The 280,186-nt window shown below is 38.4% G+C and overlaps 10 protein-coding genes, 2 long non-coding RNA genes and 1 other non-coding gene across 23 annotated transcripts; 8 read left to right on the top strand and 5 right to left on the bottom strand.

The window, feature by feature from the left end:
- Positions 1 to 15,388: 15,388 nt before the first annotated feature.
- On the bottom strand, positions 15,389 to 18,348 carry LOC131684653 (leucine--tRNA ligase, mitochondrial). Its single transcript, XM_058967715.1, has 4 exons — positions 18,160 to 18,348; positions 16,330 to 18,103; positions 15,778 to 16,253; positions 15,389 to 15,710 (listed from the first exon to the last, which is right to left on the bottom strand). Exons 1-4 carry the CDS (start codon positions 18,253 to 18,255, stop codon positions 15,417 to 15,419), a joined length of 2,640 nt encoding a protein of 879 aa, XP_058823698.1. The 5' UTR covers positions 18,256 to 18,348; the 3' UTR covers positions 15,389 to 15,416.
- A 5,496-nt stretch (positions 18,349 to 23,844) lies between these two features.
- Positions 23,845 to 54,480, top strand: LOC131684648 (dynein heavy chain, cytoplasmic). Of its 4 annotated transcripts, XM_058967701.1 has the most exons (12): positions 23,845 to 24,224; positions 24,532 to 26,153; positions 26,210 to 26,719; positions 26,958 to 26,996; positions 34,959 to 39,179; positions 39,373 to 39,399; positions 39,535 to 42,552; positions 42,621 to 42,861; positions 43,645 to 43,843; positions 50,300 to 50,417; positions 50,479 to 53,814; positions 53,888 to 54,480. In XM_058967701.1, the coding sequence occupies exons 1-12, from the start codon at positions 23,951 to 23,953 to the stop codon at positions 54,329 to 54,331; spliced, it is 14,049 nt and encodes a 4,682-aa protein (XP_058823684.1). In that variant the 5' UTR covers positions 23,845 to 23,950; the 3' UTR covers positions 54,332 to 54,480. The 4 variants fall into 4 exon arrangements, with proteins under 4 accessions (XP_058823684.1, XP_058823687.1, XP_058823685.1 ...); XM_058967704.1 differs by lacking the exon at positions 26,958 to 26,996; XM_058967702.1 differs by lacking the exon at positions 39,373 to 39,399.
- An 8,356-nt stretch (positions 54,481 to 62,836) lies between these two features.
- LOC131684651 (conserved oligomeric Golgi complex subunit 1) lies at positions 62,837 to 70,892 on the top strand. 2 transcript variants are annotated; one of them, XM_058967714.1, is made up of 5 exons: positions 62,837 to 63,042; positions 63,111 to 64,872; positions 64,932 to 65,618; positions 65,700 to 65,753; positions 70,608 to 70,744. In XM_058967714.1, the coding sequence occupies exons 1-4, from the start codon at positions 62,903 to 62,905 to the stop codon at positions 65,718 to 65,720; spliced, it is 2,610 nt and encodes an 869-aa protein (XP_058823697.1). In that variant the 5' UTR covers positions 62,837 to 62,902; the 3' UTR covers positions 65,721 to 65,753; positions 70,608 to 70,744. The 2 variants fall into 2 exon arrangements, with proteins under 2 accessions (XP_058823697.1, XP_058823696.1); XM_058967713.1 differs by lacking the exon at positions 65,700 to 65,753 and having other exon boundaries at positions 70,608 to 70,892.
- LOC131684658 (uncharacterized) lies at positions 70,795 to 71,598 on the bottom strand. The gene is made up of 2 exons (XR_009304670.1): positions 71,256 to 71,598; positions 70,795 to 71,147 (listed from the first exon to the last, which is right to left on the bottom strand). It is a non-coding gene; the product is annotated as an uncharacterized LOC131684658 (long non-coding RNA).
- Positions 71,599 to 71,774: 176 nt separating this feature from the next.
- On the top strand, positions 71,775 to 72,970 carry LOC131684660 (uncharacterized). Of its 2 annotated transcripts, none has more exons than XR_009304671.1 (3): positions 71,775 to 71,803; positions 72,158 to 72,315; positions 72,407 to 72,970. It is a non-coding gene; the product is annotated as an uncharacterized LOC131684660 (long non-coding RNA). The 2 variants fall into 2 exon arrangements; XR_009304672.1 differs by having other exon boundaries at positions 72,404 to 72,970.
- Positions 72,971 to 83,350: 10,380 nt separating this feature from the next.
- LOC131684649 (erythroid differentiation-related factor 1) lies at positions 83,351 to 87,673 on the bottom strand. Its single transcript, XM_058967706.1, has 5 exons — positions 87,496 to 87,673; positions 86,465 to 87,435; positions 84,537 to 86,408; positions 84,107 to 84,427; positions 83,351 to 84,040 (listed from the first exon to the last, which is right to left on the bottom strand). Exons 2-5 carry the CDS (start codon positions 87,433 to 87,435, stop codon positions 83,437 to 83,439), a joined length of 3,768 nt encoding a protein of 1,255 aa, XP_058823689.1. The 5' UTR covers positions 87,496 to 87,673; the 3' UTR covers positions 83,351 to 83,436.
- A 3,373-nt stretch (positions 87,674 to 91,046) lies between these two features.
- Positions 91,047 to 91,537, top strand: LOC131684657 (protein PET117 homolog, mitochondrial). Its single transcript, XM_058967719.1, has 2 exons — positions 91,047 to 91,247; positions 91,299 to 91,537. The coding sequence occupies exons 1-2, from the start codon at positions 91,156 to 91,158 to the stop codon at positions 91,453 to 91,455; spliced, it is 249 nt and encodes an 82-aa protein (XP_058823702.1). The 5' UTR covers positions 91,047 to 91,155; the 3' UTR covers positions 91,456 to 91,537.
- A 98-nt stretch (positions 91,538 to 91,635) lies between these two features.
- Positions 91,636 to 92,694, bottom strand: LOC131684656 (gametocyte-specific factor 1 homolog). Its single transcript, XM_058967718.1, has 4 exons — positions 92,559 to 92,694; positions 92,312 to 92,501; positions 92,094 to 92,258; positions 91,636 to 91,919 (listed from the first exon to the last, which is right to left on the bottom strand). The coding sequence occupies exons 1-4, from the start codon at positions 92,576 to 92,578 to the stop codon at positions 91,755 to 91,757; spliced, it is 540 nt and encodes a 179-aa protein (XP_058823701.1). The 5' UTR covers positions 92,579 to 92,694; the 3' UTR covers positions 91,636 to 91,754.
- Positions 92,695 to 93,875: 1,181 nt separating this feature from the next.
- LOC131684655 (peroxiredoxin-5, mitochondrial) lies at positions 93,876 to 95,911 on the bottom strand. Its single transcript, XM_058967717.1, has 2 exons — positions 95,658 to 95,911; positions 93,876 to 94,727 (listed from the first exon to the last, which is right to left on the bottom strand). Exons 1-2 carry the CDS (start codon positions 95,775 to 95,777, stop codon positions 94,269 to 94,271), a joined length of 579 nt encoding a protein of 192 aa, XP_058823700.1. The 5' UTR covers positions 95,778 to 95,911; the 3' UTR covers positions 93,876 to 94,268.
- A 4,866-nt stretch (positions 95,912 to 100,777) lies between these two features.
- On the top strand, positions 100,778 to 101,788 carry LOC131684654 (DNA polymerase zeta subunit 2). Its single transcript, XM_058967716.1, has 2 exons — positions 100,778 to 100,926; positions 100,986 to 101,788. Exons 1-2 carry the CDS (start codon positions 100,899 to 100,901, stop codon positions 101,558 to 101,560), a joined length of 603 nt encoding a protein of 200 aa, XP_058823699.1. The 5' UTR covers positions 100,778 to 100,898; the 3' UTR covers positions 101,561 to 101,788.
- Positions 101,789 to 103,515: 1,727 nt separating this feature from the next.
- Positions 103,516 to 227,948, top strand: LOC131684650 (transcription intermediary factor 1-alpha). Of its 5 annotated transcripts, none has more exons than XM_058967711.1 (12): positions 103,516 to 104,499; positions 202,386 to 202,883; positions 211,699 to 212,013; positions 212,077 to 212,329; positions 212,392 to 212,799; positions 213,116 to 213,357; positions 213,441 to 213,645; positions 213,703 to 213,965; positions 214,022 to 214,430; positions 214,485 to 214,647; positions 214,731 to 214,854; positions 226,483 to 227,948. In XM_058967711.1, exons 1-12 carry the CDS (start codon positions 104,332 to 104,334, stop codon positions 226,633 to 226,635), a joined length of 3,201 nt encoding a protein of 1,066 aa, XP_058823694.1. In that variant the 5' UTR covers positions 103,516 to 104,331; the 3' UTR covers positions 226,636 to 227,948. The 5 variants fall into 5 exon arrangements, with proteins under 5 accessions (XP_058823694.1, XP_058823693.1, XP_058823692.1 ...); XM_058967710.1 differs by having other exon boundaries at positions 213,008 to 213,357; positions 213,471 to 213,645; XM_058967709.1 differs by having other exon boundaries at positions 213,008 to 213,357; positions 213,468 to 213,645.
- A 23,281-nt stretch (positions 227,949 to 251,229) lies between these two features.
- On the top strand, positions 251,230 to 251,313 carry Trnas-gcu (transfer RNA serine (anticodon GCU)). The gene has a single exon. It is a non-coding gene; the product is annotated as a tRNA-Ser (tRNA).
- A 10,923-nt stretch (positions 251,314 to 262,236) lies between these two features.
- On the top strand, positions 262,237 to 277,783 carry LOC131684647 (uncharacterized). Of its 2 annotated transcripts, none has more exons than XM_058967699.1 (4): positions 262,237 to 262,655; positions 276,563 to 276,673; positions 276,737 to 277,189; positions 277,245 to 277,783. In XM_058967699.1, the coding sequence occupies exons 1-4, from the start codon at positions 262,509 to 262,511 to the stop codon at positions 277,395 to 277,397; spliced, it is 864 nt and encodes a 287-aa protein (XP_058823682.1). In that variant the 5' UTR covers positions 262,237 to 262,508; the 3' UTR covers positions 277,398 to 277,783. The 2 variants fall into 2 exon arrangements, with proteins under 2 accessions (XP_058823682.1, XP_058823683.1); XM_058967700.1 differs by lacking the exon at positions 262,237 to 262,655 and adding an exon at positions 276,464 to 276,497.
- Positions 277,784 to 280,186: the final 2,403 nt, after the last annotated feature.

The following is a 280,186-nucleotide window of genomic DNA, read 5'->3' as shown; positions in this document are numbered from 1 at the left end:
TTAAACCAATTTGTATCTTTAGTTGTAATTTATATTCCAGAACACTTTAGCAGCAAACTTCACACATTTAGATAGTTTTACTATTAGGACAAAAAAGTAAAATGCATAAAGTTGAGACAACAAAACACAACGAAAGGTTGTATTCATAAAGTTATTGGTGAAATTGAATAGAATCCAGGAGCATCAGAGGATGTCTTAGAATCTCATAAAATCCAATACTGTATTCAACCTAGTTTTATGAACTCTAACGATTATATGCCGAATAAATAAATTACTAGTTACGATTGCAGAACTTGGAGTGTGTATTCCAGGGAATTCATGAATGACCATGACCATAGATTGAACCTAATACCTCACTTATCATAGTTCTATGACCCACAATGTCAATGTTTTAAAACTCAGTTAGTGATGATACTTTAAATGAAGGTGCACGCATGAGTGATAGTCAAATTTGGTGTAAAATGCGCAATATTCTTTTGCTGCAAAATTCCGTGCATAGTAGTTGTAAGAAGCATTTGAATATCCATTCGTGTGTGGAAAACATAGTTTTCAAATGAAATTCATGCGAACGTGGTGTGAAAAGCACATCAACGTCATAAGAAATAGCGTGTATTGATAATAAAATACGTAAGGGAATTATGGTTAAACCCGACACATTAAGCTGAACACTTTTTTTGGGTTACCACGAATACATCCACTCTATCGGACCAAGAACAGCGTCAACTACCCCGCAGGTCTGAACGAGAGCGCCGTGAACCGGACCATTATAATCCGGGTCTTTGGGCCTAAAGGGGGAGATGTTGGATCCCTCGGTAATAATTGGTGAGACTGGCAGCACGGTAATGTTGACCTGACCGCCATCTTCGAATCAGTTAAGATTAAGATATAGGAGATAATACACGTGATTTATATAATAGCTACGATACCGTCTTTGCTTCATAAAACGCTCGGTGTCACCCTCGCTTTTAGTGTCACGAAACAAAACACATTTAATGGTCCATGCATGTCTGCTAACTAGTGGTGTCTCAGATGATTTCACAGCAAAAATCTTCCGTCGAGAAGAATTTTGGGTGATCGTCTTTGGAACTGTCATTTTGTATTATTCCTAGATCAAAACTATATCAAAATATACGCAAGAAACAACACCGTGTGAGGTTGTCCAAAAAATTATGGGTTGAGTGGTCGCTTAACGAGTAGTTACCTCAATAGTGTACTAGCTTTGAAGTGTCTGCATAAATACTGAACAGACCGATATTTTGAATACAACTCTCTTTAAATCCCATTTATAATTATAATACGAGAATAACAAAAAATAAAAGTCTACGTACGTTTTTTGTTCCAGAATTTTTTTTTAGTATCGAATAGTACAAGTTGTGCAGTGCTGGTAAAAAAGGAATAGTTATTCATTGAAAGTTCTCTAAATTGTAGCTTCTGCACCTGAACGCACATCAGTGCTTCAAAAATCACTCCCACCAGCATGCGTTGAAAAAACCATAGTTTGACAAATCATTAAAATCCATGATTTCATCACTCATGGTTTTTTTGGCTCCTGAGGAGTGAAAACCGCCAAGGAGTGAAAACAGGTTACTAGATTATAATTGCAGCATACAGTTTAAAAGCCCGAGCTCAATTTAGATTTTCAATTTTCATTTTATTAAGCACAAAAGCAAAACAGATCCTTGGTACAGTTCATGGCGAAAGCTTCTTTTCGATAGACCTCGAAGGAGTGCCATTTTAGCTATAAGTCGATTTACAGCAAAAGAACGCGCTGAAATCGTAGAGCTTTACATTGAAAACGATCGTTCAATAGTGAAAACTGTGCTTGTTTATCGTAAAAAATATGGCAGGCTCACTTCACCCTTTCCGGCGGAGTAAATAAACAAAATTTTCGAATTTGGGGGTCACAGAACCCACACGTTATACATCAAACACCACTGCACGACCAGAAAGTAACTGTTTTGGCCGGAGTGTGCTCCAAAACAAGCATCGGTCCTTATTTTTTCAAAGAGGGAGAGACCATCGACAACGGATGCTACCGTTGGATTTTGGCGCACTTTGTCCACAAATGCAGAAAAGGTGCAGAGCAAATTCCCAGGACGCGTTGTCTCAAAAAATGATGATTTAGAATAGCCTCCTCCTTCTCCGGATTTAACGGCGCCAGATATTTTTCTGTGGGGTTACTTGAAAAATAAAGTGTATTCTAGCAAACCTAAGTACCTTGACGAACTCAAAGCTAATATACGAGCTGAAATTGCTACGTTGTATAATAAACCTGGTTTAAATGGTATAAAATATCATAAAAAAACTTGTTTACTTGTGAAAACGGCTAAAAAATGGCGAAGTTGTTCAATGTTGTAAAAGGATACATCCAGCTGGCACACCCTGTACCTACTGCTGGGATAATTGAGAAATTAAACATACAAGGTCTATAAGCGGCGACAGAACAAGAATCACAAACCGGAGTGGATAGGAGAAGCCAAAACCAGGAGTGAAAACCAGTGATGTCCCTATCCTCTGTGCAGTAAAGAGAAATTGAAATTACTCCCCACACTCTGGCAAGCAAAACGAGAGCGCTTCTCTTTCGCTCATATACACCACCGTATTTGATATGTGTAAGCGCACGTTGATGGCAGAGGTAAATTTTCATACACCCAACACTGGAACGATCTAGAGTGTGGAGAAGAGCTCTTAAAATTCTCTGTGGCGCGCTCAGATAAATTCGCCACCGCGCGCGCCCCAGAGTCGCTGTGGTGTATTCACTGGCGTGGTTTCACTGGCGTGTATTCACTGGCGTGTGATCTTTGGTTTGTTTTCGTCTTAGAAGCGGCAGTGCGGGCGAGATTGATTTAATTTGCACAGTTTGTTGCGTTGTGTTGTGTGGATGGCGGTGGCTTATTTCAAGCTTATATATTTTCTACTGAAGATTTCATAGTTGCTTGGTAAAGCTTGCGAGTTTATAGAGTGTTGTTACACTACCGTGGGAAACCTGAAGTATTCGAGCCTAGGGGCAAACAAGGAAAACATTTTACGTATCAAGGTATCGGCTGGTATAAACAAATTTTTATAATGATCTGTAGTAGCAGAATAATCGTATAACAGATGTAAGACGGGATTTGTACATCCACATTAGGACCAGCCTATTTTTTGTTCGACTGAATAACTCAATGGTAATTTAACTTAATTTGATTGCGAATTTGGCGACGCCAAAAAGTAAAGTGATCCATTACAAGTAATGTCCTGGTATTACACACGTTTTCGATTATTATCATATTGTAATTCTCTCTCACTCACGCGAGAAGAGGCTTATCCGATGTCCAACTTTTCCGAGATAAAGTCGACATAAAACAAGATAACGTTCACGAGAATTCACATTGTTACTTGTTTTTTTCTGTAGCGCGTTATTAAAAATAATGACGTGCCAATTTAGAAGCGCTTCTATTTGCCGGTACAGTGCTTTCAAGGGGTTACAACACTGTAGATTTTTTAAAACATTTAATTTTTATTTATTGGTTGAATTTTGTTTACTGGTGCTTTAGGATGCTGAAAATGATATTCCAAAAAATGAATCGCGAAAACAATAAATAAATATTCAAAATTTTTCGCAACAACACCTCAACACCTCTTGAAAACGTTAACCGTGTTTTTATCGAAATAATTTTTTTTTGATCTGGCCGGAAATGTAACTCGAACAAATGATTTTTGATGAGCCTAAAATTTTTACAGCATGTTCAAGATTACTTTCTCCAGCGATGTACGTGGGATAATTTTTTCATTGCATAATTTTTTGATAAGCAAATTTTGTGTCGATTTTTAACACATTTTCAGCGTTTTTCGACTAAAAATGTGCCTTTTCGCGAAAAATCAAGACATAGAAAAAAGCTTACGTATGCTGCTTGCTGTCGTTCTAAGAAGTTTAAAAAGCTTTGGTTTTTGGCTCTGAATCAAAAATTACGGGACATAGAGTTCCGGCCGTGAAACGCTTCCAAAAAAAAAACTCCCCGACCGGAAAGTGCTGCACAGCCGCCATCTTGTGACGAAATTACTCGAATAAATCATTTTTTTGCAATAAAGTAATGTTATATATCTCATTAACCCTCTGGAAGTCGCGCTTATGGCCCACTGAACGAGCAGCCGCTGATGCTTTAAGACGGGTTCGCTAGATTTTCAGAGCAGCGTGCACTGCCGGAAAGTTAAACAAGATCTCGATTCATCTCATTATTGCGTCAAGAAAAATTCCCGAAATATGCCTATTTTTCGTGCTCTATAGTGGTGTAACCCCTCAATAATTAGTTCTGGAATCTTTTGACGGCATTTTTCTTCTGTGCCATCATTTACATAAATTAGCTGGTTTTCTCTCGAATTTCCATGCGATGGAATAATAAGAGAGAGAATTAAAATTAAAACCTAACATGTTCGGGTACGAGTATAGCAAAGAAGTTCAAAATGGCAAATCCACCGTCTTTGCAGTACATACTAAATTGTTCCAAAGAACGTTTATCTGTTTACCGTGTTTTTATAATTTGTAAAACTTATAATATTAAGTTTATGTATCAGAGGATGTTTATGACCTCACCGAATAAAAATCTTCTTGTGTAAACCTTGAACCTATAGTTGATTTCGTGACGCGAGGATGTGCTTTTGTTTTCATTTCGATCCGAAAAAGGAATACGATCTACGTTTATCCCAAAAATTAACGTAAACTTCGTATTCTATACATATATTAATCAATTCACCTGTAAGTATTCATGCATACACTTCGAATCGAGTACATTTCCGTGATTTTTATTCTTAGTCCAATTAGGTGATTCAAATTTTCTGATAAAAAGAAATATATGATTTGATTCCTGATGAAATAAGTTTTTATGGATATTTAGTAATATTATATCAGACAATACTAATTATCCTCAACATATTCCATTTTCTTCTCAAAATTTATCAATTTCGAATGCTCTAGTAATGCTAACAAAGTAAATACATAATAGTTCAATAGTTCCGCACTTAAGGTGTGAGTCGCATTTTAGTCATGCTTGGGTCAGTAAAAGCCAAATATTTTACGCTTTTTTGGCTATTCTCGAGCAGGGTTGTTAATCGATAATTAATCGTCATCGTCGATTACGTTAACCACCCGCCAACGTCATCGGAAACTCCGTTAACGATAATTTATCGTCGGATTCATCGTCATCGTCGATAATTCATCGGTGGTTATCGCGATACATTTTGCGTTACTTTCCCGTTTATTGGAGTTGATGTTGATGCGGTCAACTTTCAATTGTTTTGAAATAAATAACTATTGGAAGACATGTTGTTGGCAGTTGAAAATCAATAGTTTTGGACATTTTCTATGCACAGGGGGGTGCGACGATGAGTCAAAATGGAATTTTTTGTCAACTTTTCGGGAGAGTTTTATATTGAAAGGAAAGTTATTGGCAGTTGACAATCAATAGTTTTGGACATTTTCAATATACAGGGGGTTCGACGATGTGTCAAAATGGATTTTTTCAACTTTTAGGGAAAGTTTATTATATTGAAGATTATTGGTAAGTGAAAATCAATAGTTTTGGGCATTTTCAATGTACCGTCGGTGCGTCAAAATAGAAATTTTTTCAACTTTTCGCGAACTTTTTATATTGAAGGGCAGGTTGTTGGCAGTTGAAAATCGATAGTTTTGGACATTTTCAATTCACAGGAGGATCCACCAGTGCACAGTGTTTCCAAAGTGGCAAAAAGGTGAAATAAATTCTTTGAACCACGAAAAACATTTTTTAGCTATAGTGTCTTCAGCAAAGTTTATTTATATTTTTTTGCATTTAAAAAGTATTAGTTGGGTGATTAATCCCTCTAAAGCTGAGCAGCAAGCTTTTGTTTGGTCATTTATGAAAATAAAAAAAAAAACTTTCTTTGGCAAAGTTGTTGAGAATATCTTAAGTATTAACTTCGCTGAAGAGACTATGTGTCTATCTGTCGATTTTAAATTACATTTGTGGAGATTTCATTGATATACCCCTGAAAATTGCTTTTTTAAAAATACTTTTCCTGGTAATTTTGTAGAATTTCAAAATGTTCCAAGATTTTGTTCAGCATAAGAAAATACAGAATTTTTGTAATATAAGTTTATTTGTATCCCTTTCAACTTAGAAGTTATCGAATGTTGTGTCCAAAAAGCAAAACAAACACTATCAAAATCGTTTGGTGTGCTCCAACCTACGTTCAAGTCAAATTCGAGTAAATTCCTTCTTTAGCATATTTTCTTATCTTAGAGATGCAAAATATACAAAAATAATAATACTGTACTGTAAGACCTCTTTAAGGGAAATTTTTACTAAATGATCAGAGCGGGTTATGAGGCTTTGTCGAGGGACTAAAGAAGAATATTTTAACCGCTCCGATTTATTAAAAAGAAAGAAAAAATATGTTAGTCCATGTGTTTGCGTTTCGACTTCATCTCTTCAGAACCAGAAAAAATATGTGCCGATTTTGCCAATGTCATCGTTTTATCAGCCTAAAATTCGCCAAAGGGCTGATAAAAACGGGTCTTCACTCTATTCAAAAAACCGACTAAAACTCTACTATGAGGCCGTTCATAAATTACACTACATATTTAAGGGTAAAAGAAGGAAGAATGAAGCATCTTGTTACATAGTGTAGAGGAGAAACGGAGGAAGGGGCTAAAAGCTTCCTAACTAGAAAATGTAATCAAACATTGGAAATGTGTATGTATATTCTCTTTTTTAAAATCCGGAATCTTCTAGTTTAAATTAAAATTATAATAAAATCTGTTAATCACCACACCACTAAAATGTGTAGTGTAATTTATGAATGACCTAATAATAGTGGTTTACAAGTTTTTTTCAATACACTACAATTTTGCGTGCTATAAATTACTAATTACACAATAGCTCAAAATTTTGTTTTCTTCATGGTCAAAACACTGTGCACCTGGGACTCTTCTGTGCACAAACTTACTCGAAAAGTTGAAAAATTCAATTTTGACACATCGTCGGACCCTTCTGCGTATTGAAATGTCCAAAATTATTGATTTTCAATTGATAACAACTTTTCCTTCAATATAATACACTTTCCCGAAAAGTTTAAATTATTTCATTTTGACGCATCGTTGGACCCCCCCTGTGCATAGAAAATGTCCAAAACTATTGATTTTCAACTGCCAACAACATGTCCTTCAATAGGTATTTATTTCTAAACAATTGAAAATTAACCGGATCAACTTCAACTCCAATAAATGGGAAAGTAACGCAAAATGTATCGCGATAACCGATGAACCGACGATGACGATGAAAACGACGATACAATTATCGACGATGACGATGAAGGCGACGATACATTATCGTTAATGGAGTTTCCGATGACGATACATTATCGTTAACGAGTAACGCCGATAAATTATCGTGAAAAATGTATCGTATTAACAACCCTGTTCTCGAGCGACGTACCGATACAAAAAAATTTTCGTTCTAATTCTAATATAATTTTTTTGAAAATCTACACTTGTACTGCATTACAACGATAGCATTAATTAGACTAATAATATAGTGCAATAAAAGCAGAATGTTGAAAGTTGTTCTACGTGTCTTATGAACTGCCCTAGAATTTTAATTGCAAATATGGGAAATCATTCAACGTATCTTTGGTATGTGTGCAAAGAACTAGAATATTTGAGTGAAAATTCTGCTAATAAATCGATGAAAAGTTCTATGGGCGATGTCAATATATTAAACGAAAGCATTTAATCCCAAAAATGATAACAAATGTTAAGATTGTTTATTAACCAATTCATGTATGTGAAACTTCTTGTACCATTACCACTACCATGTATCATTAATATAGCCATTGCTAATTACGGGTCCTATGCGACATGCAACTATAGATACATTAGCTCAACTATATATAACTTTCATACTCGGTCATACAAACAACGGGTTGTTAAGAACCGGCCACCATACCAGAATTTGCTTTTATCCATATATATATTTTGACAACATACCATTCAAGCACCATTTTAATTCTTTTCCATTTTAATTCTGTCGATTGATGAATTTTTTTACACGATGGCTTCTGAAGAAAGTTTCGTTGACACTGAAGTAGCCTGACGCTTTATCCTATTGATCTATCGCCGTAATATTGTAGAACGTAGTTTTTTATATCATGTTAATCAACAGGTTTTTGGAATCTCGGAAATCCCCTGTTCGAAGATCGTGCAAGATGTTTTCATAAGGCGAACTTTTTTCTATATTTTCGTTGATATAAAAGTTCACAAGCGATCTTTTCTTCTTCCGATATTTGCTTGAACCGAATAATGTTCCCAAACATCGGCACTCTTGAAGTTCACTGACGATTTTTTCCGTAGCGATATTTTATATCAGTGAACTTTTTATTAGAAAATCGGCGAGGAAAAGATTCTGTTGTGAACATTGATATTTTGATATTTTCCCAACACTACCTTTTTGATAAAACACCTCATTCAAGAAAGTTATAATGAGGAATAATTTATCACACAAAAATCACTTGTTTAAACTTGAGGAAACACCTTACTTGTTACTTGAAAATACGAAAATTTCATAGAGATTGACAGAGATTCCGACAGATACTACCAGATACCTAATACTTTGTTTTGCTGTTGATATTACGTGCAATGAATCCGTGCATTATAATTACGGTCTAAAATACTAACTGACGCAAAAATCTAGAATACGTATAATAAACATTGTTGCTGCTGACCCATTTATAACATCCTTTTATGGAACACAAGATTCATTGTTCATTTAAAATAAGCGTGAACACTAGTGGCCTTCTTTCTTGACCCCGAAACTGAGCCAATTTATTTCGCTCATTGACGCGCAGACTCCCGGTCCTAGCTCCTATGCTCTTGAAACATTCGCTTTCGCCTGCTGTTTAAACGATTTCCACGCAAAATAATAGACAAATAAACAAATGAATAACGGGTGTACGCTCAATTGTGATGTTGTATGTAAATTAATTATCGTCACAAGCGTATACCTAATTTTACTGAATATGTCAAGCCTGTCGACGAAATCTAAGATTTCGTTTTAAACTTGTAGGATTAAGTTATAATAAAACTATCAATACTTATAACACGAGTTTGCATATCAGGTGCCTCTGGTCATTATAAAACTCTCTATACGATGATACGTAAAAAGTTTTCCCAATTTGCTCCGAGGACCGAGTACTTTTAGTTTTGCAGGTAGTGTAACAATACTTTATAAACTCGTTCGCTTTACCAAGCAACTTGTATGAAATGTTCAGTAGAAAATAATATAAGCTTGAAATAAGCTACCACCATCCACACAACAAATGCAAATCAAATCAATCTCACTCGCAATGCCGCTTGTAAGACGAAAACAAACCAAAGATCACACGCCAGTGAATACACGCCAGTGAAACCACGCCAGTGAATACACCACAGCGACTCTGGGGTGCGCGCGGTGGTGACTTTATCTGAGCGCGCCACAGAGAATTGAAAGAGCAAGAGAGCACGGTTATCTCGCACCCAACTACCTCAACACCAGCGCACACTTGAAATCGGTCTATACAGCTCCGAAAGAAAGAGCGTTCTGCTTTTTTCTGTGTTGTGTGATCATTGTATCCTCTGTGTAGGCATCACACTTACGCGCCAGTGCATCACTAGGGTGAAATGCCATCACTGGTGAAAACCTAAGAGTCAAAACCCACTTGGATTGCTTTGATTTTTTACTCACTCCCAGAAATGTGCATAACAATGATTGGCTTCCACCGCTCCTTTGGAAACAGGCTCCTTGTTGTGAAATGTGTGGTTTATTTGAAACACTGACGCACATATTATGATATCGTCTTCGGTGAGCATAATATATCGAATTTTAAATAAATCGTGTATTTCTTTCCTTTAAAATGATGGTTTTCGTGAACAACCAATGTGTTTTCCTACAATAAAAATTATCCCACAATAAAAAAAAACTCCGAGTACCAGCTATTTTAAAATGGAGAAATACTACTTGTACTTGAGAACGTAGTTGTAATACGAAGTGGAGTGAGACATTTGCCTCGTGATATTGCCTCGTACACCAAATATTCCGTAGTGACATGTGTTTCAAAGAGAAGCGTCAAATAAATCGATATAACTCAAGTTCTAATGATTCGATCGATAAGAAATTTTGGGAAAATAATAAAGAAGCTATATAGTTTCGAGATCAGTAGTAATTATTATCGTAATATAATTTGACAATCTGATATAAAGTTTTTCGTCTTGCATTATCCCGTTAAACATGTACAACATCTTAGATTTTCTAGGCATTCTGGGCGCAGAGATGCGCAGCTGAAACCTAGATTAAGTGGAAGTGGAACGTCTGACGACCATTTTGAAAAGAAGTTCGGGAAGGATATCGAGGGAAAAAGTTAGTTAAAGTCATATTGAAAATTTTTAGGTTAATTTTTCTATTACATATACAAATAAACTCATATTTCTGCTCTCCTTACACTCCAAAAACTGAAAATTATCATTTAATACAAAGCTAATAGTAGTGTTATCTGAAAAAAATTGAATTTTAAAAATTACAAATCGACAAAAACATTTTTCTGGTGAGCTATCGATTATCGATATTATTTACATTATCGGTAAATAACGAGCCACCCTATGCATTCTTCTATGTACTAAGAAAACCAGTTCAGTATTGACAAAATTAATTATGAAACTATAAAATATACATACAGAACGATGTAATCGCAAGATAAAAACACGCCTTCGCCGAAATATTTTTTTTTGTATTATTGGCCTATGGGGGGACCACTGTGCAGCGTGTCGGTTGTACCCTAACCAAAGGGTGTCGGTTTTACCCCAACAGCGAACATTTTTTTTAAAAGCAATAAAAAATATTGAATTTCTTAAACTTTTCTTCAATGCACCAAGTTTATCATAGGAAAGGCCGATAATAATAGGAACTGAAAAAAGGTGATTTGAGAAGCTTTTGTTCGATTAAAACCTTAAAACCTATAAACAAAATCTAACATCCAGACGAGTATGAACGCTGCTGTCGTATGTTTTCTTTATTTTTATGACATTCGGTGAACTCATGTAAATTCAATTTGTCTTCAAATGCTCTACATAATCGTATTAATAATAAAGTGTCATCATGAAATGAATAAAAAATTTATTTCTAGGGAAAGTTGTTGGGTGTCGGTTTTACCCATAATTCCCCTATGACGAAATAATCGTTGCCGATAGATGGGGGAAACCGAAGAGAGTTGAAACAGAGGAGAGTTGAAACAGTGCTCATTACAAGCGAGACAGTACCGTTAAGGATTCAACAATAATGCATTTGTTTTATTTAGGTATATCGTACCCACAAATCCACCAATACACGCTAACTACGTTAAATGAGTGGTTGAGTATTTACGGTAAACACATTACAAAAAATGAGCAAAAGTAAGTTTTCGTTATACTCTTCAAATTGGTATAAATAGGATTTTAAGTGATGTTTTATCATGAAAATATCATTATTATGTAGCCTTGATTTTACAGTTATAGTTAATTAGTGGTTAGGTAACGTATCTTACTATTATTACTATTGAGATCAGTTCATAAATTCCTGCATTTGTAACCAAAATCTAACATTAATTTTCAAAACACGTGTCAGTTTATACATAGATATACACTGTGAAAAATAATGATAAGAATGCATGTCATTTTAAGGAATTATCTTAGTGTGAAGGAATAAAAATTACACAATTGTAACATTTGATGCTTTAGAAAACGTTTTGATAATATTTAAAATAATTGATTACTTGTTCCAACTCACATTGATTGCTGTTTCAACTTACCTCGGTATGAGTAGAGTTGAAACAAAGAGAACACTGTTACAAAAATCAATATATTGATGCTTTGTTATTGATTTGTACCAGTTATTCTGACGTAATTTGATAAAGCATAAATAGAACAAGGAAATTTAAAAATAAGCAATCATCGAATGACATTTTTTGTCGATTTATCTAATAAAAACGAAAAATTGTTTCAACCCTCCTCGATCTCCCCTACTAAATATGTTTAGAATATGGTTTGTTTCTTGTTTCGGTGATCTTGTTAAAGGGAATCATCTTATCGTACCATTGTAAAAAAGTCTCATTTGATCAAACTTACCCCGGTGATCAAATATACCACGTTTTACGGTAATCAAGATTTAGTCTATAATATCATAGTCATAGTCACTATTATTGAATAAATCTTGATCAATGAAAGCTGCCGCTTACCCGACAAAGCTGTTCAGCAGATAGAACAGTTTTAATGCTGGTTACTCCTACTGGTATCGTTTCATAACAGTAGTAAATATCAATTTGAACAATGACCACTTTTAATCCACCGAGCAACATTTAAATTCAGTTTCCATAAAAACGTCTTATGACTTTCAGACATAAGGATTTTAAATGGATTTTATAAGTCTGTCTTATGATTTGGAGGGGAAACTTTCCAAATCCATCTATTATTATTTTCATAAGACAGTCTTATGAAATTTATGAAAATGTCCGAATGAACGCCATAGGTGCCCATTTGTGAAAATTGCTGACATTTATAAGCCGAAAACAGTAGAAATAATGATTTCCATAGAACAGTCTTATGAAATTCATCATAATGTCGAATGAATGCCATAAGTTTTTTTATGGATATTATTGTGCCTTTATATAAAAATAGAACATGGCTGACATTTCTCGAGCATTTTATAAAACAAAAAATCAACAGTAAAAATCAACCTTGAGCGGATATTAGGTTTTACACCAACCGACATAACCCCACAAAATGAGCCGGATGAACTTCGTTCGACAATTCTCGGTGGTTTGTTTACATGGGAGTTGCGTGAGTTTGAATGTAACAGATGGGCACCCGTTGCACTCGAACTCACGCAACTGACAAAGTAAACAAACCACCGAGAATTGTCAAACATGAACGTCATTCATCATGAGTTCATTCGTGTGGTCATCTTGTTGAACTCAATTCGGAACAAATGAACCGCCAAGTGTAGATCCCTTCAGAAGATTTAAGAGAAAACTCTCATTAAATATTAAAATTTGTACATAATGGGCAACGCTTCGTCAATATTTCCTGGGAAACTGAGCTTAGACAACTGGGAAACTGGACTTGACAACTGAATGATAATGATTGTTACTTCTCAAATCATTTTGATAATTATAAAATACGCGTCAGACACTAATTATATGCACAACTTATTTCATTTCAAATAATCGGATATCTTCTGTAAAAATTATAACCATGTAAACTGATTTAATGCTCACAGTAATTTATTGAATAATATATAAAATAATCATTTAAAATTTTGTTGCAATTTGACTAAAAATCTCACTTCTTTTGTTTTTGTTTTTTGTATATCCTTTGTGTATGTTAAAGTAAAAAATGCATCAAAGTATATATTTTAACGACATTGCATCAAAATTCGATTGATGAAATTTCCTTTACTCCCCTCTTTAAACATTCTTCAGTTTCTGCTTTTATATACAACTGTTGGAGTACACGATTGGACGAATACTTCGTGATAAGTTACCGGATAATGGTATGCGTCAAGATTTGGAACAATTGCAAGATACGAACTGGAAAAAGAAACTTAAAGGAGCTGAATATTTAGACTCACGCCATGTGATGAAACACATGTGTGTCGGTTTGCGGGAATAAAAGACTTGTGTTTTCACTTCCAACGAAATTGTGTTTATTGCGGCTGTCAATGTACATACAGGGAGCACCAATGATTTGTACAGAACATACATAGTACCAAATGAATTACTAAATTTGCGTTTCAACTTCGTCTCATCAGAATCGACAATACCTTAAAGCTGGGCTAAGCCAGAGCCGGATTGACGCTAGCTCCAAAAACGGAGACATAATTCGTGTTCCTTTCCTGAGCAAACATCTAGTTAATCGTGATGTCCTGCAAGAGAAGAAGTTCTGATTTGGCATATGACAACCACTAAAATCGAAACTTTGCCTCTCTTTTAAAAGACACAAATGCCTCTTCCATTGCTCTTCGCTCAACGCCGATGATGTGAATGTCTTCCGTGAAGCCAAGAAGCACATGAGATCTCGTGATGATTGTTCCGTTTCTTACTACCCAAATTTTCAAGCGAAAATATAAAAATGGATAATTTTCTACAGCGTTTCTCCGTGATGCAATTTGATGTGGGACACGCTTTAATAGCGTTTTTCTCGAAAATGCGTTTTTCAAATTGGATAACTCAAAAACTAATCAACAAATTAGATTTTTTTATGAGAATGCAAAAGATATGTAGCCTCTCGATGAACCAAATAAAACTAGATGAAAAATATCTTCTCCCTATCATTATCAAGACAAGTTTCACAGTAAAACATGAGATTTTTCAGTTTTCATGAAGCTATTTTCCGTAACTCGAAGTTTTTTTGTCGTTCATCGACTAACTACAAGTGTAAGCTTTACAAAACTGAATTTCCTGTATCAGATAATTTTATCGAGAGTTGTCGTATTCGCCGCGGTGTTCCTCGACGTGGAAATGGTTGGACGTCTACTCTTGCAACGCTCGTATGTGTGGCTATGCGTGACTGAAAATATTGTTTTCGTGCGCAATGAATGCCCAAGCAACCAAAAGTTCGTATAAGGGAGCTGCATAAGCTTCTCATTTTAAGTAATTTTTCAGTACGTTTTAGGTTCTAATAGCGGCTTAAGCAACTTTCAAGTTTCATTAAAGCTTAAGCAGCTTTGAAGTTCGCTAAGAACTTTATGTGAACTTTAAAGTGTGCTTTTTAAGTATTATCTGAACTTCTGGTTGCTTGGGTGTATAAACTAACATTACAAAAAGATCCATTCTTACGTTGTCTTCAAAATCGTAAACCAAAATAATCTTCGGTTTGAGCACCCCCCCCCTTAATTAGCCTAGTCAGTAGTTAAAGCATTATCTAGCACAGTGCATTTCTTTTCATTGAATCGTACGCCGCATAGAAATCCTTAAACAGATGCAGAGCTCGCAAGATGTATTCCCGGAATTTAACATGTACAAGTTCGGAGAATACATTGTAGGTTATTTTTATTTTAAAGAAGATTTCAGAATCTTCTTACATATATTAAAAATAAATCCAAGAAACACGATTTAAAATATAATTTTGTGTTGCAATTCTAATAAAGAAACTGTTGCCATTTTGGCTGCCAATTAACCATGCGTGCACTCATCTTGCATTGGACTAAAAATAGCTACTGAATCCTACTATACTGCCCATAATCGCAAGTCCCATGTGGATAGGGAATCCCATAGAACATGGGACAAATATACGTTTAAAGGTAGTATATACCTTGCGACAAGGTTTTCGAAAAAGAAAGAAGCAAAACTTCTTTAACATAAACGTCATCGTTTATTTTATTTTTCTCAATTTTGAAGCTCTATAGTTCAGCTACCTGTTTCAGTTTATTCTTCTTCTTTTTGTCCTTTTTTACCTTTTTGTGGGGTGCACCTTCTAACTGTTCCGTATTTTCATTCAACCCCAGTTCTAAAAAGATGCTCAGAATAGCGTCACAATTAGGATACAAAACAAACTCGGTGCTGCGAACTTTTCGCCGACCGATGTATTTCAGGACTGCCTGCTGCTGGAAGGCAAGATCCTCTGATTGCTTGTGGGAGAGCTGATTAAGATCCTTCGTTGGCATTTTTAGGATACAACACTCATAACCGTTCACCTTAAAATCAGTATATAAATCTAAATTAGTCATATCAATATCATCATTCAACATTTTCGAATCTTACTTTGAACGTCAAATCCAGTGAATAATCTCCATCAACGACTGGCCAATTTTGGTCAAACAAACCACCATCCCAATTGATTTCGTCCGAGTTTGGATTCAATCGATGAGGCAACGCCACAAACTGCTCCCACAGTTCCGAAGCAAAGTGTGGAGCCATCGGAGCCAGCATAATAATCTGTGCCGCTATTGCACGCTCGTATTGCCGACTGAATGAAACCACCTCTGGAGATGATCGACGAATTGCATTCGTTAGACCTTGCATTTTGGAAATGCCCACACTCAGCTGATGAGAGTGTCTATAGTTGAACGTAGCACCGGCCACGAAGTAATTTCGTGCGTCCCACAGCTTTAAGTCCTGCTCGTGGAATTCCTCTGAGAGAGGGACGCGATTTTCTAGTTTGATAGAATTTCGATGCATTCGATAATCGTGCATTGTCATCCATATGCGCCTTTGCCAATTCAGGATTCCTGAGAATGCTATAAAATATTAGGAAGAAAACAGAACCTGTGGTAGTCGTGAAAGGTAGAAATTTGCAGTTCGTATTTAACTCACTCGCTTCCGACCAATTCCTGTGCGAAGTAGGGGCAACATCTCCCAACAAAATAAGTCTCAAAGTGTCGCACCCATGCTGCTTCAGCACGTCTAGTGGGTCAACTCCGTTCAGTTTGGATTTGGACATTTTCTCCCATAGAGTAACAACAGGTAATCCGGTAGTAGATTCAATCGCCTTATTCTTTTTCTCGTCTACAATGGTAACCTGATCAGCTGGAAGATACTTTCCGCTATCTTTCAATCGGAACGAACGTCCCATCACCATGCCCTGAATCAACAGACGTTTGAATGGTTCCGGGCATGGAACCAATCCTTTACTATGTAAATAATGATTCATAAATCGTGCGTAGTACATGTGCAGAACTGCATGTTCTTTTCCGCCAACGTACAGATCTACCGGCATGAATTGACCGGATAATTTTGGATCAAAAGGATTGTGTTGATTTTTCGGGTCTATGAAACGCAAAAAATACCATGAGCTGTCCACGAAGGTATCCATGGTATCTGTTTCTCGCGTTGCTTGTTCCGAGTGGCAATTGGGGCAGGTTGTTTTAATCCAGTCATGATTTTGTGAGAGTGGTATACCTACAGAATCCAGTGGTAGCTCAACCGGTAAATGTGACTCTGGCACTGGTACGGATCCGCAGCTTGGGCAGTGTATTATTGGTATTGGTGTGCCCCAGAAACGTTGCCGAGAGATTAACCAGTCGCGTAATTTTGAACTTGATTGGTAAGCGACTTGTTCAGAAATTTCCTTCTTTTCGACTTTTGGTTCGGACGCAGGTTCTACTGGACACTGATGAAGTAAGGCCAATTGACAGTCTCTATCAACTGACGCAACCCCTAGATAGCAATCATTTCCCTCTGGAAAAGTAACTTTTTCCGACACAATGACCGGAAGAGGTTTTCCCGAAATAGGGTTTTCCAGAACCATACTCATCTTTTCCTCCTTCGCATTACTAGTGTTGAGCAAGCTTGTAGGATGCATTGCTACAAACAATGCCTCATTTAGTTGCCTAATATCACTAATCCAAAGTGGAATGGTCCTATTATCGCCCATCACATTTAACTCGACTATGTATCCATCGCATTCGCCGATCCAATGCTTTTGTAGTTTTATAATATCTTTCCAATCTTCCAATATTGGATCCGACAACCCATCGTATAGCGATTTAGCAAATTTAGTAGTTTTGATAAACCACTGCCGCAAAGCCTTTTTCTCCACCTTAGCTCCAGATCGCCAAGAGCACCCGTTCTCATCAACTTGCTCGTCAGCTAGCACTGTCTCGTCAACTGGATCCCAATTAACCAATGCTTCCTTCTGATAAGCTAAACCATCGTTATACAGCATAAGGAACAATTTCTGTGTCCAGCGATAGTACTCTGGATCACAGGTAGCAAACTCTCTCTCCCAGTCAAAGCTGAACTGTAACTTCAGGAACTGTTCCCTCATCTGTTGTATGTTTTGTTTGGTCCAACGATCCGCTGGGATGCGTCTTTGAATGGCAGCATTTTCTGCCGGTAGCCCGAATGCATCCCACCCCATTGGATGTAAAACATTGTCGCCATTCATCCGGTAGAATCGGGCCATTGAATCGCTTATGGCGTAAACCCGAACATGGCCCATGTGTAAATTTCCAGAAGGGTACGGAAACATCGACAATACGTAACGTTTCGGTCTTTTGCTGGTTGAATCAAATCTATAATCACCCAAATTATTACGCCACTTTTGCTCCAGCTCTAATTTCATTTCGGATGTTAGATCCCGGCTTTCCTAAAAATATATTCATTATCCTTTAGTTTTTTTGGACTGCTAATACGAATACGAACTAGCAAGGTTGAAGCGGATGAATAAAACCTTTGAAACCATCGGTCCCTCGGCTTCGCAGTCGCCGTTTTGTAAGCACCTATTCGTAACAGTCTCATTCGAGCAAACTTTGATATGAAAACTTTCCAAACGTGAAAAATAAACGCACTTTTTGTCAAAAACAACAGTAGTTACTATACATTACACAACAAGCTAGCCGCATGAACTGTCAGAAGAACACGGACAAAACAAAATAAAGGATTAAAAAATAACTCGCATACCGCCCACCACCCACTCCGGCGCATGCGCAAAATTGCCGAGAGCACGTGCGCGGAACAGCTGATGAAACAGATGGCAACGTTTGATCGATTGTTGTCACAACAAAACCGGCCGGTTTTGCGACGTTTTGGATGTTAACAGATGTCATATTCTGCAACCCTGCACTAAATCGATGAAAAGTAGTACACGCTTTAATTAAATTATGCAAAATACGGTACTAATTAGACAATCCGCAAAACTTTGTTTGACAATCCGAAAACTTTCATTCAAAATTTTCACTGTGAAGTGCAGTAATTTTACAATAATTTACAGCGAAGTGTAGTGTTATGCTTTGACACAAAAACAATAAACCTTAACGTTTCTACAGTAAATTTCAATGTAAAATTGACTTTCACAGTGAAAAAGGGGGGTAGTTAAAATGGTCACAGAGAACAGACATCCATGATCGAACAAAAATATTTAAAAAACGAGTGTAAACATTTGAATTAATATACGATAAACACTAGCGCCGCCACACCAACCTATCCCAACAATCCGTCAAATCCATTCCGGAACCGGTTCGAAATCCTGGATTCTGTATGGAATCTGCCTCAAAGAAAACAACCGATTCCGACTCTATCGGTTGATGCATTTGAGCTGGAATTCATGCTGGAAGTTCGAACCGGTTCCGGACTAGTTTAAGTGGGTAGAGGAATAACCACTGTCAATTCTGGCAAACTCAGCCACAAAAAAACATGACGACAGTAGCGCACCTGGTAGAAATTTTACACAAGTTGAATGCTGAAGATGGACGTCTGTTCTCTGTGAAATGGTGGTTATGTATCATAACATTAAAAAAAACGATATTTTTAATACATTTTTGTCGTAAATTGTAACAATTGATGTAAATTAATCAAACCATTTTTTGGAGGGCAGTAAAATTAATTATTACATGAAGTTTTATTGTAAATCTACTGCGAGAACTGTTGAAACAGTACTAATCATAATATCGATCATGAATCGACCAAAGGGCCGAAGTCGCAATGATATCGAATCGAGAAAAATAGCTTTGAAAATTCGGTTCAGGAAATTAAATCGTATTTTAACAGTGTTTACATACTGCGCCTTCGAATGTATTGAAACACTTTAAAACAATACTAGTTTTCGGAAGCATAACTAAAATGTTTTATATAATAACGTTTTCGTTGATAAAATTGAAAACAGATTATTTCGCCGAGTGTTGTTATGAAATGTTGATTAGGCAATTTTTGAGTCGCCCTCTTGTTTTGACGACTCTCAATTTCGCCCTGCAGTGTCGCCAAAAAACAAAAATCAAATGTGGTTTTCGCCGTGCTCGCTGGAGGGGAAAATTTGTTATTCCCCCTGGGCGTAACAAGCCCTTGGTTTTTGTTTAGGGCGATTCTGTTTACGGACCTTGTAAACAATGATGCTGTCAATTTCGCCTGTATACACTACCTTAGAAATGCAAAGGCGTAATCCGCCTGGCTGTTTGTTTACAGTTGAAAGTCGGATCCGCCGTTTTGTTTTTTATTGATTTTCATGAAGTGTGAATTATTTATAAATGAGTTTTTATATTTTTTATAAAGTATTTTTACTCCTCTTTCAGATATTAATCAAATCTCTGTTTGTGTACATTTGTTAGTTTCGCCCATTTGTCGGTTCACGATCGATATCATCATAATCAGATTCGGCAAGCTGTCTATCAGTAATCGAAGCTGGCACATCCCAGAACCAATGGATCCAAGGGATTAAGAACATGCTTCGAAATCGTCCAATTAAACTGTGCTGGATTCAAGGTCAAGCTGGTATCCATGGTAACAAAGAGGCAGACCGACTCGCAGGAGAAGCCAGGAGCACTGCTCCACTGGATATAATCGTTTCGGGGGCAGATGCCGTTAATCAAACAAAAACAGCCATCCGAAATCAATGGTAAAAGGGGTGGTCAGAGTCCACTGAAATAAAGCTTCGCGAAGTAAAGTTTGACAAGGTGAAGTGGACTGACCGCCAGAGTGCGACAGAGCAGCGAGTGCTTACCCGGCTACGCATATGGCATACCCGGCTAACACACGACTGTCTGTTGAAGAAAGAAACCCCACCAGTTTGCGACAGTCATATGATCCTCCACTGCAGGAGGAACGACGAAGCTAGAAGGATGCACAATACCAATACGGCGAGTTTGCGAGTAGCGCTAGGTAACGACAAAGAGAACAAAGAGAACATACTAAGCTTTCTTAACCCTTAAATGCATGAAACTCATTTTTCCTTGATACTCATTTTCCTGGATGGATACTATATATACTTCTTTATATCACGGAATCCGGTATGTTGCCAATAGGCAACAGTATGCATTTAAGGGTTAAGAAAGTCAATTTGCATAAAATGTAGAATTTTTTGATCCTATTGTATTTTGAATTGTACTTTATACCGCATTGTTAAATACCAAAACAAAATCCTTCCGACATGGATGCACCACGTCGGCGTAATATATCGTTAATGAACAACAACTACTACTGTTTTATGATAGTTTTTAGGGCAAACGCTGATATAAATTACTATCCGGGAATTCAGTAGTAGCACAGAGAACAGACATGCATTATCGAACAAAAATATTTAAAAAACGTGTGTAAACATTTGAATTAATATACGATAAACACTAGCGCCGCCACACCAACTTTTACACAAGTTGAATGCTGAAGATGGACGTCTGTTCTCTGTGGTAGTAGGTTTTGTTAACAAATTTGTTTTGTTCTGCTACTAGAAATGGAAAAATCCGTCGGAATAAAATCTTTCATTGGCCCGATTCGTTTGATGTTGATGAATCGTATCAACGATTTTGTTACGTCCACCTGAGTAACGCTCGTAGAGATAAACAAGAAATAATCAGTAGATCAGAAATGTCTCGTGAACCGCTAAATTTCGTTAGGCCGCTTTAGCTTGGCTTTGAAACTGATGTTTTTGCACGAGCCTGAAACTGACTCAGTTCCGGACCTAACTCTTATCAAACCGTTTCGCGTTAACTATTCGCCAATATAGCAGTAATGACCATGAGATCGGTAATACTAAACTTCTGTATCATGAAAAATACTACCAAAATCGATTATCGCTTAACTATACTGTTGTTATTCATGACAATTTGAACATGCTCACTCCAACAATATCTACCATCTAAAAGCTGACCATGAGATAGTTAGAAGTACTATTAAAATTAAAGTAAAAATGAAAATTAAACATCTTGAAAATAACCAATGCCATTGTTATAACTACTTTTCTTATGATTGTTCTCTGCACAATATAGTAATAAGTTGTAAACACTGAATATATAGTTATTACAAGAATGTGAAGGTTGAAAGAACCATATATACCGTTTATGTGGACATGAGCCTGGTTGTAAGCACCTTTTGCGTATAGTGAATTTCAACTGACAATGATTTGTATTACTAACAACCATAAAACTTGTCAATGTTTACGTTCCCACAATATATTCCTACATTATGCAGCCAGTACAGTGAAAAATTGTGAACTTAGCATACGAGCGTGTTTTTCGACGAACTTTTTAATTTTAATTTTTCAACTATGGTAGTACTATTATTTCTGTGATATAACTTGCGATATAACTGATATAGTGAAAAGGCGTTGCATGATCGAATCCCAACCAGAAAAATAATTACTGGGTAAAAATGAGCGTAACACTAGCCTTACAAATGGTCTGTTCCAAGGTCTGACACTGAGAATCGATTTCTAAGTCTTACGAAATAGAAGGTTATGTTCCGCTACGGAATTGAATGCTAAGTGTTTACTTTACTAAATGCAGTAAGTACTTCAGTTTAATTTAATAACGACGTCTTAAAATCTTAAAATTTTCGATGTTTTAGTTAACCGTAAAGACAGGAAATACAAGGACGATTTGCCGAAACGATTATTTTTAATAAAAAATGACGCTTTCCAAATGCTACATTGGCTGAAACTTTCTTAAATCTTTATCACCCATCTAATTATATTGGACCATGTTATTTTCGAAAAAACAACGATATCTGTTTTTGAAATAAATAGGCGAAAATGTCAAAATCTCAATGTTTTAGTTAATGCAAACAGACCTTAGTCAGTATGACTATGCTTATTGTTATACCAAACGTTCCACAATGGTCATTCAGACCACAGAGTGTTCAATTTGACTATTGTGCGTAATGCATGGTAAAATATTCTATTCTCCTGGTTTAGTTACAATAAACAGATCCAGATCAAGATAACTATGCATATTGTTAAACTAAGCATCCCACTTATAATGGTTATGATTACAATAAAATGTTCAATAGTACTATTATGGTTCAAAGCTTTAATATAGTGAATTTGAACATGGATATAGTTAAAGTGACCTGATGCTATACTACCCATGATCGCATATTTGTCCCGTTTTCTATGAGATTTCCTATCTTTATGGGACTGGTATGCGATCATGGGCAGTATAGTCAGTTAAAAACCACTATACTCATGAAGTCGAATTAACCCCGTCATATGGTAAATGTTACCACATAATTTTTCTTAGTGTAGCTGCATTTAAAAATAGAATTTTATGTTTATTCGTGTCTCTCTTAACAATACACGTAATTATATCACAGACTAACAGACAGAACACTATGAGGGAATTCCCTCAAAAAACATCGATCCGACTACAAATATATTTAAAATGACCGCTAAAGCGGGCAAAGCTTTGTTTTTGAGTGTTATGTCTATTAGTCTGTGGTTATATCGTCATTCAGGGTATTTATTCAATTTGCCTGAATTGTTCATGTGTATGAAAAGTAGCTGAAATAGATTCAGCAGCACTGTTTTTCATCGCGTTCGAACATATTATGAACGCTCTTGACTGGTAAAACGACCAATCAGAAGCTGATTCTGATTGAGGTTAGGACTGAATCAAATTGGCTACGCGATTGTCTTCTCTTCTCTTAGATACTAGGCAACGATAGTGACAATATAAATCTTAACAAAGCTATTTCGTGGCTTTAATTCCATTTGATTTCTGATTTCACTTACCCGAACATTAAAAGGGCCATTACTAAGTAATGACATTTCTGAAATTGTATGAAAATTCCGTTATTACTCACCCTACACGATCATTAAAGTGCGTTACTGCTCAATAATTGCAACACTAACGTGTGGTGTTCCCGTTGCTTTCACCGTCAATATGTGGATCAATATTAGGTTTATTGCCTATATTTCTGCTCGTGTAAAGCCCACCATAAAATAAAATCCTCACGAAAAACTAAATTATTGTAAATTTTGCAATATGTAATCATAATTCATATTATGTACCTTACAAGTTTTAGCGTGTCAAATAATCGACGAATACCGTTTTAATGCAACCCTACGTCAATTAATCCGTCAAAAAACTATCAAAGTTGAACAAATTTTATTCACTTGTCAAAAATTTTCTGCTGAGTGCAGACGTGTCTACCGTTTTTATTTCGTGCAAAAATTGTGCAAAGGTTGGGAAAACAGTTTATCTTGGAAATATCGTAATCCCGTTGGTGTTCCATGATGGGGGATTCACTGGAGACTACTGTCATGGGCAGCATGGGAAGTGATCCACCTCAATCGGTGGTCGATGCCGAATCGGTCGCCATTATTGACTACGATGGCTTCACCAACTACATTCGTAAGGCGGTAACCATCCTTCTGCCGGAGGAGGATGTCGTACCGATGCCGCTAAATACGGCCCTCGATGATCCAGGCAATCAAGAGTGTATCCGGAAGTTCCTTTCCGATCCGCAAACCCAAGCGCTGTTCATCCAGCGGTCGTGTTTTAAGGGTAAGATAGGAGCTTTCTCATTTTTCGGTTTTGCAAGATGGCGATGCAATACAGTTACGCTGATGAGTCATCGGCCCCACTTGCATCGATTGCTTGTTTGTGGAGCTGTCGGGTACAGTGGGGAAGAGATTTTTTTGTTTTGCTTTCCACTGTGCGCTGCAGCGCATCATGTATTTATCAATGAAAGCATCGCCTCATATACCCGTTAACAAGTCCTCTTGCGGGATTGTGCTATCATGCTTAAATTTTTCAATGTTACTTCAGTTTGGTTTGCTTATTTTCTAATTAATATTGAATATTTTTGCAGATGACGAAAATGAACCACCTACCGAGGGCGAGGAGGAGAAGGATGCCGTGTCCTATTACATCAGCAATGATGTCCACTTCACCAATCAAAGGATGGCATCGTTGGTATGCGTTAAGCGTAGCGCCGTGATCGAAGCGGACAAATCGATCCTGTCGCAAATTCGATTGATTAATTTTTCCGAAGGATCTCCGTACGAAACGCTTCACTCATACATCAGCAAAACCCTAGCGCCGTTCTTCAAAAGCTACGTCAAGGAATCTGGTCGAGCGGATCGCGACGGCGATAAGATGGCTCCCTCGGTGGAGAAAAAACTAACTGAGCTCGAGATGGGATTGTTGCATCTGCAACAAAATATTGACATTCCGGAAGTTACGCTGAATATCAACGGCACCGTTGCGCAAGTTGTTAAAAAATGCGCTGATGAAGGTCGCAAAGCAAAAATAACTGATTTTGGTGATAAGGTCGAAGATTCCACTTTTCTGAACACATTACAAAACGGAGTAAATCGTTGGATCAAGGAGATTCAGAAGGTAACGAAGTTGGATCGTGATCCTTCTTCTGGAACTGCGCTACAGGAAATCTCGTTCTGGTTAAACTTGGAACGTGCCTTGCATCGCATCCAGGAGAAACGTGAATCTCCGGAAGTGGCTCTGACACTAAACATTTTAAAACATGGTAAACGATTTCACGCAACTGTTTCATTTGATACCGATACCGGACTGAAGCAAACCCTGGCAATGGTAGCTGATTATAACCCGCTGATGAAGGATTTTCCGATTAATGATTTACTATCAGCTACCGAGCTGGATAAAATACGTCAAGCGGTGCAATCCATATTCAATCATCTTCGCAAGATACGTAGCACAAAGTATCCGATTCAACGTTGTCTACGACTGATCGAGGCGATTTCCAGAGACCTCAGTCAGCAGCTGTTGAACGTTCTCGGAACTCGTCGTTTGATGCATATCCCCTTTGATGAATTTGAACGTGTAATGAATCAATGCTTTGAGGTTTTCAGCTGTTGGGATGATGAGTATGATAAACTGCAGGGAATTTTGAGAGATATTGTAAAAAAGAAACGAGACGAACATATTAAGATGGTTTGGCGCATAGCTCCGGCACACAAGAAGTTGCAGCAGCGTATGGAGCACATGCGCAAATTTCGTCGTCAACACGAGCAATTACGGACTGTGATTGTTCGTGTTCTGCGTCCTGCTCGCCAGCCTTCCGGTATTGCTGGCAGTGGAGATGCCGGAAGTGTCGACGCTAAGCAACCATACAGCCTGGATAGCGCCGATGCAAATGCCAATGAAGAAGTTAACCTAGCTTATGAGAATGTTAAGGAGATCGAATGTTTGGATATCTCCAAGGAAGGATCGGAAGCTTGGGATGCGGCGATCAAGCGCTACGAGGAAAGAATCGATCGTGTGGAAACACGTATTACAGCTCACCTGCGTGATCAGCTCGGAACGGCGAAGAATGCCAACGAGATGTTCCGTATATTTTCGCGCTTCAATGCACTTTTTGTTCGGCCTCATATCCGCGGGGCTATACGGGAGTATCAAACGCAGCTGATCCAACGCGTAAAGGACGACATCGAAGCTTTGCATGAGAAGTTTAAGGTTTGTTATGACGTCTCTCTAGTTGAATGTGTTTTTATCAAAGTACTGATTTTCAGGTTCAATATCCTCAGAGCAAGAGCTGCCGATTGTCGGTTGTTCGAGACCTCCCTCCAGTCGCCGGATCCATAATATGGGCTCGTCAAATTGATAATCAACTGACAATGTATCTGAAACGCGTCGAAGACGTTCTCGGCAAAGGGTGGGAATCGCACATTGACGGACAGAAATTGAAAGCCGACGGTGACAGCTTCCGGGCCAAACTATCTACGGCTGAGGTGTTCCAGGAATGGGCTCGGAAAGTACAGGAACGTAACACCGGAATAACTGGTCGAATTTTCCTAATCGAATCCACTCGTTCTCGCACCGGACGTGGCAACACGCTGAGATTGAGAGTGAATTTTTTGCCGGAGATCATTACCCTCTACAAGGAAGTTCGTAACTTGAAAAGTTTGGGATTTCGCGTTCCGTTGGCTATTGTTAATAAGGCACATCAGGCGAACCAGCTGTACCCGTTTGCTATTTCCTTGATCGAAAGCGTCCGAACCTATGAGCGCACCCTGGAGAAGGTGAGTTGATGTTTGTTTTAATTTTTTACTTCCACAAACCATAACACAGTACAAACTGGTCACAGACACCAACGTTAGAGACATTTAACTTGCCACAAACAAATTACCACATTCATTTAGATTTTGAAAATCAACAAACACCTAATATTTTGATTCATCACACCATAAAAGTTTTGAACACCGTTCATATTGTCCCAGATAAAAACGTATTGTACAACAATGTTGTTTTTCCATGCAGCTAACAAATAGGAGTTTAGCACAAAATTCAGTATTCAAGGTAGAAATAGCTAATTAGCTTTAGTTTTTTAAATTGATTTGTTGGCGGTTGGGGACATTATTTATTTATATATCTATATATATTTTTATAGTATTCGTTAGTTTTTCGTTGCTATTCCAAATACAATCTGAAGCTTTTTCGTATGATATGGTTTCAACGATTTCTGACAAACTGCTTGCTTTATGTTCCACAATAGCTTTTCAGCATTATCGCTGATTATCGATAGCTGTAATATTTATTGCTTCAGTTTCATATTGGCAACTAGTATTTAGATACCGATCAACTTAAAGACTACTACAAGGTTAGAATTTGCGTTATAACATGGTTCCGATTAAACCTTCGGTTATATTTTCCACAAAAGGGAACTTTACCGTATTGTCAGCAGCTGTTAATTGTCTACCAAGGTGTCTCCGCATGATTGGGCAACCTCAAACCTCTTGTAGGATTGTTTTTACCAGTTTGTATTACTGTTAACTACACGGGCAGAAAAACATCGATTCATTTCCACGTATAACTATTGTGAATCCTTTAGGATCGCATTGGACAACCTGAAAAACCTCAATATGCTGCGTGAATAAATCTCTCTAATTCCTAAGGATCTGGGAATCCTCCACACCGTTGCATTTATTCTGGTTCTAGCGAGAGCTGGGCAGTCGTATAGTCCTCTTGAAGGCGTTTGCTACATATTTTCTCCACTTGATAGTGTTTACTTCGTTCTTAGGCCTTTCCTAACATGAACAAATTAGTCCTGAAAGAGCAATGATCAGTTAGTAGTTTGTTTATTTGTGATTAGAGGTAGTGTAAAATCAAGCGAGGAGCTCATTGGTATTCCTCTTTGAGTATGGAAAACCAGCGTTGATTGAGAACGGGGTGATTGGACATCAACGTGTTTGCCCTTCATCCCTTGCTAATATCGTTTCCTTAAGGTTGTTAATTCCAAATCTAAAGCTCTCGATTAATCAATATCGAAACACATCAAAGCAAGTTTGAATTTGCTTGCCATATCCATCTGACTTTGCCGACAGCCTTAGACGAGTTTAGACTTGAAATTATATGAACCGGATCTTTTAATCCAGTTTGGCTACCTGACAAAATTACCAACTCGTTGTCCCTTCTAAGCAGACGGTGTGAACCGAGAACCTTGTATGACCTATACTAAGAATGGCTCTTACATCACAATCTCTTCTTGAGCCATCAGTAAAATCCGGAACCGGATGGCACCCGTTCATTCATTCAGTTCGGTCAGGTAGTAATACCTTGGAAGATCCGTAACTTACCTAATCGACATGCTTTCATGCGAGAAAAGGTTCAGGGTTTTAAGGAGCCCGGTGATATCCCCCGGTAAATATCGATAGAGATTTTGTTCCCGTAAGGCATTACATGCTGCCTTCTTTTTGATGTGGACATTACAGTAATGGTGCTAGGTTTAACATTACTTTCAAGGCAATCGTTGAGGCCGATTTGCTAGCGTCTGTGATTGCTGAACTCTTTAACCTGATAGTTTCAAACAAGCTTTTTTTGCTTTCCACTCTGTACCTCCACACCATCGAAATATATGCAATTATTGATCTGATAACTGAAGTGTAAGGTCAGTGCGCCATTTTTGGCTTCAAGTCCCATTTTTGACGTAGGACTACGTCTTTGTTTTCGATATGGGGGTGCACTCTGCAAATTCTACAAAAATGGTATGTAACGAAAAGTGGTCCAATTTTAAACGCATATAATTCAGCCATCTCACGATAAATTTTCAAATTTTTTGCGCAAATCGCCCCGAAATACTTCTAAGAATAGATTCCAATAGATAAACCCAAAGATTTTTGATATCATAGCATTAAAAAATTAAATAATATACAATCTTGTCAAAATATCGCGCATTAACACACAGAAGATAGCGCTTCCCAAGCCCTGTACGACGGTTTGGTGTACCTAGCGCGCAACGCTTCTATGAATGACGTCATCATCGACTATTTAAAGAACGGACTTGGCCAGACACGCTCAGTTCCCTGTTGAACGGCTGGCGAAGCAGATCACTGCGCTGTGTTTTTTACAGCCAGTGTAGCTGAGCTAGAAGTCCGTTACACTGGCTGTGGAGAGACGTTACCCTGTGTCGTCCAACAGGCGACCGCTCCAACTGCTTCCTAAATGCCGCTGTAATGTTGCCAGTAAATTTTTGGTTTAACTAGCACATGTATTTGCTATTTGCGCTTGAAATTAAGTAATGTAGTGGTAGCAATAAGCTTCCCATTTTGGTTTAAACGCAAGGACAGCTTTTAAAACAGGATTTGATTAATTAGTTTAGCTCATCTAAGCAATTTTATCAATTCTGTAATTTAAAGGGAATTTTACGGAACTTGGTGAATTTGGCCTCACTTTCAACTGGTATAATCAGCCTGCACAAAGTGTTGCATAACGCAGGGCTGTTTTTTGGAACAAAATTATTCAGCCCTTCGCTATGCAAAATCACGATATTATGACAGATGGGCTAAGCGCGGCCGTTCCTTTCAATCGGGAAAGGCCGCGTGGAATTTTGGTGAAACGCGCTAATAGTGACGTGGTGGTACTAGTTGTTTCTTTCGCTCTACCCATCATCATTCATAAGTGAATGAGATATTACAATCACCTTATGTTTCTTGTGAGACATGTTTTGTACATATCTGGTAAAAATACTTCGTCATAAACACATTTTTTCAAACATGATTCTTGATTTCTAAACATGTCCAAAAATGAGACATGTTTATAGCGAGTGGGTAAAATGAACATGTGGCGGTGGTAAAATGAACAGCTTCTGGTGACCTGCAAAATGTCCTGTATGTATGTAATGCGCAGCGTTGGAAAGCATTTTCCGATCAATGCTAATATTATAACAAATCATGAGCTTTGCATACACACAGGGCATTTTGCAGGCAAAAAAAAATTGTCACGGAAGAATTGAATTTTCATGACGTAATATTAACCATTTTACAATCCTGTGGCATTGAAACACATCTACAAACTTGGGGTTATCCATGGGTGTTTGAACTTTTAGGATCTGTTTGAGAGCAACTAAAAAGCTTGTTCTATACATGAGATGTGATTATATTGTCTAAAATTTGATTTTTCTAAACCGGTCCGGGTGTTTTTTTCCCACACACTAAGTACTAAGAAAATAAATATTTTACATTAAGTAGTATAGTCCTACGTCTACAGTTCGTGCGACCCCATAGGGCTGCCCCTTGTAGTTTTTTCTAAAGAGACTTCGGAAAGACATCATGTATTTTATTGCTTTTCCGTATTTTTTTATATGTAGATACCACAGCAGTTTATTCTCTAACTCCGTCTGTCCACTTCCGCAGATCATAGAAATGGTGACAGCACTCCCCTCGATGGCAGCCGCTAGTGGTTCTCATAGTCATAGTCCCAGTGACGATGGTCATAGTCCGGCAAAACAATATTTCAGTAATCCATCGATAGTGAAATATTCTATCCCCTTTGATTAGGCAGCATGCTAAAACTTTTTAGCAAGATTATACAACTTCGTAAAGATTAATTTTGCAGGTTGATACGTAAACTGTTTATTATTCAGTGGTTGCCTGCTGAGAAATTCAATCCTGATATGCGAGTCTAGTACCTTTTCTATGCCTTTCAGAAGAACTAACATAAGGATGATTGGTCTATTCGCTTCTAGCAGGTTGACTACCCAGACTGCCCTCTGGCATACTTGCACGTACGCTAAGATATAGCTCTATTCAAACATTCAGCTCTCTTTGAATAAGTGCTTAGTGGAATGGCATCAACTGTAGTAACAGCAGAGAGCATAGAAATATCGCCGTTTTAGGCGTGTTTGTAAGGTCCGTTCATTAATCCACCGAGCCGTATCGGAGCGGATGACGATCGCGGGGGATTCGAGACATCCCATAACAGCTGCGTAGGGCCCCGGAATACATCGATCGTCGTCAAATGGTTGACTTCTGGTCGCACGATGGAGCAAAAAGCAAATTACTGGAAGCGAAGAATATATCAGCGCTTGAATTGTTTGGTGCACATGCATATTTGCCATTTGTGGTGGGTTGGAAGACCCTTTCACCCATCTCACACAGAAGACTGGAACGACTAACGACCGCTGGCTTGCTCGACTGTGGCGGTGGATCGAGAGCTTCCATAATGCCAAATGCGCTGCGTCCCAGTGTGGATTGAAACCTGATGGTGCGATGCGAGGAGAAGAAACGGAATTGTAAGTTACGACGAGAGTCTGGCGATGAGTCAGAAGCGTGGAACGGTTTATTTTTTGTATCGTTACAATTTCTATGTTACTATGTTTTAATTGCCGCAAGGTTCTACTGTATCGATTTTGTTGGCTATTTTCGGTAAATTTGAGACTAAGAGAAACGAAAGCTCTAGAATACCTATCCGTCTTTCAATTTCATTGCTTTCGTTTCTCTTAGTCTCAAATTTGCCGAAAATAGCCAACAAAATCGATACAGTAGAACCTTGCGGCAATTAAAACATAATAACATATAAAACTAGTTGGCAAAAAAGTAGATAAAAATTCGATTTCTGCTAGCTGAGCTATCAGCCATCCGTGTGTGCGGAACGAAAAAATCAATAAGTAGTTCAATCACAATAGGATCGGTGCGACACCGATAGCTTGGTGTCGATTGAATGCATACGTCACGGCTTGATGCTAGCAGAAAGAGAGAAGAATGATCGGATGGTCGTTCTAGGCGAGGATTTGTGAAGAATTTTTTGCCGGCGTTGGCGGTAAAACATGATGATGAGTTATGTTCTACCATCAGCGATGCCAGATTTACAGATATGTCTGTATTTTACAGACTTTTGATGGTCTCCTACAGACGTAATCAGAAATCTACAGACTTTTAAAAGAGTAACAGTGTTTAACAAAATTGTACTAAAACAATTGTATCCGAATTCGAGCGATTCCTTCACAATAGTTTTATAATTTCAAGCTACTTTTAATGTAATAACCTAGTGTAAATAGGATTTACACAACCAACTACAGACTTTTACAGACATTTTAATTATTCTGATACAGACATTTCACAAAAAGATGTGGCATCGCTGTCTGCCATAGACTTGGGTGCAACGCTTAACTCCTACTCTGCAGAAGGCAAAGAATTCTTCACATTTCCCTTTCGATCATGTCCATATGAGCCTTCCTAGTTCTAGTTTTCCGTTCTAAGTTTATAACTGATTCGCTCTAGAATACCTACCCGCCTTTCAATTTCATTGCTTTCGTTTCTCTTAGTCTCAAATTTGCCGACAATAGCCAACAAAATCGATACAGCGTTACAATTTCTATAATACTTTTTTGAGAATGACGGCTTGACAGGCCCCTCTGATCACCCATGCACAGGATCGGAACGGCTGCTGAACGCTGGCGGCAAGGGCTCGACTGTGGTAGAGTGATCTGGGGCTTTCATAATACAACTGCGCTGCGTCCCCGTAGGTTCAACATCGCTACTTCTTTATAATAGCGGTATAGCTTGATATAGCGACATTGCTAATCCTTGCGAGGTACTCGACAGGGTTGTTGATGGGCCGAGTTGCATTTACGGAGTAAATGCTTCCTCTGAAGGTGGCGGAAAATCAGTCGGCGGGCACCAAATGTTCTGGGTACGGCTATCCTCAAATTCCCTGAACTATATGCCTTGTGGCCACGCGTCAGGGTTAAGAGCTGTATCACGGTACTTTGGGTGAAGTCCAATTTTGAAGGAAATGAAGTTCAAGTGCTGACGTCTATGCCCTTTTACAGGCGGAATAACCGTTGCAACTTAGTCCTTCTTTGGACATTTTCTCGATTGTCTCCTTGCTAGCGCTGGAATGAAAGCGGAAAAGATACAACCAGAGCAACGACGTGGGTGGTGAACCGGTAGCAATTAGCGACTAGCTTTCGACCATCAACACGAATATTGCTCGGAACAGCGCCATCCCTAGTAACTATTGAGGTTTTATGGTAGTTTTATAGCCACTGATAAAACTTAGATTGCACTTGTAGCGTGCTATAAAACTTCAATTGTTACTTGGGATCCGCCATACCGAAGACATTACTGATTTGGCCGCAAGGTACCGGGATTTGGTCAGACTGGAGTAGCTGTTGAAACCTTTCTGGCGAGGCGCAAAATTTGCATCAGCTTCGTTGCACATCCATCACACAGGAGACACTTAAGCCTCAAAAAGGCAAGCTAAAATTGTGACTTCAAGAAGCATCTCTCATAAGACCCAATGAAATCAAAAACATCTTTTATGTTGTATTATCAGTGAGAGAACATATATGTCGTTGGTTGATCTGTAGGCTTTAGGCTAGTCAACATCCGGTCTACCTATCTTTGGTATAGGCACTATAACCTGACTCTTATCCAGCATATCAACACGTACTCTAAGGTATAGCTATCTCCGCCATGCATCTCGATGGCGACGGTGGAAGAATATATGTGTGAGAGGCCAGATTCATCAACCCGTTGAGGCTTTGGGGAGTGAGAACTCATAAGCATTTGCTTTTGATCACTAGTATGTGACTCATTTGATTTTTTCAGTGTGCCAATTTCATTAGAGTCATCATTGCTGAGAATCATTCGAATACGTAATAAGGTAGGTAGATCATCCATCTCCTCGCAAAAACTTCTAGAGGATTCCTAATAATTTTGTTATATTTGGTCAAAGCCACCGTGTGTGTGAACCTTAGATAAACCTTTGTCGATGCATCTTTAGCCGATTTTATTTTAATATGCATAGACTCCATCTTTCTGTGCATTCTCTCAATGGTGCTGTTCAACCATAAGACTTCTCCTTTCATAGCCCGTTTGGTTGATAGACAACTTTTTTCGTAAACAGTAGTTGTGCGGTCTATAACTTTCCTAGTCACTTCGTATAGATCTTTGGAGTCTTTGGCATTGGCCTAGAATCCCTCTAAGGACGATCTTACGGACTGCAATATCCCAAATCGTCCTCTTCGGATCCCTAACAGCTTCATAAGTTGTTCTTCCCATCAAAGCAGATGTCTGTGACAGATCTTCAATTCAGACACATGCCACTTGCTGGCCTTGGAACTACGATAGGTAGAAAAATCGTTAAATCTAGAACCTCACCTTTTCCAAATCCTTATGCCTGTAGGGGGAGGATGGAGGTCATTACGAGGGGAGGGATTCATATGATTCAGAATTTCGCTACCTTCTCCCGTGTCATTGATTCCCTATACCACATGAACAATTGAGGCGCGGCCGAGGGTGAATATTCCGCATATATAATTGTCCAAAAATTTTGGCGCCGACGGACTGCTTACTACTGAAGCTTATTTTGAATGCTGAAGTTTTTACCAGTGATGTCGCTCATGTCACAATTAGCGGTTGGAATGACTTCTCCACAGTGTTTTGGTAGATGTTTTATACGAAAGTCAAATATCTTGTAAGAGATTTTATTGCATGCATCAGACTAATTATCATATCCAGGATAACAGGAGGTCGGTTCTTGATGAAAGTGGACTACATGAATCTTATTTTGCTGATATTTATTCAGTTGGTGGAGGTTGATCGAAATTTTTCCCCAGAAAGTACTTTTATAGAAAGTAGATACAACATGATGTAACGCAAATTCTGAATATTTCGGACTAGAAAGAAATTTATAAATATTTTTGGATCATTTTTGTTCAAAATTTAGGTGTTCTATATTATTCTCGAATAATGCAATCTTTAGGTGTGTCTAGAATGTTATCACAGTATACAAAATATCAAGTAATACAGTACAGTACTCCAAAATGTAAACAGCTCTTACTCAATCTAAACTTGAAACTCATTCCGCTTTCGCCCAATACCTCACGCTTATACGTGTTTCCTATACATCTATAGACATAGCGGTCGATCCATCTTGCACGAATTGTTAATCGTTTACAGCTTACTCCAAACCGATGACATGCATCACAAAATTATTCTAACGCTCTTTTCTTTTTCAACTCAACCAACCAACCAACAGATCGAGGACCGTGCCAGCATTATCCCGCTGGTCGCTGGGCTACGCAAGGAAGTGCTTGCTCTGATCTCCGAAGGTATTGCCCTAGTCTGGGAAAGTTACAAGCTCGATCCTTACGTTCAACGGCTATCGGAGAATGTTACCTCCTTCCAGGAGAAAGTGGAGGATTTGCTCGTCGTGGAAGAACAACTGGATGTGGACGTTCGGTCGCTGGAGACGTGCCCGTACAGTGCGGCCACTTTCGCTGATATTCTGTCCAAGATTCAGCACGCAGTGGATGACCTCTCGCTGAAGCAGTACTCTAATCTGCACGTTTGGGTTGCCCGGCTGGATGAGGAAGTTGAAAAGAAGTTGGCTGCTCGACTGCAGGCGGGTATTCAAGCTTGGACAGACGCATTGACCGGAAACAAAAAGGAACTCGATTTGTCCATGGATACGGATGCCCCCGCTCAGCCAACTATCAAACCCGGAGGTGATCCGCACATTCAGAAAGCGATTCATGAGATCCGTATTACCAATCAGCAGATGTATCTGTATCCTTCCATTGAGGAAGCTCGCTTCCAAATTATGCAACAATTGTTTGCGTGGGAGGCTATTGTGACATCGCAGACTCGTCTGCAGAGCTCTCGCTATCAGGTTGGACTCGATAAGCCCGTGTCACAAACGTACAGAAATCTGCTGACAAAGTTGCCGGGTGGATCTGACCCGTTGGAAGGTGCGTATGGAGCAATTGAAAATCAGATTTCAGAAGTGCGCAACTATGTGGATGAGTGGCTTCGCTATCAGAGCTTGTGGGATTTGCAAGCGGACACGTTGTACGGTCGTTTGGGTGAGGATATTAATTTGTGGATAAAATGTTTGAATGACATCAAGAAATCACGAACCACGTTCGACACATCGGATACACGCCGTGCATACGGTCCAATTGTCATCGATTACGCTAAGGTTCAGGCCAAGGTTACACTCAAGTACGATTCGTGGCACAAGGAAGCTCTAAGCAAATTTGGACAGCTGTTGGGTAACGAAATGACAACCTTTCACACCAAGGTGTCGAAGAGTCGTAGCGATCTGGAGCAACAGAGTATTGAAGCTGCCAGCACTTCTGATGCCGTTTGTTTCATTACCTATGTACAATCTCTAAAGAAAGAAATGCTCGTATGGGATAAACAGGTCGAAGTCTACCGCGAGGCACAGAGAATTTTGGAACGGCAACGATTCCAGTTCCCGAACAGTTGGCTACATGTAGATAACATCGAAGGTGAATGGTCCGCTTTCAACGAGATTATGAAGCGCAAGGATTCTGCTATTCAGACACAAGTTGCCAGTCTACAGACTAAGATTGTTGCCGAGGACAAAGCTGTGGAATCGAGAACGTTGGACTTCTTGAATGATTGGGAAAAGAATAAGCCAACTGGTGGACGTACTCGTCCAGATGATGCTTTGCAACAGTTGCACATCTTCGAGACGAAATTTTCCCGACTGAAGGAAGAGCGTGACAATGTGGCTAAAGCCAAAGAAGCTCTCGAGTTACAAGAGTCGGCAATTCCGAACAATAGTACCGAGCGAATGTCGGTCGTTCTCGAGGAGTTGCAAGATCTTCGCGGAGTTTGGAGTGAACTTTCCAAAATTTGGACCCAAATTGATGAAACTCGTGAGAAGCCGTGGCTTTCCGTACAACCGAGAAAGCTTCGCCAATCACTGGAGGCGATGATGAACCAGTTGAAGGAATTGCCCGCTCGTTTGAGAATGTACGAAAGTTATGAGTATGTTAAAAAGCTATTGCAAAGTTACATAAAGGTAAACATGATGATCGTTGAGCTAAAATCCGATGCCTTGAAGGAACGTCACTGGAAGCAGCTTACCAAACAACTACGCGTTAGCTGGGTGTTGTCTGATTTGACTCTGGGTCAAGTCTGGGATGTCAATCTGCTGAAAAATGAATCGATCGTGAAGGATATCATTTTGGTAGCTCAGGGCGAGATGGCCCTGGAGGAATTCTTGAAGCAGGTTCGCGAAAGTTGGCAAAACTACGAACTAGACCTCATCAACTATCAAAACAAATGCAGAATCATACGCGGTTGGGATGACCTATTCAACAAAGTCAAAGAGCACATTAACTCCGTTGCAGCTATGAAATTGTCCCCGTACTACAAAGTGTTCGAGGAAGAAGCTCTAACCTGGGAAGAGAAACTAAACCGTATTAATTCACTGTTCGACGTATGGATCGATGTCCAGCGCCGTTGGGTCTACTTGGAGGGTATCTTTTCGGGAAGTGCCGACATTAAGACATTGCTTCCAGTGGAGACCTCGCGTTTCCAGAGCATCAGTTCGGAGTTCCTTGGGCTGATGAAGAAGGTAGCCAAATCGCCGAAGGTGATTGATGTGCTCAACATTCCCGCTGTTCAGCGATCCCTAGAAAGATTGGCTGATTTATTGGGAAAGATTCAGAAAGCCCTAGGAGAGTACTTGGAGCGGGAGAGAACATCATTCCCCCGGTTCTATTTTGTTGGTGATGAAGATTTGCTCGAAATTATTGGTAACAGCAAAAATGTAGCTCGTTTGCAGAAGCATTTCAAAAAGATGTTTGCCGGAGTTGCTTCCATATTGTTGAATGAGGACAACACAGTCATCCTGGGAATTGCTTCGCGTGAAGGGGAGGAGGTAAAATTCACAAAGCCTGTCTCAACGATAGATCATCCGAAGATCAACGAATGGCTGACTTTAGTTGAGAAGGAAATGAGATTTACGTTGGCATCTTACTTGGCTCAAGCTGTGCAGGACATCAAGCAGTTTAAAGATGAAATTGACACTCAAAAATATATGGAATGGTGTGACAAGTACCAAGCTCAGATTGTGGTTTTGGCAGCTCAAATCCTCTGGTCAGAGGACGTGGAAGCAGCTTTACAACAAGCTTCGGATAGTCCAAGTAACAAATCTCCCTTGAACCGTGTTTTAACTACAGTTGAAACTACACTGAACGTGCTAGCTGATTCCGTTTTACAAGAACAGCCTCCTTTGCGACGCAAGAAGCTCGAACATCTGATCAACGAGTTCGTCCACAAGCGTACCGTGACTCGCCGTTTAATAGCTCACGGTGTCAACAACCCAAAATCTTTCCATTGGCTATGTGAAATGCGATTCTACTTCGATCCGCGTCAAACTGAAGTCCTCCAGCAGCTCACAATCCATATGGCGAATGCACGTTTCTATTATGGTTTCGAGTATCTCGGAGTTCAAGATCGTCTCGTACAGACACCACTAACCGATCGCTGTTACTTGACGATGACCCAAGCGCTGGAATCACGACTCGGTGGATCACCGTTCGGGCCGGCCGGTACTGGTAAGACCGAATCGGTGAAGGCACTTGGTAATCAACTGGGTCGTTTCGTGCTCGTATTCAACTGTGACGAAACATTCGACTTCCAGGCGATGGGACGTATCTTTGTTGGTTTGTGTCAAGTCGGTGCGTGGGGTTGCTTCGATGAGTTCAACCGATTGGAAGAGCGAATGCTTTCGGCCGTATCGCAACAAATACAGACCATCCAGGAGGCACTCAAGTCCCTACAGGATAGTTTGAAGGATGCACAAACTATCACCGTCGAGTTGGTAGGCAAACAGGTTCGTGTTTCAACCGACATGGCTATCTTCATTACGATGAATCCTGGCTACGCTGGCCGTTCCAATTTACCGGATAATTTGAAAAAGCTATTCCGATCACTGGCTATGACAACTCCCGATCGCCAATTGATCGCAGAGGTCATGTTGTTCAGTCAGGGCTTCCGCACCGCAGAGAAATTGGCCTGCAAAATTGTTCCTTTTTTCAAACTATGCGACGAACAGCTCTCCAATCAATCGCACTACGATTTCGGTCTTCGTGCACTGAAGTCCGTACTAGTTTCGGCAGGTAACGTGAAACGTGACCGTATTATGAGAATCAAAGAGATGAAGAAGCATAGCGGCGAGGAAAATATCGACGAAGCGTCGATTGCCGAAAACCTACCGGAACAGGAGATTTTGATTCAATCCGTCTGTGAAACCATGGTACCGAAGCTGGTGGCGGAAGACATTCCGCTTCTCTTCTCACTGCTAAGTGATGTCTTCCCGAACGTTGGATATACCCGGGCAGAAATGAAGGGACTGAAGGATGAAATCCGAAAGGTGTGCACTGAAGAGTATCTGGTGTGCGGCGAAGGTGACGAACAGGGTGGTGCGTGGATGGAAAAGGTAAGTTCTTGCTGAAAATCCGGGGTACTTTTACGCGAAAGTTTTAGCTTAAGCCAGAATAAAAATTACCTGACTCGCGTAGAATTGCCTCACCCTTGCCAGTACTTCTAAACCTCGTTTCAATCAATAAATTTTTTCTTCCAAATCTTTCAAACTAACCAATCTGCAATCAAAATTGAAACTAACAAAAAAGGGATTCGGAGAAACTTGGGTCGACAAAGTGAGTTTTAGTGTCATTCCTCTATACCTGCTTTCGTGTACCAATTTCGTTCTGTTCGTTCGCTGTTTGATGTCTGATTCTGAAAACTAATTTTCCATCAACTAATTCTAATCTATCCATATATTCCCGCAATAGGTTCTCCAACTGTATCAAATTTCCAACCTCAACCACGGTCTTATGATGGTGGGTCCATCTGGTTCCGGCAAATCGACAGCTTGGCACGTACTGCTGAAAGCCTTGGAACGTTTCGAAGGTACCGAAGGCGTTGCCCATGTTATCGATCCGAAAGCAATCTCGAAAGAAGCACTGTACGGCGTGTTGGACCCGAACACTCGCGAATGGACCGACGGTTTGTTCACGCACATCCTGCGTAAGATTATCGACAATGTTCGAGGTGAGATTAATAAGCGACAATGGATTATCTTCGACGGTGACGTCGATCCGGAGTGGGTTGAAAATCTAAACTCGGTGTTGGACGATAATAAACTACTCACGCTTCCCAACGGTGAACGATTGTCGCTGCCACCGAATGTAAGAATTATGTTTGAAGTTCAGGACTTGAAATATGCCACATTGGCTACGGTATCGCGTTGCGGAATGGTTTGGTTCTCGGAAGATGTCCTTTCGACTGAAATGATTTTCGAAAACTACATGGCTCGATTGAGGAACATTCCGCTTGAAGATGGCGAAGAGGAAAGTTTCTCCCAGACGAAGGCAAACGATAAAGATGACGAGCTAACACCAGCTTTGCAAACGCAAAGAGAAATCGCCACAATGTTACAGCCATACTTCAATTCAGATGGTCTCGTCGTTCGCTGTTTGGAATATGCAATGTCTCAAGAACACATCATGGACTTCACTCGTCTACGCGCTCTCAGTTCACTATTTTCTATGTTAAATCAAGGTGCTCGAAATGTATTAAACTTCAACCAACAACATCCAGATTTCCCGGTTCCACCAGAACAACTTGAACAGTATATACCAAAATTACTCATCTACTCACTGCTATGGTCGTTTGCTGGTGATGCAAAACTTAAGGTTCGCTCTGATCTGGGTGACTTCTTGCGCAGTGTTACAACAGTTGCTCTACCAGCTCAATCGGGCAATCCGATCATAGACTACGAGGTTAACATTCAAGGCGATTGGGCACCATGGTCCAACAAAGTACCAGTGATTGAAGTTGAAACTCACAAGGTCGCCGCTCCGGATGTCGTTGTACCCACGTTGGACACCGTACGCCACGAATCGTTGCTATACACATGGTTGGCTGAACACAAGCCGCTGGTTCTTTGCGGTCCGCCAGGTTCCGGTAAAACTATGACTCTTTTCTCGGCTCTCAGAGCACTTCCAGACATGGAAGTGGTTGGTTTGAACTTTTCATCCGCTACCACTCCGGAACTGCTCCTGAAAACATTCGATCACTACTGCGAATATCGCAAAACACCGAACGGAGTTATTCTAGCGCCAGTTCAACTTGGCAAGTGGCTCGTCCTATTCTGCGACGAAATTAATTTGCCTGATATGGATTGCTATGGAACACAACGCGTCATCTCGTTCCTCCGGCAGCTAGTGGAGCACAGAGGATTCTACCGTGCAGGAGACCAGTCCTGGGTAACTTTAGAACGTATCCAATTCGTTGGAGCTTGTAATCCTCCAACAGATCCCGGTAGAAAACCTCTATCGCATCGTTTTCTGCGGCACGTGCCTATAATCTACGTAGATTATCCGGGAGAAACTTCTCTTAAACAAATCTACGGTACATTCAGCCGTGCAATGTTGCGCCTAATGCCGAACCTTCGTGGCTACGCGGAACCACTGACAAACGCAATGGTGGAGTTCTATTTATGTTCACAGGATCGCTTCACTCAGGACATGCAACCGCACTACGTTTATTCACCACGTGAAATGACACGTTGGGTGCGTGGTATCTGCGAAGCAATTCGACCACTGGACAATCTTCCCGTGGAAGGACTAGTTCGATTGTGGGCCCACGAAGCACTACGTTTGTTCCAAGATCGTTTAGTAGAAGAATCTGAACGTCGGTGGACTAATGAAAATATTGACCTTGTGGCAATGAAGCACTTCCCAAGCGTCGATCGCGAGAAAGCGCTGGAGCGCCCCATTCTGTACAGTAATTGGTTGTCGAAGGACTACACCCCAGTTAACCGAACGGAGTTGCGAGATTACGTTAAGGCACGTCTCAAGGTATTCTACGAGGAAGAATTGGATGTACCGCTGGTGCTGTTCGATGAAGTGCTGGAACACGTTTTGAGAATTGATCGTATCTTCCGCCAGCCTCAAGGGCATCTACTGCTGATCGGTGTTTCAGGAGCTGGCAAAACAACGTTGTCCCGCTTTGTAGCTTGGATGAATGGATTGTCGATTTTCCAGATCAAAGTCCATAACAAATACACCAGCGAGGACTTTGATGAAGATTTGCGTTGTGTGCTGAGACGTTCCGGTTGCAAAGACGAAAAGATTGCTTTCATACTGGATGAATCCAATGTGTTAGATTCCGGTTTCTTAGAGCGAATGAACACACTTCTGGCAAACGGTGAAGTGCCCGGTTTGTTCGAAGGTGATGAATATACAACGTTGATGACACAGTGTAAAGAAGGTGCCCAACGAGAAGGTCTCATGCTAGATTCTAGCGACGAATTGTACAAGTGGTTCACGCAGCAGGTCATGCGCAATTTACACGTAGTATTCACGATGAACCCTTCTACCGACGGTCTGAAAGATCGTGCCGCGACATCTCCTGCACTGTTCAATCGCTGCGTGCTCAATTGGTTCGGTGACTGGTCGGATTCGGCGCTGTTCCAGGTTGGTAAGGAATTCACCATTCGAGTTGATCTGGACAAACCCACCTGGACCGCATCGGACTTCTTCCCAGCGGCTTGTCCGTTAATTAGCAACACTCCATCGCACCGTGAAGCCGTTATAAATGCCTGTGTGTACGTTCATCAGACCCTGCACAAAGCCAACGCACGCCTTGCGAAGCGAGGTGGACGTACAATGGCCATCACCCCGCGGCACTATCTGGACTTTATTCACCACTTTGTGAAGCTGTACTCGGAGAAACGAAGCGATCTGGAAGAGCAGCAGCTTCATTTGAACGTTGGCCTGAACAAGATTGCTGAAACTGTGGAACAGGTGAGTGTAGTAGATGTCGAAGAAATTTGGTTACTGAGCTCCATATCTAATCTCGCTGCTTCCTTCAGGTGGAAGAAATGCAAAAGTCTTTGGCCGTCAAGTCCCAGGAGCTGCAGGCAAAGAACGAAGCTGCTAATGCTAAACTGAAACAGATGTTCAAGGATCAGCAGGAAGCGGAAAAGAAGAAGGTACAATCGCAGGAAATTCAGCAGCAGCTGGCCGAGCAAACGATTAAAATCGAAGAAAAGCGTAAGGATGTCATGGCAGATTTGGCTCAAGTTGAGCCGGCAGTTATCGATGCTCAAGCCGGTAAGTATCTCCATTTTATTATGCTAACAATTTTTAGGGATTCAACGATATGATGTGAGCAAATATGATAAATTGTACATTCTCGGATGTTAGCCGTTAGCAATATCAAAAAGAAACAGCTAGCTGAGGTTCGCACGATGGCGAACCCACCGGCGCCGGTAAAACTAGCACTGGAATCGGTATGTTTGCTGCTTGGAGAAGACGATCGCGGTGGAGACTGGAAAGCGATCCGGCAGATATTGGTCAAAGACAGTTTCATCACGTCGATTGTAAAGTTCGACACGTCACAACTTACGTAATTATCGTTCGTTTCTAAATGAATTTACGCACTACCCGCATAATCAAATCAACAAATAAGTGTAGGATAAATGTTTGCAAATAACGCTGGACAAACTAAAACCCAACACGCAGTGTGGCTTCCAGTGATGTGACCAATATTATCTTTTTTATGAATATATCATACGTCATTTGGTAACGATGGCACGAATGCGGAATGTGGAGCAATCAGATATAATCGTGCTCATGGATCGGCAGCTAATACTTTATATAACATCATATTTAATAATGTTACTTCATCTTATATGTATATGCTCACAACAGAACAACTAAACAATATTTTCTCTCTTTCTTTTTTACCATCGATGTTTTTACTCGGCTAACTTCAAAAATCTACTTATCACGTTTCAACTACATGTCCGCTAACCTAACTACAAACACACAAACATATTACCCAAACAAACTTACCCAACTAAACTGTAACCATCGCCGGAACAACCCCGATAGCGGTAAAATCGATCAAGAAGCAACACCTAGTGGAGGTCCGTTCCATGGCCAATCCACCGGCTGTCGTTAAGCTGGCCCTGGAATCCATCTGTTTGCTGCTGGGGGAGAACGCCTCCGACTGGAAGTCGATCCGCGCCGTGATTATGCGGGAGAATTTTATCAATTCTATTGTGTCTAATTTCAGTACCGAAGACATAACGTAAGCATGATTCTTTTACTGCCATTGTCTCGTAGTTAGTTTGTTTTTTTTCTGATTGAGGTCTTCTTATTGTAGTGTTTTTAATGGGATTTAATTAGAATCAGTTTGATCTCAACAGTTTGCCCGATAGTTTCTATAATCCGGGTGGTTTATGAGTAGGGTTGTCACCTCTGAAAATACTTCGGGTAGACATCATGGGAAACATGAGCATGCGTTGGAACCATACAGTCACAGCAGCGATTGTTTCATAACATTTTGGAACATTGCCTTGTCTTTTTTACTCTCTTAAGATGTCTTCCGTTTAATTCCACTATAATAATGAAAAAAGTTGCTTTTCACCATCAAACAACAGATACTAGTATTTCGACTACGATGTAATAGTATTCTTCAGTGTTTATAACAGTAATATATTTTTGTTTGATGGTGAAAATCAACTGCTTTTTTCATTATTATTATGGTGAAATTAAACGGAAGGCATCTACCTTAAGAGGGTTGATTGTGAAATTCAACAAAGTCGCCCAAAAAGTTGATTTAAAAAAAAATTGTATCCAAATGCAGCCACACTTGCTGTGGAAGACACGCCAAAACGAGCATTGCTCTTCTCCTCAATTAACAGAAGCTAGGATCAGATAATTTATGATGTATTGCAAAAAATACCTATCAAAAACGAAATCCAGAGTGTATTTTAGGTTCCATGCTTCCCAACTCAATTCTGAAAGAAACTAACTCTTCACCCAACAAAATATCAAACGAAATAGACTAGTGAAGGATTTAACCAGATTCTCCCGTTCATACCCAGATTGGTGGCAACCCTATTTATGAGCAATTCCGTATTCGTTCAATGCAATATGGCTAAGTGTCGTTGTGCATACTCGAAGTAATTGTGTTCGCGCTTGGAAGAGTCATTGTTTCTGAACACTTATTCCGAAACTTAAAATTAGTTGACTAGTTTTTTTTGCATGTGTCTGTTTTGAGGAGTATTTGCATGTGAGTATGAATGCACAACGCTAACAATTGGTTTGGTTATTATTCCATCGGTGTCATCACTATGACCAATATTAAATGCTGAACACGGAAAATCCGGACACGATAAACGCATGGCGTTTCAAAGCTTTTCAATAATGAAACATTAATTCGTAACTATTTCGAATCTTTGCTCTTTCGTGTTTATATAAAATAAAGTTTGGGTAAACAGATCCCATTATTTTATTTAGAGTGCGAGTTACTAACCAAAACCTATTGCAGAATGTTTGCACAGATACCTAGTTAAAGTCAGGTGTTTCGACAAGAGGATTTTGAAATAAAAATGAAGATTGAAATATTGTGATTAATAGTCTCAAACCAATATGATCTAGCTCTAGTAAAAATTTCCCTATTGAAAGACGCCAATTACAAATGGGAGCACGTCATAAGTTCGTTTGGCATAATGCTTATTTGCCAAAACAGCAAGTGAAACATGCTTTCGGTTGGCGTAATGGTCGTTTGGCATAAAGGTTATTTGGGGCATAATGGTCGTTTGGCATGATTGTAAAAACCTGTTTTTTTCTCCTTTTTCTTAACGACTAAGAGTGAGTAAATTTTTCCATGTTGGTTCCGACAGCGTAAGTCACTAGGCAACTTTACGCTTATCCGGACATACCGTAGACTCAGGTAATTCGCATGTAGAAATGCGAAAACATCCTGACTCCTGCGCTAGAAGACAAAGGGTTATCGTCGGAAAGCTAAGCTTGCTCATAAGATCCTATTCCACACTTTTATAAACTCTCTTCTTTCAACTCGTTGCTCTTCCCTGAGTACTGTGCTTAATATTAAAAAATATTTTACTCATTCCAGTCTCTTGCTAATTAAATGTCGTTACAATATAAATACTTGTGTATAGGAGAGCCCGGGCCTAGTAGGCGGTTGGGGTTAGTTGGCGGAATCGCTTTTTCTCTGTTTCTATTAGACATATACTGCCGCTCTACGCATAATTGTCCCATGTGTATAGGGAATCCCGTAGAACATGGGACAGTTATGCGTATAGCGTCTGTATATCGCTGCCTCTTTTTGTGTACCTCAAGTTATCTGAAACCAGTTATCCAATGTGTTTTTGTTGCAAAACGATTTGTTTAGTGGAAGTTGTGGGTGATATTGTGTTTTCGAGCATACCAAGTAAATTTTCTAAATTTTAAATACTTTGTCTTATTTAGGGTGATTTTCAATCTATTCCCCGAATGATTATATTTTTCGATAGCGCGTGAAAAGAGCTTTCAGTATCCGTATATATATTAGATCCGTCCACAAACAAAAGTTATTTTTTAAACAGTTTTTTATAAAATATGCGGTTGGGGTAAGTTGGCGGTGCTCCACGCGGGGCAAGTTGGCGGTACTATTTACAAAAAAATTTATTTCTGGAATTCACTCCAGAGTAAGAAAATCTTTTTCTTGTGTATCTCGCCAATGTAGGAGACATTTATTCCGGTCAATTGCATGAAGATTTTTGAAAATTTGCTTTTGAATAGGGAGTACTAGTCAAAGTCAAAATGCCGGGGTATAGAAACTGAAATATAATAGCAAATGTCGGTTTCTCGAAAACATATTCAGCACGTTCCAAAAGGACCCTTGAAGTAATTGCATCTCCATTTGATTGCTTAGTTTCTGGCGCATCCTCACATACCGCCAACTTACCCAGGGTCAGGGTAATTTGGCGGGTTTTCTGCGTCACATATTTTTGTCTCTAAAAATGGAGAGAATGCATCAAACATTTTTAAAAAAATCATATGTTGCCAACAGTCTGCTCTTTCATGCCGCGTGTTTTATTTTGCAAGATCCACCTACATCAAAGCGGTAAAAATTGAAAACTGAAAACACCGCCAACTAGCCCCGGTCTCCCCTATTATCATTTGGCATCAAATTTGTTTCAATATGTTTTCATTTAGCTATTCTCGCATCGTTATTGCAACGAAAAGGAAATATGTTTTTACTGTTTTTCTCAATCATAATTATGTTGAAAATCGGCCTAAAACAGCACTTATTTTTTGTTGCCAACTGGTTATGAAATAGTTAAAGGGCGAACACGGAATTATTGCCACACATTCAACAGGGCATAACTGTTTTACCATTGGGTGAAAATCAACCAAATTTTGCACACTCTCTCATTGATGTGTATTGTTTACATACTGTCAAACTCGAAGTCGTGTTTTTCGATTCAACGAAAATGGAGGTGCACCAACGCGAGTCGAGAGAACAAATTCTTTCCAAACACCTGGAATTTCTTGACTTGTCGCACCGGCAGTTGGGAAAAATGTTGAACATTCACCATTCAACCGTCTCCAGAGTGTTGAAGCGGTTCCAGGAGCGGTTGACGTTGGGCCACGGCAAAGGAGCTGGAAGAAAACCAGGACCGGAGAACAAAAAGATGGAGGGAAAGGTGAAGCGGATGATTAAAGCAAATCCCAACGTCTCAAGCCGTGATTTGGCTAAAAAGATCGGCATGTCGCAGAGCTACGTCCAGAATGCAAAGAAGAGAGCTGGACTACATACATACATACAAGGTACAGAACTTCGGACACGGAAGCTCTACGAGAAGATGCTGACAAAATATGGCTGCTGTGTGATGGACGACGAAACGTATATAAAAACCGATTTTAAGCAAATTCCGCGGTTGGAGTTTTTCACCGGTAAGAGTTCTATGTGGACGATAAATTTAAAAAGAAGAAAATGTCGAAGTTCGCCTCCAAGTATCTCATTTGGCAGGCCATCTGCTCTTGCGGACTGAGGAGTGAGCCTTTCGTGACAAAGGGCACAGTAAATGGCGAGATATGCAAATTTGAGTGCCTCGAGAAGCGCCTTTTGCCGTTCTTGCAGCAGCACGACGAAGCTCCGCTATTTTGGCCAGATTTGGCATCATGCCACTATTCTAAAAGTGTCCTGGAGTGGTATGAGGCCAATTCTGTCCATTTTGTTCCAAAGGACATGAATCCGCCAAACTGTCCGGAGCTGCGCCCGGTGGAGCAGTATTGGGCAATGATGAAGCGGGAGCTTCGGAAGAGCAAGAAGACAGTCAAAGACGAGAAGGACATGTTAAGAAAATGGGAAAAAACTGAGAAGCTGGTACCGGATGACACTGTAAAGACTTTGATGGAGGGCATCAAGCGAAAATGCGTTCAATTTTACACTCAAAGCTCCATCGATTACTTTTCTTTTGATTTTTTAAGTAAATATATGTATAAAACTATCCTAAAATTTTGGTTTGATTTTAAACATTCTAAGAAAATTGGCATGACATTTTCGGTGTCGCAATAATTTCGTGTTCGCCCTTTACTAAAACAAAAATTGCTAGTTGGGGGAACAACAGTGCACAGGCTGCGTTAAAAGCTAAGCACGCAACTCTCAGCTGGCGGTCATTTGTCATCGTTCGACTCGTGCACGTGCCATGGCAGTGTGAGGTAGGAACTTGTGCGGATCAGAGCTATATTGGACGCTCCTTTTTGTTGTCAACTCATCATTTACACCATATTGTTGTGGGCAACACAATAATATAGTGTAAATATAGAACCTTGATAAGCCCTCGGCATGATACTGTACCTTGAAGTGGTCCACTAAAACAGTATTATAGTGATTATATCATATAGAAACGGCGAAGACTACGTTCTCTTCAGTTTAGCTACATTTTGATCAAATCCCCGACCCACTTATGCCATGGTCGAAATAATGTACAAAGCGGGTTTAGGGCCAAGTTCTCTCTGGAGGTGCTCTGGGCTTGACGATGAGCCCTGATTTGGGATTTTTCTAATGCCACGACAAGCAACAATATACCAGATGATCTTTGGCATTCCTTCGCGGCCATTCACGCATACCAACGCTAGCGATCTCTCTAACATAACACCCCGGTGATAAATTGAACCGCCTGGCACTTCCATCTGGTGAGACAGAGGAACTCACTATCATCGTCTGTACCGCACACTGGAACTTAAGTATCATATTTGCGGTTCGCGCGATTATTCAAGAACACACGCCAATATGCGAATGACCACACGGTTACTAAAGCGAATTTATGCATACAAACGCTTGTACCCTTCGCGATCATCCACGCACCCATACGCTCGCGATCTTGCAAACTTGATAACATTCCGATGATAAAGTGAACTTTTGAGTACTTATAAATTTTCATCACATACAGTTTTGACCCGTTTTTGTAAACTCCCGGTTTTATGCACCCCCAATTTTATAAACTTTTTATACCCGATTTTATCAACCTCATAAAATTAAAGGTTTTTGCTCACACTTAAGATGTATAAACTTGTAATAGTAGAGTGTTGAGTGAATGGGTACATAAACTGTTAGAATGTGGTAAATATCTCATTTTGTAAGATAACGTATCCAAAATTGGCTCCTTTAAAGAGTTTTTTGATTAGCAGCATATTTTAAATTATAATGTCAATAAAATTCGAACTATGTGTAATAATTATTATTATAACATTAATTAATATGAATATGAACGGAGTGAATTTTGGCATGTTGTCCGAGAAAAAAAATAATCCAAAGGGAAGACTTAGTGAGATATTTATCGAAAATTTGGGATGTCCCGGGTGCTGTCGGCTGAGAGTGAAAAACCACACCACCGGCTCCGTCATCTTCGGAACACCATCCGTTCGCGCGATAGACATCAACAGCAGTTTGCAAGAAACATAAGGGTTGCTTCCTATTTCAAACATTAGTAGTTCTTTGAAATTGTATACCAAATAGCCCTCGCAAATAAACTGGTGATCCATTCGTTTGTCCGGTTTATTTAAACTTAGGGGTTAATCTGCATGGCAAATAAATTCGCAAGCAAACTATTGATCTACTCGTTTGCTCGGTTTTGTCTTAACATACGGGTTGATTCTTCTTTAAAGCTGTATACCAGCGGCGCATAGCCGCTGAGGATCCACAGGGCGAGGTGGCCGCCGACCCGCTGTCGAAAGCGGCGGCCCCTCGCAAGCAAACCGTTGATCCACTCGTTTGCCCGGATTGCTCAAACATAGACACTGTGAACTAATTTAAGCACCAGTACCAAACTTAAAGCGATGTGACATAGCCACATTATGCATCTACGCCTAATATAAAAGAGCATTATGCTAAACGAAAATTATGCCAAATGAACATTATGCCAAACAACGTGTTTTCATTAAAAATATATGCTATGTCCGGATGTAGTGTGTTCAAATTTTATTTTAACGAATATGGCTTTTGCGAATGAAATGTACATCATTCCCGATTAAATATACGCGTAGTTGACGTTCAAATACAGCTACATTCTATGTCTTTAGCTTGTTAGTGTTAACATTAAGTTAAGAAACAGATGGGGGTTTGCTTGTGTAAATATGCTGTTACTAAACTTGTAGTTAACGATAATTCTAATCTGGCTTCAAAGATAAATTTTACATTTGTACCTACATCTATAATTTAAATTTTTTCTTCCAATCCAATACGCAGCGACGATGTTCGCGAAAAGATGAAATCCAGATATCTCAGCAATCCGGACTACAACTTTGAGAAGGTCAACCGCGCCTCAATGGCGTGCGGTCCCATGGTCAAATGGGCTATCGCCCAGGTAAACCAGTCGCCCTTCTGCCGTTTATTCAATCTAAAGTTTTTCTTTTGTTCATTTCAAGGTCGAGTATGCCGACATGTTGAAACGCGTAGAACCACTCCGTGATGAGTTGGGATCCCTGGAACATCGAGCTGAGACCAACATTAAACACGGTCAGGAAGTGAAAGAACTAATTGCTCAACTCGAACAAAGTATTGCCTCCTACAAGGAGGAATACGCGCAGCTAATCTCGCAAGCTCAGGCCATCAAAACCGATCTGGAGAACGTACAGGCCAAAGTTGACAGGTCGATCGCACTGTTGAAGAGTTTGGTGATCGAACGAGAACGTTGGGAGGCGACCAGCGAGACTTTCCGCTCACAGATGTCTACCATCATCGGTGATGTACTGCTGTCGGCTGCCTTTATCGCTTATGGTGGATACTTCGATCAGCACTACCGAAGCAATCTGTTCGCGACTTGGTGCCAACACTTGCAAGCTGCCAATATCCAGTTCCGAGCCGACATTGCTAGAACGGAGTACTTGTCCAATCCGGATGAGCGACTTCGCTGGCAGGCAAATGCTCTACCGACTGACGATCTTTGCACTGAAAACGCTATCATGTTGAAACGCTTCAACCGATATCCGCTGATAATCGATCCATCTGGACAGGCTACTGAATTCATTTTGAACGAGTTCAAAGACAAGAAAATCACCAAAACAAGCTTTCTGGACGATTCATTCCGTAAGAACCTGGAATCCGCTTTGCGCTTTGGTAATCCGCTGTTGGTCCAGGATGTTGAAAATTATGATCCCATTCTCAACCCGGTGCTAAATCGTGAGCTGCGTCGAACAGGAGGGCGAGTTCTAATTACACTCGGTGACCAGGATATCGATTTGTCACCTTCGTTTGTAATATTCCTATCTACGCGTGATCCGACGGTTGAGTTCCCGCCGGACATTTGCTCTCGAGTTACGTTTGTGAATTTCACTGTCACCAGAAGCTCACTGCAGTCTCAATGTTTGAATCAAGTACTAAAGGCAGAAAGACCGGATATTGATGAGAAACGATCGGATCTGTTGAAACTACAAGGTGAATTCCACTTGCGTCTTCGGCAACTAGAGAAGAGTCTTTTGCAGGCACTCAATGACGCAAAGGGTAAGATTTTGGACGATGATTCCGTTATTACAACTTTGGAAACGTTAAAGAAGGAAGCGGCTGACATCGGCCAGAAGGTCGAAGAAACCGACAAAGTTATTGCTGAGATTGAAACTGTTTCGCAACAGTATCTATCACTTTCGCAAGCCTGTAGTAACATTTACTTCACTATGGATAGTTTGAACCAGGTTCACTTCCTTTATCAATACTCGTTGAAAATGTTCCTGAACATTTTCAGCACCGTACTACATAACAATCCGCGACTAGAGGGTAAAACTGATCACACAGGACGGTTATCCATCATCACATCTGATTTGTATCGCGTATGCTACGAACGAGTTGCACGTGGTATGCTTCATGCCGACCGGCTTACATTCGCTATTCTGCTCTGCCGTATTCATTTGAAAGGAACAAGTGAGGCGAATTTGGATCAAGAATTTAGTTTCTTCCTGCGCAATAAGGAAGGCTTGGTCTCCTCTCCCCATCACATCGATGGCGTAAGTGCTGAGCAATTGGAGTCAGTGACGCGTTTAGCAAATCGTCTGCCAATGTTCCGGAAATTGTTTGAAAAGATTCAATCCATGCCGGAATTATCGGCATGGTTGCAGCAAGGATCGCCGGAACAAAACGTCCCAGTACTGTGGGATGAATCAAAAGCTCTCTCAGCGATCTCAGCTGCTATGCATCAATTATTGCTGATTCAAGCTTTCAGACCAGATCGCGTGATTGCTGCAGCTCACCTGTTTGTTGCAACAGTGCTTGGAGAAGACTTCATGCCCCAAGCTGAAAAGGAACTTGATTTCGGAACTTGCGTTGAAAAAGAACTTACCAGCAATACACCGGCATTACTGTGCTCTGTTACTGGATACGATGCATCGTCGCGTGTGGATGATTTGGCTGCTGAGCTCAACAAGCAGATCACAAGTATTGCTATCGGATCCGCAGAAGGATTCAATCAAGCCGAACGCGTCATTAACATGGCTTGCAAATCTGGACGATGGGTTCTTCTCAAAAACGTTCATCTTGCTCCACAATGGCTTGTTCAGTTGGAAAAGAAGTTACACTCTCTACAACCGCACTCCGGATTCCGACTGTTCCTCACTATGGAAATCAATCCAAAAGTCCCGGTCAACCTTCTACGTGCCGGTCGTATCTTTGTTTACGAACCTCCACCTGGCATTCGAGCCAATCTTCTACGCACATTCTCTACGGTTCCCGCCGCTCGCATGATGAAACAACCAAGTGAGCGTGCCCGTCTCTACTTCCTGCTTTCTTGGTTCCACGCTATTGTACAAGAACGCTTGCGCTACGTACCGCTTGGTTGGGCTAAAAAATATGAATTCAATGAGTCCGATTTGCGAGTTGCCTGCGACACGTTGGACACCTGGATCGACGCTACTGCAATGGGTCGCACAAACCTTCCTCCGGAAAAGGTCCCCTGGGACGCTCTGGTAACACTGCTTTCTCAGAGTATCTACGGTGGAAAAATCGATAATGACTTTGATCAGCGCTTGCTTTCATCTTTCCTGTCAAAGTTGTTTACAGCTCATAGTTTCGAGGCCGAATTCGCACTAGTAGCCAATGTGGATGGTGTTGCAGGTGGACCAAATGGCCAACGACATATAACAATGCCGGATGGAACCCGTCGGGACCATTTCCTGAAGTGGATCGAATCGTTAGCCGATCGCCAAACACCGTCATGGTTGGGATTACCCAACAATGCTGAAAAAGTACTATTAACCACTCGTGGAACAGATTTGATCAGCAAGCTGCTCAAGATGCAACAACTTGAAGATGATGATGAGCTAGCCTACAGTAACGATGAGAGTCTAGCTACAGTACAAACTCGCCAAGAAGACGGACGTCCGTCATGGATGAAGACACTGCACAACAGTGCTTTGACATGGTTGGAGCTGCTACCAAAGCAGCTAGCCACTTTGAAACGGACAGTTGAAAACATTAAAGATCCATTGTATCGTTACTTCGAACGTGAAGTTTCTTCCGGTGCGAAATTACTGCAAACAGTAGTCAGCGATCTCCAGGATGTAGTTTACATTTGTCAAGGAGAAAAGAAACAAACCAACTATCATCGTACTATGCTCAGCGAACTCGTTCGAGGTATTCTTCCAGCTGGTTGGAGACGATACACAGTACCAGCGGGCTGTACTGTCATCCAGTGGGTTACCGATTTCAGTCATCGAGTTCAACAACTACAGAAAGTATCAACTTTAGTTTCACAGGCCGGAGCGAAGGAGCTACAGGTAAACCCCCTCTCCACGCTATCGTAAGCTTATTGAAATTTCCATGAAAACTTATCGCTTTTTTATTTTGCAGAGTTTCCCCGTCTGGTTGGGCGGTTTGTTCAATCCAGAGGCATACATTACTGCCACTCGTCAGTGCGTGGCACAAGCTAATAGCTGGTCACTGGAGGAACTTACACTGAACGTCACTATTACCGAGAATGGATCCGATGGGTTTGACAACCTCAAGGATAGCAGCTTTGGTATATCGGGCTTAAAATTACAGGGAGCACAATGCAAGAACAACCAACTTCTATTGACGTCAGCCATTATGACGGAACTCCCGTTGACGCTTCTCAAATGGACGAGAATCGATTCGGAAGGCGCACGTGCAGCCAAGTTGACACTTCCAGTATATTTGAACTCAACCAGGACAGAATTACTCTTTACCGTCGATATGACGGTTGCTCCCGGGCAAGACCCGCACAGCTTCTACGAAAGGGGCGTAGCAGTGTTATCCTCTACTGCTTTGAACTAAAATTCAATAACATACCAGTCGCATATTTAATATTCTTCATTCACAATATTCAATGGTTCAAAAATTAATGGAAAATAATATACCAACAACTACAATTATTATATAATACAATAAACGTATAACGTACTCAACATACAACTATATTTTGGCTTGGACGATGACTGTTTGAAACCTTTTATACTTTGCAGATTGTAGAGTAAAACTCCCAGATTCCGGAATCTGACAGCTATTGGCTAAGGAATATCTTTTCGTTTTACGATATTACCCACTAACAGTCGATTTTTGTCCTGTAGGAGGTACAACTTTTGTGTCACGTACGAGTCAAATAACTCAAAAATGGAACAAAAAGTTAAAGAAATAGAATTAAAAAAAAAATGATTATGGACGCCTACCCTCCTTGGCTGGTTAAAGCTGTATCATTGTGCAACATGAGGGCCCACTAGTGAGTGTGTAATCGTTAATTTTTCAGGTAACTGATTGAAAAAAATAGTACTATACAGAGCGAACACTAAAAGAAAGAATACTTTTTGGTAAGTATCTCCAAGTTTCGTTTTGTTCAGCCCTTTTGCTCAGTAGTGGGAATGGGCGCGTTATGCCAGTTTGGTCGAGACACATTTCAGTTGTGAGTCAGTGAATGCATGACGCGAAAAAGTGCCTGATCCGAGGGCAATCACTGTCAGTGAGCAATCAAAGATTTTGAAATGGAAACATGTACATTATTAAAATCAGTTTAGTATTCATAATTCACCAACTGCTTTGAGTCACTAAACTATAATATATTTAAAAGTACTTAATCTTCGTATAAGTTTATATAACAAAATATGACTAAGTATGTTCTTGTTTCATATCCGTTGAACCATACTGAGTGACCCTAATATATTTATTTATTCAAAGCACCTATCTTTTTCCTCTCTGTATTATTTTAGTCATCATTTTTTCCCTCTGAACTACAACAGATTACATAAAAATCACATTCTATATTCCTTCCTATGGAATAAACACTAACATTTCTCCCTAGGGGGAAAATCTTCAGTGAAACCACTCTTTGTACGTAAAGGGCACAAATCCTATCTTAACTAAGTCGTTGGTGCGTCGGTTTCTGATGAGAGGATAGATTGAATAAGCAGTCTTTTGTAATTTGTCATTTATTTATAAGCAGAGCAGATAAGTTACAGAAACTTTCTATCAAATAAGCAATAAGTCAGTTGCCTGTCATGAGATCAGCACTTGGAAGGTTTAATCTTTGGGCGAGCATAGCGTAGTTGGTCGGCAGCCTTGAACGCAACGAGTTCGATTCTCAATCCCGCATAGGATTACATTTCGACTCCGAAAAGTGGCAAATGACCGCAAGGCTAAAACATCTACACTCAAAAAAAAGTAAACGTTATGCCTATTGATTTTACACATAGATTTTTGCAATTAAGGCATATAGACACTATTTGCTGGCACATAAACTTAATGTGTGTATTTACAAGAAATATTAATCTTACATTTCATAACATAAAACCCCATTCTATAACAATATGTACATATAACTTATGTGTGTGCATACATAGTTTATACAATTGACCCATAGAAGGTATGTTTGCGCGTGATAACAATAGCATTTCTTCTTCATATTAATTTTAAGCGGTTTGAAACAAATAGAATTAACGTTTGGATTTTTTTGCAGTGTATATTAACAAAAAAAGAACATTAATTTTCTCTTATTCATCATATATACATTCTCGTTTGTTAAAATTAGTAGTTTTTGTTCCTTGGTTTTGTAGTACTTAGTTGTTCGATGCAAGGAGCTTTTATTCTCTACCCAACAAACATTAGGAGCTGAACTATAAGACTACTTGCTGATTAAAAGCAGATTAAAGGCTATTTAAGCTGAATAATACTTTCGCTGAACTATTTGAACATTAACAGTTTATTCAGCCTGTTTAATCTCCAGTATTCGCCACTTCAAACTAGGCTGAACTATACTACTAGCAAATGTTGCAGCGACTGCATTAATGCTTTTATTCAACCATCTTAATTAGACTGAATTACGAGTTGAATAAATGATGCTGTTACCAATACTATTACCTTTAATCATTAAGTTGCACTACATGTCTTCAAAAGGTTGATTCTACCTATCCAGCTTTTTACGTGCCATAATGGCGGTATAAATTGTTCAGTTCGTAATACGTTTAATTGCCAGCTTGACAGCAACGCCCAATTGAAGATGTCGGGCGTTCATTGAATAAACATCCAACCCATTGGACTAACGTAGGATGACTTAACCTCACTGGGCGGTAGACGTAAACAATTATTGTCAAAAAAGGGCTATTAAACGTATTACGAACTGAACAATTTAGACCGCCATTATGGCACGTAAAAAGCTGGATACATTTTCTCTTATACCACCTTTGACTTTTAGCTGAATTATGTGTTTTACAAAGGTAATTGTACCTACTACAAAAATTGACACGCTTAGCGAACCATGACGAATGGTAACCGACCTGGGTTAATACACACACTTTTTTTTTTACTTTTAAGTGAAATACTTCTCACTTAGAACCCTTTTCTTATTCTATTTGCTGCTTCAACGGTTTGCTCTAGTAACATTTATACAGTGTTTTTTACAATTTCATGCAGTTAATTTGCAATTTCAATTTCGGCCTGAAAAAATGTCTGCTAACAAAAAGAAAGTTGGTTCGACGCATTAGTAAACCTAAAAAATAATTCATACCAAGGACTTGCATATACATACAAACTTAGTTGAACCCAGCCAAATCCCCGCAGAGTCGAGTAATAAGTAATGACTTATACTGATATCTCGGAAAATTCTCGATTTTTCGAGACAAAAAGATCGATTGTAAGCAACAAAAAAATCTCGATTCAATGACAATTTTGAAACAAAGATCGATTTTACCAGATCAATTTTTTTAAGTTAACAATATCGATTTTGAAAAATTCGTTTCTTCATCGCCCATTCCTATTTTGAAGTAAGTGCCTATCTGTGGACTATTAAGTCCCTGGAATAACATATGATTATTACATTGGCGACAACTGTACTCGTAAATCTTTCTGGCTAGAAAACAGTATATTTTCTAAGTGTTTCGGTATATTCCAATCGAGATGTTTTCATATATTATGGTTTAGAAGCAATAACAACAGCAAATTTATTTTGTTGTTTCATATCTACTGAGTTTTCAGCATGTGAAACCAACGACTTACAGTTTTTCAATGTAAAAGCTTGCCAAATCATACGCGCCTTTGTTTACGTAAATTTACCTTTTAATTCAAAATGGTCTGTTTACTTATTGAAACGGTATGGCAAATAAATCAAGGAGATTGCCACCTTAGAATTGAAAATGGCTTAAATCCATCATTCAGTTACTACCACTTTCATATGACACTCATTTTTTACTTGTCTAAAAGTTTTGTGACATGCGTAAGTCCTCATCTTGGATACAAAAACGTCTGCAATCGTTAGTTTTTGAAATTAGTAAATTGGGTCATTAAACTATATATAGTTTTCCGTTCCATTCGATAAATTTTAGGTCCAATATACATAACATCACATTATTTCAAAAAAAATTTCGTTGTAATACGTAAAAACGATTTTTTTTTGTTTTTTAAAATAAATCTTATGTAAACTTGGCAACCATACATAGGAAAACTGCGGTTGTTTACATCTGGCCTATCAAGACAACACCCAAAATGAAAAAAAACTATATGCATTGGATGGTGTTTATGTAAAATAAAAATAACCCTGCGGGAAAACCAAGAACACATGTATTCATTTTTTCTGACAGGGCATCATTTGTCGTGGAATTCGATATGTCGAATGCTTCTGATAGTGTCAAATCCAGACTGTCAACATATTTCTTTATTTTAAATTTTAATATTATTTTCACGTTTCCTGAGTTGTAAAAAACACATTGTTGCAATCACGAAAATCTGCTCTATCGATGTATGTCATAAAAAAGATTTTTATCTCTCATAACCCAATTGTCTAATTTAAAATTTCCGAATGTTCTAAAAATTATCGCATAAAAAACTATCGTAGGTTGGGATTCGAACCCAAGCCAACTAGGTTCACTCAAATCTATAAAAGGCTAGTGTAGTCTTTGTACAGACTCTATTCAGCAGCCTAGACTTTTCAGTACATCGGTGAATTCTTAAGCATTCGATGTGTGCAAGATTGGTGCAGACAGTAAGGTAAGTGCTTAGTATTCAACAGGTTGCTGGTTCGGATCCAGGTACGTGATATGACTTCCAACAACCCGCATATTTGGTGACCACCTTAAGGTAATTCGTTTTTTCTCTAATTGGCGATTTGCGGCAAAACCAAAATTAATCGTGCGACACCTATGATTCAGCTCATGAACTGGTAAAGTGATACAGTTTGCTTTTTTTCACCCGCAAGTGAGTCGTGGCTTACAACAAAATCTTCATTATCTTCTCGGAAAAAGCTAACCACCCAAGTAACCAATAAGCATTAAAACATATCCTAATATCTGCTTTAAATCCACATATAAAGCTGTCCTAAAAAGCCGTGAAGCCCTAAATACTTATATAATGCTGATATTATGCCAGAAAAGGCGAAATATAGTGCTATTACTGTGCAGAGATTGACAGCTCGTTTCTGCAGTACTAATGCTATTATATAGCAAAAGCGCACAAATGTCAAATTTGAAAGCCTTATATTGGCTCTTCTAATGCTAATAAAAAGCTTCAGTTGGTTGTCATTGTCCGCCATGGTTTTAAAACCATTTCTTATGTTTCCCTTCGGTATGATGAGAAAAAAGGAAAATTTTTAAAATAAATTATTCTGTTTAAAACCGTAATTGACTCTGTTCTAATGCATTGTAATGAATATCCTTAATAGGTTTTCGTTCTCACATGATATGAATGTTTACGAAAATTACCTTTAGTAAGTCTCGAACTGAGGTACCTTGCCTCGTCCTTCACGTTAAGTGCGCTGCGTTTGCTTCCTGGACTACAGTCGTGATTCGCTGGTTGGGCCACACCTCTGTCCAACTAACGAATTTGATTCGTTAGTTGAACCGACTGACAGATGTCAAAAACTCTCCAAAGGAGACGGTAGTAGTGTAATTGCATCTATTCACATCTCTAATAATTTCCAGAATGATTGTCAAAGTAAATTTGACGTAAGATTTTGACATTCAGATGCTTTTTCGTTGGACAATGGTCCAACTAGCGGATGTCCAACTAAAAAGAAGTCCAGTTAAAAAGTGTCCAACCAGCGAATCATGACTGTATATTGTATATGTTCGATTAAAATGAAATATACCGAATATAATCTTCAAGAAGAGTTGCATAACAAATAAACCCACAGCATTACAATAGCATTATATCAGCTTTTTATTTGCTCTATAATGGCATTAAATGCACTTGTAAAGCTTACATGCTTTAAAGATCCTTGAAGCATGTACGCGTTATATCAGCTTTATATACGCATATAGAGCAAGCTATAATGCTATATGTCGGCTGTGCAGTTATGCATTATTGACGCTAATATAAAGCTTTATTGCGTTGTTGATGCTGCAATGGAGTTTCAATGCAACATTAATGCAAATGTATAGCCAATATAGTGCAATGGCTTAATGCTTATGGTTACTTGGGCACTGCCAAAATATGAATGAAACGAGTAAGAAATTTAGTTTTATTTACAATTATTCTGAAAGTACAGCCATTTGCAACTATTTGACTCATACATTTCTTCGAAATGTAATCGGGGTATTTTTGTGGTTATAAAAAATCGTTCCATAAATAAAGTTCCAACTCGAAACCGAGACCCAATCAGGACCAATGTCAAACTCCTTTATATTTTGAACTACGTAGGAGATTCAGTGAAGACTATCGGAGAGAAGGATCGGCTGTGCATGATACAAAGCTGACACTTTCCTATTAGCCGGATATACTCTTTCCTCGCGTGATCTGGAGAGTTTCATGAATTTACACCATCTCATGAAGGTTTAGCTTAACTTAGGATGAACGGGAAATGCTGTTGCGGCGGCTACGGTGCTCAACAAATTACATTTCGAAACAGCGCGCATATAGCTCTGCGAATAATATTAGAAACCACTTTTTTTACACTCTTTTCGCAAGATGTTTACTCATCATCTGATAAAATGATGATTTTCCTCCATTTTCATAAACAATTATCAACAAATTGATCGGTAATTTGGTGTTTAAAAGTCATTTTTTACCAATGTTTACAGAAAATATATGCACTATGACAGAACAGAATAAAATCAGCAACACTTTCCTTCCAGCGCTATCTGCGAGCGGTTTCAACGTAGAATCGCCAATTGTAACGTAACACTAATAAAAGTATATGGCTTCCAAAGAGATTGATAGCGTGTAACTTGAAATAAATGTCTTTTTTAATAATTTTTCTATGATAATTTTCTCAGCTGAATAGCGGTAATGAAAAGGTTTTTTGATGAAGCTGAACTGTGGCTTTCTTCAGGCTGTATACATGCTGAAGAATTGTTCTTTAATGTGTCTTAATCAAACCAGTTGAATAAATTCTCCAAATCCCGGATGTTTAAGGGTGGAATAAACGATATATCTATACCGTTTATTCAAAACGTAATATCTAACAAATGTAAACAAACTGAGTTCATTATACCAAATAAAAGCTAAGCATTGACTCTTTATCGTTCACAAATAATAGAGAAAAATGATAACTCTTTATATGTTAATTTAAGGTTGGACAGAGAAAGGGTAAAATTCGTAAACGAAAAAGCAGTTTTTTTCCACACCGTATGTCAGATCTTCATAAAAATCAATCAGCAGTACTGTAACAACATTCTACATACGCTGATTGATTTTTATGAAGATCTGACATACGGTGTGGAAAAAACTGCTTTTTTCGTTTGCGAATTTTGCGCATTCTCTGTCCAACCTTAATCTTAAGTCAAAATGTCACATATAGTATACCAAAGCTTTGCTAATATTTTGTAGATGTGATGTTTTGCGTTGTAATGTTTCTCCAAGTCGACTGTAGTTAGTATGTTTTTCCAATGCCAAACCTCATATCTACACTCTCGGTTGCAATACAGCACATGAAATATATCACAACTACAAGCCCATCTCTCTAAACGTCACAGTAAAATGTGCCATCTACAAACGGAGTTGCTAAGACCACATATGTAAAAGAGCATAATAGCAAAAGTGATCGGCAAAATGCAATGAAATAATAGTTATCAATTATCTCTCTATTATCTTCGCGAAAAACATGTAATATGCTTATACGATCCTGCAATGAGTAAATACAGAGGTGATAGTAGAATTAATAGCCTTCTGTGTGCTTTAATTGTTAAATAAATTTGAAAGTTGCAAGGAATTTTTTGCACGCGATTTTCTCCGTTTGACGTTTCAGTTAGATATGATGTAATGAAAAAACGCTCTGGATATGATTACACGTATACCTCCAATGTTCAGCTAGAGCTGAATAAAGCAACTGTTAAAACGTTTAAAAAACCACGAAATGTTTGTTGGGGTGGCTGTTAGTCTGTGTGTGTAGTAAGAAAGTATACTTTCCTAACAAATATATCGCACTGAACCTCAAGTATTGTTTGTCAACTGATCTTTTCCCTCTTAATATTCCTGTATCTTCATTCCGACGAAATACGACATTCCCAAAACAATATAATATAATGTAAAGCGACTACTTTTAGTGCCTCTGGACATTTGTCTATTTACCTATTTTAAGGTTTCGTAATACAAACATAATTTATCGTTTATAAACCTTGGTATTCGCATTGTTTTCGCGCGCGTTTTATGCAATCGCATGCGAAAGCTTTGGAGCCTCGATAAAACTGCAAAAATTTCCTTCAACCAAACGTTCCATCTCACCATTGACACCGTAATATATGTACACAAATATGTTCTGAATTATTAAACATTAAATTTTTTTTTTATTTAGATTATAGTTGTTTCATTACAGTGCAAATAATGACTGTATTAATTCGGAGCACATCTGAAAACAATCATTGGAGATCCATATAATTATTATGTGAAAAAAGCTATCTAAATAACTAACATTTCTTATAGAATTAATAAACCATCATATGCTTTAATACGTCAAACATTCTCTATACATTTAACATGCATTTCATTGGACCACCTAATGTTTTTAATAATAGTTTTCATATAGTTATTATATTGTGCACTGATAGATTTGGGTCTGACACTGTAATTTAAATGTTATATGGAAATCTAATGGAATTGAATTTGAGAGGAACATTCAACATGATTACCATATGAGTTTGATATTCTATTAAAAGTCTTATGTAGCAATCATTGGAAATTCTAATAGCGCTAAATTACATGAATATCTTATAATATGGTTGTAGCAATTCCGCTCAGTGTGGGTTGCCTTGCTAAATGAATTTGAGTAGTCGGAACACAAATATTGAGTAGTTTTAAATAAGAGTAAAACATCGCAGGTCTTCATCGTTTTTGTTTTGAGTCTTGTTCTCGTGGTGTTGGCGAATTTTTATTGATTCCAAAATTTGGAGCTGAACTTAATTATTGCTTTTTACTATAAATCACGCTTGTACCATGGCGAAAGCCACCAATCTGCTTAACATCAATGTGGACAATCTCTTTGAGCAACACAGTATTACCGATATTGACCAGATTCATAAACAACTCCAAGCAGAAGTCGAGCTCAAACGGGAGGAACTTCGAACCATGGTTGGGTATGTATTGAATCTAATATTTTGTAGCTCACGGATAATTTTTTATATAAAAATCATTTCTTATACAGGGAACGCTACCGTGACCTGCTTAAGGCAGCGGATACAATCGGGGACATGAAAACAACGGCCAGTTCCATTATTGGTAATATAGATAATATTACCGCTGTCTGTCGTCAACTGAATGAGCACCAACTGATTGGATTCCGATCGGGAGCCCAGAAAAAGAACGTCTCTAATAAATTCTATGGAATTCTTGTTCAAATCAAGCTATTAACCAACCTTCCGGAGATGATATGGAGTGCCATTGATAACGAAGATTACTTTGTCGCAACGCAGTTGTTTATTTTTTCTAGACATATCTCAACAGGACTACAGTTGGACTCAAACAATGAAGTTATGGCCAAGTTTTCGGTTGCCAAAAAGCAGTGGGCCGTTCTAAGCCAGTTCTTTTTTACCATTAAACAAAACTGTGCAAACTGTCTAGAACGAGAAGACTTGCGACCGGAAGTTGCTGCAAAATGTTTGGCTAGCATGCTTCTGTTAGAAAACTGTCAGCTTGAACAGATCTTGAATGGCTTCGTACAGATGCGCTTGAAAGCATTCTCTGGAGTTCTTTCAGACAGTTCAAAAAATGAAAAAGTTAAAGATAAGATTGTCGCTAGTTTAAAAGTGTTGATGAACACGGTCGATTTGATTAATAGATGTTTCATAGGCACTGGACAAGAGGCAGGTCTTCTCATGATGGAATTAACCTCGGTGACCGGCGAAAGTTCCCTTCCGACGATTAGTTTGATAAGGTCAGAAGATCCGAAAATCATTCAAACATTACCGGACATTATCTGCAAATTTCGACCAAGGTTACAACTTCAATCGTTAAATACGGAAATGGTGCGAAACAGTTCTCAATACTGGCTACTAAATGTGGAGAAAATAGCGTTAAAGCAGCTTGCTTCTTTTATGGATTTAGTTCCAACGATCAAAATGCTACATGACATAAGAACACTTTGTCTAAGAGCAGCTGAAAAGCCAGAACAATGGTCTGAAACTTGCAAAAAATTGTCTCTTACAGAATCGCTGGATTTTTATAACCTTTTCTACCAACCATTGATTAACGCTCGAGCAAAATCTATAATCAAATCTTGTTGGTCTGAGACAGTAGAAAGCAATTGTAACGACATTCTTGAACTAATAAGGACCGCATCAACTGACAAGTCTCTGAAGAATATGAAATACTTCGTGTGGTCCGAATCGGCAGACGACAATCCACTGAACTTGAAAGATGCACTCGATCGATCTAATCTGGCTTCCCATCAATTACTAATGAAATCAAGAGCGATTCCACCCTCGCTAGTAAAACTTGCATCCTTGCTCGATGAACGCGTTCAAGCTCTAACCGACGAAGTATCCTCATTTTTGAAAAGTTCCAATGATTCAGAAGTAGATCATCTTACTGTATTTTACAGCGATAGTAGTGTTGAAAGTGTCTTTCAACTTATAACATCAATAAAATCGGCGGAATACAAGCAAACGGGTGATAGCTTTATTATACTCGCCCGACTTTTGATAGCCTTCAAAGAGCTTTGTCCTTCGTTAAAACAATGTGTTGCCTCGTCTAAATTTGCACACACAACCCCGTGGCATGATGATGATAATCTTCAAATGAGTAGTAAACGTTCATTTGATTTGCAAATGAACAATTGGACTAAGATATCTGGCTTGTTGGACGAGGAAAGTTTAAGGTTTTGGAAACTGTGGATAGACGAATTTGAGAAGAAATGGCCACAGTTGGACCAACATGCCGGTTATGCAACAGTACTTGTAGACTTCCCCGTAAGTAACTTCTAGGTTTTTTTTCTTTTTACCGCTCTAATTTTTCATTTCTCTATCAGCTATGGGATATAGTTGCCATTGAAGAGAATGATGAGCAGAACCAACCGGTGCAATCAACCATTCGAGTTCCCGCACTTCCAAGCTTTTCACTGCAAAAACTGCTCCATACGATAGCCACTCACCTCAGTTCGTTCATACCCCACACAATCCCGAAAAGCATTGTAACTCTGATCGTGGATAAAACTGTCGCTCGGTTGTACAATCATTACCGGAACCTGTCGGCGCTCGATTTCATACAGAAGAACCAAAATTCGGCCTTACAGTACTATTTCGATTTGAAATTTATTCAGCTTTTATTTACCGGGCGTGAGAAGAAACAATTCAACGATGACTACAATCAGTTGATTGACACCTTTAAGAGTTACATCGACCCGTTCGACTTTGATGTGTTCCATTCGCATGTGAACACTAATGTGAAACGTGCGGTTCAGCGAATGCAGCACTTTTTCGGTGTAATGATAGTAAACGGAGACCAATTCAGCACGATCCAGAGTAGCACAGTTGGGACGTCTGCTGCTAATGTTAGCAAGCTTAGTCAGGATAAAAATCCAAATATTTTAGCTCTTAGTTCTAACAGTGCGAGCGAGACGTGGTTCCCGCTTTTACCTATTGTGACAAAAGAAATGCCAACGGCCACGACAGCGGTGGTGGAACTAGTCGGGTTTGCTGATAAACCGGATGATAAGGTACGGCTGAGTTTCCCAATTCTCGATGTTAAAATATTTAATATGGTTTATTCTTTCAACATAATGTGCATTATTTCGCAGGATAATTTTCAAAAATCCTGATTGAATGTGCTTAGGGTCCTTTAGGCAAGAACGGTATGAATTCTACTAACTCACTAATCAGAGTTTGAACGACTGTTTACCTACGCTAACACTATACATAATACCTTGAGCTGATGTTATGTTATCGTTAAATTGTTCGTTTTAAACTAACCTGCCAAACGATGTTTAATATGATGTACTTTTAGATTTTTGCGGACAATGCTGCTGCATTTTGAGTGAAACTGTTGTCATATCTTGTACATAACCATTCAATATTGTTAACAGCACGGCTTGAATGTTCCAATATATTGATGTACAACAAACAAATCAAACAGCATGATGGACAAGACAAACTTTTCCATCTGATTTGCTGTCATAGCCCAATTACATCTTTGTTGGACGATGATTTAAATACAAAAATGTATTTGTGTATATCCAACATCAGATGATGCTTCAAGCTGTTCTCAACTCCTAGTCGACAGTTTTCACAGTTTCCTGTTAAAGTACCGATAGTACTCCACACAGGATTCCAAAGATTTTCACCTGAAAAATGGTGCAGTATCTGCCAAGCGAATGGGATTGGGCTCATCTCATTTCACGACAATAGACACCAGCAGCGGTTCGGCCCTCCAACAAAGAACCACCAGTGCAACAAACTACATATTCTTCAATTTGTCGCTCCATACAGCCAGACAGTCATTCCTCGCGAGGAGAAATTCCCACATTGAAAAAAGCAAAACTACATGTGAATGTAAGGTCACTAGGAGCAAGTATATGCTTATCCCAAGTAACCATTTAAGGCCACAGTAGTGTTTGGCTAGTTGCATGATCCATTGGGTTACTGCTACAGAGCCCTTGAATATACCAACAGTATGCACAAGAAAGTGCTTCTTGTTTCAGACAGATATAGAGATTTTATGTTCAAGCAGTAGGTGTTGTCATGAACGCACCAGTCACGCCATCAAGATCATCTTCTGAAGATGATTTAACTTTGATTGGATTGTCATGACTTCTGCCGTCTGTTACCACTCAAAAGACCCGTATGCCAGTATTGGGTTGTGCATATCCAATAAATGTACTTGGGTTAGGGGATCCAGGATTTGCCGAGAGCCTGTCTACATTGGTCGAAAGTCCGTCTGCATTGGCCGAAAGCCCGTCTGCATTGGTCGAATACCATGCAAGCTTTCTTGATTCTGAAATCGATGTTTGCTTACCCACCACGCTAATGGAATGTAGCCTGTTGTAAGTCTTCAAGAAAGAACTTTTTTGTTTCCGAAATATGCTTGAAGTGCTCATATTCTCGTTGAAACTGGATTGATTCCATCTTTTCCCGGAGATTTATGCGAAGCAAATCTCTCAAGCGCCCATTTGAGCAATTCGATTGTCAAAATTCTACGAGCCAAGAATCAGCAAAGAACTCACTATCATCCGATTCCGTACACACTTTAAGTGTGTGTGTCAAAAAGATAGTTGAGTACTTCATCTTCGTCAGCCGAGCATATACCATTAGCAGTTCAAATTTAACTGACATGAAGGACTTATTTAGCCTAGCCTCGTGGAGACTTGAGACATTTGAGGGATTTCATGAGAAGCCGGCTGACCACAAAATATGACCATCGTAGATTCGAACAAAACTTTGAAGTTGTGTTCGATCAATAAATCTCCATAATTTTCTCTGACAATTACAATATTTTGATACAAGAGCAATTTTTCAAAAGGGCGTGGACATTTCTATGCACATAAATTTTTTTTATTCCGTTGCTCTATTTTATACAGCAAAACTTCCGGACAACGAGTTACAGGGAATGAATATTTCTGTACGAAAAAAAATGTCATTTTTCACAAAAGCAAAAATTTGTGTTAAAAATTCAAATTGCAAAAAAATCCATTTTTCGTATTTTTTTATATTTTGTCAAAAAAACGTATTTTTTTATATTTTGTCAAAAAACATGTTGAATGTGATTGTATGATGGAGAACTTATCGGTAAATTTTTTTTCCAACTATAACTTTATACATTGTTTTAAATTTCATGCTAATTGACATACAAAACCTTCCAAAATTCGATTTGTTGAACAGTTCGTGTGATTATACCCTTTTTAAAAGTTATTTGCGTTAGCTTTCAATAAAAAAGTTTTCCTAACAACAACTTTTGACATATTTTTATAATTCATAATATTTGCAGTCAAAAATACAATTTTCTTTTTGAATATGATTTTAAACGCCATTTTAAATCAAAATGCTAATAACAAAGTTTTCTGAAGTGTAGTAACTCAGGAGATATTTTAAATTTCGTTTTAACAGAATTCTTTTGTTTTATTACGACCTTTTCATAAGTTATTTGCGTTTCTCCATCAATATAGGTTTTTCAAAAGGCCCATAACATTTCCTGTGCCATCATTCAGTGCCTGTCCAATCGATTTGATTGAGTTAAGTAACTTTGCAACATACAAGCTTCCTTTATATAAATACGGTTCATGAACCAGAGCTATGAAAGCGTTTCCTTCCGGCATAGGGCGGGATATATACCACACATATTGGCTTATAATCCCCAAATAGATGTTAGGGACATGACCATCATTTCAATCCTACGGTTCGACTGTGTCAGAGATTTACTTGCGCCGCAAGTATATGATCCGTCCTACACCGCCAGCCATTCACTCCTCCGGCAAGGAGATACAACTCGACTTAGAGATTTCTATATTTTGTCTTCTCTTACGATATGGAAACAGGACCCCAGTGGGACGATTCTTCAGAGATACTTCAACCTGCTAGATGCCACATGGCCTCTAGCCCGGTTTTGTCCGGAGAAATATAATAGACTTATAAACCGCCTAGTTGACCATCGTTGGAAAATGCTCATTAAAATCTAAGAAAGTCTGTGATGAAAGTTTCTTAACACATTAAATATCCAGTTTTTTACGCCATACCGGTCGCCAAGTTCATCCTGTTCGTAATATGTAAACAGTCCTTACTTTGAAAATGGTTGTTTACGACATACGATAGTCCAATATCCTAGGAACTGTTGCCAAGGGCTATTCACCTATTACGAACACCACTGGCGGTTCCAGGAACGTGTCCCCTCTTAAAACAGAAGTGGACTTTCGTAATTGTTAAGGTTAGTACATTGTAGCGCTCATTGATCCAAAGAATGTTATTTCGACACTCGCTGTTGATAGAGACCGAGATTAGACTTTCTTCGTATCCACGAGTAGCACAGGAAAAGAATTGTGTTAGTAGGTGAGGGAAGAGATCAGGAGATGACTTGGTAGACAATACGATTTTGGCAATATGCACGAAAGCCGCTGGCGATCAGTTTTCGAAAAAATTTATCGAGCAACTTGAACTCCCGACAACCAGCCATCGGGAGTGTTGCTTCTTGTTTTTACTTCCACGATCATTTTTAATTTTTTTTAAGCTGGTATTTTTGTATTCGTTTAATTTTCGTTTAGCTTGAGCTTGCGTGACCGCCCCTGGTTGCTGGCAAAAGGAAAAGAAAAAAATAGTCCAAAAAAAACCAAAACTACTACAGGAAACTATCGATTTTATTCATGAAGAGAATTCGAAATAATTTTGTGCGGCTACTACACTATACACTAGCAGCCGCACGCGCAGATCTCATCCGAGTCAGAATCCAACTCCAATCGGTGTCAAAATGTATGAATTGACAGTGGTTGATGCCAAAACCCGACCCAGTCCCGGGTTCAGGCAAAAATTAAGTTGGCTCCTACCCAGTAATAACGGTACCGAAAATCCCGGGAATAATAATTGTTGGAACCGAAATACTGATACTGAAAAAAAGCAAGGACCGGTGTTTTCGGTACCATGTAAAACTATTTATGAAGCATATGTGCAATCCGTGAACATCCGGAAATAAATAAGTATTTCTAAGTTCCGCCAGTAAAGTGGTATTTAATAATTTGTAGGGGTATGAGGTGGGACCATCATCATAATCATTATAGAAGTCTGTACTAATTAGCCGAAAATAATTTCAACGATCTTATAAAAGATCTCAAAGTATTCACATCTAGCGTAAATGACGGAAATTTGATTTGTTATTAGCGACATGCTGATTGATTCCTAGTACTCACTGGGTGGGGTCGTAAAATAACTGTGGCCTATGCCACGTCTGTATTTGGTTTGCCATTGAATCTTTATCAATAAAAGAACGAACACCGACATAGTAGTTGAGTATTTTAGAGTTGGCAAACAGTTTACAGTAATTTAAAGAGGCTTGTTATGCATTGGAGAAGAGTAGGCAAATCGTATTAAGTATGAAACCAATTTACAGAAAAGCGGTAATGCCGTCGAGAGGGAATGTTGATAATAGGATTTCTTCTATCAATTTTCGAAGTCGAAGAAAGTCGCGTAGCTTAGCAGTAATTTATTTCAAAAGTGCCCGAAATAAAAAAGTCACAAAAAATCTGCTAAAATTATGTCATTCCGAAGAAATTAAAAACACCAAGCATGCTTTGTTCAAAATAATTTAATAATCTGAGAACAAAATCATCAGTTTGAACATTCAATTTTAACTTTCACATTTCTAGATTATTTTGAACTAAATATTAGACTACCGCTACTATCCGTACTGAGAGCTTCAGTACCGCAGTACCGGTTCTCGCTAAAAAGGATCGGTACTAGGAACCCTACTCTTACCCTGGTTGGCACCGCAGGGAGGTAAGAGATAGGTGTTCTGTATCAGAGGTGAATGGCGACATAGTATGGCTTCATGTTACACAATAATACCATTTTGCCAACCACCGACGATTTGTTTAACAGTTAAATACTTTCACTCCTTACCTTACAGCATACCCGAGCTATAAATAGTGAACAAAGCTTGTGTAATTAACCGATTGAATTTAACGACGTAATAATATTGTTTTGATTGAATCTGTATCGTTCTCCCACAGCCGATGAAAACCCCACCCAAAGAAACCAACACAACCAACAAACCGAAGGAACCGTTACCATCATCGTCTTCGTCTGCAACGGCACAAAATTACGCCAAAGGAGCGGCTGCTTTCTTTGGTCTCGATAAGGACTGGTTCAGATAAAAGCTAGACTTATTAGTAAGTAATACACAAAATATTCACCTGATTTAAAAATATGATGATTCTATTTTTCATAAATTTGTTCAACTAATTTATTAAGTCTTAGAAGTAATACACGAATTATTTAAACACATTTATATACAAAATAAATACTTGTATAGTTGAAAATAATTTGGCTTATCTCACAATAATGGACGTAGTAACGAATTTCACAGTTCAATTTATCTTTTCCGAAATGGCGTCGGGTATGGATGCTGTCCAGGGAAAGGGTTGAAGCTACCAATGCTTCCATCCTTATTTTTTATTGCCACCCTTTTTTCCTCCTTTGTCTGCTCCCTTACCTCCAGCAGCACTTTTATTGTCATTTCCACCTTTTGGTTTGGCTGCACCACCTTTTTGCTGAAACCAAGCCCAAATAAAGTAATCCGAATTTTCACTGCGCAACGGAATCAGAATCCTGCGGGAAAAAACCTCGCAAGGCTTTGATTCCCACCATGTTTTAATTACATTGCCACCCTGGTTACCACCAGATCCGCCCCCTCCACCTTTGCCTTTGCCCATTATCACTTTTTTCAGATATCACCAAAGTTTGGAAATCTTCTTTTGAATCTTTCGCCTAGTATTAAAATACACCTACCAGGGCCAAGATGTGCTACTCGACTGAATGAATTCTATAACAAGCGACCCTGTATATTCTTGACTATCTCGTCACATTTGTCCGTCCCATGGTCAACTGTTTTTTTTACGAATGTGCCAGTAGAAAAAACAGTCGAAAGTGATAAATAATGTAGTCGTTAACTAGCGAACAAATACCAAATCCATTGGTACGTAGAACAACTACATCTCGCTACCAAGCTGACAAAATTTAAAACCAAAACAAGTGCAATGCTGTGAACGACAAAAATAACTTTCCGCTGTGGATAATTAAATAACAAAGAATAATTTGCTTAGGGAAAAACAAATCGAAGATTCAATCCGATTCGACCGGGTCAACATGATGCACGGGAATAATATTCAGTTCATCAGGGACTTTTGAATCGAACAGATAGTCGAAGGTAATCAAAGAAGGATATCGCTGCAGTTGAAGAATTTTAGATAGGAATAACTAATGGTGTTGATATCGTTAACCTGATCTATTATTCAACCAAAACTTGCATATAATTTCTCAAATAGCTCTTTGATTCATCTTTTACTCATTCATTATTGACACCCACACAAATACGGTGATTTCGAGTCGTTGTGAAATGCTCACATGTAATTAACTAATCTGTCGTACTGACGGCATTCAAAAGTCGATGAAACAAGTCGGAAAATTCTAGCCAGGGTAGATGAGCTCTTATTCATTTCGTTTGTCAGGGTGTCAATGGATTGCTCTAAAATAGGTATCAATATATTTACTTCGTTAATAGGAACAATAGAAAACCTGGCGCAAAAATGTAGAAAACTTGTGTGCGGGTGAAGTGACAAGGCGAATACAATGCGTTCCTGTTTATACTACCATTTGAGCCACAGCTCTAACTTGTGTATTCAAATAAATGAATGAATATAGTAGCTAAGATAAATTAAGGTACAGTAACCCTATATAAATCTGTTTACACTATAATAACACGAAGAAAAACTAATAAGAACAAAAATTTCCCTTTCATCATCATCAGCAGCATGCTGTCGCATTCGAGTGTCCTTGGACTTGAGCACGATTTTCACGCAGACACGCTGTTACTAATAAAAGACAACTTTGAAGCGTGACTCGTCAAAAACAGCATGTGTCTCGAAAGGGTGCCAAGCGAAATGCGGTAACTAACGTGTGTGAGTAACAGCTGACGATTTCATCTCTGCTTCCTATGAGCAACAACCGTGCGTACAATTTATGAAGGTCGTTTTTACTTATTCTGAACGAGCGAAGAAAAGTTTCAAATTGGGGGAAAATATGCACGTGTTAAACTTTCCTAAAAAAACTAATTGTAGAAGCTTATAGTTCAGGTTTCGTGGCCGTAGAGGACAGCCGTTCTAACGAGCGTGTTGTATATGGATAAATTTATATGGTAGCAGACTTTGTTCGATCGAGGAGGTTTCTTGGAGCCCAAAATAGGACTATTTACTAGAATGCGACACTGAATTTCTCGGCGATATCGGTAATCGCCAGTGAATGCAAATAAACGAATTCACCTCGATATTGTCACAATTAATCTATAAATTAGGTGGGAAATGTTTCTTCCTATGAACCTTTTGATCTTTTTTTTTATTTCGTTTATTTGACACGGTTCATAACGGTAGCTTAACGGAGCCGTGGATCCTTTATGTGTTTACAATATTTAAAAAAATAAAACAAATATTATTGATTGTCCGTTGGATCTCGTGCGCGCAACTTTTTATTGCGAGCAGAGACCTTCTTTCGCGGCTCGCCTACTGTGTCATGGGGACCATTTAATTCTCTCCTGTCCTCCACATCAAGGTCATCATCGTTGTTCTTTCCTGCTTCTTGCACTTACGAGTGACCAATGTAAATCCGTCGTCATTGCTGTTATCTTCATCACCGATGTTGCTTACAGTGGTTTCTGAGGTGCTGGATGCTGCTTTGGCAGTTGTCAATATGCACTGAACAGCTGCCACAAATTTGGCAACCGTTTGTGGTTCAGGAATTGGCATTGAAAACTCTTTTTTGGGTTGGTTTACCGTGGACTCGTTGGCAATCGGTAGAGATGCATTCTCCTATGTATCTTCCGCGCAAAGTTGTGCGTGGTGTGCTGTTTGATTACAATACTTGCACGTGGGAGTTTGCCCCTCATGGGTGCATAACGTAGTTTGATTAATAGTAGCTTCGTGTGTTTTGAGTTTTATAGTCAAGTGGGAGGGGATAGGTTTTTCGATCCGCATCCTCACCACAAGAACACCGTTAGGTGTACCCGGGAAGAAATTTCTCCACGTATCACGTGTAACTGATTTTACTTCGCCGTATTGCGACATGTATTTTGCGATTAGATCAGGAGGGGTACGTGGTGATAGGTCATGTAACTTTACATCTACATAGTCTTTTTCTATATACACGGGAATCTTAATTCCAACTTTATCACTTTGAGCCACGTGCTTTAAGTTGTTCTGCAAAACGAAACGTTCGGCTTGTGCTAACGTGTTGAATGATATGAGTACGACATTACGAAGATGATGATACTGTAGATAGATAACCTCCTTGAGCTTAAGCTGCATCTTCACCTTCAGCAGGTATTCCACTTCACGAAAACTCATTCTTATTGAACAGAATTTAAAGTCAACGACCGCTGCGTTGGGTCGGAGCAGAGATTTTTCGTCAACTTTACTCATGATGGCAAGAATAAATTAAAGTTTCCTTTGTTCTCGAGACAATGCACACTAGATCGAGAGGTTGCTGGTTTTTGTTCACTTGGTTCGATTGTACGTCTGACTTGGGCAGAAGTAGAAAGTAGAGTCCTATTGAAAATTTTCTCTAGAACTATACGGTCAAGTGACCGCCGCCTGCGATGGCTGATTTAGACTGACCTCTTGATCTTTTGTAGTTTGTCTTTGACGCATTTATGACAAGTCTAAAGAGTCAAAGAGAATGCTCCGTCATTAACGGAGTGTCATAGTTAAACTTGACAAGTCTGCCAAACCATGAATTGCTTGCTGTTACGAGAACTTTAAAAATTTGCAGATGGGGCCTGACGCTGCGTCAGTAAGTAAGCATTCTGTTTGATCTTTAAGCCGGTGTGCTTCGGTCTTTAGTTGAATGTATGTAAATATTTACCACCGTCTCAATATCGCGTACGACAATCTCGACATTGTGGGCATCCTGTCCATCTTCGCACTTATTACCACATCTTCCAAAGCGATAGAATAGCAAATTAAAGAGCCCATCGCTCATGCCCTAACTCTCTCAAAGACTCGAGGTACTCGGGTCTCGAATATTATCCCAATACTTTGGCGTAGCCCATCACTGGTGACAGTTTGTCCTGCAATCCTTATTCATGTAACATAATATATAACATAGGGCTATTTCAAAGAGCCGTTATTTCTATTCCTACAGCGAGGATGGAACATGAATGAACCTCAAGGCGATATACGCGCTTAGAATCAATATTATATCGATTGATTTCATAGGTGGCAAGACTCGACTAAGTGGAAAGTTTAATGGAAGAAAATATGTGGCTTTTTCCAAAGTTGGACGTCGATTCTGCCCAGATTCATCACATCAGGAATGTTATATTGCTCACAATCTAAACGAAACGAATCTAAACGGGAAAATGTTGCTGCGTACTATTGTAACTGTCGTAGTTTCAAAACTAACGGGTGTTCAATAAAAAAAATTAGATTTTTTTCAGTCATGTAGTTAAAAACAAAAGAAAAATTTCAGCGAATTCAGTATTTTTGATTAAAAACATGTTTATTTTTCAATATTGAATATTGGAGAAGGGGCCCCGGTCAGCTGTATGACGCAACTTAGTCGCGATGCTCTCACAAGACCGCTGGACGACACGGACGTCCATCTTCCGGATGCACTTCCGTATCCTGGTGGTCAACTGTTTCGTATCCTTGGCCCGCCAATTATTTTTGTACACCAGGGCACTGAGGGAGCCGAAAAAAATCCTCAATGGGAGAGCCCTGGGGCAAGTTGGTCAGGTTCCTTTTTTCGGCAAGTACGGTGTCTTTTTCTGCTCAAGATACTCCGGCGTCTTTTTAGCATAATGGGAAAACGCCTTGCCCGACCAGAAGACGTACTTCTCATCCGCATGATGCTTCTTTAATAATGGCAGAAAAAATTTCTCAAGACACTCCTCCTGATACACTTGTTGATTGATGGCCAGACCGCTCGGCTTGAACCACGGCTTTGAAATCCCTCTATGGCGATGTACAGTATAACTTTTTTAAATTTATGCACAAACTTATATTTTACTTCGGGGGGTTTGGCCGACTTGTCGCTGGAATAGTAGCGGTCATTTCCTGGAATGAGAGCGGAAAGTAACTTTCGTCGTTCAGCACGAAAGACGTCCCGCGGTAGTTCTTTGTCATCCACCGGCACTGCGATTTCACGATCGCTATCTGCTCGTTCATGTACTCGGGGGACCGAGTCTTCTTCCGACAGACAAGGGTTCGGTGAATGAAGGTATGGGAGCAATTATATTTTCAGCCGGCGTCACGAAAACTCGCTCCGTCCTTGTTGCGAACAGCTTTTCCAACGCTTCCTTCTTCTTCTTCGTCATTATCTGGAGCCGCTAGCGCCCTTCTGCTCCATGCTCAGAGATGCTAGGATCCGGTAATCTGTACTCACGGGCACGTTTTCGTCTCAAAAGTGGTCTGCCCTAAACTTTTTTCCACGATGACCAGACCATGCGTTTCGTAAAACCGTATAACACGCGCGCGGAGTGCTTGCTGTTTCGACACCATCGTCGATTGAACTGACAGCACCCGAGCGAAAAGAAACATGCCACCCATTTCTAGGGATAGGGAGTCCAGCGAGCAATTCTCTAGGAGAGAAAAAAATTTACGCTCTTTAATTACAGAAAGGTATTGAAATAATTCTCATTTTTATTGAGCACCCGTTAAAACTAGTTATCTTAACATTCACATGTATTATTTGCATTGTTGGACCTAACATAGCGATCAAGATGGCTGTCATTCGCTAATCAGAAGAATTCGAAACGTTAAATCCCTCCGTCATGCACGCTCAAATGGTGTACTGGACTATTATTTCTTGGCAAATGCATTTCCAATTTCACTTAGTTCAGTTCGAAGCAAAACACATAATTTCTTATAGATTGGGCTTTTTTTAGCTTTAGATCTATGAGAAAAAGAACTCCGAAAAATAAAAATAAGAAATAAAAAAATGAACAACAAATACTTCTTTCTTTATTTCTTTATTGTGAAATTAGAATGTGTGATGCTTTACTTTACTTAATCTCCTAAAATATCAAAGTTTGCCCAAATACGACATTTGGCAACTATGTGTCTCGATGTGAAAATGTTCAGATTGAACATGTGAAAACCATAATATTAAAAATACCCAATAAATAGGAAATTTCGCGCTTTGTTCACGAAAGTCACCTAAACTTATCACATAGTACAAAGATATTTTTACTGGTCAAGCCATCGTTCAATGGATGGACGGTAAACTCGCCATACTTCAGCATTCCCCCTTGGCTAAAGCACTCTTCATTCTTAAATAACGTCATGCAACTGTGAAGGTCAGATTACCGCATGTTAATTCTGTCAGATTTCTGCTATATTGTGCAACTGCTATTAAGAGAAACATCACACAATATTTCTTTATTTCTAACCTTCGAATGTCCTTGTCAATGGCTTTTACAATATGTTTCTTTTTAGAATTCTTAGATTGAAACACGGATTCTTCTCTGCCATATTCTGCTTTATCATTTTAAACGCTTTTAACTTTACCTTAGGGTGTACGGGATATTGAGATCAACTAAGACCATCTTGCGCGTATAATGCCACCTGGCGGTGGGATCCCCTTATTTCAATAGTGCCCCGAGTGGTCTTAAGACGGACCTGTCCAGCTTATTACTCCTTTTGTTGATGGGACCTGCTCCACCTCATGGTTATCAACAGGGTTAATTGGATTAAACCAATTTGCGTATCAAGGGCAGAAGACCTAACTTAAATTAAGTTTTGATTTTTGTGTATCGAATTCATCAGTAGCTTGCACCATCTGGGTGCAGGGCCGGCGGAAAGCGTGGGTAGTATGGGTAGTACTACCCACTCGAAAATAACCGAGTGGGTAATTACCCAAATTTTGAACCATTTCAAAAAATTTAGATATGCAACGCATGTATCTCGCACTACACACATTTGAAAACATCGATGTACCACAATTCCATTTGCATAAACGAACGTGATTTAATATGAATGTAATGTAAGCGGGTGCATTGCGAAAAGGGAAAAAATCCTTACTAATGGACCCCTCACCCAATGCCCCACCCGGGCGTAAAGTGTTTCGCCGCCCCTGTTTGGGTGTCTAGTTAGACAATGTATCTAAACTAATACCCAAATTGGCACTAGTTAGACACAAAAAAAAATCCAAACAGTGACACAGTTGTCTAGGCCAGCAAGGAATTCTTTCATCTTCATTGTGTATTTATAAGCAGCGGTGGCATGAACTTTAGAGAAAATAAGCAGTAAAATAAAAAAGCTCTTTCCCATTAGATGCACAGCACCGCTCTTCTCTTTTGATTTATTCCTCTTCACTTCGTTGTGTGACCACTGCCACAGACATCAAATAAAAAATGGGGCTTTTTGTGCATCATGGCCCTGTTCGTAGAGAAGCAGTTGAAATTATTAAAAAAAATGTCGAAACGGTTATTCTGAATTAACTTAATATACATTATAGATTGCTTCGCCTTTCTCCCTGTTTGCAATGGGGTGCAGCATAAAAAGTGGCTCTTCAAAGCGACTCTCTGCGAAATTGTGCATCCATTCCAATTTTTGGTTTTCAAGTTTCCCTTTGTGCAGTTATCTGGACATGATAGTGCTTTCACGCTAGGCAACGCTTGAGCTCTATTAGCGGTATCAGTATCATCGAAACATCAAAATTACTTAAATCTATAAATATAAATTGTATAATTCATTCCATCACCAGTGGTGATGAAGTAGAAAGCACGGCGAATTAGTAAATATTTTCAACTGCTTTAATACATTAGTAAGCTCGTGTGAAACAGCAGTCTTAGCATTAGAATTTTCAAAAAGGAAACCTGATATCAATAATTTCCCTATTTTTTCGAGAGTTGTCCTACTGGAGCTGTAGAGCTAGGTTCTCGGAAGGGCTCCCCGTCAGAATCACATACTACAATTTGCAGACGAGACAGGCAATGTCGCCCACTAAAACACTGCATTAGGCCAATTGTAGCGGGCCGTGATTCTGAATGTGATATTCATTGTACGGTTCAGGTATGTGCTCTAAAATGATCGCGCGCGGATCGTGAATCTGATACATAATTTTTTGTGTACGGTTCAGATTCCAGAAGAAAGTGGGTTCTTACATATCGTTAGAATTCCCATTCATGTCGCCGTAGAACGCGTGGTCTAGTGGATATGAGCTTTATTTTTTTGATTGGTCCAACTGAATGTATGGACCTAAATTGCTAGAATGAAGGCTAAAGATTTCCGGACGTGACCGATTCATGATCGCGCGCGTTTGCGGGTTCGCGTTTGAGACCGCGTTTATAACTTCGTAAGTACTAAAACGTTCACATAATTGCCGGAGTGTTATCATGTTTACGCGATCGCGGGCATAGGTGTGCGTAGATGATCGCGAAGGGCTTAAGCGTTCGTATGTTGACGTGTTTGTCGCGTGTGCTCGCGTGTATGTGACTTCGCGTGTATAAATTCGATTTTGAAACCCTGCAGCCATTCATATATTCGCGGACCGTCATTCTGATCTTTAGCTTTCGGTGTACGGATCACATTCTGACAGGGAGAGAGTTACCCCATATCACTAGAGTTTCCGGTCATGTCGCCATGGAACGTTTTGTCTAGTGGATATGGGAGTTATTTTTCAATTTTATTATTTTTTTATTAATTAACAAGGACCTAGATTGTTGGTACCGATGATAGAGACTTTTGGACGATCCCGATTCATTATGGCACGAGCGCGGTAGTTTGTAGGTTGACGCTTGAGATCGTGTTGCTAAGTTTATGAGTGCTGAGATTTTCACCTTATCACCGGGGTGTAATCATGTTTGCGAGTTCGTGGGCGTAGGTTGCTTGGAAAATCGCGAGGGGCTCTAACGTTTGTGCGCTGACGTGATTTTGTAACGTGTGTTCTTGAATGGTCGCGCGAACCGTGAGTCTGATATTAAATTTTCGGTGGGCTGTTAGAATTCTGGCAGAGAGTGGGATCGTTTATATCGATAGGGTTCCCGGTCAAGTCGCCATGGGACGTGTTGTCTAATAGGTATGGGCGTATTTTCTTAATTGGTCCACCCGAAGGCATGGACCTAGGCTTCTAGGATCAAGAACAGACTTCCGGACGTGATCGATTCGCAATCGCGTGCGCGAGGGCATTTTTGTAAGTTCCCGCTTGAGATCGCATTTGAGAATGTGTGAGTGTTAAGACGTTCACTATCACCATCTTTGCTGACCCAGCTGAAGGCGGGTGTAGAATAGCAGTATAGGACTCGAAAAGAAGAAATAAAATATATGAGAGACGTAATAGATTAGATAGGTACAAGATACAGCTGAATTTATGATCATCACATGAAAGACATACATTAGTAGTTCAAACTCTACCAATACTTGAATAGCCAACCACCACACATAGCACATCCTTTCTTTTTTAATGTCGCTAGCCGTGCAATGAAGAATGTCTAAAACTCTGAACTAGGCCCCGTCGAGTCCAGTCCGTCATCTGTCCGTCTCGTCCTGTCGTGTCTGGGGCTTCCAGGTTACATGCATTCACCAGACGAGACTAGCTTATGTCAGCTTAATTGTGCACTGGTTTCGTAGAATCGAGGCGATCATCGAAATGATAGACCCAACGAGTGAATTTGTATATTTGCGAGTTTGAATGTTTACGTGTGTATGGGAAGTGTTGTGTGTTGAGATATGTGTGTTACCTGTAAATAAAAAGTTAATACAAATAATATTTAATGTGTTAAAATAAGACATATGTAATATACTACTTGCAGTTTTTGGTCGTTCCTACTTATCTGATTCAATTGAGTATGAGAGTACATCTCAATTCTTCTAAAACCTGGCGACATCTGGTGGTAGCGAATAGTCATTGTTGGCAGCAATGTTACCCTTCTTTGATGAATGAACTCGGAGAGGTCATCATAGGAATGTGACGCATGAGATCGAAAATAAATAAAGCAAAATGAAGTAAAGAGAAGAGTTAGAATTATTATTGAGTATTATTTGAACAACACACATGTAACATACAATAAAACTACTTGGAATCGTCTAAATGCCAGAAAATGATATATATTTACTATTAACGACAATTGCATTCCGTTAAAAGTTTCTCATGCTATGCTGACCGGGAATGGATGGTTTATGTGCGTCGGTAAATTAATTGTACCTTCATTTATCCAATCCGAATGAGTCGAATCGAATGCACAAATTGAACACCGGTAAAAAGTGATCCAAAGAAGGATTACCCATTATTCTATCATATAAGCCAGTTCTGCATCCATTCCCTGACCCATATGTCACAAATACTCATACGAACACATAGACAGATAGACATACGACTAGCACATAACAATTTTATACTAGTACTAAAAACTACAATTATTACAACACAACACAACTAATAGGGTTCAACTGTTATTTGACTCCCACTGCGAGCCGTGCTCAAAAAACAGCCGTTAAGCTGTTGAACAATGTGTGCAAACACAGCCCACAGAAAAAGTCAATCTACGGCGACCCGCCAATCGGCCACGCCAGTGTGCACAGGCTCATAGCTGACTGTTAGTTTGGGCTGGTGCAGAGTATGAAATAACAAAAAACATAAAAAAAGGCCCATAAGCCCTCTCGGTCTCCTCGATGCACCACTATCGAGGCGTAATGCAATAACCATCTTAAAGTAGGTGTCTGCTCAAATATGCTTGAAGATGTTTTCAATACCGTCAAACCCGTCAACCTAGGAGAGGGACATCAATAATTTCCCTATTGCAGTAAAAATGTTTCTCATTTGAGAATTTAACATAATGGCCTTGTGTTTTAAATCGCAAAAATTACTTTTATCTGGGACATTTCCAATTACTTTGCACTGACCTAATTTATCTCACATTGTATACAAACAACCGTTTTAATGCCATTAATCAACCTTGAATAGTCAAAATTTGGATACAAATGTAACTTAATGCGTTTTATTTAAAATAAAAAGGTCTGAAGCTAAAAAAAACTCTGTAGATTAAACCCCTCCTATCTGGGCGCTCAAGTCGCCGATGGCGACCTTATCATCCACCGCGGGCAGCCGTCTTAGATACGCTCCTGCTGCCTGTAAAACAGCTCTTCCCCGTTCTCGGGTCTCGCTGGGCAATGCACGTTGATGATGCTGTATTTAAAAAAAGGTCTTCGATTCTCGCTACACACACTCTGCCACTTGACCGGTCTAATAGGTACACACTTGCTTTTTTCTGTCGAATGTCAGGATTTTTTTCAACTTTTGTCGAGATTTGAACTGCCAAGCACTCGGTAAATTCACTTTTCGCTGAGATCAATTTTTGCTGAGAATGGGAAATAATTCGCTGAAAATCAGTAAACAAAATACACTTCTCCGAGATAACAGTATAACTAACTATAGCTTGATCAACGTTTACGCGCGGGCAAACTACAAACCCGACGAAAGATGCGTTCTATGAGCGTCTAGACATGACCATCGGAGTGTGCTCAGGAATCTAATGATCGGGGACGCCAATGCACATGTTGAAAGGGCAAAATTCTTTCGTTCGATCATTGGAAAGGAGAGCCTTTTACTTCAACCACCAAAGACTATGGCCTAAGGTTAATCAATCTCGCCGCAGTCAGAAAGAAGAATTTTTGGAGACTGCGGTAACGTCTTCTCAAATCGACCATGTTTTGATAGACGGTCGACATTTCTCCGATGTCAGGATCTTCTGAGGACCGAGCGTCCGCTCTGTCCGTCAATTTGTGAAAGACACATCATATATCACTGGTTCCATGCATGATAGAACCATGTGACGTAACACGGCAACTGCCGGCTGAGGCTGTTATCGAGAAATATGCCAACACGCTCGACGAACGAGTCGAAGATGGACAAACTAAGAATTTGTATAAACGGACACAGAGCTTTTGGATACCACACATGTAAAACAGCGAAATGGCTGTTTTAACGTTGAGTGTCAAGTGCAGCGGCTACACGTCCGAACGAGGAACGATATAGTGAGCTATGGGCAACCGAGAAAAAACCACATCGACGTAAGAAACGTTGGTACGATTGAAAAATTACTCACGGATTCAGGCGAAAGTTTTCCTGGAAACGAAGCGCGAAAGTATTACAAATCGTTTAACAATATGACGAGAAAAAGCGCCTTGGCATCAGTGGTGAGCAACGACTAGGACGGAATTGTATTGACTGATCATACAGCAGTGGTTACCATGTGGGTAGGCTGCGCTTTCCAACTTTATGGTCAACATAGCCATCATAGCATATTAGTACCAACAAAGTAAAAATAGTATTGACTTCTGTTTCGTAATATTACCCGACATATTATTAACTACATATTACCTTCAGACGCAAACAACGTCTAGAAATGACTTCCGGTTGAATTGTTCATTCTAGTCCGCAAAAACACAACGCGTGTCGGCATGAAAATCACGATGATATATAGTCTTGTTTTTCACACGCAAACCTTACTCATTTACCTTCACAGCAAACTCTATTCATTCATGAAAATGTCAGCAACATGAGGTGAGTTTTTATTCTAATTTTGGCGTCTAGTGATTATACTTCTAGCCGACGTCAGCGAACATTGCTTTGTAGCTCGTAAATTCATACGATAATGAACGGGGAAAATATGGGTCATCGCATGATGAGATATGTTTTTGTTTGTGAAAAGTGACTTACTCAATGTGAATGTCCGTTTTGTCAAAGCAATGAAATGAATTGAAAATAGGTTAAAAACGATATTTATTCTTGAATTCATTTTATGTTTACAAGCTTCGCTTAGTCTTTAAGTCGATGAAATCGTAATCCAACTTAACCACTAGTCTTATCTAAATCACAAATTTTTTGCAGCAGATTTACTAGATATAAGGCATGTTCCTTAATCACGTTGCCGGGTGTGCCGCAATGAGACACATCCTCCGCAGTGCTGGCTGTTCTTTTTTGCAGTGTCAATCCAAACATGGCCTTGTACTGTGTTGCCATTTGATCCGAGTAGCCTCTTTTAGTACCCGTAGATAACAAGCAAAGCTTAGCCAGTGTTTTCAGTATTACCTGGAGACGTTTCTCGAAGAGTTCGAGAAGTTTCTGAATTTCTTCACAGTTAAAGTTGCTATTCGCTACGCTGACAAGGGATTTTGCATTACAAAGGTACTCGATCATCGTTTGACTTTGCTTGCAAAGATCGAGCGCTTGCTGCAAAATTCTGAACTTGACCGGAATTGTTTGAGCTAGTTCACATTGATACTCTTGCAGCGCAATTCGCTCCATTTGGATCTGCAGGTATTCCTGGGGTTCACTGAGGCTTTCGAAAATTTTGACTGCCTTCTCGTAGTGCAGCTTGCACAACTGCAGGATAGTTTTACGGCGGTGTTCGTCGTTAGCGGAACGAAACGAAAAGTGGTAATAGGAGGCAATTCTGAAAAAAAAATGATAAAAGCATTAATGAATATTCTGACTACAGGAATCTACTTAACGTTGATACCTATGATGAATTAACGCAGCCCGGAAAGAGTACAACACCTGTCTCGGCCCGTTTAGTTCCTGATCGCATAGTTTCAGTGCTTTTTGAAGCATCTCGACTACCTCTTGTTCTACTTCATCCACACTCTGCGTACCATCGTGCTCAACGTCGCTGTAATCTTGCAATTGCTTAGCTAAGTTGAATGTGGCCGTAGACAGTTCCCAAGTTACCAAAGACCACAGGTCGGGATTTTCCTTTTTTGAGCCTAAAACCCCCAATGCTCGCTGATAGTGTGTAAATGCTTCATTGTAGAATTTTTTCTGAAGCTGTACGTTGTTTGGACTGGAAAGAGGCAAACATAAGTACAGTCGCGGTATTAAACAATTAGATGGTTACAGAGAAAGAGTATTTGGATAAAACGGCCAAATTTCCTTCATGCCAATAAACATACCTTTCTCCAACGAGATGAATGTGCGCGCGAAAGCGCATAAACCTTCCCATGTTGCACAACAAGAACGCCAAATTTGTAGGATCTTTTACAGCTTCAAACAGTGCGACTCCTTTATGCAGAGAATCGTAAGACTTCTTTGCGAGTACTTGGTAGAGCGGCTCACTCGCACTATCCTTTTCTTTGGCAGCTTTCTCGAACATCTCTCGCTCCTCTGGGGAAAGTTTCCAAAACTTTTGATACTCCTCTTGAGCCCAGTGCATATATTTGACACCCAATTCATTCCGCACACTACCTAGTCTTCGATTAAGTTCCTCTTTCGCATCCCTGGATGCACATGCAATCGCAGCTTCGTAGCAACCACAGCTGGTAATCATCAACTGTTCGATGTTGTCCATCGGTAGAGGTAGCGATTGCTCTACTTCACTGCCGATATCTTTGACCAATTCGTCCATTATCAGCTGATCTACACGATTCTCCTGTTCGAATTCCTTTAAGTACTGTTGAATATTATCCCATTTCTTGGCGAACTGAAAGAAGCAATCGCCTATTCTACCAAGCAGTAGAGCACGCTGTGAAGAAACGCAGGAAATGTACTTCGTAACGACCTGCTGGCAGCGAACAGATGAATAGATGTACCGAAGAGAGGTTCCAAACTCCTCCAGAGCATAATATCGCTCAGCAAGTGTTGCGTAAGTGAGGCATGCTTTTTCAAACAGCAAAATTTTTAAGTGAACGTTCCAAGATTTTATGACACCTATCTCGCCCTTCAGTAGAAGCGATCGGGCATCGATCTCCGATGTGGTTGCATCTGCAGTAACTCGCTTTTTGTCAATTTTTCTTTTTGATTTTTTCTTAGACAATTTCTTAGACGAGTCACTGGGTTGGGAACGCTCGGAATCTGCCCTCCAACCCATCGGAATGGGTTCGTTCGGCTTAGCCATCGCTGGTTCTGGGTGCAACGGGCTGTACGGTAGAGCAATCGGATCATCCGATTTTGCCATATTTGGATGTGTCTCTTCGTGATAAATCTTTCGTTTTTCTTCTGCTTTTTCCTTCTCTCTATTTTTCTGTTCTTCGCTGCTGTCAAAATACTGCAAGCAACTCAGCCCATCGGCAATATGCTGCAAAGCTATTTTACAGCGTTCTTCGATATTTCCAACCAGTGGTGGTGGTCTGGAATTATATCGCCAGCCATAATTTCCATTATACTCCTGTAGTGTCGACTCGATACTTTTTATAGCTGCTTCTAATCGATTTCCATTATTCTGGTCATTCATATACTCATCCGACTGCGGCGAATCACTGGACGGCCCATTTTCACCAAAAAGCGATTGAAATTCGTCAACTTCGTCGTCGTCTTCATCATCATCATCAAATGTAGTGTTGAACTTTGGTGATCCCGGATCTGTTTCTGCTGGGATATACAAATCCGACAAAATGTAGTGCGAGGATGTAACAATCTGTGGGTATTTTTCCTTTGGCAATAATTTGATGCAGTTATCCAGCAGCATTTTGATGGCCCCCGCCTTGGTGGCAGATATTCCATCACGAGAATTTTTCATATTTCGAGCCACGGTGTACAGCAGCATGGCCACCGGAATGGTAAAAGGATTCTGATTTTTCTCTAATTCGTCTTCAGATTCTTCCTCGTTTTGTGGTTGGCAGTCGCTGTGCTTTTGGCACAGAGTTGTTAGATCGTATAACTTGACGACGTCATCGTTTTTCGCTTTGAACAACCAGTAAGTGTGACCAGCTTTAGTGGCATTCGCTTTCAAGAACACCAAAATATTCTGAGCAACGTTTCTGATGACTTTCGGCGAAAACTTCGAATTTTCCAAGTGTGGTAGATCTTCTGTTTTAATCAGTTCATACCTACAATAGATATAAAGTGCCGTGAATTACCCGAATCAACTGTTACCAGTACTAACCTTTGAACAATACCATCCAAATGGTAGCACATTACCACTTCCGGAACGTTACACATCAAATTGTCCAGCCAATAGTCAATCCCAGTCAACACATTGATAGGTTTTGATTGATCTCTTAATCGTAAACTTATGCAGGGTCTATTGGCTCCTCCAAATATGGGCATATCCGTACCAATCAACATCCGAATATCCTCAAAAGTCCACACAACATTTCGGTTAAACACATGACTTGTTTGACGTGGATCTGGAAAATTCTCCTCCTCGTCAGGTTCCGGAAGGATCGGCCCAGCAAGTGGCAGTGGTTTGAATTTCCGACAGGTATCACCATCCTCTTCCGATAACTCTGTGACTCCTTCTCCGACGTCTTCATCGGACTTTAAACTATAGTATAAAAATTTCGAGTTGAGATACTTCTGAGCAAGGGCTTCCCTTGATTTCGTATGAATGAACAGCTTCTTTTCGCTATCACTCAAACTATTTAAAATGTTTTCGTAGATAAACGATCGCAACCAATCCCACTCATTCTCCTCCTGGCGAAGCAAATAACGGGCCACATCGAACTCATCAATCAATAGAGTATTTTCGATACGATGAACGATCATCGAAATTACACTTTTCCTTGAATATGGTAATTTTAGCAGACGTTTAATGTTTTCTGCATCCGATACGACATCCACACCACCAACACAATCGGGAAACATGTTTGCCATGCGAAAACTGCTGAACCCGCGCTGGTGCGAAACGGACTGACCTAATCCGTACGAATTGGCCGAATTGCTCAGCCAGTTTGAGGGTGGCATATTCAGATCGGTGTTGCATTTCAATCTGGCAAATGGAGCAGTACTTTGAACATTCAGAAAGCGCACAATAGCATTCGATTTGATCTGATCCTTTTCTGATGAGGCGAGGTACTGAGAATGCTCCGGGAGATCAGATAATGACAAACAAGCTCCAATATCAGCATCGTCCATCTGGTAAACAAAAAATATTACGAATTGCGATATGAAAAATATAAATCAAAGCAACTTTACCTTTCATTTCAATTTTTGCGCTGGAAATGTTTCGCTGCAATGTTCACCGTTTGCTTAGTACGTAATGTTTTAAATAAGCAACTGAATTCAGAAACAAGTTAAAAAAAATACTGCAGTCCATGGAAAAGTTGCGAACCTACGAGAAAGAATGCAGACAGTGAACCACACTGCGGTGCGATACATATATAAACAGCTGTGTTTGACAAGTACGAAAAAATGCCGTAACATCGCATTCACATTTTTCATCGAATTCAATAAAAACAATACACGCTAACTTGATAACTTCCAAAAATAAGGTAAAGCTTAACTTTTGCTGATTTCGTTTTTAGAACCGAGTCGCTCTAGGTTCGCTCTGACCCAGTTAAACTCATTTCGGAACCGGTTCGGATTTCTTAATGGAGTCATTATGGATTCCAAATCAAATGCAACAACCGATTCCGACTCAGAATCGGTTGTTGCATTTGATTTGGAATCCATACTGGCTCCATTCAGGATTCCGAATCAAATTCCGAATGGTTTGACCGGGGAGCTGTCATTTTTGTATGGATTTTGTAAATATTAGAGCGAACATAGGGCGACTCTGATCTAAAACCGAAATCAGCATTTGATTCTCAACCTCGCATAATTTTAGCGTAAGAGATTTTTCCGAACTGAAACTACCCTAGAATATATCCCAAATGACCCAAGCAGTGCAACCCGGGATGCCATTATGCCAGATATATTTTGCAGCTTCCAGACAAAAAGACAAACCTCTCATTTTGCCAGATTTGTGGATTATATAATTTGTTATCAGAGAACAGACATCCATGATCGAACAAAAATATTTAAAAAACGTGTGTAAACATTTGAATTAATATACGATAAACACTAGCGCCGCCACACCAACCTATCCCAACAATCCGTCAAATCCATTCCGGAACCGGTTCAAAATCCTGAATGGATTCAGGATGGAATCTTGCTCAAAGAAAACAACCGATTCCGTCTCTATCGGTTGACGCATTTGAGCTGGAATTCATGCTGGAAGTCCGAACCGGTTCTGGACTAGTTTGACTGGGTAGAGGAATAACCGCCGTCAATTTTGTCAAACTCAGCCACAAAAGGACATGACGACAGTAGCGCACCTGGTTTGGATATCCCAACTACCTTCGAAACCGCTAGAGATTTTACACAAGTTGAATGCTGAAGATGGACGTCTGTTCTCTGTGATTTGTTCCACTTCCACGTAAATTTGGGTCATATTTTTTCAATTTAACTATTATCGATTGGTGCACTTTCTATAAAGACTAAAATGTATATTTCGATGTGTTTGAGGTCGCTGTCAAGTGACAGATTTTGCCAGACATTTTTAGTTGAACTGCCACATTTTCTTTGAAAAATATTGGCAATCCTGAGTGCAACTGGCAAACTACGCGTACCAACAGTTGAGTAGATCGCTAGTGGCAGATCATTTGCGATGCATTTTTAAAAATGGGCGAAATCAAATGCATTTCTTTCCATCAAAATAGAAATTCATTATGTATTTTGCGTTGCGTGTAAGACGCTAAAATCACAAAAAACTAGCCCTACATTCATCAAAGCGTCGAACAAAGTGGATCAGCGTAGGACGTTTGTTAATCAAACTTTTCTGCGAGGGAGTGCAAAGTTGATGCAAAAATGGAAATTAAATGCATTTTTTCTAATTTAATGCAAACTTGTTATCCATTCCTGGTATGATCTGCCCCTAGGTAGGTCGAGTAGACGGCAGGGCGACACAGAGAAGTCATATAAACTAGTACAAACTTTTCCGAGAAACTTATAAAAATATTTAAATGGACTTACGTTAAAAATCATTTTTGCACAAGAATCTGTATGCATGTTTGCATAACGGCTCATATAGCGATTGTTAGCCAATCGTTGCACCAGCTAGTGACAAGTTACTATTGTTTTAGCTCAAACGTCTGATATCTGTGGAGCAACCAAATACAAAATATGTAAAATACCAAATATGTAATTTGTATTTGGTGCAACGTTGCATGACCTGTTTCGATATCCTTCGCAACCAATTTTTAGTATATACAGGGCAACTGCAGACAGGATCTTATGGAACACTAACGGCCAATTTCTTCACTGGATGAAAACAGGTTTTTTCGCTGAAAACCAGTTTTCAGGTTGCTGGTGACCAGCTAGCCGTAAACCGGTTTTCAATGAAAACCAGTTTTCATTAAAGTGAAGAAATTGGCCGTAAGAACACATACAAATGCGGTTCCGACAGCATGAAGTTTTGTACTTTACGCTCATCCGGATATGCCGCAGACTCAGGTGATTCGCATTTCTAATGCCAAAAGATCCTGACTCCTGCGGTAGCAGACTCCTTGCTCTCCCTTGAGTACTGTACTGGCTGTTAATATTTAAAAGTATACTTCATCTTCCAGTCCCTATTACATTAATTTTAATAGTAATTCTATCTATCCCATTGTCAGTCTTTAAATGGTAAATACTGTTGGAGTGAGCATGTTCAAATTGTCATAAATAACAACAGTATAGTTAAGCGATAATCAATTTTGGTAGTGTTTTTCACGATACGATGTTTAGTATTATCGATCTCATGGTCATTACTGCTATATTGGCGAATAGCTAAAACCTGGGACGGGACTTGCCGATAGATGTTTTCTTTTTCTTTTATTTCTGTTCATTCTATCGTTCGTCTCGCATAGCCTCTCTTTTTGCCTCACATAGTTTAAATAGACTGACTGCATTTGACAGTACCTCCTGACTGCATTTAACTTTCGATTTTTTGCTATTTGCATGTCTCATCTCAGGTTGAAACAACCACGAAAGTCGGGTCACAGATACCGTAGCATTTTGCCCAGTGTAATACAATCAAAAGTGACAAATCAACACTTTTTCTTGAAAAGGGCGATACTAGCAGTGACACCATTCAAAGAAAATCAACAGTAAATATTTCCAGACATGGTTTTATTTCCTATTTAAGAACTATACTTCATAAAGTATTTGAAGTTATTAAATTAAAATGTTTTTGCTATTTAAATCGGCAAAATGATAGTATTGGCGATTGCTTACTTTTTCGGTCCTACCTATCGGCATTTAAGTATCGCCCTTACGTTTTTGTACAATAACTACCGTTTTACACCACCGATTTCGTCCGGGTTTTTTTCCAATAGCGATCATTGTTACTATTTACAGCTGGTATCAGCTTGATAATCCTAAAAAAATACCAAAAAAAATTGTTTCGCCTCTGAACTGCTAGCAAAAAAAGTATCGCCCTGTTTGTTTGCATGGAGCGTGGAAGGCGAAACTTTAAATAAACAAACAAAAATACAGTTTCGCCTGTTGTATTTTTTGCTGTTGGTAAAGAAAGCAATATCGTTGAATCCAAATTTATTGGTTAATTTTGTTGCATTTCAAAGCCCTCATTTGCATCTTTGAAAAAAGCCTTATGTTTACATTTGTAAGTATCGCCCTTTTCACAAAAAAGCGTTGAAATGTTTCCACCTTTCTTTTTCCTTATCTTGGCGAACTTCTTTTGTCACCCTGTTATATTTGACAGTTCAACCGCATCATACACATTACATCACTGGTTCTTCGAATCAAAATACCTATCTCGAAACAATCGACCGGTGTCCGGTGCAAGTGATCGTGTGTCGCCAGATACGACCGGCTATGTCTGTAACTTCTAAAGTTGTCTTTCTGGGAGCTTGCGTTGGCTCAATTAGTATTATAGGCTACGTGCATTACAAACAAAATTACGACAGGTTTGATTTTTATCTTTTTATTACATCTGTTATAGCTTATGTTTTTTTAAGGGCCAAGTTGCACGAAGGTGTAATACGCGACGTTCAACGGCAACAGCAAAGAAAAATCGAAAATACCTACAACCTGCAGCAACAAATCGAGCTCACGAAACAACTTAAACAACAGTTAGATCAAAGGGAGCTTTCAACAATGGAGAAACATCAGTGACTCAATCTACTTTGCTCCTGTGATTAGATTTAACACAAGTTATATTTGTTTAGATATAAATAGTATATACTACACGTTGAAATTCAAATTATTAACTTAAAACCACAAAATGAAAACGTGAGCAACTTCAAGCCCACACAGAGCAATAAAAATAAGGTTTTCTAGTACCCATAGAAACAAAGGACTCCGAGAAAATTGAATTGTGTTGTATTCGCTTATTGCCTAGTGGCAATAAGTAGGGTGATTTTGTCGCAATAGGCACTGGAACAAACCTATTGTCACCTAGCTCAATATTCCACTCACTCGGTCTGTTGGGGTATGACGATGCGGCCCATTTCCTGTAAGCGCTGACGTTCAGCTTCCTTGAAGGCTTTCTTTTCCGAAGGCGCCATCCCAGTGCATCTTCTAATGACATTTGATCGACGCGCATAAGCTCCCGGATTGTATGCTCTGACTTTACAATCCTTGAAAATAAACAATTTTTTCGTCAAAACTGAATGCTTCAGAAGATTCAATATAATGTGCCTTTTTCTGCGCTACGGCGGAATGATTTTTTGAACGAACGAACCAGAATGCTGGTGATTTTGTCGTTCGGAAAAATAGTCCATCGTAAAGCAGAATGAGTATGACAAACTTACCCCATCCCAAGATTCTTCACCCATGTCATAATTCGGATTATATGAGTGCTCTGTGGCTGGTTTGGACCTTTCAGCAACTTCCGGGGCGAACGTTGCCGCTGATGTGGAGATGCAATATTTATAGCGATCAAAAGCTTCGCGATCAGGACAAACAGATGTATGATACTAAAACAATACAATAGGGAGCAGGTGTTTAGTAATATGAAATAATTAATTACCTTGAGCTCCTGCGCGGGCATGTCGTGGGTCTCATTGAAAGGGCATTTAACATACTTAAGATCCTTATGGTTTTTACGGCACTTGTACAGATGAGTCTGCATTCGAAAGGACATAATCTGGTGGGCTCGATTGTAAGGGCATTCGACTATGTCCTCGTAACCGAGCAAGTTCAGGTCACTGTGATCAGCGCTAAAGCGCCGAAAAAAACATTATTGTAGAAATAGTTATACTTCAAAATCATGTTACCTTAACAGTTGACGATCCATTGTTTTACGAATAGTGAATAACTTTGGAAACTCGAATGTTCGCTAAATCAAACGATAAAAATGCTTTGCCGAGAGCGCGAACAAACCGTAGATTACAAATGGTGGACAAGAACTAAATATACACTGTTGCCGTTTTCGACGTTTTCGGGCTACACGGAAACAGTGGTACCAGGTATATTTTTCAAATGCAACATTTAATAAAAAATGTCTTCATTATAGTTCCTAACGGCCAGGATTATAAATCGGTTGCTGATTTTTAAATTAAATTCTGCAAAAAATGAAAGAATTCAGAAAAAATGGTCTTCAAAATGTAAAAAAATGTCAACAATTTGGAATGCTTTCGAAAGCATGACATGTTTTCAGATCTGGCATGGCTGCCCTGGAAGAAGAAAGAAATCACCAGGGTAGTCAGTCCTACCGATTTATACAAAATCTGAAAAATAGCCAGAAAATATAATAAGTGCACGCAAACGAAAAGCTATCTAAAATTGAGTTCCTTTGACTCAATCTCGGGGTATCGTGGAGGAAGTTAAAGTTAGGTAAACCGTGTTGAAGGTAGTTTCCATTTAACCACGGCAAAAATTACAACTCATTGATAGGTTTTTTATTATCAAATTTAAGTTGAATTTACCTAATTTTGAGTATACCCCAAACAACTCAAAAGTACCTTCCTCCACGGAAGACATCGACTGAGTCGAATCTCTCGTTTTGTTTTTGACAACACTAATAAGTGCGAAAGCGACGCACAACTCAAAAGTAAGTTAAAAGAACTTATTCTGAAGGTTGTTTTATTTAACCGTATGGAAATATTATAGTATACTATATTCAATAACGAGAAGAGCACTCGTGCTAGTTTAAAGCCAATTTTGTCAGTCACAGTGTATTTTAGATTGGCAAAAAAAACATATTTTGCATGAACTGTAAACTATATCAAGTTTTTCATACTCTGCATCTATGAAATGATAAAAATATTAAATGATAAAGCATATGTTTTCATGGGAGTTAACTAGATATCCTTGCATTATATCGTTTTGAATTTTACCTCAAACTTTGACATAAATTTTAAATAATCCTTTGGTTTTTATCCTTTCGTCATTTATAGATGAACTATGCTGCCATTATACGCATTATGTCCCTTGTTCTGTGTGTTCCCTTCCATTCGTTAAAAATGTAGTTTTTTCTTTGACTTCAAAGTTTTCACTAGTTGTTATTAACACTAATAAAACTACAATCGATAGTCATACAAGTTGATAAAAAAATCTTCATGTGAGCGGATTAAAAATAATAAACAAAGACATAACAAGGATAAGAGAACTTTATTATGGATGGTTTCTACAGCATTTATCTTCAAATTTTAAAAATATGCGAGTGTTTTTCTCAAAAACATAGTTAAAAATGGTATTTCTAATTGATGGCATTCTCGGTAATTTGATTACTCTGAAATTGTCCAAAATTCGATTCAAACGCCACCGTTACCAGTTTATTTTGGACGAGATATCTTAAAATCGCTTCATAGATGAAAAGGGTCCATAAAAATCAGAGATTTTCATTCAAAAGTGCAGTGTTTGAAGCAATGTAGTTTAACTTGCAAATATTATCTCGTAAGATTTGTGCTCCTAAAGTGCTAATGATACATCTAAAATAGATTTTTCTTCCAATTCGTGTTCAATCTCGTTCGTATATACTAGCTTTAAACCTTGATTTTGTCAGCCAATGAGCAGGACAGTCCGGTTCCATCAGGTTCCACATTCAGCGATTTGATAACCCCATTCTCCAAGACCATTGAGTAGCGCTTGGAGCGTAGCCCTCCGAGAGGTGGCAAATCGGCCCCCAGCTCCAGCTGTTTGGTGAAAACAGCAGCAGGGTCCGCCAACATGCGGACCTTACCGGTAGTGTTGTGCTGTTTGCCCCAGGCCGACATTACGAAGGGATCGTTGACCGAAACGCAAACGACTTCGGCTACACCGGATGATTTTAATTCTCCTGCCTTATCAACGTAACCCGGCAAATGCGTCTTGGAACAACCAGGTGTAAACGCACCAGGTACGGCGAACAGAATCACCTTTTTTCCGGCACACAAATCGGCAATGTTGACCTTATTCGCTGGGGAATCCTCATACAGGTCGATTGATGGAATTTTATCTCCTTCCTGTAAAGTATAATAATATGTATAAGTAATAACGTTTGCGATCTTTTAAGAATGTTAATTTTAATTTAATTAGCTAGGAACTAATTTTTAATGCAATAAAACCAACCCGAATTTACCTTTACTCGTATTAGTATTATACTTCTTTTACCTAACAGGTTACCGTACGTTTAATAAATTACAAATTACGATTATATTGCAGAATATTGATTTTCTTGAAACTCAATGTGGCACTCACTTTCCACTACTATCATTATATTCAATTCAATAATTTATTCAACAGATATAGCATAAAAAGGGATAATTTTCCTTGATATAAAGCGTCATTGGTACAATCGATTTTTAAATTAGATCCCAAAAATGCATTATATTATAAGTATTGTACTATCAATGCACATTGTATACAAATAATGTAACAAGTAAAACCGCACCTTCATTTTTGCTTTACGGCCAATGGCAAAAACGCAAATGTTTTAATGAAAAATTATTTACGGGGCTTTCTGTTTATATTATGAAAATATATAATCGATAATGCATTAGAAATGAAATCGTACAGCATAACTGCATGGAACAAACACCGGACGTGTACAAACATCTTAACCACTGTTTAGTTTACCGGCCGGGCACTGCAAAAAAGCAGATGATACGAAGGAATATGCATAATGGATTCGCAAATAGTGATTGCAAATATTCCAAATGAGATGAAAAGATGTGATTCAAACATGTTCGCCGACAGTAGGTATTAGGGCGAGCGAAATAAAATTACGAACACGGAATGTTTCTCAACTGGGAAGCTAACTTCATTTTTACATGTTCACATAAACATAGCTCCAGTGTTACAAACAAACCGATAATCTCATTAGCAGATTAAACCATTTCCCAGCGGAATTACGTAATGAACGTTTTGATAAGGAATGACAGAGAATCACTCACCTTGATCTGCACCATTTTGGACGTATGGATCGAGAATCGCTGAACTGCCGCTGTTGAACGTCCGAGCTGTCTTACTAGACTAAACTTGCTGGTCAAATTGTGCAGTAGAAGCGAATGCATTGAATATGCTGATGGAACGTATAATACAAAAACGGCACTGATATAATGAAAGGAAGCACACCGGAGTTAAGACAAGAACAAACTGCGGCGACAAGTTGGTACTCAGTTCAGTACGGCGTATGACTGTTATGTGGTTTTCGTTTGAAGCGAAACTGAGTCAGTTCCTAACCCCAACTGCTGTCAAAATGTATGAACTGACAGCAGTTGGGGTTAGAACCTGACTCAGTTTCAGGTTCAAGCGAAATCGCCATTAAATTATTTAACTTCAATAAATGCGTAATAATATGAAAGCTACCATACTTTTTAAAAACAACGTATTCACAAAAGAAAGACTATTTCACGCGTGTTTTTGTGAACGGCTAATAAGCATTAGGGTGGGACAAAAATTACATTCCAACTCCGAGCAACTTTTTAGGTACCATTTGGGTCCTAGAACAAGTGTGCAAATTTTTAGCTCGATCCCTGAAACTATATTTTTGCACTCACTGTTTAAAGTTTACATGAGATTTTATATGGGAAAACTAACTTTCCCAAAAATAATTCCTCCAGGAGTCGCCCATTACTTCCTAAAAATAAACCGTTATGTGGCTTTTATGGGAAATTTAACAAAGAAATAAAGTTCCGAAAACCATGAAACGATCTTGCGCTTGAGAAAACAGTTATTAAGCTTAAACCGATTGATGCTCTGACGATTGATGAAATGTTCATTTTTTCTACCACCACTGCTGTTGGTTGTCCAATAATATACAATTTTGTTTTGATCTTCTCTTAATGTGTCTAAATCAATTATCTATACTGTTTGGCCACTTCGTACGAGTTTTGAGGGATAAATTAATTAATTAATTAATTACATAATTAGAGAAAGTTAAAAATTTTGTATATAATTCGATAGTCAGCAGCACTGCCCATAACAGCATAAGAGTCCCATGTTGAAAAACAGCAAGCCGAGAAAAGCACTGTTCAAGATTGTCCCATCCATTGAGCCAAATGGATGGGACAACCATGCTTTGGTATTTTTTTTTATATTTTCTGAACAAACCCGGTAATCTTATTTGTGCAGTGTGATTAAGTGGTGATACAGAATACAATCCAACGGATAACTCATTTTCGACAAAAATCCACATGGGACTCTTATGCGTTTATGGGCAGAGCAGTGATGCTATGAAAAGTGAAATTTTCTTCAATCATCAGGGCATCAATCGTTTTTTCCTAATAACTTTTTCCACAAGCATCAGATTGTTTCATAGTCTTCTAGACTTTGTTTCCTTACCAAATATCCTATTAAAATCAGACATCTATTTATTTTTATGAGGTAACGGGCGACTCTTGGACGAATTATTTTGCAAAAGACTATTTCCCCATACTAAATCCCATGTAAACTTTAAACCGTGGGCGTAAAAATATAGTTCCACCGATCGAGCTTAAAATTTGCAAAGTTGTTCTGGGAGCTAAATGGGACCCAACAAGTTACTCGGAGCAAAATTTTATCTTTTCATACATCCGTGTCCCACTCTAATAAGCATACTGTCAAAATTCCGGACAAACCGTAACTCGGTTGTTAACATTTAAGGGTGCTTACAGAGTGACCGCGATAAGCTGAGCTATCAGAGTGTATGTAAGGAGAGTGAAGACAACTGTCATGATTATCCGTCAGTTATATTCCATACAAACAAACGACCTGTCAAAATACATGAATTTAACTCTTTTGGAATGACACTGACAAATAATAATTGTTCCAATTTTGACAGTGTCGACACTCTCCTTATAGGCAGTCAGGTTCCTATATTCATAATTCTCCACAAACATATGATTACGGCCTAAAAGCCAACTGTCAAAATCCACTTTGAATGGAAATTCCGGACAAACCGTTACATGTCAATCACAGATGTTGGTAGTAAACGAAAGAGAAAAGTTTTCTCTTTCATAAACTGTTGTGAACTGTGTTCAGCTCTAGGGGCAGATCACTCTAAGAATGTATAACAAATTTGCATCAAATTGATAAAAAATGCATTTAATTTCCATTTTTGCATCAGCTTTGCACTGCCTCGCAAAAATAGTTTGTTTAACAAACGTCCTACGCTGATCCACTTTGTTCGACGTTTTGTTAAATGTATGGCTAGTTTTTCTGTATAGGGTTTTGACGTCTTACACGCAACGTAAACAACATTGCACGCAACGCAAAATATATTATGAATTTCTATTTTGATGGACATAAATGCATTTAATTCGCTGATTTTTAAAAATACATCGCAAGTGATCTGCCCTAGGTTCAGCTAGTAACGGTTTGTCCGGAATTTCCATTGAAAGTGGATTTTGACAGTTGGCTTTTAGGCCGTAAGGGCATGTTCAGTAGCGTTTTATTTTGTATAGGAGTTTCAAAGTAGAACTGGAACTGAAACATTCACATCCCCAGCAGAGCGTTTTGTTTTATAATTTCGACAAGTTTTGTTTCAAAATTTAAAACTGTTATACGACGCCGTTCTATTTGTTGCTGATTTTAAAACACGTTTAAAACTGTGTTTTAAATACATGCAGAGTTTTCAGCACAGACACTTAGACCCGATAGACTGGGGAAAAATAAATTTGAATGCAGTAATGCTGAAGGCATGGCGAGACATGAAATTTAAACTGAATAGAACACCCGCTAAAACTACTGCTGGGGACAGCAAGTTCTAATTTTAAAATTTATTACAGTTACATATTATAGAACTGTCAAAATTATGAATCTGGAACTGAAACACTCCTGAAGATGCCCTAATCATATGTTTGTCGAAAATTGGGCGGACACAAAAGCCGGAAAACTGGCAGCTCTTATTCCAGGAAGAACTTGAACATTTGCATACCATGCAAATGTTCAAGCTCTAGCTTAATAGTTTCATTGTTGATGTCGTCGGCAAGAACTTTACATGCACGAATCCGATGATATGATGTGGTTTACTACTTGTACGAATATGTCTTGGTGCTACAGATTTTTTTGTTCATATTCTTTTCTTTACGCTCGATAACACAAGGAAAAATGAAAATAATTAATAACCGTAATCACAATACCTTTTCCGTAAACATCCGAAAAGAACATGTTATGTTACGTCATGCTCGATTGGCTCCGGCATTTGACGTGCACGGCAAAAAAACTTTACCCATTTTGTGTATTCAAATGGGCAACATTTTCAGATGTTATTCGAGCTGTCAAAAAATTGGCATTTTTTTGTTTCTAACAATGAGTACTTTTTATCCCTTTCACAACTACTCGATGTTGATAATGGGTGAAAAATCCTTAAGAATTATTTCAAGCGAGTTAACCTGCAAACTAAGGATCGTAGCGGAACCTGCAAATTATCGGCTTGCATCGGAACCCATGGCGGAAACGGAACATTTCGGCAATGCTCCGAAAACAACGGCTGTTTAGACTACTGAGGATGTTACAAATATGCACCAGTTCGGCATTTTTAGAGCAGCCAAAAGATCCAGCCATCAAAAATATATCCAGTTGGCGGTTTTATTTTGTTAAGGAGTTTTGGAATAGGATCTCTATCTAGATTCCTATACTTTTATAAGGAGATAATATTGTAAAATGAATGTTATTTTTTTTTTTTGAAATCAGAAATAATTCTCTATTGACAGTATTTTTCATTCTGGCGCGATTTTCATGAATAGTATTTTTTACGCATTTTGTTGTAACAGTTCTGCGAAAAATAATGGGTAAACCCATGTTGACTATTGTGGTTTTTGTTTGAGGCGAAACTGAGTCAGTTTCTTTCTAACTCCAACTGCTGTCAAAATGTATGAACTGACAGCGGTTGGGGTTAGAACCCGCATAAATCTGTACCATATGCCAACCATTGTATCAAACGTCGAAAAATCATTTTCAATATGGTTCGTTTAACAATAGATTAACCATTGGTATAATATCGAACATAACCAGTGTCGTTTTTCCATGCTCGACCATACAAACAACGGGTCGTTAAGAACAGTCACCATACCAAAATATGCGATTTTCCATATACATTTTGACAACATACCATTCAAGAACTATACAGAATATGGTGGCATGCATATTTTAGATCTAGCGATGTATAAAATATTGGCGCAGAAAAAAATGTCTTCCCTTTCACATTTCAATTCTATCGATTGATGCAATTCTATCGATCGATGAAATTTCATTTTGTTACACGTTATCTTCTGATGAGAGCATGGTTAAGACTAACTGGACTGTCGCTTTATCCAATTGAGCTATCGCTGTAATATTGCAAGACGAGGATTTTTGATCATGTTAAGCTACAGGTTTTTGGAGCAGCGTTAACATATATACGAATAACAAAGACCACCAGAGCAATATTAACCTCTAGCGCAAAAGTACAAAGTAGTATACAAATCTCCAATATAGGATACACAGAAGGTATTGGAAATGGTAACTAAAATGGGTATGGTAGTATAATAGTTGAATTATAATGGTGAAATGTATCAGTAGTATTCCCAATATGGTGAGTATTATATGAATAGCTAGGAAATGGTTCCGAAGATTTCTGGAATGGTATTTATTTATACGGGAACCTGACTCAGTTTCAGGTTCAAGCGAAAACGTCATATGAATATACACGCAGAAATAAAACAACCTACAGAATAAGTTCTTTTAACGTAAATTTAGGTGCTTTTGAGTTGTGCGTCGCTTTCGCACTTATTAGTGTTGTCAAAAACAAAATGAGAGATTCGACTAAGTCGAGGTCTTCCGTGCAGTAAGGTACTTTTGAGTTGTTTGGAGTACACTCAAAATTAGGTAAATTCAACATAAATTTAAGTAAATTAAACTCAAGGTTGAGTTATGATTTTTGCCGTAGTTAAATGGAAACTACCTTCAACACTGTTTACCTAATTTTACCTTCCTGCACGATACCACGAGATTGAGAGTATTTAATTTTAAGTAGTTTTTCGGTGGCGTGTAGTAACTATAATCAACCCTACTTCAACAGCTGTTATATTTGTATAACAGTTCGATACAAAAACATGCCTTTGCAACAAAATTTTTGAATCACGTCCAATCAACAGTAACATTAATATTTCAATAGAAGTTTTGGATTAGTTTCAATTTCGAATTAAGTGAGCCTAAGTATTTATTTACCACTCATGGCGTCCAATAATGAAATTAACTTGGGTAAGTTAATAATAATTTAAATGGTCTTCCAATAGACATGAATTTGTATATAATTATAGAGACAGACATAATCATCGAACTTCTGGAGATTTACATTAACACAATTCTGTACGCGCGCGAGATTTACCCGCCAGAAATATTCCGCGAACGAAAGGCATACAACATACCTGTGCATATTTCAATTCTTAAACCGTTGAACGAATATCTAGGAAAAACGTTGCAAGCAGCCAGGGAGCTCAAACGACAGCGAAAGCTCAATAAAGTGGAAATACTCGTATATAAACACGATGCCAGTCATTTGGAGAGTTACGTTTTCGAACTGGAAGATCGTGAGTTTGCTCTGGAAACTGACGAGCATTTGATAGAGCTTGAAGAGCAAATTCGTATATCGCTACTAAATCTGGACGGTCAGCTGAAGACGCTTCGAAAGTTACCTTCGAATGCTACCTTCAAAGTGTTACTTCATACCACCGAAGCAGCCTTTGTTCGACTGGAAAATAGTTCCAAATTGGAAAACTATTCTTTCGTGCAAGAAACGGAACAGAATCAGGGGCACAAATCGAATACCCAACTTCTGCCAGTATCGCACACGGCTAGCGTGGGGATTCAACTTTACGTTGAAGAGTATTTGTAAAACTTTTTGTCGTGTCTAACGACTAACCTTTCGACATAATGAACCGTTTGAAATGTGAATTTCTTCCTCTAGGACCTTTTGAAAAAACAAAAGGAAATAGCTCCCACTGTAACTGTACTGAAAGGAACAATTTGATTTTTGCATTGATAATAATTTCTATCTTGTATTATAATACTTCGAGTTATGTGCGACTGTAGACCGGAATGAATAATTCAAATATATTCATAAAAACTTTCAAAAGCGATATTCCATTCCGATTCATCGCAGTTCTTTGAATGAATTTAGTTTGTTGCTTAACCATTTCCCCTATACCAATCTTTTCGAACATGTTCAGGAGTGTTAAGGGCATGTTCAGGAGTGTTTCAGTTATAGCATGTTCGGGAGTGTTTCAGTTCTAGATTCATAATTTTGACAGTTCTATAATATAAAACTGAAAATTTTAAAACTAGAACTTGCTCTCCCCAGCAGCAGTTTTAGCGTGTGTTCTATTCAGTTTAAAATTCATTTCCCGCCATGCCTTCAGCGTTACTGCATTCAAATTTATTTTTCCCCGGTCTATCGGGTCTAAGTGTCTGTGCGGAGTACTCTTCATGTATTTAAAACACAGTTCTAAACGTGTTTTAAAATCAGCAACAAATAGAACGGTATCGTATAACAGTTTTAAATTTTAAAACAGCTGTTCGAAATTATAAAACGAAACGCTCTGCTGGGGATGTGAATGTTTCAGTTCCAGTTCTACTTTGAAACTCCTATACAAAATAAAACAATCCTGAACATGACCTTAGATACAGAACACTATAGATTAGGATTGTCGCTCGCATCAGTGGTAGGAACATCATTCGATTCGAAACGTGTGTAAATGCCCGTTACTGAAATTGCGAATAAATCAGACGCTGAAACACGTTTGGCTAACGTTTGTCGGTTGCGCTGTGATCGACGCAATTCAGTTGGAGTGCAGTTGTCAATCACGTGTAGCAAACAGTTGCGTAGATGGCAATAGTGAAACACGGACTTTCAACGTTTATCAATTTGAAAGTTTACACAGTTTTTTTTAAGAAATTTTGTTCTAGCCTAAATGTCTGTTATCTGTGCTTATATTTTTATTTTTGGTACTGTGGTCGCATTCGCGATGGTGGCGCCACTGAAGTATGAGGAGGATAGGCCACTAGCTGAAAACTGTTGTCAACCTCGAGGGATTATCCACTAGCAAATGAGTGTACAAAAGGTAGAGCTAGCGTTCTTGGAAAATTGGAACAATTTTTTTTTCAGAAATTTCCTCATAGTGTTTATGTCTGTTACTCTGTGGATCCCCGTTCCGTGAAATAATGTTTGATGAAGTAAGAAAATTAAAAATTGTTTTTTTTTGTTTTAAATTAAAAACATATCAGCTAACAGTTGAGTTAATTCTAGTCAACTTAATATTTCTTTAAAATTCCATAGTAAATTTGCAAAAGGGCGAATAAGATTTGTAAACAAACATTTATTTTGATGGTTTCTTTTAATTTACTATAATTTCAAAGCAGAAAACAATTGAAATTACTTCTACGAAGGTAAAAATTTACATTAACGCATATTTTTCATGAAATTCCACTCTGCAGCAGACTAATGAGCGAAACAAGTTTGTTTACAAAAAACACTTTCGCCCTTTTGACGAATTATTATTGAAATATTGTACAGTATATGAAATTAAGTACTTGGATCTTAAATTCGGTGTAATTTTGATTTAGCGTGCATGAAGTAGACAACCCTGTAACTGTTATATCGCAATTGACGTCTGGCAATGTAAATGTCATCGGGGTGCACACATCTGCTGCAAGGGCTGAGTACTTTTTCGCCCATTTCGCTTGATTGTACATTGACAAATTGGGCAAAGCTATTTTGTTTGCAGCTGTGTGCGTTCCGACAGTGCTTTCCGCACGCTCGGCTTCATTGCTTTCGCCTACCGTTCATTCGCACAGATCGCAAAACATCACATTCGTCTGTCTGCGGTCAAACGTCGCGTACGCGTCGGCTGCTAAGCGATTTAGCTGTTTTGATTGTGCACTCTGAAGGATTCAATTCTGGTGAAAAAGGAATATTTTCCGGACGAAAATAACTAGGGGAATTCGATTATGTTTTGCTTTGATAGTTTGCGAATCTGATTCCAGTCTGTTCTAGTGTGAAAGTGGTGCAGAAAAATCGACTACTTCAGTGACCATTGGATCCGTGAATGGGCGAAAAAATGGCAACAAGGAAGAAATAAGCAGGTTTTTAACAAAAACGAATCTACTTGGCGACGAAAAAAAGTTTTCAAATAAATAAACCAAACTCATTTTGAAATAAGAACCAGAAAAGTTGTAGTTGCAGCAAAAATTGTGGATTAGGGTGTTGTGCAAAATTGTCTCATCCCAGGGAGAAAATCTGCTTTTGGATACCGAATGTCGCGGCCATCTTTCTCTAGACGCTGCGTACCTACGTGTGCAATGTGATTTGGTGTACTTGTATCATTGTGTTTGTATTTGGCTTGATGTGTGCGTAGTTTCTGGAAAAAAATCCGTAGAACCTATGTAGGCCATCCTACAATATAAAATTAAAAACAAAAATAGAAGAACAGGAGGCACGTTAATCGTGAAAGGTGAAAAAATAATTTCTATATGGTGCACAAACGAAATTTGTGCCGTCTTGATCCGTACTGTATATAGCTGCATATCGGTTCCTCATAAGTGTTGTTCAAAATTTGAATTCCGATCGGACTTTTACTGTGAATTGGATTACCGGAAGTCGCTCCGAAAATGGCATCACAAACGGTGACTGCTCCTCCAGCCGTCGGCATGGAAACCGACGATTTGGTAGATCCGATGAATGATTTCTTGCCGCTGCTGCCGGAGAACATCAAGCAGGAGTTGTTTGAGAATTCGGACAAGGGCAGTGCGAATCCCTGCGACAGTGCTGAGAATAAGGTGGGTGTGCTTAAATAAAGAAAACATGCGACGACGTCGTTAACGAAACCAAGGTTGGGGAATTTTTTAGTTCTAGTTTGAATCAGTTTCAGTGTCGTAAAAGAAAATACTACGGTTATCTACCATACAAGTGTAAATATTTCAGAAAACAACAATTTTAGATATTTAGAATTGCACAAAATTGACAGACGATTGTTCACAGGAAAACTGCTGGTCTAAATCAATGGTTACAAGGCTATAAGAACCCTTCCTGGTTGCCTGTTTACGCTATGACTGATTTGTGAACATGCTGGTACCACCAGTGTAATATAAAAGCGTGCCCGGCAAACTTTCATTCTGCTAGATACCATATTTTATGTCCAGCTTACATTAGTGCTGGTTGCCATCTGCTGGTGTCAGCATGCTACCAGCATAATGTAAATGGTACCAGCAGATGGCAACCAGCACTAGTGTCAACCCTACATTAATGGAAAACGGGAATAGACATACATCGACCTATTTGGTTAAAAAATTGGTGCGATCGTTCCATGATGATTTTTAGAATAATGTTTTTGCATCATATTTTGGCTGCCCCGAGAAGTGAATATTTAATTCACTTGTATTCCAATTAATGGAAAACGCAAATTCGTCTAACACCAATTGTAAAGAAAGATATTGGTCTAGGCTCGATTATTTGTAATAAATTAATTATTCTATTTGCTTTGATGACATGTTTTTGTTGATTGGTTCAAATTCAATCTTTTGAAAAATTAATATATATTTTTACACCAAACACCTAGCCTTTAATAACAGCGTTTTTGCCTCACATGGTGCTACACCGGTGTAGTTTATAAAAGAGATAGAATTATTACAATTAAGTCTGAATGAATTTAGCACCAACTACACTGGTGTAGTACAATGTCAAAAACGAAAAAGGCTGTAAGTTATTTACGGCTTAGCAAAGTTTTTTTTGCAAATTTTCAAATTTGGTTTGTTAGATATGCCTCTTGCACTAATCTGCGATCAACGCCAAACAAGCTAAACAAAAAAATCATATCGCACTGAGAGATGTTAGATCGATGCAAAAACCATTTTCCAACGCCGTTGTTTTGAAAAGCTGGAAATTGCTCAGGATTCATTGACTTTTGACTCATCATGTCACGATTTTTATTGTATCTTCATTGCGATATCGTGACTACAGAATATCATGCATGTTTCAAGCGGGTTATTGTGTGGTGCTTAAGCTGCATTTCAACAGGCTCTGACTGGAAACATTCCGTTGCAAAAATTGTTGTAATACACTGCACTTACGACCGACAATGTTCTTCATTTGCCTGAACCTTCAAAACCCAATCCGCTTGCGTGGAGGCGATCTGCCGTCACATCCTGATTGCAGTGGAATACACACTTCAAATGGAAAAAGTCGGGCTAACTGTGGATATCAACCGTCAGTGACACTTTCAGAATGCTGCTACTTTCGGTTTGGATACCGAAAATCTATCACCCCTCACCAACCGCGACCGGATGGATGAGAAAAACCTATATCACACACACAAACACAAACTCATGTGACATGAAAGTCATGTGTTCGCGTCTATGTCTTGTCTAACCGTCGACTATCTTTCTGGCATTCATCCCAGCTCCCCTGGTTTTATTGGGCCTGGAGGGTGAATGGCACACGATTGTACGAATATGGTGAAGCTCTTTTGTTCTGCTGTCCGTCAGTCACGTGTCAACGTGTTGACGTAGCCACGAACTGTCGGAATGCCATCTATCAGCCGGCTGGCGGGGGAACAATCATTTCGCCACCGTATTCTGACAGTAACATTTGACAGCATTCTGAATAGCTTTGCACATTATTTTTCAAGCTAACGAAGGTCACTCAACTTTAACAGTCAACGGTTTGAGATGGACCAAACGTGACAAAACTCCTTGCACTAAGTCTGAAGCATGCGATGTAGTACTCTTGCGTCCTGTGAGTTTTCGCATGATACACGGCTTGGGTACAACAATCCCACAGCTTCCACTCGGATCACGTGTCACGGTGAGCATTCTCTCAGCAAGCGGCAGCAGTTCGTGACGCGCATCCAGTAGGCAGGCACGAATTGGATTAGTTCGCTGAAAATAGCGCTTCCCCCCTCTTTTGCTCTTGCTTGCTCATCATTTCCGCTAGATTTGATTAAAGACAGATCTAGATGAACGTTATGACCATTCCCTGATGCAAAAAGTATTAGTATGTAAATTCGTTAATTACCAAAGAGCAAGAACCGTCATTTTGAGGCATGGACGTTTCAAACATTAAAGAAGGTACGATGATAAAATCGTAACCAGTAACTCGATTTAGGCGAATTTTTATTCTCAATTCTATTTAACTTATTAGGTTTGAGTTGTTTTTTAACCCTTAAAGGCGCAAATCAATTTTTTTTTTTTAATATTCTGAAAATTGTCTCACAGCTTTGATACGTTACTATGATAATTTTGAGATGGTTTTCGACATGTTGTTTTTAAACAGCATTGCGCATTTAAGGGTTAACACAATTTGAAGCGTTTTCGTTATCCGCGTGTTCTGACATTACTAACAGTATCGGTTTGAATACAGTTTAGATTACTTTGCGAAACTGTTCACCTATCGATCACATGGACAATAAATCGTAATTTTTGACATCTTTCTGATCTTACTTAAAGAATACCGCTTCTCTCCCTCTTCCCACAATGTTCAACTAGATTTCTCGATTTTCTAATGTTTATATAAAAAGATGTTTTGTAAATAATCGAGTCATTGCGTTGAGTGATGATCGTAGGGGTAATCCTATTCGGGACAAATGATGCCACACTATTTCGTTAATTGCTTGGCCTACGGTCGATGAAAGTCGTATAAACAGGTATTAATCTTTGCTAAGCTACTCCAAATTAGCATGAAACAAAAATGTTTTCTGAAAATTGCGACAATCGTGTTTGAGAGAAATGAAAACTCGCATCGAGCGCCCCGATTTCGATATCTCTTCTGGCCATCACATCATATAACAGGTATTGATGTGTATAACTATGTGTAACTAACTGATTTTGATTAGCTAGAAACTAATACCTGGTGCTTTTAATATGCGGGGAATACGTATTGTTTGATATGAGTAGGATAATGACTGATTTCTCTTGTCATTAACCTTCTGTAACGCAGTGGGACGTATACGTCACACCTATTTCTCCTAACTTTTCATTGGATTTCTAGTTAGTATTGACATATAAATACGAATTATTGCTTTTCACCAACTCTTAGGTATGTTAGGGATACAACTACTATAAAAAATAATGTGAATTTGTTGATTACTTATTAGTTATAAACAATGAAAACTCGAAAATCTCATTTTTTCTGCAATGAATTCGGCTCTGTCTGAACAAAAAGTCCTAAATGTTTTTATGATGTTAGAATTGGAAAATTCAAAATGGCTACCATTTTATTGCAGCCGGTATAAAGCACTATTTACACCTATCCGATCCGATGCAGTGACGGTTCAGTACCGTGCACGGACGCCAATATTCTTTCATACAAATCAAATGCGAGCTTTCACCCTTTTCCGGCATGGCGCCGTCCCGGACAAGTGTGAAAGCTCGCATTAAATTATATGAAAGAATATTGGCGTCCGTGCACGGTACTGAACCGTCACTGAATCGGATCGGAAAGGTGTAAATTTGGCTTAAAACTCGATTCGCGGGTTTTTTTTGGACGCAGTCCCCATATTGGATACGCCATTTTGAATTTTACATCAATGAATTTCAGAATTTTACGTCAGTATCAGAATCAGTGATCCCGAAAACCTATATAAAGCTAAAAAAACAGTATTAGCGATGAAAAAAGTCGCCTCGCAGCGGGTTAACCAAAAATGATACCTACTTTTGGTATTAGTACATGTAGCTACAGCTAGTTGTCGACTTTTTTTTATCTTGGATGTGATGGCTGGTTCAGGGAAGGGGCACAGGACTGACACCAGGAAGAATGCCGATTGTTTCGTTCGACGACTCACGCGGGCTCTTGAAAATGTCAAGTCGCTTTCTCAGATCGATGCGGTTTATTCGTGTCACATGCCACGTATCCAATCAAGGAAGATTGTAGGGGCGGAACTCAAAATTGCACTCTTAAAAACTACGCTAAAACAGCAATTATCAAATTATGTTGTAAGGTAGGTAATAAGAAGTGTACAGCTGTAGTGTAAGTATTCGCGAGTGAATGCCGATCCTGTTAGCATATTATCGCTGAAGCAGTATTACAGTGATTATATGACATAGAAGCTTTGAGTACTTTCTTTTAGTTAAGCTACATTGTGATCAAATTTAGTACTCAACTTGGCCCCCTTTATTGTCGAATTAGCCATGGTCGAAATAATGTACCAATTGGATTTAGGGCCAAGCTTAGTTTAGAGGAGCTGGTTTGGGGCTCTTTTGAACTAGGAGTGTCCCATACCAAGACTTCCGAAGATTTGAAATAAACCGGTTCAGCAGCTTTTTTTAACGGGCTGATAGGACTGCAGCTTATAGCTTGAGGGATCTCGGTCCGTCCCGCGAGACAAAATTTGCAAAATCGGAAGGATTAGCGACTGTCCGCCAAATAAACACCGGTCCTCGGGAGGAGGACTAAATTTTGCGCCTATTTGTCTCGAAGTGTGTAACGTCAAGTTCTCTATTTTGTCTGGTCCAATGTATCCTGCTCCTAACAACGCGTGCTAAGTCGTCAGTGATGCAATTAAAACTTCGCATTTATTCCGCTTCTATTTTCTTCCTGATCTCCTCATGGGTCCCCTAGGTCAGAAGCGGCTCAATCGACTGTTAGGTAAATTAGAGATCGCAGTCAGCCGTGATGTCCGTGAATTTCATACATACATACAAACTATTTGGCGCAAGCGTGTAACGTCGTGTCATCTAGTGTGTCATCCTATGGAAAATCATCCTACCATCGCCTTGGGGTCAACGTCATATTGGCAAATTTCGCATTGAATCCGCTTCTGCCTCTTCCTAATCTCCTTTTTGTCTCCTAGGTCCGAAGCAGATCAATCGACTATTAATTGAAACGGCAAACATACTAGCAGTATTAGTCCTTACTCGCGAATACTTCTGGAGAAAATTTTCAATAGGACGTAAGTAACAATGAGAGATTCTCTTTGAGGTCTGTCTCTTCTGTTCATTACTCGGCCATTTTAACATTTATTACTCTACTCTTTTCATAATATTGTAGTAAAAATCGTCGGCTTTCGATATGTACTGGAAAATTAGAACAAAGTGTTGCAATGACGTCGTAATAAACGAAAGAGAAAGTAAACAAAGAGAGGCTCTCAATGTTACTTACGTCCTATTGAAAATTTTCTCTAAACTTTTCCTTCAACTGTGCTGTTCCCTCTCTATCTTATAACATAACTCGATTATCCCTGTTCTAGTCAATATACATATTCATTACATTATGGACCAGGCAAACCCTTAATTTTTCTATTATTATTATCCTGAGTAGCTATTCCAGTGAAGGTATTTTAGGATTTCGCAAAAAGAATCTCTGCCAATAAAGGCGTAAGAAATTTTTATCCACTATTATCCATAAAGTTTTCTCAAACCGAATGTCCGCCTGGTTCGACTCGAATAGACCACACCGACCCGAAAGGGTTGCTTATCATTTCTGAGAGCCGGTGTGCTTGGTCGAGTTTAGTAATCATAAGAACAAGTCCTGAATAATTAACTATCTCTTAGGTGCCAGTCTTGCACTCCTTTCCTGAACTAGCCTCATACTCACGATCAAAAGAGTCGACAACTAGTAGGATCCACATGTCCCCCACCCAAGCGAATTGATCAACTTGCAAGTAGGAGCACATATCTACCAACCAGCTTGGAAGACTTCCGAATCAATGAGAATGGACTATGCCAGTCGAAGGCCACAGGCCCAGCGCCATCCCGTACAGTGTCATTGTCATTTCTCAAGATGAGAACCTACAAAGCCTAACTGTTCGTATGTGCTAGTCCGTATAGATTTTGGTTTGCTGAAACGAAACATGAAAAGCAAAACGGTAGTGATTAGTATCGTAGCTATAATAAATAAATAAACGATTTCTCCTCTGTTGTCGGTTTCCCTGTTCGCAGTCCTCCCTCCTGTTCCTGATCTGTTTGGGCCACTGGCTTTCCTTTTTCTTGGCCGTCCCGCTCTCCCGCACCGATCCGCACACATCGTAGCAGGAGAAACAAATGAAAAGACAAAACAAAACAAAATGAAAATAAATGGACGTCTGCTATCTGTGCCTAAATTGATGTTGCTTCTCAGTTTTATGTTACGTGATATTCGTTATGGAATATTCTTTGTTTGGGGGCCATTCATAAACAATGTTGTTCCTTTTATTTTTATTCCTGATCCGCTGATATGTCTAAAATTCATTTTTAGTTTGTATCTCGTTACGTGACGCTCTTCCCTTATTGTCAATAATCGATATCATTTATGAATGGTCCCCTGGTGATATATTTAGAGCAGACAATCCAATGAAAAATAGGATTGACAGGATTTTAGCGTGCTCTTGGCGCCTTGTGTCACATCTTCATGTTTGTTATACATACTAAAAATACCAAAGCATGCGATGTGATGACCGGAAGATTAGAGAAGCAACTCCTCCCCTTCCCCCCCCCCCCCCCCCAAATAAACCGTTTCAGTAGTTTTGAAATAAAATACTTCTAACGGTTCAATATAGAGGTCCCGGTTTAATAATTTTCTGACGCAATTTTAACCGATTTTTTAACGTGAATATCTGCCGTTGTACTGAATGAAAAAATAAGATAATTGCGTTATTTGTTTGGAAATATGTACAACAATTTTGGATCCAATTCCGCAGAATGCACCATTTTTAAAAAAATAACGGAAATAATGGAATTTATTAAAGCAGTAATTATTTGATCCATGATTGGACGGTACAATGAGTTACTGCCCCTTTGTCATCCTATGAACTGCGACACGTATAAAAAAGGGAACATAAGAAAAATTCGTTAGTTTGTGTTCTGACGTTGTAAGCGTAGCAGCTACTGCGTTTCATGTCAGCTCGCATTCTTCAGTGGTAGGTAATAAATCCCATGACTGCCGCCAGGCGCTAATAACATTTCATTCCAATGATGTACTGGCGTAGAGGCGTGCCGGTTTTATGCATACACAGAAGATACAATGATGACACACCACAGAAAAAGCAGGAAGCTCTTTCTTTCGGAGCTGAATAAGTGGATTGGCAATAGGGTGGTTTGGTGCGAGAGAATCGCGCTCTCTTGCTCGTTAAATTATATGTGTCGTCAGGTGCGTGTACAAGTACGTATACAGATAAATTCACCACGGCTCGCGTTCCGGAGTGCACTGCGGTGTATACATTGAAGTGTGAACTGGCGTGCGCTCTTTGATTCGTTTTCCTCTGGTGAGCGGAAATCGTGCAGGTTCTATTGACGATTTGATAGGCACTAGCTGTTTCGTTGCGTAAAGGAGACGGTGTTGGCTTATTGGATGGTGATATTATGATTTTCTGTTGATGATGTGGTACATTGAAAATCCGTTTTTATCAGCCCCTGTTTTTATCAGTTTTTTGACCCGATTTTATCGACCAACCAATATTATGAGACTATGTCTAGGGAGTAAAGAAGAATATTTGTAGAGTCGCGGTTTATTAAAAAGAAATAAACAAATATGTTTCGCCATTGTCCCCATTTTGTCAATCTAACATAAACAAAGGGAGATGATAAAAACGGGTCTTCGCTGTAGTTACTTCGTAAAGCTTATTTGCGATTTCATAGATCATTTTTACACTACCTGTGGAAACTTAAAATACTCGATCTTCGGTACAAACTGGGACAATGTTTTATATATCATCATGATATAAACACAGTTAAATAATGATCCGTAAAACCAGACTAATTAAATTACAGGTTGATGCATGATAGGATTTTTAAATCCACATTAGGGCCGGCTTATTTTATATGTTTAGTTAGTTTTAGACTTTACCACAACAAGGGGCAATAATTCACTACAACAATAGACTTCAAACTCGTTGGACAAACACGTTATTTTGTTTTTCGTCGGAATTTCACTGAGTGTAGCTCTAAATCGTCTTAGGGTATGCAATTATTATTGGCCATACGGTGATGGAATCGAATTTATACACGCGAAGTTACATACAAGCTAGCAGACGCGACAAACACGTTACAATGCACACGCTCGAACCCTTCACGATCGTCCACGCACACCCATGCCCGGGATATCGCAAACATGATAATACCTCGGTGACTAATTGATCGTTTTAGCACTGTTAAATTCATATACGGAAGGAACCTACAAACGTCCATGTTCGCACGACCATGAATCGGTTACGTCCGGAAATCTTCACCCTCTGTCCTAACATCTTAGGTCCATGCATTAAGTTTGACCAATCAAAAGATAAAGTTCATATCCACTAGACAACACCTTCCATGGAGACATGACCGGGAACTCTAGTGATATGGGAGAACTCATTTTCTGCCGACGATCATCCAAGAACACAAGCGAATATGCGAATAGATACTATTGTTCCAGGGAACAAGATAGGCAAACTCTGTTCTTGACAGCAGATTTGATCCAATTCAATTTATTTTCGACCAAAAAGCAGCTTCAAGCTACAAGCAAAAAATAATTCAGTTACCTTGTTTCAGGCGCAAATACATGTGACCTACATATCAGTATGCCTACTAGGCTTCGTTTCTAGGACGACTATTCCTTCGTCGACTTCTTACATTGCTTACGGCTGCTACTACAAAGGCATGATTTAGTATCACGCGGGAAATTAATGATGATCAATTCTAACCTGTATCTGCGTACTAATAGGTATCTCTCTGAGCGATCACCGACACAATGTGGAGTGCACTATTTTTCATATAATAATTTTAAGAGGATAATCATATACTAAATTAGGTTAATGTAGAGATATATAAATTGATATAAATTTTAGATAATAACTACCTAATAAATTCTTTAACCTGATTGAATACAAGCTGCTCGCATGTAGGACTATTTCTGATATGCTACACGAGAATACGATAGGTAGTATTGATGACAGATTGGCATTTATTTGTTCAGCTCTGCATGCGTGTGGTTGTTGAAGATAGAGTTGCCAGTTGCGGTGCTTCTGTGGCAACAGACACACTGTAATTAAATCAAATTTATACGTGCCAAGTTACATACATGCTAGCGCTGGCGACAAACAAACACCCACACGATCGAACAGGCTAACGTACAAACGCTTGAGTCTTTCGCGATGATATACACGATCGCGAAGACACTACGCTCGCACATACCTGAATCGTACAATGAATATCAAATTCAGAATCACGTCTCGTTGCAATTGGCCTTCAGTAGTGTTTTAGAGGGTGACATTTCCCGCCTCGTCTGCTATTGTAGAGAGTGATTCTAACGGGGAGCCTTTCCGAGAGCCTAGCTCTACAGCTCCACTAGGACAACTCTCGAAAAAAATAAATTGGAATTTTTCAAATCCCTTCCGCCATTTTGTTATCGGCAAAAAGGGGATCAAATTCGTAATCATTGAACCTTGAAAACCCCTGGATTCTCAGTTTTAGACAAATTGGATAACATCACCGACTTTTGGCCAGCTTTTCAGTTCTAGATACAAAACATTAATTTTGAGAGCTGAATTTAATTCTTTGTTCTCTTTAGAAAGGAGATACAACGTGTTTAATTTTTTTGGCATCCTCAAAACAAAAATTATTATAATGGTAAAAACATGATTAAAACAGCAAATAAAAGTGAAAAAATGAAAGGTAAATGTTTTGGAAAGCTTGAGGCTCCTATTTCATGGAATGATTTTTGTTTGGGTGAAAACACAGATATTTTCAAGATGATCACCACTTTTGTGCGAAATGAACGTACGGGGCTATTCGGACCCCCTATTCCATCAACCACCGTTCAGCGACTGCGCACACGATTGTACACGCCACAGCAAAGAAAAAGCATGATGCGCTAATCGCCAGCTGTGACTAACCAGATTAAGTTTTTGTAACGCTATTTATTTTTGTTTTGCTTCTTAAGGAGTTCCTCTTATAAATATCCATTGTAAAAATTATTAAAGAAAAATGACGATCTGAATTGTCCCGTAGGAAGGTTCAAATTATCCCTATATTGTAGAAGGATGGAAAACCGTAGAGGTTTGCAAATCGTCGCCTAGCGCTGCCATGGAGTGGCGCAAATGAACCTTTTATGGCACCAAAATGTAGATGAGACTTCAAACTAGCAATTAGGGCCTTTGACCGATATTTTTTTTCACATCTATCCACCTAAAAGGGCGATTTGTTTAGGTACGTCCGAATAGCTCTGGCTTCCCCTACGTTCTAGCACTTTTAAATGTATAAACACTATCAGTTTCACGGCCCGTTTCAATGGACTTTAAGCAGTGTTTTACTTGATTTAAACATTTTCCGTCTCGTTTGCAATTGTGAGGAGTAATTCTGAGAATCCGGTTGCGTTGGCAACTGTCATTGCAAAATCAGCGAAAGAAATTTTGATCCCAGATTCACTTGATTCATCCGCATATGCTTCATTATCGTTGTCAAATTTTACATTTTGGTGTTGACATTATATGCGCCAATTTAAGGTTATTTTTTTCCATTTTGTGTTATAAAGATAGAAGCAAATAGTGTCTTTTAGAAATAAAATTTTTAAGAGTTTTCCACTATGTTAGAAAATAAGTTATTGTCATAAAAGTCTAAGAAAACTTCTGAAAGTTCTGTGGACAAGAGTTGAACCATTTCATTAATTTCTTGAGGTTGCAGCCAGCATCAAAGAAGTCTAACTCTCTTGGCACTTGACAATATGAGGGTCATGATATCCTTGCATGATAAAGATAACGCAATCGAGTTTTGACTACATGATCTGTCTCCGCGTATACACGATAGCACTACTCGTCAGTTCATGTCGCAGTACAAAGAAGTTCTTTCAATTATAGATAATAAACGGAGGAACCTCTTCTCAGGCATTGCCAAAGGGGTTCGAGTGCTTAAAATCCGGCTGAAACACCCTATTCCTTCCTTCGTGACCCTGCGACTTGACTCTACAGTAGAGATGGTCGGGTTTCAATTTTTTCGAACCCGAACCCGACCCGAACCCGAGCGCATGAAAATTTAAAAACCCGAACCCGACCCGAGCCCGAAATTATAAAATTTAAAAAACCCGAACCCGACCCGAGCCCGAACATTTTAAAACTTAAAAATCCGAACCCGACCCGTACCCGAGAAAGAAAATTTTGCAAAACCCGAACCCGACCCGACCCGAGATTTTTAAAATTTGAAAACCCGAACCCAACCCGAACCCGAAAATTTAAAATTTGAGAAGCACGATCCGAATCCAACTTGCTAATACGGAGAATCAACCAAAGATCTCGAAGATTTTTAATTCTAGGCACCCGAGCTGGATCCTTGACTCATTTAAGAATAGTAGAATCACTCGAATCTGAAGTAGCACCATACACATTGAGTTATATCTGCATATGGAAAAACGAATTACTACCGAGTAGAATCCGCATTTATATTTACTATTATTGAACGTCAAATTTGTAACGTGCTGAGAAACTTGATAAATCATTGATATCTTAACCGGAAATTAAGTTAAATCGGCGGCCAACTCATGGAGAACAGATATCTTAATGGTCACAGTTTCCAACAACCTTGCTTGTTGCACGTAATTAACCAAACTTTCTGATTTTTTATCAGAAACCATTCCTGCAAGGCAGTTTCGTATAATTTGTTACATGTATTAAATTAATCTATGGCAATTGGCTATTCGTATTCGACAGTATACATGACGTCACCCACGTTACTGGTTGGAACGGTCAAACCTGTATCGAAGGGTATCAATCATTTTCTGACGTGTTCTTGATGTCCCATCATTAGCGTTAGTACGATCTATGATTGGGTATCTAAGTTATTTTATGCTTCAGATTATACGGTATGCGCGATAAGATGCTTCGACATCTCCAATGGAGCTCTCGGAACGACTCCGAACTTAAAAATCCGTTAATGGCTTCAACAGAACACACAAAATTTGTGCGATCATTTCGTTAAGTTCGTGGAAATTCATGTATTTTCATGAAGGAATCCGGATCATGCAACAGCTCAGCCCAGGAACAATCTGACAGAAAGTGCTTGTATCATATATGTACCACTGATTTGATAATGGTGCTATTATCCCATCACCATATGAGTGTCATAAACAACGAAACCTGGCGGAAGTGAAGCTAGGTTTAGGTCTGATGGAACAAAGACAGTTTCTAGAAAATAAATTTGGCCTAAACTATCTGCTTTTAAAAAAATAATGTGCCCTTTTTAAATTTGAGCCGCCATAATGACACCGAAGTACCACCAAATTTATGAGTCCAAATACTTATTTTTCCGTTACAGTTTATTGCAAGAAATCTTTATCATAAACCAATTTGATTATTAATCTTCCGTGAAGGCAGGTACAACCTATTTGTTTCATTTGACCAATTTAACAGTGCTTGCTTAAAGTTTGTTTGGGGTACAAATGTACCCCACAAAACCGTAGCGTTAGTGTTTTGTCATGTGTACATAATTCAAAAAAAAAAATTATATATTTTTTTAAAAGCGAAATATCGATACATAGTAAGCGAGAAACTTGTGTAAAATTGTATAAGTTTCAACTCTGCTGAATAATAGTATCTGTTATTTGGTATAACAAAGCACTATAGCAAAGCAACTAGAAAATTCATTTGGATCGGTATCGTAATTTTTGCTTTTGCGGATGAAAGACTCAAAACATTCGTGAATATGATTTGTGTATAGTATGCAAGATGCATCATTCGAATCGTTATCTTCTGCAGCCCAGGCTCTGGAACATACTTACTTTATATACACGTACAATGCACCGGCTCTACCTATTCCTTCGACGCCTTCCTGTTTCATCTCAGTTACTGCATATTGCTGTATTTTTAACGTTTGTATTGGCGTTTGGTTTTAAAAAAGCATCGGAATAAATATACTTTTTGACCGGTTTTTGAAAAAAATGTTCAAAAGGAAATTTAATAAGCTTTACAACGTCGTATAAATGGTCAAAATCGATTTGAAACTACCGGAGTTATAGCAATATGAAGAAAAAAAAGAGAATTTTGACGTATTTTAAAGACTTGTTCTATACAAAATGAAATATTACCTAATTAAATAGCCAAAACATGAATATTTTACTTTAAGAATGATTTTAGAATAAAACTATCCAATTTAATTATAAATTTAATAAAAATTAGACATACTAGAGCGATTTTAGTTCTGGGGTACGAATGTACCCCACAAAACCGTTTACGTAGAGAAAAAGTCGCCGCGGCCTAAGTATCGGTTTTAAAGTACCTGTCGAAATTTATATTCCATTATAGAAAGTTAAACCGATATTTTCCGATAAATTCCTGTTGACTTGGTTTATTACTAATTATCATGAAAAACAATACGCAAAGAGATTTTAGATGTGAAACACGTATTGTTGAATGATCTTTCATGAATGTTCATTTAAAAAATTAAATAATTCAGGCAGTTTGCGAATCTGAAGAGACGGAATTTTATGCAAGAATGAAAAAATACAATATTTGAGCACCAGAAAATGCGAACGAATTCTAGCGATTCAGAGGTGCTAACATTTGGTACGGTTATATGTGTCATCCATTCGTATTACGAAGTATAATTCACTACTACAAAAAAGACTGCGTTTTGTGTATAGACGCAAACAGTGTCATGAAATGGATGGGTTGTTTTGTTCAAAAACCCGAACCCGACCCGACCCCGATAATTTCTAATTTGAAAAACCCGAACCCGACCCGAGCCCGAAAGTCCAAAATTTCATAAACCCGGACCCGACCCGAACCCGAGAATTTCAAATTTGAAAACCCGGAACCCGACCCGAACCCGAGATGCTTAAATTTACAGAACCCGAACCCGACCCGAAACCCGTCGGGTTCGGGTCGGGTCCGGGTTTCGGGTCCAAAAACCCGAACCCGACCATCTCTACTCTACAGCTGTGCTGAGACCACGCTGCGTACTTATGACAAATAGTCTCCCACTTATCAGTACTGCAACCAATTTGCACACTGCGGGAAACCCTGCGCTGGATTACCAAAGAAAACAACACCTACAACAACTGAAACAAATACAGCAGCCGCATCGTTTTCAAATTTTTCACAAATTGCGATATTTGGGGGTAAGTGGGTTATTGCATTTTCTTATACAGATTATTACTGTGAGGCAATATCTCAGTCCTTTCTATTTCTAATTGCTGAACCAATAAAAAAAACATTTTTTTTATCTTTTTCCCTTTTAGGATAATAGCATGTCCAAACCCATGAGATTAGTACGACTTTATAGGTTGGTTTATGCGATCTACTATCATTTGCAAATGAAACTTAGGATTGCAAAGAGCTATCGGATTGCAAAAGTACCATATCATGATGTGTGGATGATGCCCCGCTTAACAATAGGGCGAATAAAAACGTTTGCAGACACGTCATTTAGTAGATCGGCTGTCAATTTGTTAGCTGAATTTAATTTCATTATTTGTTATTCAAAATTCAGAAAAGATTAGTTGAGATTTGAAAAAAATATGAGTGTGTTTATTAAAGACACCCGCTATCGATGCATATGAAAAGTAGAGACATTTTTTTCAAACTGAAGAACCCTTAGTGTTGTCCAACTACCAACACATGTCAATCAATGCTGAATTATCCATGACTTCAGCCAGTATATGTGAACCAACAAACAACGCCGTCAAACACAAGACAGGAAACGAGGAAAATCGTTTCACGATCGTAATTCGAAAACCGAAGAAACGAAGCAAAGAAATCAACAACATCCAAGACAGCAGCAGTGATGACAGTATGGACGGAAGTGACAACCAAGGAAATGGATCAAATGACCCGCAAGCGTTATCAGGCGACGCAGTGGGGCAGAATGCCACTAGAGTATAAGTGTCTTTGTTACATATGTTAAAAATATCAAAACAAACAACTTTGCCGTAGAAAGTTTTTTGATAGAACGCCTCTTTCAAAAGATAGAACTGATCTAGATCCGTTTCTACTGATCTAGATCAAAGCCAAAGTTGTCAAAATAATGCTCATTTCCATCCAAGATACTTTGCTGAAGACACCGATTCTTTAGGATACATACCCTGGGCGCTAGAGGTTTTGAGCGTCGAAAGTGGCATTCTGCCCCACTGTGCGACGGAAAAGAATTAACGCACGGATGGACACACATACAATAAAATGTATTATTTATTTGTTGTAAATATTTAAAAGACACACGGTTCTGTAAAGCTTACGCATCGAGCCGTATCAAATAAATGATCTATATAAAATCAAGGAAATGGTTAACATATTATCCTATGTTTTTGTTCATCTGTACTGAACTATTGAGCTATACAGATTCCAGAAAAGTCCATCTTTGCACCGTCCTACTGCTGCAAGTGACACTTCTGTGGGCCCAACATGTGCGACCGAAATTGAATAACCGCAACGGGTGGTAGCATTTTCTGGATGTCGGTTTCATAGTCGTGCCCCGTCGTCAACGGCCATGCGTAGTGGGATGAAATAAAGCGGTAAATTGTTACCTGCTGTTTTGGGATTTTCTTGGTAGCTCTATACATTTTCACTTTCGTCATTCTAGTCAGGCGCGTGACTCGCATGTGCTGTCGAGCGCCAGGTGGAACAATGGCCTTTTAATAGCGGGGACGGATAAAAGCAATGTTTGCCTTGGGTAAACACAGCAATTTGTTTATTCTTCCGTATAAATACAATTCAACTGGATCTATTTCAGATTCAGGTAATTAAAATCTCAAAAATTCTACTCGTTCAACCGTTGCCCGGGTGTATCCAACTGATTAATTAAAATTTTCGAAATGTGCCAAACATTTATGTAAATTTATCACGAATATAGAATCGAAAAATGTAAATTTAGCTAACGGAATAAGCAATTTCTGATTATGAAAATTTGCATTAACCCTCAAAAGGCAAGAGTTCTCAGTAACCTTTTCGAATATTCTGGAGCTTGTAATTAGAAGTTAAACTGATTGAACGTTATCGGTTTCCAGCCTTCACACTGATGACACAAGCCTCAGAGGTGGTGCATTTGACGGTCGATCTTGGCTTGCCGTCGCAAGGGTTAATCGATACGTCGATGTCACAGCAAAGCAGCCTTGACACTATATTCCATAGGGACTTGACCTTCCATTTCGACAGACTTCGCTACCTAAGCGCATCGAATAATTGCTAGTACCACGATGTCGCATACACTGAATAATTTCTGAACCATATGAGGACAAGATTGTAGGACCAGTGTCTTACCTCAATACCAACATTTCATTCCAGAGAGAGTACCCGTCTATTAACTGCTATATTTCTGTGTCCGAGCATACGTTTGCATTATGAAAGCATTCGCTTTTATCCATGCTACGGATATACAAACACATCTGACAAGGGAGGGTCGCGATAGAGCTCTCTCGGGACTCTTAAGGGGTTATGACTTGAGCAACACATGACTTGTAACGGCGAAACAGACGATCCAGCACAAAGAAGATCGAAAGAGTAGTTCAGTTTAGTTTATTGAATGTTTCGCTGGTTTGACACGGATTATTCTTTCGATCCCTTCATTTTTCAAAATTTAGAAGATACATAAAATAGACACGTAAAAATTCCCGGGGAACACCATCGTGACCCTCCCTTGTCAGTTAGACCACTGCTGGTACCCATATCAGAAACACCGCTGCGGTACAATCCCGGTCGAAGAAGCATACTGGTGGGAAGCGGGGTGCATGTTTGTCGCGTTTAGAGGGTGGGAAACGCGACACGAGACACCCCGTAGGACAAACAAAAACAAAAACAAACTCCTCCGGCTGGGCCGAGTGAAAACTTTACTCTCCCGACTGAAGCCGGTTCTGCTGTTTTTTTTTTGCATTATTGTGTTCAGGCGCGTTTACAGTCGACCCCGCGACGAGAGTCACTGTATCGCAATTTGATGCGGGGTTGTACTCTTTACCGCTTCTCATGTTCGCTTGTTGTTTAGTAGGTGGAACGCGGAGCGGTTGATAGAGGAAAGAGGTTACAATTTTCACGTGCTACCACTATGTCTGCCGATGTCGGTTGGACCGACGCGCACGCCATGGTGGCCTGTTCGGCGGCCGAGGAAAATGAGGGGGTGTTCAATTTCTGTTGCATTATGGTCTGCTTGTTGTTAGACTTCAATTGGGAAAGCTCGCCGTTTAGTAGCCGCGTTATGCCGGTGTATTTGTATTGACATTAGAGATGGTTGAAGCTTTTGGTGGGTTACAGTGTGAACATCCCTCATAAACGGGTAGGACATTGAGACGGGGTTGAATGGATATACTGACATCACAAGGTTGTCAGTGTCCTTCATTAGGCAGTTGTGGTGGAACGACCCTTCAGTGCGCTGGAATTTCAATCTAAATTGCGGTTTTGTTTTGAGTTGTGGTTAGTACATCTTTGGGATTTTTTTAATGATTTGAGCATTCATATTTTAAATTATTATTTGTTCTTTATGTGATGTAAGAAAACCCGTTAAATATTAGTTCAACCAGGTTCGATTCCTTTCAGGTATTTTTATAACTGTGCAAAATTTGGTAGTAATGAATTTAGCCTGTTGAGCCTCTGATTTTTTTTAATGTTTTGAATAGGAAAGTAAGGTTAACTTGGTAAAAAGAAAACATTTTTTCATTGTTTTGGCGATCCAAAGAGTGTTAGTAAATTCATGTAATTTGAATATAATAATGCCACAATTGACAAATATTTTCTCAAGTCGCATCACAAAGAAATTGTTTTGCAGTGTACGTCACAATTCAAAATTTACTGGACCAATGGTTTCGAAATTTGTAGCGCTTTGAGGTCAACAATTCGATTTACGCTCAAAAATATCGGATAACATGTGATTGTAAATAAAATAATAATAATAATAATAATAATGAGAATTACGTTAGATAGAATTATGCAAAATGGTAGAACGATTGATTCAGTAAATTTTGTTCACCGCATTTTTTGAGATACCTCTTAAGATCCAAATATTTTCGAATATTTTATGGAAATTTGCTAAATAGACTGAGACTCTTTGTTCAGCCAAAACAATTTTAGGCATTTTTTCACCGAAAATATTTAAAATAGCTGCATAAGTTCTAAACCCGTTGGAAAACCGGGTGATCTGGATTGTACAGTTTTAGTGGGGAATCCAGTTTTTTTTCAGTCCAGTCGCTTCATAAGTACGGAATAGAACATGGGGGCTTTGTTTCGTCCTTTTGAAGCGACTGGACTGGAAACACTGGCGTTCTCATTAAAACTGTACAATCACTACATTTTCCTACGGGTTTAGAGCTAAAGTTGTTTTGTGATCGTTTTTTGGTCAAGTCTCTTTACTGCAATGGGCCAATACTTACGGAGACTTAACCAAGAGATTTTTGAAAAATCTGAGCAAAAAGTAATAGCATGAAACATACCGAAGTCATTTTTTCCATTTGTCGAGTTAGGTACCAATAAAAAAATATAAAAGGGTTACATTACACAAATTTCGATTTTTTTAAATGCATTTTTTAGGTCACTTTGCTTGTTCACACGTCACAAAATCAGCCATATTACTGCTAACTTTGTTTAATAATACTATAAAGTTATAAACTCGTGTTTTTAGGTGAGATCTTTTTGTGACGTCCATGCCTTCGTCGCTATTGTTGTCTTAGTGCTTATGGTCGGGTGTTTCTTCCGGCTTCTTGTTCTTGCATGTCCCGTCTGCTGCATTAGCCTTTTCGTTAGTTGTATTGGTAGTACTTTGCGGTACTGGGCACAGTCGTGATCATTGGTGAGAAGGTGGTTGCGGTTTATCAGAAGATGCTGATGGTTGGGCTTTATTGAAGTTGATGTGGTTTTCTCCCAAATCTCAGCACAATGTTTTCCGTAATGCGTCAGCTTCTTTTGAGAATGGAGGATTATTTTTCTGATATGGGTAGGTGCACAGAAGTATCTGGTTATGGATAATGCCGTCCAGTTTTTTTGTGATGGAATAGGCTTAGCCAGCCCTATGTTCAACACCAGAATTCCGTTGAAAATTCTCCTAGTATCATTCGTAACAGATTTGATTTATCCATATTTTGACATATTGCGATCTAATGTTCGGTAGTACACGGTGCAAGATTGTGCAGTCGGACTTCGACTGAATCATAGTCCATATATACAGATATATCCATTCTAACGTTGTCGTATTCGAAGCAATGTTGCATGTTGATCTATCTCATGAAACTTTCTGCATCATCTAACTTATTGAACGTTATCAAGACTTCACTGTGCACCTGGTGGAATTGTATTTGAGAGACTTCCAGTGGTTTAATCGCTATGTTCATTTTCAGTAATGGTTCTATTTCGCGGATTGAAGACCTTCTGCTAGTTTTTTTAAAGTCAACTACAATGGTCTTCTCCCGCATGGCTTCTGCTGTAGGACACTCATTGTCACTTTCAATTAAAGCATATTTCATAAAAATGTATGAAATGAAATTTTGGAAAGACATAGTAAAAATAGGTATTTGTTCCGAACGTTTATTTCCATTTGAAAATACTTAGTTTGGTGAATTTCCTTTTTTATTTCGATTGTAGAAATTTTAAACCTTAGAGTCATTCGTCTCTTTTTCGAGTTTGAAAACGTCTTTAGAAATCTCTCTTGGGAATCAAACCCAAATGGTCTGCGTACAAGGCAATCGATTTACCATTTACACTATTTTCGCCCCTAAAAGGTGATTTTTTCGCAAATGTATTTGATAATTGTGTATACAAACGCGTGTTGTCAGTAGATAACAAAAATGGAAGATTGACACCACTTTGAAACCATCCAAGATGGCCGCTTCCGGTTACCACTAAAAACCGAAACCCATGATCAATATGGGTGTCATTTGAAAGGTGGTAGTCAGCAGATAACGAAAATTTATAGTTGATGCCATTTTGAAATACAAGATGAGGCTTTCCAATTGCCACAAAAAACTGCTTAAAACGGTGTGCTCGAAGAAACATTGGATGAATTTCCCAAAACAGTTCCCAACGAAAATAAATATAGTTTGATTCAATAATGTAACCATATATATCCCGAAAAATGCAACCATTGTATTTGGGAAGAATAATTTATACACTTAAAAATACACGTTAAATTATTCAAAATAATGAATACGATTCCCATGAATGCAAGCATCATATGGGATTTCGGACATTAGCACCAACTGATTTCCCCACTTTCTTTGTCATCGTTTTCTATCTGCTATTCTTGTTACCCTCATTGTGATGCGAACAGAACCTCATACCCGAAAGCATCTATCATACTCGCGCAGTTGCACGCTAACAGAAATGAGTTTGAGTGTGTGCTGCTGGTGTTTTGGAATCGCCAAATGATTTTGCTAGCCATTCCCCTTATTACTATGCTATATTTCACCCTAAGGAGGAAAATTTGGTAAAAACCAAAATTTCTCACTAGGGTGAAAATTTGTTGGTAAAAACCAGTCTTTGTACAGGAGGGCACAAATCCTTATTTCATACTATGTTGCGTTTCGGCTTCGCCTCATCAGAAACCGACACTAACACATTGTCGGAATAGATTAGCGCCGGCTTGACGCAAATCCCTTAAAACTAAAACACACTATGTGTTTCAATCAAACGACTGATCAAACGTGATGTCCCGTTCGAGCAGAAGTTCTGTTTATGCCGATGAGACACAAGTGAAGCCGAAACTTGTCTTGGCTTAGCAGGCCTATGCGAAAGCACTATGCTATATTTCACCCTAAGGAGGAAAATTTGGTAAAAACCAAAATTTCTCACTAGGGTGAAAATTTGTTGGTAAAAACCAGTATTTGTACAGGAGGGCACAAATCCTTATTTCATACTATGTTGCGTTTCGGCTTCGCCTCATCAGAAACCGACACTAACACATTGTCGGAATAGATTAGCGCCGGCTTGACGCAAATCCCTTAAAACTAAAACACACTATGTGTTTCAATCAAACGACTGATCAAACGTGATGTCCCGTTCGAGTAGAAGTTCTGTTTATGCCGATGAGACACAAGTGAAGCCGAAACTTGTCTTGGCTTAGCAGGCCTATGCGAAAGCACTATGCTATATTTCACCCTAAGGAGGAAAATTTGGTAAAAACCAAAATTTCTCACTAGGGTGAAAATTTGTTGGTAAAAACCAGTCTGTACAGGAGGGCACAAATCCTTATTTCATACTATGTTGCGTTTCGGCTTCGCCTCATCAGAAACCGACACTAACACATTGTCGGAATAGATTAGCGCCGGCTTGACGCAAATCCCTTAAAACTAAAACACACTATGTGTTTCAATCAAACGACTGATCAAACGTGATGTCCCGTTCGAGCAGAAGTTCTGTTTATGCCGATGAGACACAAGTGAAGCCGAAACTTGTCTTGGCTTAGCAGGCCTATGCGAAAGTACTATGCTATATTTCACCCTAAGGAGGAAAATTTGGTAAAAACCAAAATTTCTCACTAGGGTGAAAATTTGTTGGTAAAAACCAGTCTTTGTACAGGAGGGCACAAATCCTTATTTCATACTATGTTGCGTTTCGGCTTCGCCTCATCAGAAACCGACACTAACACATTGTCGGAATAGATTAGCGCCGGCTTGACGCAAATCCCTTAAAACTAAAACACACTATGTGTTTCAATCAAACGACTGATCAAACGTGATGTCCCGTTCGAGTAGAAGTTCTGTTTATGCCGATGAGACACAAGTGAAGCCGAAACTTGTCTTGGCTTAGCAGGCCTATGCGAAAGCACTATGCTATATTTCACCCTAAGGAGGAAAATTTGGTAAAAACCAAAATTTCTCACTAGGGTGAAAATTTGTTGGTAAAAACCAGTCTTTGTACAGGAGGGCACAAATCCTTATTTCATACTATGTTGCGTTTCGGCTTCGCCTCATCAGAAACCGACACTAACACATTGTCGGAATAGATTAGCGCCGGCTTGACGCAAATCCCTTAAAACTAAAACACACTATGTGTTTCAATCAAACGACTGATCAAACGTGATGTCCCGTTCGAGCAGAAGTTCTGTTTATGCCGATGAGACACAAGTGAAGCCGAAATTTGTCTTGGCTTAGCAGGCCTATGCGAAAGCACTATGCTATATTTCACCCTAAGGAGGAAAATTTGGTAAAAACCAAAATTTCTCACTAGGGTGAAAATTTGTTGGTAAAAACCAGTCTTTGTACAGGAGGGCACAAATCCTTATTTCATACTATGTTGCGTTTCGGCTTCGCCTCATCAGAAACCGACACTAACACATTGTCGGAATAGATTAGCGCCGGCTTGACGCAAATCCCTTAAAACTAAAACACACTATGTGTTTCAATCAAACGACTGATCAAACGTGATGTCCCGTTCGAGCAGAAGTTCTGTTTATGCCGATGAGACACAAGTGAAGCCGAAATTTGTCTTGGCTTAGCAGGCCTATGCGAAAGCACTATGCTATATTTCACCCTAAGGAGGAAAATTTGGTAAAAACCAAAATTTCTCACTAGGGTGAAAATTTGTTGGTAAAAACCAGTCTTTGTACAGGAGGGCACAAATCCTTATTTCATACTATGTTGCGTTTCGGCTTCGCCTCATCAGAAACCGACACTAACACATTGTCGGAATAGATTAGCGCCGGCTTGACGCAAATCCCTTAAAACTAAAACACACTATGTGTTTCAATCAAACGACTGATCAAACGTGATGTCCCGTTCGAGCAGAAGTTCTGTTTATGTCGATGAGACACAAGTGAAGCCGAAACTTGTCTTGGCTTAGCAGGCCTATGCGAAAGCACTATGCTATATTTCACCCTAAGGAGGAAAATTTGGTAAAAACCAAAATTTCTCACTAGGGTGAAAATTTGTTGGTAAAAACCAGTCTTTGTACAGGAGGGCACAAATCCTTATTTCATACTATGTTGCGTTTCGGCTTCGCCTCATCAGAAACCGACACTAACACATTGTCGGAATAGATTAGCGCCGGCTAATTCCCCTTATGTTATCAGTAGTACATACGGTGAAGACCCGATTTTATCAGAAACCGATTTTATTAACAATTTTTTAAATTTCGATCATAGAGGTTAAAACCTTTGCGTCATTTGCATTTTTCGGATTCAAAACCTCTGATGCTGTGTGTGGGGTTGGGAATCGAACCTAGGTGAGCTACGTACAAGGCAATCAGTTTTTTTGGCCCGATTTAGTCAGCTTACTATGAAAATTCGATTGATGGAATCTAGTAGACGAACCATGTCAAATACGAGTAAGCATTTGTCTCTTCTCTCAAAGATACAAAATAAGCGAAAATGAAAATTTCATTTTATTTATTTTGCGGTGGAACACCCTCCTAGGAGGATGTTCTCATTCAAAATTTAAAAAAAAAATAGAGCTTTCTTTGCTTTGCATTTTGAAAGATATAAGTGTACTATGTTGTGTTAAACGGGGTTTTCGATCCGCGCATCAAATATGTTTCTACAGGCCAGTGATCGAAGCGGTATCGTGGTCGCCATGGGACGCTCTCGGCTCTAGACGCGCGTCTCAGGTAGAAACCTTTTCAAGGCATCATGCGCATTCCCAGAATGCTTCGCGTTGCACTGCACATGGTCTCGAGAACATATATAACGGGTTGATCTGTAGAGGCATCGCAGACTAATAGTGAGTTATCAATCAGCCATAGAAAACGGTGAAAACGAAAATTTTTGGTTGACATTCTAGTCCGCTATATTGGACTATTTTTATTTTTTTTGATTTTGATTCATATTACCTCAAATTCGCGTTTATAAATCACAAAACCTTTTTCACGATTTTGACTGAACCATTTATATTTGTAGTGGGGGCCCGCCATATTGGATCGGCAATTTTGAATTTCGGAAAACTGACTTTAGAATCGTGATCAGCGATGTCCAAAACTCTTAATTGCATGTATTTGTTTCAAAACTTTAAGCGCGTTTATCTCCAATCATTATTTACAGTCTCATTTGAAAACGGTTCAATTCAAGGACTTCATTTTTTGACCTCTCGAAAGAAAATCTTTTTCATTGGCGGAATGACCTATAAAATATACAAATTCTTCATATTCACTGTTTTCAGTAAAGCCTTAAAGTGGAAAAGGGCTAAAAAATCAATCTCAAACGCAAAGATCGCACCATTACGTCAAATTTGAAGTTTTTACCCATTCTTAGGTCACTTTAGTTTACTTTAGAGCCTTATTATTAGTTTTGTATTTCAGATCGATCCTTAGGCACCAGACTGTACGCATGACGAAAATATAAGCTTATGTAATCCCAAAACTGTTTCCTTCTATGTTTTTTCATTGGCAGTTTTGTGGTGATCATAAGCCGCCATCTTGGGTTTCAAAATCTTATTCATCATTTACCACTTCCTTTCAAACGACACTCATGATGCTTTCCAGTGTTTTGTAGCAAAATAGGAAGCCGACATTTTGGATTTCAAAATGGCGTCAATGTTTAATTCTCGGCATCTACTAACCTATCGATTTCAAGCTACATCCATTTTGATGATGGTTTTTAGGGTTATGTGGTAATTGAAACACCATTTTGGATTTCAAGATGGCGAAAATATTTTTTTATCTACTAACCACCCCCTTTCAAACTACACCCATGTTCATGATGGTTTTCAATGTATCATAGTGACAGGACCCTGGTTTTGAAATCTTAAACTTGGAGTGTCTCATGCCAGGACTCTCGAAGATGATTTGATTTGCGATCATCCACGCATTCCTACGCCTACGATCTCCCAAAAATGATAGCACGCCGATGAAAAAGAGAACCATCTAGCACTTATAAACTTAGAAACACTGTCTCAAAGATGACCTACAAAGACCTGTGTTCGGCCAATCATGAATCGGTCATGTCCGGAAGGCTGCCCTCGGCCCTAGCATCATTAGTCCATGCATACAATTGGTTAAAATAAAAAAACGCTCATATTCGCTAGACAATACGTTCCATGGTGACATAACCGGGAACTCTAGTGATACGGGGGAACTCACCTTCTTTTACAGAGCTCAAAAAATTGACATCCCTGCGTGAACTTGAAGGATAACAAAATTCAATTCATGCCCGGGGCGATGAATTAAATGTTTGGTTCGTTTCCCTCGTCATTCATTCTCCCGACACAGCGTATTCAGGGTATGTTCAATTTCAGAAGCAAACTGAATTTTATTTATATGCTAGCTCTGAGAACGATTATTGAGCAAAAGTGCACGAGATATAGATTGCGCAGTTCACTTATGCTAAAAAATCTAGAAGATGCCAACTTCTGTCTTCAAACTGCCCACATAATAACAAATGAATACTTTGGTTGATGAAAGAATTTATGTTTCCTCTGCACTCAAGCATTGGATTCTGCATGAAATTTCAGTCAGTTGGAAAGTTAATTAATGAGGAAGGCGGTGAATCGGAATGTTGATTTCAGTAAATACAAGCGTAAATAGGTAACTGATTTTGAAGTTTCGCAGCATGCTTTTAGTATCCGAACCGCACACTGAAAATTATGTATCCTATTCACAGTCCGCGCGATCTTTCAGGAACATACACGAATATGCAAATGGCCTCCCGGTTGCAAAATCTAATTTATGCACGTTAACATACAAACGCTTGAGCCCTTTGCGATCATTCATACACACCTACGCATGCGATTTCTAAAGCTTCATAACACCCCGGTGATACTTCTGCATTCATACATTTACAAACGTGGTCTCAAACGTGAAGCTTTGAACGCCCGTGTTCGCAGGATCACGTCCGGAATTACCACATTATTAAATACCAAAAATTTTACACACGAAGTTGCTTATAAGCTATGAAACGCCACATATAAAAGCCCACGCGATTGAACACGTTCACATACAAACGCTTGAACCCCTCGCCATGATATACAAAGGCGAACATGCAATCACGATCATCCACGCACGACTTCGCCCAAAATTTCGAATACACTAAAACACTCCGATGATTTAGTGAATACTACTGAACTTATATTCTGATCAACGCGGTCTCAAGCGCGAACATATAAACATTCATTTCCACGCGATGGTGACGTCTCTACGTCTACACATCTGAACCGTACACTCAATATTACAATCAGAATCACGTCCTGCTGCAATTGGTTTTAAGCAGTGTTTTAGTGGATGTAATTTCCCGTCTCATCTGCAATTGTAGTGAGTGATTCTGACAGGGATTCTACCCAAGAACCAAGCACTATAGCTTAAATAGGACAATTTCAAATAAAAAGAAATTCTTGATTCACTGTTTTGCTGACATTGAAGTACGACAAAATTCAACAATTTTCGCCCAGACATTTTTTATTTTCGTAGTTGGCAAAATTTTCGTTGAAATCTTTTAAGCGGGTCTTCTAGTCGCGAGGCCTAAAATTGAGCACGTTTTTGGAAATAAATTGTAAAGCATCTACTCAATGGATTCAGAAACTTTTTTTTTATTTTGAAGATACATGTTTTGACTTTTCAGTTTTACTTTTAAAGACGAAAAGAAAAATCTCTCGCGACCTTGAAACTTCATTGATAATATTGATGTTGAAACTGCATGGGTCCCGCGTAAGTAAAGTTGTGGCAAATTGGGTAATCGGCAATCAGAAAACTCATATTTTTATAGTCATAGTTACGTTGGCTATGTTTAGACGAGATTTCTTTTATTTTCTGATTTGTAAAAGTTATGTAACGATTTGTGAAAATTTCCAACATTTACGTTATATTTTGGCCTAATATGGGCCATAAAAATGGAACAAATTGACATTTTGCTATCGTTTTTAGATTGATGGTTTTCGGTGATTATATTAAAAACTCTTCCTATTGTTTACGTTTCAGCTTACTCATTTGTAATTTCAGCCATCTTCATAAATTTAACGCCATTCGCCTCTTGTTATTGCTGGGGGAAACAAATTCAAACGCAAATTAACATTTTGCAAATCTCTCTCGACCAGACATAGCGGTATGTTTTCTGAACAATTGGGGAATTTTTTTTGAACAATTGAGGAAATTCTGTCAGTTGAAAAGTTAGTGTTGGCACCCTACATGTGAAACTAAAATTTTCCAACCAAAACATAACTCGTATTCTGTACTACAATTCTTCTGAACATTCTATTGAGCTAAATCTAACCATTATTTCACAAAAATGCATAGTTTGTAGGAATCGAGTATTGATACACAACCATGCACTGCTATGCCCCATGCAAAACTGGCTCAGACATCACATCGCTAAAAGTTTAATAATTTCGTTTAACAAAGCCGGATTGACTAGCAGTCTTCGCAAAGTTGTAGACAATTAAATTATCTATCTTATTTTTACTAACAGTGATAATACGATGCATACCGTGCCACCTAGCGGCGAAAATACGAGCTGGTGGGGTTTCTCCATATAAATTGTCGAAAAATCCCATACAAACTTCAGGTACGTTGGTCCGGTAGCTAGAGTTGTCCGATTTGCTTCAAAATTGGTGTAAGTACACCTGGTGGAACTAGGAATCGACTAAGGGGTGGGACGATTGAGTTTTCAAAAATTTATTATTTTTCTGGGCAGTCTATTGTTCAATTTCTCTCGAGCCATTGATTCTCAGTACACAAACAGCAGTAACAACTATGTTCTGGTGCATATGGTAAAGGGCCTATATTGGCCCTATTAGGGAGCCTGCCTCTCTATTTTATTAATTACTCAGCCTACAATCGATGGAATGGGTATCAATTGGCAGTATCATTTTTTCTTCGTTCATATGAAACAATATAGTAACACAAAGCATATTTCCAGTAGCTTCCTGGGCTCGTTTTTCTGCAATGCTCGTAATAAGTTTGACGTCTCATGGGAAGATAGATTGCGGACGATGTCTAAGTTTGCTAAAAATATCATGATTTGGCAAGCAATTTGCTCGTGTGGAAAGCGGAGCACCTCGTTTGTTACAACCGGGGTGGTCTTGAGTGTTCTTGAGTCGAACGCACAGGAATTGCGGTTGGTTGAGAACGGAACATCGTAAGAAAGTGAAATCTGAAACAGGAATAAGGGGAATGGGGATTTTCACACAAAAACCAGTTGACCCAAATGTCGTACAAGATTTTTTTGAGCAGTGTTAATAGGACGGTATGTGGATATGGCTATGAAATTTAATAAAATGAACATAGAAAAAGTTTAACAATGTTTTATTTTATTCGTTAAAATTTTGAAAACGATCGGTAGAGTGGGTGAATTTTGATCTTTTTTTGTGATGCAATTTCAATCCATACACCCTTTAACGTTCTACCGTTTGAGCTAATGCCTTTAACAAACACGGCAGGCGCTGCTCTAACCAACGGCTTTAAATTAGTAGGTTGATAATAGAAACAAAATAATCATGTGGCCTTTATTTCTAATAAAAATATGTTTTTTCTCGTTTTAGGTACGTTGAATGAATCCCACAACCATAAACAATAAAATCCGTCGACGCAAATGGCAAGTACTTCGTTATAATAATGCAAGCTGAGATAAAATGATTAATTTATTGGATAACATAAATCGATTAAATGTGTAGAATTTATGACTCCGACAAGACAATTTCTACAGTTTTTTTGCAATCTGTAAAAAAAGAGTTCGAACATTCTGGCTTCTGGCGTATGCGATTAAACTCGATAATGCTTACTGCCCGTGAATGCATTGTAAATCACTTCCAATTTCGGAGATGGGATCTACAAAACTGGTAACATTCTGAGAGCGCGCAGTACAGATTTTATAATAAATGATTATGAGTTTGTTTTTCTGTGGATTGACGGGTGGGCGTTGGTTTGTGTGGTGGGGTAAAGTGGAAAAAGCACATTACGGGCATGAGTTGCGTTTCCACCATCACCCAGGAGTCATCAATCATAAAAATTTATGTTATAGGAGTATTTTTGGCTGATATTTCACCGATGTATTTTTTTTGTTAAAACGGATTTTGCTTGTTGTACTATTTGGTAACGTGTGCAGTAAAGCACCCTGCGCACTGGGAAGAATCGGTTTGTGCTGTGTTGCTTTGCGAAACACGCAAGCTACACTCGCTTGCAACATGAACATAGAGTAATCAGCGGCACATTTTCATCACGATTTCGTGCATTGAATTACTTCGTAACACGGATGTGTCTTTTGGATGCTAATTACACTGGATAGTTTCCCGGGGCGGAGGGGGTCCGAGCGTGACTCTTCGGGAAGCATTACATTGAAAGCCCTTTTTGTCTGAATCGAAAGCATTGAAGTGAAGCGATAATCGAAAAAAGCAGCCTCATTCATGGCCATTCAAAAGCAGGCACCAGCATCACACGAGAATAACAAAAAAACGACAGGGAATCCTATTTTCAATAAAAACCTCTGTGTGTGAGCACAGGCACTGCAAAGAACTAAAAAGGGAATTTCTGCATGAATAAATTACAATAAGATTATCGGATCAGATCAGGCAGAAAACAGCACGTACAACACGGCAACAGTGCGCACATGACGAAGCCTCCAAACTGCGGGCTCAGAACGAGCTTTTATTGTTTAAAATTGTATCCTACCGGCACGGTTGCTAGTGTGCGACCACATCAATTTACGAGTAATCAAAAAAAAATATATTCAAGCTTGAACTACCACAGTAATAACCATAAATGCTTGAAACATGTTTACACTAAAGTATTGAAAGATGGGTACAACCAAGCAAACAATTTAGGAATATAGTTAAATATAATGGCACTTCAACTGGGTGCCTGGGAACAAGCCGGTGTGATATGAATACATTTTAAATTGTCCATAAACAAGATGTAGCATAGAGAAGCGAACGGCTCGTATTGTGTACATATAATGTTAATCAACTCTGTGGAACTTCAGGCCATGCTGACGTGATTCGCATCGCAGTCCTACCTGCACAGGAAAACCCTTTGCCAGTGGGACTGTTATGCGCATTACGGCGGCAATGCTACGTTGCCAAATCATTGGCAATGTAATCAAGGGTGATACTGTAATTTCGGATACAAAATTAAATGATTCAATTAATATTAATGAGAAGAAGCTCGGAATTACCTATCAAGATAAAATCCTGGGAAAGATAAAGCGAAGTTGCAGCAGCAAAAACACATTTTTAACGATGGCTGGCATTTTATGGCGCAATTTGGCTGTGGCTGTGTGTACAGCGAATGCGACGTAGATTGAGTTTAAGTCTAATGGGACGTTGTTGAAGCGGATGGTTTAACCTTGATGTTAAAAGCCGCGAGTTTACGTACAAGATTTTTGATATCATGCTGTTTTTTTCGTGTCCAGACATTAGTAAAAATATTTGCTAAAACAAATCGTTAGTTGCAGACTTGAACAATTTTCAAATGCGAAAAGCGACTTGATTCTGCTTAATTAAAGCTTTAATCGTAGAATCGAACCTATTAGATTCGCGATATAAATGATGTTTACACAGTTTGAAAGTGGTCTTTGACAGACCGATATGAGATTAAAATGTATTTTTCTTCTATTGAATCTACAACATCGACCACCATTTTTATGTTCATCTGATTATTGCAGCATATTGAATAGGAGAATATACGAATCGTTACGGGGCCGTTTAACGATTGGACCTCTGAACGATCACTCATAGCCCACGGGACGCTGCTCCGGAATGTCCGATCCGGGGTCATATCATCAAATGGACCCATAACCATGAGATGTAGTCTTCTGACGTAATTCCAAGAATTGTGATACCCATATTGCTCTTATTTCATAGAGAATCACAAATTTTACTTCGATACAGGAGCACACATCCGGAAATCCTAATTCTGTGGAACCAGAAAGTTCATCCGGTACATTTTCGAAAAAAAAAATCAAAAAGTAGACGAGTTCCTGAATACTATATATTCAAAAGTGTACAGTATGGTTAAACAATGCATTAAACAATGAACATTTCAGTTTTGCGGTTACTCGGGTACCCTTGTCGGCCTGTTACGGGGTAAAAGAATGCAGAAGCCATTGCTCGGTCCCCTGTTTCCCGCATCAACAATTTTATTCCCTTAAAAGGTATGTTTGATGATGTTCTAAGATGACACTAAATACCAATTTTCAGTTTGGAGAAAAACACTTCAATGAATTAAAACATGTAAAAGGTACCCAGTAGATAGGCAACAATTTTGACTTTTTTGGATCACTTGGATCAAATGGCAATTGAATTCACAAATCATATACAAAATATGAGCTTTTTCCGATAGTTCTGGTTTACCCATAAGAAGTTTCAAGTTTCTATAGTTATGTATATGGAAAATCGGAAATAACAAGTCCAAAGCCATTCAAAAATTCCATAGTAAGTCTGCATATCTCGAAACTTTTGGTTGCGTAGTTTATTTTTTAACGAACAACTTAGTTGAAGGTCGTATAATGATTGGATGTTCCCCGACAAAGTTATTCAACTTTGAAGATCAACTGATTTTTTTTTGGAAATTTCCTTTTCCAAGCATGTGCAAAAATGAGAAGCAGCACATAACTTAATATTAAAATTCCATTTTACTGCAAAATCGGATCAATCTACAGTCTTCGACAATGTTGATCCGATCCGATTTTTCATAGGTTTTCTCATACAAACTTTAAAATTCTTGATACTAAACCAGAAGCAACCGATCAGGTTCATATTAGGCAAAAGGTTTATAAACCCAATTACCTTCCGATTGAGCGGTGCTCCATAAAAAAGTAAATTTTAGTGCCGGTACAGTACTTAATTATCCTGTCTGACACATAACGGTTAATATACGTTTTAAATAGTTTTAGTTTTAAATGTTTGTTTTATTACTACAGTCTGTAGATAACCCAGATGTATTCAAAAACAATATTTCACAGTCTCCTTATTGCTACTTTTACTTATATAATGTTACCCTTTTCGATTCCAGCAACCTCTACTGACCACTAGTAATTATGTGCCGGGTAGTTTATGCTTAAACTCATATCATGTTCATTATTCTTTTTTATGCTATGAATGCATTTAAAATCAGTTGAAGAACGACAACAAACGATCTGACATTTCCTTAAATTGAGTAAACTCAGTTTTTGTTTGTTTAATGTTTATTTACCCAACTAGAAAACTAATCCTTAGGGTATTTAATATGCCTGGGAAATACGCATAGTTTTACCTGAGTGCAATGATCGCTGTCGAATCATGTCAGTTCTTAGCATTCGTGACAACGATCGAAAGCCTAACACCGTCATGACAGCCCAAAGGAAAATGTTTACTGTCATATTATTAGTTAAATCATGTTCATTATTTTTATTGTTTTCATTGTATTAGTTATTTTCAATCATATACTTTCATATGTTTAGTAACATCATTTGTGGGGAACGGGCATTGGTAAATCGATTGCCTTGTACGCAGCTCACTTGGGTTCAATTCCCAACCCCGCACATAGGGTTAGAAATTTTTCTAAAAGCGATTTATCTAATCTCAAAAAAGAGGCGAATGATCCTAAGGTTAAAACCTTTATAATCAAAATAAAATTTAAGAATATCATTTGTAATCCGGCAAGTTACCCTATGAGGAAAAACACTCAAATTTGTGTTGTTCATTCCGTAGAGTGTATTGTTCATTTCAACATAACTTATTAACAAATTAATTTAATTGTTTATCTATTTATTTATTTATTTATTTATTTATTATTATTCATTTATTTAAAATTTTAGTCCATGAATGTTGTTAATAGTCCAGATACGTGCAGTATTTTTGTTGTATTTTTTGAGTGTAAACAACATAGGGTTAGATAGGCTACGTATCTTCGCTTGCTGCCGAAAAATGTGCTGACCTCGCGGAACGTTGGGTGACAGCGACAGCAGTAGTGAAAGGCAGGCGGTTTATATTGACATCGCGTGAGAGGCAGCCACTGGATTTGGGGAGATAGTGACGGGCCACGGCAACGAACAGACGTTCCAAAAAATTCATCCTTTTTTCGGGACAGTTTTCCGTCATGATTAACCAGTAAGGTGAAGTATGCATGTGCGACAGTGATAATTTCTGTCGAAAGGTGCCGGTCCAGGTACTCAAAAGTTTGGTACTGGATCACCGAACTAGGACACTAAGTGTCAAGGAGTTTTCGTTTCCCGGCTAATCGTAAAGGATCCATAAAAAGAACATTGTGATTCGACACCAACGTTGCTAGTGAGTTTACAACAAAGGACCGCTCCCATAAGAGCCAACCGGAACGACCAAAGGAAAACTCGGCCAATGTTGTTCCGACCGGTTTTAGGAACCGCCTGCCTAGCAGCATCATCCAGCGACAGTAATACAGTGAAGACCCGATTTTATTTACCCCCAATTTTATCTACCCCCGATTTTATCAGCTTTTTGACCCGATTTTATCAGCTTCATATGAAAATTGATATTTGGTTGTTTGATGGGCTCTAGCAGACGAACCAAGTTGTATCCGAGTAAATTCTTTCTAGAGTATATTTTTCTTATATTAGATTTTTTAAATTTTGCTCTGTTCCCTTAAGGGGAAATTTAAGCTAAATAATCAGGAAAGGATATGAGGCAATATCTAGAGACCAAATAAGACTATTTTAAGAGTTTCGGTTTCTTAAAAAGAAAGAAAAATACATCTCCCGATTTTGTCGATGTCCCCGTTTTATCAGCCTAAAATTCACCAAGGGGCTGATAAAAACGGGTCTTGCCTGTAGTTGCAAAGGGGAGCTTTGTGGTCCTTGCGATTTCGGTAAAATTCAATTTATTTGTTTTCCTTTCTTGTTTTGTTGCGAAAATCTTAAATTCTTGGTATAAACACCTTGGTCGCCCTGTCATCAAGAGTCTGCCGGGCAGGAAAGATCAGAACCCAAGTAGTGGGTCACCAGCACACATTTACAATTTAGCATGATAACCATACTTCATCATGTGCATACTCAGAGCCTAAAATTCTCATACGTATTCAATGAACGACGAAATTCAGAGAATTCATCTTCGTCCTTTCCTTGCCTCTTTCGTCGCTAAATGCATGAAAAAATAAAACAATAAAGGCGATGTCCCCTCCTCTCTCGATTCTACGAAAACGAGTAGCAGCAGCAGCGACTTTCGTTTTCCTGTGACAATCCGAAATTTCAATTTCGTTTTGATGCATGCTCTTACTGATTGCGATTCTCATTCATTAAATGAAATTAATGCAATGTGCATCTAATAATGCAACTAGAACATAGTTAAAATGAGAAATATGCACACTGATCAGGCTTCCGTCTCACAATACCATCATTAGCTCGCAAATCTACAGAATCGAGCATCGACAAATAAATATCGTTGCTAGTGTATGTTCGTTTCCCCAGCAGTAAGTTCAATATCGAATGTACCAATATCATTCTGAATCTCAAAGCGAAAACGAACGTGTGGAGAGAATAATGAAAACGCTCTGCTACATATTTGCTTTGTCCTAGCCCGTTGTCTCATTTTCGATTTCGCAAAGTGCTAGTGGTATGGAAAGAAGCTTCGTTCTTTCGTCAGTTTCGCCTGATTTTGGCAAATGAAAAAAACATTTTCCGACTCTGTGCATACTAATAAAGGGAGTTATTTAGCTACTTTACCCATTGCAATTTTTTTATTAACTGACTGAACATATGACTTACCTAACTTTTCTTTACAATTTTATTATGCAAAATGTGTATAGTTTCGCGAAATGAGGTAGTGCAGAAATAATTGAAGAAGGCATATGTCCACTCAGATAATAAATAAACCTATTGATAAAATAACACGAAAAATATCATTTATTATTATGCGCATGATGTAATATGGTTATCATGGCAGTTAATAATATAGCACACAAGATGGTTTTTGGCAGGAAACAGCGCATACGCTTGAGATTCAGATTCTTGGAATTACATAAAAAATGATCGTTCGGTCAAGCAAGTTTTATCATGGTTTCTACTAAAAATTCATCTTTTTAGACATGGTTCATTTTCGTAAAATGGGTAGGTGAGTCATTTTACGTCTCTTGTACAACTCGAAAGGTATCACAAATGCTTACGTTTCCGTTCAAAAAAGTATATTTTCTAAGAAGGTGTTTTTGGCCCCGGCTCACAGTGGCACTTGTTCATACAAAGTTGTGACAAAATTATAAAAAATGGTCTATGTGGCTAAAACTTGGGGTTTTAGCTAATTTTGGGTCGCTGAATCCATTTCTGCTATCAGTTCTGATATTCCGTATTTCATTTTTTCGACAACTTTTATATAAACCCATTTGAATGCGTTGGTCGTTAAAGGGTTAATATAAACATTAATCATAGTAGCCAATCTCATCGGATAGCAGAAATGGTTGACAAAACTAGTAAAAATCACTAATTTTTCAGTAATATGATGTTTTTTAGGCAAATAACTTGTAAGGAGATTTATGAGCTACAGGGCGTCTCCATATGGGTATTTTCAAAAACATAGATATACCAACTTCGGCGCAAAAATGCGCAAGATAAGGCCTATATATCTTGAAACTACACCAAATTTTGAGTCAGATTCATGATAAGTGACCCATGGGAGACCATCTCAAAAATTGGAAGACGTATAAAGATAAATTACTGATATGATATAAAAATTTTCAATTGGGTTTTTTTGATGCGGAATAAACGTAAATCAGCTTTGCATAAATATCTCACATCTATAGTTTAGCATATTCATTCTTCTTTCCAATGAACATAAAATTGCTCCAATCGGCTGTGTAGTTCTTGAGATATCGTTATTTGAAATTCTAAGGCACTAGCAATTCTAATGAATTGAATTGATATCACTTGCTTCAACGATATGTTAAAAATTCATTTTTCATTCGATTATCGCAAAATTTTGAGATACTTTTATTCAAATTGAGAGAAAAATAAAATAAATATTCACAAAAGAATTACAAGACAAGGATTTTGGGGGTTTTGTCACTCGTCGTGCCACTGTGCGGCTGTGGGCAGGCTTGTTATTTCCTGACACAATGTGCACAAAGAGCGATATACACCGATGAAAAAAGAGCAGGACAAGAACACTGTGATGTGCAGATCCCCCGCACAAAGAAAAACTTGAAAACGAAATAGAGAAAGAGCTGTGCACCTAAGTCATGCAGAATTTCGCACAAAGAGTCACCTTGAAGTGTCACGTTTTTGTGCCTCCCTCACTGGCAAACAGGGAGGACGGCGAATAAAACTACAATTCAGATAAAGTATGATCGGAAGAACGGTTGTAATATGTTTTTAGGTTGCGCTCCCTGCTTCCGTACGCGTGGGACCACGATGCACTCTGAAGAGCCTCTTTATTTCTACACTTTTATTTGTGCAGCCATGGAGTAGAATGCACACATGGGAGCAACACACAATGGAGTGAAGAGGTTTATTTGAAAAGAGAAGAGCGGTGGTTCACATGAAAAGCGCAAAGAGCGTTTTAATTCTTCTCTTTATCTGCACACCTAGAAAAAATCGTGTAAATTTACGTCTCCTGACCATGACATATACGAGCATAAAAAATGACCGAGTTTTACGTTTGATTTTAATTTTACATGACGTTGAATTTCGTAAATCACGTAATTTTACTCCACATGTAGCGGTTATCCTGAATGGCATGAAGTGTAATTTTATGTCATTGGGCATGTAAAGTATATGTTTCATGTAAAATTGAAAGGAACACGGTAATGTTCCGTCAATTCGTGAATTACGGTTTGTTAAATTGTGTCATGATTGCAATTACGTCAACGATAAAATTCATATTTTTTTGGTGTGTGCTCTAAGGTGCATTCCATCCCTGGCAAATGGCCACACAGAAAAAATCACTAAATATGCAAAAGTATAAAGTGAAACAAATGAAAATTCACATTTTAAAAACTTTTTATTAATTTTTGAGCCTTTATCAAGCTGAATTCTTTTCGAAGGCATGGATGGCTTGAAGAAAGTCTCCGGGACTATACTTTTTCTCGACTACTTGACGTGGTAAAAATGGAAAACGAGAAACCCACAAAATTGTTCAAATATTATTAAATGCAATAAATTTTGCTTTACTTGATGATACAAATGTCATATGCAGTGGATCGCAACCGAATGCCTTGCCGTGCCAATCATATCGCATCTTTCTTCCACTCAATGAATTTACAAAAATATTTTCATGGACGACCTAAGTAATTATGGTTATTGGACCATTGCACAATATTGGCTACACATTTGCACTAATATTGCATAAAATCCCAATTTTAGCATTTATATTGATCCTCAACATTAACATCGTAAATGCATAAAGGTACAGCTGAAATATAACCTTGTCGACTTTATATACATATATAAAGCTGATTAAACGCATGCATTCATAAAGGATCATTTCACGCTATTATACAGCAAATATAAAGCCAATATGATGCTCATATAATGCTGTGGGTTTCTTAGTTATGTATCTCATCTTGGGAATTGTATTCGGTATATTTCATTGCACTCTGTTTTTGGACACTATTTAAATTTTCATCCCCATCTTTCATTATACCGAAAAGAAAACATAAACGGCATTGTAACAAGATTACGCAAAATGATAGCCAATTAAAGCTATCTTTAGTATGAGTAGGGCCGATTAGAGCTTCCATCCCGTGAAATTATTCAGGGATTTTTATATTTTGCGGGATTCCCGAATCCCGGGAATATTTATTTGCACATTCTTTGAAATCGGGAATAACGAAAAAAAGTCTTTCGGATTTTTTCAAAAGAAATCTCTTGAATTTGCTAAATTTCAGAACACCATCGTGTTTTTTGGCATATAATTTTTGTAATGTCAAAATGGATAAATTTTTCGACCGTGGCCCTAAAACATTCCGTTATTATATAGACAAAATTTAAAGTCACGTGAATAGAAATGAATAAAATAATAAAATTATTATATAAGTTACGAAAACGGTGTAAATTTCTCGAACAAATCGACAAATTTTTGTATCAAAAATTCAGATGCTTGAGCAAAAGAATTGGTGGATTGATTGTAGCGATAACGTGTTATCTATCAAAAATTAGAACAGAGACTTCAATAATTTAGTTTTAAAAGTCATGAAAACCATGGAAACTTACCAAAAAATTTATATTAGATTTTGATTTAGTTACAATGCATTATTGTAATCACTTATATGAGAAACAATGCGTCACTGATAAGAATTTGAATTCACCTAAACTAAAAAAATATTTGTATTGGCCTATTAAGCTGTAAGCTCAACAAAAAATTTCCGAAGTAGCCTTCATAAGCAATAGGCATTAGTCGCATACGATGATTATAGTTAAAACGTGTGCAGATATATTTGATCGGTTTATCGCATGCAGATTCAGACCAAAATGTAGAAGAACGGAAATATAATATTAATTCTATCATGAACTATTAATAAATTTTTGGATGTATGATGCATAGAATTCCGAAATTGTTTGAAGCTTCCAAGATCTTTTACTGTCACTATCGAAAGTGTCTTGTTTTTGAATTACCTTATGATCACGTAACTTGGATACTCACTCGAATATGAACAGGTATTATTATTATAGATTTTTTTTCTCTTTTTTATTGCGACTATGTTAGTCACATTTTCTTTTTTACATTTTAACGACATTCAATTAGCTAGAGATTACTGGGTAGGGAAAGTTATGAAAATTAGAGCCATCGTACTCAAGTGAGAGCAAGAATATGAAGTAAACAGATCGGAAAACTAGAAGTGGCAGGGTCATTAGAACAGGCTTAATATCGTGCGGGCTTAATCTTTGTCTTCTGTTAATGAGGGTCGAGCCTAGGCAGTATAACTACGAATCACCCGAGTTCACTAACATGTGTCCTGGTAATGATAGACGTGTCCATCTTTACCGACAATAGCCTAATAAAAATCCATCCCGGCATTCGAAAGGCAAACAGAGATGAACAGCAGCAATCATCATTACGATTGATACTAATCGTCGACAGTTTTTCAGTGGTGATCTTGTGTGGCTTAATTTTTGTCGGTTGTCACGGTAAAGATGGACACGTCTATCATTACCAGGACACGTGTTAGTGAACTCGGGTGTTTCGTAGTTATACTGCCTAAGCTCGACCCTCATTAACAGAAGACAAAGATTAAGCCCGCACGATATTAAGCCTGTTCTAATGACCCTGCCACTTCTAGTTTTCCGATCTGTTTTCTTCACATCCTTGCTCTCACTTGAGTACAATGGCTCTAATTTTCATAACTTTCCCTACACAGTAATCTCTAGCTAATTGAATGTCGTTAAAATGTAAAAAAATATAAAAAAATTATTATTGATAGTTTTCTATTCTCACCGCACAGTGAAAGCTTGACTTTTATTCAATTTTTGCTGGTGCTTGGTGCTGATTCTATATCTAATGAAGGCGCTTTCCATTAAATTGACCAAATATCATCGAAGTCCAATTTTAGACAGCTACTCAAGTTGTTGCATTCAGTTTATCGACACAGTCGTACTCATGATTACTACAATTTAGGCTATATACCCAATAACAATCGTCCAAAACAAGTTGACGTTGTATTAACTGAGTAACAAGTGAAATCTGATCTGTACCATAGAAGCACAATATTTTGTCTTTTCTGGCATTATTTCAGTATTAAATCAGTATATAGGACTTATCGGTTCTTGAGGCCTGTCCTATATGAAGATATAAAGTCAGCTTAATGATTACTCCGGGACAAACTACATCTGTAACATTTAGTTTATCCATTTTTTATTTGTTGTCTTTTTTTAATATTTTACAGCCAAATCAAGAAAATTTAGGAAATTGCAATTGCATCTGTTTAAGATGGCGCCAGTATTCGATCAACCTCTAAACAATTCTAGGTTCCGTTCGAAACATTACGCGCTCGTGTAAAAGGAAAGTTCTCGTCATCAATGAATGCGCGTCAGATATTTCGCGTGAGGTAACAATATAATAATTTAAAGTAATCTACTTCAATAACCGAAAATAATATGATCAAAAAAGAGGAGGAAAAGGAATCCCAAAAATGCTCCGAAGTGCAAACGTGATCGTCGCACGGCAAAGCAATCACGTGAGCCGGAATGCACAGCTTCAATTCCACACTCTGGCGACGACGAGCACACCGAAGAAATCATTTACAAGTACAAAACGCAGACGCAGCTGCTGAAAAAAAACTTATTTTTTCAACATTTTCTTCGGCGGTTTCATAATTTTTTACATCATTTGCCACTTCCTCATATTATTACTTGAATAACATCAATGGATTGCATTGATTATTTGTGTTATTAATATTTAAATAATCTGCAGTATTCATACTCATCATAAAACGTAGAACTCCTGTATCGATTTTGTTGGCTATTTTCGGCAAATTTGAGACTAAGAGAAACGAAAGCAATGAAATTGAAAGACGGATAGGTATTCTAGAGCGAATCAGTTATAAACTTAGAACGGAAAACTAGGACTAGGCAGGCTCATATGGACATGATCGAAAGGAAATGTGAAGAATTCTTTGCCTTCTGCTGAGTAGGAGTTGGGTGTTGCACCCAAGTCTACCGCATGGTCTATGGTAGAACATAACTCATCATCATGTTTTACCGCCGACGCCGGCCGACACAAAAAGTAGAACTGTTGATTTTCTAAGTGTGTACATTGTTTTATTTAATTTCGAATATATCCTATCGTACCCCAGATTTAAAAAAAAACATCGAAAAAAGCCTTTTTGGATTTAGTTTGAAAAATATTTAGCCATGCATAAAATCATTATTGTTAAAATTTTGCCAGATCTATAACCTTTCCAACGAGTGCTTGTTTGTCAAACTTAGTGTAAACATACCATCGCACGAGCTCGTAAATAATCTGACCTGTTTGACCCCACTCTACTTATACTTAGAATCAAAATTACGTGGGACCGCAAATCATTCCTTCAATATGTACCTGCAAAGAGTAGGATCCGAGAACCTTTATTTCTTTTTGAGTGGAAAATTCGCTTCACAAATAGATAGGCTTCTATCTTCAGCATGAATTTTTCATTCACCAAAGCAATCCTTTCATCTCGGTTACCTTCGAGAACAAACTTTCACAGCAGCCGCTGCAGACTTTGGCCGTACTCTTGACAAACACACTTCTGTTCAAAAAGGTACGTCACAGAAAAAAAACAGACAAGTACAGTGCTCTAGGATGTCGAGATGTTCGAATAATTCGCTCTTCCGTTGTTTCTAAGTACCAGTGAAATCTCTGTATTTGTGTGTACGTTCTAGTCTCGCCAAGAGTACTTGTGTTTGCGGGACCTCCATCAACGACAACAGCTCTAAGCAGTATGGTTTCAAGGGAGCTGAAATATTTTTGTTTCAAGGGGTTTTGCTGTCTGACAGCTACCTTTAGTTGGGGCTCTAGCACTTACTGATGTCTTCTAGTGAAACCCAGTGAAACAGCACAAAAATAACGCACTCAATTTCCGTTGCTCTAAAACTTATTTCCGCTACGACCATGCGCCGTCATCGTTTGTAATATTTCCCATAACATCATCATCATCATCATCTACGCCAAGATTCCGTTAAATTCACTAAAAAGATGGGTAACAGCAATGGAAATTGCTAACCAGTAAACTTTGCTATCTTCTTTTTAACGCAAAAAAAAAATGATTGCAATACAGAGACGGAAGTTAATTTCACACTATAGTGCTTTCAAATTTTTCGCTTTCTGTGTATTCACTGATTAGGCTTCACTTCCCTAGTGTACATTTTTGTGCTTCCTTCTTCATCCGATATGAATTGCATCCGGATCTCGAAAGTATGCTCTATCGTTTATCAAAGGAACCAAAGCTGGTTTGAAGTGAGGCTACCCGGAAGTCTTGTCAAAATTCGCAGCAAGACTACAACACATTTGGTCGCCTTTTTCCGACCCATTGCTGTGGTAATGTTTATGACTCTATCGGTCTGGTCTGGTCTGGTCTGAACGGTGGACGGGAAGTTCGAAGAACAAAGGGAAAATGTCGTGGTTTCACTGAATAGTCTACTTGGTGACGGTGGATGAAGAAGGAGCGAGAACGAGACAATGAGACATTCTTTCGAAATGAAAAATTCAAAACAATGGGATTGTGGTGAAAACATCTGGGTGGATAATGGCAAGACAGTTCGGTTCATGCTGTCTTTACGGTCCGATGGTTGATTAACATTTTCAAACTAAATTGCTAGCAAAACTCAAGTTAGTAAATTTGTTTTGCAGTAACAAATTCAGTCCATGTGGAATGTGAAGGTGTGATTGACTTAAAATGGATTCGTGTAATCAATTTTGAACCACACATTCCTTTGTTTATTACCCACGTCTTTTGGTACCGTAAACCGCAAACCGCAGATGCGGAGCGAGACTCTAATAGTGTTTGCAGAGCGTTGTGGTTATACAAGTTAATTTCAAAACAAATATAATATTACTCCACATTTCGAAGTCATTGTTACAGAAAAAATTCTAATGTTGTAAAAACGTCCATAACTGTTTGGAGAACTGCCACGATTCACGATGTAATAACGCACAGCTATATCGTAAATGGCTGCTCCTTCTCACTCGTAATACAGAGGATTACGTCCATCCCATGTACTCGTTCACATCCACGACTATGTAATGTATCTATCTTTCCCACTGTAACATTGTGTTATAAATCCAGCTGCAGCAGGGTACTAAAATCATATAAAGGTCGTTCGAAGTCGGCACTATCTGGCGGCAGGGAAACGCCATAAAACTGATATTCTTTTATTGAAGAAAATATACGTTCAGGGTTCATGTATGCCGATAAATCCCAGCGTTTAATCCTACTTAATTCTTCTCTGTGCGTTAGGTAATCGAAAATCCAGGATTATTCCACCGGTTTATATAGTAGGATTACCCACGTAGTTGTGCTGCTTAATCGAAATTAAGCCAACATTTACGATATTCATAATTCCTTTCCAAAGTTTTCTTAATACTAGGTACCTTCTATCAATTTTCATAACCTTACAACTAAAAAGGGCATCAGCTTCCCCTGAGACGCGTTATGTTCGCCCTGCATGCTATTGTTCCATGTGGCGCACAAGTGACCATTACAGTCGATTTACTGCACAAGCTTCGAGCGGGGAAAATTTCGCCATCAAGTTTGATTATATCTTTGTCTTCACTGTTGCCAAGTTGTATTATCTGCAATATTCAGCCGGCATTTTCTACGACCCTGAAGCATGTGAATCGGATCAGTCACTTGAGCTGGTGGCAGCGGAGCCTCTCCTCTCACCTGCCAAGTTTCCATAGGTTGGGAACTGGACACCGGCGTCAGGTCCCAGAAATTGGAGAACCTCGAGACGCTGGTTTGCGGAATCGCACAAGTCATGAAAATAAATTATATCGAGTTTCCTTTTGCTCGAACGGTTTCACCGTTCATTCGTATAGGGTCTGGAATCAGGAGAAATCTGAAGATGGAATCGGATTACGACACACGGTGGATTCATGCCAAATAAAGAAGATTGAATCTCTCTAGTGTAAGGAAGAAAAATTAAAATTTTGATCCACCCGACATTTCACAAGCTCGATTATCATTTCGTTCGGTACTGTGTCATAACTTGACAGTTCCGGATATAAAACTGATAAAGTCGCTGTACTTATCTGTTTTCGAAGGATTTCCATAATTATACCTTGTACGGTGGTGGGACGGATTATAGTTCCACTGCTTCTCAAAATGGGATTTAAATTCCTCTCTGTCACATCATAATGAAAAATCATTACAGCTGACAAACTTACAGCAGTACTTTCCAGTAAAAGTTATTTCCATAAGGATGTTCTGTCGCACATTTTCTTAACGAGTAACACACCTACACCTGTTTTTGGCTGTAGAACGTCGAGGTGAGACGGGGTTGTTCATCAATCAACGTCATCACCGTTGTCAATCAGCTCTCGATCAATCAATGTCCATTTCGGGAGGAAGTCATACATCTTATCACCCCCGTCCCGTTCCTTCCTTCTTCCGCCGAATGCGCTTTCTTCAACCCCAACTCACGATCGATCGGTTAAAATAATGGCTGAGGCACCACACACTGTACCATTATAGCTACCGGTATAAATACATAATGGTAATGGAGCATTCTCCGGGGGTCTCGTTAGGGAGTACCGGGGATGGCTCTGGAAACCAACTTTCCTTTATTGTCCATCAATCTTGACTGTGTAGGTATGTATGGGTAAGTGACAGGATTGGATAGATGAATGGACGAAACAGGGTCCGGTGAAAAGATTCAATACTCACTTAAGTTTTTTGCCAGTACCTTGAAACATTTACTTTCATGTATCTGCAACATTGTAGGGATTAAAGCTATTTATTTCAAATGATTTATTTAAAACACTGTTACTTGTGGAGAAACTTCTAGCCCAATTTATATTTCTCAGCCGTGCTCGATTTAAATTATGTAAATTTGGTTTGTGCTTTATACAGAATAATAAAATTATAGACATTATGAATATGCGACATTTGTCCAATTAACATTGAAAATGCTTTGTGTGGAGGCTTCTCGTGACTTAATTTTTTTGTTGATTTCGACAGCATAAGGCGCTTAGTCACTGCACGCTTGTCCGGGCATGCCACAGACTGAGGGGATTCGAATTTGATGAAAATGCCAAAAAATTCTGATTTGTGCGGTAGAAGACAAACGGTTAGGTCGTCGGGAGACGTAAGCTTGCTCATACGACCCCTTTCCACAATATTGCCCTGAACATTCTTCCTTCATCTCCTTGCTTTTCCTTAAGCTCTTAATATTAAAAATATCAGCAACTGCGATTGGCTTTACGCAGCCCCGTCGTAGACCTACAATATGAAAATGTCAAAATTAAGATCCTCGTGTATATAATGATCTTATGGAAACACAATTTGGCACCGCGCACTAGTACGGATTATACTAAAATATTCATACCGAAGTGTGGAGAAGTGGGATCCGTCACAAATGACACTTGCAGAAACTTGTTCCCTGCATGGTGATGCGAAAGCGGCTAAACCAACCTATACCGTCTTACTTGACCTTCGCGGGCAGATCATTTCAAGATGTTATTTACATCCAAAGAACGTTATACACATACCCTGGGTAAACGTGCACGTGCCAGCTCTGTAACCAGACGGCACATAACGATAAGTCGTGCGCCGAAACAACCAAAGAAAAATCGTCCCTACAAGAAACACTACCAAACAACCTTCGATATCTGTTGATACACCACAGGCACCCAGTCAAAAAACAAATGCCGAATAAAAATGACAAGGACAAATGCCCGAATACTCTACGGTATCCCCAAACCCATATCTAACATACATTAATAAATAAAAAAGATGGTTATACCAGAGTCACCCGAAAACACAAGAAGCACCAAACATTTAACAGCGAAAATTAAAGCTCTAACGACGACGACATGGACACAAACACGAACGATGGGGAAAGCAGACAGAACAAGCAACAAGCAGCAGAAGGTGAACTATTGCTCACCACCGAGAAAGTAATACAAGGAACGAAAAGCAGTGCGCCCAGGATAGACGATAGCAATAATATTCGTTTATTACTATTTCTTTTTATCGTTCATGAATTGTAACTAAAATTTATTTTTGAAATGCATATTATTTTCAAAAAGGCGGCTAAAACCTAAATAAATGATAACAATAACAAAAGATTAGTACGGAAGATCCCTAGTCCTGCGTGATTTCCGAAAAGAAAAGAGTTCTGATTTAAGCCGTTTAGAAATAATGAAATGAAACTTGCTTTTGCTTAATAAGCCAATGCAATATGCATTATGCTATATTTCTCCTTAGTGGAGAAAATTTTGGGTGGAGATTTATTTTTTCTCTATAGCATTAAAACCATGCACAAAATTTAAAATTTCATTAGCTGTCATAAAAATATGAAACATTTTTTGATTTTATGATTTAATCCACAATTTTCGTAACTAACATACTAGAAATCATGAACCAGTTTATGAATCTATCAATGATATTCTGTGTTCTGAGGACTTGTTCGTGATAAAATATTAATACCATGCGCAAAATTTATGTTGCATACATAGTGCAGACCCGTTTTTAGCAGCCGCTGGGTAAAACGGGGACATTGACAAAAGCGGGACGCATTTTATCTCCTTTTTTATTAAATCGACAAACTATTTTTCTTTAGGCCCTAGACACAGCCTCATAACCGTTTCTGATTATTTGGTATAAATTTCCCCTAAGGGGGTCTTACAGAGCGAATTTTAAAAAAATCTATTATTGCATATTTTGCATCTCTAAGATAAGCAAAATATGCTCAAGAAAATATTTACTCCAATTTGACTTGGTTTGTCTGCTAGAGCCCATCAAATAGATTTTCATATGAGGCTGACGAATCGGGTTAAAAAAACTGACAAAATCTGGGGTTGACGAGCATGAATGGCGAATCGTGATCAGTTTACCCTGAATCACGAACCAGTTCACGAGGCATCAATGGATCCATGAAAATATTCCGAGTTTCGTGAATTTGTTCACGAGCAATATGTCAGAACTTACAATTTTGTTAATTAACAATCACGAAAGCCGGATAATTATTGTTACATCTTATCATAAATCATACAGGACGAGTTTGACGTGTGTTACAGATGCCAAACGAACTAGAGTGTCTTGTTTTGCGATTTCGATTGAGAGATGTTGTGAGATCAAGGGACAGAACTATTAACTTGTTCTTTACTGGTAGCTCCAATACGAGAAGATTCAAAGATTTCAGATCCGCCAGAACTACTATCTATTTGAGCACTCGATCTTTGTAAGCAGGTTTGTTGATGTAAATTTTCTAAAGTTTTTGAAAAATATTGCATCGCATCTATTGCCTGTATTTGGTATTTTTTGAGACGTTTCTCCTGTGTGTTTAATTTGATTTCTTGGTGTATTACTTCGAGATGTATGTAATTTAATGTCTATGTAATATTTTTCTATTTCCTTTTGGGTTTTATCGAGTATTTGAGTATTTGTTTCATATTCAATCGAACCACACCCCAATGACTACTGTCGGATTTTTCTTTGTAATAAATATCTAGTAGTTTCTTATTACATTGTTCGCCAATATTTTCCATTGCTTGGCCGACAAGCACGTTATCGGGATTCTTGCAAACGAGCAGTAGCTTTGAAGGCATTATAAGGGAATACGTATATCAAGCTGACATTTCTTTGAACTGAGCAATTAATTTTGTTGTTGTTGAGAGTTTATCAAACCAACTAGGGAACTAATCCATACGGCATTCAATGTGAGTGGGAAATACGCATGGTATTGCCTGAGTGCAATTACTGGCTGTAGAATCATGTATGACGCATGCAAATTGTCAATTCATGAGGGGAATTGATGAACAATTACCAATTTGCGGCAGTGATAATAGCGTTTTATTGCCATATCTATTGGTTTGTTACCATGTTAAAAGCAACTGCAGCCATTGGCGTAGTCCTTGCACTGATGGTGGCTTTAACACATCATCATTGTAAAAACTATTGGATTGCTGTTAGTTCATTAAATCATGTTCATTTTATTATTATTTTTTTTATTGTGTTTATTACTTCAATATGCTCAATAACATGTCATTTTGAATAGCGCATGTACATTCTTCTTTATTTCTTGTAACTTTCGCATTTTTCAGCTTTAGAACATTACTGTATTAAATTAGAAAATCGATTTCTTTTCATTTTTTTGTCTCCAATCTTGTTTCTATTTGTAGTACATAGCATAATAAACTGCGCGCGGTCGGTCTTTTCAAATACATAAATAGTGCTTATTTTATAAACTCAAGCTATCATAACATCGTGGGCGAATATTAATATAAAAGTTGGTATCTCATTCAATCGTCGAGAAAGAAAACAACACATGTTTAGTCGGAATAAAGAAACGAGGAATAATGTAATTTTTATAAGCTGAGAATTTCTGAATCAACAAACGATAAATCTATCATAAACTCTTGGCAGAAGGCTGCCCAGAGCAATAAACAACAAACACTTCTGCGTGTTGAATAAATCGTATCACTTATCAAGGTGAATTCATATTTGTGTCTCTTTACTCCATCTCATCAACAAAAACTCCTTCCCCTAGCAAACGCGGAGATGCAGAGGTATACATGGTCTCTATACATTACATGAAAGGATTAACCGTTTTGAAGAAGCTAAAAACACTGCCAGTTTGTCTTTGCTAGGGAAAGAAGCGATCAAAGGTTTCGTGCAATTTTAGAATTCAATTTTATAGCTTCTTTTGACTCGTTCCAGTTGATCAATAACCGTTTTTGTTAACCCTTGCGCTATTCGAACGTATTCCTTAAGTGAAATTAGTGGCAAAGTGCTTACAGTTATGTATAATCGAAGATACTTTGAACTAGAAGCGTCCATTCCTGACAAACCCAGTATAGAGGCCATATGACATCCGGTGTTTGGAAAAGGTAGCCGAAGACAATCTAAATTGATAGATTTTATCGGTATTCAATCATATTCCTAGACAACGAATATATATCAATATTTCATTATTCACCGAAACTGTACCTGGCAGCACTCTCTAGCGGAATCCAATTAGAAGAACTTTAGTTCTACGGATGCTAATTATTACTGTTAGTACTCAAATGAAAGGCAAAAGTCCAAGTTATTAGGCTGCCTTGCTTTTGTGAAGAAATCTTGCCTATGTTAAAAGTTATAGCTGTTAATAGTTATAGCTGTTAAAATACATTGTGGATTGATGTTTTCTTTCACAGGAGGAACCCTGGCTGTAGTAAAAAAAAGTCTGTATTGATTTGTTTCATTAGTTATTAGCTAATTATTTCAGAACAAAAATATATTAAAATTTTATTTTTCACCGTTGAATGAAGCTGTCCCTAGTAGCACTGCTTCAGTGGAATCGAATAAGACTTATTGCAATAACATCAGTTCTACCGGTAATACTTGAGCCTGATAGTGTTCCAATGAAAGGTTCAAGCTAAAAGCCTTATATATTTTTATGTGCTTATCTTGCCTAAATCAGAAGTTAGCGCTATTCGAATTGTTGTTTATAAACAATAGGAGAATTACGGGGTTAAGCAAGGGATTCGTGCATTAACGTAAGTGTTTCTTGTCGGGTTCGTTTTGGGAGCACGTTTAGCTTCATGCTGGTTTTCCATTACTGCTAATATGGCTGAGCAAATCAACCGCAACGATATTGTTTTCTCAGTGTAGAACATTTCTCTTGAGATACGCTCATTACTACCGCTGCTGTTATTGTTAGTGATGCGAGAATAAAACAAAAGCTTTTGTGTTTTGCTTTGTGTGGTGCGAGACGGATTTGTGCTCAGAACGTGCTTGTTTGAATGACAGTACCATTTTTGCGTAGGGTTGATGTACCAATAGTCGTACACTTAACTCTCTGGACGATTTCGCTAGATTTTCAGAGCAGCGTTCACTCAGTGTACTAGCGCGACTTCCTGAAGGTTAGGGAAAATTTTTGTAAGAAAATCGACGAATAGGCGATGTTACTAGATAAAATATACAAATTGTTTATTAACCAATTCATGTATTTAAAACCGCTTATACCACTACAGGAACACATGTACCATTAGTGGTGAAATTGTTAATTTCGGTTCCAATTGTCGCAAATCCCATCGATTTATTATGAGACATGCAACTATAGAAACATTAGATCAACTATAGGTGTAAGGGAGCTTACAATTCAAAGAAAATTATTTTTTTCAATTATTAGTCGAGCAAATTGCAAAGATAACTGTTTTATTGTCGCATTTTTTTAGTGTGATGAACCAATAAAAAAATATTTGGCGATTGTTGGTAATTTAGTTTTGCGTATAACCCACTACTACAAGTTATGATAGATTTAACTCAAACCTACCACCAAATACAAATACAAATTTGTATTTGCTACCACCTTCAACAGTAGTAGCTGACAGCAAATAGGGATTATCCTAGCGGTATTGCGTACGATGAATTGGGCGTTGAAAAAAACAATTCTCCGGAAAGATCGGACCGTTGAAATCAAGTTTAGCTAATAGCGCAGGGGAATTTATGTTGTCTGTAAGCAGATGAAAACTAGTTACAGAAAAATTCCCCTATTTCGCGTGCAGCGATCTTCATATGGAGGCAACTGAAATCGATTTTATAATAATGGAACGGAGATTTGATTTTAACGTTGATTTTTGTTTAAAAAATATAACAATTCGGATGTCCTATTTTCCATTCGTTAACTTCATTTTTATTTTTTTCTTACAGGTATATAACAGGGACTATAGATGAACTACCGATGGCTGGGACTATGAGGAATATGAAGGACAAGTTATGGATAATCGAATGACTAATAAAGCTATGCTGTATGTATTTAATGAACTCGGTATAGTGCATTCTGGGAATTACTTGTTAAATACTTCACAGTTTGAAACAAACTTTTAAATTTCTATTGAATTTGCTGTAACAAAAAGCATTCATCAAATAAACGGAATGCTCCATGCGATATGAAAATTACATTAACATAGCGTCATTAAAAAAATTGCTACCGGCTATACAGGGACTCGAATCGGTAGTTGGTAATCATTATTTACTCACTGAGCACTAGAGTGATAAGAAAAAAATGATCCCTATCGGCCCAACCCTGAGTCGAATCTTAGTCCCACTTGCTCCAAATTTGAAGCAAATCGGACAAGTCTAGCAACCGGACCAACGTGCCTGAATTTTGTATACGATTTTTCGACAATTTACATGGAGAAAACCCACTATCGCGCATTTTCGCCGCTAGGTGGCACTGTATGCATCGAATTATCACTGTAAGTGAAAATAAGAAAGATAATTTAATTGTCTACGACTTTGTCGAAGACTGCTAGTCAATCCGACTTTGTTAAAAGAAGTTATTAAACTTTTAACGAAGTGATGCCTGAGTCAGTTTTGTATGAGGCCTAGCAGTGCATGGTTGTGTATCGGTACTCGATTCCCACCAACTATACATTTTTGTGAGTTCATGGTTAGATTTAGCTGAATAGTATGTTCAGAAGAATTGTAGTACATGATACGAGTTATGTTTTGGTTATTACAGTTCTACTTGTGACCGCATAGAGCGCGCTAACACTAACTTTTCAACGGAGAGAGATAGGGATTAGATATTTTCTACAAAGTTGTAGAACAGGCATTTTTCAGTAATTCTCCCGAACATCATGATATTCATTTTGTCTCCGTTGAAAAGTTTGTGTTGGCGCCCTGGTCACAGGTGGAACTAAAATTTTCAAACCAAAACATAGCTCGCTTATCCTACTTCAATACAAAAATAAAGAATAAACATTGCTTTATTCATCATCCAAATCAATGTAAGATTTGATTTAAGCAGACATGAGATTCGCATTATATGGATTAATACCTATCCTTCTCAATGACAGGAGGTATGTGTTCCGATCTGGTCGTACGAACAAAAGGTAAAATCCGCAATGATCAGTTTCCGAAATTTACATGGTTCTCCGGGTAGGTCTAGATAGTATGCATCTGTCATGTCGTCAAAATTTACATTACCCCGCCTACCGATTCAGGTGCTTGGATTTTAATTTCAAAGTCAGTTCATCCGCCCTTCGTTCAGTGTTAAGCTGGCAGCACCCAGTATGGCAGACATGTGTCAAAAGCGTTTCACTTTTCTTGATGTTTGACATGTAAATGCTTTTCGTCTACAGAGAGGGACAGACGATGTCTTTTAGTTAGAAAGAAAGAAAGAAAAAAAAACTACTCTTACAGATGGGTATGAGTGGAAAGATTCATAAATATGTAAATAAATCCTAGCATCTGTCTAGCTGTCAAATCCCTTAAATAATCTCTGCTAGACTTTTCTTACGTAGGTACACTATGCCTAAAGCTTTATTTCCTATCTGTTAATGTTGAATGATTGTTATTAATCTTTGCTTAGTTGACACAGCACTGAGCCGCTTAAATTCTTTTAGTGAATATTCTCTATATGGCGTGTCTTGTAAGGAATATATTTATATATAATTCATTTATAGCTTACCCACGAATCCTCGCATATGAAATGTTTCGCATATCTGTCACACTTGCTTATTCACGCCTTCTTTCGTTCTTGATCTTCAGTGACGCCTGTGCGGCGGCCTCACGGAGAAGACAAAGCCGGCGTTCACTGTCGGACTGTAAATAATTAGTAGTGATGATGAAGATCCGTCTAACCGAGACCTGCCAGTCCGGAGAAAAATCTTTAGTCACCATGTCAGGGAGGGAAAATTGCTCAAACTTAAAAGAGGTTCACCCTACAAGAAAAAGCAATCACAAAAGCGGTAGCAAAAAATAAAGAGAAAAAAAAAGTTCCATCAATTTAGCTCAAGGTTCAATCACTTGGCAACGTGGTGCACCGCTCAAGAGCTAAATTTTCTGCGGTTCCATCCGGTGTGATGCGACGGGTGGTGGCGTTCCTGGGTGGGTGGGTCTGTGGTGATCAGTAACGCCGCGCACTCTGGGCCGGGAGGGTATGATTAAATAAAAATGATTACTTGATCGTCCCTTGCAATTTTCGCATAGTGGCAACAGCGCATGCAGTAGGACTGTCTCTGTCTCACGGCTGTCTAGCTTGCATGACATGTGAATGCGGCAATGGCTGCGGCTGCCAATAGAAAATGTGAAAACACACAAAAACACGGTGATTGTAAATTATTATCGGTGATTTTGTTTTTGGTTACCTACCGCGAATAATCGAGGGTGGTTCTGCGGATGCGGTGCGCTGGATCGAGAGTTTAAAGTTTGATTTATTACACGGCGCTAGAGTAATGTTGAACTTTTTAAGTGACCTTCTATATGTTGTAGGTCTCATCAAATGCAACACAAAAAATGTTTGAAAAATGTCGTTTACCCTCAAAATCTTAATCTATAGCAAGGAAAACATATATAGAGTCATGAGTGCGTTTCGACTTCGTCTCATCAGATACCGACTCTTAACTTATTGCCGGAATGCTTTAGTGCCGGCTCGACGCCAAATCCCAGAACGGAAACACAATTGGTGTTTCAAATCAAACGACTGGTCAAACGTGATGTCACGTTTTAACAGAAGCTCTGTTATGCCGATGAGGCACAGCGAAACCGAAACTTGTCTTGGTTTAGCAGGTCAATGCGAAAGCACTATGCTATATTTCACCAAAGGAAAAAAATTGGGTTAACACCAAAATTTTTGCCACGTTTTTTCACATTTTTTGTGAAACCACTCTTTTCGCGTGAAGGGCAGAAATCCTAACTTAACCCTTAAATGCGCAATGTTGTTTTAAAACAACATCCGGGAAATCGTCTAAAAATTATCGCATTAACGTGATATAGTTGTGAGACAATTTTTACAAAATTCTGAAAATATTGATTTGCGCCTTTAAGGGTTAATAAAGTCATGGGTGTATTTCGATTTCGTCTCATTCAATTTATTGCCGGAATAATTTAGTAGAAATTGTCTGATTCATAGCAAAAAACCATTTAACTCCACCATTTTCGACCAATTTTTATGATTAATGTCGTTGGACGCGGTACTAAATGTTCTTTCGAATTATCATTAGAACAAGTACCTATATACCCTTGGAAAAATGATGAACCATTCGAATTCTTTTCATGGAAAATCATATAAAATGACAATTTTCAATACCATTTATTATGATTAACATGTTGTTAGACGCGGTATTAAATGTTCCTTTGAATTATCTTTTAGACAAGTACATTCTTTTGGAGAAATGTAGAACCATTCGAATATTTTTCATGAAAAATCGTAAAAATGGCTAATTTCAAATTGTTCCAAAAACGCGCAATATTTTTTTATAAAACAACGTAGCATACCGTTGGAAATGTCCCTTTTTCTTCTTTCCAGAATTGTTTAAAAATTAAAATCGGTTGAACATAGTTAACATAGTTAACTTTTTTGTGTCGAAGGTTCCATACATTTTTTTTTGCAAAATTCTAGATTTTGAAGGTATATTAAACTGGTTTACGTGGTTTGGTGTTGCATTGGACTAGACTAACAACCTTTATTAGGCCACTTGCAAAGTTCAGTCAATGTTTTTTTGTGGTGCCGTGTTAATCCTTTACAAGAGCCAGATCTATCATTGAATGTTGTAGGGAAACACGGCAACTATATTGCATTCTTTAGAGAGCCCATTTATTAGCAACTTTTTCTGTCAGGGGAAATTTTGACACTTCGACCACTAATCAGTAGAGTGCGCAGTGGTTCGGTATTCGACCGAAACGGCATTAGGCCTTATGGGTGATTACTAATCACTGATTAGGCTGTATAGATCAAAAGGCTGTATGGGTCATTAGGCCGTATGGGTCATTAGGCCGTATGGGTCATTAGGCCGTATGGGTCATTAGGCCGTATGTGTGATTAGGCCGTATGGGCGATTTGGTTGTATGTGTCATTAGGCCGTATAGGTCATTAGGTTGTATGGGTCATGAGGCCTTATGGGTCATTAGGCCGTATGTGTGATTAGGTCGTATGTGTGATTAGGCCGTATGTGTGATTAGGCCGTATGTGTGATTAGGCCGTATGGGCGATTTGGCGGTATGGGTCATTAGGCCATATCGGTCGCTAGGTAGTATGGGTCATTAAGCCGCATGTGTCATTAGGGCTAATGGGCCATTAGGTCTAATGGCTATTTGTCTTATGAGCTATTCGGCCTAACGGCTTTCGGTCTAAAGGGCCGACACCGATTGAATCAAAATACAAACCATTGGAAAGCTGGAATGTACGGTTAAATAAAAAGCGTCGAGTTGAAATTGACAAATTGTTGATCGTAACACCCTTTACGTACTTTTTAACACTCTGTGTTCTTCAGACGATTTATCCGATGGATCAATTTTTGAAAAGATATATCGACATGCAATGAAAAATAATTTTATTTAATCAAATGAATCATTTAAGTTATCGCAAAGGTTATAAAGTTAAAACACGATTTAGTCAACCTATTCGACCAAATATGTTCATGGAGTGTTGAATGGTATTAATTAACCGAAATTTTATTCCGAAGTGTTGTACGGGGTTTTATATTTTATTTTATATTTTTCATCTTATTCATATATTACGAAGGAGGATTATTAAAAATTGATTGTGGTCAATAATAAAAAAAATAACCAGCCGTTCTACAATGCAAGGAATGTAGTCAAATTTGTGGGAATACGTCTTATTACTTTTATGCGCGTTTAATGTTGTACAACTGATACAAATTTCAGCACCAAAACAAATGACGTCAGAGCGGCACGGCACATCCGTGTGATTCCTTTCTTGATCTTCTTATTACATTGATGCACAATAGTGTGGTCCAAAAAAAAGTTTTTCGTTTGATTATGTCCCAACCGGATTTGTTAAAAATATATAATATGGATCACGAATTTAAGGCAGTCTCTTTCATGAAAATTCCAACCGGAACCGCTGGCACAAGTAACTTGAAAATATTGCAATTTTCACGGTTTCACCCAATTAACAATGTTTCATTTTGGTAAAATATGTCGAAAAAGTAACGATTGCATTGGGTATAATTTGTTTAAACCTTTTTCATGCTAACTTAGTTTGTAATAAACAAAACAATGGTCAATTTGCATAAAAAACATGAATTTCACATCAATATCCATCGATATGCATCATAAAGGAACATTGGAGTGACTTCCTCAATGACTTCTCAATTTTGAGAAAAAAAAATCAGCTTTATATTCTCGCGATCAAAATTTAGTGAGAACACATGAAATAACTCAATTTAAAGCTAAATAAAGCGAATTCGGTAATTTATTCATAATAAATGCACTTGTGATATGGTTGTCATATTGCACCTATATATTTCTTGCGGAAAAATTCGCCATTTACCTGTTATTTGGCTTAAAACTGAGTATTTCATGTTTTTTCACTAAATTACGTTTAAAATTTACCAACAGTGAAGATATAGCGATGGAAAAATTTGGCTGAAAATTACTATTTTTTGTGTATTTAAGAATCCATGATTGATTGACCTCTACTATGAATATTTATTATGCATGTCCATGGCTATTGATATGAAATTCTAAAATTGCTAAAAATGGCCATTTTTGGGAATTTTTAACCATTCTGTTGTTTATTACAAACTAAATTAACTTGAAAAGGGTTCAAATAAATGATACTTAATTACAACTTTGTCCTATAAATTTTACCGAAATAAAACATTGTTAATTCGGAAAAGAACTGTGAAAATCTCAAATTCCGGTTGGAGTTCTAATGAAAGAAAAAGCTAAACTTTCTTGGTTTGGCTTATACTTTCAAAACCCGGTTGGGGCATTGACGCGCGAAAAATTTTGACCACTCTAATGCATAAAACAGAGGAATTTCACGGAGATTCGTCCAAAAATATGGGGCATTATAGTACGAAAAACTTATTTTGACCACTCTAATGCACAATAGAAGAATTCCATGTGGATTCGTCCGAAAATCTTTGAAATCGTGACCGACCATCTTAGATTTCAATGAATCGTTACACGTTTCATTGGCATGGAAGGCTAAACATTTTCCATAGTAAGATTATTTTGACTCAAGAACATTTTTTTAAAAGGTCGTGAATGTTTTTACATGCACCATTTTCGGAAAAAAAAGAATTTCGATTGCCGTATTTTATACATCAAAACTATCTGAAAATCAATTAAAGAGAATGAATACTTCTACGCAAAAGCTGTATACACTGAAAAAATGTTGCGCCTTTTTGTCCAAAAACAAAAAATTATGTTAAAAAAATTAAACTGCAAAAAAAATATTTTGTAAACTTTTTCACATTTTGTCAACGGAAACCTAGAGAAAAAAAAACATTTTAAATGTGATTGCATGATGAAGAACTTATAAAGAAGTTTTTCTAACGATAATTTTATACATGTTTTCAAATTTCATAGCGGAAAGTGGGCCAATTCGGACCGCTGGTTAATTCGGACCTCCAGCTGTTTTTCAGCCGTGGTAATATTTTGAAAAGCGTATATATCATTTTCATGGCTGTCATGTAGCTCTGTTCTTTCTTACAAAATTCTGCGGTTTACAGTTTTCGTGTGCGTGCGCCAGTGGCGAATGTTGTTTCGGAACACTTTTTTATAAAATGTGTAAGCCGAAAAACAAGATTTTTGTTGGCAAAAACAACTATTAAATCAAGCGCATTGTCGTAATTTTAGATCTGCCGGATAATATCTTGTTTTGGGCAAGATTATTTTCGTTTGATCGGTATATGAATAATAGAATATGGGTTGATTCAATTCAGACCTTTTGCCGTATATACGATCTGATACGCGATCGCGAAAAATCGTTTGAGAGGAAAGTGTGCATAGTCAGTCGAGTTTTCAGGAAAACATAAGTTTTCGCAAATCGGTTGACAGATTTCGACGTTCTAGTTCTTAACCTATTTTAATGTAATTTTGCCCATCTCTTACTTTTTATTGAAGATTTACTACAAGGTTTTATATATTAAAGAGAACTTTTCATTTAACAATTCAAAATTTAGTGAAAATCAAATAGGAATAACTTAGGCCAAAATAGGAACTCATTCCTATTGGAAAAAATCGATAAGAAGTGGCTGGTCCGAATTGGAACAGGGGTAGAGTAATTCGGACCTTTCATGCACTTTTGCACAGAACCGTTTATACACAATACGGTAAAAGTTCAGAGAAAGTCGCCTTAGAAAAAAATGTGCGCGATTCATCAGGCTTTTAAGAAAAAATATTTATTTGTGAATCGGTTGACACGTTCCAGTTCTATAGCTCATAAACTCTTATTAGGTCCGAATTGGCCCAGTTCCCCTACTAATTGACATACAAAACTATAACTTTGTTACATATTATGATTTAAAGTATCATTTTAAATCAAAATGCATTTAACAAAAATCTTCCAAAATACGATGGTTGTCGAAATATTTGGAATTTTGCTCCAGCAAAAACAATTAATTCGTGTGATTATGTCCTTTTTAAAAGTTATTCGCGTTTCCCCATCATAAAATGTCAACAATCTTATTTTTATTGTTTTAAAGGCGTAGAATAAACTTTTTAGTGGATTTGGATAATGGAGAAACATTTTTATTGAACGTTTCTCCATGATTCAAATACACTGAAAAAGTTTCTCTTACGTCTTAACGTAAACATAAGATTATTGAAATTTTTGAAGAGGAAACCCAACTTTTAGAAAGGGCATAATTTCACGAATTAATTGTTTTTGTTGGAGAAAAATTCCAAATATCTCGACAACTATCACATTTTGGAAGATTTTTGTTTAATGGATACTTAGAATCATATTAATGATCCTTAGAATCATATTCTGTAATAAAATCATAGTTTTGTATGTCAATTATACTACGTTCATACTATAGAGTTAAAACACGTTATATTAATTAGCGACAAGAAAAATGTCATCAAGATAGCGTTAAAACACGTTTTAACTCGTAGTGTGAATGTAGTATTATACTACGTTCACACTACAAGTTAAAACGTGTTTTAACGCTATCTTGATGACATTTTTCTTGTTGCTAATTATTATAACGTGTTTTAACTCTGTAGTGTGAACATAGTATTAGAATGAAATTTAATAACATGTATAAAGCTATCGTTAGAATTACTTTTTTTACCAATAAGTTTTCCATCATTCAATCACTTTTGTAAAAATTTTCTTTTTTCTTTAGGTTTTTGATAACAGAATATAAAAATATTAAAAAATGTTTTTTTTGCAAATTAAATTTTTAACATAAAATTTTGCTTTTTTTTTGAAAGATGACATATTTTTTGTGTAGAAGTATTCATCCCCTGTAATTCTTTCTTAGATAATTTTGCTGTTTAAAATACAGTTCTCGAACAAATATTTTTTTATAGTGATGCACGCAGAAACGCCTACTCCCTTCTGAAAAGTTGCTCTTGTATTAAAATATTGCGACTGCCAGAGAAAATCATGGAGATTCATAAACAGTACACAATTGCAAAGTTTCTTTCGATTCGGTGAAGGTCATATTTTGCGGTCGGCCAGATTCTCGGGAAATCCCTCAATATTCAAACATAAAACAATTAATATTTTATCTTGTCAATGTCTTTTGTGATAATTTGAATATTTTTTGAAAAAGTGTAATTTTTTAAAAAAAGAAAGCATTCAGTTAGTAAAATATATCTTAAGCCAAATTTTGAATATAGAGCTACTGCTAGTGCATACCAAATCTATCATTCCTATGAAATCATGTTCTATTAGATACTCATTTGCTAATTTGGATGATACTTTGACTACCATAAACCGGGGTGACATTGATCCGAGATGACTATTGGAAGTAATCATTATACATTTTTAGACTTTTTTCTTTTTTTATTTCGACTATGTTAGTCACATTTTATTTGTTACATTTTAACGACATTCAATTAGCTAGAGATTACTGGGTAGGGAAAGCTATGAAAATTAGAGCCATAGTACTCAAGTGAGAGCAAGGATGTGAAGTAAACAGATCGGAAAACTAGAAGTGGCGGGCTTAATTTTTGTCTTCTGCTAATGAGGGTCGAGTTTAGGCAGCATGACTACGAATCACCCGAGCTTACTAGCATGTGTCCTAATATAGACAGACATGTCCATCTTTACCGTGACAACCGACTTACTTTTGGACTTAAGACATTTTTTTTCAAGTTAAATATTTTTAAACCATGTACTGATGTATGGAGAACAAGATTGGATGGTTGTACCTGAATTTTCATCTACTATTATTTTTCCAAAAATGATTAAAATTTGAGGTCCGTTTTCGTATTTCGGGGTGACATTGATCACATGTATGTTCACCAACTTAATGTTCTTGATGTCAGTGTTTTTCATTCAAATGTTTGTTTGAACCAAAATTTGTATAATTCGAGTCCAGCTCAAATAAAAGGATCTGGAAAAAATTTAACTGCTTAATTTCTTTTATTTAAGCGGTTTATCAATTAATAAAGATTATTTTAACACGTTGGTGTATTGAATATGAACAAATATTGCGAATGTAAGCTTGAAATAAATTGAAATAATTGCGAGCTAGTTTCACAAAACATGTTTTTAAAATAAGCAAGCTCCTAAAAATAAATTTGGCACATCTGACTTTAAATTAAAATAAGAACTCGTTTGGAATGTGTTATTTAAAGTCGCTCTGGTTTACGGTATATACTTTTAAAAGGCAGTGAAAAAACAACAATTTATTTCTAAAACTAGAACGAAAACCTCTACAATAGGGGAAGTATGGGTAAGGACACATTAGGTTTTTGTGAAAAACCACAAAGTCAAGAAAATAATTTTGTCAGAACTTCAAAAAATTAATTTCATTGCAAATTAGTGCTTCCAGAGCCTTATACAAAGGTAAAATCTTCTGAATGCTGCGGGTAAAACCGATAGTCGTTTTAATCTTTCGTTTTTTACCAAAGGAAGAAACTATTTAGATGCTCAAAAGTCAAATATGAGAATTTAGTAAAAAATAAAGGACACCCCAGCAACTTAACCTTTGCTTTGTACAAATACAGCAAATCGATGGAATCAAGTTTTGAGTGTACTTCCTAAATTTGCGTTTTGAACCACTGAACGCCATAGGCTTTTAGTCAAAAAATTTTGTCACAAATATATTCAAACATAATCTACTATAGATTGGTGGATGGCGTCACTAACAAACATTGAATGCTATTTTTTGGAATGTGTATAAGGTGTTCGCTTGCGTGTTTATTCGATGACTTCCGTGTAGTTTGACGCGAGAATATTATTTTGATAAATTGAAAAAATTCCCTAGTTTTTCTACAAACCAAACGCAGATTAAGCGATCAGCGATCCAATGATATCGCATTCGTTTACATTGTCATGTCGGGGCACCACCCTAACGACCTTTCACGAAAGCAGCTTTGCAGTTCGCGTGGGTAGCACTACGGGCGGACACACATTGTATACAATTAATGCAGCACACAGCGAGATAAAACAACCCAAACAACGTTGATGGGATATTCGAATAAAACCGATAACAACACCCAATCAACATTATATTACCCCTGCTCACGCTGCGTGTTTGGTGATGGGGTGGTACTGATGCTACTACTGCTGCTGCTGCTGCTGCTGCTGCATAATAATGCCCGAAAGCTTTCTGTTGAACAAGAAGTGAAATCAGATAAAAGCAAGCATCTGAATGTGCTGTGAAATGCGGCAACGTTGTCGCATTTGCCGTCGGGGATCGGGTTTCAGTACGCTTCACGCCAACGGCCATTAATAACAATTTGAATTTGTTAACCTCAATGTTTGAAGTCATTCGAGTCACGGTTCGGAACGACGGATGTGCTGGTAGTTAAAACTAGCGGAGCATGAAAAAGAGACTGAAAACGAATACGATCGGAATCTTTGTAGGGAATTTAGTAAATACGGCAACAGTGCATGCCGACGCCGGTCGTCATGGCCTGCTGCTATTGCTGACTGCCACAGTGGGTTGGCTATTGATGGTAATGAACCAAAAAGTGGATAGGCGAGACGGACGGCACGGATGGACCGGCTGTCCGCCCCAACGACCGGACGGATGTTCAGTTGAAACGAACATTCGTGCTGTTTCCTTCTCTGCGTTTCCATGTTCAATGCTTTTTCGCATTATTTATTTTTGGCCATGCTTTATTCTTGGAAATCTTAACGGTCCGTGCTCACTTGGTACACGGCATGATACGGATACCCACTGGTCGTCTGCTATGATGTACCGGATCATCAACCGGATGCACGTGCGGTATATGCCAGAACATGCGGAAAATTGCATTTGATTTACATAATATCAGTTCTAGACGAACAGTAACAATAATAATAATAACCGTAAAGAAGATCCTTTGTTGAATTTGAAACGCATCGTTAATCGCAATACTCATTTTCAACAACCGTGTCGTGATGCGGCATGACATTTAAATTCGGATTCCACCGAGGCTTAAGATATTACATTTTCGTGACCCCCGATGAGACAAGTTACGCTGCGAGGGGTCGGGCTTTCCTCCGATAGCTACCAAATCCCGCAGCACTTCACTTTTATTACCAATTCTCTTTCGTCCGACGCTTCACAAAACCCCAGCAGGAAGCCATAAATGGCACATAAAAATACTGTACGTGACTGTTCGAGAAAATCCGCTTTAACCTTAATGGCACACTGTTGCCGTTTTTGGTCGGCCCACACAGTGCCAATGTTCGAACAAACAGTGAGTGGAAAGCTTCGGCAACAGTGTAAACATGAACTAAAATACACAATACAAAAACCTTTCAAAATACCATTCACCACATGGGACACGCTATCTTGCATCATCTAGAGGGGATTAATTTGAAATCCATTTTCAGTTTGACTGGTGTTTAATCACTTTCGGCACATGCTGATGCGATGGATAAAAGTAATGCGTATTTTAAAAACTTTTGACTATATGGTAAGCACACGTATGAATGCATGAGTAAATATTAACTTTAGTTGAATTGCTATCCGGTCGTAAAACCCCTCCCAGCGAGCTATGTTTGCTTTTAAAATATAGGGTGATGAGCCTATTTTCACCATACTAAGCAAGCTGCCTCACTAATTCGGTAATTTCTTTCCTTACAATGAATGGAATGCGTAAAAATTGACATCAACCGCTTTGCTTCGTTGTTAAGAACCAATATAATAACACAAATGCGTTGAAAACAGTAAAATTATCGTGTTTGAGCACAATGAAAACTCGAATCGAGTGCCCCTATTGTTGCGCTACCATTTGACTCAATGCGTTGAACAAAGATGGCAGACACTGCTCTAACCAACGGCTTCAAATGGGTAGGGTGATAATAGAAACATGGCGCAAATAGGCTCATCACCCTACATAGTAAGAACAAAGGACCACATTTCTTCCTTTTCTTTGATGTTCGAAATTCGACTCCCTCCCCGGTTTCCGAGAACCGATGGCGAATGGGGTGCGAAATTTGGCAACAGTGTGCTATCAATGGCGCGTTTTAAGTGTAATGCGCTCGCGGTCCGTTTTCAATCTCCGGGGGCTGTCACTTTTTATTATTATTTCGCCTCGTTATTTATTTATATTCCATCCTCCATGCAGCTGAATGCTTTGCCCTCCCTTGAGAAAGATAGTGCACAGACGCTGGCAGCCGGGAGAGTTGGTCTTGGGTAGTACCTACCTTCTTTTATGGAGAATGCTTCTGTCTTTTGTGTGATATGTGTTTCGGAAAGAACTGACATGGCGGTCGTCACTTTCACGATTATGATCACGCGCTTATGTTGGTTTTAATATTCTCTTTCGGTATGAGTTTTTTTTTTGAAAATGGAATTGAAAGCTCGGAAGGAAAGTTGAGTGGTTTAGGTGCTTTTTCGTTCCAAACGAAAGGTTTTGCTATGTATTTCCCGTCCACACCCAGTCAATTATGAGACTTATTATTCATCTATACTGCCATAAAAGGCCATCTCACTATTGGCTAACGCCTGAATTAACATTAAAATGTAATAGACTTAGCGAAATAAAGTTTGATCGTATATCGTCGCTGTTGTGCTATCTTATGACAAGCGCTATTTAGCACATTTCGAGAAAAACGATTTTTAAAGTTTGAGATTGAATATCTTGAAACTTATATAAGAATAAACAGTCCAAAGAAGACAATAGATGCTTCTATCTATTCTGTATTAATCTCTCAAATATTACGAAGATCGGTTGACTATGTTGCGAGGTTTTACTATGAATGTAAACAAAAGTCGCACTCACATGTGTTATAGACGTGTATTGATGACAAAATTTGTATGACTGTCATAATCGTGCATGGAAAATTTTTCATAGAAAAAAATCATCAGTTTTTAATTTTTATTCATATCTTTGGTTTAGTTTGGTCTATAAACAATCGGTTAGATGCATTTTGAAGGAAATGAATCAGGGAATCTATAAAACTTTTGGTTATGGTGTTGCCAAATATGCTATATTTCCAGTTTAAAACTTAAACTGTGTTTTTCTCGCAACTCGTCTATTTTTATTTCGAAAATTTTTATATTATTGTGTTCCTCAGACATTTTTTCATATAAAAATATCTAAAACTTCAATATATCTGGAGCGAATCCCAAGATACAGTGATTTGAAGCAAAAAACTCAATTTCTCAGCATGTTTCTCGCTATATCTTAGTAACCAAGTAGAATTTCAAAATTCTGAAAACGCCACCTTGTAGAGATTTTTCAGATAAGTAATGTGGCATATCTAACTCAGTTTGCCCCAAAATGGCATTTGTCATAAGATAGCACAACAGCGACGATATGTAAAGGTCAAATATTACAACAGGACACGAATTATGATCGTAACCTGTAAACAACTTAATTGATCCAAACAAACATGATTGAATCGTAAAATCGGAGATGTTTTCATGATCTTCACTCTGTTTTTTCACAAACTTTGAATGATTTAATTTAATTAATAGCTGAGAGTTTGAGTTCTATTTTGAAGTTAGTATGACGTGTTATAAATGTGTAAATCCTTAGTAATCAGTAAATTTACTCGATTGTAAAGTAGAATCAAATTAATTTATTAGACTAAGGCTATTACGTTGATGTGAAAAACGCACCAAGAAGTATCATATCATGCGGCAGTTTGTTTCGCGATATGGATCCTCGTCAGTCATAAAAACCAGTCGAGGTATAAACCAACATTGCGCAATATTTGGGTTATACATGTCTTTTTTCGAATGTTTTATTTGAAAACTCGATTTTTTTAAATGATCGAAAAAATTAAAAACTTGGCAGAGAATGAGCACTTAATGCAAAGTTTCGTAAACATTTTTGCCGGATTTTTCAAAAGCAATTTTTCAATGCCGTTGTCTTTTGTGAAAATGTACATTTTAGTATTACTGTTTTTTAAACTATTTCCTGCTTTTTTTATTTTTTCGAACCTCAAGCTCTGCCAAATTTGAAAAATGTTCGAGCATTCAAAAAAATACTATTAAAAATTTCAACTCAACTAGGTCACATTACAACATGATCCAATTTTACTCAAATTATGTACAAACATTTTGTTGTACCTTGATTTTTCTGTAACCGCTGATGAAAAAATTCAACATCCTTAAAATAACTGTCACGCTAATATCAGGTAGGATAAAGTGCTAATTTTGGACCAGGGAGGGTACCTGACTATTTCGTTAACCCATAAATGCGCGATGTTGTTTTAAAACAAAATGGTGAAAACAAATTCAAAATTATCATAGTAACGGATCAAAGCTGTGAGACAATTTTCAGGAAATTTTAATCGATGGAATGCGTACAACATAGCATCAACATTTTGGCATAATTCTTAAAAAAAAATTCTCTTGTTGGAGTGCAACGAAACCTCGAATCGAGTGTTTCAATTATCGCCTTACTATTCGAGCCAAAGCGTAGTATAAAGATGGCTTCAACTGGGTAGGGTGATAATAGAAACAAGGTGAAAATAAGGTCATTATTCTATCTAAATTCCGATAGATCTTTGTCATGATATTTACTCTTTTTTATCGGAAGTGCTCTATATTTGTACGTTTACTTTGGGAGAAAAGATGGGTGGGCAATGTCGGAGACATAACCACAATGTAGTAGAATACACTTAAATTTTCCCTTCTAACTTGTGCCGTAAATTGTCATCGGGATCTCCCAAGTAAGTCGTTTTGGACGATTTTTTTTTCGAAATCGAAAAAAATATCAAGTTAAATGTTCTGAAATATGCAAGCGCTTACAAAATAAACATTTCCAGGACGATATTTGCAAGGAGTGTTCCTGATTGAAAAGTACTATTATTCGTAAACAAAAATGGGCATAAAGCGCAAGTTCATCCTAATATTTTTCTGATTTTTTCAAATATCAAAAGATTGGTGATATTCCAATTTATTTGTAACTTTTATGATCAAATCAAAATTATTTATCTTAAATAAAAGACAATTATCTCTGCAAAGTTCATGCACACTTTCTTGACTATTTTGATATTAAAGATTGTCGATTCATAATTTCGTTGTGAGATCATAGAAATTTTGGATTGGCAATTAGGAAAAAATTAAAGGGTTGTATACCGGACACGATCACGGACACATTAAAAATATAGCCCCTTTAAAGAACGTGCAACACAATTCACGAATGAATTTCAATCTGTCAACATTATTGACTGGAGACGGGCTGGATTATGAATTGTATCTATTACTTCAATTAATCAACCATCTTTTGGCATTTATCGATTACAATCAGTAACTTTGTAAAATACACTCTGTCAGCACAGATACTCAGACTAGATGAACTGGAGAGAAATATTTTGAGTTCAGTGACGCTTAAGATATGGCGTGGAATGCATTTCAAACTAAAAAAAGCACCTGCTCAAAGACGGTTGGCGTAGCGTAGTTCGATTGCCTTGTACGCAGCGCACCTGGGTTTGAGTCCCGGCCCCGCAAATAGGGTTAGAAAATTTTCGTTAGAGATTTTTCTAACCCGAAGAGGCGAATTACCTTAAGGTTAAAACCTCTATAATCGAAATAAAAAAGCACCTGCTCAAGATGGGGAGAGTAAATTCTAGTTTTAAAATGTTCAGTCTTATGATACGGAACAGTCAAAATTACAACCACGCCCAGTGGTTTCGAAAAATCTCCTACATTTTTCGAAGCTCCACTGCGGCATGCTGACCAGGGCTTTAACCGGCAAACTCAATTATCACATTTGCAACTATTCAGCGCGCTGAGTCTTTTTCATGTGATCTTTGTGATTCCGACTACGGAACCTCATATCATCTGATATGCAACTGTCCAGCGGTAGCGCAATTGCGATTTCGAGTCTTCAGCCGTTCTTATACAGACGAAACCATGTTTGGACGACTGAAACTCAGAGACAGTTTACTAAAGCTTCTTATCCAATGTGGTAAAGAGCTTTAGGCTTATTCGTAGGCAAGTTGAACTACTTGTGAGTTTAACTTACTTGTTGTTTATTTTTGTTTTGTGCTGTTATTTTTCCCACCCTTCCAATTCTACTTCCCCACACCTCCTTGTCCTTTCCTTCCGCTCAGGAAATGATGAAAACACACGGCAAGGCACAAATCCCCGACTACATACGGGGAACGTGTCATTTAAGCCAACATATTCTGATTCCTGATTCTTGAGGGTCGCCCTCAACAACCATCTTCACCGGGTCGTCCGACATTCTTACGACGTGTCCAGCCCACCGCAAACGTTCTATTTTAGCGGTATGCGCGATGGATGGTTCTTCCAGCAGCTGATGTAACTCATGGTTCATTCGCCTGCGCCACGTTCCGTCTTCCATCTGTACGCATGGTACGCAACACCTTTCGTTCGAAAACTCCAAGGGCGTGTTGGTCCTTCACGAACATAGTCTCGGTCTCGTGGCCGTAAAGGACCACCGGTCTAATCAGGGTCTTGTAGATAATCAGCTTCGTACGGCGGCGAAATTTGTTCGACCGGAGCGTCCTCCGGAGTCCAAAGTAGGCATGATTTCCCCCCAATACCCGTCTCTGAATTTCTCGATTTCGTCACCGTTAATCCGAACTCGGGATGGAAAGTTCACATCGTCGTCCCTAGAACATCTTCGGGGGCGCGGGAACCCATGAATCCCGCTTGGTAGTGCCCCACGAACTCCCTTGCAAATGGTGACAATCGGCGGTAAATAATTTGGGAGAGGACCTTGTAGGTGGCGCTAAGTAGTGTAATCGCGCGGTAAATGCAGCAATCCAACTTGTCACCCTTTTTATAGATTGGGGAAACGACACCCTCCATCCACTCCTCCAAAAGAATCTCCTCTTCCCAAATTTTGGCGATTACCCAGTGCAGCGCTCTAGCCAGTGTTTCACCACCGTATTTTAATAGCTCGCTGGGTAATTGACCTACACCGGCAGCTTTGTTGTTCTTCAGCCGACCGATCTCCTCCTTGACTTCTTGTAGATCAGGGGCCGGCAGCCTATCGTCTTCTGCGCGTGCTCCAAGATCCGTTGCCATACCGCCTTCGTCCTCTGCTGCATCTACTGTGGAGGTGCTCGTCATAGTACTACTTCCACCTCTCAATCACCTCACACTCATTCGTAAGAAGGTTGCCGTCTAAGTCCCTGCACATATCGGCTTGCGGAACGTAGCCTTTGCGCGAACTGTTCAGCTTCTCGTAGAACTTCCGTGTGTCGTTTACGCAGTACAGTCGTTCCATCGCTTAGCGATCTCGTTCCTCCTGTTGGTGCTTCTTTCTCCGGAGGATCGGTCCTCCGGATTTGCCTGTTCCGTGCTTGTTTGTATCGCTCCACATTCTGTGTCGTTCCGTGTTGCGGCATCCTCGCCCGTGCTATGTTCTTCTCCTCTATTAACTGCCTACATTCATCATCGAACCAGTCGTTTCCTCGATTCGGAATCGCTGTACCAAGTGCCGCTATAGCAGTACTTCCTATGGCGGAACGGATCTCCCTTCAGCCATCTTCAAGAGTAGCTGCGCCCAGCTGTTCTTCGGTGGATAGTGCTGCTTCCAGCCGCTGTGCGTAGTCTTGGGCAACCTCGGCGTCCCGAAGTTGCGCGCTTTTGGGCCTTGACGTCGGATTACGACGAGTGTTGTACACCGTCGAGAGTTTTGAGCGCATGCATACTGCAACTAGGTAATGGTCCGAATCTATATTCGCACTGCGGTAGGTACGAACGTTGGTGACATCAGAGAAGAATCGCCCATCGATTAGAACGTGATCGATTTGGTTTTCGGTGCGTTGGTCAGATGATCTCCAGGTGGCTTTGTGGATATCTTTGCGGAGAAAGAAGGTACTTCGGACTACCATGCCACGGGAGGCTGCGAAGTTCACGCATCGTTGGCCGTTGTCATTCGTTACGCTGTTTGGCCCGATTACCTGTCTAATCATTACCTCCCGTCCTACCTGAGCGTTCATATCACCGATGACGATTTTCACGTCCCGTTGCGAACAACCGTCGTGCACCTTCTCCAGCTTCGCATAGAATGCTTCCTTCTCGTCGTCGGTTCGGCAGTGTACGTTGATGATTCTGTAGTTGAAGAAACGGCCTTTGACTTACACATCCTTGCGTTGTTCGGAGTCCATCTAATCACGCGTTGACGTATCCTACCCAGCACTACAAAGCCGGTTCCCAGCTCGTTGGTGGTGCTACAGCTCTGGTAGAAAGCCATTTGATGCCCGCTTTTCCATACTTTTTGTCCTGTTAAGCAAAGTTCCTGCAGTGCTACGACTTCAAAGTTGCGTGGTTGGAGTTCGTCGTAGATTATCCTGTCGAAAGCTGGAAAGCAAAGTGACCTGCAGTTCCATGTTCCGAGTTTCCAATCGTAGTCTTTATTTCGTCGCGTAGGTCTTTGCCGATTGTTCCGATTTGTATTTTCTTCTGCATTGTTCGTAACGGTTAGTTTTCCAGGGCGGCATGTTGGGTCTTCTCAACCCCCTGCCTCGCCGGAGGACCATCGTGTCAGCTCTGTTTAGAGTTCCACGCTGACACGAGGACGATACATCAGCCGGCCCCTAACATGGAGAACAGACGCTGTTTTGAGCCGCCCCTAACATGGGGAACAGATGCTCGGATGGATTCACCCTCGGAAAATAGGAGCGCCCTTTCCCTGTCTGCATACGAGGATGGTCCCACCGGGGTTGGTTATCCGATCTTTCCTATGGTTACTCGTACCACAGCTGGCAAGGGGGGAGGTAGGGATAGGAGTTACTGGACAAGAGGCTAAGGACCACTGTGGCGAACCACGCATTGCCCAACCATTTACCAACTCAAGTTTGAAGTATTTCCTAAATTCCATATGACCTTCAAATGTGATTCTTTAAGTTCATTACTATCTTAAGTCAATTAACTGAACTTTGATAACAAAAAACTAACTGATCTGATTACCGTACAAGTACCACACAATTTCTCTACTGTATGCAAAAGTTCCCTTGAAACCCAGCGAGCTTCCATAAAATTTGCCCAATTTGGTGGAGTTAACAAAATCAAACCTAAAAATTTTTGGTAGTTAGTGTACATACTATCGAGGCAAAATGTACGTACTAATGAGGGTACATACTGTCGAGGTATACCTGAATGCAATGGCTAATATTCAGCATGTGGAGTATTATTCGTGTGATTTTTGTGAATTCGATTGTGGAAATTTATAGCATCTGCTATGCAACTGCTTTGTAGTAATGCAATTGCGTTTCCGGTTTTTGAGTTCCCTATATATAGACGAACCTTTTTACAGAGAGCTAAAAGTCAAGGATATATTATTGTTCCTATCACAGTGATGTGCAGAGCTATAGGCGTTACCAGTAGGATTCATCATTCCTTCAGGACTGAAACATTCAGCCTTTGAACTGTTTGGCTTTCTTGTTGAATTGTGATGTCATTTTCCATATCGTTACCATTTTTTAAACTTACCTTTACCTTTTCATAAGGTAAGTAATGAGACTATATGGTAAAGCACCAATCTCCCAATAACATAGGGAGCGTACTAATTGAGCTTATTCTGATTCATGAACTTGGGTTTCACGTTACATTTATGGAACAATATGTCCCACAAGGAAGTAATGTGGGACCATTTCTGTTTACGCTGTTCTTCAAGGAAGCTGCTTGGTGGCATAATCCTAGTCGAGGTCGTTCAGATTTTTCTGTGGTAAGAACGAGTAGAAAGTGGAGTCCTCTTTCTGATGTCGGTGGATGGAATGGATAAAAAAATAAATTACCTTTGTTTTTATCCCCACCGAACTTAGTGCGCCATAATGACTTGAGCATCCCTGCACCACAACTTTTGTTTTTTTTTGTGGTGGACTTTTTACTCACAACAACGACTGAGAGCTAAATCATAATTATCATTAATCATGCTTTCCAAAAGCATGAAACAGCCCGCTCAATTTATGCTATGTAGACACTTTCGCTTTGAGATAATTAAGGGTACATACTTTTTCTGATTTGCATTATACATTCATTCAGGGTAGGTACATGATTTTTACATAAAGAGATGCTAATAGCTGTGATAGTTCAACTTGCACTTAATTTCAGTTGTCACGTGTTTTACACATTCAGTAAGTTTCGCTCATCGTTATTTATTTATGACACGCCACACGCATAAACCAACAATGTTACATTGTACAAACAAGGTGCGTTGAACTTGATTATAGGGGACGGTCGAAATGTTATCCTATTTACCAAAAAATTCGCTTATTGGATTAGACTTGGACGAGCCTGTCATTATTAGTCGTATCCAGTTTTAGCCACTAGCGTGGTTACACACGGACCGCATCATCGAAAAAATCCTTACAAATGTTTACTTTGTGTTTGTCTATATACGTCATGGAAAAATTTGATCGAAATAACTCACCAGGTTGTGATGAATTAAAATATTGTATCGACCTTACCCGCATTCAAACGACATCGAACGAAAAATTACCCGTATAAAACGATGCATACGGGAACACATAATGCAATTGAATTGTATTGTATTGTTCACAGATTTCCATTCCATTAAGTGCACGATTAATATCAAATCAACCCAATGCCCTGCCTAATAATGCCATCAGAATGCACTTCTTGTCCCTAATATGCGTTTCTGGAGCAATTGTGTACAACTTGCCCATCGATGGCGGCGATTCGACGGCAATCGTTCAAGTGCACGAGAGTTGGGAGTTATCTTGACAAGTCATTCCCGTATCAAGCGAAAATTGTTGTCTGCACGGGGCAAATCTGGCAACGTAGCCGTAGTCAAGTGGAAACACGCCACGGAAACCTGCGCCATTGCGCCTACCGTGCAATCATCTACGCCGGGCCGGGACCAGCAGCCAGCAGCTGCCACTCGGTTCGGCGGCGGGTCCAAAGTACAGCCACTAGAGTTTTTCAAGAGCTTCTCGATCGGATCGTTCGGTATACCTACTGTACTACCTGTATTCGCGTCGTTTCGTTGTTTGGAATGGGTGAAGTTTCGCCATCCGAGCCATATCGTCGGGTGATGAATATGCAAGATTTGAACGGAATGTATGTGAACGTGCATGTAATAAATATGAAAGCAAATTACTTTTTGCTCTTGATGGGTTTCGTAACTTTGTACTTGAAACGAATATTAGTAGTAGTAGTCGTCAATCAAGGCGGCATGAAGTTTCTTTTAAAACTTTTTTACGAGTTACTCTATCCTATTCTATGCTTTGAACTCGTAGGGAAAGAATTGATGGAGTTTTGTGCTAATCATCAAAACTTTTGATGATAATAACTACCAAAGTTTTCGGTACCGTGCTGGTTAGTAATGAGAAAAGATTTTGCACAAAAGTTCTGCGAAATCGTTCAAAAACTCAGGCTTTTGATTAGTTTTTTGTTCGTGCTATACCGCAAATATCCTGACGACGATTCGACACGGTAGGTACGTTGAAAGTTTGCTCCTGGTTCAATTAAAGTTTAGGGAAAGTTAGCAAAAACTGTAGAGTACAATTTGAGAGTAAAGTTTTTCTTGGTCAGATTCGAAGGATATTTTCTTAAGTTTTTTTTGTACAGATCGGAAATATTGAGTATGGCAAACGAAGGGAAAAGTAATGATAAACTTGTTTGTTTCCAAATTAGCCCTCGTTAAATGTTGATGAGTGTATTCAATATTTTCAGTCATACCAACTAAAGAGTGGAATTATTAGGGTGTGGCACTGTCTGCATGAACAATCAAACTTGACCACATCAAGTAAGAAGAAAACTTTTTTGGATCTATTCGGGATCCCAAACAATTGTGCAAAACTTTGGTTTTGACCCGGCGTCGCGGATTCCGTTGAACATTCTTGTGGAAGTTGTTATGAAAAAACCCACAGTTTTTGCATATTCATATCTAGAACCCACAATTTCCCTTAAAGTATGCAATCAATTATGTTGATGCGTAGTCTAGAAACTTTACCATAGGATATATGCTGTTAAAATGTTACGGTAAAATGTTATAGCTGTTAAAAGTTTAATGGTTCGAATTAAATCACTCTTTTTGTCAACACTGCCGGTTTATCAGTTAAAGTCTGCTTGCAAACTGAAATAACCTTTTTTTGTTCTTGTCGACTGTTGTTGGCAGATAAAATTGTTTTTGTCCTTTAATTCGAACCATCGAACTTTGCGCAGTTATATTTTTTTTAGAAACATTCTAACATAAAAACGTGTTTAATCCACCTAACAGTGTGATGAGACATTTCTTATAACTCTTATCACTCTCTTCGGATATTATATCGTTTGAGAACATTTAGAACTTGATGCTTCGCGATGTTTTTGATAACACATACTACATAGGATAGTGGCAGGACTCAGAGAATCGCTCAAATCAGCATAGGACAACATCAGTGCCAGAAATCTCAAACCAAATCAATGGGAAAGCGAAAAAATCGACTTTTTCTAAGGGTGACTTCCCAGTAGTATCCTTGATTTGAATTATTATCGCTAATCCTAATGCCAAAGAACAAATAAAAACCTCACGAAAACGAACCGTTAGGGAAAATCATCATCATTACTGGACTTTTCATTTTCACGAAACTTTTCGATAACCTTCCGTCCTTTGCGTTAATGCAATGCGTGCACAGTGCTCTGAAAATCTAGCGAAATCGTCTTAGGGCACCAGCAGGTCTGTAAAGAATACTAAAAATTAATTTCTATTCCATAATTTTTAGTTCAGCAATTCGAGAGATTGTGTTCACCGCAAGCCATGATAAATAGACTACGTTGTGAAGCGATGGTCACTGTTTATTAAAAAATCACGGTTAAATAAAAAATAAAACTATTAAAAAATTTCAAATAGTTTATAATTTTCACAAACTTTTTAGGAAAAATTGTTTAATGAGCTTTCGTAATATTGTGTAGGAAAAAAAGCTGAAAATTTCAGTATTTTCTCTATCTGCAACATATAAACCCTTAAGTATACCAATTAATTGGTATACGAATTGGAATAGGTTCGCCAAATTTTGGAAGAAGTCTATAAAATAACCTCTTGAAAACTACCTAAAAATTGTTGTAGTTCGATGCAACAAAAAAATCTCCAAAAAAGAAATGTACCTATTAATGTGAAACACAGCGAATAATACATACAATAAAGATCCATTTTTATCAGTCTCATGGTGTATTTTAGGCTGACAAAATAGGGACATGGACTAAATCGAGCAATGTTTTTCCTTTATAATAAACTGAAGCTGTTAAAATATTCTTCTCGTCCCTTGATGTAGTTTGATAACTATTTCTGATTATGATGAACTTTTTATTTTCGCATATTTCGCATATCTTCATGATAAGGAAAACATGCTCAAGAAAGGATTTACTCGAATTCAGTCCTGTTCGTCTGCTAGAGCCCATCAAACATATGTTCATATTTGGCTGATAGCATCGGGGTTTCAATGTGTTATATTAGATATTCAGCATTCGAAGAAGTTTCTTTTGAAGGAGTGTAGAACGACTTTGTTTCTACTTACTTGAAATCAGCGGCGTAGCCAGAAATTCGGTTTGGTGGGGGTTTGGTGAAGTTTTAAAATTATGCAGAATTAATTTTTCAGAAAATAGTAACAGAGTTCCTGTCTTTAGCGAATTTGTTGAGACTTTATTGTAGTCATGAATATTAACCTGAGAAAATTCACCATAAATACTTCTTGGACGATATACCGTCAAAATTATTTTATCAAATGATGCGCTGTTTAACGTTTGTAAAACTCATCGAAGATACTAAACCTCCGAAATTGGCGGTTTCAAAATGATGCTATCTTGACCTTAAATTATTGTTTTTAAACATTTGACCTTTACATATAATTGGTCATACAACAAAAATCAAATGCTCATCAAAATCGATCAGGGCCTGCTAGAGTCGAATGGAAATCGTAATTTTTCATAAATTTCTCTCTACATTCGGAAAGTGTTATCCTCGTTATTAATCATATTACGTTTTCGTCTCAACTCGACGCATTCCCAAAATAAAAACCTGTTTTAATCCACCTAGTGGTGCAATTGTGCTTGTCTCATTTGTCCAGACTACGATTCCTGGTTATGTTCAATACAATGGTGGAAATGAATATTACATGTTCAGTACGATTTGCACATACATACAATGGATCGACAGCCACGATCTTGAGATGCTATGTGATACTGAAACATCGCTTGAAATCGCTAGAGAAAGATCCGGGAGGTCCAGGTCCTGCCGAAAATTTTAAACTTGTTAAGGAATTTTAAACTATTTTTAATTTTAAAGTAGCAACCCCTCACTGCATACTCCCTCCGGGCCGGTATGATTGACGATTTTTGGAGTGATTGCATAACCTTTCTATATGAGAAAGGCAAAAATGTACCAAAGTCCAAAGAAGTCAATTTTTGTCAAACATCTCAATGTTTCATGCATTTTAAAGTCATTTGGCATCATAAATACAAATCTGATTTTGAAAATTTTTCATTTCAGTTTATATGGGAATTTGCTGTGTGATTGCACTCTTCAACTCGTAACTCCGGAAACGGAAGTCCAATCAATAAAAAATTCAATAGCAGCCGATGGGAAGGTTGTACCTTTAATTTGAGACTAACTTTGTGCAAATCGGTCCAGCCATGAAAAACAGAGGTCATATTTTTTTCTACATACACACATACACACACATACATACACACAGACATTTTTCGATCTCGACGAACTCATTCGATTGGCATATGACACTCGGCCCTCCGGGTCGGGATTAGATTGACGAATTTTAGATTGAATGAGAAAGGCAAAAACATTTTTAGCAAATGTTGAAAGTTATGCATTTTTCTTGGTGAGCTGTTCTATGTTTCATAGACATTAAATCAATTTTAACTTCGCTTTCTATTAAATAAAGACCCTTATTACAGTACATCTCTACAAAAGCGAGCTCAATTTGAAAATAAATCTGAGGATTATGATTGATTACAGAACTCTGGAATTTTCTATTGGAATGTTTTCAGGCGGAAATTTGATATTGATGCAATTAGACAACTGTGAAATCAAGACCAATAGATCAGTTACATATCAGGACCCCTTTCCGACAATTTATCAAAATTCCTCATGATGTTTACAACAGGTTATCAATCTACGGATCAGATAATTGTTATTGTAATATTGAATTAAATCAGTCAGCATCAATAAATTTTCAACTTCAATCCAATAATTTTTTTTGGTGTGGTGGGGGGGGGGGGGGGTTGTATGGTGTTATACCCCAAAACCTTCTCTTGGCTACGCCGTTGCTTGGAGTTATTTATTTCGCTTTTCATTTTCCGATATGTTTCAGATCGAACCGATGGTTTTAAGTTAGAAAAATTGCAGTCAGAAGGTTCGCACAAATGAATATTTTTGCACTGATAAGTTATCAAGTTCCTTCCAGACAACTTGGAAGTGTTCGGTGATTATTTCTAGCGGTTGTAGATAGAAAAATGAAATACAAAATTCGTTTTATCGAAATAATGTTTAGCTTATTTCAATGGATTATTACTATATTGAACAATAAATAGGCGAAAAAGAGTAATCAACAAACAACAAGCCATAACTTTTAAAGTATTCAAAATAGATATTTAAAGTCTTTAGTAAAGTTATTCGCAAAAGTAAGAGCTACAAATTTGCTGAAGACATCTTTTCGATATAATCACTTTCAAGAAAATTTGTGAAAACATCTCACTCATATTAATCAGCATTAAGGATTAATCAGCAAAAGCACAATACCAAAAGAAAGGGCATATTACCTCCATTAAATTCTCCGAAGATACTATTGACCTAAAATAAGCCGTTTTGGCGTTAATAATAGATTACATGTTTTGGTCATATATCTGGCAATGGTAAATGATAAAAATCTTTCGTCCGCATTTAATGTTAAATATCTTTTTTGATAATAGTCCGATTTCAACAATCTATAGCTTGTTCGAAAGGTATTCGTTAAAGCTGTCTAAAAATATATAAATTGTTAATCTATGTTGCCAATTTCGGCAGATAATTCAAAAAAACTGCAAAAAACGCCATTTTTACACATTCAAACATTCATATCTTGGAAACTAAACATCAGAATCAAAAACAAATTAATAGCGTTCATACTGTTTTTTAGTTCTTTCATTTAAAATTGGTTTGGATGAGATCGGTTCAGCCATTGCTGAGAAACACGAATGAGAATTTGTCCGTTACATACACACACACACACAGACACACACACACACAGACATTGTCCCAAATCGTCGAGCTGAGTCGATTGGTATATAAGACTCGGCCCTCCGGGCCTCGGAAAAATTCTTGAAAGTTTGAGCGAATTCTATACATTTCTTTTATAAGAAATGTAAAAAGGAAACGCATTAACGGCAAAATATGAAACTGTGCTTAAAAATGGTATGTATAAATAACAATATTTTACAATGCTCATACTCATCAGTAATTGCAACCAAAATTACCCGTTTCCGGTGTACAAATTGTCCTACTCTATACGACGTTAATTTGATAACATTACTAAAAGTTGATATCCGTAAACATTGATGTTCCGCTTTGGTGTCAACGGTGATAGGCGCATTGAATGCTCAAACGGTACAGGATGCTATTGTCAGTATAACAGAAAAAAACAACTAGAGGGAATTCAAACGGAATATCAGAACAAAGTGCGAGGAATTATCCAATTTCAGAACCCATTGCCATTTTCCATCAATTACAGTAATCAAACAAATTACCTTGGAGTGGGTTTAATGGTCTCTATTTGTACACCAGACAGTGTATGTATAATGGTGCGTGTAGCAGTTGAGAACGTGAAAAAAGTTTTTTTTTGTTTTGATTTTCACCAACTGCTCCGTCGATTTGAACAATGCTTTTTTGAATAATAAATGCTGGTGTGGGAGTGAATGCAGTTTCATTTCACTCGTCATTGGGGGTAAATTGCGTGAAGGTTTCCACTCGAAAAATTTCGCAAACCTATGGTAAATGCACTGATTCGGGTGGGAATTGATTGAGCAATTTTATCTAGCGATTACAAGTTGATATATTTAAAAATCGGTAATGTAACACGAAAACAACTGTCAGGTTTGACAGTTGTTTTTACGAATTTCGGGTGATATGTCAGTATTTTTCTATTAACCTTATTACTTTTAAGTATTTCTAACTTTTTTATATGCCATATGTAGAGAAGAATGTGGTCAAATAGGTATGGGGATACAATAGGTATAGTGCATCAATATCTTTGCTATGTTATTGCAGAGGTCGCTCATGTTGTGTGAATTAGATACACGGTAGAGAACATCGTTAACGACTGTTATTCCGGCTGTTGCCGTGGATCGGTTCTAGTAGTTTCGGGGTAGTTAAATTTTTCGCGCGTTGTTCTGCGAAAACCCATTGTCTTTCGTCCTTAGTACAGTACATTTAATCAATGTAAAAAAATGTCATGTGAAATTTTGTTTACGTAAAAATTAATGCTGAACATGAGTATTTGGGGTTGCTATGGATCAAGCAATTAAATTCAATTGAAGACTCAGCCATTTCCCAAAGCTCTACTACGCAAACCATTGAATAGAGTCCGAAAGCGACGTGAAGCTGCACTTCTCACTGATTCAGTGATGCAGGAGTCTTTACGAGCTGAGCAAGCAGCTACAGCTAAAAAAAATAACCACCGATGCTAGAAAAAAATTTCCGCTGTAAAAACAGAAAAAGGAGAGGCTCCAAAAAGGCAGAAACCGATGGTAAACAAACCGAAAATTGATCGAACAAAAAGACAAAGGAATCCAGAAAAACTGCTAAAAAGCGCAAATATGGTCGTTCCGCAGCTAAGCAACCACGTGAGCCGGAATGCACAACTTCTATTCCACACTCTGGCGACGACGAGGATACCGAACAAGTCATTGGAAAGTACAAAACCAGACACAACTGCTGAAAAATACTCGTTTTTAACATTTCCCTACATTGTTAACAAAAGTAGAACTGTTGCTTTTCTAGGCTTGTACATTATTTTGTTTAATCTCGAATAAACTGACCTATCGTACTCCCCCATTTTAAAAAACGTCAAAAAAATCCTGCGCCTAGATGTAGCTTGAAAAATATTTAGCCAAACATACAATCATTATCGCCAAAACGTTGCCAGATGTATAACCTTTCCAACGAGTGCCATCCATCGCACGAGCTCGCCAAAGAAAACTGACCTACTTAACCCCACCACTCTACAGTTTAATTGAGTCAATTGAGTTAATCTTAAACCGATTATTCCAAGAGCGTATTAATCCTGAAACTTTTGGCTACAGGTGGCACTAGAATTAAGTCAAAATATGTTTTAAGTATCTTAAGCGAACTCTTACGAAACTCACAGTTTCCCTAAGGCGACGCAATCATTACATTTGCTGTGTGTGAGTTTGTTATCGTTTCAAATAGGTGCTCCTTTCACAAACTGTTTGTCGCTCCTGAGTGCCTTGGCTACATACAATTTCGAGTGTCCAGTGTGGGTTGGAAATCCGGAGATGAATAACAACTTTAGTATTTTTTTTACTCACTGACTTCCGTATTTATGGGATATTGTGATTCTCGTGAGGTCCTATGTTAAATATATTCTTTATCAAAAGCCTTGCATAGTTCCGAAAATACCGGTACTTATTTTCATTTAGTTCCGGTATTTCACTATCGAAAAATAGGTGGTATTCCCGAGCTTTTCGGTATCGATACTACCGGTAGTACAGCCCTACAGCTGTCGGTTAAACGCATGTTTTCTTTGGTAGCCTAACCGGATGTTTTTCCTTTTGGAACATACTAGTTTTAGGAGCGTGTGTATTTGGTTAATTCAACGATAACAATGAACCTAACTTTTGCTTTAAAGAAGATGTGCCGAAAAACTCCCAAAGTTATATTCAGGAAGACAAAACTGCTAGCGCCCAAGTAGTTTGCTTTAGCTCTATGATGTCTTGGAAAATCTTTGTTAGTATTGTGTTGGCGATTTGTTCGAAATAGTGCAATTAAGGTGGTCCTTGTGGTTGCACAATGTTCTACAATGTTGTAAAACAAATACACTCAGGTTTTTTTACGCGGGGGATACATGCCGCGTAAATGAAAACCGCGTAAATGAAAATCGCGTAAATTTCAAAATCCGCGTAAATGAAAACCGCGTAAATTTCAAAATGCGCGTAAATGAAAACCCCGTAAATTTCAAAATCCGCGTAAATGAAGACCACTTAAATTTAAGAATCCGCGTTAAATGGAACCTCGTTGATGGATACCGCGTAAATTCCAAAATCCGCGTAAATGAAAACCGCGTAAATTTCAAAATCCGCTTAAAAAAACGCGTAAAAAATACCGCACAAAAAAAACCGCGTAAAAAAAACTTGAGTGTAAATTGAAGCAACTCTGCTAAATAAATCAGGGCATCTTTAATGCTTTATTTGTGATGAATTTAAAAAAATTTAAGGTGGCTTATGAAAAATATGTTTGCTATATTATCTTTTAATGTGTTAATTTCTCGCAAAAGCGTTGGTCTAGATTTTTAAAATTTTCATGGGCACACATTTTTACTAAAGCAACGAAATTTTTATTATTTCGATTATAAAGGTTTTAAGCTTAAGGTCTTTCACCTCTTTTTTGGATTAGAATACTTTCATTATACAAATTTCTAACCCTGTGTACGGGGTTGGGAATCGAACCCAAGTGAGTGGCGTAAAATGTAATCAATTTATCCACTGCTCTATGCCCGCCACCAGCAATGAAGTTTCTACCTGGCCAGTTACAAGTGATTTTCACAACAAAAATGTTTTTTTGAACCTAAATATCTTCAATAAATGAAATACAATTTTCAATTCTATCTGACAGATCGATGTTTTATTAGGTTTTTGGGAACAAAATAATATAAAGAAGTTATTTTTTATTAACCAAAATGGCTCATAACTTTTCAAGTAGAACCCAATGAGCAAAATCAACAGTACCCTACCGCCAAAAGTTCTGAATTTTGCTGTCCAGTGGGCCGAAGAAAACGGATTCGAATTGAATGATACTTTACACCTCCATAAAATTAGAAGCATTGATCTGGAGGTAAGCGCGAAGAAGTGATAATTCTACTAGACGACGACTGAATTTGATAAAAACTTGAATAAAATTGATCGGCAGAATTTTTTCACTAGCAATAAGGTTCCATCTTTGACATAATTTTAGTTTTGACAACTTAAATTAGAAAATATTTTGCCAAAAATGGAATCCTACTGCACTAATATTCTTTTTTTAATTTCCTGCATGCTTTTGCCTTTCCCATCTTTCATTTCATATCTTTCTCTAATATATCATAGTATACGAAACGTGGGTCTAACCTTTACGGAATGAATGTTTGATTATTGTTTTGTTTCTTTTTTTGTTGTCGCCGAGGACGGCGACACTCACAGAAAACACGGGCATATGCAAACGGAATACAACGCAAATGTCCGTGCGTAAAGAAGAACGTGGAAATTAACATACAAACGCTTGACTTTTCCGCGATAATACAAATCTGGTCGCAATCGTAATCATCGTTACGCTTCCACTATAAAATACGAAACGTATATACAATAAACAAGTTTTACAAATTCGAGTGACTCCAGTGACAACATTAAATATTCAAAAGCCCACGCGAATTTATCCACGCAAAATAACAAACACGCGACACACACCTACGTAATCAAACACGTTCAGATACAAACACTCGAGCCCTACGCGATAATACAACATTGGTCACAAACGCGAACATGCAGCTGCCTTCATCCACGCAAACCACCGCCCGTAATCTTGGAAACATAGCAACACCTCTTTAATTTAATGAACTTTTGAAGGTGTCCGACCATTAGATCGAACGTCATTAGACCGAATGGGCAATAGGCCGAATGTTTGACAGTAGGGGAAAAATTCGATCTAGCCAGTCCCATTAAATGAATTAAATAATGAACAGCTTTAATATTTCGCATAATATCGATGTTTTAAAAACCACCATTTACTGAATGTATGAACCTACTGAACCATCGGTTTCTATACTGCTGGAGGTCTTACGGCGAAGGCAGTGTAATGCGGCTTTGACGCATAGCCGCGGCAAAGGATCCGAACAGGCGCAAAGTCGCTGTGTGTCGACCGGGCAAAGGGATTGCCGACCTACCGTCGGAAGCGGTGGCCCCTCGCAAACAAACCTGTGATCCGCTCATTTGTCCGGATTACTTGAACATAGGAGCTGTGGAGAGATGTCGAACAACAAGCGACTTTAAGCGATGTGGCGTAATCACATCAGGCGGTAATGTTAATAATTCTAGCCAGTAACACACATTCTTAAAGAATAATGAACTAATTAGTTTTGCGACAAGCCTCAATATTAATATATATTAACAGTGAACGCACTTTTTTTGTTAAATATGCAGTGAAAAACTAACGCAAATATGCTAAACCTTTAAATTTAAAATTAAAAAAAAAAGAATTAAAAAAACACCTTTCAATCTTCATTTAAGACTTATTATTTTTTAAATCTTGTCTTCAGTTTCAACAACTACTCTATTTTGTGCTTTCTTTGGTTCATTCGGCATTGTGTCCCTATCTGTCGAATGATCACTAGGCCTAGTGACCATTCGGCCTAGTGATCATTCGACCTAATGTCCTTCGGTCGAATGACCTTCAGCCTAATGGATTTTGGTCTAATGACCCTGTATCCTTTTGAATATCTACGAATTTAGAAAACGCGATCTCAAGTGCGATTATATAATGCGATCATGAATCCATCACGTCCGCTAGCGTCGGTCCTAGCAGCTTAGGCCCATGCCTTCAATAGGACTATTCTAAAAAAACCGCTCGTATACACTAGATATCAAGTTTCGGGGCGGTATGAGCTGGAACTCTACATTCAAAATTAAGCTCAATATTAAGCATCATTCACGGTTGAGCGTTGATGCCGGTCGTGGCGTAAACGAACCGCATTCATTGTCGTCGTTTGTGATTAAAAATATTGAATAGATTAAAAATATGAAAAAGTGTAAAATAAGGAAAGAGAAGCAGTACCGCTCGCGCCTGGTGGCTGTAGTGGGCAGTATTTTTTTTTGTCAGACTGCCGTACAGCGCTGGGCGTCCTGCACTAGCGAACGACAGCAGCGTCGAAAGAGAAATGAGAATGTAGGCAGAAAAATTACAACCGCAGAAAAGGTAGGCATTTTGCACCTTTGCTTGCGACATACAAACAGCGATTAACTCAACATTTTATAATGTATAAAGAGGATCATATACACGAACGCTCGTTTCCACGCGGTCATGAAATCGCCACGTTCCACATCGTACACACAATATTACAATCAAAATCACGAGCCGCTGAAATAGGCCTTAAGCAGTTTTTTAGTGGATGACACGCCCCGTCTCGTCTGCAATTGAAGTGAGTGATTCTGACTGAGAGTCCTTCCGAGACCCAAGTTCTACAGCTCCGCTCCATTGGGTAACTCTCAAAAATAAATAAATAACGTCTATTGATAAAGCCGCATTGAAAGCAAGAAAATATGTTTCCCCGATTTTCATTTGTAGCGATTTCGGAAGCATTCAGTGCCACCTAGCGGTGAAAATGCAAGCTAGTGAGTATTCTCCATGTAAATTGTCGAAAGGCTCGTACAAGCTTCAAGCATGTTGGTCCGGTAGCTAGACTTATCCGTTTTGGTCCAAATTTTAAGTAAACACTCCTGGCGGGACTAGGAATTACCTCAGGAAAGGGCCAACAGGGGTTTTTTTTCCTTGTGACTCTAGCCCACATGCGCTAACGGATTGATAGATAGCATAAGTTATTTCAAACTGGTATACGCGTTTTTGATGTCTATCGTACGGCACGACATTTTCTTTTATGCGAAGCACAGTTCATAGCCATAGAATGGGATTTTGTCAACAACGCAATATCCTCTCGCTGGTCGAGTAATACGGACGGCGCAGATAGGGTAGACGAGTCCTTATCAACCTCATTAGTCAGGATGTCACACTATTTCGATGATAACTCGGTTTACAGTGATTGAATTGCTCTTAAATAGCTATCAACATCTTTGCTTCGTCCCTGAGAAACAATGCAATAAAAAATCTGGCCTGGAAAATGGAAAATATTCGCGTTTGAGTGTTGCGAAAAGTCGAGTCCAACGCGTTCTTTTTTGTTAGGGGAAACATTGCCACTGCGATCACTATTCAGGTTATTTTGTGACTGCCCCTGTTTACGCTACATGCTGCAAATTGCCCGAATCCAATGTAGTTGGAAGCGAGTTGTTTGTCCAAATGTGTCATCCCAACCGGGTACTACATTATTAATGTAGCTGAGGATCCATTTGGGACAGTTATGCCATACCTCGTGAGACTTAAGTTTAGGCCTTCATAAGTATCACTTCCTTCGAAGAATTAATGCTGCACCATGGAGTGTCTGAGAAGATTGCGGTTTTTTTCATGTTTGTAGTTTCGTTTTCTGCAGACCTCCGAGCAGGTGTATATTGCATCTAGCTCTGCCTGGAAAACTGTAGGCCATTTTCCCTTTGATATCGTTTCTTTAATTGTTGGTCCGTAGACTCCCGAGCCAGTAAGCTCTCCCATTTAAGACCATCCGTATAGAATGATATTGTACCTTGAGGTGGTAAGGGACCACCTCCATCCCACATCTGACGATCCACTATGTAAAGCTCATATGAGATATCGAAGCTCGGTTTAGTTTCCATATCACCTTGAACTGTGGTCAAGATAGTGTTACGCCCTTATTCATCCTACCATTTTAGCTAATGCCTTGAATAGAGATATCAGACATTGCTCTAACTAATGTGTTCAAATGGGTGGGATAATATGAATTAGGGTACAGTAATCTTAATTACTGCTTTCAGAAAATTCATTTCCGTTTTTTAAAGCAGCCGTGCGAAATTTAATTCAGAATTTGCTGCACATATTTCCAATCAGATAGTGCAAAAACCTAGTTATTTCGTTCAGTATAACGTATAACGAAAATTCTTCGCATTCAAAAACTTGTTTAGCAGAGCAATTAGCAGAAAATTTTTAAGCGGGACCACTGTATTGAAATACTTAAAATATTTTCGAAAAGCGGGTTTCTGACTCATTAGATAGCTTCTCTCTGATACCTGACAGTTTCAACAGCTTTCAATTTGACTTTGTTTATAGTTCTAAATTGAAAATTATTTTAAACTAAAAATCACGAACAACATAAAACATCATGAACCTTTTTATAAAAAAATCTAATTTAAATCGTTTCCCAAAAATTTGTTCCAAGTTGACAATTTTTCGAATCAACTTTCGAATTTTTATATGCACCAGAACATGGTGTTTGCTTGAATATAAGAAACTTGGAAAAAGCGTCATTTAAAAAAAATCCTTCGAAAAGTACTCAACCTTCCCGCTTTACGAGACTTAACTAGTCTGTTTGGTAAATATATCAATGACTTATGAGATTCTCCCACAATAGGAATGAAACTGTCACTGTACTTCCGTTAATATATTATTTCTGACGTCGGAGCTAACATATTTCAATTCAATTGTTAGCCTTTTCTATCACAAATCCAATCAAGTGCGGTTGATAAAAAATTGCGTCAGTATACTGAAAGGAAGAAAAAAACAAAGACTCCGTGATGAATGCTGGGACAGAAATACTACAAATTCAATTCCATTGAAAATTGATCAAGATTGATGATGATTTATGCTGATGGGTAGTGCTTTTGTGTGCAAGCTCATTCAGCGTGGAGAGTGCCATTGTTATTTAGGATTTCGCATCCGAATTGGCCATCGTTAGTGCCGATATTGTGCATGTTGCCATTCAATGTTCGGGAATTAGCCTTTGTATAAAGTTTTGTCTGCTAGGTCAATTAATCATACTATACCTGATCAAACGTTGATTGGTCATGGTAGGGAGACTGTTGAAAATATGGGCATTACTTAGTGCTTAATGTGTGGTGCGGTTTTTTTTATAATTTACGTTGGGCACATAAATAAGATAAAGCGGATCGTTTTTCTGTGTTCGAACTATAATTCTGAAAATATGCAAAGCGAAATCAAAGTCAAGCGTTAGTACTACATTTCGTTTCAGAACTTTGCCTATTTTGACAGACTTCAAATCCGATATTGCTACGCTGTTACTGATCACAAATCATTATTTTTCTAAACCAAATCAGACTAATGGTAAAACATATAGTAAAACGACACTGTGATTTAAATTTTCCTGGATAATAAGTAGGGTCATTTTGCATAACCCAGGTTAGCAAACTATTTTTATAACACTTGACGCACCGAGTCTCAAACATCGGAACGTCAATTTGAATTGCTCTCTACTGTTCCCAAACAAGTTCTTGAAATTATTAGATCCATGGGTAACCCCAGGTTTGTGGACAGGAATGCCATATTGAAATCTGCGTTTCAGCCAAAAAATCTTTTTACTTTCTGTGATAAATAAATAAGGAAAAAAATCTGTGTGAAATTTTCAAAAAATTGATGAATAATTGGCATATTTAAAAAATCTGAGAAATTATCATAAAAATGCCTAAAATCTGTCATCTGTGGCCAAAAATTTTGAAATAAATCTGTGACATTGCAGAAAAATCTGTAAATGTGGTAATTCTGTTTGTAGATGCGTTTGGATGCCACTAGATTGTAAACCGGTTAACATTACGACATGAAAATTTAATTTTCCCGTGCCACGTGTTTTTTTACCCACAAAATGTCCTATGTGTATATGCAATGTTCATGTTCCACAGCGACATCAGCACAGTCTGAAAAATGCAAGTCAACGCAATACGCACGACATTTCATATGTAGGTTAAAACACATGTCACGAGAAAATTGAATTTTAATGTCGTAATATTCACCGATTTTCAATCTTGTGGCATCTAAACACATCTACAAACTTTGGATTATCATTTGGTTTAAAAATGTGAAAAATCTGTTGGAGTGGAGTGGATGAATAGCATTTTAAAATTAGCGTTCCGACTAATTTTGAGGGTAGGGTTTCCGCTTAAGTTTTTGTGGTCTTGATGCTAGAGTGTTAATTATGCGTCTTAAAATCGATTTTGTTCAGTCTATCATGTGATACGACACGTTGCTAACCTGAGATCGTTGGGTTTCTATTAGTAATCTTTGCTTCGTTTCTAAGAAACAGTATAAAAAGAAATTTGGCGCAAAGATTTACGTCCCTTACGTCGAACAGAGATAGTGGACACTGCTTTGAATAATGTGTCTGAATGGAAAAGAAGATTATTTTAACTTAGATGAATAAATAATCTACTCTACCAAGCAGAAGAAAATTTCATATTTTTACTCTATTCTTTTGCTACTGACAGCTTTGTCGGTGTGGTAACCGAATTAACACAGCACTAATAACACCTGCAACCATGTCCTGTAGGTGTTAAACCAGCAAACCATGTTCGGCTAGCAGTTTGGGGGGAAGCGACGTTGTCGCTGTGGGTGGATAGGTTCATTTTTCTTAGTCTTCATTAGCACCACTGGATCGTTATCTTATCTTGGGGCCAGCTTAGGTTAGGCACATAGACAGCAGGTAGAAACATAAATAACACAACAAACGGATAGGGCTTATCGGGACATTAGTTATCTTCGGCCGGAGGTCATTAATGGCAGGATTTACTTTCCCAGAAGCACTTAGGCTGATGAAGATAAGAAAGTAATCCTGATTTTTTTTGTGGATTGAAAACAATCAAGTTGGGGTAACTTTTGTAAGGAATGCTTTTCTGTAGCGCTTTGAGTGAGAGATAACTACAGTCAACTTTTATGGCCTTCCATAAAATCACAAGGTTTTTATGTCACATAAAATGACGGAATGCGCTTTGGAAATGTTAATTGTTGGACATTCGCTAGACTTCGGTGGTTACAGATTTGCATTTGCATGAGTTAGTTTCAACTGTCATTTTTACCAAATGACTTGTTGAACTGGTTTTTCGAATATATTATCTTCAAATATGTGAGATTTTCCTTGCAAAAGGGGGTTATGAACCGGTAATATTTCATATAGAGTTTTGTTTATGCATGAGCGTGTGTTTGCAGACCGTGGTGGAGACAGGGAATTCACCGAGACTGCTAGAGTACGTATGTAAATATTGAAATCTAGGAATTTTGCCTCTGTTTTTTTCCTTTTTTATTTCGACTATGTTAGTCACATTTTCTTTTTTTACGTTTTAACGACATTCAATTGACAACCGGCTGTCACGGTAAAGATAGATACGTCTACCTTTATCAGGGCACATGTTAGTCAACTCGGGTGATTCGTAGTTATTCTGCCTAAGCTCGACCCTCATTAACAGCAGGCAAAGATTAAGCCCGCACGATATTAAGCCTCTTCTAATGACCCTGCCACTTCTAGTTTTCCGATCTGTTTACTTCACATCCTTGCTCTCACTTGAGTACTATGGCTCTAAGTTTCATAACTTTCCCTACCCAGTAATCTCTAGCTAATTGAATGTCGTTAAAATCTGTTTTTTTCTATATATAGTTATATATTCATATATGGCACATTTGACAGATCCTGATAAAAAAGACACTTCCCATCTGGAACATGGCATTTGTTTCAAAATGCTGTAGTTGGCTTATTTGGACAAAAAGTAGTAGTAAATTTTCTTGAAATGTAATTTCATAATACTACTACTTATATCTATAGTCCTTACGCCAAGAAGCAACAATAAAAATGTCACGGACGTAAGAATAGTTCGGATCATGCAAAAATCGGACCAATATTCTATTCATATCGCTTTTACATATATTTGGTCGGTGTTAAGTCAAACCGAACTATGTACCATTGTACGAATTTCGAGAAAAACGAGTTCAAAGTTTGAATCGCTGCATTCTTCACGAAATGAAACTATGTCATAATTCTTGCTTATGGTAACATTCTCTAAATTTGGCAAATGTAAAATGTAATTGAATATGTTCTTGATCCTATGTTACGATTATCTCACTTTTTGATATTTTGCTAATTAGTCCGATCTGACCTAACACTGACCATTCTATTTTGTTCTTACTGTGTCATATGCAGCTTTTCATCCTTTGTTTTTTATTTTGAACCAATAACAAAAATCAGATATATTTTCTCTTACCAAGATTTTCGGTAATCTCCCAGAGGTGGTCACATCCCGGACAACTCCGCTCACCATACCACACCCAAATCAGACAGCACATTTACGTAGACTCTAACCAGCGCAATATCGATTTTATTCCGGATTCTGAAAATGAAAATATTTTAATCCCAAACGTAGGAGAAAACGAAACATTGCGTTTCATCTTTGACAAAACTGCTAGTATTATAGGATTAAATCAAACAAATTACGAAAAAATCATCAGAACTGCAATCTCGACCTTTCATTTACAAACACTCTGGAAGATTTCTGTGCGTATCTGAATTTTTAGCTCCTGTGTGGAAACATGAAGCCTTTCATACTGCTATGGAATTTTTTTTATTCATCCATTAAAATCAAGAACCCAACGACTATGACTTTGAGGAAGTCTTTGAATACCATAAAACCAACTATGGCAATATCGGACGGAAGGTAGGTAATGTCGACAGTTAGGAATGAAGCAAATATTTTAACCGCCCTGGATGTATTTTACAAAATAATTTTTAGAAATTTTTCATGAAGAGATTTTTTCATTTTTCATTAAGAAGAAAAGACGACTACCGTAGCATACTATTTGGTATAACAGGCAAATTAAAAATTTGAAAAATGGGAAACAAAAACCCACAAGAAAAATCAAAATAATGAGCGCTTGGAACAATATCTCGACATTTGCGACAAACTAAATAAGACCATAGATTCTGCACTTGCGGATTATAACTCAAAACCTGAACAGTAGATTAAATCTAACCCAAAGAATTTATGAGTTTTTTTTTGGACTTCACTCTAACTTTAAGGGGCCACAGTTAATTCTACAAAACCAACAAGTTGCAGGTAGTTGTAGCTAATATTTACAAAGCTGTTGAAAAAATGCCTAACAAACATTTAGCAATCGAAAAATCAATCGGATCTAGTAAGACTTTTAACTTAGCCATTTTTAAAATAGTATTTATATTGTACAACTACTAACAATAATGTATTGTGTTTTTGTGCATGTCACTTGGAAGAGAACAGAATGATGCATTATTAAAGAACATACCTTCAATGTGAGAGTCCATTTTCTTAACTATTCATTGGCGCAATACTGAAGTTTTAAAGAAACAATTTTTTCTGACTCAAACTTGCATTAGACTTGACGTTTCCGGCAGCTGTCGGTAAAAATTTAACAGTTCACAGAGTCATCTGTGCTGAACTGACATCATCATATGGTGCATTGGGTATGTAAATGATGTAAAAAAAATCAACAGCTTCATTTTTCGACTTTTGGCCAGTTTTTCGAGATTTTTGACCACTGTGCGTGGTATCAAAATGCCTCCTACAGGTACAGTTTTTTTTTTATTTTGATTATAGAGGTTTTAACCTTAAGGTCACTCACCTCTTCGGGTAAGAAAAATCTTTTAATGGGTTGGGATCCTAACCCAGGTGAGCTGCGTACAAGGCAGTCGATTTACCAACTACGCTATGCACTCCCCCTCCTACAGCTAAATGCGAAAAAATGCAATTCAAGTTTTACTTGAAAACGACAAACACCGAATGTTGTGATTATCTTAGGAAGTCAGACACTAGCAAAAGGTTAAAGAATTAGGGATTTAGGAGTTACATTAGATTCCAAGTTAAAATTAATTGATCTTTATAACACAATTATTGCAAAGCTAACAACATGCTCAGTCTTATAAAACGTTTTAGCTATCATTTTGTAGATCCGTATACAATCAAAACATTATATATTGCTTATGTTTGGGCGATATTGGAATATTGCAGCATTATTTGGTGCCCCTTTTCAAGCACACATAAAGAACGAATAGTACAAAAACAATTCATATTATTTGCCCTTCGTAAACTAGGCTGGACAGCATTTCCTCTGCCATCTTATGAAGTACTGAATGCTTATCAATATACAAATATTGAAGGAACGTCGTGAATTTGCAATGCTTTCGTTCATTAATAGTATCGTTTCGCATCGTATTGATTCAGCCGAAATTTTATTCGAATTGATCTTTTATGTATTTTATGTACATTTTAACGACATTCAATTAGCTAGAGATTACTGGGTAGGGAAAGCTATGAAAATTAGAGCCATAGTACTCAAGTGAGAGCAAGGATGTGAAGTAAACAGATCGGAAAACTAGAAGTGGCAGGGTCATTAGAACAGGCCTAATATCGTACGGGCTTAATTTTTGTCTTCTGCTAATGAGGGTCGAGCTTAGGCAGTATAACTACGAATCACCCGAGTTCACTAGCATGTAACCTGGTACAGACAGACAAGTCCATCTTTACCGTGACAACCGTACCGTGTTTCATTTCGTTTTTGACTGTGCGATACACTGCACACACCTTTATTAAAAGTTGTGACGAAATTGTAAAGATTGGTTTACATGGCTAAAAATTAGGGATTTTAACTAATTTTTGGTCACTCGATGGTGAATCCATTTCTGCTATCAGTTTCGAAATTCAATAATTCTTTTTTTATTATTTTTATGTAAACCCATTTGAAGGTGATTATCGTTAAAGGGTTAATAAAATCATTCTTCTTGCCGAATAACTTAAAACTACTCCAATGGGCTTTGTAGTTCTTGAGATACCGCCATTTGAAGTTCGAAGGTATGGATAATTCGTTTGAATTGATTTGAACAGAAATTCTCGAAATCACTTGCTCCACATTGATTTTTGGAGTTTTGTCATACGTCGTGCCACTCATTCAAACTTGGGTGCAATCGGTCTATCTCTTTTTAGCACTACACCGGTATAGCATCCGAAAAAAAAACAAAAATGCTATTAGTTTCAACAATACCTGGACAACATCGCTCGCCGAAAAGGTAACGGAAAAAAACAGAAAGCAAAAATCAATCTAAATGTATTATGCGAGAAATTGAAATGAATTGAAAGTTTATTTGAGTTGCTGAATGACACACTGAATCAAAAGATTATCGATGAATTGGCAAACTTTACCTTGGACTTTTTAATTTTTTTATTGGCATTGCTTCGTTGACAGATGTTTTCTGAGTTAAAAAGTGAATTGATAATTATTGCGACACTTTCAAGTTTGCGTATTTTTGACATACGTGACCGAAGTTAACAAAATTTTGCTCAGTTTCTCAAGAGTGTATTGTTTACATCCGTGTGAAGCCGCCTTAGGAAATCAGGAATCAGTAGCGACTCAAATGTCTTTTCATCATTTCCTTTGGTGAAGCAGTAGGGTTAGGGGTAGGGAAAGTAACGACACAACATTTAAAACAGAGCATTCTGCACCCCCGGAAAGATGATGAACGATCTGGGTGCTACAATAGCAGGAAAAAAACTTCCAACCCCTGGAGGGATTTAGAATTTTTATTTAAACAGTGAACGGACATATCAACACCCCCGAGAGGATATTGAGATAGCAGAACGACATCACCCCCGAAGAAATACTGTCATTCAAATACGGTTTAAACTGAAGCTCTTTATTACACTGGGTTTGGAACAATAGTATATCCTTGAGTTTCAGCTCTTTGTACAAAGGTTAATCTATATATGGAGCACCAAATATCCGGATACGCAATTGCATTACTGCAGGGCAGTCACATATCAAATGATCCACAATTGGATTCACAAAGATCACACAAATGATACTCAGCACGCTGAATAGTAGCCATATGATGATTGAGTTTGCAATGTCCAGTCCTGACTAGAATACTACAATTGGTCGGCGTTAAGTCAGACCGGACTAAGTGACAAAATATTGATTTCGAGAAAAACGAGTTTAAAATTTGAATCGTAGCATCCTTTACATTATAATTGAAAATTAATTTTTGTCATAATTCTTGATTATTGTTACATATTCCAAATCTGGCAAAAGTCGAATGTAGCTGACGAAATTTCTTATCCAGTGACATCATTATCTCATTTTTTGATGTTTTGCGACTTAGTCCGGTCTGACTTAACACCGACCAATTGTGCTTGGAAAAATGCAGCAAATTCTTTGATATAGATCGGGCTCATATCCGGCAGATACCCATGGAAGGTAGATAGCATTTGAAATGTAAAGTTCTTCGACTTAAGTTCGACATGCGTTTACTAATTTCGATCTCGAATCTGTCGAGCTGAGTTCTTTCAAGGCAGCCTGACTGTCAGAGCAAAAATAGATTCTTTCACCGCAAATTTCCTGTTGAAGTGCCGATTGTATGCCACGCAGAATCGCGAAGAATTCTGCTTGGAATACGGTACAGTGTCTACCAAGCGAATGAGACTGGTTAAATCTCATTTCACGACAATCGGCCCTCCAACAAAGATCGGTCAGTAAACCAACTACATGTTCTTCAAGTTGTCGCTCCATCCATTCCTCGCGAAGAGGAATTCTCACATTGAAAGATCTAAAAGGAAAACTATATATGAGTGCAAGGTCACTGCGGCCCCAAATGGTCCCAAGTAACCATTTGGGGCCGCAGTCTGGTGTGGCTAGTTGCACGATCTATTGGGTTACTGTTCCAAAGTCCAGTAACCTTAAGACGGTATGCACGAAAAAGTGCTTCTTGTTCCAGAAACACATATAGTGGCTTTATGTTCAATAGTGCCTCTAGAGCATGTACTTGGGTTTGAGTCATCAAGATTTGCCGAAAGCTCGTCATTGGCCAAAGACCATGCATGCTTTCCTGAAATCGATGTGAGCTGTCCAATTAAATTTTGAGTCAAGAATTACCTCAACATATTGAACTTGATCTGCGACAATCATTTCAGAATCAAAGAACTGCAATGCTCCGATTGTAATCCTTCGTTGCGTGAAAAGCACCATTGATGTTTTTGGATTAACTGATAGTTCATCAAGAAGACACCATTGCTCAACAACACATAAGGCTTGTTGCATCATATCAAAAAGTGTTTTAATGCAAATACCGGTGATTATATGATAATCATCGATGAAACTAAATGTCGGAAACCCTAGATCATTAAGTTTCCTCAACAAGCCATCGGCGGCAAGGTTCCATAGAAGTTGTGACAGCTCGCCATCTTGGGAATATCCGCAGACACTCAGTTTCCTACTTGTCTTAAAGATGAGCACATGTGTCGGTTGCTAAGCATTGCACTAATCCAGCTCGTGATATATGAAGGTACTCCATAACCTCGCGCTTCCAAAATGAATTCGAAAGACACATTGTCAAAAGCCCCATCAATATCGAGAAAAATTCCTAAACCTGTTAAAAACTACAAGGGGCAGCCCTATGGGGTTGCACGAATTGTAGACGTAGGACTATACTACTTAATGTAAAATATTTATTTTCTTAGTACTTAGTGTGTGGGAAAATACACCCGGACCGGTGAAGAAAAATCAAATTTTAGACAATATAACCACATCTCATGTATAGACCAAGCTTTCTAGTTGCTCTCAAACAGGTCCTAAAAGTTCAAACACCCATGGATAACCCCAAGTTTGTAGATGTGTTTCGATGCCACAGGATTGTAAAATGGTTAATATTACGTCATGAAAATTCAATTCTTCCACGACAATTTTTTTTGCCTGCGAAATGCTCTGTGTGCATGCAAAGCTCATGATTTGCTGGGATATCAGCATTGATCGGAAAATGCTTTCCAACGCTGCGCATTGCATACATACAGGACATTTTGCAGGTCACCAGAAGCTGTTCATTTTACCCCCGCCACATGTTCATTTACCCACTCACTAGAAACATGCCTCATTTTTGACATGTTTAGAAATCAAGAATCATGTTTGAAAAAATGTGTTTATGACGAAGTATTTTTACCAGATATGTACAAAACGTATCTAACAAGAAACATATAAGGTGATCGTAATATCTCATTCACTTATTAGTTAGAAAATAATGACTTTGCTTAACGTGTTCATTTTACCGCCAGTTCCCCTACCTACCAACACATTCGCCCCAAACATTGAACCCAAGCGCACAATGCAAAATGAGTCAAGGCTGATGATGATGGGAAGAGCGAAAGAGACAACCAGTACCACCACGACACTATTAGCGCATTTCACCAAAATTCCACGCGGCCTTTCCCGATTGAAAGGAACGGCCGCGCTTTGCCCATCTGTCATAATATCGTGATTTTGCATAGCGAAAGACTGAATGATAACACATTTTGTTCCAAAAAACAGCCCTGCGTTATGCAACACTTTGTGCAGGTTGAATATACCAGTTGCAATTGGTGCCAAATTCACCAAGTTCCGTAAAATTCCTTTTAAGGTTGGACAGAGAATGCGCAAAATTCGCAAACGAAAAAAGCAGTTTTTTTCCACACCGTATGTCAGATCTTCATAAAAATCAATCAGCGTATGTAGAATGTTGTTACAGTACTGCTGATTGATTTTTATGAAGATCTGACATACGGTGTGGAAAAAACTGCTTTTTTCGTTTGCGAATTTTACCCTTTCTCTGTCCAACCTTAAATTACAGAATTGATTAAATTGCTTAAATGAGCTAAACTAATTAATGAAATCCTGTTTTAAAAACTGTCCTTGCGTTTAAACCAAAATGGGAAGTTCATTACGAGCACTACATTACATAATTTCAAGTGCAAATAGCAAATACATGTACTAGTTAAACCAAAAATTTACTGGCAACGTTACAGCGGCATTTAGGAAGCAGTTGGAGCGGTCGCCTGTTGGACGGCATAGGGTCCACAGCCAGTGTAACGGACTTCTAACTCAGCTACACTGGCTGTAAAAAACACAGCGCAGTGATCTGCTTCGCCAGCCGTTCAACAGGCAACTAAGCGTGTCTGGCCAAGTCCGTTCTTTAAATAGTCGATGATGACGTCATTCATAGAAGCGTAGCGCGCTAGGTGCACAAATCTGTCGTGCCGGATTTGGGAAGCGCTACCATCTGTGTGTAAATGCGCGATATTTTGACTAGGTTGTACATTATTTAAATTTTTAATGCCATGATATTAAAAATCTTTGAGTTTATCTATTGGAATCTATTCTTAAAAGTATTTCGGGGCGATATGAACAAAAAATTTGAAAATGTATCGTTAGATGGTTGAATTATATGCGTTTAAAATTGGACCACTTTTCATTACATACAATTTTAGTAGAATTTGCAAAGTGCACCCCCATATCGAAAACAAAGACGTAGTCCTACGTCAAAAGCTCAGTTCTGAAGTCGCATTGAGAAAACTAATGCGTATACATCATTCGACCGTTTCAAATGTTTTTCAAAGGTTCCGGGAACGGATGACAGTGGACCACAATTCAGGAGATGGACAATCGACAACAAAGCGCAAAAAAATAAAACGAGAGAGCACTGATTGCTCATTTCAAGTGGAATTCGAAAATTTCGACGCAAGGCTTGGCCAAAAAACTTGAAGGCAAAGATACGATGCGGATCAAAAACGTACAAGAATTTCCCAAATTGCAACGTACGTCAGCAGTGTTGCCAGAATGCGAGCCCGAAAACTCGTCATTGCTACGTCATTGAAAATGAGACCTGCATCAAAGCAAATTTTAAGCAGTTACCGGGACAGGGATATTTCACGGTTATGGACAAGCTTGATGTGTATGGCTGTTTTAAATCGAAGAAGCTATCGAAATTGGCAGGCCGTATGCACTTGTGGCACAAATAAACCATAAATGCTAAAATTTAACAAAACTGTGTGCCTCCGATCGAGACAACTCGATCGAAAACCTTCGTTTTGGTTTTATGTCATTACTCCAAACCGTGCAGGAGTGGTATGCAGCTAATTCTGTGGATTTGGTGCTCGGACCCACTATCTGTTCTGAACCACGTCTCAACAAAAAAGTTGGGACATGATGAAGCGCGAACTTCGGATGATCAGAGGACGGGCAACGGATGAAAGGAAATGATGAGAAAAATATAAAAACTAAGAAAATCGTATTGGAAACAGTTGTATTGAAAACGTCAATCGCCAATGTCGGCCATTTCACTCAAATTTATTCGGAAATTCAACCGAGGTATGTATACTGAAATAAGTACATACACAAAACTACTGGTTTTACTTGGTTGGTTGGTACTTTGGTTTTATCTAGATAATTGTACACAATACACAACTCAATCTAAAGTGTCGCAATAATTGACGACTCCACCCTTAATGTCGAGTATGTTTTTTGTAAGTCTCTCTCAACACATTTTTTTTTTTTTTGATTTTTTCTGTACATTTCTCAACGCCAACGTGTCGTCGATCAATGATCTTTCGTTGCGCTCGCGTGCTATCCCAAATATTGCTCTTGGCATAACAGCAAATAAATTCAGTTTCCACTCTATTTTTTGTTATCGTCATCATATATAAACGAGTGGGCTGGAATTGGTTTGGCACGCCAAAAAGAAACATTTTTTTAAACGAACACAATTTCTCACCAGTTGACAAACGTGCTTATTTGAGAAATACGACGACGGTCCGGTTGATGAATACGATTGAATCATTGATTTTCCCTTTTTTACACTTTTGGACTGGCGTGACCACGAAAAAGGCGACATTTTCTCCCCCACGCCGAGTTGCATCCACGCACGTTACAACAAGCAAGTTTCTACGAAAGGAAATCTTGACGGCTTATGGACACCGTGGACGGTACCAGGTTGCGACTCGAGGTTCACAGACCAAACTTGAAACGTGAAAAGCGAGTAGGATGGCACGGTGTAGAACTCAATTTGGGATCACTTGATTGCTGTCGTAGGAGTACAGAGAATGTGCTGGTTCAAATCTGGCAACAGTTGCATACATTGAAGGTTTTGCGCTGCCTACATGGTATAATTACATTTAAGCATGGCTAAATCCAACAATTCATACCAATGAATTCAGTAGTGGAAATATATTATTATACGGAATTTTCTAACAGGATCATAAATTTTAAACATAGAGGAATTTTAAATTGGGTTTGTATATACACCAAACTGGAATACATATTTGAATTGGAAATAGGTTTTGTCATAAAACCTTTCGAACGAATCTCATTTATTTTGCTGCATAAAAATATTTCAATCGAACTCCATCCAATTTAAATCGCAAATCAGACTAACGTACATTTCCTTTTGTTTTTATTGTCCTATTCTAGGGTGACGCTCCGGAAACCGCCTCCAATGACACACCGGTACCCACCAAGTGCGTCTGGTGTCAGCAGATGCTGGCCACGGCCGACCATCCGAAGCTGCTCGAGTGTCTGCACGTGTCATGCGATCCTTGCCTGAAGCAGAAATTTTCCGATCTGCCCCACAATGCACCGGTGCTGTTTTGTCCGGTGTGCAAGATGGAATCCCGGATGGAGTTCATCATTGACAATGTGTTCCTAAGTGAAAACACCGCGGATGACAATCCGGGCAGCGTGGAGTCCACCAAGGATATGATCAAATGTAGCAGTTGCAGTGACGATGCGATTGCCACGTCCTGGTGCGTCGAGTGTGCCGAGTTTATCTGTGATAGCTGTGTGCAGGCACATCAGCGGCTAAAAATTACCAAGGAGCACACGATCAAACCGAAGGAGGCCGCCTGCAGCGAAACTCCCGGCAGCAGTGGGCTGTCCGGGAAGAACATCATGTGTCACATACATTCACAGGTACGTGTGGGCCCTGGGCCACCGCAGCCCTACGTGGTTGGTGAACGCTGCATATTGGTTGGTTTTGGTTTGCGAGCTATACGTGATTTTTCAGAACAGAAAAGAGAGAGAGGCTGAATTTGTGGGTTTGGAGCGAAGTGGTAGCAGTGCTGTGGTCGCAGTTAATGTAGATGGAACGTGGGTCTAGATAATGTTGTTCAATTTTGTTTATAAGCTAGACGTGTCTCAGACAAGGCTGCTAATCTGGATCGGATCTGCTACTTCACGTCCGGTGCCGAAATAAGAAGCAGTTAACTGCACAAGTTCACACATTTTGTTAGCGAAATATTGGTTCATTGAACAAGAAATGTGTTTGGTTATCATATCGGTTGTCTTTGTGGATGGTAAAAATCGTTTTCGTATATTCAATAATATATTCCATTCGTTTCAGCAAATGACTAGAACCAGCGGTACAGTCATCATATTTTTATATATTTCATGCAGACAACAGCTCGCAGAAACCAACCACTGTACACTAATTGGTCTAGACTTTAATGGAATGAGGTAGCCAAATCATTTAAAATTCAAATTTCATGATGAAAACAAACACATACACTGAAACAAAGTGTTGCAAATGAAGCGGTACCTGAAACGATACAATAATATCAATACTGATCAATAATAAGTAAGGCTCCTCTCGTTACCGGTGCGCGATAGGTCGGTTTAAATAGAATAGACATAAGGATGGTAGACATACTCACCTTAGGTGCACGTTAGATATAATGTACGATAGGCATAATGGACGATTGGCATGGTTACTCATGATGGATGATAGGAATAATTCACAAAAAAATTGAATAATCCAACTTTTTTTACATTTTAACGACATTCAATTAGCTAGAGATTACTGAGTAGGGAGAGTACTCAAGTGAGAGCAAGGATGCGATTTTTTTTTTAAATTTTAGTTAGAGGTTTCAACCTTAGGGGTAATCGCCTCTTTTTTCTGGTTAAGAAAATCTAAAAAGCATAACTTCACAAATTAATTACAGCGTGGCTGATATAAAGCGTTAAATATTCAGAAGGTTATTACTTTTTTGCGTTTAATTTTTTTATTCGTTGTCCAATCCATTCATTTTGTTTCGGCATGTCCATTTATTACCTTGATTATCGCCCTAACATAGCCTAAACGAAGAGCAAAAGGTTGAACGTGATCTACCAGAGTTTGGCTCATTCAAAACAATAGTAGGGTGGATGTACCAATAGTCGCATATTTAAGGAAAACTTTTGCTAAAAAATCGATGAATAGACATTAAACAAAAGCTTTCATCCCTGCTTCATAGGAAAAATATAAAGATGGTTTAATAACCAATTTATGTATTCAAAACCGCTTGTACCACTATAGAGGAATTCCACGAAGACCCGTCCGAAAATCTTTAAAATCGTGACGGACCATCTTAGATTCCAATGAAACTTTACACGTTTCACCGTCATGCAAGACTAAATATTTTCCACAGGTAATAAGATTATTTTGACTCAAGAGCAACTTTTCAAAAGGGCGTAAATGTTTCTACGTGTATGAATTTCAAATTTTTTTTGTTCGATTACTGTATTTTATACAGCAAAACTATCTGAGAACAAGTTACAGGGAATGAATACTTCTGTCCGAAAAAAATATATACTGAAAAAAATGTGTCATTTTTCAAAAAAACAAAAATTTATGATAAAAATTTAAATTGCGAAAAAAACCATTTTTGTAAATTTTTTATATTTTGTTATCAAAAATCTAAAGAGAAAAGAAACATTTTGCATGTGATTGCATGATGGAGAAAAAACCGGTAAAAAAGTTTTCCTAACAATAACTTCGTACATGTTTTTAAATTTCATACTAATTGACATACAAAATTGTAATTTTATTACAGAATATAATTCTAAGCACCATTTAAAATCAAAATGCATTTAACAAAAATCTTCCAAAATGCGATAGTTTTCGAGATATTTGAAATTTTTCTACTTCAAAAACAATTAATTCGTGTAATTATGCTCTTTTTAAAAGTTATTCGCGTTACCCCATCAAAAAATATCAAAAATTTAATGTTTATCGTTTTAAAGACGTAAAAGCAACCTTTTTAGTGTATTTGGATCATGGAGAAGCTTTCAATAAAAAAGTTTTCCTAACAACTTTTGACATTTTTTTATAATTCTTACTATTTGCAGTCAAAAATACAATTTTCTTTTTGAATATTTAGTGGATGGTTGGTATCTTAGTTAGGCGTATAACCCACTACTGCAACTATTGGTACACCTCAACTATAGGAACACCCACCCTAATAGGTTTTTTCATCATTCCAATACCAGTGTATTTTCTACTTCTTGCTCTACTCTCTCAGATAGTCTTTTAGAGAGACAGGCTCTGAAGATCCTTACGAAGTACCTTCTGTTGATAAATCTGGCAGTTTTAGGATCGTATCATTCGATGTCTAATTCATCGACCGAGGTCAGAAATTAGGTCACCGTTTTTTATGTTATTTATAAACCACACCGTTTTCAAACAGCTATAACTTTTGTTTTCGGCAAAATTCGCTTACAAAAATAAGTAAGGCTAATTGCAAATTGCATCAAAGGAAAAACGCTGTAGATTACCTAGTGGACCGATCCTTTTCAAACTATCGGGACAATCAAATATAGCCCATTAGTAAACTTTTGGCATATTCGTTTAATTCAACTCCAAGACCATAACCGTACGCTCGCACTTTACTCTTAAGGGGGGTAAGGGTTCCAGAAAGAAAAAAACACTTTTTTGTGAATTTTTTCATAACTTTGGGTGAAGCGAATTGACCAAAACTTTTGTGTAGTATTATGCATCATTTCAATAACATTCTGTAATTTTTTCATGTAAAAATAGCAACAAGCGACTCGGTGATGACGGTTTTGGAAGAACGTCTCTAGAAAAAACACGATTGCGGTTTTACCTGTCGTTAACAAACTAATTAACCGATTTATTTCAAATTTTGCATGCTTATTTTATGTAAAAATTACCTAACCCCTACGTTGAGTTTTTGAGATAATTTTTCTATAAAGGGTGCTTTTTACTCACTTTTACTTTACTGCTATCTTTCACGAAAAATCACGCCATTTTTTGAGTAAAAAACCCCCTCAATCGAAAAATTATCTCGTCGAAAACTCAACGTAGAGGTTAGGTATTTTTTACATAGAATGAGTATGCAAAATTTGAAATAAATCGATTAAGTAGTTTTTCAATGGCAGTTAACACCGCAAATCCTGTTTTTACCAGATGCAATCTACAAAAAGCTTCATCACCGAGTCACTTGTTGCTATTTTTACATGAAAAAATTCAGAATGTTATTGAAATGATGCATTATAATACACAAAAGTTTTGGTCAATTCGCTTCACCCAAAGTTCAAAAACAATTCGCCAAAAAAGTGATTTTTTTTCTTGCTGAAACCCTTATCCTGATACGAAAATCATCCCAAAATTGTTCAGAACTCCGAATCTAATCCAATCACTGGTTTCTTAGATTCTTTTCGATGTCGTGAACATTGTAATATTGTGTCGATATCAGTAAAGTATCGTGCTTGAAGTATCGATACCAAAAATTCGAATATCGGAAACAGAAGTATCGATTCCGTATCGCAACGTCCCTATAAACATTCGAAATATAATCAATATCAGGTAATGAAAAACAACACATTATTATTATTATTAAATTAGTTATTGGAGAGGCGTTTCGAGTTCCTCTCATCAGAATCTAACATTGACTTAGTGACAGCACTAAGCTAGCGCCTGATTGGCGCTAACTCCTGAAATTGAAAACACAATTTGTGTTTGGGATCATCCATAAATGACGTAGCATTATATGGGGGAGGGGGAGTATTGTATTTTGTAATTATGTGTGACGACAGGGGGGTTGGGGGTCATGTCATGCTACGTAGCTTTTTTAAAGAGGACATCATAACTAACATCGTTTTTTATTTTTTTTTTATTTTACGGGGACAAGGGGCGGGGAGAATTACCGTTAAGCTACGTAATTACCAGGGGGTTTGTGACGAAATGCTACGATGGGGGAGGGGGGTATTAAAAATCACTCAAAAAATGCTACGCCATTTATGGATCGTCCCTTTCTGAGCAAACCCCTAGTCCTGCGTAATGTCCCACAAGAAAAGGAGTTCTTAAGCCGATTTGGCTTTTTTCCACTCAGAAAATTGTTGTAAACCACTTTTGCGCGTAAAGGCACATAACTTATAACTAAATTTTTTATTGGAGTGGCCTTGCGTTCCTCTCATCAGAATCCGATACTAACTTTGTGATAGGACTAACACATTATTATTATTGCTTAGTACAGCTTTAACCTTATGGCTCATTTGCTACAAATTCGTCTGTTATGCTAAGTGATCTTCAGTGAGATCACTTAGCAAAATTATGCCATATATCCTTTATGTCAAACGACCGTTTGTCAGAGGTTAAAAATAATTTACCAAATGTTTGTTATGCCAAATAACCTACTGAATGATCACTTCTCAAAATTATGCAAGATGCCCGTTATACCAAATGACCTGCATGATGATCACACTTCTCAAAATTATGCTAAATGTCTGTTATGCTAAGCGTCCATTATGCCAAACGACAAAGGCATTATCCCAAATGGCAATGGCTTTATGCCAAATGACTTTTTACCAACAGACCCTGTAAATTTTTCGTGTCTGTAAACCTTTTTGTTGATTTAAATAACTGGAATTTCACTTCCTTGGCTAACGACAATAATCCCAAAGCAGCTGCCACTCTCACTGTGGAGGATAAGCCGAACAAGGATTGCTTTCTTCCGCAGCTAACAGGAGAAGTAAATCAAAACAGGCAGGAAAGCGGCAACCCCGAGCAAACAAAAAGAAGCCTATAGTACCTCCATGCTCATTGTCCAAATTTACCCCCTCCCTTCCGCCTATATGGGATTTAGATAGTGTTTGTTATGGGATCAACCCATGTAAAAACCATATTTTGGAGTATCTATGGGTTATTGAGATCATTTTATGGTGTTTTCATGGTTGTGCAATTTGCAACGGGCCATATTCGTGGTCATTTTAAGGTTTTATGGTGCTTGAGCCCATGAGAATTTATGGTGCTTGAGCCCATGAGCCCATGAGAAGCAAAGCTTTTTTCTCTGGTCAACAGTTAAGAACCACTGCTGGAGTAGCCAACATTAACATCAACTCGATTGAAGCAAACAAATTCAAGTTAAATTGGACCCGGAGAAATTGATGTAAAACTTAGAGGGCCGTAGATCGTCTCCAGAAACCGGAGTGTCCGGGTCAAACCCGCAAGGGTGACAACCCTTCTCATCATCCATGATGAGATAATGAGGTTTCGTCAGCATCTAGATGTACAGTTTCCTGGCCCGTGACTTTCCCCCACCGTATTTTGTCGTTCATCATGATTTGGAGCCTTCTGCATCTTGGTCTTTGGGTCTCTGAACTGAAGACTTGGACAGATTTAACTTTTTGGTCACATTCCTCTAGCGAAGCATTAGGACTATTATTAAGTATTAGTTAAGCGGGATAATAAAACCAACAACAAGTTGTAATATGCCTGAAGAAGACTTTGTTTTAGACTGTTTTATGAATGGTCTCCATACAAACAATATTCCAACGAATATTACGTAACATCAATGACAGAGTAGTGGGATTAAGGCCAAGTTCCCTCTGGTTCGTGCAAAACTTAGGCACAGAGAGCAGACGTTCATCTCAAGCGTACAAGTTGAGTAAAAAATAACATTCAAATGTAATTGCAGCGGAATCAATGCGAAGTTTTAAATGCATAACTGACAACTTAGCGTGCATTGTTGGGAGCATGATACATTAGACCAGACAAAATAGAGGACTTAACGTTACACACTTCGAGGCAAACAGGTGCAAAATGTAATCCTCCTCCCGAGAACCGGTGTTGTTTACTTGGCAGACAGTTTCCATCCGATTTTGCAAATTTTGTCTTGACGTACAGAGATCCCCTAAGCTATAAGCTGCAGTCCTAGCAGCCCGCTAAAAAAAGACATTGTTATAACTATTGAAAAGATAACAGATCATTGTAATGCTGAATGTAAAGGGCGAACACGAAATTATTGCGACACCGAAAATGTCATGCCAATTTTCTTATAATGTTTAAAATCAAACCAAAATTTTAGGATAGTTTTATACATATATTTACTTCAAAAATCAAAAGAAAAGTTAATCGATGGAGCCTTGAGTGTAAAATTGAACGCATTTTCGCTTGATGCCCTCCATCAAAGTCTTTACAGTGTCATCCGGTACCAGTTTCTCAGTTTTTTTCCCATTTTCATAACATGTCCTTCTCGTCTTTGACTGTCTTCTTGCTCTTCCGAAGTTCCCGCTTCATCATTGCCCAGTACTGCTCCACCGGGCGCAGCTCCGGACAGTTTGGCGGATTCATGTCCTTTGGAACAAAATGGACAGAATTGGGCTCATACCACTCCAGAACACTTTTAGAATAGTGGCATGAAGCCAAATCTGGCCAAAATAGCGGAGCTTCGTCGTGCTGCTGCAAGAACGGCAAAAGGTGCTTCTCGAGGCACTCATATTTGTAGATCTCGCCATTTACTGTGCCCTTTGTCACGAAAGTCTCACTCCTCAGTCCGCAAGAGCAGATGGCCTGCCAAATGAGATATTTGGAGGCGAACGTCGACATTTTCTTCTTTTTAAATTTGTCGCCTACATAGAACTTGCTCTTGCCGGTGAAAAACTTAAAATTTGCTTAAAATCGGCTTTTATATACGTTTCGTCGTCCATCACACAGCAGCCATATTTTTGTCAGCATCTTCTCGTAGAGCTTCCGTGCCCGAGTTTTAGCCGTCGATTGTTGCCGCTCATCGTTTCGGTTTGAGAAGTTCTGTACCTTGTATGTATGTAGTCCAGCTCTCTTCTTTGCATTCTGGGCGTAGCTCTGCGACATGCCGATCTTTTTAGCCAAATCACGGCTTGAGACGTTGGGATTTGCTTTAATCATCTTTAATCCGCTTCACCTTTCCCTCCGTCTTTTTGTTCTCCGGTCCCGGTTTTCTTCCAGCTCCTTTGCCGTGGTCCAATGTCAACCGCTCCTGGAACCGCTTCAACACTCTGGAGACGGTTGAATGGTGAATGTTCAACATTTTTCCCAACTGCCGGTGCGACAGGTCAGGAAATTCCAGGTGTTTGGAAAGAATTTGTTCTCTCGACTCGCGTTGGCTCACCTCCATTTTCGTTGAATCGAAAAACACGACTTCGAGTTTGACAGCATGTAAACAATTCACATCAATGAGAAAGTGTGCAAAATTTGGTTGATTTTTACCCAATGGTAAAAAAGTTATACCCTGTTGAATGTGTCGCAATAATTTCGTGTTCGCCCTTTAAATGAGAATGCATTGCGTGCGGATAGAGACGGGCGGAAAATAAATCTAAAAAAATGCAATTCTAATCGAAAGATGTATTTAATGCCCTGAACAATACGTTTGTTTAAAAATGCTTTCAAAGCGAAACATCGAAATTTCTCGAATATATTAATATGAGCGGTATAATTCATATCATGGTCCATAATGTGGGACAGTTGGAATAAAAAATATGTGTGACTTCGTTGCTCATAATTTGCCGTTGCGTTCGTCATTTGTTACAATTTTTAGGCAGCTACTGGGTCTTTATGCTAATTCGCAGATCGCCTAAAATTACCAATTTTTATATTATTTAGTATGAATTTTTATCCATCGTCAATGCGACTATACGTTCGACGAGCATCTCTCTCGTATTGAGCTTTGTGGTGAGAGTTAGGTCCATTTTAGAAGATTTCCTACGAGCCCGAGAAATACCACTCAACGTTATTGTTTGTGAGATCTTGGTAAGCTGTGACACATCTCTTACATGTCGTCGATTTACCAAATAACATAAATTTCCAAGTTTGATACAGTTCTTCTTTTGTGTTTTTTTCCGTCGGCCTCTGTCTGCACTAACGCCGATGCCAGAGAGGTGACTCCACCATCTGGACCGTAAATATCGGCCCATCGACACATAGACTGGACTTATGACTATGCATTCAAAATATATTTTATATGGTTACCTTTATCCTCTATAAAGTTTTCATGTGGTTTGAGAATGATAAGTTTGGGTTTCTTCTACGAGTTATCAGTGTGGCGCAGTCTACTTGACTAGCATACGTTGAAGTAAAGGACTGGTCACGCATCGGTGCCCTCTTAGCGCATTAGTCATATTCTGATGAGATCATAGCCAGATCCAAACATGTTTTGTCTAAAACGTGGGTAAAATATTTTGTAGAGACAGACATAATCACCACCTGAAACTTTAGGAAGTTAAATTAATTTTTCATCTTCGACTCCTCAGTATGATGCAGTTTATTTGGCCAGCACACATGTACGTAATACAGAAATATAGGCAGTGATGCTCGATAGGTAACACAGCACGACGTAACTTCCATAAAGTATCACTTGGCAATAAAAGGCTGAACATTTTACTGGCTATACCATCATTAGCTTAGTTGTTGAAATATGGTGCATTGCTAGGCAATTTTGGGCATGCCATCAGAATCAAGAATATGCTTGGAAAATGCAATTAATAGTATACTAACATCGCTATCGATTTTCAGTGATGTTATGTAGCCCCATGGTCAGCTGGTTCGTATCATTTGAAGGTAAATGTAAAGACTCATAAACTGATTGTACGCCTGAAAAGCTGTTCACCTAATATTAAATAGTTTATACTCGCAAATAAATACAACCATCCTCGTAGTACATATAGCTTTATTTTCAACTTCCCTTTTCATTCACAGGAAAAACTCTCGCTCTACTGCGAAACATGCGACCGGTTAACGTGTCGCGATTGCCAGCTGGAAGACCACCGAGATCACAAATACAAGTTCGCAAACGAAATTGCAAGTGAGACGCGAAATTCCTTGCAGGCACTACTCAGTGAGATTAGCTACAAAAAAGTGCTACTTTCCAGTGCGATGAAGGTGATCGACGACCGACAGGCGTTGATCACCGAGAAAAAGAAAGAACTTTCCAAAGAAATTGCCGATCTGGTGGTCAAACTGACCAATGCGGTAAACATGCGGGGCAAGCAGCTCGTATATCGACTGAATCAGGTTAGTTGTTCATGGTTTCTTACGATACTAGATTTACTAACTAATGCACTGATTCGCTTCAAGGTCTGTGACACCAAACTCCAAGTACTGAATGAGAAGAAAGACGCACTCCAGCAGCTCTCTGGCCACACCGATCACTGTATCGAGTTTGTGCAGGGTGCTTTGGACAAGGGCAGCGATAGTGCGGTGTTATACAGTAAAAAGACTCTAGCGAGGCATTTGCAGAAGGTGAAATGTCAACGTGCTGATATTCCTAATCCGGAAATACCGGTGCGAGTTCAGTTGTTCCTATCGAACGTACCAGAGCTTCAAAATGGTTTGTACCGTTTTGCTATCCAAGATAAAGTTACGTGTGTTTAGTTGGCATCTTGCTTTCAGTTATTGCTCGAATCGGTACGATTCTCGTGGATGGTAAAGTTTACCCACCACCCCCGGGACCCCCCGGAAATGGTGTCCCTCAAGGTCCAGGTGCAGTTCAGAATCGCAACAAGCAACCAAGTCCAAACATCACACCACCACTGCGACCAGGAATGCCAGGCCCTGGTATGACAACGCTCTCTTCCAATAACGCCAACGGTCCTGGAGGATTTCCTAATGTTCCCCCAATGTATAACGGTAATGCGGGAGTCCCAGTTGGAGCTCCATTTCCACCTAATCATCCCATGAACAGATCGTTCCAACAAGAAAACGGACCCGGTGGAAGCTTCGGTCGGTTTCCTATGGGACCACCACATGGGATGCCACCGCAGCAACATGTCAGCTCCTCAACGCATCCTCAGAATATGGGTAAGTTTTTCTAAGCTACTGAGTTACAGATATCAGCTAACCTGAACATTTTGGTGTGGTGCTGTTTTTGGTTCTCATGATCATCTGTTTCGTTCTCATGGTTATGGGCTAATCATATCATCTGTTTGTAACATAATTTATTTGTGTTTTTCTTTCTTTCTTCCACACATCCTATTCGCTGTCTGTACATATCACTCTCAACATATAGATTTACGTAATCTTTTGAGTCATCAAAAAACAAACGGACCAAGTCGCGGTTCGCCCAACGCTCCAAGTTCTGCCAGCAATGCTAACGTTAATAATCAATTTAACACAGCTAATTTCATGGGCAATGTTCAACCTGGTTCCGGGGGTCCTGCTCAGCACCGAATGCCCCCTCAGATGGGAGGTGCACCTCCCGGTTACCTTAGTGGCCCTGGTGGGGGTCATCAAAACTACAATCAAGGTCAACCCGGCCCAAATAGCAGCACTATGGGCATGGGTGCCAACAATCCACGCTTCCAAAACTTCCAAAGATTTGCAATGCCTCCGGCTGCTATGCGGCACATGATGGGTAATGTAAGTATCCTACTCGTAAGGAGGATTCACTAGCTATCGCCCCGTGGGGTTAACCGATATCTACCTGTCCTTTCTAATCGAAGAATACCTCTACCCTTCTCACACCAAAGCAGCAGGCAGCGATGCGTTATCCAGGCCCACAAACGCCTCCCGGATACAATCCAAATTCACCTCAACCCGGCCAAATGCAACCTCAGCACCCTAGCAGTAACCCGGTAGTTAATCCCGGTGGGGGTGGTGGTGCCAAGTGGCACATCCCCCAGAACATGCAAGGACAACAGAACAATGGTATGATAGGTTAAAAAGGAAAGCGAGTCAGTTTTAAAATATCATTCAAACCGATAGGTTTTGGAGGCCCATCCGGGTTGCACCTCTTTGGAAGTGGACCAAATGAATCGTTTAAGATTCCGCTTAAATCCCCCGACACGATGCGTAACTCGATGATGATGAACGGTAGTAATGCTAGTGGAGGACCTGGAGGACCCAGTCCAATGTCAATCCATCATCAACAACAACATCAACAAAATCATCACTTGCATCAACTGCAAAACGCCCTGCCTAATGTGAGCTCCACTAATCCGAAAACTCCCTCCCCAAGTACGAATGAGGTTGGTAATTTAAATATTATTTTTTTTCGAAGTCGCTGAGTTTTATTCTATTGTAGCCCGGTAAGGACTTTGTTGAATCCATCGATAGAACATGTGAAGACTCGGTGAACGATCTAATGGCCACTATCGCCAAGCTGGATTCAAATGGTGTACAGGTGCTTCCAGAGGGCCATCGGGGCAAAACGACTTCACCGCAGGTTCATAGCTCGACCGATCTCAATACCAGTATCTCAGTGGCTGGAGCGGGAGCCGGTGTGCTAGTCGACGATAAAAGTCTTCCCAAGGAGCTTGACCCAAACGAGGACTGGTGCGCTGTTTGCATGGACGGCGGTGAACTGATGTGCTGTGATAAGTGTCCCAAAGTGTTTCACCAGACGTGTCACATACCGGTCATCGATTCGCTGCCGGACGAAAGCGAAACCTGGCAGTGTTTGCTGTGCTACAACTTTGCCGATTTGCCACCGGGTATGCCCCGCGATAGCTAACATCCTCAACAAAAATGATATTAATTGTGTTTAGTTACAGAACCGGCGGGCGAGAAGCGAAACGTTGGGATCACCCCGCTCGAGCTGAAGATTCTGCAGCGGATTGTGCTGGAGCTGTTCTGTCAGTACGAAACCAGCATGCCGTTCCGTCATCTGGAACCGGACACGAACAAGGCGTACTATGATATTGTCTGCAAGTGAGTTGATTCGCATGGCAATTGATCGCCGTTGGAGGTACACCGGAAAGCGGACAATGGTTTTCATTTCCTTTTATTTTCAGTCCAATTTCATTGGCAGTGATCCGTGACCGGCTGGATATGACTAACAATGAGCATTACACCGATATCCCATCGTTTATTTGCGACGTGAAACGGTTGTTTAGCAACGTGTACCTCTTCTATCAGGTATGTAATGGGGGATATTGAACTGTGGGGAGTTGCCTCAGGCAAACACAAATGAATCGCTTTAACATTGTCAAATCGTTACCAAAGTTAGGGACAGTTTTTTGTGTTATAATTAATGCGGTACTGTGACTATAGACTTGAAATGTTTCTTCGGTGGTATCGAGCATCAGAATGGTCAAAATGATAGTACTGGTCTAAAGATTTAGACGGTAACAGGATAGTGTCAAGTCTATTTTACCTGTTTTTGGAATAAATATTACCATGACGATGCTCCAGCTTTGGGATGGGTATCCAAGAATAAGCCCAGATCTCAGGATGTTTAATAGATTCGAAAGAATTATGTCAATTTTGAAGAAATATTGGAAGAATATTATCAGACCCGGAAATTTGTATTGTTCGAAGGTGAGATGGTGTAAAAATCTGACAGGCCAGTTTCTGTGATACCTTACAAGTCCTGTTAGGACGGAGTCCATCTCGTCTTTCGCAAACGACACAGAAAAGTGGGTCTTACATTACTACATCCAATTTTTCACTCTTTCCTATTGTGAGAGAACCATCGCCTCGCCCTAGGCCGTTTGTGTAATCCTTTGATAAGGCTTTTTGAAGGAGAACTGGTCGGTGTTAAGTCAAACCGAAATAAGTCACAAAATCTCCATTTTTTGTATTATTCAGGTTAATTAGACTCTTACCAGTTTTGAAATATGTTATAAAAAGCAAGAATTATGGCAAAAAATATTTTTGAATTATAACGTAAAGGATGCTGCGATTTAAACTAGTCTTTCTCAAAATCACTATAATGTCGCTTAGTCCGGTCTGACTTAACACCGACCAACTGCTCTGGAAAGTTTCCGATTTTTTTCACAAAACTCGCGCATCAATAAGTTTTAGGCCTTTCTCAACTCGTTGTTATATTTGGTAAGAGTGGTCTTGGGGTCTGATCAATTACCAGTAATCTTCGCTTTATTTAACAGGCACCTTGCTTCCTTCCTAAGTGTGCGCTAGATTTTCGTTTCACCAAGGAGTAGAAAATCGCGTCATACAGAACGAGGTCTGTAAGCTTCTGAAAGAGGACAACTATTATAGGCGGTTATGATCCTCTTTTGTAGATAATTTGCCGCAATACCGGATCTGGTGGAAATTGGATCTTACTTTCCGTTCTTCGACTGTTCCAGATGTGTTCCAATTAGTTTTCCTTATTTATCTGTGTTTTTTGCACTGTGAGTTTATTGGGTTCTATAGCGAACATTATGTGTGTGTGATCCGACGAATGCTGTTCATTGTTTTGGTGTTTTCGGCCGTCGATTTTTGCGGCCAATACTTCGTCTCCTTTATTTTACCGACTGCTATTTGCCGGCTGTGTGCTGCTCGACTTTCCAGTGGTCTTCTTCGTCCCAGTATTTGGTTCGACTCTTACGCACCTTCGCCTACAGTAGGTTTTTAATCCTCTCCTTGCGTATCAGTTCGTGAGCCACATACGGTATGCTCGTGAGACAGGCTGCCACCGATGCACTCGGTACGGTTGTTACAGACTTGCTATGATTAGAAGTTCGTCGTGAAGTGTTCCGCGTTCGGCCACCCACAGGAGATTTTTCAGTTCATGCTTGCCTTGAAATTTCGGAGTCACGTTCGGCCAAGACCGGGAACCCTTTGGCGCATTCTAGCCTTTTCGAATGCGTAGCTCAGTTGGTTGTATTGGGAGGTTATCAGTTTCGCTGAAGCCCCATCTACTACCAACAGGAGCTCTACAGTTTTGAGGATCGCGCTTCTCTTCACGACCCTCCAGCGTTCTGCGTAGAAATTGTCGTTTTGATTTTGCACCAGGCGGAGGATGTTTCCATTGGACATGTCGATGCTGTTGGAAAAATACCCCATGCACTGCACCTGTTTTGGAATCTGGGATGCTTCAACAGATTCCAATTAACCTTCCGGAAGTCGCGCTAGTGCACTGAGTGCATGCTGTTCTGAAAATCTAGCGAAATCGTCTTAGTGCACCAGCGGCTGCTCGTTCAGTGGGCCTTTTGCGCGACTTCCGGAGGGTTAAGCGCCTTCCCAGGGTTTGATTGTAGCTGTTACATCCCGCAGTCACTTAGTTGTATCCTTGTCTACACAGGCTATTTCGAGATACGCTTGATTGTATGTGCACTTCCTAAACTTAGGTATTGCTTGAGCTCAGCTCTATGCCACTATCGATGAGTGCCCATCGAATCGAACCCATAGGGCTCTTTCCTGCACCTACTACTGCTCGGTGACTCGATGTCCGTCGAACGCTGTCGCTTGGTGTTTTGCCAACTCTAGCGCTTCAGCACATTTGCGATCGTTTCTCAACAGCCACGCATAGCATTTTTAGCTGCTCCGCTTAAATGATCTGACTCACCGGTTGCTCCGCAGAGACAGGTCTGTGTCCTTCTTGATCACTGTACGATCCTCATCTCTAGCTTGAGATTTGAGAATGGACGAAGACATACTCCAACGAGCCACTATTCAGTAGCTTCCCAAGTAGCTATGCTTTCCGCGCAATCTTTCTACTCTTCCACTTCCATCGCCGCAATCTCATGTTTACGGTTTTATTAGTGTTCATTGTTTTGTACCCACGAATGGCTAAGGAAAGAAAGTCAACCCTGTCAGAGCCCCGCTTGATAGGGTAAGCGCAAAAATACTACGGGGTGCGCCCTGGTCCCCCACAACCTCCGTGCGTGGCTTTGTATTTGTCATTACTTTGAATTCCAGTCATAGTTTTACGTACACCTAGGGTTCGAAGTGTTGAGCCCTTCCCCCCGAGCATTCATTCCTCGGCTAGGGTCGCGTCACACCTTGGGTTTGGGCATAAATATTAAAATACGGGTACATCAGAAGATAGCCGACGCCAGTCTAACGACCATATGTATTGATATTCAGCCGATTCAGATGGACATGAGGGTAATTTTTCGTGCTGCTAAACTTACATGGTTCACGACATTTTAGTGCTTGTCTTCCGTATTTTCTATGGAAACAACATATATCATCAGTTCTGCTTTTTCGAAAAACCGATTAGGAACGACACGAACTCCGTGCTTTAAACGGCCGAATTTCTGCCCTCGCAACTTCGTCATTTCGTCAACGTTGGTGGTGGATGATGTACTAGCAATTTGTTGATCCGAAGATTCCAGCATTTTATCAGTCATTTCGGTTAATTTGCCAATTTTGCCATCGCTGATGGTTAAAATGGCTTTTCCATACTGCGGCATTCGTTGGAGGAAAATCAGGAAAATGAGTAGGTCCTCTGCTACATTCAATCCAGCTGCTAATTCTTGCATTTTTTTCCAAGCAGATGTGTCGGTCCCATGTTTTCCCGATCGTTTGAGTCGTCCTTCAAATCATGCATCATCAAGTACACTTTCACTACCTCGGACTTATTTTCCTGGGGTTGATTACTGGCAAGATCTATCACATAGCATGTCACGGACTGATCAATTTTGGCGGAATGTAATAGCATTTCGTGTGGTCGAAGACATCGGATCGTTCTTCCAGAAATCCGGAAGCTTTACGGCAGCACCGGCAGTGAGTGCCTTTGCCGACACGACCGTCAGACCTTGTAACCCAAGTGGGTCAAATAGTTTAATTATACTCGATAAAACCTGTTGCTTTGTCCAGTTGTCACCATCTTTGTTAAGTGGCTTGACACGGAAGGAGAAGTTGTCCTTAACAGATTTCCATAGAAACCGAAGAGTCTTGACCGTGTCCTTGGCCCTTGAATTCGAGTTGGTTCTCTTGCTTGTCAATGGGAATGTCTTTCAGAAACGATGTAGCAATTGCACACTACTTGAGTTAATCAAGACCTTCTACTGCTAGAAGTTACTGTTTGCTTCCTCAATGGTGGCAGCCCTCGAACGAACATCATCTATCTAGAAACTTTTCAACAGCACAGTGCCTACTTCAGGCTAGTTCTCTTCGTCGTGTGCTGCTAGCTAGTTCAAGACATGTGTTGCAAGCAACAGAGTAACAGCTGTCCCGTAGGTCACCGTCATCAGTTCCATCACTTGCAACGCCTAAGATGGACATCACGCCACAATATTCTTGGTATCGTCGTGCACGCATACCTGCCGGTACATCTTGGAAACATCGACGGTGAATGCATACCTGGGCAGTCTAAATCGTAGTCATATTTCAAAAAGTATGTCCTGCACAGGTGGTCCAATCATAAAACTGTTCATAAAATTTCCAATTGAACTGTGCGCTGATGCATCGAAGACGTCCTGTAACTTCGTCGTAGCATTAGCATCGTCTGGATCACTCTTCGTATCTTCCAGTACTTTGCAATTACCAAAATCTCTGTACTCCTGGATAAGCTCGGTGTACTGTTTCTTCTATTCTGGGTACTGATTCAATTGTCGTTCGAGCTGATAGAAACGCTTCTTCATTTACTGAGAAGGCATTCTCAATTCTTCAACACTTAAGCAACGGCAGTCGCACGACATACCGCCCATAAGCAAGACTGTCGAAGGTCTTCAAAAATCTCATCTCATACTCGTCGTTGTTATGCTTCGCTTTAACAGTTTGATCATCAATCAACCAAATCTGTTTTAATGGTGTTAGTTAGTCCGGCATCTATACCAGGAGCTGAAATCGCCTGACATGCTCGAACTGTTGCTACTGTGACTGAATCGATCACACGTTCGCACACGAGCCAGCTCTCTAATAATAGAGAAAGCCCAGAGGACATATTTACCTTACCTGAGAGCAACATATCACAAAAACCTTCCGAACCAGCAAACATGTCAGTCAATGCGGGATGGTTCGAAGAACATCGGATCTGTTAAATCAAACAGGTATCGGCTATTTTTCAATGTGCACCTTCTTCACTGTCAATGTTTCTGTGACACGTACCAACAAGTTGTTATCCAGGCAGAATTTATCGCTAGAGATTCTGGACTTTACTATTATGTGGATTTGAAACTAGATTAATGTGCGTATCCTGCTGACATCGATTACAGGAGCATTCACGCATTATTTGGAGGTGTTGGCTTATCAAAGTTTTCTTTAGTGGTTTTGGCACTAGGTTTCCTGTAGAGTGTCGTCTGGTTACAGAATTGGAACGTGGACGTCTGCCCAGGGTATGTGAATAGAATTCTTTGTATGTAGTTAACACCCTAGGATGATCGGCCTTCGAAAATCAAGTAAGACGGTTGGCTCAGTCGCATTCGCACCATCCGAACACCGTTGAGAATGCCAGGCAAAAAGTTTCTCCAAGTGGCGTTACGGATTCCACTTCTCCATACTTCGAAATGAATCCTTTAATCCTTAAATGCATACTGTTGCTATTTGGCAACATACCAAATTTTGTGATATAAATGCTCAACAAGAGGTATAGATCGTACCCCGTGGGCTTGGCGGTGGACTCCAGACTGCAAATTTTTATGCTTAGGGATTTGTAGCTTGGAGACCTTGGATTCTGTTGGTCCCTAGAATCTAATAGCAACACGGCGCGTGCTTCAGGTGATGGATAGAAGCAAAGCGATACCCTGACGACTGGCAGATTGAATTATTCTTGCTATCAATTCAACTAGATCCAGGCCGATACAGTATCCTATGGTTGATGGTTCATTACATATAATCTAAATTAAATATCATTCAATTTGCACAATGCATTAAAACTTAAGGCAATTAGCCAAAGTTCTCGGATCATACCAATTTAAACCCAAATCTAAAGTAAACATTCAATTGCACAATGTATTGAATTCAAAATTTAAGTGAACTATCCAAAGTATTGGGACCATATCAAGTCAAATGTTCAAAATGTGCCTAGTAATTTTGAAGAACCATCATCCACGCGAACCAAACCGTCAAATAAAGTGGCTATGTTCCCAAATATAAGCAACTTAGAATACATCCCTCCCGTTCTTTTCTTCTTCTTCATTTGTCTGTATTTGTTTTACTTCTTTTAGTTTGCTTTTTCACTACTCATGTAAACCAAAAAATCAGTCAATTTATACGCTTCTACTTAATGACTTCATTTTTTTCTTTTAATTCGGCATGTTCTTTTTCTTTTTATCACTATATCTTAATTTAGATTCATTATAACACTTACACAATCAATTGCATATTCTCTCATATACACTCATAATATCTCATTAAAAACGTACAAACACCGCTAGCCTTCGCGATAACACAAACCGGGTCACAAATCGGGTAATCATACACACATACTCGCGATCTCGTCAACAAACCACCGCTCGCGCGATCATGAATCGGTCACGTTAGGATGTCCCTGAAATAAACTGAAATAAACTTCTTAACAGCCTAGATGCATGTCTTCAGTTGGACCAATAAAAAAATGAGGCTCATATTCATTAGATAACACATACCATGGAAACGTGACCGGGAACTTTAGTGTTATGGGGGAATTATCTTCTAGTACTTGAACCGTACACTAAAGACTAAGCAACAAACTCACGGTCCGCGCGTTCATTCAAGAACACACGCGAATATGCATATGACCACAAAGATACAAAATCGAATTTATACACGCGAAATCACATACGTTCTGGCATACGCGACAAATACGTAAACATACAAGCGCTTGAGCTTTTCGCGATCTTCTACGCACATCTACGGTTGCGGTCTCACAAACGGGATAAAATGAACTTTTTAATACTATAAGTATTAAAATCACATGCATAAAATCACATCACATAATCACAAAATACATATATTAGCTATCAAACCTTATGGAGAAAAATATTGTATTTATTTCCGAACAGTCAACAGTAGTACTGTTCAATGCACTTTTTCATCACATTCTGCAGCACAATTATTCGTCAAGTATACATCAATCCATTAACCCTACCCCAACCCACACCCTGTTCCTCTCCCATGGCGTTTTGGTGGTCCGCATAGACTATTCTGCCATTACCCTTCCTATCATCGGCCTTGGACTGCGCTCTCATTGCCCCACCAAACGCTGCAAAATGAAAATGAACAAGAGGTATAAATCGTACCCATCCAGAAAAATGAGTACCACAGAAAAATGACAGTCATGCATTTTAGGGTTAATATAATTCGTGCTAGTACGGGGTGCCAAATCGTGTAGGTGAATTTCCGTCAGATAAAGGTTCATATACACTAGAGTGACAAGAAAAAATGACCCCCATCGGCCCACCCCTGAGTCGATAGTCCTACCAGGAGTTCCAAGAAACAATCAAAATGCTTGGAGGATCTATCATTGTTTTATCTTGGTTTTAAGACGGATTCCTTGAAGCCGATGATTTTATCATGGTGTTATGCAGTTGTCATTTTATTTGTTCCGTAGTTACGCTATAAAACTTTGTTATAACCTCCATGATAAAACTTTAGGGTGCTAGTTTTAAGAATGGTTCTGAAACGGTTCTGAATACTTTTTGAAAGCTGGAATAAAACTAACATAAAACAGGTATTTTAGTCATAAGACAGTTTTATCGTAGTTTAGTGCCAACGTTCAAGCTATTTAATTTCTATAATAAAGCTACTCGAAACCAATTACTCCTATGAGGGTCTTGAAATACACTAAGGAGTTATAAGAATTGTCACCAGATTTTCGTACAACTTGTTTACTTGATTGTACATTATCAAGGTGGTAAATAAAGGGTAGGCGCTTTGTTGTGGAACTGATGCGGTTGTGAAACAAAACATGGGAAGCTAATATCATGAAATGATTCGTTTTTCTGTGGGATAGTATGTACGTTTTACTGAGTATGGTTAAAGATTGCAGGCGAATTAAACAGTCGAGTATATAGTACTAGAACTAGCTATCCCAAGGCCGGCGGAATCACATTTTGCGGTATAGAAATCTCCTCGTCTGAAATAAACTGTTGCAATTACCGAATACGACGAATATTTCTAATTGTGTATACATGCGCTTCACTAGTTCTATTATCTATTTGATTGTTCTTTTTTGAACGTGCTCAGTACTCAGATTACAAGAATGTATATCTAATAGATGCTACAATTGACGCTAGGAATCCTTTTTGGAATTGCAAAGTGCTAGTTTGCCGATTTTTTCCACAAGGAGCCAACCAATTCCAAAAGCTTCTATTAGCACTATATATCCCAAACGAAATCCCAGAAGAAGATACTCTGTTCGATTGGCTACGTCAAATTCATCGTGTTCTGACATAATCTAAAGTTACATAGCATTTTCAGATTTTTGCTATAACCAACTAATAGTCAACTAATAATCTTTCAGTAGTGCATCGCATTATTTAGCATGTAATTTTAAACGGTTGTTTGCCGGTTGGTTGGTGCATTTGCCGCAAGTGCAAATGTTCTTGTAATGTACATTATGTCCATTGTATGATAACCATAACATTTCACATATATTGTACATATTATCCTTTAGAAAAACAATATATGATTTGTTTTTCGTCTTGTTTTCTATTTCGCTACTCAAATTTGACAATAACACCGTTGCATAGAAAAAACATCCACCTTTAATTTACCATCTTGGCCAAAGTGGTTGTCAAAATAATCAAAACCAGCAACAAGTGAATAATCCCAACATAAAACTTGTCACTCTTAACATAGATGCAGAAGTGCTACCATAAACACATTAGCTGTATAATTTCCTCAGTTATGACCAGCTTAGGAGTATGTGTCATATGGAAGAATTATTCAAGTGTATCAAGTTTTGTTGAAACAAAATGTCGCCCTCAAGCGAAAATACCAAATCACGAAGTAAAATTTCTCACATATGAGCCCTTTGGTTTGTTTGGGTGGTGTAACTAAACGTTTCAAGACATTTCTTCGAAAGAAATTGCTATTTTAACAAAAATTGACACATTTTCATAAAGATTTGGTTGAGAGCTTATTTTAATTTTTGTAGAAAAATATGACATAATACTGAATTTTAGCAGATTTAATGGGGCGCATTTATTTTGCGTTATTTTTTCATTATATTTCGCCATAAATCTTTAACAACAGTCTGTCATTTCGTTCGATGATTGGAATCCTGTGGCATCGAGGAATAAAACCTCGATAAAATTTAGTTGAACTCATCCAATCAGTGGAGAAAATCGAAGTTAAAACTGAAAGGCGTAACATGGAAAGCATAAGCGGTTTTATAAACTTTTTCAGAAATGCTTTACACGGTTTTATGATGGTTTTATAGCGCTCATATAATGGTTCTTAAAACTGCTAGGTCATAAGAAGGTTTTATGCAGTTGGTTTAGTATTACACATAAAGAGTAGAATACAACTCTAACTATTACTCCTATAGTAGTTCGCATAGAAGGTTCTACTGTTGACAATAAAACTGGGTCAACTAGTCATAACATGGGTTTATAGCACCCTGTAGGAAGTACATAAGACCATTAGGTAGGCATGGAAGGTTTTAAATATCAGTTTTATTAAACGCTATAAAACTTAAATATAACCAAAATTGTTACTTGGGGTGTCTGCTCCTAATTTGAGAAAAATCTGACAAGTCTAGCTACCGGATCAAGGTGTTCGAAGTTTGTATGGGATTTATGAATAATTTAAATGGAGGATGCCCGCTAATTTGCATTTTCACCGCTAGGTGGCACTGTATGCATTAGTATATCACTGTAATTGGAAATAAGATAGAAAATTTTATTATCTACAACTTTGTCGAAGACTGCAAATCAATCCAACTTAATTGGGAGTAGTAGTGATGTCAGAGCCAGTTTTGCATGGGGCTAACAGCACATGGTTGTGAATAAGTAGTCGATTCTGAAGAACTGACTGACCAACTTTTGCGAAGTCTGGGAGAGAGGAGGTGTTAGACATAACGATTTGCTATGAAAGAGTTTCGCGCTAGCTGGGAAATTGGCAGGTTTCTAATGAAACTGAACCGTTTCAATTCGATCATAAATATATATATATGTTTATCGATCATCTTGATGTTACCTTCAATGTGGTAACATATCGTAATCCTAAATCTATAAACTAGGAGCTGTTCTTGGAAAACTTGGCGTTTAAATTTCATGGATATTTTCCAACAATTAGTCAACTAGACAACTTTTATGACGTCGTGGATACGACAAACTCATTCATAGTAGCATCCTGCGAAAAAAATTATATTGTTAAATCGATTAGGACAGCAGGTTCTCAGCCTTTTTTGTACAACCCCTTCAGAAATCACCCTGGGTTGCAGCGAACCCCCACGGATAAGCATCGATTTTGTATGCTATCAATATGTTATTTTCATTTTGTTGGGAAACAAGACTTGAAATTTCAATCTGCGCTCGGAAAATGTATTTTTCTTCTTGGACTCCCAGCAACGACGTCACGGACCCCAGGTCGAGAATCACTGGACTAGAACCTCCTGGTGGAGGGCTGAGCTTGAAAGAAGCTTGGAACCGTCGTCAGCGTGATGATTCCCGGGGCCCTCAGGTCCAGCTCCTAATGCATATAAGAAATGTCTTGGAGCTGCAGAGCGTAGTTGCTGGCAAAACCGGTGTACTAATGTCTCTAGTCTAATCGAGGCTAGCAGGTTAAATAAATTTCTCTCAAAATCGAAAGATTTTCAGATGAACTCCTTAAAAACTAGAGATGGTACATGTAGTCATGTGACTTACACAAAAGATGTTCTTAATTGCCTTTTCGACGCACATTTTCCAGGTTGAATAGAGCTGGAGTTTTCACAAATCTTATTCTGGTGGTTTGGACTTGTGGACGTTAGCACGCATATTAGTTTCCACTGAATCGGTCAAGAGAGCAGTTGGCAGCTTAACTATATGCAAATCGTCTGGAAAAAATGGAATCTTTCACATGCTACTGCAAAAGGGATTTTATATTCTCAAACATGTCTTGAAAAAGATTATGCTTACCAGCCATGCTACCGGGTATATCCCGAAATCATGGCGAAAAATATTAATTCATATGGGAAATCCACGATGCCTCACGATGTTGTGTACAACATTGAAAAAGCCTTCTCGCTCAAACAATCTAGCTTGGGTATTCCTAGATATTCAGGGTACTTCTAACAGTCTGTTCCTCCAGTTAATTCTAGAAGTGACGCGTAATCATGCAGTATCTGCATGTATCTTGGGTTGGATAAACGTCACTGAGACCGGGAAAGGTAAGGAAATTGCGTATTTGCGGTTGTCCTCATGGTGGTGTTCCTGGGGTCACAAACCTAAATATGTATATCTATTGGATTTACATGACAATTGTATGTCCAATACTGTCATACGGATATATTGTGTGGTGGCAGAGGGGAGAGGTGATGACGGTCCAGTCAAAGCGACACCATCTGCAAAGGATGGTGCTCACGGCGTTGACTGGTGCTTTCATCAACTCCGCATGGTGCCCTTTAGGTGGTGCCTTCTAAATATCAAACCATTACACATACACCTCAAACAAGCAGCACTATCATGTGCATACAGACTGCAGGTTACTGGGCTTTGGAAGAGTAACTATGTTGATCTTGCGACCAGTCACCTACGACTGTTGCCAGTAATGGCTACATGGAGTGAAGATATTCTTGCACCCAGCGATATTACATTCACATGACATTCCATGTGAAGATTGTACGACATGTGTGATTTTACCTACCAAACATCAGCGTGTGCTATACTGCCCATAATCGCAAATCAGTCCCATATTCTATCAGATTCTCTTAATCACAAACTATTGTCAATTTTCTCTCGTTCACAGGAGGACAGCATAATCTTCAAGAGCGCTCAGAAACTGGAAAAGTTCTTCGAACAGCAACTTTCCAAATGGCTACCAAAGTATTTAGAGAGCGAAAACTTGGACGACTACCTGCAGAATCCCGCCAAGCGGATCAAGAGCATCCAAGAGGATTAACAGTCAATTTCCGGCAGCTCTGAAGCGTCAATCCTGCCGCGACGATCCCAGCAACAAGAGCCACAATACAAGCATCATCATCATCAGCAGCAACAACAACAACAACAACAGCAGCAGCAGTTTTTTCGTCAAGAAGAACTGCCCCAACAACAGCAGCCGCCCACTGGTTCCAGCAGTGAACCTACAATCGAACCGAAAGGAGAAAGTATCACTTCAGGTGCAGCCGGTGCCACCGATACTGGGGGACCAAAAGACGGGCGAGAACAGCAACAGCAAGACGGGAGGCCTCGTTCAAGGAAGACAGAAGCGGATACGCAAAATACGAATGGAAGTGGACTGGACATTACTGCTATTGCCACCGTCGCCGAAGCGGCGAAAGAAGCGGAAACCGGTGGTTAAACGCAAAAATACTCCGACCTGCGGAGAAACTCCTCAACCAAAGCCGAAAAAGCGGCGGAAAAAAACAAGCACTGAGGGCGACAAAACGTAATTATGTAACTTTGATGTGGAATGCTATGACGAGGGTGCGGGATTCGGTTGGAATCTGTGGATGGATTGAATAGGTTTACGAGTTTGTTTTTCAAAAACAAATATTGTACATATTAAAATTAGGAACATTTGCTAATAGATTCACACGTTTGTGTGAAGAAAAGAGTAAGTGACATAATCCAAAATGGTCGGAATCTCATTTGAACCAATCAAAGATTAAGATGATTACATCTGAGCTGTTTTGCTGTTATCCAGGATTTTAGGCGGAACGAAATTCAATGCACATAAGAAATACAAAATTCAGTTGATGCTATTGTAAAAATCAAATGCAATCAAAAAACGAAAACGTTTGATTGCCGGTTCTTTTTGTTGTGAAAAAATACTGATTTTTTAATTGAAGGCCAGGACAACTTTTGACTGTTGATAATATCTTGCTATATTGATTAATTCTAATTCTCAAATCAGATTATTTATTTTATCACTTACACAATTAAGTATCATTTTAGGTATACGCCCGAAAATTTGATTGATAGTACTATATGATATCGCTTTCATGGCAAAATCTAGTGCAGAACAGAAAGTTTAGAGCACTTACTACAACTAGTTGTAAGGCCAAACAGGAGAAGACGAAACAGATACGCAGTTATTACTATTAGTGGTTAGAAGTGAAATCAAACAAAGCAAATCGTAAAGTATCACCGATAGGCAATGATTGACTGGAATGTTTTGATTTTGTAGAAAGTAAATCAGACCTTAGTCTTTACCTTTAAAGTATCAAATAAACATCAGTCGAGTTTTCTTTCTATTTCACAATTTGTAAACAACCAACATTGCTCTCAGTACTCGTTTATTTCCTGTTCTAGAGATTAATGACTCTCTAGCAGAGATGTAGAAGTGGCAATAAGCAAGAGCTTTCTCTGAAATACCGTACATGTAGCACAGAGTGCTTACCACAAGTAACAAGCATGTCCTGAATTGGTTTGAATAGCGCGAAAGCTTCCCATGACATCAGCAAGCACTACTGAGCAACCCCTATCAAACATCAAAAAAAAGTATTGAACTACATCGATCAATAAAAATTAAAATGAACTCAAATTGTAAGTAAACTGTTGTTGATATTTTTCCCTACAAGCAAAATCCGAATTTCTTCAACACAACGCACTGTCTGCTCGTTTGGCGCCAAGCAGGAAGTAAAGGCATGACCAAACGCTGACAGCAACGAGCAGGGACGCGTGTACTTTTTCCTCTGTCTTTGTTTTGGTTGCTTCTGTCCTGCCCGTAAAATAGTGTTGTCCTAGTTTCTGCTTTCCCCCTGTTTGTTTGGGTGCGCAATTCGTTCAATGTGGGAACGAAGGGGGGAAATAATGAAAGCTATCAAATTTGTGAATAAATACAAAGAAAAATTACTGATTTATCTCGATCAATGTTAGTTATTAAATTGTTTGAAGTGTGTAATAAAGGGATTTTCGAAGGAATGGTTGTTGTAGCGGAAACTAAAATCATCCCGAATGGGAGGGAGTCGCTTTATTGCTTCCGTGCGTATTTGGGAGCGATGCCCCTGACCTAGTTTTGTATATTGCGTCTTTGTGCGAAGCGTTTTATCGGGGAGATGTTTCGACACGGTATTTCGATTTACTTGATTACATCGAGAATGATTCTTGCCAGGGGACGGGAAGAACTTGTTGTTCAAATATTCCACTATAACTAGCCACATGTTGCTGTCAACAACTCTTAGTTTAGTATGCATGAATCAGAGGTAAACTAGTTTGAATAAATATTCAATTGAAATAACAAGCTTTCACGAATCAGATTGATTAGTGGTACAGCTGCCTCCGTCCCGGTAAATATTTGGCGTTCGAAACTCGTTACCAAAGTTGGTGGGTACTAGGTATGGATAGGACCATTCTTGATTAACGCCGATTCTACACTGACCACAATCCACATGATGGATTGACCTCCTTGCTAGCATATATAATCATGGTATTGCAAGAGGCAACTACGTACAAGTGGAGATAGCGCCCCGACGTGGGGACACTATAAAATGAAGTAGGTTTAAAACAATAACAAACACAATAAAAATTCAAAAAATTTAACGACGATGGCTGCACCATGAGAGGCGAACGTGCTCACAAGAAGTGGAAAACTGGCGAGATCGTCAAGCGGTGTTACGCCGCCATGATTTTAAAGCCAAGATCTAAAACGTCGCGTTAAGGTAGATCCACAATGAACAGAATCGATTCCATTCGACTAGAGGGCTATCATCACTGTCATCCGCTATGGAAATGCCTATGTCGCCCATGCTATTGTATTTGGTTGTTTTAATTTTAGCAAAGGCAGATGTTGGCTAGGAAAAAATGACCGCCCGTATTCGACACAGCTGATTGTGATAGTCGAGTTCGTTTAATTTGTTTGGTATAAAGTTTTTGAGAAACACTGCTTTTCGTTTTCCAAGATGGCTGCTTACTGAGGCATTCTCAGTTGAACCTTAAAGCTATACAAAGGGATGGTGTAGCATAGCGTACCTTCCATTTCCCTTTTTTCTAAGCCGAAAAAGAAACGAGCGTAAGGTTGAAATCTCTACAGTAAAGAAAGCCGCACGACTGGTTTTAATTTGTGTGAATTATGTCCAAGATAATTGTACCTACTCCAAAATTGGCAGCAAACCATGAACAAATGGCAACCGACCTGGGTTTGAGTCACAATATACATAATTTTTTTTTCCTCTTTTAAATGAAGAACTTCTCAAATTAGCACATTTACAAGTTTTTTGTTTTCTTGTTCTATTTGTTGCTTCAACGGTTTGCTTTTGAAACATTTATAAAGTTTTTTTTGGTTATAATTTCATGTAGTTAATTTGCATTTTCAATTTTGTCCTGAAAAAAATGTCATTGCTAACAAAAAGAAGCTATCAAGTTGGTTCGATGCATTGGCAAACCTAAAAAATAATTCATGACAATGACTTGCATATACACACAAACTTAGAAGAACTCAGTCAAATTCCCACACAGCCGAGTAATAAGTAAATTTTTATTCTAATATCCCATAAAAGTGTCGTTCGGAGAGAGATCGTAGTAGCCCTACGGTTTGGAGGCGATTTTTTTGCTCCCATCAATTTTCTTAAAAAGGGATAATCAATAGTTCTATATTAAATTTGCAAAAGGGCGAATAAGATTTATAAACAAACTTTTATTTTGATGGTTTCTCTTAATTTACTATAATTTAAAAGCAGAAAACCAGCCCCCTGTCAAGGACGACGTCTCTGTACAGCCAGCATCACTGCCATGAAAATCAAATCAGTAGCTTCGTGGCTGCAGGGCAAGTGCTAGACTGAAGAGGAGTTGACCTACATAAATAGGATGATGCGAAGCTGCAATTCAGGCGGATGCTAGTCAACATGCCTTACAGAGATGCCAGGTACTTTTTTCAAATGTCTGCAATAATAATTTTATAGGTCTGGGAAGAACAAAAAATGTCAGAATAGCTAGTGTAACCAAAAGCCTTTATATTCAAAAATCTGCAAATATCTGCAACCAAACTAAAAAATCTGCAAATATCTGCGACCAAACGGAAAAATCTGCAAATATCTGCGTCATTGAAAAAATCTGCAGCTTAAATTAAAAGTCTGCGAATTTGCAGACTTGTCTGCAAATCTGGCATCTCTGATGCCTTACATAGTTTGCAATGAATCGTCACTGTTCCTGGACGCAGAACCCGGAGGATGGATGGGCGGACTTTTCAGCACAAGAAAGTATCGGGCAGTAGTTTGAGACAATTACTGGGGTGTTGCTGATAATTTAATGGATGGAGGATGGTGAGATTTTTCCATTTTTCATGTCCCAATTTGTCATTCGATGTCCTCGGTAATCGGACTATTAGTTCGAATAATATGTTTGCTATTTTGCATCAAATATTCGCTTTCTGTTGACAATCGGTAATCGTAATCTATTTTTTTTTATTATTGTTTCGCGTTGTCATATTGCATTTCTTCAGCTGAAATGTTATCGTACGATAGGGTCCCATTTTTTTGAAAGCCGCATTTTTTCTGACACACGAATTTTCGATTTTTAGAGTCATTGACATTTTGTTTTTATGAAAGCGTTTCCGTGGGATTTTTATTTTTTTCTATTCTCGGAGCTGTTTGAGGGTTTTTTCGTTTTTATATTACTAATCAACCGATTTCGACAATTTTCTTTATCATTATCCCAGAGAGCGAGTAAAGGTGCTATAGGCAGGGCCGCCGAGAGGGGGGGGGGGCGGGGTGTTTTCCCCCGGGTCCGGAGTTTTGAAGGGGGCCCGGATTTTTAACAGAAACTAAAATTTTGACAAATACTTTTTCGACAAAAATTTATTTGAGAATACAATTAAAAATTCAATATCTTGTGTATGAGGTAACTAGAATGGTGAAAATTCTACTGCATATTTGATATCAACTATGTTTATATTAACGTAAATCTCGCATCGAAACAAGATCAGACTTGAGCGGGCGTGGCGGAATTTGTACATTGAATGTCATGTACGCAGCTCACCTGGGTTCGAATTCCAACCCCGCACACAGGAATAGAGATTTGTTATAGGAAAATTCCTAACCTGAATGAAGAAGTGAATGAACTTAAAGTTGAAATGTCTATAATCGAAACAAAAATATGATTAGACTTGAAAGGGTTAAACAATTAAATGGTTTGATTAGAAGTCATGAGGTTGTCTTCAAATTTCGCCAATTTGAAATCGATTTTTTTGATTTATTGAATTTCCAATTTTCGAAAGCGCTGGATTAATATCGAAAGTAATTATTGAAAGAAAAAAACCCTGCTTAGGGTTGCCACACCGGTTTTTGAGGCGAATTCCGTGTCTTCGTACAGATAAATCTGAATTCGCCCTTGAAGAATCCATTGGATTATTTTGCAATTTTGCGTTTCCCTTTTCTTTACCAGGAATCGCCCAGCACCCAGCCCTCATAAACATCATCCTCGGGTTGCAGGCCCTATGTTCCTCACAAAGATTCTCGAAAGAAACTGAAGTGTGATTTCACACCCCGTGTTTGTTTACTGAGGAGCAGAGCAAAGCTCGCTCGGGTTATCCTTCACAGCGAAAGTGGCTAGTGCTTTTGGATTCTTTGTGAATATCCGAGAAAGCAAATCACTACAACCAACTAAATCAACAAACTGTTAACAAATATCACAGAAAGGTGGAGTGCTTTACATTACACTCTACGGTGAATGTGAAGAAAATAAGATATTTTTCCTCGTAGTGCTACGAGCTACATAAGAAATAAAACAGTGCATATTTATTTGCTTTTAAACGTTTTATGCAGTAAAAAGCAATGGAAGAGTTCCAAAATTCTGTCGAGTGATCACTTTAATTCGAAATTCGAATTGATTTCAGCGCATACCCATGTGTCTCATGAAGTCTATCCCCTGCTCAATAAAATTCTGCTGGTCAAAGTACCACTAGAGGCGGTAACCCTACCTCTATTTGAGATATTTGAGAGCTCAATTGGTCAAATGAGTCATCAAAAACTCTTAATATACCAAAAGAATTCGAAATTAATCCAAAAATTTAAATTTGAAATTTAATATATTTGGTTTGCCGTTCATTGATACAAAATCTATAAAAAATCATATTCAGATACGAGATGATACCGAAACATTTTTGTAAAGGGGTCATACTCAAATGACACAGCTTTTTCGGCGATTTTCGACTGCCAATTCCCCTTAGCAAAGAGACCAGGGATGGAAAAAAAAATAAATACGTTTTACAATTCTTTCAAATACGGCCTTTTATCAACATTTTTATTATAACAGCAAATTGCGTACACAACAAGCCCCTTTCGTGACAAGTATAGTGTTAATAGTTTTGTTTTAAATTTTATATGTCATGGAGAATGAAGAGAAGATCTCTCAGTTCACAATCCTGCTGCTGCCAATGATTCTAAGAAGCAACTAAATTGCTAAATTGTGTTTGATTGATTTCGAAGAGAAAATTTAATTCTGCTTCCAAACTAAACCAACTAATTAGCAAGATTAGTTAACTAATGTAGCAAGTTAAATCCGCATACATAATCTTTTCGTTTTGGAGGAGTGAGCGTGAGATTTTGAACGTCGCTTCCTGAACGTAACGATTTTATTTTTATTTGTGAACTATTTTCTAGAAATCAGTTACAACATTCTTGTAAAATATTTTAAGGTGTGCTAACACACCAACACAAATAAAAGAATAATTCATGTTTTTATAGGATTATGAATGTTTTCGAAACCAGTATAGCGTAAAATCCAACCAAAACCCTTATATGAAATTTGATCCATGTTTCTCATATTTTTTCCATTTTTTTATTCCTACATGGATATTTTTTATTTTGTTAAAATTTCACGATCTAGTTTTTCAAGTTGTGGATTACATACAATTTGTAGATTCTACAATTGTAAGATTCTGCCTTTTTTATCTGTTTGCATACTTTTATTTCATCCATCTTTTTACGTTCCTTACTTTTGCTTTTTTCTATTGCTATCATTATCACTTACTTTAATTTATAGTTTTTTCTCTGTTATTTAATTTTATTCGCAATTTTTCGAGAATATTCTGCTTTCTTAATTTTTTTCTTATTGTTTCATATTTTAATACCCTGCTTTTTTATTTGTTCCTTTTGTCATTCCATCTAATTTTTAGAATTTGTTTATTTACTACATTTATACTTGTCATAGCCTTTTTCTATTTCCTTTTTTATATTGTTTTGCATTTCTAAAAGCAATTTTACTTATTCAAATTCATTCCAATTTGTCTTATTGTTTAAAAGGTAAAATTCTCCTATTTTCTTGCTCATTTTCTAGTTTTTAGTTTTCCGTTTATCGTAGTTTTATTTTTTCCAATTGTCCATTTAATATATTTTTTTCATACCTTTTTCTTAAGATTTAATTTTTTTATTGTTATTTCTTAATGTTTTCCATTTAACCTGTTTTGAAAATACTTTTCCTATACGTTCACATTATTTTTTTTTATTTTCCTAAAAAACATTTGATTTATCTTTTCTTGACACTATACGCGTTTTTCTTAATTTTACATTTAGTTCGTTGTTTGAATTTATTTCAAATTTCATTTCTAGTGCTTTTTCTATTCTTTAAATAATATCCATTTTATTATTTTTTTTCGTGTTAATATCTTCATTTTTGTGTTTCTATAGTATGGCTTTTTTCTACTATTTTTTTCTATTTTGTCTGTTTGCTCCGTTTTTGTTCAATACTTCCAATTTTCTTTACTTTTTCGTCTTTTCATCATTTAAACTTTTCCAGTTTTTCAAAATTTTGTGGTTCGTCCATTTTTCTTAAATTTCTACGGTTATTTTATTCTTGTCTTTTATATATACTCCTCTAGTTTTATGCATTCTTAACGTTTTATTTATTTTTCTATAGCTTGAAATATTTCTTGTTCTTACTGTTAAATAAATTTTATTATTCTTGATTTATCGAGTTTATTCATTTTTTATATTAATGTTTGTATTCTTTTTAGTAGTTTTTTTTCATTTTCATTGATTCTAATTTTTTTTTCCTAATTTCCTATCGATTTTTCATTATTTTCACCATCTATTCAATAATTTTCGACTTTTTTAATCTTCGCAATATGTTTTTCTAGTTTCCTGTTTTCTTTTACCAATTTTTTATAGGTTTTGTTTTGGTTTTTCTCGATTAAACATTTTTTGACAATTGACATTTGTTTATGTGGTTGATTTTGTTGTTTTTAGCTTTTTTGTACATTCTTTTAATATTTAGTTTTCCTAATGTTTTTTTATCTTTTTTTAATCTTGTCATTTCCCTACTTTTATAAATACTTTTACAAAAATGGCGCTTTTCAAAGTCACCAAAACTGTCGAAGAGGTAATAAAAACTCTACGTTTTTTTCCTTCATTGGCACTACAAACAACTAGAGCAACAAAATGGTACATAAATATAAAATTTCAGTATACTATACATAATATCAGTGAACTCCAATGGATTTCAAACATTGACTTTTTTGTACTCAGGCAATACACAGTGGTGGGGGCCCATACGTTGGACCCCCCGGGCCCGTATTTTCTCTCTGCGGCCCTGGCTATAGGAATCAGAATATAATGGCTTAAATGGTGCTATAACCTTGGCTCTATAGGCAGGGTAGGTCTAATATCCTCTGCCCCATCCCAGGAACTTAGGACCAAAGGAGTGACATTAACCCTCTTAGCCAAGTCACTCCCAACGATTTAGCAAACCCCTATCTAATTGAAACGGTTGTGTACGGTTGTCTACGTTTCATCCTTTTTCGAGGTTCAAAATGATTCGTTGATCAAATTCTTCATTAAATGAATAATTTGATTGCCGTATTGTTTTGAATCATCTTCATTTTGTACTTTTTTACATTTTAACGACATTCAATTAGGGACCGTTCATAAATTACGTAACGCGTACAGGGGGGGCGGTTTGGGGTACGAGAAGTTGTGACATGTGACATACATGGGAGGGGGAGTAACCTAGATCGTTACGTAACATGTTTTTGCTGAACAAAAAAAAAATTCGAAGGATTTGTTACGTAATAAGGGAAGGGGCATAGAGAAATTTGTGACAATTTGTTATATGGGGGAGGGGGGAGTCAATTTTGGGCAATTTTTGCGTTACGTAATTTATGAATGGTCCCTTAGCTAGAGATTACTGGGTAGGGAAAGTTATAAAAATTAGATCCATGGTACTCAAGTGAGAGCAAGGATGTGAAGTAAACAGATCGGAACACTAGAGGTGGCAGGGTCATTAGAACAGGCTTAATATCTTACGGGCTTAATCTTTGTCTTCTACTAATGAGGGTCGAGCTTAGGCAGCATTACTACGAATCACCCGAGTTCATTAGCATGTGTCCTGGAATAGATAGACGTGTCCATCTTTACCGTGACAACCGTACGCTGCACAGTTGGCCTGGCCGCTTTAATGTTTGTGTCACATAGTATATGAACCACAAACATTAATATTGACAGAAAAATTGTAGGTGAATGTCTGCAATTTTCCAGGATCCCTACATGTATTGGCTGTGTATGTGTAGACTAGACTAGACTAGACTAGATATCTCACAAAAGTGTCGTTTGTTTGTTGATTTTCAGCGAAATATGTCCCAAATTTTGGCAAACAATTGTTACCTTTACAGAGATCTAAGCGAAAAATGAATTTACTGAGTGCTCAGCTGCTCAAATCTCCGCAGTAGCAAAAATGCTGAATTTCGGCAAAAAAAAATGTGTATTACGTAGGGGAAAGTGTTCGGTTGTCGGCACTTCTACTTTTGACAGAAATCAGCTATGGTAAAACTGACAAATTTTATTTGTGTGTTATATTCGTACGTTATTTTTGTGCCGATAGCTGAAGCAAACAGTTTCGTATGCTCTGTTCTACAACCAAAATATTTTCTGAACAAGTTAAACTCTACTCAAAAGTTTTTTTTTTACCATTTGCTTAGTGTTATAGAAAGAAGTGAATCGGTCGAAAAAATATGCGGCATTGAATATTTACGAAGTAAATTTATTCTATATTATGATTCAAGATTGAATGACGACAAAATGTTTGCCACAAGTTTTTTTGATTCAGTATTCAAAAAGGTAACTAAAATCGGTTGTCGGCATCCCATTGTTTGTGACAAATTCTGAATTATATATAACCCAATCAATATTAGTATTTCCGGAACGGGTTTGACGAGTAGATGTTATAGATTGATTTTAGACACCACTTTAAAAAAAACCAAGATGGCGACATTTGGTTTAGCGGAATTCTCTATATCCCAATCAATATGGATATTTTCGACACGATTTTTATGAGTCGATGCCAAAAATCGATGTCTGATGCCATTTTGAAGTCAAAGACATCTCTATTATAAAAGCACCCAGATTGAAGGTTTTTAGATTTGTCTATAGTAAAAAATCCGTCATATCTATTATGACGGATTTTTACTATATCTTCGACATGTTGGATTTTCGTATGGTGGCGAATATCAATTTTGTACATTGTACGGTTTCAACTCGCCAAGGAAAAGTCACTATTTTGAAATTCGAAGTCTTTCTTTTTTCGATGACAACGAACATCAATTTTTGAGCCCTATAGATCATCTCGGAACCCAATATTACACAATAACCACCAAGTATGCACTAGTATATGCAGTAAAGTAGCATTTTATTTGCATTTCAGATGCTTCTTGCGGCATATTAGCATTTTTATGCAGAACTATTCTAAACCTGCTTGATTGTTTATTGCACTATTTAAAAACTTCTTGTCATTAATCAGCATTTTGAAGGCAGAAAAGCCATAAAAATATTTTTATGGCGCAGCAGCAATGGAGCGGTATATTTTGCCAAAAGCGGTTTTTTAAAAGCACTTCCCATGCCCATTGGTTACTTGGGTCACATATTGGCTTTTAATCAATAATCTAGTTCAACTCTGTGTGGTATCAGTCTATTCTCAACCACCAAAGGCATCAGTCACAATACCAGTGTGCTCTCTGCTGCTACCCAAGCCAGCGCAAACAGTTGCTTTTTGCTTGTGTGCATTGTCTGAAGAACAAAGGGAATCGTTACTATTATTCTCGTGTGGTAATCTATCAGGATGACTGAGTCTCATCGACAAAATGTGATTCTTCGGGGTAACACGGTGGCCATTGACTTCCGGTCTTTCCGCATAAGACCGAGCATAGTTAAAAATATTCAAATTCATTGAATGAAAATTGATCATATTCAGCCGCATTCATTTTCAATATTCAGTGGCGCAGCTGAAAACGTCAAACGAACAAACCGCCCATTCGTATTGTCAGCGAATATGCCGCGGTAAACATGAATCCCCCGAAGAAAAACTTCATATGTAAAGGTTTAAAGAATTTCACATAAACATGTGAATACAATGTACGTTGTATAACATTCCACTGACACAAACTCGAGCAGCAGGTGTTTCATTTCGATAACACAAAATTCTTTCGTGAATTGGGAGGGTCAAAGTAATGTTACAATGCAGTCGGATGTTTCCTCATTTATAGGTAATCACATAAAAAGTTTTGTTGATTTGACAAAACAGTTTCGGTTAAAAACCGTTGGGAATGTCATCCCTGGCGGACCCCCAGACTTACCACATGTTTGCAAGTTTGTCCTTTGGCTTGTCTTTCATTTTATTATATTTTCCGTAATTTCTGTCTCTGCTTTCGTATTCCTTAAGTTTTCATTTTGCGCCGTGCTTCAGGACTGGGCATAAACAAACTCTCCTGAAATGACTAAGATTCCGACTACCCGATTGAAAACACTGATTGAACTCCATTGGACCATATTTGAGCTTCTTTTGATTTTGATTTCTTTTTAATCAGCTAAGTATTGTAAACATCTTTAGTATTGTAAACATCTTTAGAACATCGTAGAACGAAGAATTGATCGTGAAGATGTTCGAATCAAGGATCAGTTCCCAAATACCATAGAACATCGCTGATAACCTAATTGAGTTTATGTCTCAAAAAATGCAAGGCTGTTGTCGAGAATAAGGCATTCACAACGAAATATTTAAAACCATTCACAATTCGATGACCGGTATGCTAAGTTGTACTTGTTTCGTCCAGGAAGTATATAAATATTTTTTTTCTATTGTAGTTTGTATAACTGTGTAAATTTCAGTGAAGAAATCTTTCTTTTTATAAAATAAAGCTTAATTGCGCATTACTGACAAATGTCGATAAAAATTATTTTTAATTCAAGTTATTAAAGATTTCTAATATACAGATTCTTCATTATGGTAGATTTGTTGCATATGTTTGTTCAATATTGAATATGTAACTTGGCCCTCCGGGCTTCGATTAGGCAATAAAAGTTTGTTCTAAAAATGGTCATGTTACCCAACCCTAAATTGTTTATGCTGGAACACAATAACAGTGTGTTCCAGCCAGCCCGGGGACAACTTGACAGCTCCCATATATTGAACTCATAAGCAAATTTTGTGGTGAGTTGGTGATGTCATGGCGGCTCGAATGGATCAAAATTTGAAAAAGGCGCATCTCATTTACTATTTACCATATTAAAAAAAAAACAAACAATTCGGAAATACAAGATGACTTTCAAAATCAAGCCACTACCACTTATATTGGAATTTCCGAAAATCTTCCGAAGCTAATCAACATCTCCTAAGGCATGAAATCTTCCGGTAGAGCCGAGGAAAATGCCAGAAAAATTCTGAAGGGGTCCATACCAAAACCAATCTTCCGGACAGAATTATTGCAAAAGTCGAACAAAACTCTGTCCGAAGTCCAACAAAATTGTACATTCCTGGCAGCATTCTTGCTGAAACCGAGCACTACTGGTTTGCTGCCAGAATTCTGATAAAAGCACACAAATTTTATTCAAAACCAATTTTGCTAAATGTGTAGAAAATCCTTCATATGTTGTTTATCTCCCGATCAAAATACTAGAATTCTTGACGTTCTTAATGAACTTGAAACAAGATGTCGCAGGTTCACGAATTGTTAAGCTTGGTGATTTACTTTCATTGGCCAAAATGTTTTTTCATTTATGTTTCATTTATAACACCAATGATTTACCGATTACAAACTTCACACAACAAGAAAACCAAAACATTTTTAGGAAGGAAGAGAGCCGGTTGCTAAAAACAACGACTTCCAGCTAAATTTATAATAAGATTTATGTAACTTTGCTGACGGTTTCCAATCAGGGATAAATTTATTCTCTAATAATAGTTTTCTTTATCCACATTCTGGAATACGCTTTTTCTAAATGTTGTTCTAACCGCATTGACGGCGTTCATAACACACGTAACGAAACACGCTTTTCTCTTGAAACTTTCTCGTGTCGTTGTTCGTGGTAGTCGTACAGAGAAGGCATACTAGCGCCACCATCAAATCGGTGGTACATATATGAAACAAGCACTATCAGTCAAGTTGTCCCTGGGTTGGTTCCAGCATAAACAATTTAGGGTTGGTGCGATTTTGTTGTGATTAGTGTAATAAGGAGAACGGTTTCAAACAGAACTGTTTTATTTCAAACAATATTGATACACGAAGTCTACCTAATTGAGGAAGGTTTTTCATTTATGAGATAGCCCAACTTGATTTATGTAGCGAATTGACGGCCCTGATTCCGCCCCACACCGAGTCGTCGAATGTCTGTTTGGCTAATACACGTGGCAGAAAATATTGACAAACCAGGTAGTAGGTACCTATGTAAGTACCTAAAAAAAGCACTAACTTGACAGCACGCGACACCTGGTGAAGCAAATAGAGGTGTTGCTATAGAAGCCAAATACAGTTCTTTATTTTTAGGTCACGGTATCACAGCTGGAGTACTACAAATTAAAATCACGCAGAGGGAGAAATGATCTAATTTAACTTCTATCACCTTTCGAACTCTTTCCTGCAGCGAAGAGTAACCCGTTTACTGCGTGGGGAGTGAATATTGCTTCATCCGGATTGCTGAACTGTGTGCTTACTTCTATCCGTACTCCGCTGCGCTGCTGGTCATTTGTTCTTCCCGCGGAAGGTTTGAAATTAATTACGTATTATCTATGTGGCGTAATTCGAGCTTGGGCGCGGTATATGATTCTTTGTCAAAAGTTGTCATCATTTAATTAACCAATTCGCTCGTACATGGCAAGCCTCTAGCACTTCGATACACTAGGAACGTCCCAACACGAAGACGACTAATTTTGAAATCGTATGCGCGTAGGTGGTCTTGTGAAGGGTAAAGGTGCTTGTGTTGGGCAATATCAATAAGTCTGTTATTTGCTAGAAATATCACAGTGGGGACTAATTGGATCATACAGGGAAAATATGATATGAGCAACGTAAGTGTTAAGCTAGTTTTATCAGACTAAAACCGAGACTAGGTAATGTATCTCAGGTATGGTGACTTACCGGGACATCAACCAACAAAACTGAAAAAAGGATCAACATTGGCCTTCTATTTGGACAGCTTTCGTAGCTAAACGTCATAGAATGAAAATAGGAGTTCTCAAGTCAAGGTTTTTCTCCGTGCTGAGGACTCACTGGCTGGCAGGACGGAGTGTCATGGGTCTTACTGTGTTACACGAATCTCTGACACAGTGGACGTTTGTTTCTTCGCAAATCGTGGGATTCAAATGATGGTCATGTTCCTAATAATTTAGGATAATAATTTCGGGTTTCTCTACAGGCGATTATATGCCAACGTGTTTTGTATCTTCTGGTTGCTGTACAACAAGTGCTGATGATGAAATGTGTAGTGCTGTAATAAAAAGCGGAATCAGAAAAAAAATTTCGGGAGGTTTTTGAAATTTTGATTTTGGAACGAACATTGTACAATACGTTATGCGTCAAAACCTCATTTAATGAAAATCAGTTTTGGTGGTGAAATTTTATTTGAAATGATTTTAAGTTTGAAACTAATATAAAATTGAAATTAATTACTAACAAGTTGAAAATTTTCGGAGGGGGTCCGGACCCTCAGGACCCTCCCCCTGGATCCGCCACTGACTGTAATCGAATATGGTTAGAATAGCACAAATTAATCTTCAGCATAAACGTACAGCAACTATGAATCTATCCCGCCGTGTGCAGGAAGGAAAAGCTTCCATAACTTTGTTTTAAGAACGGTATATCCGTAAGGGAAACTTCTACGTTGGGAAGCTATTTAATCCCGTCTTCGTAGCTTCCAACAAAAATGGCACGACAAATCCTCGTGAAATGCCTCGTGCATGTATACTTGCGAATTGACGCATGTCTTATATCTGACCTCACAACTCGCGATATTTGTGCTGTCACGGTAAATATGACTGCTGACAACATAAACGAGAAATGCACCACGCAGGAATGCAACATAAACAAGAAATTCGTCTATTGTTCAACATATTTACCTCATAATAAACCATTACCTTCTGATGATTTCAAAAAGATTGTATCATACTGTGGCAGGAATGGATTTCTCCTCATAACCGGCAGTGATGCAAATGCCTACCACATAATTTGAGGCAGTTCAGATATAAATTTGAGGGGCACTGAATTGATGGAATATTTAAGTAGTACAAATTTGCTCAGACTTAATGCAGGAAATTGCCCAACATTTGTACGTTCTGTCAAAGAAGAGATGTTAGATGTAACTCTTTGCTCTGACGGTATTACACATGAGTTAGCAAACTGGCTCGTACCAAACGAGCTCGAACCGTCGTTATCTGACCATAAGTACATCGTCTTTGATCATTTAAAAGTATCGCTAGATATCGTGCAGTATGCACGTAATCACAAATCTATGAACTGGGACCTCTAAGAAGAGAATCCTCTTCCCTAAGCGGCTAGGTTTTAGAGTATCTTCCGACGATTGAATCTTCCAGTGACTTCGATGAGGTCGTGGATAAAATAAGCTCTCTCATAGTACCAGTATACCAAGAGGTTTATCCGCTTCGAGTTATGCATGGTTTTAGAGGAACACCTTGGTGGAATACCAAACTTGTTCGACTTAAAAAGTTATGCAGACGAACTTGGAATCGCAGATGCAGGGACGGGTCGGAGACATTTAAGTTGGCTCGCAAAGCGTACCGAACGAGACTAGTAGATCAAATAAGTTACTTTCGAAATCGATAGACTTTCCTGTCAGTTCGACTAGAACTGCTGATGGTGAATACTCGAAGATGTAGTACTCAAACGTTTTTTTGACACATACTTTCCAGGCCGTGCGGCAGGGGCGGATCCAGAAAAAAATTTCGGGCGGGGTCCGAAATTTCGATTTTAAAATGAACATTGTACAATTCGTAATACGTAATAACCTTATTTAATGAACATCGATTTGTTTGTCAAATTTAGTGTGGAACGATTTTGAGTTTGAAACTGATATAAAATTGAAGCTTATGGGCTGTGGTCAACTATTTTCGTCCGCGCCCCTTTTCATCTATTTTTATAAAGTGATTCATTAGCAGTGCTATCTTTGAAAATGAACCACCTTGATTATGCGAATATTTTTTTCCGCTTTTCTAATGCAAATTATTAAGCAGTCTTCATTTCGTTATATTCTAAACTGCACATATTTTGTCATATGTAATTTTAAATGTTCTTTGATTTGATGGAGACACGTATCCGTCGGTTGACGCCAGACATTTATTTAGACTGAGCAAACTGATTTATTTGTTTGTTTAGTGTTTATTTGACCAATTACGAAACGAAACCATTGGGTCTTAAAGCGCTTGGGAAATACGCATGGTCTTGTCTGAGTGAATGATGACTTTGGATTATATATGAGGGTTGATAATTGACAATTCGCAAGAAAAATTCAAACCCAATTACCAATTTGCGGTTACTATTTCAGCACGAGGAACAAATGTTTTATTTTCATATTTAAAGGTTTACTTTTCGTCCATTAAATGGTCAGTCAATTATAGTGAGCTAAGAATAACTATATACTATTTTGAGACGGGGTGTGTTTGATTTGTGCATGATATTAGTATCGTTTAGGAACGCAGCATCGATATTTTTTCTCATTCGCGTCTTCATTGTAATATCGCAACGTTTACTCGAACGAGGTGGAAAATTTCAAGTTACTGGATCCCAATATGCTTGTGATAATACCTATAAAGTACCATTTATAAATTCTGCCACGCTATTAGAGGGAAGAGCTATGACAAATAGTGACATAAATGGTATGGGGATCACGCCATACGCTTTAACGCAATCGGCCGTTTTACGCACGATTGTACGATGTATATAGGAAAGTCCATAGAACATGGACACTTTTGCGTGCAGTGGCAGTAATGTGCTTCTACAAAAAAACTGAAATCATTTGGTTTGTATTATACCAAGGGGATAAAGAGCGTGGTAATATAAAAGAAAGCTATTTAGTATTGGGCAATCTTTGCGTGACATAAATTATGAATGGTCCACAATACCACTTTTGAACTCATTGTTTATGGTCCATTTTATCTTGTCGACAACACTCCCGACAGCCGGCTGTCCAGAGTTCAAGTTGTTTTCGATGAATCAAAGTCTCCGTAAACGGTTACCCAGAGTTTAAACGTCTTCACATCTAGAACATTATGTATGAGGGTCACAGTCAAGACCTTCCGTTAAGTAAGTACCACATCAACATTCCCTTTCTCGTACCCCAAGTTACGGTAAAGATGGTCATGGTCCGCAATGGTGGCTCCCAGGCGAAATTCTCGCTTGGACTGGATCAATTGTTATGTTATGTAAAATTTCTCAACAAGTAAAAACATTTCGGAGGGGGTCCGGACCCTCATGACCCTCCCTCTGGGTCCGCCACTGACTGTACGGAGTTATCACTGACGACTGTTGAAAACCGAATGGTGTACCGAATGGTGTGCCGAATTGTGACAACCGAATCGATCAAATGGGCGATTGAAAGTTTTGTTCCGTATAAGTCTCCGGGAAAAGATGGAATCATTCCAGTTCTATTACAAAGAGAATATGACCTTGAAGCATATGTTGAAAAATGTTCTTGCATGTAGTCTTGCAACAGGATACATTCCATAAGCGTGACGGGAAATAACTGTAAAATTCATTCCCAAATGTGGCCGCGTCGCTTAAGTAGAGGCAAAGAGCTTTAGACCGATCAGTTTGGCCTCCTTCCTTCTCAAATCAGTGGAACGTTATCGATATCGATATTGAAGGTGCTTTTGACAACGTGTCTTTCGAATTCATTTCAGAAAAAGCACGAGGTCATGGAGTACCTTCATTTATTACGAACTGGATATATGCAACGCTTAGCAACCGACATCTGCATTCATTGTTAAGACAGGTAGAAATAAGGAAACAAAATATCTGCGGATGCCCTCAACGTGGTGTGTTGTCACTACTTCTATGGAACCTTGTCGCCGATGGCTGGTTGAGGAAATTTAATGAGCTTCGGTCGCCAACATATGGTTTCGCCGATGATTATCATATACCGATCATCGGTATTTGCATTAACACATTTTTTGATTTAATGCCTTATGTATTGTTGAGCAATAATGTCTTCATGTTGGACTATCAGTTAATCAAAATAAAACATCAATGGTACTTTTTACGCAACGAAGGGTTACAACAGGAGCTCGTCCATTGCAGTTTTTTACATTTCTTAGAATGGAAATGTATAGAATTCGCTCAAACTTTCAAGATTTTTTCCGAGGCACGAAAGGCCAAGTCTTATATACCAATCGACTCAGCTCGACGATTTGGGACAATGTCTGTCTGTGTGTGTATGTAACGGACACTCTCATTCGTGTTTCTCAGCAATGGCTGAACCGATCTAACCCAAACCAATTTTAAATGAAAGGCCTATCACCTAAACAGAACGCTATTAAATGGTTTTTGATTATGATGTTTAGTTTCTAAGATATGAATTTTCGAAGGTGCAAAAATCGCGTTTTCTTCAGTTTTTTGAAATTTGCTGCCGAAATTGACGACGTATTTTTTTACTTTAATTGACAATTTACATATTTTTAGAAAGCTTATACGAATACCTTTCGAACGGACTATTATCAAAAGAGATATTTAACATTAAATGCGGACGAAAGATTTTTATCATTTCCCATAGCCAAAAATAAGACCAAAAACATTCAATGTATTATTAGCGTCAAAACGGATGATTTCAGGTCAATAGTATCTTCGGAGGATTTAAAGCATACAATATGCCCTTTCTTTTGGTATTGTGATTTTACTAAGAGTGAGGTATTTTCATAAATTTTCTTGGAAGTGATTGTATTGAAATAATGCCTTCAGCAAATTTGTAGCTCTTACTTTTGCGAATAACTTTACTGAAGACATCAAATACAAATTTCGAATACTTTAAAAGTTATGGCTTGTTGTTTGTGGATTACCCTTTGTCGCCTATTTATTATTCAATATAGTAATAATCCATTTAAATGAGCCAAATATTATTTCGATAAAACGAATTTCGTTTTTCATTTTCCTACACACAGAAAAAATATTGGTAAAAGTAAGTGTTCCGCTTTTAGCAAAAAACAACCAACGCCAACTATTAGGTTGAAAGTAAAACTTTTAAGTTAATCAAGAATGATAATCAAAGTAAAAGTTTTCCTTTTAAGCAAATGAAGAGTAGTACTCAAAGAAGTTTTATTTTTAAACTAAGAGTATGCGTTGGTTGTTTTTTACTAGGAGTGAAAGAGGATGCTTTGGAGTTTAACCACAGCCCCCCCCCCCCCCTCACCAAAAAATTGGATTGAAGTTAAAAATTTATTCATGCTGACTGATTTAATTCAATATTACAATGACAATTATCTGATCAGTACATTGATAGCCTATTGTTTTAAACATCATAAGGACCTTCGAAAAATTGTGCACCCAAAGAGATTTCCACAATGCAAATAATGCATTACATCATTTCGTGCATATTCCGAATTAGAATCATGCCTTCTTTGCATGATTCTAATTCGGATTAGATATTAACGTTATTAACGGAGCATTAGCAATAATTCGTTTGTATTTCTATTTTATGTGCTATTTTTCCGCTTTTCCATTAAATTAGTTTAACCTTTGAGATTTATTACACTGATATTGTCCTATGCTAATTTGAGCGATTCTCTGAGTCCTGCCACTATCCCATGTAGTATGTGTTATCAAAATCAACGCGAAGCATCAAGTTCTAAATTTTCTCAATCGATATAATACCCCAAGAAAACGGTAAGAGTTATAAGAAATGTATCATCACACTGTTAGATGGATTAAAATCGTTTTTACTCTATAATTATTGTGGCAGATCAAGTTAAGTACGTTGGAGTAATTCTTGACTCAAAACTTAATTGGACAGCTCACATAGATTTAGGATCAAGAAAGCTTGCATGGCCTTCGGCCAATGTAGACAGGCTATCGGCGAATCTTGGGGACTCAATCCCAAGTACATTCAGTGGATATACACAGCAATTGTTAGACCAATACTGGCTTACGGGTGCCTTGTTTGGTGGCAAATGGGAGAAGTCATGACAATCAATCATAGTTAAACCATCTTTAGAGGATGGTTATGATGGCAGTGACTGGTGCGTTCTCGACAACACCTACACACCAAAAAATAATGAAATTTAAACGACATGTAAATCAATATGAATGTAAACATACAACGATTGAATCAAAAATTTGATTGAAAATTACGTTGAAATCAATTGGAGCATCAAACAGCATACAATTTTGCACTTTCATTCGTGTAATATTACATGTCATTCATTTTACAGCAGTATTCGAGTTAAAATACATTGAAGTGCATTAGCTTCCGTTTAAAGAAACTGTAATTTTCAATCCACGTGTAAAATTATAATTAAATTAGTTGAAGAAAGCACGATAAGTAGTGTGATAAGTAGTGTGTATTTGTGGTGGAACTCAATTTTACATTTATATTCATGCTTCAAATATGTGCATGAAAATAAACTTAAAATTACAAAATATTTTTTTCTGTGTACTGCTGCTCTAGAGGCACTCATGAACATAAAACCATTACATGTACTTCTGAAACAAGATGCACTTCCTTGTGCATACCGTCTTAAGGTTACTGGGCTCTGGAATAGTAACCCAATAGATAATAGATCGTGCAACTAGTCACACAAAACTGTGACCCCTAATAGTTACTTGGGATGAGTATAAACTTGCTCCCAGTGACCTTATACTCACATGTAGTTTTCCTTTTAGAACTTTCAATGTGAGAATTCCTCTTCGTGAGAAAAGACTGTCTGGCTGCATGGAGCGACAACTCGAAGACTACGTAGTTTGTTGTACTGACGGTTCTTTGTTGGAGGGCCGCACCGCTGCTGGTGTCTATTGTCGTGAAATGAGATTAAACTGATCTCATTCGCTTGGTAGATAGTGCACCGTATTCCGTGCAGAAATCTTCTGTCTCTATCGCACAATCGGCACTTCAACAGGGAATTTGCGGTAAAAGAATGTGATTTTGCTCTGACAGTGTGGCTGCCCTGAAAGCACTTAGCTCGGGAGATTCGAGATCGAAATTAGTAATCGCATGTCGAACTCAAATCGAAGAACTTAGCATTTCAAATGCTATCTACCTTCTATGGGTACCCCGTCATTCCGGTATTACTGGAAATGAATGGGCGGACGAATTGGCTAGAGCTGGCGCTGCGACTGACTTCGTTGGTCCAGAATTAGTTCTACCACAGTCGATAGATTGGCTCTTGGGCTGCATCCGAACATGCCAACCATTGGCGTAGCTTGCAAACTTGCGTTCAAACAAAGACTTTTCTGCCGGATGTGAGTCCGAAATGTCAAAAAATTTGTTGCATTTCTCCAAGCACAATTGCAGTATTCTAGTGAGGGCACTGATTGGACTTTGCAAACTCAATTATCACATGGCGACTATTGAGCGCGCTGAGTATTACTCATATGATCTTTGTGAATCCGATTGCAGAACATTTGATATGCAACTGTAATTCTTGCGGAACTTGAATTCCACTTCTATAGACTTCACAGCCGATTTATAAGTACACAAGGATCGTATCGTAACGCTGACGTTATTGATCACTGAAAATCCTTCCAGGCTGCGGCTCGAACATTCGTTGAGTGGCTTATGTGCGACTTACCCTTTTAACCGCCAGATCAGGAGATTCATTCAAAAATATTTTATTTATTGAAATTGTAACTTGATTGAAACAAATCTGAATTCCTCCTGTTTAATTTTTATTTAAACTCTATAATGTGCTTCATACATATTTTCCACATAATAAAAAAATCAAATGGTCTACATATACTTTATGGGTTGAAGAAGGAGTAGGATTTGAGAAAAATCTACAATAGTCTACCTGCAGTAAGGGGGAGTCAAATTATATCAAATTTCAATTAACGTGGTTTATGAATGGTCCGTTGACCATCCAGTACTCAAAACCATCGGTATCTTTGCTGAAACATCCAGATGAAAATCCACTAATCGTTCATCGAAGTACACATAAAACTCCTTATATTCTATGGTTACATTACGACAATCTACCCTAGGTTCACATCTTTTGATAAACTGTCGGATTCAATTCGCGCACATCACATCGGAACACATTGGACGGCAACAAAGTTCACAGTTTTAATCACGAATTTCCTGACTGAACGATGATGCAATTATTGCCAAATGGTGTGTATGTTTCGTCGGTTCACATTTATTGTTTGCTTCTGAATCCTACATAAATTATTTGTTCCTGTTTTTCGTTCTTCTGTTCAGCTATACTCCAGCATGGTTACGTGTTTCTGTTCGGTCACGAAGAAGTAAAATGTCACCAGTAGCACAATTGTGGCAAGGAAAACTCCCACCACGACCAGGAGAAATAAAAACAACACGATGCCGATGACCACCAGCCAGCCTACAGGGGTGCAGTTAACAAACTGCTCCAGATCGTGTAGTAGACCTGCTTGCACCTCAGTTTGATCCTTCTCTGGATCTCGGTTGACATGTTTGTCTTTGATCTCTTCTATTTTTTCCTTTAGGCGCTCCATGCTAAAATTTGTTTTTGCGTAGTTACACATTCTATGGTATCCTAATTTGTAACGGAGATCTCACCTTAAACGTGTGTCCTTCACAAATGATTAGCTGGTTGCACATGTGCAGCACGTAGAATTTTCGCTGTTTTTAATCATCATCTAAGCGTCATTATTTCACTTGTTTTGTTTTGTAGTGAGTGAAAATAAACAGTGCTGCTTTCTAGTAACCGGTCCATCCGGGACTGCAGCACAGTTTGTTTTGGAAGTAGGTATGTAGTTGGGTGGCTACCGAACGTTCTGATAAGATAGTAGAAAGCCGTACTTTGAACATGATAATGCCAAAAAACAAGCGGCTGAAACCTCTGGGAAGCGTAATTTTGAAAATGTTGGGTTTTATTTGTAATGACAGGAAAATGGCTTATGGTTTTTTTCGCTGTCAATGAGAATGCCAGCAGTTAAGTCTGACAATAATCGTTTCGAGTATGATTTATAGGTACACCCGGGATATACAAGTTTTTGACTTGTTTTGATTTTAAAACTACGCCGGTGACTGCACAAAGTGTAAGGATGATCTTACAATAGGAATGCATAGGACTCGATCAATATTTGAAAATGGTAGTGTAACAACAGGGGTATTCGGCCCGAGTTCCGAGTTTTCGTTACGTTCAAACACGAAAATTTCACCGTTTCCAACGCATTTGTGTTATTTTTTGATTCTTAACAACGAAGCAAAGCTGTTGATACCAATTTGTACGCAAAACTGGTATGGGTATACTTGCACTCCGACGATTGGCAGGAAATGAAAAAGCCGATGAGCTAGCAAGAAGAGCCTATTCCACTAATTTTATCGGCCCAGAACCATTCTGTGGAGTCTCATCGAGTGTCCTCAAAATGGAATTGAAAAAGTGGAAAATCACAGCAATAAAGACATTTGTAAGCTGATTTAGTGAATGTATATTAAGGCATAATAACACTAATAGCAGTAATGAATAATGTTGACTAAGTTTCGACTCAGCAATTCTTGTGCGTGGGGAAGACACCGTTACGAAAATCACAATAGTCTGAGTCTCTAAACAAAGCTAAATAGGCAAACGGAGTTTACTTCTGAGGTGCATTCCATCCTGTAGCACCGTATAAGAACGTATAGGCATCATCTCAATGCTATGAATTCCTAAGGGCGCACATTTGATTTGGTGATCAAAGCTTTATATTATCGACTGATAGCACATCCATCACATTGATGATAATCCGATGACAAAGCGAGGTAAAAAAAACTTGCCTTTTAATTGCTGATCGATTGTAGGGCCATCCTTTCCTGACATGCCGTAAAATGCTACCAAATTGATAATTCTAGAGAAAATTTTCAATAGGACGTAACATTGAGAGCCTCTCTTTGTTTACTTTCTCTTTCGTTTATTACGACGTCATTACAACACTTTGTACTAATTTTCCAGTACATATCGAAAGCCGACGGTTTTTACTACAATATTATGCAAAGAGTACAGTAGTAAATGTTGAAATGGCCGAGTAATGAGCAGAAGAGAAAGACCGCAAAGAGAATCTCTCATTGTTACTTACGTCCTATTGAAAATTTTCTCTAGAATTGATGAGAATCAACGGAACGAACCGAACCGATGTAAACAATAGCAACTTGTGTGACTGTTGCTAATTGATGACTCATATGCGGACGAGGTGGCCGAGTGGTGAAGGCGTTGGACTGCTAATCCAATGTGCTCTAAGCACGCGTGGGTTCGAATCCCATCCTCGTCGGGAATATTTTTTGGGTACGGCTTTAGCAGGTTTATTACACATCGCAAGAATTTTCGATGCAACGTGAATGATTGATTGGATCTTAAAAATGGTAATTTTCATATTGTTGTCCCAATATCACACAATATTATTAACAAAACAGCATGATATAGCATACCGTCGGAAAGGTTTTTTTTCTACTTCCTAGAACTTTAAAAAAATCAAAATGGGCTGAAAAATGATAACGTAGCTAATTTTTTGGTGCCAAAGGTTCCAAAAAATGTGTTTTGCTACAAATCAAAATTTTGAGAGTATACAACATTTTTCAAACATTGCGTTTGACTAGACCTACAGCATATATTAGGTCATTTGAAAAGTTAATTCAATGCTTGTTTTATGTAGCACAAAGTAATTTATGGTGCCTGTCTTCTAAAATAATAGTTTTTAACACAGTTTTCATGAATTTTTCTTACAAAATATTTTTCTGAAAACTTATAGATAAGGTGAATCTTTTAAGGGGTTACACCACCCTGAATAACGCAAAAATAGGCATATTTCGGGAATCTTGATGCCATAAAAAGGTGAATCAAGTTATTGTAAAATGGGGTTTATTATACTGTTTGTGAAGCACAAAAAATAAATATTTCAAGCAATTTTGTGACAAGATGACGGCTGTGCAACATTTTCCCGTAGATGCATTTTTCGGAAAGGACTCACGGCCGTCAAAGTCAAGTCAAAGTCAAAAATAAAAGTTTTTCCGAGTCTTTAGCAAGATAACAAGCGACATACTTAGGGTTTGTATTCGATATTTGGCGAAATAGCAAACTTTTTAATTGAAAAACGCTGAAAATGATATTAATCCTTGAATGTTACACTTACTCTTTTTACCTTAGAATGTTCTACTCTGATACAAGTCGCGGTTTTGCCTTTTTTCACAATAAATCAAATGATTCCAAAAGTAAAAGGAATGGTCTAGAAACGGCGAAAAAGAAAGTTAGATATTTTTGAAAAAGTGCTATAATTTAGAAGGGTGCCGCGAAATGGGGCAAATTAAAATGAAAAAAATTATTTCTGACCAGTAATACATTGATATCACGCAACGCTAATGTGACAGCAGTTATTAGTCTAGTCTAGTCTACACATACACAGCCAATACATGTAGAGTTCCTGGAAAATTGCAGACCAATTCGTCTACCATTTTTCTTGTCAATATTAATGTTTGTGGTACATATGGTATGTGACACAAGCATTACCGCGGCCAGGCCAACTGTGCAGCGTACAAAATGAAGATGATTCAAAATTATACGGCAATCAAATTATTCATTTAAAGAATGATTTAATAAACGAATTATTCTGAACCTTGAATATGAAAGAAACGTGAACAACCGTACCGGCAGTTTTAATTTGATGGGGGTTTGATAAATCGTTGGGAGTGATTTGGCTAAGAGAGTTCTTGTCACTTTTTTGGTCCTCAGTTCCTGGGATGGGGCAGAGGTTATTAGCCCTGTCCTGGCCAATAAGCCAAGGGTATAGCGCCTTTACTAGCTCTATGAAATAATGATAGAGAAAATTGGTGAAATTGGCTTATTAGCACTAAACATATAGACGGAATGGGATTCGCAAAACGTAGTCGCGGTTGAAATTTGTCTAAAATTATTTGAAAACATTTAATTGCATGTATTCTACCAGAATAACCAAACAATAATTGTTGTCAACGATTGTTTGTGTCCTGTACTTTGTTTTGAAAAAGGACAAAAAACAACCTTTATCATCGCCATGAATAAATTGTTTGCTGGGGCGGATCTAGATTTTTTTTGGAGTTGTCTGAAACATCCACGTTGAACTGAACGTTGTGCAATGTGTAATACGTAAAACATTATTCAATGAAATCAGTGGAAATTTTGGCTTAAAATGATTTTGAGTTTGAAACTATTTTAAAATCGAGGCAAATTAATTTGTCAGCAAGTCGAAAGTTTTTGAGAGAGGGTATGGCGGGCCCCCATGACTTACGCCTCTGATTGTTTGCTATTATACTAAATGGTAATATTAATATGAAAGAGTGTAGGTGGAATACTGGTATTGAATAAACCTAATGCATGCTACCACCTACTTATTTTAGATGGGATCCTTGCAAAAAGATAAATATTAAATATAAACTAAAATAGTAATTTTATACAATAGTACAACAAATAAATTGAGGAGATGGACATAATGAATAAAAGACTACTGTCTCTGTCGTTTCCTTCAACATGCAACCCGGAACCCAGTGGGTAAATGCTTGCTCCAACCAGCGGACGTCATCCTTCGCGGAAATGTGGAAAAATGTGGAACAAAAATGCTTACGGGAATTGGCGGTAATTATAGATAATTTACATGATACGGTCTCACCGGCGTGTAGTACGACAAGTTCGTCCAGTATTCTGCACATCCAAGTCTCTTGAAACCGCAAATCCTTTCTCGCTATATTTTGGCACTTCAAAACATTCTAAAATCTTCTATGAAGAATACCTACACTACATATCCGTTACGGATACCGCTACGATGTACACTAGTCGATAAACCACGAAACAAAGGTATTTCGAATAAATTTATTTACAGAGTTGGTCGAATATGTCAAATATTTTCACGTTGGCTAAATGGACGGGAGCGGAAAAATGTTTGTATCTGACGCGTATGGTTACTACGATCCCGAACTTCACGCTAATGTTACAGCAGTTTCTGTGAGAAAATAATACATTATTTTGAAAAACTATAAAAAAATAGAAAATAAAAAAAATAAAATCAGCGTTAAAGGGGTCCTCTTATATAATTGTGGCAAAAAGTATCTAATGTTTAATATTTTTTTGAAGCAGTAAAATGACTTAGACATGTGTGCTGTTCTGTAAAATGTTTATTAAGGTTTCATTTATAAAATAAAAAAAAAAATTGAGCCAATTTTTTAATTGTGTAGTATAAGGTGTCAAAAAAAGCGTCCAAAATGGCGGCTTTCTCGGAAGAAGATTTTTCGAATCTGCGGGCATATGGCGGAGGTTAGCTATTTCCGTCAGCGTCCCTTATCAACTATTTTATAAGGTGATTCATCAACACTGCTATCTTTGAGAATGATCCTTGGTTAAGCAACTAGTTTTTCCGATCCTATTTTATTGCAAATAATTAAGTAGTTTTCATTTCGCTTTATTCTGAATTGCACATATTTTGTCGTATGTAATTTTAAATATTCTTTGATTTGATGGCATTGTAAGGGAACACGTATAAGCTGGTTGATGCTAATCGAGCTATCATTTCTTTGGACTGATTAAACTAATTTCTTTGTTTGTTTAGTGTTTATTTGACCAACTAGGAAACTAACTCACTGGGCATTTCATGTGCGTGGGGAATACGAATGGTCTTGTCTGAGTGAAGTGATGACTGTTGAATCATGTATGAGGGTTGAGTATTGACAGTTCACTAGAAGAATCAGAAGCCAGTTACTAGTAATTAGTGTAAAATTAGGGTCGTCGGTTGCATACAAAGCTAGTCGTTTCAGGTACTTCGGTAGTGCTTATTTTATGCCGTTTAAAATACGCTTTAGTTAGCTTAAAAACGCGCGTGAATAACAAAACAATCGGCCCCTTATTCATTTGTTCGCGGAGAAAGAAACCAATACATAATTATCGTTTTATTTGCTTTAGAATACCAACGTTAATACACGATAAATAATACTGATATTACGAAATCTTCAATTATATAGGTATTACAATATCTATTTCGACAAATGTTTCGAAAACTAAAGGTAATCGCTTTTCATGATATTGTATTGTTTTTGGAATGTCGTGTTTCGCCGGAATAACGAAAATAAATAATAATAAAATCGTTCACATACCGTTTGATACAATTAAACATAAGCAACACTCCCGACTGTCGGCAATCCGGAATTAATTCAACATACGATAAATCTACCATAAATTCTCGACAGCCGGCTGCCCAGAGCTATGAACACATGATAATACTTCTGAGAGTTGCATAGATCGTATCATTTATCAAGGTGAATCTAGATTTATGTAACTATTTACCCCATACTACTAACAAAAATTCCTCCCAGTGACGAACGTGGAGATGCAGAGGTATACACAGTCTCCATAACAACGTTTGTTACACTAACATTCCTTTTCTTCCCCGATGACTGTAAGGACGTGGCCGATGCATTTTCGAAACGTGAACATTTAGAATGGATAGCTACTCCTAGGCCTCATTCGTTGATACTCTGTGCAATTTCGCTTGTTCTAGTCAATCACGGAGTAGCAACTACGAATTGTACGATCATCATTAGGGCATCGCAAAAAAATTTTTTTTTTTTAATTCTCGAAGCCCCCCCCCCCATTTTGTGATAAATATCAAAGTAAGCTCAGATGCCAAATTTCACATCATTTGGACAATTCTAGACCCCCGCCCACTTCGCTTGAAATTTTTGAACTTGGTGCTATGGGAAAATGTGGAGGAAAAATATATTAAATGCTATAACCTTAGTATTGGAATGGAGATATTCTTGTTTCTATAAAAATACGGGAAAGTGAGGTACTGGATCATCTTGACCCCAAAATCCCCTATTTTTTTTATTTTTCTGCTCCGTTGTGCAAACCATACATATTTTGCAGTTTTTCTAATGTGAAAAAATCTCAGAAATCGAACGAAACCTTTTTGACCTTTGTCCAAATACTAGAAGTTGGGGTTATAGGGCTTTTTGTCATTCATATTAAATTTTATGATTTTCTCGTGCATATTTCTCTATTATTCTTCATTCAATTTTCATAAATTGTACCTTGTTGAACGTAGAAAATCCTTTGGAATAAAATAAAAATAGATTCGTTGACGGTAAAATTCAGAAACATCAAATTATCTGACATATAGTCTCGATTTCACATTTTTATCATAAAATCGCACATATTAACTCAATTTAACAACAAAATTCGTATTTAATTTACTATTTATAGTGAAAAATGCGTTAAGAAATCACGTGAGAAAAGTTTCAAACCTGGAAAAATAGGTGAAGTTGAGGTATTAGGACATTTAATAAAAAAAATGTGGTTTGTAGAGTTAATGTCAAAAAATTTGATGTTTTTGAATTTTAACGCAAACGAATCTATTTTCTCGTATTTGGACAAAGGTTTAAATGGTTCCGTTCAATTTTTGAGATTTTTTCACTTTAGAAAAACTGCAAAATATGTATGGTTTGCACCACGGAGCAGAAAAATTTAAAAAATAGGGGATTTTGGGGCCAAAATGACCCATAACCCCCCTTTTCCGTATTTTTCTAGGAACAGGAATATCTTCATTCCAATACTAAGGTTATTTCCTTTAAAAAGAGGTATAAATTGTAATTTTCTGATTGCTACTTCAAAAGTTATAGCATTTAATATATTTTTCCTCCACATTTTCCCATAGCACCATTTTCAAAAGTTTCAAGCGAAGTGGGCGGGGGTCTAGAATTGTCCAAATGATGTGAAATTTGGCATCTGAGCTTACTTTGACATTTGTCACAATATGAGAGGGGGGGCCTTTGAGAATTCAAAAGAAAATTTTTTTTTGCAATGCCCTAATCATCATGGTCATGCTCATGCTCAGAAGATTTTTCGAATCTGCGGGCATTCTCGTTTTTGAACCATTCAACCAATAAACGTCGGGTTTTGCCCGCCTAAAAGATGACAACATTCTCGGGCGCTGTAATCTACAAAATTGCAATATTTGGATCATTTTTATAGTCGGCCAAAGTGGAAAAATCACACAAAAAAACGATACTTTATTTTTAAGTGGCCGCCATTTTATTTCTATATCGATTTTTTTCATGTTTTTAAGTTGGGGCACCTGAATGTAATCTTCAAGATCGTTCTGGTTTGCTGCTTGTAGACGACGAATTGTGACCTGTATCGTGCCCGCAGAGGAGGTCGGTTTTCAAAACACCTTTTTCTGGAGCCGCTATTTTGGATGCCATTTCTGACACCTTAAACTCGAAAATTTTTATTTTATAGATGAAACCTTAATAAACATTTTGCAGAATAGCGCACATGTCTAAGTCATTTTACATCTTCAAAAAAAATTATCAAACAATAGGTACTTTTTGCACAATTATATATGAGGACCCCCTTAATGGGAATGGATTTTATTTCTTCTTCAAATTTAAATTAATTGATTAAAAACGATTACATAATACTAATTGTTACCTTCGTCATAAAACCTCCAGCATTTGAACTACTGCACCCAAAACAAACCCTGTACACCCCAAACCCCAAAGTGACAACCACAAATAATGGTAGCATCGCTTGCAATTTTGTAGTCAGAGCCGTTTGCAATTTTTGCAAGCATATAAAATTACTTGATCTCTTGCTATACGTGTATGCGTTTCTTCAACACACCGTCAAAGGATTACCACCACATTCACGTGCCTATGCTAGGTGTTATAGCAACGCACGCCGAGTTTTTATTTACCTTTTGCTTTTTATTCATTCCTCACCAACATCATCAAACGCAGCATCGAATTGCGGATGTGCTGATTGTACGGGTTTTAAGGCTCAAGTTACCTCAAGGCTTGGTAGTATGCGTAAGAAAAATTGTGTTCAGCTTTGCCACCAGATTATCCATTTAAACCTTTTCAAAACTCTAAAAGAAGAATATCAGTCGATTTATTAGATCATCACGATTCAATTCATGCAAAATACCTGCTGGAAAAACCATCGGCTTAGCTGGATGGTGCTTTTGAAAAAGTGGCTGTGATTTTTTATCACACTACCACACCGAGCTGGGGTACGCAACACAACTGCGCAATGAAAAAACCATAGCCACTTTTTCAAAAGCACCATTTAGCTAAGCCGATGGTTTTTCCAGCAGGTATTTTGCATGAATTGAATCGTGATGATCTAATAAATCGACTGATATTCTTCTTTTAGAGTTTTAAAAAGGTTTAAATGGATAATCCGGTGGCAAAGCTGAACACAAATTTTCCTACGCACACTACCAAGCGTTCAATTCTAACACATGCTTAAAAAAGGTAACTTGAACCTTAACGCTCTGTTCTCATGTGCAGGGATATAACAGTGCTTATAGTCTGTGCTACAATGCGCAAGGGCATGCTTTAAAACCAGGGTGCGTCTTTTGCTCTTTTTCATTAATTGTGAAATCATCCAAGTGTATATATATGACTTTTATCCACTCATAACTATCATCTGAGATAGCATGGTTAGTGATTTTTCAATGCCACTCAGTCAGTTTTATCTAACGCATATTGGTCACCAATACACATCGCTATTACTCAAGCAACATTAGTTTTTTTCTGTTTCTTGCATCAGGGATGTAATGCACCTCAGAGCAAATAAAGAGAAGAATAAAAAACGCTATTTGCACTTTTCATGCGAACTGCCGCTCTTTTCTTTCACAATAAACCTCTTCACTCCGTTGTGTTGCTCCCATACGTGCATTCTCCTCCATGGCTACACACAACAAAGAGTTGAAATAAAGAGGCACTTTAGTGTGCATCTTCGTCTCACGCGCACGGAATCAGAGAAGGCAACAAAAAACATTTTAAAAACGTACTTCCGATCAAACTTTATCTGAATTCTTGAGCGTTTTTCAAAACGTCATATCTGCAATGAGCTACTCTCTTTGTTTACTTTCTCTTTCGATTTTTACGGTGTCACTATAACACTTTTCACTTATTTTACAGTACAGATCGAAAGACGGTGATTTTAACTAGCATATTATGCAAAGAGCTGAGGGATAAATGTTAAAGTGACCGAATTATTAACAGAAGAAAAAGTAAACAAAGAGAGTAACTCATTGCAGATATGACGTTTTGAAAAAACGCTCAAGAATTGTAGTTTGATTCGTTTTCCTACCTGCTTTCCAGTGAGGGGAGGCACAAAAAAGTGGTTCTTCAAGGTGACTCTTTGAACGAAATTGTGTAGCTCTTGGTGCACAGATCTTACTCTTTTTCGTTTTCAAGTTTCTCTTTGTGCGGTCGTTCTGTACATCGCAGTGTTTTTGTGCTGGTCTATTTCAAATCGGTGTATTTCGCTCTTTGTGGCACATTGTGTGAGCAAATATCAAGCCTGTCTTGCATTACATGCAAGGAAGCTTCTTGCAATTTTTGCACATTACCAGAACGTTTGAAATTTTCGCACGTATTTATTGCATTAATGTAAGCGATTCTTACCGGGTATACGTTTTCGGTGTAGGGGAACATGGGGAGACTTGACCAACCGCAAAATTCTATTATTAGCTATAACGTGTTCTATTAGGTTCTTAAAAAAATTTCAAAAATACTTTTATACTTGCTTCGACCCCTTAAGGTTATTTTAAAAGTTTGGAATGAAAAATTCTTTCTTGATAGAAAATATTCCGTAATTAATAAATTTGTGTTCAATGATGTAATTTTTGATCAAACTTTGTATGGACATATTTTTTCGATTAATAACTACTTTTTAATTACTCATATATCATTTTATTCCTTATGAAATGGTGAAAGGTTTTATATAAATCGGAACATTGGAATGGTTATTACTAACATTTGCACGACATTTTATGGCAGTAACTACTGTTGAGGAGACTTGACCAAGTGGAAATAAGCTGAAGAAAGATTCAAAATTTCTGATATTTACTATACTGTGCCTACTGTCACCACATACACGTCACAAAAAATCCTACCTCAAATATCAGTCTATATCTTATAGTACTAGTAAACAAAGTTAGCAGTAATATGGCTGATTTCGTGACGTGTGAACATGCAGTGTAAGCAGTAGGGGAACATGGGGAGACTTGACCAAGCACAAAATTCTATTTTTGGCTATGGTGTGTTCTATTCGATTCCTAAATTTTTTTCAAAAATATGTTTATACTTGTTTCGATCCCTTAAGGTAATTTTAAAAGTTTGGAATGAAAAATCCATTCCTTACAGAAAATATTGCGTGATTAATAAATTTGCATTAAATGATGTCATTTTTTTATCAAACTTTGTATGGACATATCTACTCGACTACTAATTTCTTTTAATGTACTAATATACCATCATAATCTTTGTGAAGCAGTGAAATGATTTTACATCAATTAGAACATTGGAATAGTTATTACTAGAATTTGAATGACATTGAACGCAATAATTAATGTTGGGGAGACTTGACCAAGATTTTATGGGGAGACTTGACCAAGTGGCAATTAGCTTAAGAAAGATACAAAATTGCTGATATTTATTATTCTTTGGTAACTACTGTTGATGTTAATCACGCCATAACAATCCCACCTCAAATTTAAATCTTTATATTTTAGTATTATTAACAAAGTTTGCAATAGTGGGGCTGATTTCGTGATGTGTGAACATGCAATGCAAGCAGTACAGTTAATCCTTGAAAAGAAATGCATTAAAAAAATCGAAATTTATCAAATGCAACCCTTTTCTATTTTTTACTGCTACCCAAAGATCTCGACAGTATGGAAAAAAATAATTACAGTATGTTTTATGTCATTATTTTTTGTTATGATTCTTCAAAGTTCTCTTGGTCAAGTCTCCCCACGTCTTGGTCATGTCTCCCCGCAGTGGGGAGACTTGACCAAAAAAAAAAACGATCTCATAAAAACTTTTGTAACTTTTCAAAAATTAAGTTAAAAATTCTGCAAAAAATCATGAACACGCACAATAACTTTGCACAATATATCTCAATCACTTTTGAGGGACTGAAGGCCTTTTTAGAGATGTATGCAGTTTTAGCTGAAAATCTGGTCAAGTCTCCCCATGTTCCCCTACAGTTAATCCTTAAAAGGAAATACATAAAAAATCGAAATTTTTGAAACGCAATCCTTTTTTTACTTTTATGAGGATCTCGACAATATGTAAAAATATGAAGACAGTATATTTGATGTCTTAATTTTTTGTTTTAATTTTACAAAATTCTCTTGGTCAAGTCTCCCCAGGCCTTGGTCAAGTCTCCCCGCGGTGGGGAGACTGGACCAAAAAAACTTATCTCTGAAAAACTTTTATTTATAGAAAAAAGTAAACCAAAAATTCTGCAAAATATCATGAATGTGCACAATACTGCTGCGCATTATGTTTAAATAAGTTTGAAGGATTGAAAACGTTTTTAGACATTTACGCAGGTTTAACTAAAAACCTTGTCAAGTCTCCCCATGTTCCCCTATCTATCATTTTATTTATTTCTTCTACGGTTTCGTATAACTGACGCGATGTAATGCGTTATATTAACGGGACTTATCATATAAACGGTCTGAATCATACTGAATCTTTGCGCATGGTTTTAAAAAGTTTCCATGTTAAAGGGTTAAACTTTTTATTATTTGGTAGACTTTATTATGAATATGTTAATTTTTTTGCTGAAATATATTAGTTTATTTGGGAGATATTAACGCGTAAAGATGAAATGTTTTTTTCAGTTGGTGTCCCGGGTTGCAAGAGACCGGCTTGATCGATTTTCATGATATTGATATCAAATTAAAGGTAATTTCAAGATATGTTTGGATTTAGTAGCGCTGCTTTGCTGTCAGTTTGGATTTATCGAGCTTTATTAAATATATAACCCACTACTCTAAGTTCGGAGTGTACACAAATTGGAAAAATACACAGTAGTAGCTCCAGTTGTGTGCTGTCGAGTTTTCCATTTATTACGCATTCATTACTCAGTCAGTGAAGCGTTAAACTTTTGCAACCGGGACCATCACACAGCCCGAGTCGCGATCGTACAGGACTGGAGAAGAACACAGGCCTCTGTTCGCGGGACAGAGCGAGGGAGGGAAAACCGTTGGCACCTCACATGCGCAGCTCCACTATCAATGCGAAAACAAAACACTACACTGTTGGCGGGAAAACTTAGAGAACTGGGGACTGAAAGCATGAATACGCCGGGACGAAGTGATATACAACGTCTACGAGAGGGAACGCACCGCACTAACAACCGACGATGGGTTCGAACTATGTTTTCAGTCGTCTGTCGCAGTTTGAACGATCCGGTTGCGATTCTAATATACGGACGAAGTTTGGCCCGAAAGTGGACGCAGAAATTGAATGGCAGTGAACAGCATAGACTGCGGTGTGGATGATTGGCAGTGAACGAAATTTAATTCGATTAGGCTAGAATTACATTTACGGCTTGACCGTTTATTCGGCGGGTTCAATAGGTGAAAGGTGATCAGAACTTCTGCATCTGCTGTCGGCGAATTCTTGGAAAACAAAACATTTGAAAATGATGTGGTTGATAGTGCTGGCGGTGCACATGGTCAGCGGTAGCAATCTACTGGCGCTTCATGAATCATCCAGCGAGAATCGGGTTTCGTCTGCAGCGCAATTCTGCACCGATCTGAATCCGCAGACCGGACTGGATATCGAGCAAGTATGCAAACTATCCCATTTAAGGGATTGGATGTTTGGGCGAAATATAGATTAATCGAACGGAAGTATTTAATCGAATCAGCAAAAATTTCGAAATACCAAACTAACGCTGGCAGGGAACTAGCTACCAGCATCGCTTCGGCTTCGGAGCTCAGTTATGATAGAATTGTTGTACGTACATATAGCGATGCACTCATGCGTTAAAAGGCTAATGGGATATGAAGTGTACAGCTTTACACGGTGCAGTGTTGTGTTATGGCGTTAGAAGAAATTGTCCGTTACAGGATTTTGCGCTTGTGCTGTAGTATTTTTATGTTATTCTGACCAGTGTGAAAATGCTTTAAACAATTTTCGCATTTACAATATTCCGTTTACTTTTTTTATTCGAACCAAATCTGTACAGATTATAAAAATTGTTATAAATATTTTATTGTCGACATATATCTTACCTAGATTTTATCATATGAAGGTCAATCGAGTGAGAAGTGTAATTAAATTTTCTACAACATTTAACAGTTATGTGATCCGTACACGAAGTCAAGTAATTTAAAGAGTGCCTCGGTTCATTTGAACCCTTTAGTTAATAATTTCGTCTATAGGTGGGTTATGGGAGATTCGTTATAGAATAGGGTAAATAGGGTAAGGATCCGACCAAGAAAAGGGTTTTGGCCTTAAAATGTTTATTTTAAATAGGATCAAGTCGTCATATTTACGAAATTAATGGTTAGGAATGTGCCCAACTTTCTATCAATAGCATTTTATGCATCTTACATAAAAGTTCTAAAAAAATCTCGAATAAAGTGCCACGAATTCTGGAACAACCACATTTTTACGATACGAAAGCAGGACCATGAACAAATGGTTTTCATAATTATGTTCAATTTCCCTTCAAAAACGCCCGCGTAACGCTGTAATTAGTGAAAATATTTGTTTATGTTTTGTAAACTTAAGTTTTGTTTTCCGCCATGTCATTACCAAATCGATTTTCTATGCGTGAACTAGTACACAACTTTAAGAACATTATTCATAAAACCAAAGTTTGGTTTATGATGTTATTCATAGATTTGAGAACATTAGTTCACAAAATCAAAACAGTTACTTTCTAGTGAACTATTTCACGAAACTAGGAATTTTATTCATGAATCCATCATCATCGTGAACTAATTCATGATTCTTAATATATTAGTCACGATCCAATTTTCGTGCTCGAGAAATAGTTCACAAAGTCATCAAATATTATTCATGTATGACTCTAGTACAATCGTCCCGATGTACCATTCGTGGTCGTGAAATAGTTTACGAAATCATGAAGTATTTTTCATGTAAACGTGAACTGTTTCATGATCCCTCGTGTACTAGTAACGATTTACCATTTGCGTTCATGAAATATGTCACGAAATCATACAATAGTATTCATGTATTCGTGCACTGATTCATGATGCCTAGTATAATAGCTACGATTTACCATTCGTGATCGTGAAACAGTTCACAAAATCATAGAATATTATTCATGAATTCAAGAACTGAAAGTCACGACCTACCATTCGTGCTCGTAAAATAGTTCGCGAGATCATAAAATATTTTTCATGTATTCGTGAACTGGTTCATGAATTGTATAAGTCACGACATACCATTCGTACTCGTGAAATCATCAAATATTATTTATGTATTCGTGAACTGGAACATGATTCCTAGTATATGACCCAGGATCTATCTTGGGTGCTTGTGAGATTTAGAAGATATCTCTAATCATTTTTAATTTCGTGCAACATGGTCATGAAATTTTCGCGGGAACAAACCTGATAATAATTAATAAAAACAAATTGCGATAAGACGAAAATTAAACTGCCGATGTCATGAACATCAATCACATCACTCCGCGTGTCAAATTCGAAAGTAAGCTCTACAATAAAATATCATGAAAACGTGCGAATAAATTGCGAAAATCGTGACTAACATCAAGAACATAAATCATACTATTCATGATAAAAATATCAAAATCGTGACTAAGATCCTGAAATCATGAACATAAAACACTCTACTCGTGACTAAAATATCAAGATAACGTGAATAAAAATCACGAAAATCGTGACTAAGATCCTGAAATCATGAATATAGAACACATTACTCGTGAAGAAAATATTAAAGATCGTGATCCTACTTTCATGAATTTATGAACGGATTTTTTTTCGTGCAATCAATCTAAAAATCGGCAATTTAATCCCGGCCCGGAAGGCCAAGTATCACATACCTTTCGCCTCAGTTTGTCGATATCGGTAAAAGTCTGGATGTGTGTGTTTTTTATAGTAAGGTTTAAATAGCTTCAAAAGCCTGTTCTGTAGTATATTGGCACAGTCTGGGACTCACGAACGTTCATGCCTAACCACTAAAACACTCCTTACTTTTTATTCGTCCTCTTACCCACGGAACTACATCCAGGTATTGCTTCGTGGGGAGGGGGCGTTATGCTTTCGTCGCACCTTCTGCTCTATCTCGGAACCTCACTTGGTTGAAGAAATGGGTCGATCTTCGAGGTTCGATTTAGCTCTCGACTTGCTTCTTGTCTCCATCTATTACGTCGCCATTTAGCTCTCGTCCTCGTCAGCTGTTTAGATGCTGATTCCATGAGCCATTTAGCTCCTGTTTCCCTGTCATTTAGCTCCCGGCATTATCACGATCTACTCTCAGATAGTCCCCAACGGTGAACTCACCCTACTTCGACCGATAGTTCCCCGACGGAGGAATTTCCCCCGACACCGATACCTGCTTTCTTGAGCCATTTTGCTCCCAGCTTTATTGAGATCAACTCAGATATTATCCTAGCTATTCGACGCGGTCTACTCGATCTAATCCCCGGCGGTGGATCTAACCTACTCACGAGCTACCCTGTAGGGTGTCGAGGTCGGTCCGGTGATTTCGGTGAATCCTAACGTCCGGTTCACTGTCGCCCCGACGACCCGAACCCGGTGCTATGACGCGCACTATTCAACTTAACAGTCTACACTTTCGAGAATTCCCCGGCGGCGGAATTTCTACGGCTACTTTGTTGGTCGTTTCGCCACTTCATCTACAGTTCGGAGACTATACTTGTAATCACTCTGTTGACAGCGTCCCAGATATGCACGTCGCGGCACATATCTTCGACGATATTGTCCACTGTTATATCAGGCATACTCCTTCGGACTTCTTCTAACCTAGGGCATTCGAAGACTACGTGTTCCGGTGTCTCTTACGTGTTTACACAAAGGGGTGGCGAAGCGTGTCCAAACCGATGTAGATACTTCCGGAAGCATCCATGCCCGGACAAAAACTGCGTCAAATGGAAGTACACATCTCCATGCTTCCTATGTACCCAAGCAGACACCTTTGGGATGAGTCGGTGGGTCCACCTTCCTTTCTCCGCGTTGTCCCGCTGCCACTTATCCAACGAGTCCACTCGGACCAGTCTTCTTGCATTACACGCATTTCTCCACTGGTAGCATTCCACGTCCTCAGCCAGAGTGATGCAGATGGGGATCGTCCCGGCAATTACACATACCGCCTCCGACGTATCGTTCAGCACACACTCGCGACTCGAACAGCCATTAGGCGAAACGGGTTTGTCAACTTCGTCCGGTTCTGCTTTGAGTTCAGCGCAGCAGCGCATGCCGGTACACCATACCTCAGTATTGAGGATGAAATACCCGCCAGGAGACGTCTCGTGCTGCCTCTTGTTTCTCCGCGATTCGACATGAACCTTGTCAATGCGTTAGTTGTCTTCGCGGCCTTCTCACATACATAGTCGACATGGCCTATTGTAATTTAACCGATTGTCGACCATCACACCCAGGTGCTTCAGCGCACGCATCGATGGGATGGATTGTCCCTCGACGCTGATCTCGACACGCTGGATTTTTTTACAGTTGCTGACCAGTACTGCTTCGGTCTTATTGCGAGCCAGCTGCAACTTGACGTCAGCCATCCAGGTTTCCACTATGCCTATTGTCTCTGCCGTCAACATCTCCACCTCCTCAAGGGTCTCGCAAGTTATCGTCGGGACAACATCATCTGCAAAGCCGACGATCTCAACTCCCCTGGGCAGTTCCAGTGGTAACACTTCGTTGTGCATTATATTCCAGAGCGTAGGGCCGAGTATGGAGCTACTCCCGCCATGGCCCTAATCGACCTCTGCCCCATGTTCGTTTCGTAGACCAGTACACGGTTCTGGAAGTAACTTTTCAGAACCTTACACAGATAGTCCAGAATCCACATTCTGTGCAGCGCTACGGCGATAGCCCCCCAGCTGGCACTGTTGAACGCATTTTTCATGTCTATCGTTACCACGCCGTAGTAGCGATTACCCCTTCTGTTTTTGCTTTAATGCTTTCTCTGCGCTCACGATGACTGTGCGGATGGCGTCCACCGTCGATATTCCTTTCCGGAACCCGAACTGCCTCTGTGATAGTCCGTTCTCACTTTCAGCATAGGTCGTCAACCTGTTGAGTATGACCCTTTCCAGGAGCTTACCAAGAGTAATACGATGCAGAATCTCCTGGTGGTTTCCCTGGTATCGGCAGCAACAACAGCTTCTGGATTTTCCATCTATCAGGGAAGTAGCCATCGTTTAGGCATTTCTGTAGAACTATCCTGAACATGTCTGGAAACGCTAGGATCGTAGTCTTCAGAGTCACGTTGGGGATACCATCTGGTCCGGGAGCTTTCTTCGTTTTCAGCCCTTCTGCCACAATAAGGAGCTCGTCGTTGGAAATTCGATTGTGACCAACATTTCCACCGCCTGCATCAACGTACGGTGTAGGCGGCCATGCGGTTGGGTCATGCTTCGAGAAAAGAGCCTCCTCGATAATTTTCAGTTTGTCGGCGCACATTTTGACTGGCGTCATTTGACCCTTGATCCCGGCCATAACGACACTGTAAGCATTGCCCCAGGAGTTGGCGACTTGCTTAGCACAATCTAGCGTTTAAAAGCGACCCTGGCCGCCCGGAATGTTACCTTACACTCTTCTCTGACTGCCTCAGATCTTGCACGTTGAACGCGTCTTCTAGCTTTTAGGCTGGTAGCCCGGAGGATGCTTAGTCTAACGTTCCACCAGTATGCCGGACGCCGGTAGTTCCCGGCTCCTCTCTACTGTTTCAGACAGCTCATCGGCACTCGGAATTGGAATAACTCTGCGAATTTCTTCCACAAAAAGGTCCTTGTCGAAGTTCTTTATTTTCGAATTCCGATAGCCAGTCCGCACTTTCGACGTTATCGTACAATTTCGCCGACCAATGGTGTAGCGGATCGCTTGGTGGTTACTATGTGTATACTGCTCACCAGCTCGCAAATTCATGGTACGTCGATGATATATTCTTGCGTTGGTCAGCCTGCTACCCCACTCCACGGCCCAAGCGTTAAAATCTCCTCGGCGTTCGCCCGACTAACGAGTCGGTTCATGCGTCCAACATCCGATTGTACTGCCCTGGTGTCCACCGTGGAGGAGTATAACAACTACACACGAATACGCCGTTGATCCTGGCGATCACGAAATCTTCGTGTGTATTACCTCTCGAATAGGGAAACCGCCCATCACTTGGATTGCAGCCATCCCTGCACTATCCACCACTCAGTTACCGTTACCGATACGCCTCTGCAATAATTGCAACGTCGCACTTCGTTTCTGTGGTCGACTGCCGCAACAGGTGCTGTGCAATGTCGCAATGATTGAGGTTAAGCTGGGTTATGTCCATCATCATTGGCTTGCCTTCGCCTTTTTGTATTCTGGGGATAAGAAGCCTCCCGTCATGTGGTCTTTGCCACCCTCATTTGTGCAGAGCAAGCACTTCAGTAGCTTAGTGCAGTCTCTAGCAATGTGTCCCTTCTCCCCACATTTTCTGCATTGATCAGATCTGTCCAGGCCTCTATATTTTCTTGCTTGATGGCCGAAACACAGGCACCTGAAACACCTCCCCATTCGTTTGGTGGCTCTAGGGATCAATCTAACGAGCACACTGACCATCCGATAGGCGTATCACTACTGTCTGTGTGCCACTGTACGCCTTCCTCGACCTGATTGATATCTACTCTTTCTCCAGGTTACATTGCTCTATTAGCGCGCTTCTCACTTTGTCTTTCGTTGTGATCTCGTCCAGATTCCTGCACCCGACCATAGCTTCCTGAAATAAAGCTCTCACATTCGCTTCTCCTCCAAGTGCTTCTGTCACGAGTTCCCGATAGGCCGAGCTCTTAATCAATGGAGCTTTCTTCAGCTCGGACAGTATTTCGCCTTTCTGAGTACGCCTGGTTCTTATAATTTTCTCTCCCAGCTCCTTCAACTTGGGATCCTCTCCCACCATTTTGAGAACCGCAGCGTACGTCACGCCGTCGTTTGCTTTGGCGACTAGAGTGTCTCCCCTATGCTTCTGATGGCGTGGCCGAAGGAATTTTTTCTTCTTTTCTTATTTTCCTTATTTTCTTTTTGTTTTTCCTCCTCTCTTCTGCGGTTTTTATGGTTCGCCATTCACTCTGCGATTGTCGGCTGTTTCGCTGTTCTTCATCGACCTTCTTGGTCTTCTTCGGTTCCTCTTCCTCTCCTGGCGTATCCCTTATTCTTTTCACAGAACGAGAATACCGGTCACCCGTCGGCGTCTCATAAGATTCTGCTTCCGCTTTCTCTGTGGTCTTCAGCGTTCCTTCGGCGTTTTCAGCTGTTCGCATTCGGTTGCTGCTACGGTGGATTTGATGCTAAACACTAGATCCTTGATCTGTCCGTGCACGTTGCCCTTGCTTTTCACCAATTCGTAGAGTTCTTCGATTTTTTACCTGAACTTCGCCATTTTAGGTAACTCAGACTACTGGTCTTCTTGGGTAATGCATGGTTTCGGCTTGCGTACCTGAAATCCTCGCTTTCCTTGGCGTCTAGTTGGTCTGTCGCCGCTCGTGTTCGGTATAGCCTCTCTAGGCTGCTCTCGCTGCTGCTGCTGTTGCGGCTGCACTTGTTCGTTATGCTCGGTCGGCGACCTCGCTAGCCCACCTTTGGCGAATGGGTTCACCACAGTTGCTCTGTTAGAATTTTTGCTATTTTTGTTGTTTTTGTCTTTTTGCATGTTTTTTGAGTCCCAACTCCAAGCCGCTAGCTACGGCCGTAATAAGCAGTCGCCTCATATGATCCCATGGTTACCTTTGCGAGCAGTGAGGTCGCATGCAAGGATTGACGCGGTATATTCATGGGGTACCGCGTTCAGAGCAGGATCGGCGCTAGTCAGAAGCCTTGATCTAAGCCTACTTTCACCGGTTAATGTGCTGGGTTTCGAACGTACTTGGAGACCTACCAAAGTTTTATTGGGACGGGGGCAGCCAGTACCATTAGCCCACTCGCCGTTTCGGGGAATGGCGTGACTGTCGGTCCGCGGATAAATTTCGATGAAATCCTTATTCACATCGGTGTTCTGCCGCCAGTATGCCGTAATTAGGATCTTACTGGTATCGATCCTAATGTGCCGGTGGGCACTCCAGTTGGGTGAGGGTGCTTTATGCTAAAGTCTTGGATAAAACCTTAGCGGAAGCGGCACCGACTCGCTTCGACGGAGCTACTTTCGGATTTATATGGCTTTTTCTAGACGTTTAGCAGAGCCCAACATTGCATTGCCTCACCATATCCTAGCAAGACTCCGCAACTTGCTGTAGGTTCGGGGAGGGAGTGCTGTCGTTAAGCCCCTGGACTTCTTTCCTTCAGCCCCTGCTGCCCCATAATCTGTCCCAAATAACAATTAAAGTTTTATAGCACGCTCTGAGTGCAATATAAGTTCTATGTAAGCCTACAAAACTGTCACAAAACCTTAACTGTTACTAGGGCCGCCGAGAGGGGGTGGGGACGGGGTTTTTCCCCCCGGACTCGGAGTTTTGATGGGGGCCCGGATTTTTAACAGAAACTAAAATTTTGGCCAATACTTTCAACAAAAAATTCAATTTCTTGTGTATGATGTAACTAGAGTAGCGAAAATTATAAACTACTCCATATTTTATATCAAATATATGTATTTGTACCCAATTAGAAGATCAGGCCAGGGCGGGCATAGCGTAGTTGCTACATCGACTGCCATGTACGCAGCTCACCTGGGTTCGATTCCTAACCCCGCACCTATGGAATGGAGAATTTTTTAAAAAAAATTTTCTACCCTGAATGAAGAAGCGAATGGTCTCAAGGTTAAAATTTCTATAATCGAAAAAAATAAGATCAGACTTGCTAGGGGTGAAAAATTAATGATTTGATTAGAAGTCATGAAGGTTGTCTTCAAATTTCGTCAATATGAAATCGATTCGATGAAATTCAATAAATCTCCTGTCTTCGCAACTGCTGGATTATTATCAAAAGTTATTAGAAAGAAAAAGAAAACTTCTCAACCTTCTATTTAGGGTTGCCGCACCGGTTTCTGGAGGCAAATTTGTTGTATTTGTTTAGGTAATTCGGATTTCGCTCGGAAGAATCCAGTGGATTATTTTGCAATTTTGCAACTTTTTCTTCATCAGGAACTCTCAGCATCATTTTATAAATCGTCTAGCACACAATCATCATAAATATCATCCTCGGGTTGCAGATCCTAATCGATAAGTAGGGCCCCTCTCTGTGTTGGCCAATATATTTAAAAAGTGCTCACCACCATTTGGGTTCAGATTTACTTTACCCCACAGGACCTTCACTTCAATGGATCAATGGATTATATGCTCTTCAGAAAGATTCTGGAAAGACACTGAAGTGTGATTTTACGCCCCGTGTTTGTTTACTGTAGAGCAGAGCAAAGTTCGCTTGAGTTATCCTTCACAGCGAGAATGGCTGGTGCTTTTTAATTTTTTGTGGATATTTAAGGATGTAAAGTACTACCCCCACTAAATCAACAAAACTGTTCACAAATGCGAAAAAATACACCTAAATACTCTACCACAACATTACACAGCGTAAAATTCAACCACAACTCTTATTTGTAATTTGATCCATGTTTCGCAATTTTCCCCATTTTTTTATTTTTACATGTTTTTTTTTAAATTTTGTTAAAATTTCGTTGCTCAATTTTTTTCAACACTTTAAAAAGCACTGTTTTTGGGCCACTTTGTGGAATGTTATATAAAACACTTTTATTTTTTGATGTCTTTCGCATATTGATACAATCACTGATGTAGGCTGCAAGTCGTGACCGAAATACGTATCTGTGATATAAAAGTGCATTTTTGCAGTTTTCATAAAATAGTGGAATTAAAACGGAAGACATCATAAAAAAGTGTTTAAATTTTTTTCTAGCTGCAGATTTTTTTGTTTATCCGCAATTTCAACATTCTGCATTTTTTATCTATTTCCATTGTTACCATATTTTTATTTTATCCAGCTTTTCACGCTGTTCATTTTTGCATATTTATCATTTCCACTTACCTTAATTTATAGTCATCGCTATGTTATTCCATTTAATTTGCAATTTTTCTATTCTATTTTATTTTTTCTGTTGTTTATATTTTAATACCCTGCTTTTTTATTTGTTTCTTTTGTCATTCCATCAAACTTTTAAAATGTGTCTATTTGCTCCGGTCATTATTATCATTCCCTTTTTCTATATTTTAGCATTTTTCCTTTTTTAACTTCATTCCAAAATGTCTTATTGTCCCTTTATTTACTTTTCTTGTATTTTGGTACACGTTTTCTAGTTTTTAGCTTTCCGTTTCCCGTAGTTTTATTTTGTCTCATTGTTAATTTAATATAATTTTATTTATTTTTTACATATGTTTCTTAATCCTTCATTTTGTTCATTTTTGTTATTCTTCATTTTTCCATATAACCTATTTTGAAAGTGCTTTTTCTGTTGGTCATTTTCCAATAGGTTTCTTTTTTTAAATTTTTTTATGTTTCTAGAAAACATTTGATTTATCTTTTTTTGCCATCATGCGCATTTTTTCGCCGTTTTACATTTAGACTGTTGTTTGAATTTATGTCAAGTTTCATTTCTAATGCTTTTTTGCATTCTTTAAATTATCTAATCTATTTTTTTCAATTTCTTCTTGCTATTTTTTCGATTTTGTGTGTTTCTATGGTATACCATTTTGGTTTTTTTTTACTTTTTTTGTTTTTCATTTTGTCCGTTTGTGTTCAATCCATATTTAAATTTCTGCATGTTTATTTTATTGTTGTTTTTTATATCTATTACACTACTTTCATGCATTCTTAACGCTTTATTCACTTTTTCTATTGCTTTAAATATTTTTTTTACGTTAAATATATTTTATTATTTTCGAGCTTTTCAGTTTTATGTTTTTTTTTTATTTTATATCAATGTTCGTATTATTTTTAGTTTTTTTTCCTTTTCATTGATATATCATATTGAAAATTTTTCAACATTCGCCGATTTTTTTTATTTTTTTACCATTTGTTTAACAATGTTCGACTTCCTTAATCTTGCAATTTGTCTAGTTTCCTGTTTTCTTTTATCGATTTTTATAGGTTTTGTATTGGTTTTTGTTTTTCGATTATACATTTTTTGACAATTGCTTTAATTTGTTTTTGTGGTTGATTCTGCGATTTTTAGTTTTTCTGTACACACTTTCAATATTAAGTTTTCCCTTTGGTTTTTTTGTACAATTGAACAAAGGGAATTTTTGAATTTTGTTTAGTTTAGATAATGTTTTTTAATTTTTACAATTATTACATTTTTAATCTTTCCATTTCTTTACATTTACTAATACTATTCACGAAAATGGCTCTTTTCAAAGTCACCAAAACTTACGAAGAGGTATTCAAATTTCTATGAAGTATTGACAGCCCTACGGTTTTTACCGTCATTTGCACTACAATCAACTAGAGCAAAAAACTGGTACATAACAATATAATTTCAGTGTAATATACATAATATCAGTAAGAACAATGGATTTCAAACTTTAACTTTGTGTTGCATGGGCAATATACAGTGGTGGGGGCCCCTACGTTGGACCCCCCGGGCCCGTATTTTCTCTCTATGGGTGTATGTGGGTATGTATGTATGTGCACTAGACTGCCCAGAAAAATGATGAATTTTTGAAAACTCAATCGGCCCACCCCTGAGTCGATTCCTAGTCCCACCAGGAGTACTTTCACCAAATTTGAAGCAAATCGGACAAATCTAACTACCGGACCAACGTGCCTGAAGTTTGTATGGGATTTTTCAACAATTTACATGCAGAAAAATCACTAGTTCGTGTTTTCGCCGCTAGGTGGCACTGTATGCATCGTATTATCACTGTAAGTGAAAGTAAGAAAGATAATTTAATTGTCTACAACTTTGTCCAAGACTGCTAGTAAATCCGGCTTTGTTAAAAGAAGTTATTAAACTTTTAACGAAGTGATGCCTGAGTCAGTTTTGCATGGGGCCTAGCAGTGCATGGTTGTGTATCAGTACTCGAGTCCCGCGAACTATACATTTTTGCGAAATAATGGTTAGATTTAGCTGAATAGTATGTTTAGCAGAATTGTAGTAAATAATACGAGTTATGTTTTGGTTAGAAAATTTTAGTTCCATCTGTGACCGCATAGAGGGCGCTACCACTAACTTTTCATAGAAGAGAGATAGAGTATCAAAATGTTCGGAAGAAATACTGAAAAATGCTTGTTCTATAACTTTGTAGAAGTCACGAAATTTCTATCTCTCTCCGTTGAAAAGTTAATGTTGGCGCCCTCTATGCGGTAACATGTGGAACTAACATTTTCTAATCAAAGCATGAATCGTATTATTTACTATAATTCTTCAAAACATACCATTGAGCTAAACCTAACGATTATTTCACAAAAATGTTTAGTTCTTGTGAATCGAGTATTGATACACAACCATGCACTGTTAGGCCCCATGTAAAACTGACTCATACATCACTTATTTAAAAGTTTAATAACTTCTTTTAACAAAGCCGGATTTACTAATAGTCTTCGACAAAGTTGTAGACAATTAAATTATCTTCCATATTTTCACATATAGTGATAATACGATGCATACAGTGCCACCTAGCGGCGAAAATGCGAGCTGGTGGGTTTTCTCCATGTAAATTGTTGAAAAATCCCATACAAACTTCAGGCACGTTGGTCCGGTAGTTAGACTTGTCCGATTTGCTTCAAATTTGGTGCAAGTACTCCTGGTGGGACTAGGAATCGACTCAGAGGTGGGCCGATAGGGGTCATTTTTTCGTGTCACTCTAATGTGCACTAATGCCACGTCCCTTGTAACAATTATGGTTTTATGATAGTTTTAGAGCCGATCATAAAACTTAGATTTTACTTGTAACGTGCTATATAACTTCAATTGTTACTTGGGGTATTTATCTCAGCAACGGCTGATCCGATCTTAACGATTTTCTCCCGACGCTGATCTCGACACGCTGGATTTTTTACAGTTGCCGACCAGTGCTACCTCGGTCTTGTGTTGAGCCAGCTGCAACTTGACGTCAGCCATACAGGTTTCCACTATTGTCTCTGCGGTCAACATCTCCATCTCCTCAAGGGTCTCGCCGGTTATCGTCGGGACAACATCGTCTGCAAAGCCGACGATCTCAACTCCCCTGAGCAGTTCCAGTGTTAACACTCCGCTGTACATAATATTCCCGAGCGTCATTATCTCAGCAATGGCTGCCCCGATCTTAACTTTCGAACGAAGCAATTAAGTCGTACTACGTGCACATAATTAGAAAGGTTGTAAAAATACCTTTCGAACAAGCCATAGATTGTCAAAATCCGTTCCGTGGAAAAATTAGATATTTCCAAATATTTTAAATCTGTGCACCTAGCATCTCTGCAATCGATTTCTTTTTGACAGCTTTTTTCACATTACACACTAAACGCAGGTGAGTTAAAATGATTGATTAGAATGCTTTTTCGTCGCGAGATGGCGTACGTTTTGTGTCTTCTATGATTCGCATGAGACTTTGAAGAGTGGACTATATTGTTATCTATAATATTTGATATCTCTCTTCTTAAGCCCGATGCAAAACTGACTCAGACAACACTTCATTAAAAGTTTAATAACTTCTTTTAACAAAGCCGGATTGACCAGCAGTCTTCGACAAAGTTGTAGACATTTAAATTATCTTTCTTATTTTCACGTACAGTGATAATACGATGCATGTAGTACCACCTAGCGGTGAAAATGCGAGCTAGTGGGTTTTCTCAATGTAAATTGTCGAAAAATCCCATACAAACTTCAGATATGCTGGTCTGGTAGCTAGACTTGTCAGATTTGCTTCAAATTTGGAGCAAGTACTTCTGGTGGTACTAGGAATCGACTCAGGGGGAGGGGGGGGGGGGGGTCGACATGTGTCATTTTTTTCTTGTCACTCTACTGTATATGATAAATCAAAACTGTTGATTGGATTTATTTAGAAAATTTGAATACCTTTTAATCTCTTTGGGGAATATAAATTCGTGTCGAAAATATGAATGCACTTATTATACCAGATGACTGCATGCCGAACAAAATAACATTTGAAATTCAAATCAGACTAACTACTTATTACAGAAAATTAGAAAAAAAATTATGGGAAATTGAGTCATAACCAGTCGAATCGAAAATAAGATCTCTTGCCTAGGGGTCATGATGTACAAGCAACGTACCGCCTGATATTCCGCTCGTCTTACGTAGCAACATGTATAGACAACGTATGAACTAATTGTAATTAATAAATGGAACACTGCTCCAGATCGGGTAGCAAGCAATATTGACCACACTCGCGAGACATGTATCTGATAGTATTGTTCATCAGTACCAGTATGAATGAAATCATTGATTGCATTGCGCTTGGATTCAGTTTGACATTGACTTGTAAGGGCAAGAGAGTGCAAAATAATGAGAATAGATTTGTTTTACTTTCGTACTACCGTTCGTGCTAATGGGAAAAGTCTCAGTAACTGAAACCGGCTGTTCTTTTATTTGCAGATAATGGGCCTCTGGTATGGCAGTGAGGTAATAACACATCTAGGCAACGAGGATGGTGAATCGATCTACGATACGTGTGTGGTGATTCATTTGGCAGATATTACCAACTCGGTCGGTGAAATGAACTAGTTCCGTTAAATGGTTTGTCTAACTGGCTAAATTTGATTCCAACAGAGCTCGACCAGCGACTATCCGCTGAGAGATCAAGGACCCGATGTGCGTTTCGGTACCTCCTATGGCTATCCAGGTGATCGGACTCACCATAGCGGGGAGGAATACGGTAACCGTCGTTATCAAAATCGTCAGCAGCAACAGCAACAGCACCACAACCAGCACCAGTATCGGCAGCAATTCACCAGCACTCGATATCTGCGCTTGATTTGGGACGAAAAAGACCACACACTGGAATATACCTTGCGGTTCAACAACACACGACCCGGATTCTGGATTGCGTCGTCACCGCAGACCGGATCAATGACACAGCTATCCTACAATCAATTTACCGGCACGGTGCAGGTACTTAAAGCTATCAACAACCAATTGGTACTGACGTTCTGTCAAAGTTTGCCCGGAGGTCAACTGTTTTCGGTGGTGCTCTCGAGACATCCGATGGGGCTGTCACCGGAGGTACGTGATGTCTATATTCTGTGTTAAGATTTTATCTGATTTTGTGTTCTTTCAGGAAAACCAGAGTATACGAAACTTGCTGAAAAGACGAAACCTGTCCACGACATCTGTAAGGAAAGTTTGTTTCAGCGGTGCTGGCACACAAACCTCGCTTGGGATATTATCTGTTCTGTTAATCGCCTTGCTTTTGCGATCCATTTCGAAATGAAATTAATTGTGCGCTCACTAAATTTCCAGGAGCACACTTTACTCGTTCGAATTACTCATAATTACAATTCCATCAATCCATCCATGAATTGTCCCCTATTTATACAAGTCAAGGACTGCTGCGATCGTGTGTAATTTATATGCCTTGCGTTTCAAACCACCATTAATGTATATTCTAAATATTTCTTGTGCAGTAAGTGAAAACTGTCGAAAATCTCGAAAGTGGTTAAAATGTAACAATATTTGTGCGACGTATATTTTATCCTGGTTCATGTGTCATGAGAAATTAAAAGTCATTAGTTAGTCATAGGAACATCTAAGACAGTAGCTTTAATTTTTCGAAGACGACCTCAATAAAACGGTTCCAACCGAATTCGTTCCAACTACCGTCCAGTTTGTTTATTAATTCAATTGAAACAGTTAACGTCGACATCTACATGCGTTCTGAAATTTCGTTCTTCGAAAGTACATGTAAAATTGCTTGTAACAATGCGGGAAATGATAAACAAATTTCAGCCTGCGTAACCCTGATGATTTAATTAATAAATTAATTGGTGACATAAAATGGGTAAAATCATGCTGCGGCTAAACAGATGTGTGTCAGAGGTTCGGCACAGTTCTAGAACCCGTCGCCGCTTATATACGGTTCGAGCGATGACAGAGAATCATCGTTTGCACCCAATGCCAATTAGGTGTACTCTCTGACGAGCGCTTTGCGTTTCTTGTCTTGTGACATTACATGTAGTTCGGAAATGATGCTATTATACGCAGTGGAATAATTAGATTTTAAAATAATACTTAATAATAATTAATAGGTGCTGAAAAGCACATCAGTGCTAACTAGATGGCGGTCATAGGGCAGGGCATAAATTGGGACACGAATTGACCTTCTTTTCGAGAGTAGACACAGCAGCCAGCAGTGAATGATCAAAATTGATTGGGTGAACGGTAATTGAAGCATCATCTAATTGACTAATCAATCATCGGGATGGATGAAAGATATAAAGTTGTGAAATTGTTTTGCGTGACTCAGCTGCGTTGTTTATTTCTTATCTGGTATCAATGGAATTTTGCATAGGTATATTGTTATTTGAATAAAACCTGCTTCGGTATGTTGGTTGCTAACTTAAGGGGGCATCTAGGGTTGCCACCCCTCCGGGTTTGACCCGGAGACTCCGGTTTTCGGGAACAATCTCCGGGCCTCCGGATTTTACATCAATTTCTCCGGGTTTGATGGGAAGAAGCATAATTTCATTTTTTATGGAATTAACTGATTCTTTACAAAATATTTAAAAAGTCTAAGTTAACTATTAATCTGGTTCAGATTTATTTTGTCCGACTAACCCTTGATTTTAAGGTGGCAAAGATGAGTTCACCAAATATTGCTGACTTCTTTCACAAAGCAATGAAAATGAAAAACAAATCAAATTTACTATTAATTAAGAATAGTAATATTTCGCTATATGTTACAATTGAAATGTTGCATCCCACTAAGTCGCTCAAAATGGTGTAAAAAGTTATTTTGCTGCAATTTTACCAAATTATTCACTGTTACACCAAGGTATGGCAGTTTTTTTCTAATCAAACTGACTAGCTGAACATCAAACGAATTCTTCCGGTGTTGTTGCTACTCCTGCAGCGACCCTTAACTGTTGGCTAGGGAGGTATGTTTTGCCCCTTTGTTGCGACCTCTGGTGATGAATAACCGACACCACATAGTGCTTCCCATGTGATGCAGCAGCCCTGCCTCATTTGCTCTCATTTTTTGGTTGGAGAGCAATTCTCGTTCGACTTATCCTGCACAGCGAGAGTAGCTGGTGCTTTTGTATTGTTAACACTCAGTCGGGAAAGTGAAATGCTACACCAGATTAAACCGATAAAACCGTTCTGAACGTTGAAATTTACAGCTTTACTTTAACGTAGTAATAAATAGCGATTAAAGTGCTCTAAAATACCGAGCAATCGCTTTTATTTATACATTTATTATACACGAAAAAAATGTTCCGTCGCGCAGAGCCACGAGAGTTCCAAGAGTAGACGTCCAACAATCTCAACGTCGAGGAGCGCCATGATGACGGACTCTTGATAAAATTGTCTGAAATAGGAAATTCAGTAAGAGATTAGACTTATAGTATGTGAATTTCGGAAAATGGCTTCATAGAAAAATGAAAATCTCCTATTTTAATGTAAAACACGTTCACTTTTCTTCAAAATAATGAAAAGAAATTTTTTTTATTCAATTTTACGTGCTTCACCGACACATATTAAGAAGGTTCAATTTGCCAATTTTGTAAGTGAAAGTGAACATTTCCGGATAATACCTGGTGGCTATTTGGAAATACATTTGTTAACAGGCAGTGTGACCGACGCCTCAGCGAAAATGTGTTTGGTCGGTGTTAAGTCAGACCGGACTAAGTGACATTGTATTGTTTTCGAGAAATTAGTTTGAATCGCAGCATCCTTCACAGTATAATTCGAGAATATTTTTGCCAAATTTCATGCTAATTGTAACAAATTGCTATTCTGGCAAAAGTGGAATGCAGCTGAAATTTTTTTTTATCCAGTGCTATCATTATCTCGCCTTTTTTGATATTTTGCGACTTAGTCCGGTCTGATTTAACACCGACCAAATGTTCTACAGCTAATTATCAATTACTCTATTCTTTTAAATTCCGTTGCCTTGATTTTCTGTTTCCTCAGATAAAACCTCCATTGCGTGGGTACTTAAGCCCGCATGATTGTGTTGATTAAAATACCCACCACAAGCCCCTCTGGCTTAATGGAGATCGA

The sequence above is a fragment of the Topomyia yanbarensis genome, chromosome 2 (assembly GCF_030247195.1).
Source record: "Topomyia yanbarensis strain Yona2022 chromosome 2, ASM3024719v1, whole genome shotgun sequence".
Lineage (NCBI taxonomy): Eukaryota > Metazoa > Arthropoda > Insecta > Diptera > Culicidae > Topomyia > Topomyia yanbarensis.
The sequence above is the reverse complement of the archived record's forward strand: the minus strand, read 5'-3'. Positions and strand labels throughout refer to the sequence as shown.

What these genes read in the sequence shown, in the direction of transcription:
- LOC131684656 (XM_058967718.1), bottom strand. Translation starts at nt 92,578, where the DNA reads ATGGATCGTCAACTGTTAAG. An exon ending in TGCCCGCGCAGGAGCTCAAG is followed by an intron (nt 92,259 to 92,311) that starts GTAATTAATTAT and finishes GTATTGTTTTAG; the next exon opens with TATCATACATCTGTTTGTCC. An exon ending in GTGAAGAATCTTGGGATGGG is followed by an intron (nt 91,920 to 92,093) that starts GTAAGTTTGTCA and finishes TTTATTTTCAAG; the next exon opens with GATTGTAAAGTCAGAGCATA.
- LOC131684650 (XM_058967707.1), top strand. Translation starts at nt 104,332, where the DNA reads ATGGCATCACAAACGGTGACTGCTCCTCCAGCCGTCGGCATGGAAACC. An exon ending in AACGCATCCTCAGAATATGG is followed by an intron (nt 212,800 to 213,007) that starts GTAAGTTTTTCT and finishes CTCAACATATAG; the next exon opens with ATTTACGTAATCTTTTGAGT. An exon ending in CCTCCCCAAGTACGAATGAG is followed by an intron (nt 213,966 to 214,021) that starts GTTGGTAATTTA and finishes ATTCTATTGTAG; the next exon opens with CCCGGTAAGGACTTTGTTGA.
- LOC131684647 (XM_058967699.1), top strand. Translation starts at nt 262,509, where the DNA reads ATGATGTGGTTGATAGTGCTGGCGGTGCACATGGTCAGCGGTAGCAAT. An exon ending in TGGCAGATATTACCAACTCG is followed by an intron (nt 276,674 to 276,736) that starts GTCGGTGAAATG and finishes TGATTCCAACAG; the next exon opens with AGCTCGACCAGCGACTATCC. An exon ending in CGATGGGGCTGTCACCGGAG is followed by an intron (nt 277,190 to 277,244) that starts GTACGTGATGTC and finishes GTGTTCTTTCAG; the next exon opens with GAAAACCAGAGTATACGAAA.
- LOC131684651 (XM_058967713.1), top strand. Translation starts at nt 62,903, where the DNA reads ATGGCGAAAGCCACCAATCTGCTTAACATCAATGTGGACAATCTCTTT. An exon ending in CAGTACTTGTAGACTTCCCC is followed by an intron (nt 64,873 to 64,931) that starts GTAAGTAACTTC and finishes TTTCTCTATCAG; the next exon opens with CTATGGGATATAGTTGCCAT. An exon ending in CTGATAAACCGGATGATAAG is followed by an intron (nt 65,619 to 70,607) that starts GTACGGCTGAGT and finishes GTTCTCCCACAG; the next exon opens with CCGATGAAAACCCCACCCAA.
- LOC131684657 (XM_058967719.1), top strand. Translation starts at nt 91,156, where the DNA reads ATGTCTGTAACTTCTAAAGTTGTCTTTCTGGGAGCTTGCGTTGGCTCA. An exon ending in TACAAACAAAATTACGACAG is followed by an intron (nt 91,248 to 91,298) that starts GTTTGATTTTTA and finishes TGTTTTTTTAAG; the next exon opens with GGCCAAGTTGCACGAAGGTG.
- LOC131684648 (XM_058967701.1), top strand. Translation starts at nt 23,951, where the DNA reads ATGATGGGGGATTCACTGGAGACTACTGTCATGGGCAGCATGGGAAGT. An exon ending in CTTTGCATGAGAAGTTTAAG is followed by an intron (nt 26,154 to 26,209) that starts GTTTGTTATGAC and finishes ACTGATTTTCAG; the next exon opens with GTTCAATATCCTCAGAGCAA. An exon ending in GAGAAACTTGGGTCGACAAA is followed by an intron (nt 39,400 to 39,534) that starts GTGAGTTTTAGT and finishes TTCCCGCAATAG; the next exon opens with GTTCTCCAACTGTATCAAAT.
- LOC131684655 (XM_058967717.1), bottom strand. Translation starts at nt 95,777, where the DNA reads ATGCATTCGCTTCTACTGCACAATTTGACCAGCAAGTTTAGTCTAGTA. An exon ending in CCAAAATGGTGCAGATCAAG is followed by an intron (nt 94,728 to 95,657) that starts GTGAGTGATTCT and finishes TATACTTTACAG; the next exon opens with GAAGGAGATAAAATTCCATC.
- LOC131684653 (XM_058967715.1), bottom strand. Translation starts at nt 18,255, where the DNA reads ATGAGACTGTTACGAATAGGTGCTTACAAAACGGCGACTGCGAAGCCG. An exon ending in CAGGAATTGGTCGGAAGCGA is followed by an intron (nt 16,254 to 16,329) that starts GTGAGTTAAATA and finishes AATATTTTATAG; the next exon opens with CATTCTCAGGAATCCTGAAT. An exon ending in CACTGGATTTGACGTTCAAA is followed by an intron (nt 15,711 to 15,777) that starts GTAAGATTCGAA and finishes ACTGATTTTAAG; the next exon opens with GTGAACGGTTATGAGTGTTG.
- LOC131684654 (XM_058967716.1), top strand. Translation starts at nt 100,899, where the DNA reads ATGGCGTCCAATAATGAAATTAACTTGG. An exon ending in CAATAATGAAATTAACTTGG is followed by an intron (nt 100,927 to 100,985) that starts GTAAGTTAATAA and finishes ATATAATTATAG; the next exon opens with AGACAGACATAATCATCGAA.
- LOC131684649 (XM_058967706.1), bottom strand. Translation starts at nt 87,435, where the DNA reads ATGGACGATGCTGATATTGGAGCTTGTTTGTCATTATCTGATCTCCCG. An exon ending in TTGGATGGTATTGTTCAAAG is followed by an intron (nt 86,409 to 86,464) that starts GTTAGTACTGGT and finishes TATCTATTGTAG; the next exon opens with GTATGAACTGATTAAAACAG. An exon ending in GCTGCGTTAATTCATCATAG is followed by an intron (nt 84,041 to 84,106) that starts GTATCAACGTTA and finishes TTTTTTTTTCAG; the next exon opens with AATTGCCTCCTATTACCACT.